The sequence below is a fragment of the Malaclemys terrapin genome, chromosome 1 (assembly GCF_027887155.1).
Source record: "Malaclemys terrapin pileata isolate rMalTer1 chromosome 1, rMalTer1.hap1, whole genome shotgun sequence".
Lineage (NCBI taxonomy): Eukaryota > Metazoa > Chordata > Testudines > Emydidae > Malaclemys > Malaclemys terrapin.
In genome coordinates, this window is record NC_071505.1 from 312844122 (window position 1) to 313056052 (window position 211931).

General features: G+C 42.7%; 2 protein-coding genes and 1 long non-coding RNA gene across 7 annotated transcripts; 2 read left to right on the plus strand and 1 right to left on the minus strand.

The window, feature by feature from the left end:
- Nucleotides 1-3522: 3522 nt before the first annotated feature.
- IFT88 (intraflagellar transport 88) lies at nucleotides 3523-102578 on the minus strand. Of its 2 annotated transcripts, XM_054015470.1 has the most exons (26): nucleotides 102478-102578; nucleotides 101531-101626; nucleotides 99930-99992; nucleotides 97936-97992; nucleotides 94910-94963; nucleotides 94132-94195; nucleotides 93975-94044; nucleotides 90828-90918; nucleotides 85729-85833; nucleotides 79214-79316; nucleotides 78198-78312; nucleotides 77844-78075; nucleotides 74884-74954; nucleotides 67964-68050; nucleotides 62980-63079; nucleotides 53642-53728; nucleotides 51962-52148; nucleotides 50531-50639; nucleotides 48374-48524; nucleotides 41838-41953; nucleotides 32256-32308; nucleotides 31016-31081; nucleotides 27409-27515; nucleotides 21920-21980; nucleotides 4674-4772; nucleotides 3523-3838 (listed from the first exon to the last, which is right to left on the minus strand). In XM_054015470.1, exons 2-26 carry the CDS (start codon nucleotides 101618-101620, stop codon nucleotides 3717-3719), a joined length of 2460 nt encoding a protein of 819 aa, XP_053871445.1. In that variant the 5' UTR covers nucleotides 101621-101626; nucleotides 102478-102578; the 3' UTR covers nucleotides 3523-3716. The 2 variants fall into 2 exon arrangements, with proteins under 2 accessions (XP_053871445.1, XP_053871446.1); XM_054015471.1 differs by lacking the exon at nucleotides 101531-101626 and having other exon boundaries at nucleotides 102478-102496.
- On the plus strand, nucleotides 98976-108866 carry LOC128829947 (uncharacterized). Of its 2 annotated transcripts, none has more exons than XR_008443511.1 (3): nucleotides 98976-99232; nucleotides 103948-104071; nucleotides 106566-108866. It is a non-coding gene; the product is annotated as an uncharacterized LOC128829947 (long non-coding RNA). The 2 variants fall into 2 exon arrangements; XR_008443510.1 differs by lacking the exon at nucleotides 98976-99232 and adding an exon at nucleotides 102165-102251.
- A 6556-nt stretch (nucleotides 108867-115422) lies between these two features.
- On the plus strand, nucleotides 115423-183362 carry CRYL1 (crystallin lambda 1). 3 transcript variants are annotated; one of them, XM_054015479.1, is made up of 8 exons: nucleotides 115423-115473; nucleotides 121460-121567; nucleotides 138431-138557; nucleotides 149751-149912; nucleotides 151534-151728; nucleotides 169476-169581; nucleotides 178463-178569; nucleotides 181445-183362. In XM_054015479.1, exons 2-8 carry the CDS (start codon nucleotides 121485-121487, stop codon nucleotides 181556-181558), a joined length of 894 nt encoding a protein of 297 aa, XP_053871454.1. In that variant the 5' UTR covers nucleotides 115423-115473; nucleotides 121460-121484; the 3' UTR covers nucleotides 181559-183362. The 3 variants fall into 3 exon arrangements, with proteins under 3 accessions (XP_053871454.1, XP_053871455.1, XP_053871453.1); XM_054015480.1 differs by lacking the exon at nucleotides 115423-115473 and adding an exon at nucleotides 118084-118105; XM_054015478.1 differs by lacking the exon at nucleotides 115423-115473 and adding an exon at nucleotides 118567-118733.
- The last annotated feature ends 28569 nt before the right edge of the window (nucleotides 183363-211931 follow it).

Below are 211931 nucleotides of genomic sequence, written 5' to 3' on the forward strand. Positions count from 1 at the left end.
ATATATACAGTATCCAAGGGGGAAGGGATAGCTCAGTGGTTTGAGCATTGGCCTGCTAAACCCAGGGTTGTGAGTTCCCTCCTTGAGGGGACCACTTAGGGATCGGGGGCAAAATCAGTACTTGGTCCTGCTAGTGAAGGCAGGGGGCTGGACTCAAAGACCTTTTGGGGTCCCTTCCAGCTCTATGAGAGAGGTATATTGTCCATGTTTTACCATTCCTGTTGGGCTGGGAGGCATCAGCATCCCGATTTTCCTAGTGAAGCCGAAGTGGCTATGTTCCCTTTCTATCTATTTTGCCTTGGGACCCAAAATTGCCCAACTGGGGTTTTGCCGTGCACATGCTCTAAATTCCAGAATATGTATGTGCACTAGGAGCAGCAAGGCTAATTCTCTATTTAGACATTTGAATTTGGGGGCTTGAGGCTGAAAATGTGGCTGGATCTAGGTTTTTGTAACCCTCCTGCACTAGCCTCCATTGAGGTCAGGATTGTTTTGGTGCAGAGCCATTTAGAATTGCTCTTTATTTGGATGGTATAATTTGGGAAGTTGGGCCAAAGAATGGCAGGATTCAGACAGATCCAGCTTTTATCTTTTCCCAAAAAGATTATCAGAAAAGCACTTTGGAATTGCTTTCAGTCTACATTCATATGGGAGAAATGAAAGGAACAGTTAGTTTATACACATGAAGCTCTACAGGTCAGAATAGAAAGATTGTGTCACTGCTGCCTTCAGAGTATGGATGGTAGAGATTCTAAGCAATGAGTACAAGCCTGATTGCAAATGGCTGAAATAATTCTTAGTGACCATAGACTAGGATCAGCACTTCAGAGCCAAACACCTTAGAACGGGATCTGAGCTTTGCTGCTTGCCCTTGCCTTTAATGATTGTAACAAACCCTGGATCTATTCTAGAGGCGTTTTATACCACACTCATGACGGTAGTCTCCTGCACAGACAAGATTTACCCTTATTGGAGGGAGTTCCCTTGTGCCAGAGGAGTGAAGTTGTTACCACAGTCTTCATCCTGCAGCTTTAGCTGATCTTTTAGATGCCATGGAGCCTCTTTTAGACAAGGACTGAGACTTTGAACTTGATTTGACATTCTGTGGGAAGCCAGTGTAGAGAGCAGAGGACAGGTTTGGCAACAGGTCATACCTCAATGTGGCTGAGAGGAAGTGCTGCCTTGTTCAATATTACTTGACATTTCCTCACTGCTGAAGGTTTCATGGCCAGGTATATTGCATTGCTGTAATCCGGCTGAGAGGTGACTAAGGCTTGAATAACTGAGGCCAGTTCATTGTCCACCAGGCTGGGACAAAGTCTCTTTGCTAACCAGAGACAATAGAAAGCATTGCTTCCAGATGCTGCTATGTGAAAGCTTAGTTTCAATGAGGCATGTAAGAGTGCTCCTAAACTACAGGCTGACTTGACCGATTGTGGAGGTGTACCTGCAACCAAAGAAGACTGCCTCATAGTTGCAAATCTTCAAAATACTTTCCTCTGACCACCAGCATCACCACTATCTTTCTCAGGTTCCACTTCAGCCAGCTGTTCTTTACTGATGAGCAGATCCCATCCAAGCACTGGGCCTTCTTGGTGGCAGTGGTTTGTCTGTATGTACTGAAGGATAGGTAGAGCTGTGGGTCATCTGCACACACTTTGGAAAATTTCAGATGTAGATCCAAATTATGTCGCTCAGGACCACAACTGTTAATTAAAGGCCCAATCTTCTGGTCTTTATTCAATCAAATTTCCCATTGAATTCTCTTGTAACTTTGCAGCTAATGAAAGTTTTGCTTGAGAGTGTGGAGATTTGTCACTGTACCTAGCTCTTTCACCTCTATTTATTAAGAGCTCATGTTTCAAGAGAGTGAACAATAAAGTGTATCAATATGTTTAATATGTACTAGTGTAGTGTAGTTTGACTTCAGTGGGCCTTGGATGAGGCCCACAATAGCAGCTGCATTGCATGCCTAGTTTTCTACATCATGAGAGGGACAGAGAAATGCAAAATTCTGACCTGACCATTGTGTAATGGCCCCATGTATGAGCAAGGTGCTAAGCTACTGGTGCAGTGCGTGCCCTAGGCAAGGCTTCCAATCCCTTCTGATGCTGCAGGTCCAGGACTGCAGGAATTGCTGATGGAGGCAGCTGAGGCCCCAGAGTTACTTCCTTTGTCATGTCCCAAACTTCAAAAATTTGAAACAGGTTTATATTTATTGAAAACTATTATGGCTGGATGGAACCCATATGGGGCAGCTAGGCTTAGCTCGTCAACAGCTAACTATCTTTGAGGATCTCTGGACCCTAATTCCTGGCCATGCAGCTGTCTTTGATGCAGGGTTCTACCCCAAAGACTTCTCCAACAGATGATCCATCAGCCAAGGGTTGATGATGTCAAGTGATTTGATTCCATCTCTTGGGTTTGGAAGTTGGTTCAAGTGCCTGGTTGATTTTGTGGTTAATATAAATCCGTCACTTGTGGTTATCAATGTCAAATAATTAAGGCAATGTTTATGTCACGGAGGTCATGGATTTTGTGACTTCCAGAGAGCTCCCTATAGTCTCTGCTTCAGCCCTAGGGGCTGCAGGACTCTGGAGCAGACAGCCAGCGGGGCCCTGGCAGGGTTCCAGCAACAGGTGACAGCAGTGACAAATGACAAGGGGCCCCCTGCAAAGTTCCAGTGATAGATGACAGACTCTTGAGGGGCCCTCCTCAGGGTTCCAGCGACGGGCAACAATCTCGTGTGGGGACAGGGGGACGCCTTGGGTGAGCGGCTGGGGTGTCCCATTTTCTCTTTGGGAAATATGGCCACCCTGTAAATATCTCCATATCAGACTTGTTCGGTTCACAAGTAAAATGATGTTTTTTCTGTCAGTTCTGCACACAACCTGGGATCTGAAAATCAAGCTCAGTTCTCAATAACTAATATTCTGCAACTGAAATCGAGTTACCAATTCTGTTGATGACGCACATGCTAGAATAAAATCCAGCGCCCTCTGACCACACACTGGGCTAACAGAAGTAAAATGACAAAAATATGATACTTTCCTTTTAAACACCCAAGGGCTGACCTCGAGTGAGGAAGTAGGTGCCAATTTTGAAGTCTGAGTGTAGCCGCATTTTGGCTCAGATTCAGCAAATCATTTAAGCCTGATCTTAAGTATGTGCTTAAATCTCATTCAATTAAGCATTTGCTTATGTGCTTTGCTGAATTGGGCCTTGAAGATGACAGTGTAATGTGTGACACCATTAAAGTAAATCAGTTCATACTGATTATGAAATAAATTCTGCTCTCTCATTAGGCCTGTGAAATTCCCATCCTTCTTGCATGACCTTTGAGGTATTTGGGGTTGAAAGATGCTATAAAAATGTAAACCACTCAAGAGACATCTATGCTTGATACTGTTAGAATGTGTAATATCTGTGCAAACAAAAGCTTTATAAATTTGCTACAATTCACAACCAGTTTGTTAGAAAAGTGCCTGAGCACTGCTTATATGCACGATCAAAACAAAAAACTCTTTTTACTGTTTTTATTGATTATAATAGAAATTCTTGACTTGATATATATATACACATACACACACACATTACCATAAATACAACATAAATTTTTCTCAAACATTTTATCAAATTCTAATACAAAATGATCATTTCTGAATATTTTTCTGCTAAAACTTTCAAAACACATAAATGTTATCCTGGACTGCACATTATTCTGGAAGCAAATCCTCTCCTAATTCTTCATCAGCAAACTCATCTTCATCCATTCTTTTTCTTGCTGCAGTTTTTGGTCTCTCTGTTTGTGGTCCAAGTGGATCTACATAGGAAGCATCTAGGATTCAAAAGAAAAGAGTTGAAACATAAACTTTATTTTAAAGCAATTTAGCTTGTATCAATCACACAAGACTAAAATCAAGAATTATGTGGAGCATGCTATAGATGTGCATGATGCTTTACAGGACACATGAATGACACTGATTTCATGCCCTGAAAAGTTTACCGCATTGGGATTTACTAGCTAAAACCATTATACCCAAGTGCAGTTTTACTGAAGTCAATGAGATTCTGCATGGGTGTAAGAGTCTATGCAGGTTTGGGTTCTACATTACCCCATTACAGAACAGGAGGAAGAGAACAACAGTGGTCATGCAAATGTTCTGGTGGCTAGAGTTTCCTTTTCAAAATTATTTCTATTGCTTTATTACAACTATATAGTTAATATGCAAGACTTAGAGAAATAGGTTTTAGGAAGGAGCTTGGCAGAGGAGGAATGGTGGATGGGTTCAGTAAGAGAATTCCAGGCATTAATGAATTTCAATGGGATTGAGGTGCCTATCTCCCTTAGGCTCTTTTGAAAAGCTCCCCTTAATAAAATAAGAATGTGTGATGGTAAAAGTACAAAAACTGGCAGAGGATTGCAGTGAGCAGATTCAGTAGTTTAAATCACTTTTTAAAATGGATACGTCCCTTTGACAACATACAAGCATAAGTTAATGATTTTATGGTAGACCTGGGAACAAAGAAGCTATAACTATTTTTCATCCATGTTTCATGATGAAAATGCTTCCACAATTTATGCAATTCAATATGATTTTCAGCAATTATTTTTCTCATTCCATTTGTCTAGGCAAGATGGAGCAACTCAGAAGGTACCACAGTCCACTTGCCTATTTCTTTATTACTGCTGCTTTCATAAGGCTCATTTGTTCCAGGCAAAGCCCTTAGCTTGGCACTTAGTCGTTCCCCCTTAGCACTACCACCACTATCTGGAAAAAAAAGAGAGAAAAACCACAATAAAACACTGTCGCATACTTCATGAAAGCAAGATAGGCAATTGAAATTGGACTAATTTGCATTAAATAATTTTTTTTATATCTTATGCCATTATTTTCCTGATGGCCATCATATTGAATTTTAATACAGATTTCTAAAAAAATATGACCTCTGTGATCTGTGTATGTGTGTCAAAATACACAGTGCCACTCATGCTAGGATAATTAAACTTTTATTTTACATCTTTTTAGCTTCAAATTCTAACATCTTAAAACCTCTATTAAAATTAAGGAAAAGTAATATTTGAGGGTTTAAATAGATTACAACATGTGGTTCCTACAAACAATGCCTGTTTTACAATGCATACAAACATTTCAGACATGTATATCTACTCATATATTGGTGTGATCCACCTGTCAGACAGTATCAGTCTTAAATCAAGAACACTTACTTTGCCTTTCATTAGAAAAGTCTGAGTGGCATGTGCTGTTGGCATGGCAGTGAGGCACAGTTCATACATACAGTACATCTTGGCTCTGCGTCTTGCTGTAAACATTCTATTCACAGCTCAGTTTGCAATGGGCCCCCTGGAATGTGACTGTTCTGATGGCTGCCTAGTATCCAGACACTGTCAGATTAACATTCTATTGCCACAGCAGTATTCCAGACCCTCTAAACGGTCCATTCACAGGGCAGCCTTGAATCTTTTTCAGTTTATAGGAAGCTTTCAATTTTGTCTGCTGGAACAATTTGTGATTTAATATTTTGCTTCCAGGGGAAAATGCCCCTTGTTTTGGATTGGTGTATTTACAGAGCATCTTATGCCATGCAGCCAAACATAAATATGCTTCTTTGCAACATGCAACAATGCTGTTATTAGAAATGTTCCCAGCTGAAAGGGAACAGGCAAAGGGTATGAAGTCAGGAGATGGCTACAAATTGTAATTCCCATATTTATTACAAATATTGTTAATACATTGTTATAATTTTTACAAAGGTATTCTTCCCCAAGGAAGACAAATATTTATTTTACTCTAATATTATTGCTGAGTGCAGCATGCTCAGTCATTCACAAGCCTTACAGGAGGACATTGCTTCTGCTCCAAGGAACATATAATCTAAGTCAGACAGAGAAAAGATAGTTTTGGGTATAGCGTGAGGAGAAGGGTTTATTATTTATCTATCTTTAGTGGATTATTATCAAAAAGCTTCATGGATGAAATGTGTTTTAAGGAGGGATTTGAATAAACAGAAATCAATTGGGAGACAAGGGGCCTGATCCAAAGCTCAGTGAAGTCTCTTATTAACTACAATGTGCTTTGGACAAGACCCAGGGGCCAGGAAGCGAGTAGCAAGCTGGAAGAAGTATGGAAGAAGGTGTGAAGATGAGAATCGGAGGAGGATTAAAAAGGGTCTGCAGGGAGAGTGAGAGAATAGGTAGGATCTGTGCACGTAGGTGTTACAATAATACAAATAATAAATAATAAAACCTTAGGACTCTGAAGACAGTAAGTTTGCACTTGATGATGAAAGTGAGAGGAAAGGAAGGGATTTGAAGGGATATGAAGAGGGGAATCACATGTCTGGGACTGCCAGACAGGAAGACTACTAATGGCAGCAATTGTATAGATTTAATAGGTTAGTTTCAGAGAGAAGGAGGTTCCTGAAACCAAGATAAAGAAAATCAAGGTAGCATGTGAAAGGGTTCTGACAGTTATAAGGAAGAGAGACGCACATAATTTAGAGATATTGCAAAGAAGCAGCAGCAGGGTTTGACATAAACAGAAAAGCAGAAGAGCTGAACATAAATAGGAAAACCAGAAATGCAGACAGACTATAAATAAACTGAAGACTTGAAGAGCTCTGTGTCACTCAAAAACTTGTCTCTTTCACCAGCAGAAGTTGTCTAATGAAAGATATTACCTCACATACCTTGTGTCTCTCATAAATAAACCATCCACTGTACTTTAGTACCCTAAATTGAGCAATTTTAACTATGAGGCCTCTTGGACTGAATCCTAAGGTCCTTATGTAGCTTTTACTTAGTCCTTACTCAGGCAAAATTCTCATGACATTAAGTTAATGGGACTTGTGACTGAATAAAAAAAATTGGGAAATCCACATCTACTCTAACACAAGAAACCACTTTTTTCTGACAAAACAAAACTAGCAGACTGAACAAAAATGAACGTTTTCTGAAGTGAAATACATGTGATTTGCTTTGTTTGCATATTTACTCCTTACACATAAAACAGCACCCATGTAAAATACAGTTCATTCTAACAACTAGTTAGACCTACCACTCTTTTGTATCTGCCTTTAAATACTGATACACTTTTACTAAGTTATTTGCTTTTTCAGCACCTAGCCCAGGGATCGGCAACCTTTGGCATGTGGCTCGCCAGGGTAAGCACCCTGGCGAGCCGGGCCGGATTGTTTACCTGCCGTGTCCACAGGTTAGGCCGATCACGGCTCCCACTGGCCGCGGTTCACCGCTCCAGGCCAATGGAGGCTGCGGGAAGCGGCGTGGGCTGAGGGATGTGCTGGCTGCTGCTAACCGCCACCCCCATTGGCCTGAAGCGGCGAACCATGGCCAGTGGGAGCAGCAATCGGCCGAACCTGCGGATGCGGCAGGTAAACAAACGGCCCGGCCTGCCAGGGTGCTTACCCTGGTGAACTGTGTGCCAAAGGTTGCCGACCCCTGACCTAGCCTATTACCAAGTTTCAACCAAACCAATCTGAATTTGCTAAAGATGTGCTCTGTTGATGCTGAGCTGGCTGGACAGAAGTGGAGGTCTGTTAATCATTGATATAATTCTGAAATCAACTGTTCTGTCTTCCATAAGTTTACTTCCATAACTAAGATGCTCACCTTCCAGACCAACAACCTCCCAATTAGCAATGACTCCACCCATTCTTTTTCCACTCTGGGCTTCTAGACCTTTTTTCCCCCCATTTGTTTCTTAATAGGCATAAAAAGACCCATTCTTTTGTTTTCATCACTTCCCTTTTAACTATTTAAAATAAAGTTTTCACTTAGAGATTGAAATTAGAGCTTGATTTAAAAACTTTCAAATGAATGCTATATTTATATAAATACTTTAGAGTGACATACAAGTTCAGAGAAAGAACACTTCCCAAAAACTCTGCTGGGTTGGGTTTTTTTCTGGAAAAAACTGAGTAAGGACCTGAGGATTTAGATCTCTATGCTAATGGGGTGCATATCCACGTTCAAAACATTAAAAAAAAATCCCACAAGATGGAATAAGCCTGGCCGTAAAACCCATAAAACAATGTAGAACACTTTTTTGTATCTTCTATATAAGTAGTACAAGACAAAATAACAGTGTTCACCTCTCATTGATTTTTTTCAGTCTTAAAAACATCATATTTAGTGAGCTACCAGAGTCAAACCAACCAACAAACTGATCCTTTTGCTTTTGCTCAAGCAAAATTCCCATATCCTTGGGGGGTTATGAATAGAGATTGAGAGCCGCTCCTACTTATCACTAAGGTAATCTTTGCTTTTGGGAGGTGTTAAACCCTAGCAAGGGATGCATGACTTGGCCGTCACTGGGTAGTAATTAATAATCTTGCTGACTGAGAGCTTTATAATACGATTGGTAAGTAGTGAAAACTTCTGTCATAAAATTTTACATTTTGCAGTTCTCTTTGCTTATAAATATTTTATATATTTTTTTTACTCTCTCTGAATGTGTAATTTGGCCAACTCCATGGAACTTAATTTTGCAACGTAGACTGTAGGATCTTGGGACCCCACACTGGACAGAAGAATTTCAAAGGAAGAGCTGGCTTTTAATGCATTTTAGCACAAATGTGCATACTTTACAGAGGTGAGATTTTTAGTCTGTAGTGAACAGAAAATCTGGTTTGCTTTAATATGCATTCCTCACTTGTGGGTTATAGAAATAACACCAAATTTCACCAAAAATGGCCACTGATTGTCTGCCTGTCTAGCCAAGGAAAAAAGGAAACAGCTGTAAAATTAAATAAAAATGTGTTATTAAAAATGCATCACCCTTGATTAAAGAATAATTTACACAGACCTTTTAACACTTCTGAGAAAGGACTGTACCTATTTTCAGGGAAAAGACAGCTGCCAAAATGGGAGGAAAGACAGAGATCATGCAGAGAAAGTCAAAAGAAACCAAAAGCAGGACAAGTTCACAAACCTATTATAACCACTGGGTTGACAGAAGGCATGTATAAAGAAAGAAAAATATAAAGATTGCAAAGGAGCAATTTATCATTCTCTATTAAAAAGCCATTACTACATCATTGCTGTAATTAGTCTAGCAGGGCCATTCACACTGTATTGATTTTTGGTCCATCCAAAATGCCAATAGACCAATACAATATTAATTGAAGGAATATTTTTCTTTGGTTTAAAGCACCAAAAAATAAAAAAACCTTTAAAAGAATTTGAGTACAAAAAGCAGGTTAAGATATTTTATAAATTTGATTTAAAAATTATATTTAATCACGAAAAGCAAGTAAACTTGGAACTATGGCTACCACTCTCATAATCTCCCTTGCTTCTCCTCTCAATCTGTGTGCATAATGGTTAATCGGATTTATACATGCATAGAGATGGATAATACACTCCGAATCCTGGCATTTATTACTCTGCACAAAATCCTGTGCCAATCCTCCTGGGGTTTCCTAGCACAAATGGTCACACACAAGAAAATAAAGAATTAACCTCTCATCTGCTAGTAGCTGCTAGGCTACTGATAGACTAGTTGTCATTTTCAAGTGTGAGGCTAACTCTAGAGGAAAGGTCAACAAAAAAATCAGAGGTTGTTATGGAAAAGTCAATGCACCAATTACATTCACAGCAAAATAGATTTGGAGACAATTTATTCAATACTCAGACAAAGTACACTCCCCTGTGAAAACACTAGCACACCTAACCAATTTTTAAAATTAACATTTGATTGACATGACTAGTCTGTTAAATATGAAATCAGAGATTTCACATGAGTTCATAAAATCCCTAGAAAAGACAAGTCATGGACGTTGTAATCATGCTCACTCAGTAAGATCGTAACACTCTGCTAAATAGAGTTGTAAGGATTATTGCTTTGTTTTTATATCTACATGGCATGCATTTGTAAACCTGTTAAAACTTCCTAAATAAAGCATTAAAATAAATAAATCATATATGCTTTTATCTGACCTTTGCACTATACAAAACAAGGTGGATTAAGGGTAGAGTAGCAGCCTGTGGATTAAGGGTAGAGTAGCAGCCTTAACTCTGATTTTCCAATATGCAGTATTGTTGTAACTGTGCTGGTCACAGGATATTAGCGAGACAAGGTGGGTGAGTTAATATCTTTTACTGAACCAACTTCTTTTGGTGAAAGAGACAAGTTTTTGAGCTAACACAGAAGAAGAGCTGAAAGCTTCTCTCTCTCTCTCTCTCTCCAACAGAAGCTGATTCAATAAAAGATATTACCTAAAACACCTTGTGTCTCTGCTTTTCCTAGCTACTTATGTCATATGCTTAATGTAAAATTTAGTGTAATTACATTATGCATAAATGTGCACATTTATTAATGTTCACTCATATACTTTCAGCTGCACTTTAAAAGCTACTGTTGATTATTGTACATACAGATGGTGCAGATTGCTAGAAGGGAAAATTAAACTAAAAAGAATGAACATATAAAACAAAATCACTGGTAATTTTTATGTGGAAGAATGATTAGTACAACAAAATCTTGTATACGTAGTTCTACTTTGGAATACTTAAAGGTTTTGGCACTGCTATATCCAACTGAAAAGGTTCTCATTTCTCTGCAAATGTTTTTGTACTTCTTAGTCGGCAGATTAGTTACATGTGTAATGCTGACAGACTCTGGTTATTGATGGGCGGGGTTACATACTTCCCCTAGCTGAGGAAGCGTGTCCCGAGCTTCAGAGACTTCCCAGTTGAAATCCCGGACGAGCCCCCACCTGTTACACCAACAGACCCTGGATGTCAGCAGGCAGGATCGAACCTGGGACCTCTGGAGCTTAGTGCATGAGCCTCTACCACAGGGGTGGGCAAACTTTTTGGCCCGAGGGCCCCATCGGGGAATAGAAATTGTATGGCGGCCCATGAATGCTCACAAAATTGGGGTTGGGGTGTGGAAGGGGGTGAGGGTTCTGGATGGGGGTGCAGGCTCTGGGGTTGGACTGGGGATGAGGAATTTGGAGTATAGGAGGGTGCTCTAGGCTGGGACCAAGGGGTTCGTAGGGTGGGAGGGGAATCAGGGCTGGGGCAGGGGTGTGGGAAGGGGAGCAGTTTCAGGCTGGGAGTGCGGGCTCTGGGGTGGGGCAGGAGATGAGAGGTTTGGGGTGCAGGAGGGTGCTTTGGGCCTGGATCGAGGGGTTTGGAGAGCAGGAAGAGGATCAGGGGTGGGGCAAAGGGTTGGGGCATGGGGAGAGGCTCAGGAGTGCAGGCTCTGAGCGGTGCCTCAAGCAGCTCCCAGAAGCAGTGGCATGTCCCTTCTCTGGCTCCTATGCGGAGGCACGGCCAGGCGGCTCTGCACGCTGCGCCATCCGCAGGTACCTCTCCTGCAGCTCCCATTGGAGCACCGGAGGGAGCCATTGGAGCACATAGGAGCCGGAGCGGGTCCATGCCACGGCTTCCGGGAGCCGTGTGGTCCAGCCCCCGACCCTGCGCTCTGGCTAGAGCATAAGAATGGCCATGCTGGGTCAGACCAAAGGTCCATCCAGCCCAGTATCCTGTCTACCGACAGTGGCCAATGCCAGGTGCCCCAGAGGGAGTGAACCTAACAGGCAATGATCAAGTGATCTCTCTCCTGCCATCCATCTCCATCCTCTGACAGACAGAGGCTAGGGACACCATTCCTTACCCGTCCTGGCTAATAGCCATTAATGGACTTAACCACCATGAATGTATCCAGTTCTCTTTTAAACGCTGTTATAGTCCTAGCCTTCACAACCTTCTCAGGTAAGGAGTTCCACAAGTTGACTGTGCGCTGCGTGAAGAAGAACTTCCTTTTATTTGTTTTAAACCTGCTGCCTATTAATTTCATTTGATGACCCCTAGTTCTTGTATTATGGGAATAAGTAAATAACTTTTCCTTATCCACTTTCTCCACATCACTCGTGATTTTATATACCTCTATCATAACCCCCCTGAGGCCAGGTCTACACTAACCCCCTAATTCGAACTAAGGTACGCAACTTCAGCTACGTGAATAACGTAGCTGAAGTTCGAAGTACCTTAGTTCGAACTTACCTCGGTCCACACGCGGCAGGCAGGCTCCCCTGTCGACTCCGCGGTACTCCTCTCGCCGAGCTGGAGTACCGCAGTCGACGGCGAGCACTTCCGGGTTCGACTTATCGCGTCCAGACAAGACGCGATAAGTCGAACCCAGAAGTTCGATCGCTCGCCGCCGAACTACCGGGTAAGTGTAGACAAAGCCTTAGTCTCCTCTTTTCCAAGCTGAAGAGTCCTAGCCTCTAATCTCTCCTCATATGGGACCCGTTCCAAACCCCTAATCATTTTAGTTGCCCTTTTCTGAACCTTTTCTAGTGCCAGTATATCTTTTTTGAGATGAGGAGACCACATCTGTACGCAGTATTCGAGATGTGGGCGTACCATCGATTTATATAAGGGCAATAATATATTCTCAGTCTTATTCTCTATCCCCTTTTAATGATTCCTAACATCCTGTTTGCTTTTTTGACCGCCTCTGCACACTGCGTGGACATTTTCAGAGAACTATCCACGATGACTCCAAGATCTTTTTCCTGACTTGTTGTAGCTAAATTAGCCCCCATCATATTGTATGTATAGTTGGGGTTATTTTTTCCAATGTGCATTACTTTACATTTATCCACATTAAATTTCATTTGCCATTTTATTGCCCAATCACTTAGCTTTGTGAGATCTTTTTGAAGTTCTTCACAGTCTGCTTTGGACTTAACTATCTTTAGCAGTTTAGTATCATCTGAAAACTTTGCCACCTCACTGTTTACCCCTTTCTCCAGATCACTTATGAATAAGTTGAATAGGATCGGTCCGAGGACTGACCCTTGGGGAACACCACTAGTTACCCCTCTCCATTCTGAGAATTTACCATTTATTCCTACCCTTTGTTCCCTCTCTTTTAACCAGTTCTCAAACCATGAAAGGACCTTCCCTTTTATCACATGGCAGCTTAATTTACATAAGAGCCTTTGGTGAGGGACCTTGTCAAAGGCTTTCTGGAAATCTAAGTACACTATGTCCACTGGATCCCCTTTGTCCACATGTTTGTTGACCCCTTCAAAGAATTCTAATAGATTAGTAAGACACGATTTCCCTTTACAGAAACCATGTTGACTATTGCTCAACAGTTTGTTTTTCTATGTGTCGGACAATTTTATTCTTAACTATTGTTTCGACTAATTTGCCCGGTACAGACGTTAGACTTACCGGTCTGTAATTGCCGGGATCACCTCTAGAGCCCTTTTTAAATATTGGCGTTACATTAGCTAACTTCCAGTCATTGGGTACAGAAGCCGATTTAAAGGACAGGTTACAAACCTTAGTTAACAGTTCCGCAACTTCACATTTGAGTTCTTTCAGAACTCTTGGGTGAATGCCATCTGGTCCCGGTGACTTGTTAATGTTAAGTTTATCAATTAATTCCAAAAACCTCCTCTCGTGACACTTCAATCTGTGACAGTTCCTCAGATTTGTCACCTACAAAAGCCAGCTCAGGTTTGGGAATCTCCCTAATATCCTCAGCCGTGAAGACTGAACCAAAGAATCCATTTACCATGAACCAGCAGAATACGGACCCTGGACTTCAGAAAAGCAGACTTTGACTCCCTCAGGGAACAGATGGGCAGGATCCCCTGGGAGAATAACATGAAGGGCAAAGGGGTCCAGGAGAGCTGGCTGTATTTTAAAGAATCCTTATTGCGGTTGCAGGAACAAACCATCCCGATGTGTAGAAAGAATAGTAAATATGGCAGGCGACCAGCTTGGCTAAACAGTGAAATCCTTGCTGATCTTAAACGCAAAAAAGAAGCTTACAAGAAGTGGAAGATTGGACAAATGACCAGGGAGGAGTATAAAAATATTGCTCAGGCATGCAGGAGTGAAATCAGGAAGGCCAAATCACACTTGGAGTTGCAGTTAGCAAGAGATGTTAAGAGTAACAAGAAGGGTTTCTTCAGGTATGTTAGCAACAAGAAGAAAATCAAGGAAAGTGTGGGCCCCTTACTGAATGAGGGAGGCAACCTAGTGACCGAGGATGTGGAAAAAGCTAATGTACTCAATGATTTTTTTGCCTCTGTCTTCACGAACAAGGTCAGCTCCCAGATTGCTGCACTGGGCCGCACAGTATGGGGAGAAGGTGACCAGCCCTCTGTGGAGAAAGAAGTAGTTCGGGGCTATTTAGAAAAACTGGACGTGCACAAGTCCATGGGGCCGGATGCGCTGCATCCGAGGGTGCTAAAGGAGTTGGGGGTGAGATTGCAGAGCCATTAGCCATTATTTTTGAAAACTCATGGCGATCGGGGGAGGTCCCAGATGACTGGAAAAAGGCTAATGTAGTGCCCATCTTTAAAAAAGGGAAGGAGGAGGATCCGGGGAACTACAAGCCAGTCAGCCTCACCTCAGTCCCTGGAAAAATCATAGAGCAGGTCCTCAAGGAATCAATTATGAAACATTTAGAGGAGAGGAAAGTGATCAGGAACAGTCAGCATGGATTCACGAAGGGGAAGTCGTGCCTGACTAACCTAATTGCCTTCTATGATGAGATAACTGGCTCTGTGGATGAGGGGAAAGCAGTGGATGTGTTATTCCTTGACTTTAGCAAAGCTTTTGATACGGTCTCCCACAGTATTCTTGCCGCCAAGTTAAAGAAGTATGGGCTGGATGAATGGACTGTAAGGTGGATAGAAAGCTGGCTAGATCGTCGGGCTCAACGGGTAGTGATCAATGGCTCCATGTCTAGTTGACAGCCGGTTTCAAGCGGAGTGCCCCAAGGGTCGGTCCTGGGGCCGGTTTTGTTTAATATCTTTATTAATGATCTGGAGGATGGTGTGGACTGCACTCTCAGCAAGTTTGCAGATGACACTAAACTAGGAGGCGTGGTAGATACACTAGAGGGTAGGGATCGGATACAGAGGGACCTAGACAAATTAGAGGATTGGGCCAAAAGAAACCTGATGAGGTTCAACAAGGACAAGTGCAGAGTCCTGCACTTAGGACGGAAGAATCCCATGCACTGCTACAGACTAGGGACCGAATGGCTAGGTAGCAGTTCTGCAGAAAAGGACCTAGGGGTCACAAAAAGAAGAACAGGAGTACTTGTGGCATCTTAGAGACTAACAAATTTATTAGAGCATAAGCTTTCGTGGACTACAGCCCACTTCTTCGGATGCATATAGAATGGAACATATATTGAGGAGATATATATACACACATACAGAGAGCATAAACAGGTGGGAGTTGTCTTACCAACTCTGAGAGGCCAATTAATTAAGAGAAAAAAAACTTTTGAAGTGATAATCAAGATAGCCCAGTACAGACAGTTTGATAAGAAGTGTGAGCATACTTACAAGGGGAGATAGATTCAATGTTTGTAATGGCTCAGCCATTCCCAGTCCTTATTAAAACCGGAGTTGATTGTGTCTAGTTTGCATATCAATTCCAGCTCAGCAGTCTCTCGTTGGAGTCTGTTTTTGAAGTTTTTCTGTTGTAATATAGCCACCCGCAGGTCTGTCACTGAATGCCAGACAGGTTAAAGTGTTCTCCCACTGGTTTTTGAGTATTTTGATTCCTGATGTCAGATTTGTGTCCATTAATTCTTTTGCGTAGAAACTGTCCGGTTTGGCCAATGTACATGGCAGAGGGGCATTGCTGGCACATGATGGCCTATATCACATTGGTAGATGTGCAGGTGAACGAGCCCCTGATGGTATGGCTGATGTGATTAGGTCCTATGATGATGTCACTTGAATAGATATGTGGACAGAGTTGGCATCGGGGTTTGTTACAAGGATAGGTTCCTGGGTTAGTGGTTTTGTTCAGTGATGTGTGGTTGCTGGTGAGTATTTGCTTTAGGTTGGGGGGTTGTCTGTAAGCGAGGACAGGTCTGTCTCCCAAGATCTGTGAGAGTAAAGGATCATCTTTCAGGATAGGTTGTAGATCTCTGATGATGCGCTGGAGAGGTTTTAGTTGGGGGCTGAAGGTGACAGCTAGTGGTGTTCTGTTATTTTCTTTGTTGGGCCTGTCTTGTAGGAGGTGACTTCTGGGTACTCGTCTGGCTCTGTCAATCTGTTTTTTCACTTCAGCAGGTGGGTATTGTAGTTTTAAGAATGCTTGATAGAGATCTTGTAGGTGCTTGTCTCTATCCGAGGGATTGGAGCAAAAGTGGTTATATCTTAGAGCTTGGCTGTAGACAATGGATCGTGTGGGCTGTAGCCCACGAAAGCTTATGCTCTAATAAATTTGTTAGTCTCTAAGGTGCCACAAGTACTCCTGTTCTTCTTTTTGCGGATACAGACTAACACGGCTGCTACTCTGAAACTAGGGGCCACAGTGTACGACAAGCTGGATATGAGTCAACAGTGTGCTCTTGTTGCCAAGAAGGCTAACGGCATTTTGGGCTGTATAAGTAGGGGCATTGCCAGCAGATCGAGGAACGTGATTGTTTCCCTTTATTCGACATTGGTGAGGCCTCATCTGGAATACTGTGTCCAGTTTTGGGCCCCACACTACAAGAAGGATGTGGAAAAATTGGAAAGAGTCCAACGGAGGGCAACAAAAATGATTAGGGGTCTGGAGCACATGACTTATGAGGAGAGGCTGAGAGAACTGGGATTGTTTAGTCTCCAGAAGAGAAGAATGAGGGGGGATTTGATAGCAGCCTTCAACTACCTGAAGGGGGGTTCCAAAGAGGATGGAGCTTGGCTGTTCTCAGTGGTGGCAGATGACAGAACAAGGAGCAATGGTCTCAAGTTGCAGTGGGGGAGGTCCAGGTTGGATATTAGGAAAAACTATTTCACTAGGAGGGTGGTGAAACACTGGAATGCGTTACCTAGAGAGGTGGTGGAATCTCCTTCCTTGGAGGTTTTTAAGGCCCGGCTTGACAAAGCCCTGGCTGGGATGATTTAGTTGGGAATTGGTCCTGCTTTGAGCAGGGGGTTGGACTAGATGACCTCTTGAGGTCCCTTCCAACCCTGATATTCTATGATTCTATGATTTAGTTTCTCCGAAATGACTTTATCGTCTTTAAGCGCTCCTTTTGTATCTCGATCATCAAGGGGCCCCACTGGTTGTTTAGCAGGCTTCCTGCTTCTGATGTACTTAAAAAACATTTTGTTATTACCTTTGGAGTTTTTGGCTAGCCGTTCTTCAAACTCCTCTTTGGCTTTTCTTAATACATTCTTGCACTTAATTTGGCAGCGTTTATGCTCCTTTCTATTTGCCTCACTAGGATTTGACTTCCACTTTTTAAAGGAAGTCTTTTTATCTCTCACTGCTTCTTTTACAGGGTTGTTAAGCCACGGTGGCTCTCTTTTAGTTCTTTTATTGTGTTGCTTAATTTGGGGTATACATTGAAGTAACTAGTACTCTTTTAAACCCTGTTATAGTCCTAGCCTTCACAACCTCCTCAGGCAAGGAGTTCCACAGGTTGACTGAGTGCCAGAGCGGGGTAATGCCACGGAAACTGCGTAGTGCAGCCCCTGACCCAGAGCCCTGGCTGGAGCGCCGGAGCAGGGCCGAGCCACGTGGTGAGGCCTGCGACCCAGCCGGAGTGCTGGAGTGGCCCCAGCTGGAGCGGGGCCAAGCCACGTGGTGCAGCCCCCAACCCGCGGGCTGTAGTTTGCCCACCCCTGCTGTACCACATGAGCTAAAAACCAACTGGCTCTTAGCTAAGGGCTGGTCACTGGGGCTGGTGCTGCCACGTATGCAGCACACAGCTGCCTAGGGCACCATGAAATTTGGGGCAATTTGGTGCCGCAAATTTCATGGTGCCCTACACAGCTGTGTATGCTGCGTATTCCTAATTTAAATTTTTTTTTAGCAATAAACATATCCAAAAATCTTGAATAAAGTAACCCATATTTATGTTATTTGTGTGCCTCAGGCAGATTGCGTACGTAGCATTTTTAAACTGTGAAACACAGATTTGCAATCCTGTTAAGCTATGCCAAGCACAGAAAAAATGAGTATTTAGGGCTTTTGGTCCCACTGGATCTTACTGCAAGTTTGTAAATGGGAGCTATACTACAATACAGCCTTATGTCTATTGCCTCTTGTGTACCAACTTCTTCACCGATAGTGTTTCCCAAGGCTAGCATACCCTGTTATCAATCTGTGGTGCCTTTGACTACTTCTGAAAAGTTTAAGTAATACATCTTGCCTCAACTTTTAATTGGGAGCCCCAGTAGAAATACCTTCAGGCTCAGTACAGAGCCTCCTTTGTAATACTGCTTATTTGTTGAGCTGTTTCAAAAACTGTTTGATTTTTTGTCAGTTTCACAAAATTTGCATAAATGAGCATCCTTAGAACCTTTTCCTACAAAAGTTTGTTCCCAAAGCCTAAATTCTTTTCAGTCTCTCAGGAGTTAAATACAATAACTGAAGAACTCTGCACAAAAATCGAAATCAATATGGAAGAGTGCACAGCTATAGCTCAACTCGGACCCATTGCTCTTATGAGATTTGATCTCCTACATTAGCGTTCCAAGTGTCCATACATTTCTCTACATGTGGTCTATGGCGGATGTATGAATCTGTGGAGTTGAAAAAACTCAGTGCCTAAGAATGACTAGAGCTTGTGGTAGAAGTTCCTAATGAGTTCAACTCTCGTTCCATTTTCCACATATATTTTTTGTCCTTAAGAGAAGTATTGACAAAATGCTAGCTCAGGATCTTTAAAGCTGTCTTAACTTCTTCTCAGCTAGGATCTTTCTTATTTCCCCTATTAGCTTTCCTCTTGCATTTACATCCTTATTTATTAAGCTACCAAACATCCCTTTCTCTCTCAGGCTACGTCTACACTACCCGTCTGAATTGGCGGGTAGAAATGGATCTCTGGGGGATCGAATTATCGCATCTCGTCGGGACACGACAATCGATCCCCAAATTGACGCTTGTACTCCACCAGCGCGTAGGAGTAAGCGCCGTCGATGGGGGAGCCGCGGAGGTCAATTTGCCACCGTCCTCACAGCGGGGTAAGTCAGCTCGGATACGTCGAATTCAGCTACGCTTTTCACGTAGCTGAATTTGCGCATCTTAAATCGACCCCCCTCCCCTGTAGTGAGGACATAGCCTCAGGTAATGTTCCACTCTTTAACTCTTAACAAGGATACATACGATGACAGAATGTAGCTGTGAAAGAGGAAAGGGCCCCTTTGCAACACTTACATGGATATCAGGGCCATTGTTTTGCACAAGTCTGAAACCTTTGGTCTGAGCCCAACGTTGCCCTCCATTTCTACCTAAACAAGCATGGGGTCCACAGGTCATCCTGCATGACTACTTTGTGACCAGACCATAGGTGCAGAGGACTTTGTTTGGGCCCAGCCCACTACAGTGAATTTCTTCCTTAGGGTTCATAAGTAGGTCCCTACCAAATTCATGGGCCATTTTGGTAAATTTCACAATCACAGGATTTTAAAAACCTGAAATTTCACGGTGTTGTAACCATGGGTGTCCTGACCCAAAAGGGGGTTGTGTGGGGTGGTTGCATGGATACTGTCGAGGGGATGTAGTATTGCCACCCTTACTTCTGTGCTGCTGCTGGCGGCAGCACTGCCTTCAGAGCTGGACCCCCAGACAGCAGCTGTGGCGCTTCCTGCAGCCAGGGGAGGTTCCTGGAGGTGGGTCTGACCTGGCTCCGGGAGTGGATCATGCAGGGAAAGAGGAAGTTCCATCTCTCCCCAGCTCAGCCATCACCCACCCGTAAGGCTGGCCCTGCCCCCCGCATACCATGCCACCCTCACTTCTGTTCTGCTGCTGGCGGTGGTGGTGCCTTCAGAACTGGGTGCCTGTTAGCAGCCACCACTCTACATTCTCCAGCCACCCAGCTCTGAAGGCAGCAAAGAAGTAAGGGTTGCAATACTGCGAGCCCCCTACAACAGCCAGATTTCACAGGGGAGAGCAGATTTTATGGTCAAGAGCAGATTTCATGATCCATGACGTGTTTTCACAACCATGAATTTGGGTAGGACCCTATTCATAAGGATCATGAATCTCCAAGATTCATATAGGTGACAAGAACCCAAAAATTAGTTATCAAAAAAAGAGGCAATCTGAAATGATGATATGGTATGTTTTCTAGGTATAACAGTTTCCTATAACTTCAGATTTAATTAATGTGAATACATGTTTAGATGACAGTACAGGTGTGTGTGATAAAGCTGACTAAAACATCCACATACATACACGTGTGGCAGTTATATCTATGCAATAAATTGCAGAACTATGTATTGTTCATCATGCACTTTTGACTGCCTGACCTGCACTTTGCTCACTAATCGATCTCTGTAGGATTTATTCTAATATTTCAAATCCCTGAGCAGATTCAAAAAACTGTCCCAGAAATCTTTTCTTCTCTCCCTCCTACCAACATGAGGAATTTCCCCTTAAAATTATCTTAGCCTGAGGCTCAAAACGACAATCCCCGACAAGTGATGGGGTTTCTCTATATAAAAATGTAATTAATTCAAAGTCTATCTCGTAGGACTGCAGAGCTAAAAATGGGGGCTTCATACCACTGCAAAATAGAAAGATAATCTCTTTGCTAAGGCACCCCAGGACTCCGTTCTAACCCCATAAGATCCTAAGATAGGAGACTTAATAGATGTAAATTATTTAAGTAATGAAAAGCTATTCTGGGTTATGTTAGTGGTTTTCATGGTTTTTTATGAGCCTTGTACAATTGGATAAGTGGTAATTAAGACATCTGGCTTTGCAGGTGAAAGGACAAGAAAAATAGTTCAATTTTTAGTAAAAAAACCAAACGTCCTGAACCATTCCACACATTGGTTTTCTGTAACAGGAAATGTAAGCAGAATGTACGATAGGTGGTATGAAGGCTTTCTAAGCATGTATTTGGTACCTGCTTAAGTCACTCATGGCTTTGCCATTCATGAGCAATGTGATGTGACCATTCACACACGCACAGTGACGTTCACTTGTGTGTGATCAGTCCAAAATGTCTTTTTTATAGCATCTATGGAAAAAACCCTGTATTTCTTATTTTATGGCACTATGCTAAATTTCTCTTGGGCCACTTACACATTATAGTGATCACCTTTGTTTATAAAATCCTCTTATCCCTGCTAGATTTTTGAAAAGCTGATTTTCTGTTGCATCTGTAAATCAAGGTGGTTATGCTGAACTGTAAATCTAAATTTGTCCCAGTATTGTTGACCAGAGAACCAATTCCGAGTTTTAGGATTGTGAGGAAGTGTCTACAAGTCATTGCAAAAATCTCCCCAATTAAAAACAATTCACAGAAGCATTTTACAAACCTGTTCTTATAGCTATTTTTTCTCTTTCTCAGGGCACTTGACAATAATAATTAATGGAGATATCCCATCTCCTAGAACTGGAAGGGACCTTGAAAGATCATCAAGTCCAGCCCCCTGCCTTCACTAGCAGGACCAAGTACTGATTTTTGCCCAAGATCCCTAAGTGGCCCCCTCAAGGATTGAACTCACAACCCTGGGTTTAGCAGGCCAATGCTTAAACCATTGAGCTATCCCTCCCCTCCTATAGACAATGACTCTTTAAAATGTGTTGTTTATCCAAAATGTAACATTCAAAGAGTGTTCAGTTAAACTATTTTATAAACAGGTCACAAATTTATTTTTAGGAAAACTGAGAGACCTGTATGTGCTATATAAACCCTAAAACAAAACAAAAAAGCTACCATATTAGTGGAGATTTTACAGAGCAAAGATTAATATTCACAATACTAAGACCAAAGGAGCTAAAAAATGTAAGTGAAGTTTGAAAAATAATATTTATGCATTACTCAATATGTACTTGTATAAATATAAAAGGGTTTACAACACTTTAAGAAAAACTCTTCTTTTAGAACGTTGACAACTCCAACACTTAAGCAAAATTGTTATTCCAAGTACTTACCCCCACTACCACTCCCTTCTCTGCGGCTACGCGCACTGCCATCTCTGCCAGATTTAACACGCTAGAACAACAGTGAAATAAATTTGAAGGAATAAACACAAAAACCCTATTTAGCATAATTAGATTAGATAGAACTGCTGAAGCTCAAAATTCAATTTACTGCTATAAACAGTAGAGAACACTAAATTGGACTTAAATTACAGTAATATTGTATTGTGCAACTAAAATCTTATTTCTTCAGTACAAAAAGTTGCATTTAAAATCAGAGTTAAATACAATGTTTACACAGAACTAATGAAGTTCAAATAAAAAAATTCAATAAAATCTGTTCTTTCAGATAACATTTATATAAGAATAAAAATACCTTACATGAAGTTTTGATTAGTACAGCTGAAAAAATTCTCAAGGTATTCCCCTCTACATGAAAGTAGTATTTGCCTACTAACATCTTGTAAATCCAAGAAGTGTTTTATTATTGTAAAGATTCAAGTGGGGAGGAAGAAAATTTAGAAAGAGAAATATTTACCCCACAGGTCTTAAATTTCTAATATTTGGCACAGCACTGTATGTCAGGAAAAAAGTTAATTTAATTTGTTGTTGAGTGCTAAATCTAACATGAAGGCAATGGTAAATATTATAAAAACTATGTTTAAAAAGTCAAGTTTCTAGGAATGAGGAAAGGACCACAAACACCTTCCAGCTGTGTTATTTTTAGGATTATTTTAAAATGTTACTGTTATTTTGTCCAAGCAATACCTCTGTATTGCACGATTGACTGGGCCTCTGATTTCGAAATCCCAATATTCAGAGGAATATATCTTGTCAATTACAGAAAATATACATCTTAATAAGGAGCCTTTTGATGGACAGTTGCAAAGATTCAATATTTAGAGCCTCCATCTGTTAATTTATTTTTAAAAAAGCTCTATCTAAATTCAGTGTATAAAATTAAGAGCCTGTTTAAAAAAGATGTGTGGACTACATAGGCCTTTGGTTGAAAATCTAGATCATGTGACATAAAATGACTTTCCTAAGCAGTTTATTTTAATAGTTGAAATCGTTTAGCTGAGTGGAGATTCAGTAATAACAAGTTAGTTGAGGTTCTTTAAAGCCTTAACATTTTAGGACCTCATCCTGGAAACATGATGTACATATTTAACTTGAAAGCATGAAGCATAATCTAGTTAAATTCCAGTGAAGGGAGTAATCCCTTTGAACTCAGTGTGACTACACACATGAAGTTAAGCATCTGCATGACTGTTTGCAGGATTGAGGCCTTTGCCATCATCTACGCTATAAATACAACAGTGTCTGGTGGATTATTTATTACCTCCATCACAACCAATCTTCTCAAAGTATCCTAAAGATGTATGTAAATTCACATGCAAAGGGTCTAGTTTTACTTTGTGCATGGTTTTTATTATTTGATTTTAATTTATCTTGACCTCCAGTTAATGGTTGCATCATGTATAACTGAAAACAAAAAGGCACTTAAAAAATTCTGGAGACCGAGCAGCTGCAAAATGATTCTAACAGTCTCTAAACGATATGTACTGTATAACATACAAAGTGCGGGCACATGCATTCCAACTTCATACCCACAGCACTGTGTAAAGCTCTTGAGTATTTCAAACATAAGGGCAAATTTAAAAGGAAAAACTGAAAATGAAGGTAGTGGGTCTAATGTGAAACAAGTAGGTTTTATGTGTTGGCGTTTCATTTATGAAAACGCAAGATCAAATTCTCTAATGGGTCACAAGTGGAAATGAGTTTGCTTTACATCCTATTCCCACGTGGATGACAGAATCATTTTTGGCACAACTGGCAGCCTCTGGTCAAGAGTGGCCCAGGACTGGAAGAGCAGAAATGTGTTGCACATTAGAACGGAGATGCACTGAGGAAAATCATATGGTGTCTGTACATATTATCCCTGGTTCACATCACAGTTTATCAGGTGCTCATTTTCAGTCATTAAATTCACGTAGAGAAATAAATATACAATACTACTACCTGTATTTGAACCAATGCCAATAAGATTTTGTAAATTTCTGTACAAGTACCAGTGTGTGTGCGCATCTCTTTTAAATGAAATACCAGGGAAATGTTAATGCACTAAGGAATATTCAGGTGAATATTCACCTACCCCCACAGATGTTTCCAGATCTCTGGCTGGACACCTTTAAGCGCTTGTCTACACTTGGAAATTTACAGAAATAGTTATTCTAGAATAGTTATTTTGATATAAGTCCCTGTGTGGACACTCTTATTACAGAATAAGAGTGGCCACATAGGAGTTTTCCAGAATAGCTATTTTGGTAAATTTCCAAATGTAGACAAGACCTTAGTAAGACTCATTGAAAAGAAGTGCATATTCCACAAATATTTAATTATCTATTTACTGCCTCACCACTTGGCACAGTAGTAAAGAGATCATGGCTTAGCCTGAAATATTGAGGAAGGGAAACTGAGTTTAAATTGCTGATGAAAACAGAGAGCAATAATTGACCTGTGCCTTTTTTTGTGGACTGAAATCAGTATTTGGCAGGGAAACATAAGGGGTGAATTTTACAATTTCTGAGCTACAGAACTCAACCTCTTAACAACTGGAGAGGCACAAAGTGAATCATAGTATGAGACCCTTATTTTGCATTGCAATGCTGGTGTTATGAAAGAACATGTAGGAATGATGCATTGTTGTGATTAACATAACATTCCAGTCATCTGCAAATTAGCCTCTCCAAATTATGGTTAATTTACCATAGCAGTAGAAAATGATTGTATTAGAGTTTGTGCTTCTATATACCTATGTCGTGGTTAAATGGAGAAGGGTAGTATTCAGCAGCTTGTCCCTGGACTTTTAATGTATCAAGTCAAAATGAAATATTACATTTTTAACATCACTGAGATATTAATATAATCTTAAACAACTAAGTTAAACAATTTAATTGTTTAAATATTTTCACTAGTAGTTTAATGCACAGAAGTAGTAAGTGTTCAAAAGTGCCCAGAAAACTCAGGTTCACATCAAATAAAGATGATAAAAACAAACAAAAACACCTAACCAAACAAAAACAGTATTTGTATAAAAAGTGTGAATATTTTTTTTAAAAAAAGGAAAAAGGTGCTTTTCTTACATTTCTTAATATTTGCAAGTCTATGCTGCATAAGAACTCAGGAAAAAGTAGTGCTAATATTGTATACAAGTGAGTAATTACCTCTCCAACCCCAGGGACCTCCGCCCTCCAATTAAAAATTAATCCAGTTTTTATACAAGTTTAGTTTCTGACCTTTCCTGAGTAGAGTTTACCAGTTATTTCATGTTGTGGCAAACTGAGTGTGTTTCTAATGTGGACCATTAGCCACTAGAGATAAAGCAGAACCCATTTAACTCATTTCAGTGAGACCCTCTTGGAGTTGTAATCTGAAAAGGTAATGTTTTATCTGCTTAGCTGTTTCGTTACTAATGTCATAGTGGGGTGGCAGCAACACCAAAGTTAAGGCTGAGCCTTGTTTACTGTTTAGCAGTCAATTTTTCTAAATGCACTAAGTCCCACATGCTTCGGGAAACTGTCTTCAAAACTGTTATGTTGCAACAGGGGTTGCGGTAGAGTTTGTGGTGCAAATATGGGGTCATTTGATTGAGGAGTTCCCAATAACTAGTGCCCTACCAAATTCACTGCCATGAAAAACGCATCACAGACCGTGAAATCTGGTCTTTTACCTTATACTATACAGATTTCATGGGGAGACCAGCGTTTCTCAAATTGGGGATCCTGACCCAAAAGGGAGTTGCAGGGGGGTCACAAGATTATTTTAGGGGGAGTTCCAGTATTGCCACCCTTACTTCTGCACTGTCTTCAGAGCTGGGTGGCTGGAGAGCGGCAGCTGTCAGCCAAGCGCTCAGCTCTGAAGGCAGCGTCGTGCCTGCAGCAGTGCAGAAGTAAGGGTGGCAATACCATACCATGCCACTCTTACTTCTGTGCTGCTGCTGGCGGTGGCTCTGCCTTCAGAGCTGGGCTTCCAGCCAGCAGCCGCAGCTCTCCACTCCAGCTGCTCACTCTGAAGGCAGCTCCTCCGCCAGCAGCAGCACAGAAGAAAGGGTCGGAGTACTGCAACACGCCCTACAATAACCTTAAATTAAATTAATGGAGATATCCCATCTCCTAGAACTGGAAGGGACCTTGAAAGGTCATCGAGTCCAGCCCCCTGCCTTCACTAGGAGGACCAAGTACTGATTTTGCCCCAGATCCCCAAGTGGCCCCCTCAAGGATTGAACTCACAACCCTGGGTTTAGCAGGCCAATGCTCAAACCACTGAGCTATCCCTCCCCCCCTTGTGACCCTCCAAAATTCCTTTTTGGGTCAGGACCTTTACAATAACAATACTTTGACATTTCATATTTAAATAGCTGTAATCATGAAATTTACGATTTTTAAAATCCTATGATCATTAAATTTACTAAAATTGACTGTGAATTTGGTAGGGCTCTACCAATAACCATTCCCCACATTATGAGCTTCTTTACATTTTCAATATGCAGTGAAATATATGTAGCTAATGAGATTATCTTGAATACTGGTATGACACGAGGGACCAGGAAATATTTCTTGGGGTAAATTTGGAGTCATTTATCAAGATGTTTCTCAGATACAGCCCTATCCCCCAATAAGGAGCTGATTTTAGTATTCAAATTGCTCTAAAGTCCATGTGCATAATAAGACTGTCTTGAAACCTGGTATTGCATGGCTGGGCTTGAGGTAGATTTTGAGGTAGAAGGGGGAGGGGAGGAGAATACATATTGAAATGAATGGGTCAGATCACACCACTTAAGAGCTGTTGTCAGGCTGTATTCATCTCCAGGAGGTGTTTGGATTCACCTGAAAACATCCCCTTGAGATGAATGAGTCACTTCACATCTTTGCAATCCTCCTATGCTGCACAGGGTTGTGCAGAACTCCTTCTCCCTATGCTAGTCCCAAAAGTGGAGTACAGACTTTGGGGCTCCCTCTCACCCTTGCTACCACCATCTGGTGGATGTGCTCTTCACAGGCTTCTGTTTATTGCCTTCCTACCTGCCCTTGATCCTACTGGGGGGGCACGATGGAGGGCAGAGCTGATAGCTGAGTGACAGTGAGGTAGTCCCAGTAACCTGTCTTGTGCCCCCCGTCACACCCCCTTCACTACTACCACTTCCTCAAAGCCAAGGGAAATTCACTGCCCAAAAACTTCATTAAGGCAGAATGTTACGTTGACTAGATGTGCCTTGTACCCTTACAGAATGCATCTATATTTAAACCTCTGAAAACCAAAGAATCCAAGAGTTATGGCAAAACCAACTTAAACGTCTGTACACCAGGAAGTGAAGGTACACTCTAGCTAGGCTAAAGTATTATAGCAAATATTATTTTACTGTTCATTTTGCTAGGCAGTGAAGCTACATAATGAAAATGAAAAAATAATCCACTTTTCATAGGAGAAAACAAACATACCTGTTCCCTTATTTCTTTTAGTTTTTCCACTCTCTTGAGCTTTGTCACATATTCTTGAACTTCTTTCAGCCCCATATCTGTGCAGAGACGAACTAAGAACCGTAGACCTAATTGTACATTAAAAATATATTTAGAAAAGGGCTTGAAAGCAGGTGAAAAAATAGCAGTGTGTTTAACCTAGTAAAACTGAATTTATAGAGTAGCAGCATGGTCTTCTGGACATAGCAAAGGACTGGGGATCAGGGGTTCCTGCTTTCTAATCCCAGCAACTCAGACTGGAATCTTATGCAAGCAATTTTAACTTTTCTGTGATTGACTGTAGAATGGTTAATAATACCCAAGGGGTGTTGTGAAATTTAGTTACTTAGTGTTTGTGAAATGCCTCGAAAATAAAAAGCATTATACATATGCTAAACTGCTATCGCAAAACCATTCCCCAATAGCATTTTATTGAAAATAAGTCATCAATGCCAAATGAGCTGAAAAGAATGGACACTAGCATAGTTACATTTTCTAATTACTCCAGTGTTGAGTCAGCACTTCTGACGCATGGTGGGTGGCCTTTTAGCTCCTGCGTTAATATCAATCTCTATAGAGTTCAAAAATTGATATGAAGGCTAAATGTGACTATGGTTGTCTATGCTATGGAGACTATGGCTGTGTCTACACCACAGACCTTACAGCAGCACACCTGTACTGCTGCAGCTGCGCTGTTGTAAGGTCTCCTGTGTAGCCACTTTATGCCGATGGAGATAACTCTCCCGTCGGCATAATTAAACCACCCCCAAAGAGCAGCAGCAGCTATGTCTGCGGGAGAGCATCTCCTGCCGACATACCGTCTCTTCTGTCGGTGAAACTCATGTCAGTCAAGGGTGTGCTTTTTCACACCCCTGACTGACAAAAGTTTTACCGACAAAAGTGCTAGTGTAGAGATAGCTATGCTGGTGTAGGAATGCCGGCATAGCCCTGTAGTGCAGACGCAGCCTACACTGACAGAAGGGGTTTTTCTGTCACTGTAGGAACATCACTTCCCTCAACAAAGCCCTCTTCTATTTTGACATAGCTGTGTCTACACTGGGGTTTTTGTCAGAATAGCTATGCCAGTCAGGGGTGTGGTTTTTTCACACCCCTGACGGATGTAACTATGTTGATATAACTTTTCAGTGTAGACCAGACTTGTATGATAAAATAGGAAGGACTTAGGGGAAGAGAGAACTCCTTTGAGCCACAGTCCCCAATTTGGAAAAGAGCTGCCACTGTCTCTGTGCACAGCAGCATGGAATGACACCTATCTAAATACGACGCTAAACTATCAATAACCAGTAAACAGAAGAAAACCTCAACAACTAGTTAAAAGGTGATTTAACAGCTGATGAAGCACAGGGAGATGAGAGAGCTTCTGACTCATTGCCTTTAGAAATTAATAGAACAGTGGAATGATGAACAGTGACAACTTTCCTAGTAGTTCTGTACTGCATCCTCAGTGTCATGGATTTGTGCCGGCAATGTTCAAAGAATGTTAGAATTACTGAAAGATTTTCAAAAACAGTCCACTCCTTTGATTCACACACTACAAATATTAACATGCCTTATATTTTTTTACCTATAGATCTTAAAGTGAGAAATCATTTTGCAAAACTTGTGTTGCCATTGTTGACTTAAACTGAGGCAAAAGTTTTGTTTTTCTACTGCAGTAGACCTCCGTAAAGCCTACTCTTCAAGAGAATTTAGGAAACCTGGTAAAATTACACATCTCTACCCCGATATAACGTGGTCCTCAGGAGCCAAAAATCCCTACCGCGTTATAGGTGAAACCCTGTTATATCGGGGTAGCGGCGGCAGGGCTCCAGCGGTGATTTAAAGGGCTCTGGGCTCCCCGCAGCAGCCAGAGCCCCAGGCCCTTTAAAGCGCCGCACAAGCCCTGCTGCCGGAGCCCCGGGGTTACCGCGCTATATGCGAACCCGTGTTATATCGGGTCACATTATATCAGGGTAGAGGTGTAGTAGCTGAAAAAAATGCTGCAAGTCTACTTTTAAAATATAGTAAATGTTCTGCCTTAAACTGTTTAAAAATGTAATTCTGGTAAGTGGCAAACTGACTGTTGTAGTACTGAGGTTTTAAACAATAAGTGAGGTAAGGAGGCTGCTACGGCAACATAGAGCAATGGTTCCCAAACCATGCTCTGTGATGCTCTTCCATTCACCCACAGAGCTGTTTCTGCCAGTGGTGAAGCATCTATCAGTCTTCACGAAGTGATGTTTCCTGCTACCATGTATCCCCAGTCTGGCACTCTCTAAGGGTTTCCAGAGACTACTTGAACAACTAAACTTTAAAAAAATGCTTCATGCCTTTTTGGGATACTTGGTTTTGGTAAAACTTTTAACCACAGTAAGATTTGTAGACTATAAAATGGAAGGATGTCAAACACAAGAAGAGAAACAGTCTGGTCTGGGGAGATGACAGTAGTAGGGTCTACAGGTAACAACGGATGTTTCTGTAAGTACACACACAGAACTTAAAGGGCTGGTCTACACTGGGAACTTACATCTCTCAGGGGTGACAAATCCACTCCCCTGAGATACACAGCTATGCTGACCTGACCCCTAGTGTAGACAGCACTAGGTCGATGGAAGAATTCTGGAGACCTAACTACTGACTCTCAGGCTAAGGGCTACACTACACACTTCCTTCAGTATAACTATGTCACTCAGGGGTATGAAAAATCCACCCCCCTGAGCAATGTAATTATACTGACCATAATCCCCATGTAGACAGCGCTATGTCAGCAGGAGAGCTTCTCCCGCTGACATAGCTATCGCCTCTCATGGAGGTGGAGTTATTAGAGCATCTTCACCAGAAGTGCTACAATGGCCATAAGGGAGGTGGATAACCTACGCTGATAGGAGAACTCCTCCCATCAGCATAGGTAGTGTCTACACTCAAGCACTACAGCAGAACAGCTGCAGCTGTGCCACTGTAGCGGTTTAAGTGTAGATGTACCTGGAAGAGTAAATAAACAGAACAGTTATAAAACTGCAGGAAGAAGATAGGAGAAAGGATGTCAGTAAGCAAGTTTATTTTCATCTTCTTTCCTCAATATTGCCCTAGTATTACTTTAGTCAAGCCCTAGTCCACAAGGAATGTTCAGAATTAGTATTGGGAAAGAAGGCAGTCTGTGAGAATATTTTCTATCTTTAAAATACTTACATAATATGGATTACTAATAGATATATTCAATATAGCGTAGAGTAGGGGTCCCCAACATGGTGCCCACGGGTGCCATGGCGCCCGCCGGGGCGTCTAAGTGCACCCGTGTACTGGCCGGCGGACGAGCATCCGCCGAAATGCCGCTGAGAAGCAGCGTCATCCAGAGGCGTCGCCGCCAAAATGCCGCCAACACCTCTGGATGACGCTGCTTGTCGGCGGCATTTCAGCAGCAACGCCTATTGACATTGCCGCTTGTTGGTGGCATTTTGGCGGATACTCGTCCGCTGCCACGATCCTCCGTGGCTCGTCGTCTGGCGCCTGCCAGACAAAAAAGGTTGGGGACCACTGGCATAGAGTTTCCTTTACCTTGAAAGCTGCACCACTCAATGAAACAACTTACATTCAACATTCTCTGGAAATTTTCTGTGTATCTCCTTATATGTATCTAGAGCTTTTTGGTAGTTACCTGCAAACAAAATAAACAACATCACACACACACGCATGTACAATGGCACAGTATCAGACCAGAAACTGATGTGACTTGGTACCTTCCAGCTTTTTTCAGCTGCTTTATTTTTAAGAGTATGTGGTTTAATAATCCTAGATCACAACTGATGCAGTTAAAGTTGGCATTCTTTAATTATTACCTGACTATAATAATTAAGGCTGGTTGTGAACAGCTGAAAAAAAATTCAAACATTTTTTTTAAATGATGGGTGGGGCTCAAACTGTCCTACCAGCACATTCCAATTCATACTGGGGATTTTCCCAGCATATCTAATGAACATAATGGTGGCCAAGCTGTCTTGCTCCTTTGCTGGGAAAGCTCTTCTGTGCTGGATTTTGGTTGGGTGCTGACTTTATCTTTCAATTCACATAGTCACCCAGCTTCTACTCCCCCATCCCATAGAATCAGGTAACTGGGCAAACAACATAAGAAAATCTGCAAATTTGTCATTCGGTTCTTCTCTGTGAGGCTCTAAAGGAGCAAGGGAAAGAGTGGGAACAATGGGACAGCATGAAAGAAAAGTATTATTTATTAAAATATCTTAAGTGTTTTGGTGCGGAACAATACAAAGAGGAAGACACGGTCTCTGTCCCAGTGTGGTTATGATCAATAGCAGATTCAGATTGTAGAATCCCAGTTATAAAATTCAGCAGGTGAGAGCTCAGTCTCAAAGCGGCAGTGTGTATTCTGTTTGTACAATTTAAATTTTCAAATTTTTTTAATATCTAGAAAGTGTACCCACTACATATATTGTAAATGTGGTCTGTTCAGCTGAGCAACTCTAGAAACTTCCTACTTGGCTATTGTGACATCATATGGTGCTCTGACATAAATCAAATACAATATGACTATTTACACTAGTTTGGCCTGTTCTTTACTTGCACAGGACTGCTCCACTCATAAGTACAAGACAGTACAAAGAGGAGTAATTAAATCCAGAACTTCAAGGAAGGTCATGCTTTGTTATACAGAAAATTCACAAAGCAGAAGCATGCTACAGGCTAAGGAGATTTTAGAACCAAGAACTCATCGAGAAGATGTACAAAAGATCAGTAGATAAAAATTCAAAATATATAAATTAAAAAAAATACCAATTATAAAAAAAAATCACAGAACAAGTAGAAACACTTACCACTTCTTCTGTAACAACTAGCAACCATCAATTGCCATTTCACTTGTGTTGGTCTATGTATAAATAAATAAAAACATTTAGTACACCGTACTAGCAAATGATGAAATAGACGAATTGTTCTGTGAAGTTCAAAATATTGGTGTACATCCACTATTAAACCAGTCTCACAAAATTCTACTTGTCGCTCACTCAGGGTGAATCCTTTCTAGGAAGGGCACATAAACTAACAGCATTTTTTCATTATTAGCAAGTTAAAAGATAATAAAGATATAGCTATGTGTGGGCTGGTAAGTTGCCATGTCAATTCTTCAAAGCTGACCGAAACCATATGTGGAAAGCTCTTTGGACTGTATAGTCCTGATTGTTAATATGTCCTAGAAGCAGGGGCAGCTCCAGGCACCAGTGCAGCAAGCACGTGCCTGGGGCGGCAAGCCGTGGGGGGTAGCCTGCCAGTCCCTGTGAGTGCGGCAGCAGTCAGGCGGCCTTCGGCGGCGTGCCTGCGGGAGGTCCGCTGGTCCTGCAGTTTCGGCGGAAGCCGCGGGACTCTCAGATCACCCACAGAAACGCCATCGAATTTGCGTGACCGCGGACTGCCTGCAGGCATGCCGCCGAAGGCCGCCTGACTGCTGTGCTTGGGGCGGCAAAAAAACATAGCGCCACCCCTGCCAAGATGATATTGCATTCTAACAATTTGTAGGGAGGCTTCTCTAGTGGAAATCTAGCATTTTTCTTTACCTTCCTGGCTGTACTGTTCGTCCATTATTTATTTATTTATTTTTATTCAACCACAGGTCAAGCCAATTTGATCTCCAAATAATTTCTCTGTTTGCAGTCTAGTGTTCTGCAAAATAAGCTTATGTAAGACAAGTCTGCTGCATATTTCTCAGTTGCAGCACATGTGTGCCTGCTGCACACAGCAATGGAATCCAAGAGAGCACCTAACACACCTCGATTGTAATAAAAATTATTAGTAGGCAACTTTAGGGTTACCGTATTTCCTCATTTAAAAAAAAAAGAGGACACTCCACAGGGCCCTGGCCCCGCCCCAACTCCACCCCTTCCCTGAGCGCCCCGCATTCCCCCTCCTCCCTCCCAGCTGCGAAACAGCTGCCCAAGCGCTACCGGCTTCACGGTTTGCTGGGCAGCCTCCAGACCCTGCGCCCCCGGCTGGGTGCTTCCCCGGTGCAGCCGGAGCCCAGGAGGGGAAGCACCCGGCCGGGGGCACAGGGTCTGGAGGTCTGAGGGCTGCCCAGCAAACCGTGAAGCCGGTAGCGCTGGGGCAGCTCCGCTCTTCAGCTGCACAGAGCTGAGGTGTCTGGGGGGAGCTGCAGGCGGATTCCTCCACAGCGGCGGCTGCTGCTGCTCCCCCCAGACACCTCAGCTCTGTGCAGCTGAAGAGCGGAGCTGCCCAAGTGCTACCGGCTTCACAGTTTGCCGGGCAGCCCCCAGACCTCCAGACCCTGCCCCCGGCCGGGCGCTTCCCCAGCACACCCGGAGCCCGGAAGGGGAAGTGCCATCCTAACTGGCCCCCTAGGACTCTATCCCCTACCTGTCCCCTGACTGCCCCAACCCTTATCCTCCCCCAACCCCCAGACAGACACCAGGGACTCCCGCGCCCCATCCAACCACTCCCCACCCCGACAGCCCTCCCCAGAACTCCCGACCCATCTAAACCCCTCTGCTCCCTGTCCCCTGACTGCCCCCTCCTGGACCCCTGCTCCTAACTGCCCTCCAGAACCCCCCCTACCTAAGCCTCCCTGTTCCTTGCCCCCTCTTGAGACCCCCCCACCCTAACTGCCCCCCAGGACCCTACCCCCTGCCTGTACCCTGACTGCCCAAAACCTTACACCCCCAGACAGCCCCCCCCGAACTCCCGACCCATCCAACCCTCCCCCTGCTCCCTGTTTCTTGACTGCCCCCTCCAGAACCTCCCTGCCCCTTCTCCGACCCCCTGGCCCCCTTACCGTGCCACTCAGAAGAGCGTGTCGGGCTCCACGCGCAGCCCGACACGCTGCCGCGCTCCCCCACAGAGCGCATAGCTTGGTTCCCGCCCTTGCAGAGTGCTGCTGGGCAGGGGGAAGAGCTCCAGACTGCCGGAGGCCGGTTGCAAACGGCCGGCCGCGAATGCAGGGAGCGGGAGGGAGGGAGAGAGAGGAGGGGAGTGATCTCAGCTGCAGGAGAGAGGAGGGGGAAGCGGAGGAGGGGCTCTCTCTGGCTGCCGGAGCTCCATGCAAGTGGCACCATCCGTCCGGCTGCACTGTCAGCCGTGCACACTCTGCATGGGGGGGAAGTCCGGACATTTACAAATTCCCCCCAGACGCTATTTTTAACTGAGAAAAGCCGGACATGTCCGGGGGAATCCGGACGAATGGTAACCCTAGGCAACTTGGTATGAAAATCCTACATTTTTAGGGCCCAGAATTAAGCTCCACAACTCCTTATACTGTTTGAATTGCATATGTTGCTAAAATTTGCCCCTGCAAGCTTCTCAAAAACACAATTCTCAATTCATTTCAAAATACATCTTAAAATGCAAGTTAAAGGGGGTGATTTAAATATAAAATATCACTGAATGATTGGAATTAATATTCCACTAAAACAGAATTGAGAACTGGGGATCAGGGTTGAGGCAAAGTTACCATTTAAATGTTATTTTATTTACAATCAGCATAATAACAGCTGTTTAATGACTGTGGCATATTTTTAGGATTAACAACTTGCAAATAGCATGTACAAGTTTTAGCGCCAAACTCCCAAATATTTATGTTCTGTTAGCTATAATTAACAATCTCCTCTCCTGGAAAATGAATTCTCACAGATACTGTAATTACACAGAAAAATCAAGAATTTCAGAGGTTAATAATTCACAGATACTTTTCAATCCATATGCAATACACGAAGTTTCATGCATTGAGTGGTTAGAGAATTAGGCCTTAAATGTTTAGGTCTGTGCCAGAAGAAGATTATGAAATCAGTATGAATTTTTTCTAGTTTCAGCTGTTTTCTTTCCAGTGTTTTAAAATGGACTAAGAGTGCCAACATACGTGACCCAAGAGCCTGACTGCATTACAAATTTTTAAGGGGTTGGCAGCTTCACTGAACAGCATGATAGCAAGTCTTTAAATCAGTGTTTCACAAATACGTTCACTGGTTTGTCTCCAGTTTTTAAAGCTATTTATTTTATAAAAGAAGCCAGTGGGGTGGGAATTTCCTGGTAGTAAATGACTAGTTGGAGAAATTGAGGCCTGAGGCAAACAACAAGACTTCAGTTACCAAGCAATGTCCAGTGCTGAAGATGCCATTTTGATTAACATTGTTTCCTTCCCCTTTCTGTGTCTGTTGTGTCTAGAGCTGCATGCTGATGCTGCATTTGTTTTTGTTTAGGGTACCAATCCTTTCCTTACAATTAATAACAACCACAGTAACCAGTGGGAAAGTAGAACTTCATTTTGAGCATTTTACTAGAATTTAATTTCAATTATTTTTAGACTTTCTATATAGTAGTATATGTTAGTAAATGGGGCTTTAAATACAAGGAACTTCCCATGTGGACCTGACTGCAAGGACAAAAGGGATAATGGAATATTTCTATAAATTACTTTAACTATTAATTTCTATATTTAATGTTTGGGATTCTTTTGTAATTGTAATTTTCTTGTTATAAAGTTTGTAGAAGAGTCATATAAATATACTGTCTCAATCTTAACTACAAGATGAAAGGTTTTTGCTGATGACTTTCATTATTATTTGTAAAGGAAAAGTTGACAGATGGTTTTTGTATGTCATCCTGGAGATGGTGAGATTTCAGGTCATTCTGGTCTCATGAGGAAGGAAGTACCCAACAGTAGTGGGCCAGCCAAGAAAGCGGTCTCCATTTCTCATGAATTGTGGAGCTATGGTGGACATCCTAGTCATGGGGATAAAGGTGGTTGTTAGGTAGCTGAGTGTATGTCTACACTATGAAATTAGGATGATTTTATAGAAGTCAATTTTTAGAAATCGATTTTATACAGTTGATTGCGTATATCCACACTAAGCGCATTAAGTCAGTGGAGTGCATCCTCACTACGGTGGGCTAGCATTGACTTACGGAGCGGTGCACTGTGGGTAGCTATCCCACAGTTCCCGCAGTCTCCGCTGCCCATTGGAATTCTGGGTTAAGCTCCCAATGCCTGGTGGGGCAAAAACATTGTCGCGGGTGGTTTTGAATACATGTCGTCAGTAGCCCTTCCCTCCATGAAAGCAACGTCAGACAATCGTTTCACCCCTTTTTTTCCTGTGCAGACACCATACCATGGCAAGCATGGAGCCCGCTCAGCTCAGCTCACCGTCACCGCTGCTGTCGTGTCCTGGGTGCTGCTGTCAGCAGACGGTGCAGTAGGACTGCTAACCGTCGTCATCCACAGCTTCTGCTGCAACTCTGCTCTCCTGCTCTTGTAAATGAGTTCAGTCTCAATAGCAAATTTCTCCAAATTGTCAGAAATCTGTGCGGTGCTAACCGTCATCATCCATTGCTTCCGCTGCAACTCTGCTCTCCTGCTTTCCTGCAGATACCATACCACGGCAAGCATGGAGCCCACTCAGCTCACCGTCACCGCTGCTGTTGTGAGCATTGTAAACACCTTGTGCATTATCCTTGAGTATATGCAGAACCGGGCTAAGAGATGCCAGCATGAGGAGGATTTTGATGAGGACATGGACACAGATGTTCCTGAAAGCATGGGCTGTGGCAATTGGGACATCATGGTGGCACTGGGGCTGGTTGATACAGTGGAACGCCGATTCTGGGCCAGGCAAACAAGCACAGACTGGTGGGACCGCATAGTGTTGCAGGTATGGGATGATTCACAGTGGCTGTGAAACTTTCACATGCATAAAGCCACTTTCCTGGAACTCTGTGAGTTGCTTTCCCCCACCCTGAAGTGCAGGAATACCAAGATGAGAGCTGCCCTGACAGTTGAGAAGCGAGTGGCGATAGCCCTGTGGAAGCTTGCAACGCCTGACTGCTACCGGTCAGTCAGGAATCAATTTGGATGGGCAAATCTACTGTGGGGGCTGCTGTGATCCAAGTAGCCAATGAAATCGTTGACATTCTGTTATCAAGGGTAGTGACTCTGGGAAATGTGCAGGTCATAGTGGATGAATCATAGAATATCAGGGTTGGAAGGGACCTCAGGAGGTCATCTAGTCCAACTCCCTTCTCAAAGCAGGACCAATCCCCAGACAGATTTTTGCCCCAGATCCCTAAATGGCCCCCTCAAGGACTGAACTCACAACCCTGGGTTAAGCAGGCCAATGCTCAAACCACTGAGCTATCCCTCCCCCCTTCTCCATTGCTGCAATGGGGTTCCCTAACTGTAGTGGGGCGATAGACGGAATGCATATCCCCATCTTGGCACCAGACCACCTTGCCAACCAGTACATAAACCGCAAGGGGTATTTCTCAATGGTGCTGCAAGCACTGGTGGATCACAAGGGACGTTTCACCGACATCAATGTGGGATGGCCGGGAAAGGTGCATGACGCTCGCATCTTTAGGAACTCTGGGCTGTTCGAGCAGCGGCAAGAAGGGACTTACTTCCCAGACCAGAAAATTAGCACTGGGGATGTTGAAATGCCAATAGTTACCCTTGGGGACCCAGCCTACCCCTTGCTCCCACGGCTCATGAAACCTTACACCGGCAGCCTGGACAATAGTAAGGAGCAGTTCAACTATAGGCTGAGCAAGTGCTGAATGGTGGTAGAATGTGCCTTTGGACATTTAAAAGCCGCTGGCGCTGTTTGCTGACTAGGTCAGACCTCAGCGCAACCAACATTCCCATTGTTATTGCTGCTTGCTGTGTGCTCCATAATATTTGTGAGAGTAAGGGGGAGACGTTTATGATGGGGTGGGAGGTTGAGACAAATTGCCTGGCGTCTGATTATGAGCAGCCAGACACCAGGGCAATTAGAAGAGCACAGCTAGGCGCGCAGCGCATCAGAGAGGCTTGAAAACCAGTTTCATGACTGGCCAGGCTTCAGTGTGACAGTTGTGTGTGTTTCTCCTTCATGCAAAACCGCTCCCTTTGTTGATTTAATTCCCTGTAAGCCAACCACCCTCCCCGCATCGAAATAAAGTAGCTATTGTTTTGAAACCATGCATTCTTTCTTTAATAATTTTTTTTTAAAAATTAGATAACGGACAAGGTGGGGTGGGAGAGGAGGGAAGGACAAGGCCACATTGTTTATTGTAGCGACACTACAAATCAATCTTCTGTTGCTTGGGCCATCCTCTGGAGTGGAGTGGCTGGGTACCTGGAGCCTCCCCTCTCCCCGTGTTCTTGGGCGTCTGGGTGAGGAGCTATGGAACATGGGGAGGAGGGTAGGCAGTTATACAGTGGATGCAGCTGGGGTCTGTGCTCTTGTTGGCTTTCCTGCAGCTCTAACACATGCTTCATCATGTCTGTTTGCTACCCCAACAGACGCTTCAGCATGTCCGTTTGCTCCCCCATTAGCCTCAGCATTGCATCCTGCCTCCGCTTTTCACGCTCACCTGGCCTCTGCCACTGAATGCCTTCATGCATTGAGCTGTGCCCTATCAGTGTGGGAGGACTGCATCAGCTCGGAAAACATGTCATGGTGAGTGCATTTTTTCACCTTCTAATCTGCGATAACCACAGAGACGGAGATGATAGGGGGAGCATAGAAACATTTGCACCCGGGGGGAGATAAAAAGGGAGAGTAAAATTGGGTTAGCTTCTTACGCCTTCATAACGTGGGAATGTTTTCAAACTGCAGCGCCCCCCTTTCCCAGAGCAAGCAATGGGTTGGGTTTCACATTTAAAAAGGAAGGGCTGCAGTATTCAGGTAGATGTGCAGCACACACCAACCCCCACCCCACGGCTATTCTCTGGGATGATCCCTACCCCCACCCCCCGCCGCGTGGCTATTCTCCGGGATGATCCCTTTTAGCCAAGCACAAACAGCCCAGCATGAACGGGGTCCTTTTACTGTTCCCTTACAAAAATTCCCCTATTTCAACCAGGTGACCATGAACACTATTGCTTTTAAACGCTGTACTGTAGTTACAAATGTGCACTCACCAGAGGTGCCTTCTCTGGCTTCTGGGTTGGGGATCCCACCTTGGGAGGGTATTGGCTCCAGGGTGATGAAAAGTTCCTGGCTGCTGGGGAGAACGGATTCACCACTTGCCTGCTGCGCATTCTCCTCCTCCTCTTCCTCATCTGCAAAATCCTCCTCTGTTGTCCGTGAGACTCCCCCCTTGCAGGTGTCCACGGACAGTGGTGGGATAGTGGTGCGTCCCCCCCTAGAATGCCATGCAGCTGTTCACAGAAGTGGCATGTGTGGGGCTGTGACCTGGAGCGACCGTTTGCCTCCTTTGTCTTTTGGTAGGCTTGCTGAGCTCCTTAACTTTCACGCAGCACTGCTGTGTGTCCCTGGTGTAGCCTCTGTCCAACATGTCCTGTGAGATTTTGGCAAATATATTTGCATTTCTTCTTCTGGATTGGAGTTCTGCCTGCACAGATTCTTCTCCCCATACAGCAATCAGATCTAGTGTCTCCCTTTCAGTCCATGCTGGAGCTCATTTGTGATTCTGGGACTGCATGGTCACCTGTGCTGCTGAGATCGCCATGCTGACCAAACAGGAAATGAAATTCAAAAGTTCCCACGGCTTTTCCTGTGTACCTGGCTAGTGCATCGGAGTTCAAAGTGCTGTCCAGAGCAGTCACAATGGAGCACTCTGGGATAGCTCCCGGAGGCCAATACTGTCAATTTGCATCCGCACTATCCCAAATTCAACCCAGCAAGGTCAATTTTAGCGCTACTCCCCTCACCGGGGAGGAGTAGAGAAGTCTATTTTAAGAGCCCTTTAGATTGACGGAACGGGGTTGGTTGTGTGGATGCGGTTATTTTTAAATCGACCTAACGTGGCTAAATTCGACTTAACCCCGTAGTGTAGACCACGCCTGAGTGTGTTGGAGATCAGGAACATGATCTTGAATTGGATCAGATAATCAATGGGGAGCCAATGTCTCAATATAAGAGTTTATATATATATATATATATATATATATAAAATCAAACTTGTGCTTTTAGTATTATTATTAATAATAATTTATTTGTTCTGTGGTTAGTGCCAGTATTTGAGGCCCCAATGTACATGTGATGTACAAACGCACAGAGAAATCTCTGCCCCAAAGAATTTACAATCTACACAGACAATGCAGACAAAAGGTGGGAGAAAGAATCCAAAAATACAGGCAATTTTGCCAGGGTGGCGATAGGCAAAAGTCCTGTTAATTCCAGTTTTATTTTCATTTTTTTGTTTGGTTATTTATGATTATCCCCTTGCCTATTTTTTTTAAATTATGTGAACTCTTGTGTTTATTCTATATATATTTTGCATTTAGCCCTAGTCTTTCTATTTTTGTTTACAATTTACTCAAACATTTGAGTTTAACTCTTGCCTTTTTTCCCTTTTTATTACATTTAACCCTAGCCTATTTGTTTTAAATTATTTTAAACCATTTTTTGTTAATAATTTTATTATATATACACACATACATACACACACACACACACATATACACACACACACCACCTTTCCCATTCAATTAAAATATTAATTTCTGCTGCATTTTTAATAACCTTTCTGCAGTATAGTCTTTTCTTGAATGGTGTCTGGATTGCCCAAACACATAAATAGTTCCTTGTACTTTCAGGGGTATTTTAACCTTAGTGCCATACATGAATCAGACAGTCGGTCAAATTTTAGATCATCATAAACAAGCCAAGTAATAACGGAGTTTGGCTCAGTCTGATTTTGGATAGGATTCCCAAAACACACAAAAAGAGAAATGCTACCTCTGGATTTCACGGGGTTATATGAATTTTAGCTTGTCTGTTGACACAAATTCCACATGGAAATATTATGAGGAAATATGTATTTTTCTATAGCTATAAATAATTTTGGTTGAACTCTGAGCTCCAGTTTCAAATTTGGCCTAATTTTTACATGTAGGTCACATGTATGTTAAACTCCCTTTGTAAGTCTAGAATAAAATATGCAGACTACCTTAAGTAGCTCATTCTGTGAAGTGCACAAACACAGTTTTACTAAGGCCAAACGTCACAAACACAGTTTTACTAAGGTCAAATATAAAATTCAGAATAAATTAGATTAGTCAACATATATCCATTGTTAGCTGTTAATATTGTACTGTTCGTGGTTTTATTTAATGTTTTCTGCAATTCTTTTTATGAGAATAGGAACAAGGAAACAAAATTAATTGCTGAAAGATGCTTTTGTTTATGAGGTTGAATCAACTGTCTTTACCAGATGAGGAAAGCATGGAAAGGAAGTCTTTTACTTTTGTTTGAATTAGAGCTGCCAATAGAAACAAAAACACCCCTCCAAACAAATACAAGGTGAAGAACCTGATGAAACAATACCTAAAGCTGTAGTTAATGCTAACATAGCTTATGGCAATTAACGTATCATGTCTCCGAGATATAATTACAAGAAGAAAAACCCTCAATACAAGATATTTGACTAAACATGCAATAACAATCATTACTTACTGAATAAGCGCTGCTCTCTCAAAGTACTGAATGGCTTTTTCACAAAACTGGGTATCAATGTAATAGGCTCCAAGCCATTCAATGACCTCAATGTTCGAAGGGAAATACCGATATGACTGACAAAATAAGGAAGGTGAAAGAAACATAATTTTAGTGATAAACAACATCTTTATTTTACTTCTGGAATATCTTACTCACTTAAGTGTTTAATTCTCCAGATGCCAAAAATATGTAATACATGAATGAAAGCACTGTACTATACCAACTAATCCCTAAAGAGAACTTGTCAGGTTTTGTAATTACAAAATACGTTTTAGAAGAGTTACCTGAGATGAGTTTCACATTTTCCATCAATCCTTACTAGAATTATTATTTTAGCATAGTTAGCAGCAGCGAAAGAGTATTTTTCCACACAAAAAAGTTTGCTTTCTTAGATTACTACTGTATGTAAATAAGTTAATTAAAAGGCTAAGCAAGTTGTTTCTATTACAAATTACACTAATCAGTTTCAGATAGCCAAGTAGTCTGCTGGAAAATTCACTGAAAAACTTTTTTTACTATAAAAGTTTTCATTTATGTTTGTACAAATAAAATTAGAGACTTTCATTAAAAATAGCCATGTCTGAGAAAAATACTGGGCCAAATTAATCCCCAAATTAACATAGTTCCACTGACTTTCAGAATTACACCAGTGACGGTTGTGGCCCACTGACTTTACAACCTGAGGACTACATGACATATGTGAGATGGGCTGATAGTCTCATTCCTATTCCTAAGGGAAAGGCATCTGCCTACATCACTCAAAATACCCTCTCAATTGGCACCTTTGTGGGCAGTCTCAGAAAAGATACCAAGGAAAAAAGTAAGCATGGTGAGTGAACTACTACTATGTCACATGTATAGCTGGCCCCTTTCAGAACAGGAGTGAGACACCCAGCCAGAAAGAAGCTAGTGCGGAGTGCCCTTGCTTTACATGTTCTGTGGATAAAGAGGCCAGTCTACAGAGCTGTCAGTCCTACACTTGGACAAGCAATAAACTAACTCTAAACATCTGAAAAAGAGAGTCAAGTGTATGCACATATCCACTTTATTTCAGTGGAATACTTCTAATCTGTTTTTAATTAATCTTGGGATCAATGCCATATAAATTAGCAAAACTTTTGTATTGACTATAGATTTTAGTTTTACTGATGGGGGAGCGGGTCTTGGGTATTATAAATAGGACTAATCTCTGGATTTACTAGAAACAAAATTTGTTACAAATGTTCTATTGACATCAAGTGGAAATTTCCTATAAACTCTGTACAAAATGTTAACAATTCCAAGGAAATTAATACTAAGGGAACAATGCTAATAAATCTGGAAGTGTACATTTTATATATATACACCTCTAACCCGATATAACGCGACCCGATATAACATGAATTCGGATATAAAGCAGTGCTCTGGGGGGGAGGGCGTGGGGCTGCGCACTCCGGCAGATCAAAGCAAGTTCGATATAATGCAGTTTCACCTATAACGTGGTAAGATTTTTTGGCTCCTGAGGACAGCGTTATATCAGGGTACAGGGGTGTGTGTGTGTGTGTTTGCTTATTTATTTATTTATTTTACCAGGTGGTCTGGGTTAAAATTGGCACCAGTAAGTAGAAAACCTGGGGTTTGGAAAAAGGCAAATTTAAACTAGACCAAAAAAAAAAAAAGTAGTGAGGCATTTAGACTTTTAAACTTCATTCCAACAAATATCAGAGGGGTAGCCGTGTTAGTCTGTATCCACAAAAACAATGAGGAGTCCGGTGGCACCTTAAAGACTAACAGATTTATTTGGGCAGAAGCTTTCGTGGGTAAAAAACCCACTACTTCAGATGCATAGAGTAGAAATTACAGATACAGGCATAAATATATATTGGCATATGAAGAGAAGGGATTTCCACCTTACAAGTGGAAAACCAATGTTGAAGGCCAATTTAGTCAGGGTCGATGTGGTCCACTCCCAATAATTGATGAGGAGGTGTCAATACCAAGAGAGGAAAAATTGCTTTTGTAGTGAGCCAGCCACTCCCAGTCCCTATTCAAGCCCATATTGATGGTGTTAAGTTTGCAAATGAATTGCAGCTCAGCAGTTTCTCTTTGAAGTCTGTTTTTGAATTTTTTGTTGTTGAAGAATGGCTACTTTAAAAACTGTTATTGAGTGTCCAGGGAGACTGAAGTGTTCTCCTACTGGTTTTTGTATGTTATCATTCCTGATGTCTGATTTGTGTCCATTTATCCTTTTATGTAGAGACTGTCCGGTCTGGCCAATGTACATGGCAGAGGGACATTGCTGGCACATGATGGCATATATCACATTAGTAGATGTGCAGATGAATGAGCCTCTGATGGTGTGGCTGGTGTGGTTGGTTCCTATAATGGTGTCACTAGAGTAGATATGGGGACAGAGTAGGCAACGGAGTTTGTTACAGGGATTAGTTCCTGCGTTAGTGTTTCTGTGGTGTGGCGTATAGTTGCTGGTGAGTATTTGCTTCAGGTTGGGGGGCTGTCTGTAAGCAAGGATTGGCTGGCCTGCCTCCCAAGGCCTGTGAGAGTGGGGGATCGTTTTCCGGATAGGTTGTAGATCGTTGATGATGCGCTGGAGAGGTTTTAGCAGGGGACTGTATGTGATGGTCAGTGGTGTTCTGTTATTTTCCTTCTTGGGCCTGTGCTGTAGTAGGTGACTTCTGGGTACCAGTCTTGCTCTGTCAATCTGTTTCCTCACTTCCCCAGGTGGGTACTGTACTTTTAAGAATGCTTGATAGCGATCTTGTAGGTGTTTGTCTCTGTCTGAGGGATTGGAGCAAATGCGGTTGTATCTTAGGGATTGGCTGTAGATAATGGATCATGTGATGTGTCCTGGATGGAAGCTGGAGGTATGTAGGTATGTATAGCTGTCAATAGATTTCCGGAATAGGGTGGTGTTTATATGACCATCACTTATTTTCACTGTAGTGTCCAGGAAATGGATCTCTTGTGTGGACTGGTCCAGGCATAGGTTGATGGTGGGGTGGAAATAGTTGAAATCCAGGTGGAATTCTTCAAGGACCTCCCTTCCCGTGGGTCCATATGATGAAGATGTCATCAATGTAGTGTAAGTAGAGGAGGGAGCGTTAGGGAACGAGAGCTGAGGAAGCATTGTTCTAAGTCAGCCATAAAAATGTTGGCATACTGTGGGGCCATGCGGGTACCCATAGCAGTGCCGCGGACTTGAAGGTATAAGTTGTCTCCAAATCTGAAATGGTTGTGGGTGAGGGCAAAGTCATAAAGCTCAACCACCAGGTGTGCCGTGGCCTCATCAGGGATACTGTTCCTGACAGCTTGCAGTCCATCCTCGTGTGGAATATTGGTGTAAAGGGCTTCTACATCCATGGTGGCCAGGATGGTGTTTTCAGGAAGATCACCAATGCATTGTAGTTTCCTCAGGGAGGCATGGTGTCTCGAAGATAGCTAGGAGTGCTGGTAGCATAGCGTCTGAGGAGACAGTCCAAATAGCCAGATAATCCTGCTGTAAGAGTGCCAGTGCCTGAGATGCTGGGGTGTCCAGGATTTCAAGGTTTATAGATCTTGGGTAGCAGATAGAATACCCCTGGGTCGGAGCTTTAAGGGTGTGTCTGTGTAGATTTGTTCCTGTGCTGTAGCAAGGAGTTTCTTGAGCAGATGGTGTACTTTCTTTTGGTACTCCTCAGTGGGATCGGAGGATAGTGGTCTGTAGAATGTGGTGTTGGAGAGTTGTCTGGCAGCCTCCTGTTCATAATATGACCTGTTCATGATAACTACAGCACCTCCTCTGTTAGTCCTTTTGATTATAATGCCAGAGTTGTTTCTGTGGCTGTGGATGGCGTTGTGTTCTGTACAGCTGAAGTTATGGGGCAAGTGATGCTGTTTGTTCACAATTTCAGCCTGTGCATGTCTGCGGAAGCACTCTATGTAGAAGTCCAGTCTGTCATTTCGACGGTCAGGAGGAGTCCAGGCAGAATTCTTCTTCTTGTAGCATTGATAGGAGGGTTCCTGTGGGTCAGTTCTCTGTTCAGTGGTGTGTGGAAAATATTCCTTGAGTCGGAGATGGCCAAAGTAGGCTTCCAAATCACTTGAGTGTTTTGCTGAATCAGGGCTTATAACAATAAGGCAAATGCTTCTTTTTAACATTGATCTGGGGGGAGTTAGAGCGGGGTGAGTGTGTATGTATAAATATAAATAATAATTTTACCTACTTCTAAAATAAAGCCAACTATGGGGAAGAATGTGGCATGTTTACCAGTGCCAGTCAAACTATAAAACAATTTAGGACAAGAAATGAAGAATAATTTATCTAATTGTCACTATGGGAGAGATTTAGGTACAGTAGGCCAGGATGTAAATACAAGAGTTGGAATTTTACCAGGGTTAACACTCCTACTCTCCTGGAGAAAATGCTATGGCATTTTTTAATGGCCACAGGTGGTCAGAACTTCAGAAATTTTATTTCTGAGTACTAAAAAAAAAAAGCTTAGATATGCTTAGGTAACAATAGAAATATTGTTGCAAATTGATTGCATAATAAAGGTAAACAGAATGCACAACCAATATAGTAGAAGAGGCTGTACTGTACAAACATTAATTAGCTTATTGAATTAGGTATTAGCACAAATAAAAAAGGTAGCCAAATAACCAGACACTGGTCACTTTAATCAAGTTTCACATTAGTAAGTTTCCATGGAAAGAATGTCATATACTTTACTTTTTCTCCTATCAGCATTGCTGAGGCTTTGGTTCACTTCTGATTTACAGAGAGGGGGGATATTTACTAATGCCCTGATCCATGTCGGGACTAAGGCCATGTCTACACTTACAAGCTAGCGCTTGTATAACCTCATTATGCTGATGTGAGAGAGCTCCCCTGTTGACATCATAAAACCAGCTCACCAAGTGGCAGCAGCTATGTTGACAGGAGAGTGTCTCCTGCTGACATAGTGCTGTGCACACGAACACTTATGCCAGCAAAACTTATGTTGCTCAAAAGTGTGTTGTTGTTGTTTTTTTACACCGCTCAGTAACAAAAATTTTGCCGACATAAGCGCTCGTGTAGACATGGCCTTAGGCGTTGTGATGCTGAGCATCCCAGCACCTAACTTTTAGCCCTGGTCTACACTACAGACTTATGTCAGTCAGTACAACTAAATCACTCAGGAATATGGAAAATCCACACCTCTGAGCGATGTAGTTATACCAACATAAAAGTCTATAGTGTAGACCAGGACTACGTCAATAGTAGGGATTCTCCTGTTGACATAGCTGCTACCTCTCGGGGAGGTGGAGTACCTACGCTGATGGGAGAAACTCTCCCATTGGTGTAGGTAGCATCTTTACTAAGTGCTACAGTGGCACAGCTGCATTGGTACAGCTGTGCCGCTGCAGCACTGTAAGTGTAGAAAAGCCCTTAGGTGCTGAAAAAAAATCTCAGGAACAGCACTATTATTCACAAAGCCCAAGTTAGGGGCATAGGCTTAGAATGAAACCCACAAAACCAGCATGCTAGACAGGGAGCCAGCTAATCTAGCCAATGGGAGATGCCAACCAGAGGGGTGCATGCACTAATGCTCCCCCGCCCCTTGGAGTCTTTGGTGCCTAAACCCAGGCTACAGGCAGGCACCTATCTTTGCTTGTGATTCACAAACCAAGGGAAGATAAGCATTCAGCCACCTAAGTCATGTGCAGGGTCTGATCTGGTAGATGTGCTCAGAGACCACCTACCATATCAGACCCAGGAGGCGGAAGGGGAGGGAGGCACTCTTTTATAGAAGCAGTTAGGGTATACTCACCTGGAATGTGGGAAATCCCCAATTCAAGTCCTCCCTTTTCCCTGATGAGAAGGGAATGAGGAGAAGTGATCTGAACAGGGATCTGCCATTTCTCAGGGCTTGACTACACTACCGCGTGGAGTCGATCTAAGATACGCAATTTCAGCTATGTGAATAGCGTAGCTGAAGTCGACGTACTTAGATCTACTCACCGCGTTGTCTTCACTGTGGTAAGTCGACAGCTGACGCTTTCCTGTCGACTCCGCTTACGCTTCTCGTTCTGGTGGAGTACCAGAGTTGACGTGAGAGTGCTCAGCAGTCGATGTATCACGTCTATGCTAGATCCGGCGGGTAGTATAGACAAGCCCTCAGATGAGTGACCTAACCATTAGGCTATTGAGCCATTCCAACTCTTTTCACTGGCCCAGTTAATATTTAATTATTAAATTATTTAATTAAAGAGGAAAAACTTCAATAGGAGAGATTGAGGGAGCCACACATCAGAATATCCCATAGCCTTTTTTGGTGTGCTCCTTATTATAAAGATCTGACAATAAAAGCTTGATTTACAAATAATTATACTTTCCTAAAGAAAGAATCTGATTCTCCTTACTTTCTGTACATACTTTTGGCAATTTAAATACTACTGTAAATAAACATTGCCTTGTCACATGTGCCTATTGCACCCTTTTATTTCTATAAATATTAGAAAATGCATAGGTCACATACCTCATAGTAATACTGAAAAGCTTGGGATTTATCGCCTTCGTTATCATACAATTCCCCTAGTTTCGACAGTGCATGTGAATCAGTTGGAACTACACTGATAAGCTGCATGAGCCACTCTATGGCTTGGTTGGGATCCTCCATTATTTCATATCTGAGGTATCTTCAGTTAAGGACAATTCAAATGGTGATCATATTTTGGTTTATCAAGAGGAATTCTTATCATGTTATATAATGTAAATATAATCCAAAAGTTGCATGTTGAAAAGATTTGCCAGACATAGCAATGTGACATATATTTTGTTTTTTTTGCAAATTTACTTAACAATTTCTTCCCACTCAGAAGTACTTTAGTTTACTATAAATAACATAATTAAGTGTTAACAGTCTAGGCTTCTCTTTCAGCCTTAAAAACACTTTCGGCCTGGTTCTTCTCTCTCTCACTAATTTTACATTGGCATAATTCATTAACTTCAATGGATTTGCTCCTGATTTATAACAGTGCAACTGAAAGGAGAATTAGGCACCCTATTTCTATGCCTCACAAACTTCCTACGTTTTCTTAGTGTGGACCTGTGCTAAACAAAATGACAAGGCAAAATTGCCACCACATTATGCAGTACATCTGTTCCTTATGTGCCACTCTGTGCTGCATCTCTAAGAAGCACAGCACAGAATTTGTGGCTCAGGAGAAGGGAGCTTTAAGCCACCTTTGCCCTCTTCCACTTCTGAGCAGCTCTGAGGGCTGGAGCAGTCCCCACTGTAATTAGACAGCTGTAAGGGGCCTCCCTGGGCTGCCCTACGGGTGCTAGCCCTGTTCATAATCCCCACAGAATGATGTACTGTAGCTCCTCCCCAACACACTCCTCCGACTCTCAACCCTGTCCCCAGAATGCCCCCTATGCCAGAGCTTGCAAGGGGGTCCTCTGAAGGCAGAGTTACCCAGTGTCAATACAAGGGAATACTCCCCCAGCCAGAACCAGAGCTTTAGAACCCCTTTATGCCACTCCAGTGCTTTAACCCATTGTAAAGAGGTGGGAGCAGGAAGAGGACCTCACCCCTTGTGTATAGTTAGATTCATATCTACTTACTTTTCTGACTATAAAAGTTTTATGACTTTCACTACTTTTAAAATTGCTGAGCCAATACTGCAATGGTATTCTATTATGCCTTGGAAGGGATTCTATTTCGGTTTGCACATCATCAACAGAATGATTAACTAAGTTCTGGCTGCAGAATCTTTACTGCTGATGAGGCATAGAGCCAAGAAAGACCCTAACTTGGCTTTCAGATCCCAGGCTGAGTTTGCAGGACTGACAGATGATTATGCTTTTACATGTAAACTGAGCACATCTGGTCTGGAAGCCACTGACACAATAAACAAGGAACCCTATGGAGCTATTTTTACAAATTCTCTTGTCAGAGTAGAACTTCACTGTAATGAACTATAATATTTTGTTTAAGGTTTTTCATCCATTATACTTATGTGTTGATGTTATTTTGAAAATAACATCACTTGTATATTTAAAGAGTTACAGGGCTCTCCTTAGCTTTAATTATCCTTATACGAATAGGCCTTCCTCGTGTGTTAGTCTACTGCAGGGGTCGGCAACGTTTGGCACGCGGCTCGCCAGGGTAAGCACCCTGGTGGGCCGGGCCAGTTTATTTACCTGCTGACGTGGCAGGTTTGGCCGATCACGGCCCCCACTGGCCGCGGTTCGCCGTCCCGGGCCAATGGGGGCGGCGGGAAGCAGCGCGGGCGAGGGATGTGCTGGCCGCAGCTTCCCGCCGCCCCCATTGGCCCAGGACGGTGAACCGCGGCCAGGGGGGGCCGCGATCGGCCGAACCTGCCACGTCAGCAGGTAAATAAACTGGCCCGGCCCACCAGGGTGCTTACCCTGGCGAGCCACGTGCCAAACGTTGCCGACCCCTGATCTACTGGCTTCAGTGACATTGTTCACCAAAATAAAGGGTTGCAGAATCAGGCCTTATTTTTACACACCACATATATTTTAACCCCACATGAATGTCTCCTGATAAAATGTAAATTTTTTTTAGCCATACAAAAACAACTTTTATGTCTTGATTAAGACTAATCTCGTCTAATCCTCCAATATAGACTAAATTCAATATTTGGCATCAGGACCCAGCAAAAGATACAAGCTTGCTATTTGGTAGAGAACTTGGGCACTGTTTCGAAGGATTGCCTGAAGTTTCAGAAAACAATCCAAAGCCTCGTCTATTCTGTTTAACTTTTTATATGTTAAACCTAAAAATAAAAATTACAAAATGAATTCAACAAGCAAAACAAAACATCTGTACAGGCACAGTAATTTAGCGGTATAGCAAAGGAGAATGAAGCAGAAATGCAATATTTAGAGGGATGCTATTAACTTAAAAATCATATTTTTGTCTGAATTTTTTATTCCTGTATTATTGTAATAGGGAACACATGAAAGAGACTGAAAAAATATTTTTCTCAGTTTTCAGTTTGTTTAATTTGTACATTTGGCAGCCCTTTTCAGATAGTCAGTTTCACTGTTTTGATAGTCGGTCAGTTTTCCTTGTTTGTATTGGGTTTTCATAAAGCAACAACAGATAGAAAAAGCTTTTTTTTTTAAAAAAAAAAATAGGAAAACATGATTGTAAAGCCACAAGGATACTCAAGGCAGATGTGGTATTTGAAACTACCTTTAACTTTTTTTTTTTTTTTTTTTTAAGTTGATGGAGTTTTTTTAAAAAGCAAGCTGCATCACTGCCTAGAGGTAAATGCAAAATAACTGCACTTTCCCCAATGATCACTCTCTCATCTCAACTGCATCTCAGTAGATTTGCTGTGCTGTTTGCTTAAGAACCATCCTGACAGTCCTTTCAGGCAGTGTGACCTGAATGAAGCAAAGCTGATTAGGGCAATGGTCATTATTCCAGTCAAGGCCCACAGCCATACATAATACCATCCCTTTAACAAGGGGCATCAGAAAGGGAAGGGGAGATAATTTGGTTGAGTAGTTCTATTCAAAACCTACATTTTGAATAGAAAATAGTGCTTTGTAATTTTCATCTTCAAAGTGATTTACCAACGTCAATTAGTCTAAGAACAGATGAGTAATATTGGTGCAGAGTTTCTGTGGAAGAGGTCTGAAGCAAAGGATATTATAGAATAGAATCACAGAATCATAGAATATCAGGGTTAGAAGGGACCTCAAGAGGTCATCTAGTCCAACCCCCTGCTCAAAGCAGGACCAATTCCCAACTAAATCATCCCAGCCAGAGCTTTGTCAAGCCAGGCCTTAAAAACCTCCAAGGAAGGAGACTCCACCACCTCCCTAGGTAACCCATTCCAGTGCTTCACCACCCTCCTAGTGAAATAGTGTTTCCTAATATCCAACCTGGACCTCCCCCACTGCAACTTGAGCTTTATCTCACTTTACATCTTAAATCATGAGCTAAAAGAATTAACAGTTTAATGGAAATGACAGAACATTTTAATTTCAATTAACATTTCTAAAAAGGACAAGTTTGAATACTAAAATCTCAAACACATTAGTAGCCTTATCTAAACTCTAAGCCATGCAAACACCTTTACATTACCTATATTGTAAAGTGCTTCAGTGCATGAGGAATCATTCCGTAGAGCTTCCTTATAAAACTCTGCTGCTTTTTCATAGTCTCCATTTGCAAACACAGTATTTCCTTTATTAGTGAGAGCGGATGGGTTGTATCTATCAGAATTCACAGCTAAATCTGCATAGTTGGCTGCTTGTGCTAATTCATTCTCCTGTGTAAACAAGATATATATAGTATATTAACAACTTGTCAATCAATAATTTTCTTTGGAGCTAACCTTAGTCTGTTTATGGTTGATATAATAGCAGTCTGAAAAACTATTTAATACTCTTCAATCCTAATACTATTCTTTATGAGCTTGTAGAAAACAGACCAATCACATATTTTTCAGGTCATAGAAACCTGAAAATTAGAGAGTGATATCTATATTATCATCTTGTCCATCTCTCTCCCAATGCTGGCTTGCTCCTTATATTGGTAGCAAAGGTGGGAGAAACACTGTAGAATCATTTAAGCCTCCGAAATGAACTTATTTTATATTCTACTTGAAAATTAATATTAATCAGAGAGGCAGAGAAGACAGCACAGAGCAGTATTCTAAATGTCGTTGTCTCCACTCCTCCCCAAGTCTAGTTATTGGAGTTAAGGGTGGGATCACAGCCCTATTACTGATGTGCAGGTGAACAGAACCCTGTTAGAGATGGAGGGAAGTAAAAGTGCAGGTGAGCCCAGCAGGAGACAAGGAATGGATGACAGGCTAGGCAGCTGAATACATACATTCAGAGAGCACAATGGCAGCAGGAAGCCAGGGAACAAATAAATAGCAAATAGATATAAGAAGAGCTTCATGAACATTAACTAATTCACCTTCACAACATCCACATGAGGGAAGAGTCTCTTATAGTCCAGTAGGGGCTCAGTCTCACTCCTCCTGGCAGCACAGCCAGAATTCTTCACAAACTTTCTAACTGCTGCTGCAGCCAGGAAAGGGGGTAATGGCATAGCAGTTGGAACACTCCTTTCTGTCTGCTCTGCTTCTTGTACCTCTAGAAAAGCAGAGCACTCCCACACTTAGGCGCTGATTCCATGCGTGCTCTGGAGCTGGAGCACCCATGGAAAAAAGTGCTCAGCACCCACCGGCAGTCCTGCCAATCAGCTCCTCCTCTTCCACCCCAGTGGCTCTCACCTGCCAGTGATCAGCTGTTCAGCAGCATGCAGGAGGCGCTGGGGGAAGAGTGGGGGCAGGAAGAGATGCGGGGAGGGGGTGTGGTATGGGCCAGGAAGAGGCGGGGTAGGGGTCGGAGAGGGGGTGGGAAGAAGCGGGGCAGAGGCTTGGGGGATGGGGTGGAGAAGGGGCAGGGCCTGGGTCAAAGCAGGGGTCGAGCACCCTCTGGGAACTCATGAAGTTGGCGCCTCTGCTCCCACAGCCCCTACTTTCAAATAGGAAGTGAAGGCAACAATTGAAATTTAAATATTTAACATTTATAATAAAAAATAATAAAGTACTTTGCTCTTGCATAGCACTTAACAATTCAAATAATTGAACAGACATTGACTAGTTAAAATGGTGTCTTTTCTTATCTCTTGTTTTCATGAGCATTGTCTCAATGCTGAGACAGAACATGTAGATAGATACAAAAATTGCTATGGAAGTGTAGGCTCTTCTGAGCTCATAGTTAACAACAACAACAAAGGCATACTTACCAAATAATAAAGAAATGAAAGGTTTGTTGCAGCTGCACTTTTTACTCTGCTATCCTTTTTTTCAAACATTTTTAAAGTCTCCACAGCCTAGAATTAATTTACAAGCAAGTTACTAAATTGTAACAAAAACTTACTCAAACTATTACTGTGCAGGTCAATCCTATGTTTTTGTGAAGGAATAAACAACTAAAATTACTACTTGACTTATATTACTAGTTAGTAATTTATTAATTACTACTTAGACAACAATTATACATAACCTTTTCTACTGCAAAATATTTGATATTTTGTACTTTTAAAATTCCCACAATACTGGCAGTTTTGTTATCCAGCATATGGATTAGATTGAGAAAATACCTGAACTTTCTGTTCATATATCCACACTTTTCCATAGAAATTCCATTAATTAATTAAAAAAAAATAATAATAATAAAAAAGAAAGCTTCATTGACATTTTCATTTTGTCAACTACCTGTATTGTGTAAATATTTTCACTTTTTCTATATCTTTACACAAGACTCACAAACAAAGATATAAATGTAACAATACGAAAAGTATGTAACAATACGTTTGGAGTACAAATATAAATACACAAAGCAAAATTTCTAACAGAAATGGCTAATCACTTTCACTTCTCATATTACACAACCTGCTCAGAGAAGTGAGGCTTGAGGACAATACATATGCAAATCTAAGGAGTTTTACATATCCCTTTGTACATCAGAAATTAACTTCATAAACTTTGGCGAGGTGATACTGATATGTGAAAAGAGTAACAAAAATGATATAATTAACTAACAAATTTAAAAATAGAGGGCAATTTTTTCAGCAATATAAGAAAGATTTATATCTATAGACCAAATATAACAAAATCTTTGGCTAGTTTCTACTAAATATTTACATTAGGTACATAAAAAAACTGTTTAATGATACTTTTGCCTCAGTTCCATTCTCCATTACATCAATGCAAATGTAATGACTTCAGGTTACCCACTATTTGCAGTTAAAACTCCTCCTTTTTCTCTACACAAGTTAAAATCTTGAATTTGCTTATCATAGTAATGTGAATGCATAATGCTCTCTGGTGGTGTGTCAAAGCAGGGGAAAAAATACAAGGTTTTTAAATGATCCACAAACATGCTATTTTTACATTACTCAAAACACATGACTAAGGCTAGGTCTACACTACCGGGGGGGAGGGGGGCCGACCTAAGATACGCAACTTCAGCTATGTGAATAGCGTAGCTGAAGTTGCGTATTTTAGATCGACTTACCTGGCTGTGAGGACGGCGGCGAGTCGACCGCTGCCGCACCGCCGTCAACTCCGCTTCCGCCTCTTGCTGCGGTGGATTTCCAGAGTCGACGGCAGAGCGATCAGGGATTGATTTTATCGCGTCTTCACTAGACGCGATAAGTCGATCCCCAATAGATCGATTGCTACCTGCCGATCTGGCAGGTAGTGAAGACGTGCCCTTAGCGTGGCGTAAGAGGACATGTGAAGTTTACACAGTCAGCTGAAGTTTATTGCTCCCTAGCAAACTACATAGGAAGTACAAACTACTACAAAGCCGAACATTTTTTAATTATATAGAGTTCTCTGAAGAAAAGCACCAATTTGAGAGTCAAGGAAATAGTTTCAAAATGCATGACTTCAGATTTTATGGGCTTTGAAACTCAAGACTTTAGCTATAAGGATTTTGGTTCTCATTATGTATTTGACTGAATCAAGAAAGAACTGGTCCCACAGATCTACAAGTACAGTACTATGTCATGTCTGAGGTATTCTGCCATCAAATTGTTTCTTCAAGTTCAGGCTGCACATCTCAGTTACAATGGAATTTTGATTTAGTGACCTTTCAGCTCTCTCTCTCTCTATATATATATATCGAGTTGCTTTCCTAAAGTCAATTTCCTATTGTTGCCGATTTGTTTGCCCTTTCCTTCTACTGATATGGTGGCACCTTTGGTTATAAAGATTAAAGCGGAAGTAAATAGACTGTGTGAGCTAGATGAAGCCATGACATGCCTTGGTATTAAAATGCCTTAGCGGTACTCATTTTATCATGGTGGAAGGTGGAAATGTTGATTCTATGTACACATCTCAATTTGGGAAGTTTACTTTTTAATGTATCATGAGGGTAATGGTCAATCGGACACAACCATCAAAACACATTGTCAAAACCAATCCTTATAACTGGATTCCGATGTACACATTATATATGTACAAGGGCCAAGTTTAAATGTAATGCACCTGGCCTAAGCTGTGTATTCCCAGTAACAGTAGTAGAACTCGCAAGGCTAAATCCCAGGGCTCTGCTTTAAAATTTTATACCAAAACCATCTTGTAAATTAAGAGAGATTCAAAACACCACTAACACACACAGATTATTTTAAAACAATATGCAAGTCTGAAAATAGCCAGGTAGATGGTCAGTAGGGATTTGATATCTATTTTACTTATGAAATTTATTTGTATCATTGACCTGAAACCATCTAATTCTGTACCTATCTAGTCCACATAACCATATGCTCATGTCACTGCTACTCTCACGTGTTAAAATCTTTTGTTAAATTACATTATAAAGTCTTCTGGGCAGATACACCCTTACTATGTGTTCGTACATAGTACAATGCCTAGAATGGTGAGGCCCCAATCCTACCCAGGGACCTCCCATTACTACCATACTAACATTAATAATGCTCCTCAGAATGTGGGTCCTTCATATTATTTCATGATTTAACTGTCCTCTGACTTCAGATTGATGCTACTGTTTCACAGTACAACATTCCAATCTCAAACTCTGTATGAGGTTTCAATTCAGCATTCCAGAAGTTCACCAATTCCTGTACTAGCCCCGCAGAACAGAAATACCATTTAAATCTCACATCTGTAATTTTATTTCTCTTATAGTTTCCAGTAGAATTTATGGAAAAACTGTTGGATACAATGAAGCATGGAATTGGGGCAAAGAAGTTGAAACTCTAATTGAGAACTACTGAATAGAGAGGATAGTTAGAATAGGTGACAGGGAGCCAGGAGTCCTGGGTTTTATGCCTGTGTCTGCCACAGATTCACTGTATAACCATGAGCAAGTCATGTAACCTCAAGATGCCTCCTTTTACCTACTCTCCTACCTTAGAGGGATGCTGTTGTGAAGTTTAATTAATGAATTTTCACAAAGATCTTCAAGACACTGTGCTAGAAGGTGTTACATATGTAATTTTAGATAAAAATATACTTGAATTAGATGCAAACAGTTCTAACACAGCATAAGATCAAGAAATTCAAAAGGGAAGTTCCCACAGCAGCTTTAGGTCATATTTTATAATTACATTTTTGCTGCTTTAAAAAGATCCAAAATATGGAACAGCAAATTTTGTGTTATTTTAAGGTGAATTCAAAACTATTATTTTTCCTCTTATTTTTAAAGTTTTAATGCTTGCATCAATGTATGCTATAGTGAGTGCTCCGTTACACCCATTATAGTTACAGTAGCAGAAGATTTTCATTGTGACCTCTTTTTACACACTTAAAAAACTTTTTGAAAAGTTTACTTTGGGGACTGAAATTTTCCATGTTTGTTCTTTAGCCAAAGGTGAATGGTGGTGTAAGGTGGTTTTGTTGTTGGTGGTGGTGTTTTTGGAAGTTTGAGCAAAAATCCCATCAATTGAGTTTGCGGTTGTTCAGATGAAGAAATTTTTTCCAATTTTATCATATTCTGTCCAAGCCTTTACCCATGGAACAGGAACTCTCTTCTATATTTTTCTTTGAATAAGATGCTAGAGTAATGCAAAGGTAAAATTGGAAATCTATGACACGTGAAAGTTAGGGAAGAGCATATTATGTGTATACTGTCTCTGTGTACATTCTCTAATTACTATACATGGTTACGGGTTGTATTTAAGTTTACAGAAATGCATTTTTCATTATATATTTGAGAAATTGTATGATCACATAAGTAAATACATGCATGCAGTGTTAAGGTAGTGCACTGTATCTTAACTTTCACATTTCCAGTCTTCTGAGTGTGGAGTGCAGCATAAAGAATCCAAAGCTACCATGTGTTTGCATTTGTAATGGGTTTCCAGTTTAAGAAAATGATTCATTTATGTATTATGTACATTACACTTATGTGAATATGGAGGAGCAAAAGGTATATTATGATCACGAATGAGGCACTCAAAAAAATGCAGCTTTCTTGTCTGAGGTTCTTACTTGCTTTGCCTAGGCTAAGCCGCAATACCAAGGCACTGAAAATAGTGACAGTGTCATGGAAGCAGCAGTCAGGTCACAGGATGCCTCCTGGTTATCTTGTTAATATAGGTGTGTCAAAAGAACAATTGAAAAAAGGGACTTCTTGGCTGAGTTTACATCATCAAGGCACCCAATCTTTTATATTCACAGATAGAATTTGTGCAGGTAATTCATTGGACTCAAAAGTATGAAAGAAGCATAGAACTTATTTAATGGAAAGAGTAAGTAGATGTTTGCATATTGCAGAACAGGTTGGAAAAGACAAGATCCTCCAACATACTATTTCCAAACTTGCTTATTTTTCATGTTGATGCCTTTCACTCATTCTTTATGCTTCCAACAATTTTAATAATTCAGTAGGAAACCAAGACAGTAGGGTTTCTGCTTTAAAACATGCTACTATTCAATTCTTGACGTTTCTTTTATCATTTTAGGCAGTGAATCTTCTACAGTTAAACAATGATAGTCAACATTCTACTTTCTCATTCTATCACTCTGATGGGGCACAATACACTAACATCTTTCATCTGTCTCAAGCATTTGCCTCAGATCTTCAATATAATTCTACACCATTTCATTTATTAGGTGAAAGTTTATTTCAGAAATTAAAAAAAAATAAAAAAAATGTTAATATTGAGTTAAGAAACACAATGGACAGCTATTCCAGTACCCCAGCCAATAGCACATGTAGATGTGGGTGGCAGAGAAGAGACTCAGATCCAAAATCTCTCTCAAGACTTGTGTATTGTGGCTCATCAGAACTGGGTAACATCACACAGGCCATGATCTATCACAGGACAGTATTGCACTGCTCTGCAAACTCTGTCACCACATCAACTGTAAGAATGCATACTAGTGAATGCAGTATGGAGGGAATGGGAATGATAGAGACTAAAAGCACCTTCTTTTAAAGAAGAATTGTTAGAGACTAGGGACTAAGATGAGCTGCACCACCATTTGGGTATTTAAGAGTAGGTAAATACATACGCCTGAGAGGCCAAGGTAGAGGAAACTACTGCTCCATAAAAATGGCTAGACCAGGTGACTCCAGAGGTTTTTTCACCCCTGTTTTCTTCTTCCAGTACCTCATTATGGCAGCTGCAGCCAGTTTGAAATGTGTCAGCTATTTGACTCCAAACACTTAACTGTGAAGGACTAGGAAAGTGGTGTTCTCAGTATAGGACACTCAATTCTGAAATTAACTTCCAACAGAAACCCAGCAGAGTTTGAGATTTGCGAGGTTTAGGGTATGATATACAGTAAAATGCAGCTCTTTCATTAAGTTTTTTTTTTCCCCTAAAAATGGGTATCATAGGAATCAGCATCTGGACATTATTATTTGAATACAAGAAAGAATATAAGAATACAAGAAAATGGTCTAGAATCTGAATGATAAAATACTGCTCTCCTGAAATAGTTCCTCTAGGGTCAATCCATTTGTGTGTCAGGAAATGGGAAGGTAAAACTGGGTTTGTAAGTGAAACACAAAACCTTCATAATATTTCCACTAGAAGTACTGTTTTACTTACTCTTTTATTATGGGTGTAGCAAGGAAACTTTGCCAAGTTACAAACTATTCTAGAAGACTAAAGCTAATTAAGGGCCATATTTTAATAATGTACCTACCTCTTCATACTTACAGTATCAAATAAAATGCGAGACACACAACGAAAGTAGCAATAGTGAAAGGAAAGCAAAAATTACATTTTTAAAAACACAGTTAAATTAATCTTACCATCAAGACACTGAATGTGTTAATGGAGACATATAAGATGAAAATATCTACTAAAGCATCAATCAACATGTGAGACTTTTGTGCTCCACTAAGAAATTGTTCAAATTCAACCAAATTTGAAATTTCAGAGTTTAGTCCTGGTCACTAATCTAAAACCCCAAATCATTGCACAGCTGCTGTCATTACACATTAGACACTGAGTCAGCTGTCAAATTCTAATGGGAGAAAAGCCAATATAAAGATAGAAACCTATCCTAACAGGCAGAAACGAAAAGAAAGGTTTGCAATGTGTCTATGAAGGAAAAAGTAGGAATACTTTTGCCTCTTTTGTCAATTCCTTGAACTTCCAAACAAAACAGAGTATATTTGTCTTTCAACATTTTAAAATGATCCTGTTCTACACTACAAAAGCATACTGTAAAATTAAATGGGATGATGAAGCATTTGAATATACCTATATTGTGAAATATTGCATATTAATATATTAATACTTTGAGTGAGTATAACTTTATCTGGCTGTATCTATATATTCAAGACAATTTGTGCACATGCCCCATTAGATGATCCTCCCTGTTGGCTCCTACACATCTATGTCAGCTCTAGTGTCAGCACTAGAACAACGGTGGCTTATCCTACACCTCCCTGGTAGTTCCACTGGAAGGACAGGCTTAGAACATAGATGCAAGGCACTGTCCACCCAAAATTAATCACTACTGTTTTTTTTATAGGAGATGGTCTGCAGAAAGGGTGGTCTTGTGATTAACACACCAGACTCAAGACAATGGGGTTCAAATCCCAGTTCTACCATCAACCTGTGTGACCTAGGACAAGTCATTTAATACCTCTATGCCTCAGTTCCCCATCTGTAAAATTGAGATAATGCTACTTCCGTACCTCACAGAGACGTTGCTATGATAAAGTCATTAATATTTGTGAGATGCTCAGACACTATGGTGATGGAGGCCATAGAAGTATCTGTGTAGGTACTAACATAGCCCCAGAATCAAAAGTACCTAAGTGCTTTGGGGAACACTTTCTGTTTAAAAAAGTAGTATGTTTTTAGAGGTTCCTATATTATTATTTAAAAGTTCTATTGTAGTAGAACCTAGAAGCCAGTCAGACCAGGGCCCCATTGTGCTAGGTGCTGTACAAACACATATTAAATGACAGCCCTTACCCTACCTTACAGTCTAAAATACAAGACATACCAGGTAGAAGAGACAAGTGGGTCTGAGTGGGGGCAGAGAAGAAAGGGTAACAAAGATAACAATTCTTAGCCAGTCAGGAGCTGTACTCTTTCTATATACTTTTCCTATAGTTTAATTAGTAGTTGTGTACATTCAAAGTTGCAAGGGTTTAACTAAAGGTGAGTTTTTAAATTGATTTAGTTAAATCAGTGCAAACTCCCTAGTGGAGACTTTTATATTACCTTATATACTCCATCATAAGCCAGTTCGTTTATAAGCCGCCCCCCGCCCCCCCCCACAAGATGGATAAGTAAAAATGGAAAATTTTTATAACCCGTTCATAAGCCGAATTATAATTCAGGGGTCAGCAAACTTTGGCTCCTGGGCCATCGGGATAAGCTGCTGGTGGGCCAAGATGGTTTGTTTACCTCGAGCGTCCGCAGGCACGGAGGTAAACCAAAGTAAACAAAGTGTCCCGGCGCACCGGCTGCTTACCCTCATGGGCCAGGACAGCAACTGGTGAGGAAATTTTTTGCGGGGGGCGGAGTATCTGGGAGTCAGGGGAGTAACCCCTGTGACCACCCCCCACGTGACCCCACCCCTAGTCCGCGACCCCCACACTCTCTCCATCCCATCCCTTCCCACCTTATCTGGGGAGGGCCAGGGGAGGATGCCTCTCGCTTGGCTGGAGCTGCTCCGGCGGGCCAGACTGGGCGGCGTGGCCGCAGCATGTTCCAGCTGGCTGGGCCGGGCGGCACGGCCACAGCGTGCTCCAGCGGGCTAGGTGGCATGGCCACAGCCTGCTCTGGGGGGCGGGGCCGAGTGGCATGGCTGCAGCCTGCCAGCCCCAGAGCTGCAGCTGCTTCGGAGGCTAGGGGGAGAGCAGCGTGGCCAGAAGTGGAGAGACTCCAGCCCCGCCTCTTCCCTTCTGGCTCTGCTGCCTCTCCTTGCTCCCTCTGTTGGCGGGAGGGGCTGTGTCCCACCTCTCCCTCTCTATACCCGTTCATAAGTCGATCTCCTTCTCTGGTGCTTCCCATTTTTACTAAAAAAATCTGGCTTATGAATGAGTATATACGGTAATTTAAAACTGGCTTCTATTTAGTTTACATTAATTCCTAACTGAATTATGCTAACAATAAGCCAGGTTTAAATCTGAGAGTCCACACAAGCATTTGCATTGGTTTAACTAAATCATTTAAAAACTGGTTTTAGTTAAACCAGAGCTACTTTGAGGATGGATAAGGCCTCAGAATACCAAACAAACAGAAATGTGACCCCTAAAGCCCTTTATTGTTAAAATATATGTATTTTTAGGTTCACTTTTTTTGTCCCAGTAGAATTAATTTAAAAATATCACAGTAAGATAGACCCCCCCCCTCTCCCTACCACAGAAAGTCTACTTTAAGTATGGAAAGACTATACTCATGCTCTTCCTTTATAAACAGGTTACAGTGTTTAATTCTTGGGGCCACTGCCTTACCTCTATTTCCTAAGTTTGTGCCTGCATGGAAGGACAAGAAGATGGACTGCAGTTCTGACACAGATTACAGTACCCTAATGGGGTGCAATAGTACATATGCAGGAATGGAGGAAAGGTATCACTGTTACAATACCACAAGCAAGAATATAACAGCAAGTGCATCTGCTCATACTCTGGTCTCCTATTAACTCCCTCCTGTGACAACAGACAAATTTAATGTAGGTAAAGCCCTCCTCAATCAATGTTTTTTGTAGAATTATTCTAATAAAGACCAATATCAACACTTTTATCAAGGTTCTGAGCGACTATTAAAGAGGAAGTTCTTGCTGGAAAAATATGGCCTTGCTGCTTTACATTACACTGGAGTTGAGAGTGCGCCTCCCAGTCCAGGTAGACAAACTCGCACTATCTTGAACAGAGCTAGTACATTAAAAATAGAAGTGTGGACATTGCAGTATAGGCGGGGTACCGGCTAGCAACTTGCATCCAAGGCTGTCAGAAACTTCTGGGCCTGAGCTTGGCTGGTTAGCTTGAGTCACTGCCGGTGTCACAACATCCACAGTACTATTTTGTGCACTAACCAGCATGAGTTTGTCTACTCCCAGCCACATTGTAGACATACCCTCAGATGCCTCTGCCAATACAATATTCATAAAAATGTTTTTTTTTAAAGTACGGTACCTGATAGAAGTCCTTTTGCCTCAAATATGTAATTGCTTTATTTATTTCCAGGTCATTGGCTAACTCTACATAGTGGGAAGCTTTTACTACTTCAACACACCTACAACAAAAAGGAATTCACAGAAATAATTACTATAAATAATAAGTATCTGCATTAACGTCACTTCAACTCATGAGTGCTGCTAATTAATTATCTAGACAAAGTTTCTCTGCTATGTTAGGTACTCCCATGTTTGCAGACACATACAGTGTTTCCATACATTAAAAGTGTTTTAAAGAACAGTTCAAATTTAATCAAATTTGGCTTTTTGGATTCTATGAAAGAATTTGTAATGGTAAAACTGTACAAAGCTCAGGCCACATCTATAGTTTGGTCCCTGGGTACTACAATGACATAATCCCTAAAAATAAATATGTATTGATTCAATACATTAATTAGAAATGGTACACATGTCCCAGAAGTTGTGTAGTAAATGTGTACTGTATGAGAAAGTGAATTACAAAAAAATCTCTAAGGATACTCTCAGACATTATAATATAGCACCAGCCAAACTACAGTAGAGCTGGAGTCTGGCAACACATGTAAAGTTCATTTTTCAAACATCTCTCAGAAGGTTCTTTTTAGTTATAAATTATTCATGCCTGACCTCAGCTCAACCCCTCTTGTGTGTGTGACACCATCATCTCTAGAACCCAACTTATTTAGCCCAAGCCTCCAGCTGCATGATGCTAAACAATCATCCCTCTTCCTGTTCATCCCCTCTAGGGCAGTCTTTCATTATGCAGTGGTACCAGGAAAAGAAAGCTGACATGGAACTAAACATTCATAGCTTCCCATCCATTGAGGCACTCTCTTCCAGTCAGCACTTCTTTGGGCTTTATTAGGGTGGTATGTTCTGGAAAGAACTGGTGATATGGACCAGGATCTTTATTATATTGACAATCTGATCTTCTAGACAGTTTGGACTTAATTTAATTAAAGAAACCCCTCTCTGGTATGTCTCTGGAATCTCTCATTTTCCTTAGGAGCTGGAAGTGAATGCTTTTTTATTACTGCAGCTTTGGCTTAGGGCCTTGTTTAATAACTTTGCACCATCAAAACCAGCAGATGCTATAATTAAGGCTGCGTATCTATCATGGAAGTCATGGATTCCGTGGCTTTCTGTGACCTCCATGACTTCTGCAGAGTCCAGTGTGGCTGGCTCCGGCTCGGCCCGCCCCAGGCCAGTAGCAGCAGCAGTTTGGGTGTGGGAGGGGGCTCAGGGCTGGGGCAGGGGTTTGGGGTGCGGGGCAGCACTTTCCTCAGGGGGGCTCCCCGGAAGCGGCTGGCATGTCCCTGCAGATCCTAGGCCAAGGGGGCTCAGTGCATTGCGCCTGCCTGCAGGCACCGCCCCCGCAGTTCCCATTGGCTGCGGTTCCTGGCTAATGGGAGCTGTTGAGCCGGCGCTCATGGCGGGGGCAGCTGTGGAGCCCCCCGGCCTTCCCTCCCCCTAGGAGCTGCAGGGACATGCTGGCCACTTCCTGGGAGCTGCGTGGAACCTGGTAGAGAGCCTTCCAGCCCTACCAACCCTCCCCCCACCCAGCACCAGCGAGAGTCTCGGGCCACACACTGCCACCTGCTTCCTCTCCAGCACCCGTGTGCCCCTGGACTACCCCCCGTCAGAGCACCTGCGGCCCAAGTTTTAGTTAGGGGTATATAGTACAAGTTATGGACAGGTCACGGGCTGTGAATTTTGTTTACTGCCCGTGACCTGTCCATGACTTTTACTAAAAATACCTGTGACTAAAACGTAGCCTTAGCTATAATCTGTTTGGCATGTGAATCACCTCTTCACTGCCAAAGTCTCTTGACACCTCTTGGCATCAGAGGAAAAGGATTGTACTGAAAACATTACAAAACAGTCTGCTATGAGAGAAGAGGCCAGAGATACTTTGATGGCCAGAGTTAAAACCTTTTTAACCAAAAGATATAGGTCAGACCTGAATACTCCATCAATCCCTCATGGGAGGAAGATCAGACAATAGTCTCATGAGTAAGTTGCTTGTACTTCTTTTTAACTGAAGTTTGAGACACCTCAGTAACATAAGAAATCTACATAATATCCATGCCTACTTCATTTCTCTAAAGAAAATTAATCTGATTAAGCACAGATACCTGTAATATGCCATGAACTCAATGGAAAATAGCTGAAAATTCAACTGTCTGGTTAAGCTAGATTTTCAACATCTTTGTGTGGCTAGAGTTGTGCAAGGCAGCTAGAACATATGAGTGAATCTGCCCCAATATACACAAACCCATCTAATGTGTCTAATCATTTAATTAACCATTAAGTGAATGTCCATAACTTTGTCGTAAGCTATTAGATATAAAGAACAACTTTTTTTCAGTATTTCATGGCAAGTATTTAGTGAATAGAGGCAGCACTAGGAAAGTTGAATGAAAACAAAAAGATAACTGTATATGTATTTATACACACCTACATGTATGCACAGACAATGCATAATGAATAAATGAATCTATTCTTTGGCTTCCTTTGAACACAACACCAGATCCACAGGAAGCAAATCTGACTTGCTAACGAGAAGCCACTCCTCACCAAACATATTTGTTTAGAATCTAAGAAGCCAGAGCAGCTATACTAGGGAAATAATATGATTCTATTATTTAATCATCAAAAACCACATTGTGGGCTTCAGTGGACTAAAAACTTAAAATAACCTCTTACAGTAAAAGAGTGATCTATAGATAGGCGTACTAACAAAATGTAATTGTAGGATCTGCAAGTCTTGAAAATGTTCCTTTGCTTGTGTATATTCATAAATCATTAAGAGTGGTAACTTATTTTCATTTTTATGGGCAGGAGAAATGAGTAGGGAAAAGCCCTTTTTCCTCAACAAGTTTCCTTCACTTTCATGTTACAACTATTTCAAATACTAAGGAAATTCAACACAAAAACTTCCTCTGGTGAAGCCGAAGCTGTAGGCACATATCAGTGGTTTGAGAGCATATTATCTTTCACGAATATTACAGTTAAAAAAACAAACAATAAGCCGTTCAAACATCAGAAACCTAGAATTCAAATTGCATTTTGAGAAGGCACCCCAATACCTTACTCTCTCCGTGTAGAGCATTTATATACTATCTTCTTGTCTTGAGTATTATGTGTACCAGAAAACTTTAGTTTAATATATTAATACATATACATCTCTGATGCTAATGAGCTGCTTTATGACCATGTTAACTTTTACACTTGTCGTGCAAATGTTCTAATAGAATGTGCTAGGCACATAAGGTTTATAAATGGAGCCAAAATAGCTCTGTCTAATGATGTAAGCAGAGTCTGAATGATCTCTCCCCTGACATCTAGTGATGAGCTTTAGAAGAGGACTTCAGGAGCTGATCTCATTTGCTTGGGCACACCCATCCTGCCTAGGTGTTCAGCATGATAGGATTGCTTGCTCAAATGATCACTTTTGGCTGGTGTTGGATCCCCAGTCTCCTTGTTATTGGGGCAGGAGTAATAAAAGGCTGTTATCCTTGTTGTGTGAATCAAGAGCAGCAGAACTGTACTAGGCATACACTCATTGAGGGACTCATCCTCAACTAAACGGCACTCGTCAGGCAGGGGACATGGGTTCCAAAGCCCAATGAGTTGGGGGGGGCGGGGGAAGAGAACAAGTAATTGTACCAGGTTGTGTGGGCCCTATGTAGACACTTACACACCATTTGACCCTTCCTCTCTCCACTGTGTAATACAAAAGCTAATTTAGACTCAAGTGAGAGTCTTGTTGCGCACACAGAGCTGAAATCACTGGTATCTAGGTCTAATACTTAGACCTGCTTTGGGATAGTGTCTCTGATGCAAGAGACTGCCCAGTATGCACCAGCAGTGAGGTTCCTGCACTAACAGCTGAATTAATTGAGAGCTGTGTGGTGGCCTGAAGACCATAGCTGGTGGAGAGGCGTGGTTGCTGGTGAAGAGGAGGGGCGAGCGAGTGCCCGGGCAACAGAGCAAGAAAGGTGCCTTCTTATTCTCCCCCTCCAACCAGGGTGAGAGGTGAATCCTGCAGATGCACCTGTGAACTCTGGGTCTGCATTGACCAAGGAAGACAACTGCACAGTGGGTTGCAGAGAAGGGACGGGTACGTTAAAGGGACTTTTGGTTGCTGGACTTAAGAACCTCAGGGAAAAGGACACTGCCCAACTTACTTGAGGGGTGGGTCTTTTGCTCATGGATAGTGTTTATGAACCCTGTTTGTGGTGTTTTCCCAAATTAACGCAGAGTTACTTTCCCCCTTTTATTAAAAGATTTTTTGCTACACTCAGACTCCGTGCTTGCAAGAGGGGAAGTACTACCTCTTAGAGGCGCCCAGAGGTGGTGTGTAATTGTTCCAGGTCGCTGGGTGGGGGCTCGAGCTGGTTTTGTGTTGTATTGTTGAAAATGAACCTCTAGATTCTGAACACACCTTTGTTGCTGCCAACTCTGACTGGCAGAACAGTTACATAACATTTAAACAATTGGTTTGCACATGGAACCAGAGGCCCTGATCTTGTGTGAAGTCATTAGCATCGGAAGAGTAAGACACTGTATATCTTTGGCATGTCACATTCAGACCTTTAGTGAAGAGTACAGAATGACTGTCTTCTGTATGTGATTTGTCTAATCAGGAATTTGTAAGATTCTTATATGAGTACTTTGTATGAATGTAAACAGTCGTAAAGCAGCTCAATAACTATATGACTGACATTTGAGTTTCTATGATCTGTGAATTAAATTGTTTTGTAGATGGATAAAGCACAATATTTCTGATTTTTTTTTTTCAGGACATTGCTATCAAAGCTGACTTAAAAGTACTTTGGGTGCTTTGTTCGAGAAGCACAACTCAAATGCTACATTTCCTAGGTTTCTACATTTGTGAACTTGTTTTTTTGATTATGGACAGAAATTGGCATGCAGTTAAACTGAAGAAAACTGTCTCCTACCAGTCATAGCCTATGGCAAAGGAGGTTTCAATAGCTGGTGCAATCAATTTTGCAGCTGTCATGATATATTTTTCTGCCATGCCTTTCCTTAGGAATTAAAATATAGATATATATCAGTGTTTAGAGAAAGGATATATGAAAACATCAAAAACTTAGTTACCTTATCCTGTGCCTTGAATCGCTATTCACTAACTAAGTCTGAGCAACATCTATACAGTAACTCCTCACTTAACGTTGTAGTTATATTCCTGAAAAATGCAACTTTAAGCGAAATGATGTTAAGCGAATCCAATTTTCCCATAAGAATTAATGTAAATGAGGGGGTTAGGTTCCAGGGACATTTTTTTCACCAGACAAAAGACTTTTTTTTTATATAAACACACACACACACACACAGTATAAGTTTTAAACAAACAATTTAATACTGGTACACAGTGATGATGATTGTGAAGCTTGGTTGAGGTGGAGGAGTCAGAGGGTGGGATATTTCCCTTACTGCTAAATAATGAACTAGCAATTGGCTGAGCCCTCAAGGGTTAACTCTCTCACTCTGCAAGGCAGCAGAAATGGAGGGAGATATGCGCATTTCCCCTTTAAGTACACTGCCTTGTTAATTAGATCAACTTGCTGAGACTGCAGCTGCTGCAAGCTCCCTCCGTCCTGAGCCCTGGTGTGTTACCCCATCTTCCATAGAGCAGAGGGAAGCGGGGAGCAGGGGGGAGGGGGACACCCTGACATTAGCCCCCCTCTTCCTTCCTCCACCCTGCACAGCAAGCAGGAGTCTTGGGGAGCAGCTCCAAGACAGAAGGCAGGAGCAGCACATGGCAATGGGGAGGGGGGGGAAGGACAGCTGCAACTGCTAGCCTGCTGGGCAGCTGCTGCACAGGGAACTTAGGAGAGTGGGGAGCTGATTAGGGGGGCTGCCAGTTCACCCTGGTTCCAAGCCCCCACCAGCTAGATGCAACGGGCTGCTCTTCCTGCAAGCAGTAGACAAAGCAGACAGCTGCCAAACGACGTTAGAAGGGAGCATTACATAACTTTAAATGAGCATGTTCCCTAATTGATCAGCAACATAACAACGAAACAACGTTAACCGGGATGACTTTAAATGAGGAGTTATTGTATTATTGTTTAATCAAGACATCAGTAAAATAATAGTATGATTTAATATTACATCTTTCAATGCGTAATATATAGATTGGGTAGCTAGTAATGCTACAGTATTTCTTAAGGCCAGAAGTTTTGTAAGACTTGCATAAATCCAAGAGAGAGGTTAGTCACTAAACTATATCATTACATCATTTGCGAACAGGGGCTGCTAACAGGGAGTTTCGCAAGGGAGTTTGGCAGGGAGCAGGAAGGGGGCGAGGGTCCCTTGCCGGTTCCATCTGTTTTCTCTTGATTCCCCTTAATACCTATAAAGCAACTACATTCTAACTGTTTGCTTAAACAACCCTTTCAGCTGACAGGGGGCTGCAGACGGGAGTTTGACAGAGGGAGGCTTACGATGGTTAGGAAGACCCGCAACACCTGTGCCAGCACTGCTACTGTCTCCTCCACCTGTGCCTGTAGCCAGACAGAGTGCCTAAGCATGGATGCCTCTACCCAGATCCTGGTGTGGTTTTGCAAAGACTGTAACTTGCAATTTCCACTTACTGATATCCAGGCTGGGGGGACCATCCAATGTGAAAGGTGCCTGCTGGTGGAATCTCTCAGGCAGCAGGTGGGAGAGCTACAGGAGGAGGTGGCTAGGTTGAGGAGCATCCGTATCCACGAGCAATTCCTCGACAGTGTCCATGTGGAGACAGCTGAGGTAGCTGTCCCAGTACACAGGACTGCTGATACACCACTGGTGGAGGAGGAGATGGCTCAGGGTGGACGCTGGCAGCTGGTTACTTCTGGCAGCAGGCAGTGCTCCACCCTTGCTCCGAACCCTCCTGCCGTGGTTATAGGTAACAGTTATGCTCTTCTTGATACAGGAAAGAAGGAATCACTCCCTACAGTAAAGGAGGAGAAGCCTCGTACCCCTAAGGCTGGGGAGTCTGCTGCCACCACTGCGAATAGGAAACGTAGGGTAGTGGTGGTCGGAGACTCTCTGCTGAGGGGGACGGAGGCGCCCATCTGTTGCCCTGACATTTCATCTCGGGAGGTATGCTGCCTGCCGGGGGCCCGTATCCGAGACGTTACGGAGGCATTGTCGAGGATTATCCGGCCCTCTGACTACTACCCCGTGCTACTCATCCATGTGGGCACAAATGATACTGCGCGGTGTGACACTGAGCGGATCAAGAGTGACTACAGGGCTCTGGGAGCACGGGTGAAGGAGTTTGGAGCGCAGGTGGTATTCTCTTCAATTCTTCCTGTCAAAGGTAGGGGCCCGGGCAGAGACAGATGCATCATGGAGGTGAATGCCTGGCTGCGAAGATGGTGTCGCCAGGAGGGCTTTGGCTTCCTAGACCACGGGATGCTATTCGAGGAAGGACTGCTAGGCAGAGATGGCGTTCACCTTTCGAGGAGAGGGAAGACCCTATTCGGACACAGACTGGCTAACCTAGTGAGGAGGGCTTTAAACTAGGTTCGACGGGGACAGGTGAGCAAAGCCCACAGGTAAGTGGGGAACATGGAGACCGGGGAGATGGGTCGGAAACGAGAGGGAGTGTGGGCTATATTGGCAGAGAGAAAGGAGAGTCAGGAAAAAACTGGGAGGAAAGATCAAACCAGTATCTTAGATGCCTATATACAAATGCGAGAAGTATGGGGAATAAGCAGGAAGAACTGGAAGTGCTAATAAATAAATACAACTATGACATTGTTGGCATCACTGAAACTTGGTGGGATAATACACATGATTGGAATGTTGGTGTGGATGGGTACAGCTTGCTCAGGAAGGATAGACAGGGGAAAAAGGGAGGAGGTGTTGCCTTATATATTAAAAATGTACACACTTGGACTGAGGTAGAGATGGACATAGGAGACGGAAGTGTTGAGAGTCTCTGGGTTAGGCTTAAAGGGGCAAAAAACAAGGGAGATGTCATGCTAGGCGTCTACTACAGGCCACCTAACCAGGTGGAAGAGGTGGATGAGGCTTTTTTCAAGCAACTAACAAAATCATCCAAAGCCCAAGATTTGGTGGTGATGGGGGACTTCAACTATCCGGATATATGTTGGGAAAATAACACAGCGGGGAACAGACTATCCAACAAATTCTTGGACTGCATTGGAGACAACTTTTTATTTCAGAAGGTTGAAAAAGCTACTAGGGGGGAAGCTGTTCTAGACTTGATTTTAACAAATAGGGAGGAACTCGTTGAGAATGTGAAAGTAGAAGGCAGCCTGGGTGAAAGTGATCATGAAATCATAGACTTTGCAATTCTAAGGAAGGGTAGAAGGGAGAACAGCAAAATAGAGACAATGGATTTCAGGAAGGCAGATTTTTGGGAAGCTCAGAGAGCTGATAGGTAAGGTCCCATGGGAATCAAGACTGAGGGGAAAAACAACTGAGGAGAGTTGGCAGTTTTTCAAAGGGACACTATTAAGTGCCCAAAAGCAAGCTATTCCGCTGGTTAGGAAAGATAGAAAATGTGGCAAAAGACCACCTTGGCTTAACCACGAGATCTTGCACGATCTAAAAAATAAAAAGGAGTCATATAAAAAATGGAAACTAGGACAGATTACAAAGGATGAATATAGGCAAACAACACAGGAATGCAGGGGCAAGATTAGAAAGGCAAAGGCACAAAATGAGCTCAAACTAGCTACGGGAATAAAAGGAAACAAGAAGACTTTTTATCAATACATTAGAAGCAAGAGGAAGACCAAAGACAGGGTAGGCCCACTGCTTAGTGAAGAGGGAGAAACAGTAACAGGAAACTTGGAAATGGCAGAGATGCTTAATGACTTCTCGGTGAAGACCGAAACAAAGAAGTCTGAAGCAATGCCTACATAGTGAATGCTAATGGGAAGGGGGTAGGTTTAGCGGATAAAATAAAAAAAGAACAAGTTAAACATCACTTAGAAAAGTTAGATGCCTGCAAGTCACCCGGGCCTGATGAAATGCATCCTAGAATACTCAAGGAGCTAATAGAGGAGGTATCTGAGCCTCTAGCTATTATCTTTGGAAAGTCATGGGAGACGGGAGAGATTCCAGAAGACTGGAAAAGGGCAAATATAGTGCCCATCTATAAAAAGGGAAATAAAAACAACCCAGGTAACTACAGACCAGTTAGTTTAACTTCTGTGCCAGGGAAGATAATGGAGCAAGTAATTAAGGAAATCATCTGCCAACACTTGGAAGGTGGTAAGGTGATAGGGAATAGCCAGCATGGATTTGTGAAGAACAAATCATGTCAAACCAATCTGATAGCTTTCTTTGATAGGATAACGAGCCTTGTGGATAAGGGTGAAGCGGTGGATGTGGTATACCTAGACTTTAGTAAGGCATTTGATACGGTCTCGCATGATATTCTTATCGATAAACTAGGCAAATACAAATTAGATGGGGCTACTATAAGGTGGGTGCATAACTGGCTGGATAATCGTACTCAGAGAGTTGTTATTAATGGTTCCCAATCCTGCTGGAAAGGCGTAACGAGTGGGGTACCGCAGGGGTCTGTTTTGGGACCGGCTCTGTTCAATATCTTCATCAACGACTTAGATATTGGCATAGAAAGTACGCTTATTAAGTTTGCGGATGATACCAAACTGGGAGGGATTGCAACTACTTTGGAGGACAGGGTCATAATTCAAAATGATCTGGACAAATTGGAGAAATGGTCTGAGTTAAACAGGATGAAGTTTAACAAAGACAAATGCAAAGTGATCCACTTAGGAAGGAAAAATCAATTTCACACATACAGAATGGGAAAAGACTGTCTAGGAAGGAGTACGGCAGAAAGGGATCTAGGGGTTATAGTGGACCACAAGCTAAATATGAGTCAACAGTGTGATGCTGTTGCAAAAAAAGCAAACATGATTCTGGGATGCATTAACAGGTGTGTTGTGAGCAAGACACGAGAAGTCATTCTTCCGCTCTACTCTGCTCTGGTTAGGCCTCAGCTGGAGTATTGTGTCCAGTTCTGGGCGCCGCATTTTAAAAAAGATGTGGAGAAACTGGAAAGGGTCCAAAGAAGAGCAACAAGAATGATTAAAGGTCTTGAGAACATGACCTATGAAGGAAGGCTGAAAGAATTGGGTTTGTTTAGTTTGGAAAAGAGAAGACTGAGAGGGGACATGATAGCAGTTTTCAGGTATCTAAAAGGGTGTCATAAGGAGGAGGGAGAGAACTTGTTCACCTTAGCCTCTAAGGATAGAACCAGAAACAATGGGTTTAAACTGCAGCAAGGGAGGTCTAGATTGGACATTAGGAAAAAGTTCCTAACTGTCAGGGTGGTTAAACACTGGAACAAATTGCCTAGGGAGGTTGTGGAATCTCCGTCTCTGGAGATATTTAAGAGTAGGTTAGATAAATGTCTATTAGGGATGGTCTAGGCAGTATTTGGTCCTGCCATGCGGGCAGGGGACTGGACTCGATGACCTCTCGAGGTCCCTTCCAGTCCTATAATCTATGAATCTATGAATCTATGAATCTACAACAATCCTATCCTAGCATATGAATAGGAGCATAATAATTTATAATACAGAAAGAAGATCTGATAATACAGTATCTCAAAATAATAAAGGCCCCTTCGGGTATGTTTATATTGCAGTTGACAGTGAGCCTTCTATGCAGGTAGACTCATGCTAGCGGGGCTTGCGGTAGCATGCTAAAAATAGCAGTGTGGACTTTGTAGTTCGGGTGACAACTTGGGCTCTCAAGCCCACCGAGCCCCCAGTTCTGAGGTCAGGTTAGTCACCTGACCTGAGAACCGCCTGAGTCTCTGCTGCAATTTTTAGCACACTAGCTTCATCCCTGCTGGTACAAGTCAGTCTTACTCGGGTTGGGAGGTTACTCCCAGCTGCACTGTACAATATCCCTACAGTCTAACATTTATATTACCTTCCAGTGCCAGCAGGCCACATATGCTGGATGCTTTGCAGTGGTCTAACATACTCATATACAATCCAGTGTGGCTTTTGCACAGGGCTCAGAAAATTAAAAAAGCCCTCTCCCCCCCCCACCCCTGAGCAGTGTATTTCACTGATGGGGAACTCGCATCAATAAGTGTTTTGTAACTTCTCCTCCTCCATTTGTTCGTCTTCCCTATCCCACTCCCTAGGGATACAGGACTGTGACCAAAGGCCAGATTTTTCTCCTTTTGCTTCTTTATTTTAGACCAAATACCTCCCCAGTTCCTAACTAACAGTTAGGAAGTAGAAGAAATGTTCAGAATAATGGAGCCCTTTGTTCTACTTGGCTGAGCTTCAAAATGGAGCTGTTAGCCAAGGACACAAGATTGGTTTCTGAAGGTCCCTTAAAATCTTATTCCCTGGCTACTTTTCAGCCAACCAGGCCAAAAATTGCCCACCTGTTTTAGCATATCTAGTATTTCTCCTGACACTTTCCACAAGCCAACAGTCATTACTAGGGAATTTATGTAGTATTTTAAAGCCATCCCATCCAGAATAAGGAATAGCTCTCAGGGTACATCTATACTTACCTCCGGGTTCGGCGGTAAGCAATTGATCTTCTGCTCACTGTCGACACCGGTACTCCGGCTCCACGAGAGGAGTACGCGGAGTCAACGGGGGAGCCTGCCTGCCGTGTGTGGACCCGCGGTAAGTACCTTGTAGTTCGAACTAAGATACTTCGACTTCAGCTACGTTATTCACATAGCTGAAGTTGCATATCTTAGTTCGAACTGGGGGGTTAGTGTGGACTAGCCCTCAGGCTTTGCAGCTTGGAAAGCTGATGTCAATTTCCATATGCTAGCAACCACGGAAGCATATGTGGAATGGATAGGGACCTATGTTTCCAGTATTACCTTTCACGTTCCATTTGCCGTAATTGATCATTTTTAATGGCTTCAATCAATAGGTTAGTATGTGGATCATCCTAAAAAATCAAAACAAAATAAGTTATGGAAATGTATATTTATATATAAGGTACAGCCATATATGTACATTAACACAGAGTATAAGAAGCAACTGACATATTATACACTATACATTTTTTAAAAGGCATATTTCAATTGAACAATTAGACTGTCATTTTTCAAAGAACTTACGTAGAAAATAATTTTTTTTTTTACCATTTTATAGGTTGACATCCTCTGACCTTAGGAATAATGAACTATTGGTTGTGGTTAACAAATTCTAATTACAAAATTAAAAATAATTACATGTGTGACTAATAGCCTTATACTGTTTGTCTGCTACTATATGTGGATCACACTTCATGTTAACCACATAGGTTACCAACTATTGTACTCTGTGTATCATATCTCTGGCCCTGATTCAGCAAGGCATATAAGCATGTGAGTCGTCTCATTGACAGCAATGGGACGACGCTCATGCTTAAAGTTAGGCACATGCTTAGTGCTGCACTGAGGCCCCAATTCAGCAAGGTAGACAGGGAGTCTGACTACATCACGTAATAGATCTTTTCTGTCTTCAGGTTCTATGATTATACATAATCATAGGTCTTTTCCATCTCTAGAGTCTATTAAATCATGAAGTCAGTCTCTTGTGTCAGTCTCACACACAGCATATCTAAAAAACAAGTGTGTGTGAGCGCGCACACGTGTACACACAGACACACACACTCCATGTATTTGTGGAGGATCTCTCATCAATACATAGATTATAAAACCAGAAGAGACCACTGCGATCATCTAGTCTGACCTCCAGTATAACACAGGCCATAGGATTTCCTAGAATTAATTCCTGTTTGAACTACAGTATATCTTTTAGAAAAACATCCAATCTTGATTTAAAAATTTCTAGAGAGGGAGAATCCACCACAACCCTGGATAAGTTCTTGCAGTGAATAATTACCCTCATTGTTAAAAATCTGCACTTATTTCTAGTCTGAACTTGTCTAGCTTCAGCTTCCAGACATGGGATCTTGCTATCCACCTTTGTCTGACAGACTGAAGAGTCTTTTATCATCAAATTTCTGCTCCTCATGTAGGTGCTTATAGACAGTGATTTGATCATCCCTTAACCTTCTCTTTGATAAGCTAAATAGATAGAGCTCCTTGAATTGTGTACGCCAGAACTGGACACACTATTCCAGGGGCAGTCACACCAGTGCCAAATGCAGAAGGAATATCATCTCTCCCCTCCTCCTCCTTGACAGTCTCCTATTTACACATCCAAATGTTGCATTAGCTCTTTTGGACATAGCATCACAATGGGAGCTCATGTTCAGCTGATTATTTACTGTGATCCTCAAGTGTTTTTCAGAGTCACTGATTCCCAGGATAGCTCCCTTCCATCCTCTTAATATGGCCTACATTCTTTATTCCTAGAAATGACTTAACGTTTTGGCCACATTAAAACACACATGGTTTGCTTATGCCCAGTTTACCAAGTAATCCACATCACTGTGTGTGATAAATGAATTTGACTTGCCTTTGAGCATTCATTTGCATTCTGCCCATTAATCCAGCTGTCTAGGATTACTTCTAAAACGTCAAACTTCTGAGTGGATTAGAAAAGATTCCCTTTTCCCCATAAATTGACCTGTCACAAACAGTTTCTTTTTTTCTACCAAATGTGGAATTTTATTCCAAATTATGCTGAGAGGCAGTGCAGGACAAACAATATTTAGCCCTACATCAACAACATCATCTTTAAGGTCCATTACATCGTCATGATGTAGGGCTAGAAATGGAGCTTTACTCCAGAAAAAGGGATTCACAGCTTTCCCACAGGATATAGAGGACTTGCTTATAGCTCTAGTAAATCATGACCTTGGATAGAAAAACTATTTTAGGCTATTTTAAGAGGTGTCTTAAGTTTATCTCACAATAGCAGATGTAAAGGTAGCCATCTTACAGCAAAAAAACTTCAGGATCAGACTCCAAAGAGAAACTGCTGAGCTTCAGTTCATCTGCAAATGTGACACCATCAGATCAGGATTAAACAAAGACTGTGAATGGCTAGCCAAGTACAGAAGCAGTTTCTCCTCCCTTGGTGTTCACACCTCAACTGCTAGCAGAGGACCTCACCCTCCCTGATTGAACTAACCTCGTTATCTCCATACTGATTCTTGCCTGCATATTTATACCTGCCTCTGGAAATTTCCATTACATGCGTCTGACGAAGTGGGCATTCACCCACGAAAGCTTATGCTCCAATACATCTGTTAGTCTTAAAGGTGCCACAGGACCCTCTGTTGATTTTTAAGTTTATTTGTTATTTTTTCTTACCTCAGAGTCATGAACAGTTGGTCTCATGGTACAAGGGAGCCTAACTTTATTGGTGGAGGAATATTAAAAAAATAGTTCCAATAAACTAAAATGAACCAAAACCAAATCCTCTGTAAAACTTTAATAAAATTGTTTTTCTGTATAATATGTGTGCTATGATATTATAGGTTTTACTGGCACTCATTTGAGATGACTTGCATAACTTACTCACTGATTTGTCATTTTTATTATTTTAAACACGAGTATTTTATGTAAATGTTTTATAAATAAAAGTGGCAAAGCAGTAAGTCATCCCAAATGAGTGCCAACTCTATACTACAACACACAAATACATATTTTATGTATGTCACATTTTCTAGAAAAACTATTTTGGAAATGTTTTCAAGAGTACTATCACTAGTGAGTAGTACTGCCATCCTCAACTCATGCTGGTAAAACATCACACCATCGTGTGTATGTGTACACAGACATGTATGTACACATTATATAGAACAGATTTTTTTTCCTCAACATTCAAAATTTTCCCTCTGCAAATAAAATTTGTAGATTTTGCTTTGGTTCATACTTACATTTGGTGAAATATATTTGTCATCATAATCAATTTCCAGTGGAACAGTGATCAGTTTTTGGAAAGCTTTTTTCATTTGTTCACGGTCTCCAATGGCAAAATAACAAAGAATCAGGTTGAAGCCTGCTTTCAGGTTTGGAGATGTGCTCATTATGTGTTCAAAGGAACTGATGCCATCAGTGTACTGGCCAGTTTTAATAAATGCAACTCCAATGTTCTGCATTATTTTAATCCTAATTAAAGAAATAATTGTTAAGTAATATTTATATTATTATTTTTTATTTTAATATTGTCAAATGTTCTACTGTATATACAAAACAAAAGGAATTTCAAAACTTTTACAGTATAAACTCACCTCATTTCTTTATGGACATTTGGAATCTGATCTAGAGCCATACGGTAGAATTTGATAGCTTTTGAATAGTTTCGTTGTTTTAAATAAATGTTTGCCATATTCACCTTCAGTCTGCCTATCACAAAAATAAAGTGAATGAACTATGTGCCAACCTTTTAAAAATATTCATATCATCCCTCCTCATGCAAACTTTGAACCAGTGAGACTGCAGAAGCACCTTTTTCATGTATCAGTACCTGTATCAGGATCTACTGGCCCTTTAAGCTAAAGCATGGTCCAAAACAGCCTGTTCCTGACTTCCACTCAGAATGGAGAGAATTCAGGGAGAGACAGCAAGGAATTCTAGGAAAGAAAGGACTATATAAAACAAGCTTCTTACTGAGTCTAGGAGATCAGGGATGAGACAGGATTTGCTGTGGTGTTCTCTGCTGAGAAAGCTTGGGGAAGCAGACCAGGAGAAGGTCTGGGAAGAGACCTGGAGACAGGCAAGATACAGAAAGAAACTGGAGAGGGTGGGAGAAGGGAATGAAGAAAGCGGCACAGAAGGTTCAAGATGGGAAGTGTTAGCTTCCTAATTTGGGGCCCATGGCTGGGGCTTCCATAGGATGAGAAGGAACCTCTCCTTCACTTCAGAATCAACAGGGGAAAACCAGGACAGACAATGATGGAAAGGACTATTGAACTGTTCAGGCTAGGAAGGGAAAACTACTGTTGGTAATGACCAACCCTGCGCATCAGCAGTGATGAAGGAGGGCAAAGAATGTATTTTTTTTAATCTGGACTTATACTTAGCCTGGAAAGAGAACACTTTTTGGATTAGCTGGAGGACTAAACCACATCAAATCATCCAAGGACATGAGGTCTGACATTACAAGGTGGTGTTTGCTGTCAACTCTCCCTGGCTTTCATGGGAGTTGAGGGCACTCAGGAGGTGCTCAGCATTTCACAAGTGAAGTCAAACAGCTGGTTAGTGAATGCGTTGCCATCAATATCAGGCATTTTGGTGTGTAACTTACCTCCATTGCTGAACATCTTATTTTTCACTATGACTTGATATGTATTTAGTGCTTCAGCATACATTTCATTAGCAGAATATTGGCTGGCCAAGTTGAAAAGAACCTGTAGAAAAAAGAAGGGAAAAAAAAGAAAAGAAAAAAAAAAAAAAAAAAAAAAAAAAGAGAATACGTAACATAACCACATCTCTCTCTCTCTCAAAAAGTAACCAATATGAATCAAAGCATCCATTAGAAAAATTTTAATATACAAAATAGATAGAAAGATGCTTTAATATATTTGTTGACTGTGTAGCTCTTTCACCAACAGAAGTTGGTCCAATAAAATATATTACCTCATCCACCTTGTCTTTCTCAGGCCTGGTCTACACTAGGCGTTTATGTCGAAGTTAGCGCCGTTACATCGAATTAACCCTGCACCCGTCCACACCGCGAAGGTATTTAGTTCGACATAGAGGTCTCTTTAATTCGACTTCTGTACTCCTCCCCGACGAGGGGAGTAGCGCTAAATTCGACATGGCCATGTCGAATTAGGCTAGGTGTGGATGGAAATCGACGCTAATAGCTCCGGGAGCTATCCCACAGTGCACCACTCTGTTGACGCTCTGGACAGCAGTACGAGCTCGGATGCTCTGAACTGCCACACAGGAAAAGCCCCGGGAAAATTTGAATTTGAATTCCTTTTCCTGTCTGGCCAGTTTGAATCTCATTTCCTGTCTGGACATCGTGGCGAGCTCAGCAGCACTGGCAACGATGCAGAGCTCTCCAGCAGTGATGGCCGTGCAATCTCAGAATAGAAAGAGGGCCCCAGCATGGACTGATCGGGAAGTCTTGGATCTCATCGCTGTGTGGGGCGATGAGTCCGTGCTTTCCGAGCTGCGATCCAAAAGACGGAATGCAAAGATCTACGAGAAGATCTCTAAAGACATGGCAGAGAGAGGATACAGCCGGGATGTAACGCAGTGCCGCGTGAAAATCAAGGAGCTGAGACAAGGCTACCAGAAGACCAAAGAGGCAAACGGACGCTCCGGATCCCATCCCCAGACATCCCGTTTCTACGAGGCACTGCATTCCATCCTCGGTGCGGCCGCCACCACTACCCCACCAGTGACCGTGGACTCTGAGGATGGGATAGTGTCCACGGCTGGATCCTCGGACATGTTAGCGGATGGGGAAGATGAGGAAGGAGATGAGGAGGACGAGGCAGTCGACAGCGCTCACAACGCTGATTTCCCCGACAGCCAGGATCTCTTCATCACCCTTACAGAGATCCCCTACCAACCCTCCCCAGCCGTTACCCCGGACACAGAATCTGGGGAAGGATCAGCCAGTAAGTGTTGTAAAAATCTAAACATTTATTTGTAACAGAACAGGAATATTAACAATTTAAAAAATGGGTTTCTCATGATTAGTTTGATTAGCTTAACGGTTCAGTCATGGGCAGTGCAACTATTGAAAAAAAATCTAGCAATGTCCGGTTTTGCATGATTGTCCTGCCCAAGCCGCTCTACTGGTTAGTCACTGCTACAGCAGCTACAGTAAAATGCGGTCTATATGTCCGGGGATGGAGCAGAAATCCTCCTGTGACATCTCGAGGAAGCTCTCCTGGAGGTAATTGGAAATCCGCTGCATTAGGTTCTTGGGGAGAGCGGCCTTATTGGGTCCTCCGTAGTAGGACACGTTGCCACGCCACGAGACTATCAAGTACTCTGGAATCATTGCTCTACACAGCATGGCGGCATACGGCCCTGGTCTTTGCAGGCTTTCCCGGAGCATTCTCTCTTTCTCGCTGTCAGAGATCCTCATGAGGGTGATGTCGCTCATGATGACCTGCTTTGAATGAGGTAGGGGAATGTTAGTGTTGGGACTGCTTTGCCGTTCCTTTACAGAACTGTAACCGCTGGTTTGCAGCCACGCGGTGGAGGCGGGAGAGGGGCAGCCGAAAGGGATCGTTCCCGGGGACAGCCGCGAGGGTGTGGGACAGGAGCAGACTTCCTGCTTGCCGAATTGCTGGCAGCAGGGACCGACATTGATTTCAATGTGAAATGAGGCCATTGCTAATATTAAAGTTTTAAGCTGCCACAAGTCTACGGCTTACCATGTCTGCCTGCAACAGAAATTCCGTTCTCCTGAGAGGCTTCTCAAATGTGCTGTAGAAGACCCCAGGCACTGAATGCGAAGGCCGAGAATTCGACCTTGTGCTGAGTGCGCATGTGATAGGTGCTGTGCATGGTCTTGTTAACAGAGAAAGACTATGTTCTTTGTTCACAACTACATTTATCTTTCTGAGGAATTCACTCCCTTTTTCCCATTCCCACAGCCCCATCTGCGACTGTCTCACAACCTAGCCTGTCATCACACTCTCAGAGGCTAGCGCGGATTAGGCATAAGAAGAAGAGGACACGGGAGGACATGTTCTCGGAGCTTATAGCCTGCTCCAGAGCCCAGGCAGCACAGCAGACCCAGTGGCGGGAGAACTTGACCCGAATGCACCAAGCCAACATGGATCGGGAGGAGAGGTGGCGTCAGGAAGACCAGCAGGCGACTCAAACCCTGCTTGGACTAATGAGGGAGCAAACGGACACGCTCCGGCGCCTTGTGGATGTTCTGCAGGAACGGAGGCAGGAGGACAGAGCCCCGCTGCAGTCCATCTCTAACCGCCCTCCCCCGCCACCAAGTCCCATACTCCCCTCACCCAAAGTGCACAGAAGGAGAGGCGGCAGAGTCCCTGCTAACTCTCACTCCACCCCTGCAGAGAGCTCGAGCAGCAGAAGGCTCTCATTCCCCAAAATTTGACAAGTTCTTTCCTTCCCGCCTGACACAAGCCCCCGTCCAAGTTTCACTTTCCCAGTTCCATGTTTGGTTGATGATAAAAAATACGTTTCTGTTAACTACTGTTTCCATCATGTTCTTTTGGAGGAGGGGGGGATAGGGGGTTGGTAATTCGACAGGACAGTCACCTTTGGCAGGGTATATAGTCGGGGGCAGGCACAGCAGCAGGGCACATACATAGTGCAGTGATGCAGTGACTAGTTACCCTGGTTAGTCTGGGAGGTTGTTTTCATGTTATGTGGTGTGGGGTGGGTTGCTCTGTGACTTTGTGGCAGGGGAGGGCAGTTACAGATCTTAAGCGGCGGTCCTTAGGCAGGATCACAGAGCCACACAGCAGGGGATCTGTAACCGTCCTCCCCCTGCCACAAAGTCACATAGACCCCCCCATACACACAGTCCCTATCAGGAGGGGTGACAGGCTCCGTTGAAACAACCATCCCACCGCAGCGGAGCCTGTCAATCCTTGAGTTTAGAAGCTGCATTCGCGCCACTACAGTACACCCGCTCCGCACCACAGTCTGCGTCCCAGTTTTAAAAAATTCCCGCGAATACAGTATTAAAGAAAACGGTGTGCTTTAACAAAGTAGAACTATTTTTATTTTGAAACGTGTGTTGGAAGTGGGGTGAAGGGGGTATGTAACTGGATAGGATAGTCAACATTAACTGGGTAAAGAAACGGGGGCAGGTTTAGCTTCTCAATACACAAACTTTAAAGTCACAGGTTACCCTGCTCACTCAGGAACTTTGCTTTCAAAGCCTTCCGGATGCACAGCGCTTCCCGCTGGTCTCTTCTAATCGCCCGGCTGTCTGGCTGTGAGTAATCAGCAGCCAGGCTATTTTCCTCAACCTCCCACCCCGCCATAAAGGTCTCCCCCTTGCTCTCACAGAGATTGTGGAGCACACAGCAAGCTGCAATAACAATGGGGATATTGGTTTCGCTGAGATCACAGCGAGTCAGTAAGCTTCTCCATCTCCCCTTGAGACGTCCAAAAGCACACTCCACCACCATTCTGCACTTGCTCAGCCGGTAGTTGAAGAGTTCTTTTTCAGTGTCCAGGGCGCCAGTATAGGGCTTCATGAGCCAGGGCATTAGCGGGTAGGCTGGGTCCCCGAGGATGACTATAGGCATCTCCACATCCCCAAGAGTTATTTTGTGGTCCGGGAAGTAAATACCTTGCTGCAGCCGTCTAAACAGACCAGAGTTCCTGAAAACACGAGCGTCATGAACCTTGCCCGGCCATCCCACGTAGATGTTGGTAAAACGTCCCCTGTGGTCCACCAGTGCTTGCAGCACCATGGAAAAGTAGCCCTTTCTGTTAATGTACTGGCTGGCCTGGTGTTCCGGTGCCAGGATAGGGATGTGAGTTCCATCTATGGCCCCACCGCAGTTTGGGAATCCCATCGCTGCGAAGCCATCTATGATCGCCTCCACGTTTCCCAGGGTCACTACCTTTGGCAGCAGTACATCAACGATTGCCTTGGCTACTTGCATCACAACAACCCCCACGGTAGATTTGCCCACCCCAAACTGGTTCGCGACTGACCGGTAGCTGTCTGGCGTTGCAAGCTTCCACAGGGCTATGGCCACTCGCTTCTGGACAGTCAGGGCTGCTCGCATCCGGGTGTCATTGCGCTTCAGGGCAGGGGACAGCAACTCACAAAGTTCCAGGAAAGTTCCCTTCCGCATGCGAAAGTTTCGCAGCCACTGGGATTCATCCCAGACCTGCAGCACTATGCGGTCCCACCACTCAGTGCTTGTTTCCCGTGCCCAGAATCTCCTTTCCACGGCATCAACATGACCCATTGCCACCGTGATGTTCTCGGCGCTGGGTCCCCTGCTTTCTGAGAGGTCTGTGCTACTCTCAGACTTGAGGCTACGTCAACGCGGTGATGGCCTGCTCGCCTGACTTTTCTGCATCTGCCTCAGGGAAAGGTGTATGATAAGTTGCGAGGCGTTGAGAGCGGCCACAACTGCAGTGATGGTTGCAGCAGGCTCCATGCTCGCAGTGCTGTGGCGTCCGCGCTGTCACTGACTAGAAAAGTGCGCGAACTGATTTCCCGCCGGCGCTTTCAGGGAGGGAGGGCGGGAGTGATGGACGGATGACGACAGTTACCCAAAAGCACCCTGGACACCTTTTTTTTACCCAGAAGGCATTTGCGGCTCCACCCAGAATTCCAATGGGCAGCGGGGACTCCGGGAACTGTGGGATAGCTGACCACAGTGCACCACTTCCAATGTCGACGCTTTCCCCGTTAGTGTGGACTCACAAAGTCGAATTACTGTCCTTAGTGTGGACACACACGTTCGACTTTGCAATATCGATTCCAAAAATTCGATTTAAGTAAAATCGAACTACTCTCGTAGTGTAGACAAGGCCTCATACTTCCCATTTTCCCAGTTATCTAAGGAAGAGGTAGCAAACATTTTGCATCCTAAATATGTCGGTACATAAGCTGTGGAGAACACACAGGACAAACATAAAATGGAATTTTTTTATCTGCAAATGTATCTTGTAGTAATGTGTTCCATGGTCTAATTGTGTGTTGGGTGAAAAAGTATTTCCTTTTATCAGCTTTGAACAATTTTGGACTTTCAATTGAACTGAATGCCCCTTGTTCTTGTATTATGAGACAGAATGAACAGAAGTTCCCTATCTACTTATTCTATACCGGGGTGCCCAAACCATGGCTCCCAAGCTGCATGTTAACTCTTTTACAGTTAAAGTGCAGCTTGCAGAAAACCATATGTCCCTCCCCCCATTCTCCGCCTACCAGACTTGCGGGGAGAACGTGGGGCTTCTTCCCTACGGCAGGCTGGTTGGGCTTCGGCCCTGCAGGAGGCACCTGCCGGGGCTCAGGACTTCAGAAGAAGCGGGGCTCAGAAGATCAGTAAGTTTGGCCATCCCTGCTTATACTGTTTGTTATTTTGTATACTTCTATCATGAGCCTCATGATATCCACCTATTCAGAGGAAGCTATCCCTTGGCAAAAGAACTCTCTTCACAGTTAATGTTACTTTTTAGGCCTAAATATGAGTAAATTATGAGGTGAGGTTGTTATTAAAATGTTTTTTTATTTGTAACTCATAGAATGTGTGTAATTTTTAGCGTAGTTCAACAAGGCGTACGCCCCTATTTGTGGTCTATCTGCTCAAGAAGGGAGACTTCTGCAAGATGCTATTAAGAAAAACAGACAATCCTTGTCTGCATCCAGATAAATTATATCCATCACTTTCTTATTTTTAATTTTTTAACTTACCTTCAAATATATTATCAGTTTAGCCTGGCTTGACATATTCTTAGTGAAATACTTCCAGTACAGTATTAACTAATGTACAACTTTAAATTCTCCTTAAATATTAGGGCATAGACCCTACATAATCTTTTCTTAAAGCCTACTACCAATTTTAAGAGTTGAAGACAAACCCTTAATTTTAAAATTATCATTAAGCTTTAGGAATATTAACAACAACAAAAGTACCCTTTAATTGCTATTTTCCAAAATTACAGTAACTATTTCCAAAAACATTTCTAAATATACAGTGTATCTGATCTGGAAATTTGTTCTGGGAACTCTCAGAAAATACGTGCATTACAGCAAACTCAATTTCATTAAAAAGGCATGTTACTGAAAAGCACACTTTACACCCAGATCTTATTCAGGCACACAGACATTTCAGCACTTACTGAGTAAGTGAGATCTAAGTTGATGTTTTCTGGAGATGCAATTTGTTCACGTTGCCTCACCAACACTCTTTCCTTTCTTCCAGCATCTTTTGCCTTTTCCAGAGCCTTAAAGCAAATATTACAGTTTAGTCTTGCCTTCTGTCTTCCCTCTCAAGACCCACTCCCATATATTTAAAATAGAAATTAATACATTATTTTCATATACATTTCCTTTATGCACACAGAGCATATGCACACACACACACCTTATAACAGCTAAGCACAGGGCCGGCTCCAGGCACCAGCACAGCAAGCAGGTGCTTGGGGCGGCCAATGGAAAGGGGCGGCATGTATGGCTCTTCGGCGGCAGGTCCCTCAGTCCGTCGGAGGGAAAGACCTGCCACCGAATTGTCGCCAAAGAATGAAGCGGCAGCGGCGGAGCTGCCGCCGAAGTGCCACTGATCGTGGCAAAAATGCTGGAGCCAGCCCTGGATAAGCAGTAATATTACACAAAAAGCATGTTTAGATTAAAACAATATTCCGAAAGAAAATTCAGCAAAGCAACCTCCATAATACACTAGTCACCCTACAGTTAATGCAGGATCTCAAAAAGAGCATGAGAAGTAATGTCATAAACAAAATATGAAAACAAAAAACAGTCACACCATTTTACTTAGGGCCAGATTTTTAAAAGTATTTAGGCCTAATAACTTAAAAAAAAAAATAAAAAAATCTAGCCTTAAAACACTATGGCCTTGTCTACACTGGCAAGTTTCTGCGCAGTAAAGCAGCTTTCTGCATTGTAACTCCTGAGGTGTACACACTGCCACGCCACTTAGTGTGCAGAAAATGTGCAGTAGCAGCGCTGTAAAAAAGCTGCCCCAATGAGAGGCGTACAGCTTTCGGCACTGTGGCTACAGTGCCACGGTTCCAGTGTAGACACCCTGGTCGATTGCAGTACTGCGATTGGCCTCTGGGAGGTGTCCCACAATGACTGTTCTCACCTCTCTGGTCATTGGTTTGAACTCTACTGCCCTGCCCTCAGGTGACCAACCATGAGCTCCGCCCCTTAAATTCCTTGAGAATTTTGAAAGTCCCCTTCTTGCTGGCTCGGTGACGTGTGCAGTGGTCTCAGCCCATCTTTCCAGGTGACTATGCCTGCTCCACGCACCAGGTGATCCCCCGCTTGGAGCAATGCCAAGCTGTTGGACCTTATCAGCATTTGGGGAGAGGAGGCTGTCCAGTCCCAGCTGCGCTCCAGACGTAAGAATTATGATACCTACGGACAGATTTCACGATGCATGACAGAAAGGAGCCTTGGGTGGGATACACTGCAGTACAGGGTCAAAGTGAAGGAACTGTGGAGCGCCTACCACAAGGTGCAGGAGGCAACCTGCCACGCCGGTGCTGCACCCATGAGCTGCTGGTTCTACAAAGTGCTGGACATGATACTCGGTGGTGACCCACCTCCACTGTGAAGGCCACTATAGATACTTCAGTGATTCATGTGCAAGTCGAGAGTGGACCGAGCCAAGAGGAGGAAATCTTGGAACGAGGATGTGTAAGTGGGAGAGGGACCCAGAGGCAGAGGAAGACTCGGAGGTCAGAGATGCATGCAGCCAGGAACTCTTCTCTACCCTGGAGGCGGCTAGCCAGTCACAGCTGTCGAATCTTGGCAAAGCACAAACAGGAGAGGAGGCACCTGGTAAGTGGCTTTGATTTTGGGAATTGCTGAAGCGAGTTGTTAGGGGCAGGAGGGTTGCAGAAAGCAGGCTTGTGTCTGTATGATGTGCGTACCACCACATGTCCAGTCTGAGCGGCGGAACAGGGTGTTGATTGACTCCCTTACTTCACAGGAATCTGCCTCATGAAGATACTGGGCAATCTGCTGCTGCAGGTTCTTTGGCAGAGCTGCTTTGTTTCTTGCCTCATTAAGGGTAATTTTCCTATGCCACTCTGCCATCATGGGGCGGGGGGAGGAAGGGGGACATTGCTGCACACAGGCGAGCTGCATAAGGGCCAGGGCGGAAGTCGCAGTCTTGGAGAAGACCCTCCCTTGATTCCCTGCTCACCCTCAGCTGTGAGATATCTTCCACAATAAACACAGCCTGTGGAAAATGTGGGGACAGGAATGATTATAAGGCCCCCCCCTACAGTGCTGGCTCTCCCCTAAAGCCACGTGCTCAGTGTACAGTACAGTCCTGGAACACTGATTTACCCAGCCCCTGCGATTACTCACCATTTTGGGGGTCTTGTGGCTCATGTGTGCTTGCCTGGGGTCAGCCAGTTAGTGACAGGTATGTGAATAGTGGCTGTGTTTTAAATCACCGAATCAGTGGTCTGTGTGTTGCAAACAATTCTGCTCCTGTAAAACGTTGCATTTTGACTTCACAGATATGACCGTGGGAGCCCAGCCTCCCTCTTTGTTATTGCTGGCTGAACGGCTGCACAGAATTAGAAAGCGGCCATGAAGAACTGAAGAGGACTTTCTGGATGATGTCATGATGCATTCCGCAGCCGAAAAACAAGAATTGAAGGAGTGGTAGGACAGCGAGAAGAGGGACCAAAAGGAGAATGCGGCACACCAAAACGAAGCCACAGAGCAGCTTTTAAACGTTATGAAGCACCAAGCAGACACGCTCTAAGCGCTACTAGCACTGCGAATCAAGCATTTCTACACCCACTCTCCCCTGCAGCTGCTGTCGCAAAACTCTTTCCCACGCGCAACCCAGACACTGCCAACACACTCTTATCAACCTCCTGGCTCCAGTCTGTACCTGCTGCATTCCACTCCTGCCTCATCACAGTCCAGCACTGCAGATTCCCAGTACCCCCTGCACTCAACACCCACCCCTTTGCAATTTAGTCTTGCTAAAGTACAGTACCTGAGGCACTATACTACAAAGGAGAAGGTTGGATATGATACCTGGACATACACAAATCTTTAACCGTCCCAGGACCCCACCTCCTCCTAGGACCCTACCTTCCCCCTCAGTGCTGATTTTTTTTTGTCTCTCTCAAGTTGTTGTTTTTTAATAAAAGAATTGTTTTGGTTTGAAAGCAATCTTTATTTTATTAATTGAAAGCAGAGCCCTGCAAATCAACAGGCAATTTTCTTAAACCTTCACAGTGCATCGTCTGCACCAATCACAATCACCTCCTAGCATTACAAGTACTGCACTCCCAAGCATTGCAACAAATATTAGTGGATTTAAGCTTCAAATTGCTGCCTCACGGCATCCCTAATCCTTATGGCCCCGCACCGCACTGCACTCCTCTAATAGCCCTGGTCTCTGGCTGTTCAAATTCAGCCTCAGCGGTCCAGCCTTGAGTGAAACTTTCACACTTCCCTTCACAAATATTATGGGGCATACAGCATATGGCTATAAGCATAGGAATATTGTCATCAGCCAGGTCCAGCCTCCCATATAGGCAGTGACATCGGGCCTTTAAACGGCCAAAAGCACACTCAATAGTCATTCTGTACTTGCTTAGCCTGTTGTAAAACTGTTCCTTGCTGCTGTCAAGGTGACCTGTGTACGGCTTCATAAGCCACGACATTAAGGAATAGGCAGGGTGTCCCAGGATCCTAATGGGCATTTCGACTTCCCCTATAGTGATCTTCTGGTCCGGGAAGGAAGTCCCTGAACAGCTTCCTGAACAGGCCAGTGTTCCAAAAGATACGTGTGTCATGCACCTGTCCAGACCAGCCTACGTTAATGTCTGTGAAACTCCCACAGTGATCCACGAGCGCCTGGAGAACCATAGAGAAATACCCCTTCCGATTAACGTACTAGGTGGCTAGGTGGTCTGGTGCCAGAATTGGAATATGCATGCCATGAGGGAGGGTCCAGAGGGGGGTCTGCAACTAGGGAAGCCCATTTGTGCAAAGCCATCCACAATGTCACGCACGTTGCCCAGAGTCACGGTCTTTCGGAGCAGGATGCGATTAATGGTCTTGCACACTTCTGTCAACAAGAGTCCAACGGTCGACTTTCCCACTCCGAACTGGTTAGCGACTGATTGGTAGCAGTCTGGAGTAGCCAGCTTCCACTGTGCAATCACCATGCGCTTTTCCAACGGCAGGGTAGCTCTCATTCTCGTGTCCTTGCACCGCAGGACTGGGGCGAGCTCATCACACAGTCCCATGAATGTGGTTTTCCTCATCCGAAAGTTCTGCAGCCACTGCTAGTCATCCCAGACATGCATGACGATGTGATCCCACCACTCAGTGCTTATTTCCTGAGCCCAAAAGTGGCGTTCCACTGTGGTCAGCACCTCCGTGAATGCCACAAGCAATCTTGTGTCATAGCTACTACGCGTGGCGAGATCAATGTCAAACTCCTCTTGCCTTTGTAGTTTAAGGAATAACTCCACTGCCACTCATGACGTGTTAGTGAGAACAAGCAGCATGTTGGTCAACAGTGCGGGATCCATTCCTGCAGACCAAAGAGGCAGAGCAGAGGGCGCAGTACACAAACTGTTGAAAGATGGCGCCAAATGCGGATGGAAGGGATTGCTGGGATGTGAAGCAATGCATCATGAGGCATTGGGACAGGACCCAGGATGCCCCGCGACCCCCTCCACCTTCCGACAACTCAGCAAAAGAGGAAGAGATGCTCTGTGGGATAGCTGCTCAGAGTGCACCACTCCAAATATCTCTGCAAGTGCCGCAAGTGTGAACATGCTATTGTGCAGGCAGCTGACACTGTGAACACACTACAGTGGTTTCCCTTCAGTGTTCTCTGAGCGGCACTGTAACTCTGCCAGTGTAGACATACCCTATGTGACAGCAGTGATCATCATTATATAATATTAGGCACATTATCTTAGCATTTCCAAGTATCACTGACTTGGGTGGAGAGGAGAGAGAGAGAGAGACACACACACACACACACACACACACACTAAGCATCAAGCTTCTGTCTCCTTTGTGGCAATGCAGACCACGACCACAAAATCAGCCATAACAATATCAAAATTAAGACAACCTAACTTTAACAACTGGAAATTTTATGACCAACCAAAAGTCAATTTAACATTTAAAAAGCATATTTGCATGTTTGAAATGTCCCTGCATATAATAATATTAAAAGACAAATGAAACCCAGATAACTTACCAATTTTAAGTCTCCACAGCTGTTGGCAATGCAGCTTTCTTCAACCAACTCATTCACTTTTTTTTCTAACTGTCTAATCTTTTCTTCTGGACTAAAATTGGGTAAATAATGGATCATTTGTCTTATGCAAATACCAGTAATAATAGAAAGATTTTTGAATACAGTATATTAAAAATAATGTATTATAGCTGTCCTGGGTCTCATTAACATGCCATAGCATCTGACATTTCTTAATGGACAATACAACTGTACAAGTGGCCCTTTGTTACTGCACTATCAAAAGTTCTATCAATAATGTGAGCCAGTGAAGAAAAAGAGAAGATCCTGCAGTTTTACCATGTTCAGCGAGCGATCCATTTAATGACAGAAAAGAGGTTTGGGTTATTGGGCTCTAATCCTCTTAATGTAACAAGCCTCAACTTGAGCTGTTTGGATAAAGATAGTATAGATGCATGCATTGGGTGAAACTTTCAAGAACCCACTGGAAATCCAATAATGCATATGTACTATTTTAAAGAGCTAGTTTAATCAAAAGTAGAAATTCAATTTGTAATGATAATTTTTTAAACAGTGTTATTACAACTTTTCATCAAAATTACAGATTTTATCAAAAGCTGTGATTGATCCACAATTATTTAATCTGTGACAAAAAATTAGCTGCGTAATAATCTGATTATTTCCCTTCTTTCTCCACTTACAGCATGTCCCACTATCCCTGGCATTCAGGAAGCCCAATGGCCCTGCATGAATCCCTCCTCCCCAATCTGCTTTGTGCCAAGTCTCTATCTAGCACCATCCAACATTTACACTAGACTAGTAACATTCACCACCTCAGTTCTGGAATATGTGAAGTCTGTTTGGGTTATGAGATCCTGGAAAGAAGGAACAGAGGGAAGAAGTGGTAACATTTCCTGTGTCTTTCCTAGTGGGAAGATACACTGAAATTCCTGCTATCAGTCTACAAGTACCACTAGCATCCCTTGCCAAGCAAGTACTCTTCCAGTCCTCTAATGGATCTGATCCTCTTCTGTACCACAGCACTCAGTGATTACAAAAGCCACACCTATATTCAGAATCCCGAGCCACGGACAGAGCACAAAATACAAGAGTGGGGTGGGAGGAAAGCTAGTTTTTTTTTTAACCACTAGAGGCTCTATTCTCTTTCTGCAGGATATGAACAACCATGACTTCAACAGGAATCACACAAACCCCAAGCCTGCAAAAACCTAAGGACACACTTAACTTTAGTACCGTAAGTAGTTTCATTGAAATCAGTGGTACTATTTATGGTGGTATCACATTGGTCCAATATTATTTAATATTTTTATCAACAATCTAGACGATTACAGAAAATCTTTTGTGGTAAAGTCTACTAGGGTGACTAGACAGCAAGTGTGAAAAATCAGGACAGGGGGTGGGGGGTAATAGGAGCCTATATAAGAAAAAGCCCCAAATATCGGGACTGTCCCTATAAAATCGGGACATCTGGTCACCCTAAAGTCTACAGATGACACAGATTGCTGGGATAGTAAATAATAAGAGGGATAGGTTACTGTTACAGAATAATCTGAATTACTTGGTTACCTTGGAATCTGTGAATTCCCCGGGTCATCCCCTTCCTACATGGCCATGGAAAGAATAGAATAGGATCCCTGCATTGCTGTGAGCGTGCTCTTAATCAGGGGTGGGCAAACTACGGCCTGAGGGCCGGATCTGGCGCATCAGGGCTTTGGATCCAGCCCACGGGATTGCCACCCCACCCCTGTGGCGCAGCAAGGCTAAGGCAGGCTCCCTGCCTGCCCTGGCCCCGCACTGCTCCCGGAAGCAGTCAGCACCACGTCCCTGCAGCCCCTAGGGGAGGTGGGGGCCGAGGGCTCCACACGCTACCCTCAACTGCAGGCACCCCCCCCCCCGCAGCTCCCATTGGCCAGGAACGGGGAACCGCGGCCAGCGGGAGCTTCGGGAGAGGTACCCATAGGTGAGGGCTGCACATGGAGCCCTCTGCCCACTCCCCAGGGGTTGCAGGGACTTGGTGCCAGCCACTTCCGGGAGCGGTGCGGGGCCAGGGCAGGCAGGGAGCCTGCCTTAGCCCCATTGCGCGCCGCTGCCACCCCGGAGCCACTCAAGGTACGACACACCGGGCTGGAGCCCGCACCCCAAACCACTCCTGCACCCCAACCTCCTGCCCTGAGCCCCCTCCCACACTCCACACCTGTCCCTGCACCCCCCTTTGTCCTGAGCCCCTTCCTGCACACCACACCCCCTCCCACACACACCGCACTCCTTCCCGCACCCCAACTGCCTGCCCCAGCCCTACATTCATGGCCCTGCATGCAATTTCCCCACCCAGATGTGGCCCTTGGGCCAAAAAGTTTGCCCACCCCTACTCTTAATACTTGCTGCTCCACATTAGGACAATGAAAATAATCAAACCCCATGTTTCAGGGTGTCAGCTGGTCACCTGCAGGGAACAGGACGGAATCTCCTGACCTGATGCACTACTGGTCAAATGTATTCTTAGGGTGGGGATGGGGTTCACTTTCTTCTGAACCATCAGCGTTTGGACCAGTGCTCTGAGATGGTACAGAGAATCGTCTTAGATGCCTGGCTGGAGTTTCTTGCTGACATACTTAGGGTCAAACTGATGGCTAGATTTTGGATTGGGATGGAATTTTTTCCCCCTAGGTAAGACTGGCAGGAAACTTAGGGGGTTTTCACCTTTCTCTGTAGCATGGAGCGTGGATCGCCTGCTACGCTTACCTGGGCGTAATCAATTCCCTGCCACTGCAGGGGCCTCAGGCATTGGCAGCACCTCGGTCTCTTTTGTTCTTTGCCTGGGGTACATAACAGTTTAGCTTCCCAAGGACCGAAATACTTTAGTCGATCTAAAATAACTAGACTGAACATAAGGATATCTGGGTGACAATTAATAGGGAAGACAGCGTAGATGATCTAATGGTCCCTTCTGGCCTTGAACTCTATGAAATCTAGTAAAGTTAAGCTTGTGCATGTTTGCAGGATCTGGGCCTCTTCCTGCAGAAAGAGAATCTGGCCCTTAGGCTTCCTGAGTACCATGTTATTGTGATTTTTCTAAGAACACAGAAAGCATTTGTGGCAAAACAGAACAACAAAAACATGGCTACATACGTATCTTCATTTTTCATTTCTAAAGGAGGAGCAGGACCTCTTGCTTGACCAAGGGGATCAAATACAGAACCTGCAAATTAACACATGGCACTGAGAACAGTAAATTCTACGACAGACAGTGAATTCCAAGACAGACAGTGAATTCTATCCATCCTACCTCTCAAAGCTGCTTTAGTGTAACCTGCTGCATGAACTGCTGTCAGAGGTCGAGCAACTCCATCCTTAAATTAAAAGAAAAAGACATTTTTATAATTGAAAATATTCTGAAAACCAAAAATGGGGGAAAAGCAGGGGGATAAATTACATATTGGAACATAAGTGGGAAGCATGCTTTATGGTTGATACAGCCTGACCTAGCATCAGTAAGCCTTGTTTACGCTGACCAGTGTCTTTCACAACCCTTAGGTATACTATAACAGACTCTACAGTAGCAAAATACATAACTGAATTATTTCTAAGTAATAAAAGTTACAAACAAACTGTTTTATTCACATATCTTATTCCAAATGCCTTTTTACACAGATAACCCTAACCCTTTTTGTTTTTGTTGCCGATAATTTTAACATATGCCATATAACTGTCTCTGATTTTTAAAATATTCTTCTTAAGGGCTGTCCTGTTAAACTAGTGGCTCTGTAATGTGCTGTCACATGCTGTCATGCTGAGTGTCAAGAGTTCTTTTTTTCCTGGGCAACAAGGATTGAGAGCCCTGAGAAATTAGGGGTCAGATTGAGTAGAATTGGACAAGACAAAGAGGCACAAGCTGTCTAGAAACCAGCTGTAATTCAGTAGCTGAGAAATCCCCAAGCTTGGGAGAGTTCACAGCTGGCAAAGAGACAGCATATCCACCTCCTGGAACATTTGCATTAAAAAGAGAACGTTCACAGTATAACTTCAGCATACTGAGCCCACACTCAAAGTAAATAAAATATTACCTGTATAGCTCCTGTCATTGGTCTTCCCATTGATGACGATAATGCGGTCTTTGACTACCAAAATAAAAAAATATTAAAATTAAGAATCATAGGCTCTTTTTCTACTTTAGAAGTTTAGAACCAAAACTATAAATACTTAAATACGTAGTCATTTCTGTCTCATGAATGTACAACTTTAGGATATGATCCTGCTCCCCTTGAAATCAATAGCAAAACTCCCATTGACTTCATTGAGTCAGGATATGCTTCTATTGTAGGGCATAAATATTATGAAGGTACATGATAACAACTCCATAGTTATGGTTGAGTTATAAAATGGATTTAAAATTTAAATAAATTCCCTGTTTTTCTCTAGAAGTAAGAGACAAGCCTTGTAAAATTTCACAGATTTACGCCCTTTGAATTTTCTGTATACTTTTTGTTTAGTCTCTGTTCACCAGTTTTTAATGGGCTCTGGTTGAAATTTGTCCATGGCAGTTGTACATTTCATTATTGACTTTTTTTAATTGTCAATCAACACAAAAATTAGTAGAGAGGTGCATCCTGATAGACCTGGTACAATAGGTAGTTTTTATTTTTTAATTAGATTTAGGACGACTTTGGCTGTTGTTCATGTTATAACTATAAGTTATATGCTTTATACCTAGAGATGTAAATATTGTTTAAAAAGTTAACCATTTAAACGATTAAAATTCTATTGGTTAAAGGGTTAATCAATTAAAGGGGGGAGGAGCTGGGGTTGTTCTGGCCGTTGAGCCAGCCATGGGGCTGGGGTCAGCTGAGGGCCAGTTAACCAGTTAACATTTTATATCCCTAACCTAAACCTGATAAAATGGGGCCAGGTGCCCATAAAAGCTTCTTCACTGTGAGCTATGCTTTTCTGCCAGATTTTAGCCTACAACAGAGAAGATATACAAGGGTTAATTTGCAACAGATAATTGATGATATGTTTTCCATCAGCAGATACACTTCTACCCCCTTCCCTGCCACTTAAGCATCTTCATGTATAAACAGTAACGGCTGCTGCATTCATAACACACGACAGCAAGTGAATGAAAAGTTAAGCCACCTAATAGTAAAGACCATCTACTTCTCCACCCACAGGCCCCCACCTTACTGTTGTGATAACTACTGTATACCGTAGATCATGCACCACAGTTTAAACTCTGTCTCACTAGAGATTCTTTCTGAATAAGATATTTAAGATACATCCTTTCCTATCTAGCCACACAGTTAAAACTTGTACTCTCACTATATTGCATCTTGATTACTGCATCATTCTTTTTCTGGTCTTAACAAATGCAATCTTGCCCCACTCATATCTATTCATAATACTGCTGCAAAGATCATTTTCCAAGCCCACTGCTTTGACCATGTCACTCATCTTGTTGATTCCCTTCACTGGCTTCCTCTTCTCAACTGTATCAAACATAAGCTGCTTGTCTTCGCTTTCAAGGCCTTTCATGACACATCTCACGTGCTACCTATCATCTCTCTTCCAGTATTGAAAGGTTGACTCCTGCCTCCAATCATCTCATTATGTCAGCCTTTATTGAACACTTGTTAAATTTTCAAGCACTTTCATGATTTTTCCCAAATTTACCCCTCATGCTTGGGACAAGCTCCCTATAAACATCTGAAAACTAACTCATTATGCCCCTTCAGAATCCTCCTTTTCAGTGAGGCCTAGAAAAACATTGACAACAGTTAGACTGTTGGAATGCTGAGACCACAGCGTACCAGTCTGACCATTTTGTCTCATTGCTTCCTTATACTTCCCCATTGGTCTGTTTATATTTATCTTTTTTCTCTTGTCTTATATTTGGACTGTAAACTCTTGGGGCAGGGAGTTTCTTTTTGTTCCATGTTTGTACAGTGCCTAGCACAATGGGGTCCTGGTTCCTGACTGGAGCCCTTACCTGCTATAATACAAATAATAATAATGCCAGCCTTCCATTACCATGGGAACTGCCCCTTGCACACAGCCCTTTACTAAACTAATTTCTCCAAACACCACTAATTCCTACACCAAATATCCACAACTATGAGTGTATGTGTGGGGGGGAAATAATCTGGTAAAGGGGTGTGTCCAGATCAAAGGGCAGGGACAAAGGAAAGCCTACAGTTCAGTGACTTTCAATGGGACTTAGGCGCTTTTGAAAATTCTAACCAGCGAGCTTGCCTAAGAGATAGCTAAAGCAATATACCTGTCTAGAGAAGCACATACTTAAAGGATCTAAACACTGAGGAGAATGAGGAATTTTAAGGTGTTCCGAGAGAGTGTAACTAGAAGTAATGACATCAAATTAGACAACAGGAAAATTATGACTATTGGGAATAATTTCCTAACTGAAGTCCAGTGCACTGTGGAATAGTTTATAAGGGTAGTTCCATTGCTTGAGTTATTTAAATAGGACTAGATAAAAAGCACTCAAGAATGTTCCTTCCAATTTAATCTTGCAATGGTAGTGGGAGCCACAAGATGACCGAAGAGAAATTAGGCATCAAATATAGATATAATTAAAGTAATTAATAATTAGTTATTCAAATGATCTTGTCTATATTTAGGGTTTAAGTACTAGAAAGAAATCTGTATAAAATTAAATGTAATTTGAAAATTCTTTAAAATTTAATATTTACCTTAGCATCATGCAATTTCTATAGCATACTCCAAAACTGTCCACCACATAAACACAAAGGGTACAGTCCAATTCCCACTGCAATCAATGGAAGCCTTCCCATCAATTTCAAAGCAAGTTCAATCAAACCTTTAATGTTGGATTCTGCCCCCAATTCAGTACCTAGGAAGCACTGTCGTGTATCTTGAAAAATCAGTAACTGTGCCTTATCCAAGTGCACAGCTGCTGATATTCAAAGTTAAGCAATGAGTGTGGCTCACTGGAGGAAAGGATTGAAACAAAAAGAGACAACACCGTACATAGGCTTTAGAGGATTGTATAGACTCAAGCAAGACTCCAGGTAGAGCCTCTCTTTGATTAAGTTTAAAACACAGAACTAAAACTTACCCCAAACCCAGTAGCTAAAGGTCGTGAAGCTGATGTGCCTGGAATTTTGGCTGTCATCTTGGTAAAAAAAAACCAAACAAACCATAATTAATCCAAATGAGATTACTCAGTCTTTTTTACATTGGTTAATAAAACAAGTTCACAGAAATGATCATACATTAAAAAAAGTACAGAAAGTTCTATAGTGATGTCTCTATGTTCAGTTTTATTCATATAAATCATAGCTCCCTCTTTAAAATACACCTCTACCCCGATATAACGTGACCCAATATAACACGAATTAGAATATAACGCGTTAAAGCAGTACTCCGGCGGGGAGGGGAGGCAGAGTTATATCGAGGTAGAGGTGTATGTACCTTTCTGGTGATTAAACTGCACATGATTCTTAACGGTTTCAGATCTTGTTTAGAAGCACACAGTCCTTACAATAGAATACAAATTTCAAAAGTAGGGTCTACATATCAATTTTCCATTTATTTTGAAAAGGGGTGTAAGAGTTTTGAAGTCATAACTAAATAAAAGTAACCAACATTATTTGAATAAAATTAAATTGCAACAACACTCCAGAGTTTGGTATATTATACTCCATTCCACCCTTGAGGTATGCCAAGGCCAACTTCCTTCTGAATGGATGCATTATGTGGGGACTCTTTAGAATCTGTCACTTCATTCTAATCAATATCTGGCTCATTTTATCCTTTTATATAGGAATAAGGTCAGGCCACTCTGCCATGTCGCTTTTAAGGATTTGAAGGATCCAACATAAAGACCTAGATGGGATATGTAGAGGAAGCGGTCCTGGGAACGAACAATGCCTGGAAGGAAATCCTGTCATTGTATCTTTAAGGGCCTGGGGCAGGATCCTTGCAGAGAGGGTGGAGCAAGGCTCCACCATTCCCCCACCAACTGGGAATGAGCTGGGAGAAGGGGACCAGCATAAATGCTGTCTCCTCTGTCATCTCAGGGAGCTGCCTGCAAACACTGAAGAGAGTAAGAAGGCTGCCTGCTGGATCCTGCTAGCATCAGGATTAACTGATGAAAAAGGGGCTAGTTGAGGCAGAAGCTGGCTAAGGCCCTACAGCTGGCTAAATTATAACCCAGCCCCAAGAAAGAGGTTTGAGGCTCTTGCTATGAGGAGACTGGCTGGCTGTTTCATTAATGTATATCCTGCTGCCCCAGGAGGGACTGTTTGAAGCATAACCTCAGCTCCAGGAGGAGGTCTCCTGAAATGGGACAAAGAACTGACGAGGAGTCTTATAAGGAGCCAGAGCAAGGTGACTTTTGTTAGTTCCGCCAGGTAAGTCACACTTTGTAGAAACTTAATAAATCAGACTCCACAGAGGGGTGCATGCTCTTGAGTCAATGTAAATCTGGTAATTGATTGAAAGAACCCAAGGGGGAAGGCACATAGGGGTGTGTTGGAGAGGCTCACCCCCTGACAGATAAACACAAGAACAGCCAAACTGGGTCAGACCAAAGCCCAGTATCCTGTCTTCCGACAGTGGCAAATGCCAGGTTCCCCAGAGGGAATGAACAGAACAGGTAATCATCAAGTGATCCATCCGCTGTCGCCCGTTCCCAGCTTCTGGCAAGCAGAGGCTAGGGATGCCATCCCTGGCTATCCTGGTTAATAGCTATTGATGGACCTATCCTCCATTAATTTATTTAATTAGTTTTTGAACCCTGTTAGTCTTGGCCTTCACAACATCCTCTGGCAAAGGTTCCACAGGCTAACTTTTCCCCATCCACATATTTAAGAAATAATCATTTATAAGAACCATACTTACTGTATGGTGGAAGTTTAAAATCTCATGCTGTAGCTCTAATAATTTTGGCCTTGTATCTCACATAAATGGCTAAACATTCTATCATCATTTTAGAAATGCACTGAGACGGAGACTTGCCCAAAGGCAGTGGGTGGCAGAGCCAAGATTAGAATCCAGATCTCCTGAGAATGTTTAGAAATATTGCAATATATTTTAAAATTTACTTACTGGGGGTCTTCTACCATGACTAGTTCTCACAGCCTGCTGAAAAGCGGTGTCATTTTCTAAATCCTGAAACAAAACAAAAATGTAAGAACTATCCAAAGACGACAAATAAAAATAAGTAATTTGCTCCTACAGTGCTTTACTATTGCCTGGGAGATGAGGAATAGGAGAGGGAGTGAGGGGAGATACCAAGACTTGCCTGGTGGGCGGGGAGGGGGGTGGGCAAGCCAGTTCCAGGCTGGAAAGGGAGCTTGGGGGTTCCTATCTGCTCCCAGGCCTGATTTTGGGCCCTGCAGCAGTCCTTTCAGCCCCTTTTGGTCTGACCCTCACCTCTGCCTCCCCTTCATCCCCACCAGGCATGCAAAAGTATATGTGAGGGTGGAGCCCCCACAATATTTCCACTGTGGGGGACTAGCTCCGGTGTTCGGATGCCCTTGGATATTGCCAAATTACAGTTTGTAGTGTCAATAAGCTATGATTATACCACTTAAAGAACTTTTAGTTTACACAGAACAATGTCAAAACAGAGTAACCACTGAAGAATAGTAAAACACTGGGAGGAAATTGAGCTTGATTTATAATAGTTAGTAGTTACCATACACAGCATTTTTATTTCTGTCTAAAGGGCTGTACAGGTACTAATTTGAATGCTTAACTGATCCTAGTGTGCATCTCATATTGCTATTCCATAAACATATATTGGGTATTCCACTATTTATATATTTAAACATGCAGGATGTAGTATAAATCTTACTAGCTTATGGAGGAGGACATAGTGTATTTTCAATATGCTATAATGATCAATGAACTAGATGACCTATTATGTCTTTTTCCGGCTCCGCTCCAGCTCCAGGCAAAAACCTGCAGCTCCACTGCTCCGGAGCTGCTCCACACTCCAGCTCCGGGCTCCGCTCCAAAGCCCTATTTTACATGACTTATGAAATCATGGAATCATAGAAATATATAGGTGCATGTGGTGAGGGACAGCTTTAGGGCAAAAGAAATGAGTTCTAGAATACTGGACCCAAGAAGTTCAAGTAGTTCAACATTGAATAGAAGCTATTAACTGAATGCTTAGTCTGCATTCTTATTTAATTGGGTTAAAATGATTTTATGCAACAGTAGTTTTCCAAATATAATTTTATTTTGATAAATTCTTGATTTTATTCAATTTAATATGTAAGTTTGACTCAAAGAAAATCACAATGTGGTCCCATTGAAGGTGATGTCAAAACTCCCATAGAATTCAATGGGGCTAGGATTTCACCCCAGATGCCAAAACACAAACCTACTAAACCTCTGCTTTTAAACTGTTACAATTTAATATTTCATAAATTCTAATCTTCACAGCAAATAGACACTGGTTGAAGGTGCATAACAAAACTATCTCAATAGAAAACCAGCAATGAAATTATAACCACTCAAAATGATCTCTGAGACTTTTGATAAATCTTGATGGATGGGTGGAAGAAAACTAACTTCAAAGCAGCGATGCTTGTTGGTTTGTTTCTGATCATATCTAAAGCACTATCAGAATGCCAACTCCAGTGAAGATTGCCTTATATCACACACATATATAACTGAGAAATGGTAAGTAGTTTTACCTCTGTGTCAAAGGTGGGGTTATAGTCATTGTAGCCAGAATAAAGATCATCTTCATCTGCTTTAGGTGCCAGGTGGACATTTTGCATCATTTTTACCTGAGAAACATTAATTATGCCAAATATTTTCTCAGCATAAGTCTGCTTACAATTGTAAAATTATGAATAGTACTAAGCTTTTTTCGTTCACAAGAACTAGAACTTCAGACCTAATCCAAACCTCACTGAAATCGAACCCTGACTTCAGCGGGTTTCAAATTAAACCCTGACAAAAACGAACAGGAGTACTTGTGGCACCTTAGAGACTAACAAATTAATAAATTTGTTAGTCTCTAAGGTGCCACAAGTACTCCTGTTCGTTTTGCGGATACAGACTAACGGGGCTCCTACTCTGAAACCTGACAAAAAGCTTCAACACAGACTTAAGGGGACACCGTCCCCTTAAAATCTAGTCTGTCTGAAAAAGTAACAAGCCCCGCTGCAGTCAAAGAGCTTCTGAGCAGATCTGAAGTACCCGGGGTTAGGAGAACGGACTAATAACTGGCCCGATGCGCTAGTCTTGCCATGCCTGTATCTGTGGCAGGGAGACAGAACTGAAGCTCGCACACGCCGGTCTCTGAACGCTCGCCCCTCGCCAGCGCTACTCAATGCCGGACAGAGGAGAGCCGGGGGCTGGTGGAGCCCCCGCCCTTACCCCAGCCGGAGGGCGAGGGGCCCCACTGCGGTACGTCGCGCTCGGGTACAGACACCGCGGGAGACATGGGCTCCTTCCCAAAGAGCCAGGGCGACTGACCACGGCACGGCGAGGGGAGGGGAAGGAAACCGTTAGACTGTAACGGCGCGATGCGCCGTTCGCCCCCGGTTCCCCAGTACGGCCCCCGCCCAAAGCCCGCTCCGCAGCTGCTCCTGCATCGACCCCAGCCCCGTTATCTTCCCGCTCCGCCCTCTACCTTGTCCGGGAGCGCGCCCTGCGGCCCCGCTAGCAGGGGAGCCGTTAACAGGCCCGCACCGCACGGGCTCCGGGCAGTGGTCGCTCACACGATCCCATCCCATAATGCACCGCGGCGAGCGGAGCGGGAGGGAGCAGTGCGTCCGGTTGCTAGGAGACGAGAGCGTCTCGTGCGGGCCCAGCTCCTTGTCGCGTCAGAAACAGCCTCCTGAGAGGCTCTGCCCTTGCTGAACGTGCGCCAGCGATTGGCGCATGCTCAGTAGCAAGTCTGGCAGCCGTGGCTCTCACTCTGCCCTGACCTTCAGTTTCTGCTCCCTGAGCGAAGGGCGGGAGAAGAGCGGGGCCAAAAAGCGGAGGCGAAAGGTCCACGGGGTTTGTGCTGCTCCGCAGCGCCCTATACAGGGCTGTGCTGTTAGAGGCCTCCTCTACCCCAGTGCCCCGGGCTCTAGCTGTGCCACGTGCGTCAGGGAAGCTGTAGATACCTGCCTGCTGGAGACTTGATTCTGAGGCAGGTCTTCCTTTTCCCTGCTAGGGTAGGCAGGTTCAGCCGTGAAACCCAGTCAGTTTCAGCAAAGCCCAACCCCCGCCCCAAAACACACCAAACAGGCAACCTTGGCCTTGCTGAATGTGGAACAGAGAAAGGCGGAGGGAGCAACGCGCACAAAAAGGAGACGCTCCTTCATAACCCACAGTTCGCAAAGAAAAAGATTTGGAGGTGGGGGGGTGGATAATCAGCTGAACATGAGCGCCCAGTGCCAGGCTGTGGCCAAGAGAGCTAATGCAATCCTGGGATGCATAAATGGGAATCTCGAGTAATAGTCAAGAGATTATGTTTACTTCTGTATTTGACACTGGTGCAATTGCTGCTGGAATACTATGGTCAGTACTGGTGCCCACAACCAAGAAGGATGTTGCTAAGTTGTAGAGGGCTCAGAGAAAAGCCACAAGAATGATTAGAGAGTTAGAAAACTTGGCTTTAAGTGATTGACTCAAGGAGCAAAATGTATTTAGTTTAACAAAGAGAAGGTTAAGGACTGACTTGATTAGTCTACAATTACCTAAATGGGGAACAAATATCTAATCTATCAGAGAAAGGTATATCACAATCCAATGACTGGAAATTGAAGCTAAACAAATTCAGACCAGAAATAAGGCATACATTTGTAATGGGGAGAGTAATTAACCACTGGAATAATTTCTCAAGGGTCATGGTGGATTCTCCATCACTGACAATTTTTAAATCAAGATTGGATGATTTGGGGGGATTTCTATGACCTGTGTTATACAGGAGGTAAGACTAGATGATCAATGGTCCCTTCCGGCCTTGGAATCTATGAATCAATGGGAAAAAAGATTAGTGAAAACTTTTAGGCCCTGATCCTTAAAGAGAACTGTGTGGACCACTGGGATAGATCAGGCACCTAAATATTTTGATTGATGTAGGTTGACTATTCCTGTTTGATCCTTCTAGAATTCTGTGTAGCATCCATCATCATACCATCTGAGACACCAATCCTTCAAACACTTATGCATGTTCCTAACATTATGCATGACCTATTGAGGTCCCTTCCAGTCCCACGATTCTATGATTCTATGTGAGTACTTTATGGGTTACGTTAAGCATGTTTACAAATTGTAGCCTATGTGCTTACCAAGGGGCAGCATAGTCTTCTGCTCATCTTTCCTCACTCTTTAGACCAGAAAATTAGAACGGATGATGGTAATCCTGTCAGAATATGCTTCCCCTCACTCACCTTTCCTCATCCCCTGGTTCAGGATAGCAAATTCTGACAGATGCTCATCTGTCAGTATTTGCTACAATTGTACCTGAGAAGAAAGATAAGCATTTTGATAGGGAGGCAAAAAATGAGATGCCCTCAATATGGGAAGTGTTTTCTGACTCCCGCTCTCAGCATCCTGCCAATCATACAGTGCAGAGGCTGGAGTCCCGGACGATCTAATCTTGATTGCCCACTGAGAAAAGTTTGTTTGCTTTATTGGGAGTGATGAGCATTGTATGCTTAGCATGTGTATTATGTTTTGGTAATTCTTAATAAATGGAGGTTAAGGATATTACTGTGTAAGGTTCTTTCACTGGTAAAAGACCCTTCAAACCTGCAGAAGATTATGCCCTGAGTCCTAGGAATTAGGTAAGGGTGGCCCTAAGTTCTAGGAACTGAGTAAGGGTAGTTTCCTTTCGCCCTGAGCCCTAGGAACTGGGTAAGGGTTGGGGTGCTTAAATTAACTGGGTTATGCCTTGAGCCCATGGAAAGGTAAAGGTGGGGTGCCCTAGAGTGTGAGGGTAACACATTCTGGAAACTGTTTTGCTATGTTTCTCTATATTGCATATAATAGAAAGTCATAACATTTATAACTTGTTTATTATTTGTATTGCCATAGAGACTAGGAGCCCTAGTCATGGACCAGAACCCCATTTTGGTAGGCATTGTACAAACACAGAGAGATGGTCCCGAGCCTACACCAAAGATTTTGCAATCTAAAGCCATGTCTAAATTAGAAAGTTTTCCTGGTAGAACATTACTGACATTTCTATGTCAGTAGAGCATGTGCACACTTAGCAGCCTTTGTTGCTATGCTTCCTCACTGTCAGAGGTTCTGTCAGCAAAAGATGTGGTGCAGTATGTTTACGTATCCTAGTGTACCCAATACCACCTGTGACGAGTTGGATCACAGAAACCCCCTTGGGAGCTGCCACCCGATGTGCCAAGACTACTTCTATCCCTGTTTTCCCTGCCAGCTCAGGACTCCAGCACCCTGTCTTGCTGAGCCAGTCACTCCCGTCTGCTCCAACAAAGACCCAGGGTCTGAATTACTTGCCCCAAAGTTGCAGGTTTACCTGAAAACAGCTCACAGAAGTGTGCTTGTCTTTAGCACTCAGATGCTCAACTCCCAATGGGGTCTAAACCCAAATAAATCCGTTTTACCCTGTATAAAGCTTATGCAGGGTAAACTCATAAATTGTTCACCCTCTATAACACTGATAGAGAGATATGCACAGCTGTTTGCTCCCTCAGGTATTAATACATACTCTGAGTTAATTAATAAGTAAAAAGTGATTTTATTAAATACATAAAGTAAGATTTAAGTGGTTCCAAGTAGTAACTGACAGAACAAAGTAAGTCACCAAGCAAAATAAAATAAAATGCGCAAATCTATGTCTAATCAAACTAAATACAGGTAATCTCACCCTTAGAGATGCTTCATTAAGATTTTTCCTCAGACTGGACACCTTCCAGGTCTGGGCACAATTCTTTCCCCTGGTACAGCTCTTGTTCCAGCTTAGGTGGTAGCTAGGGAATTCTTCATGATGGCTCTTCTCCCTCTGTTCTGTTCCACCCCTTTATATATCTTTTGCATAAGGCAGGAATCCTTTGTCAGTCTGGGTTTCCACCCCCCCCTCACTGGAAAAGCTCCAGGTTAAAGATAGATTTCAGTTCAGATGACCTGATCACATGTCACTGCAAGACTTGCCAGCACACACATATACAGGAAGACTCACAGGTAAAACACAGCCATCTGCAGACAATGGTCCTCGTTAATGGGAGTCATCAAGATTCCAAACCACCATTAATGGCCCACACTTTGCATAATTACAATAGGCCCTCAGAGTTATATTTTATATTTCTAGTTTTAGATACAAGAGTGGTACATTTATACAAATAGGATGATCACACTCAGTAGATTGTAAGTTTTGTAATGATACTTTACAAGAGACCTTTTGCATGAAGCATATCCCAGTTCCATTATATTCATTTATTATCATATTTTTATAAAACCATATAGACTGCATAACATCACACCACCATCCAGTCCACAGTTTTGTGGGAAATTTTTGCAGTTCATTGTGGAATACCAGCAATACATTCAGGAAATTATGGGAGCTCGGGGTTAAATTCCTGCAATTCCCTTTCTTCCAGCCCATAATTTTTGTGACTTTTTAAAAATTTGCACCATTCTTTGTGCTGCTCTTTCAGTGTCTGCTATCTTGCCATCCAGGATCACCTTGCACAGATTGGAGTTATTGTGTTTGTTTTAAAGACAAGTCTCATGATCCTTCTATATTTGCAGAGCTTCAATGACTGCCACTGCCACAGTAGCTGGTGATGCTGTGATGAAGATGAGACAAACAAGAAGGAAGAATTGATGATGCAGAAAGTGCATAAAAATTGCAAGGTGCTGCCGGCATTCGCTGACCAGCTCCACGTGGTCGAGTGGCATTTCTGGGCCCATGAAATGAGGATGAAGTGGTGGGGCTATATTGTGAGGCAGATCTGAGATGAGCAGTAGTTGCTGTAGAACTTTCAAATACAAAGGCCACTTTCCTGGGGTTTTTTTGTTTAGCTCGCCTTAGCCCTCCATTGCAGCGACATCCGAATGAGAGCTGCTTTGACCGTAGAAAAGAGGGTGGTGATTGTGCTCTAGAAGTTTGCAATCCCAGGCTGCTATCAGTCCATGGTGGAGGTGGTTGTCATCCAGGTGTACGTGGCTATTAAGCGTGTCCTGCTGCATAGTATTGTGATTCTGGGCAATGTGCAGGAAATAATAAAGGGACTTGAAGCAATGGACTTCCTGAACTGTGGTGGGGTGATAGGCTACATAGCCTGATTCTGCTGCCTGCTCCCCCTGACCTTAGTGCTTAGTACATAAACAGAAAGGGATACTTGTGCCTGGTTATGCAAGCACTTGTATATTACCAGAGGGTGTTTCACTGACATTAATGATGGCTGGTCAGGGAAGACTCATGACGCTCACATCTTTAGGAATACAGGACTTCTTGAAAAGATGTAAGCAGTGATACTTATTCTGTACCAGCACAATCACATTATCACCACTGGAATGCTGTGACATTCTCCAGAGTACAATCTGGACTGCTGGACAGCTGTGTTCCCTCAATTCTCCAAGCTGGGGTGCCTTTTACACTGCTTTGCTTTGAGAGAACCTCTCCTGGCCTGCTCACAGGCAGCCTCTAGTATGTAAATTACCCCCAGCTGAGTTATAGGAGTGTTCCTAGCCAGCCATTCCAGAATTATATTGCAGAACAATACCAGCAAATTCTCAGTACCAGACTTGTCCCCAGAAATGTGCATCTTGTACTGCCCCGCACCCTCTGGGATAATACAAGCTCATAGAAAATGAAATGACAGACCAACAGAAAATGATATGCACAAACCCTCTTATCTCACATGGAGATTCCAAACACACACAAACAAGATTATTAACTACAGAAAGATAAATTTTAAGTGATTACAAATAATGAGGCATAAAAGTCACAATTGGTTACAAAGAAATAAAAGGTAAAACACAAACTAATACCTAACTTAACAAGCTAAGTGAACCTGAAGCAAAAAGGTTTTTCTCACCACATGCTCACAGCAGTCTGGCTGGATTCCTTCAGCCGGGACCACTCCCCCAGTTCAATGATGCTTCATTTGTCTTTCAAATGTTGTCGATGCCATGAGTCAAAATGAGGGGTGCGGTGTGTTTTGTGTCCTCTGTTCTCCCTTCTTATAGCATTTCTCTTATTTGAGAATTATCTTCAGCTGGGGTTCAGGTGACAGCAAGTCTGTTAGCCAAGATGTAAATTTCTCACTCACACTCTTCTTTCTGCCAAAAATGGCCACTTAACCAGGTGATAGTCCATTTGATTTTGTTGACACTTGGCTGAGGCATCAGTTTGCCTTTTGTCTCTGAGGAACTGGTGTCTGTCTGCTTTTCTAAACTTGGAGCATGTCTCAACAATGTCATACAGTATAATCTTATAACTTTACATACAGTGTTGCCATACACATTTTACCATGACAACAATGATCAGCAAATTATGAGGTTTCAAATGATATGTCACAAGGCATACTTTGTACAGGATTTATCATAGTTTTGTAAAAAGGATGAACACCAGGGTACAGACTGTGACAAATGCCACTAGTGATTCTGGGGAAGCTGCCCTACGCTTTGTATCCCTGGCTCATGAAACCATATACCAGATACTGGACAGCATCAAGGAACGATTTAATTACTTTCTGAGCAGGTGCAGGATAACTGTTGAATGTGCATGTGGCAGATTGAAAAGACACTGGCAATTGTTCATGAATAGGGGGATCTTAGTGAGGCAAACATTCCTGTTTTGCTTCTATTGATTTCAATGGAAGTTAGGAGCCTAAAAACCCTTAAGTAGCTGGGCCAAAGGTGCTTCTTGATAGCAAGTTATCTTTAATGAAACAAACTAATCATCTCCAGATTGTTGACTGATAACATGTTTTTAAATAGTTATGGTACAGTTTAACTTAGTTTAGATTATAGCTGGGAACAAGTTGTACCATGTTTACTTAATAGATGAACATAGGTCAGCTGTACTTGTCTGGGTGTCTTGAGGGTTGGGAGAGGCTATACTGTGAAGGTATTGGACACTCAGGTTAATTAATGACACAAACTTATAGGAATTGTACCTTTTATTCTTTCCAGAGCAATAGTGTCTCAGGACCCCAGACAGGAATTAAGGCCTTCTTGTACTATACCTTATACAAATAAATAGCAGAAGAAAATACCTGCCCTAGAAAAGTGGTTCTCAACCTTTTTGGGCTCAGGAACAATTTGTAAACTCGATGGCCTGTCACAACCCAATAAATAGCTTTAGAGCAAAACAAATAAATTAACCTTGTTTACTTAATATTCTTACCCACAGTATATGATATACACATTAATATAATAAGTACACTATGTGTACCATAGCAGGAACTCCTGCCCCACAGGTCTGGCTGGACTTGGCTTCCTGCTCTGGGTGTTGTGACATACAGGGTCATAGCGTCACTCAGGGGGGCCAGCCACTTTGTATAAGTGGCATTGCAAACTGGCACCTGGGATCCCAATGCCAATCACTCAAATTTGGCATGGCTGGCCCTCCATCATAATGATGGAGGGCCAAACCTGAGTGGTGCTATGATCCCTGCAAGAGGTAGCAACTCCCAGAGTGGGAAGCCAAGCCCCGTCAGCCAGCCCCAGGATTGGAGCCGCAGGAGCTTCTGCTGCGACATAGGTGCAGGCTCTGAAGCCCTTCCACCGCAAGCCTCCCACACCTCCGTGGGGACAGGACCCAACTACTCTCCTCCCCTCAAGGGCCTCCATGTCCCTTTGACACATTCTGATGATTCAATTTTGGGTCACGACCCATGACCCACAAGTTGAGAAACCCTGTCCTAGAGAGTTTGCAATCTAGGATTTATACATTTAAGTTGATACAATTTTGTAAAAATATGGCCCAATTGGGAGCTGGTTTCTAGGCCCTGCAAAGCCCAAGGCAACTCTTCCCCCTCCCCCTTATCCTACTACTTCATTTTTTTAAAATGTAGTTTTCTGTCCCCTTTCCTGGCAAAGATATCCTGATATAAACTGTTTGCTATGATTGAAAGTTTGTCATCAGATTATTGTCTTTCTAAAGATCATAGTATTCATGGTCCCTCCCTGTAGCTGGCCCCTCGTGTCCATGTAAACCAGAGCCAAAGGTACTTTGATTTTTGGCAGAATGCCCATTCAGTTCATGGCTTTTTATGAGGCACTGCCTTTCAGGATTCTGTTGCTAGTAGTACAGCTGCCACAGTTCCCTTCTAAGCTGTCTGCTGGTAACTGAGCTGACTCAGCTGTTGATAGCCACTGTAGCATCAACAAGAGGAAGCCAAAAATAGCGAGAGGAAGCATGATCTAGTGGACTAAGCACTGGGCTGAGAACAAGGGACTTCTGCATTCTACAGCCCCATATATACAACAGAAATAAACATGTTTAATATGGTTATAGCTAAGCCATGTTATAACATGCTTATTCTTTCCCACGTGGAAAGAACTGCTCCCTCCACTGTTATGGCTATGTTAAGGAACCATATTTTAGCCTAGGTAGCTATCAGGGTTAAAATATAGTTTTCTTATAGATTTCTGGTATTGTTTTTATTTTTTTCTCTACAGAGGCAATTTTTTAAAAAGTTATAATGTGATTTGTCTACAACCATGTTTAAACATGGTTATCTTTGTTGTATAGACAAGGCCTAGTCCCAATGTTTATAACAACTCCTTCAAAGGGAATGAACAGAAGAGGGCAATTATCAAGTGATCCATCCCCTGTCGTCTAGGCCCAACATCTGGCAGTCCGAGGCTTAGGGTACGTCTATACCCAGCCGCTAGTTCGGCGGCTGGAAATCGAACTTCTGGGTTCGATTTATCGCGTCTTGTCTGGACGCGATAAGTCAAACCCGGAAGTGCTCGCCGTCGACTGCAGTACTCCAGCTCGGCGAGAGGAGTACCGCGGAGTCGACGGGGGAGCCTGCCTGCCGCGTGTGGACCGAGGTAAGTTCGAACTAAGGTACTTCGAACTTCAGCTACGTTATTCACGTAGCTGAAGTTGCGTACCTTAGTTCGATTTGGGGGTTTAGTGTAGACCAAGCCTTAGAGACACCTAGAGCATGGGGTTGCATGCTCTTGGCTAATTGCCATTGATAGACCTATCTTCCATGAATTTATCTAATTCTCTTTTGAACCCAGTTATACTTTTTGTCATTCACAACATCCCCTGGCAACAAGTTCCACAGATTGATTGAGTGTTGTGTGAAGAAGTACTTCCTTTTGTTTGTTTTAAACCTGCTGCCTCTTAATTTCATTTGATGACCCTAGTTCTTGTGTTATGAGGAGTAAATAACACTTCCTTATTTACTTTCTCCATACCAGTCATGATTTTATAGACCACTATCATATCCCCCCACAGTCATCTCTTTTCCAAGCTGAAAAGTCCAAATCTTATTAATCTCTCCTCATACAGAAGCTGTTCCATACCCCTAATCAGTTTGTTGTTCTTTTCTGAACCTTTTCCAATTCCAATATATTTTTTTTGAGATGGGGCGACCACACCTGCATGCAGTATTCAAGATGTGGGCATACCATGGATTTATATAGAGACAATCTGATATTTTCTGTCTTCTTATCTATCCCTTTCTTACTGATCCCCAACATTCTGTTAGCTTTTTTGACTGCCACTGCACATTGAGTGGATGTTTTCAGAGAACTATCACAATGACTCCAAGATCTCTTTCTTGAATGATAACAGCTAATTTAGACCCTCATTTTGTATGTATATTTGGGATTATGTTACTTTGCATTTATCAACAGTGAATTTCATCTGCTATTTTCTTGCCTAATCACCCAGTTTTATGAGATCCATTTGTAGCTCTTCACAGTCTGCTTTGGACTTAACTATCTTGAGTAGTTTTGTATCATCTGCAAATTTTGCCACCTCCCTGTTTACCCCTTTTTCCAGATCATTTATAAATATGTTGAATAGTACTGGTGCCAGTACAGAACCCCTGGGGGACACCACTATTTACCTCTCTCCCTTCTGAAAACTGACCATTTATTCCTACCCTTTGTTTCCTATCTTTTAACCAGTTACCAATCCGTGAGAGGACCTTCCCTCTTATCCCATGATAGTTTACTTTGCTTAAGAGCCTTTGGTGAGGGATCTTGTCAAAGGCTTCATGAAAATCTAAGTACACTATATCCACTGGATCCCCCTGGTCCACATGCTTGTTGACCCCCTCAAAGAATTCTAGTAGATTGGTGAGGCATGATTTCCCTTTACAAAAACTATGTTGACTCTTCCCCAACAAATTATCTTCATCTACGTGTCTGACAATTCTGTTCTTTACTATAGCTTCAATCAGTTTGCCTGATACTGAAGTCAGGGTTACTGACCTGTAATTGCCAGGATCACTTCTGGAGCCCTTTTTAAAAATTGGCGTCACATTAGCTATCCTCCAGTCATTTGGTGCAGAAGCTGATTTAATGATAGGTTACAGACTACAGTTAGTAGTTCTGCAATTTCACATTTGAGTTCCTTCAGAACTCTTGGGTGAATACCATCTGGACCTGGTGACTGCTTACTGTTTAATTTATCAATTTGTTCCAAAACTTCCTCTGACACCTCAATCTGGGACGGTTCCTCAGATTTGTCACCTAAAAAGAAAGGCTCAGGTTTGGGAATCTCCCTCACATCCTCAGCCATGAAGACCGATGCAAAGAATTCATTTAGTTTCTCTGCAATGGCCTTATCGTCCTTGAGTGCTCCTTTAGCATCTCAATCATCCAGTGGCCCCACTGGTTGTTTAGCAGGCTTCCTGCTTCTGATGTACTTAAAAGTTTTTTTGCTATTACCTTTTGAATCTTTGGCTAACTGTTCTTCAAATTCTTTTTTGGCCTTCCTAATTCTATTTTTATACTTCACTTGCCAGAGTTTATGCTCCTTTCTATTTTCCTCACTAGGATTTAACTTCCACTTTTTAAAGAATGCCTTTTTGACTCTCACTGCTTGTTTTACTTTGTTGTTTAGCCACAGTGGCACTTTTTTGGTTTTAATTTGGGGGTATACATTTAAGTTGAGCCTCTATTATGGTGTCTTTAAAAAGTCTCCAAGCAGCTTGTAGGGATTTCATTTTTGGTACTGTGCCTTTTAATTTCTTTTTTACTAACTTCCTCATTTTCGTGTAGTTCCCTTTTCTGAAATTAAATGCTACTGTGTTGGACTGCTGTGGTGTTTTCCCTGCCACAGGAATGTTACATTTAATTATATTATCATAGAATCATAGAATATCAGGGTTGGAAGGGACCTCAGGAGGTCATCTAGTCCAACCCCCTGCTCAAAGCAGGACCAATCCCCAACTAAATCATTCCAGCCAGGGCTTTGTCAAGCCTGACCTTAAAAACCTCTAAGGAAAGATTTCAGAGTAGCAGCCGTGTTAGTCTGTATCTGCAAAAAGAACAGGAGTACTTGTGGCACCTTAGAGACTAACAAATTTATTAGAGCATAAGCTTTCGTGGACTACAGCCCACTTTTTCGGATGCATATAGAGTGGAACATATATTGAGGAGATATATATACACACATACAGAGAGCATGAACAGGTGGGAGTTGTCTTACCAACTCTGAGAGGCCAATTAAGTAAGAGAAAAAAACTTTTGAAGTGATAATCAAGATAGCCCAGTACAGTTTGATAAGAAGTGCAAGAATACTTACAAGGGGAGATAGATTCAATGTTTGTAATGGCTCAGCCATTCCCAGTCCTTATTCAATCCTGAGTTGATTGTATCTAGTTTGCATATCAATTCCAGCTCAGCAGTCTCTCCTTGGAGTCTGTTTTTGAAGTTTTTCTGTTGTAAGATAGCCACCCGCAGGTCTGTCATTGAATGGCCAGACAGGTTAAAGTGTTCTCCCACTGGTTTTTGAGTATTATGATTCCTGATGTCAGATTTGTGACCATTAATTCTTTTGCGTAGAGACTGTCCGGTTTGGCCAATGTACATGGCAGAGGGGCATTGCTGGCACATGATGGCATATATCACATTGGTAGATGTGCAGGTGAACGAGCCCCTGATGGTATGGCTGATGTGATTAGGTCCTATGATGATGTCACTTGAATAGATATGTGGACAGAGTTGGCATCGGGCTTTGTTACAAGGATAGGTTCCTGGGTCAGTGTTTTTGTTCAGTGATGTGTGGTTGCTGGTGAGTATTTGCTTTAGGTTGGGGGGTTGTCTGTAAGTGAGGACAGGTCTGTCTCCCAAGATCTGTGAGAGTAAAGGATCATCTTTCAGGATAGGTTGTAGATCTACAGCCAAGCTCTAAGATATAACCGCATTTGCTCCAATCCCTCAGATAGAGACAAGCACCTACAAGATCTCTATCAAGCATTCTTAAAACTACAATACCCACCTGCTGAAGTGAAAAAACAGATTGACAGAGACAGACGAGTACCCAGAAGTCACCTCCTACAAGACAGGCCCAACAAAGAAAATAACAGAACACCACTAGCTGTCACCTTCAGGCCCCAACTAAAACCTCTCCAGCGCATCATCAGAGATCTACAGCAGCAGATATTTTTTAAAACTGATCTAGAAAAGTAAAATATACAGCACAAAAGCAAAATTAATCACAGTAATATAGTAATGAGCCTAGGTGATCTAGTATATATATAGTATTTTATTCCAAACAGCAATTCAGTGTAGTCTCACTTTATCTAAATATATAAACTGATCCAATATGGAATTTGAAAATAAATAAATGAGTCTAGTGACTATAGTGAAAAAAACCTTGATTATGAACAGTGCTTGCGTTGTAGTTTGTGTGTAAAGCAGATGTTATCTAACAAGGAAATCCATCTTTAAGACAATTTTCTGTTAAATCACATTTATAGCATGTCCTTTGTAACATCTACCTTCCTACTACACTTGCTCTTTTGCCTCATGTAGACAGCTTTTTACAGGATCATAGTATTTTTACGTATAATATTGGTAATAAGTTAGAATCACATAATTTGCATTGAACATTACCGGATACATTTAACTCTACAAAAGATGGATAAACGTTACTAAAACAAAAGCATTTTAACTAACATTCCATTCATCAGCATGATCAGCATGATTTGTCTGAGCTTTTAGTATTGTAACTAGCAACATACCTTAGTTTGCTTCAACTGAAACACGCTATTTCTGATTGCTTTAGTGACCAAGTAATGCATTTAATATTTAACAGATGTGAACTATGCCTCTGTTTTCATTCCACTCCAGTGGGGTTGGTAAATTTTTCCTAACTCAAGAAACACTTTGTATTTCAGAAATACATGATTCCTTGCTTTCTTGGGAGAAAACAAACATTTACTTTCCTGCATATTTCCATTTCAGCCTGTTTAAAGTAATACTTTGCTCTGTCCTGCTTTGCTTTGTCCAAGCTACTCTTATAGAGCCCTAGCTCCTCCCCCTACAGTAAGATCCTGCCTATTGTCTTCAGCCAATAGCAGGTTTTTTGCCCTTATATGGTATAGAAGTGGAGCAAAATAATGGAGCGGTCATCTTTGCTGCTGTCAATGAAACTGTGAAAGGCTGCTCCTACTGCTTCTAGAATAAGGAGAAAGAATCTCTGTATTGAGAGAAGAAAAGAATGCCCAGTTTGGTGAGTGCATGTTTGCTCCACTTGGACATCTCATATGTCAAGATAAACTTTGCTTTCTTTTTCTAATTAAGCCCAGAATCTTTCATCACATCTCTGCTAAATATGCTTACGGTTTCTGATCTTTCCACAGGGATCACAGGAAAGAGAAGAGTCACCAACCATCTACTCAAATTAACGGACCTGCAAATATTTATGCTGTGATAGGCAAGGGAACGCTTCTTTCCTTATTCCACTCTCTCTCCTGTCATTTTGACCTTGAAAATCTCACCTCCTATGTCCTCCCCTTTTCCTTTTCTAATCTTTTCATTGTTCTTCTTTTCCTGTTCTTGCCCATCTATCTATTCACTGGTGACATGGAAGCATTAGACTGTCTGATCATCAGTGACAGCAGGGAATATGCCTGTTGTCTTGTTCTTACACAGAAGAATCTATTGTCTTTTGTGGAAGTTTTGCCTGGGTAATGGCTAATGGGGTCAGGCTCCAGTATAGGGTTGCAAGGCATCTGGTTTTCGACTGGAATGCCCAGTTGAAAGGGGACCCTGGCAGCTCTGGTCAGCACTGCTGACCACGCCATTAAAAGTCCAGTTGGCTGCCTGCAACAGGGCAGGCAAGGTGCCTGACTGTCTCCGCGCGGCTCCCAGAAAGCTGCCGGCACCTCTCTCTGGTTCATAGGCTTAGGGGTGGCCACGAGGGTCCTGTGCGCTGCTCCCCACACCTAGCACTATCTCCGCAGCTCCTATTGGCTGGGAACCGTGGCCAATGGGAGCTGCAGGGGTGGCGCCTGCAGGCAGGGGCAGCATGCAGAGCTGCCTGGCCACGCCTCTGCCTAGGAGACAGAGGGAAATGCCGACCGCTTCCTGGGAGTGCCTGAGGTAAACGCTGCCCGGAACCTGCACCCCAAACCTCCTCCCACACCCCAACCCCCAGCCCCAGCCCTGAGCCCCCTCCTGCACTCTGAACCCCTCGGCCCCAGCCCAGAGCCTCCACCTGCACCCCAAACCCCTCATCACCAGCCCCACCCCAGGGCCCGCACCTCAAGATGGAGCATTTAGAACATTTAGAAAATGACATTTTAAATTAATTTATTGGAGAATTAAAAAGTATATGTGAAAAATACTTTAAAAATGCTAGGCCATTTGTGAATTATCCCAACAGAGGTTCACAAGACTCTACCAAGAAAACAACAAACTTTCACATTTGGTCTGAGTATAATAATTTTTAACCCAAATTTTTCTGAAATTTATAAGTTCCTGAAAATAGGTGCTTAGAATGTAAGTGTCTTTTCAACCACTACTGTAATGCTAATACCACAATGCTATAGCTTTTAAGAGCAGGTGTGGCAAAAGAAGGTTAAGGGTGATGTGATCCCAGTCTATAAGTACATACATAGGGAACAAATACTTGATAATAGGCTCTTCAATTTAGCAGGCAAAGGAATATCATGATCCAATGGCAAGAAGTTGAAGCTAGACAAATTCAGACTAGAAATGATGTGCAAATTGTTAATTGTGGTGGATTCTCCATCATCGTCACTGTTAAAATCAAGATTGGATTTTTTTTCTAAAAAAGAGGCTCCAGTTCAAACAAAAATGAATTGAGGTAAGTCCTAAGGTCTGTGTTATTCAGAAGACCATGGTCTGTGATCACAGTGGTCCCTCCTGTCCTTATAACCTATGAATTTAAAATATTATCCTTTTAATGGTTCATTTTCAGGGAAATCCAGCGTAAGATTACAAGAGTGAATGCTTAGACAAGTAGCAAATCCATAGGATTAGTGCACAGTAATAGGAGATGCAGCACTACAGTAGGAACAGAGGATATTGTAAACCAACTGAAGGCATTAAATGAATATTATCAAGTCAAATGTGGCACAACATTTTGTTTTTTAAAGAAATAAGTTTTTACAAAATCAGATCAACAGAAATATTTCCACTATTTTTTCTTAGTTCTAATGGAAACTTACTATTTCAAAACAATAAACCTCTCCTGCCATATAAATGCACAGAATGGATTTTGAAGGTCTCAACTTCAGTATGGAACTGCTATCAAGGCATATCACTGATTAGGCTTAAGACAAATAGTTCATATAGAAATGAGGACAACCGTAGTCTGACAAACTACAGTATTTCTTTCTGTCCAGACACTGTGTTCAGAAAAGACCTGCCAATCTCATTATTGGGAGCTTTTAATTTAAACAAAGAGGATCAGCTCAGCATTTCCTCTTTCTGAGATAAATACACTGAGTACCCTGCAGTTTAATGTGTGTAGCTCTTTCAAAGGACCTTAAACACTCGAGTTCTGTCTGTATTGCATGGACATTATAGATGGCATGGCAAAAGGGTAGGAGTTTGTCATTTTTGTAGGTAAAACAGTGGTGGGGTAGAGAGGGAAGAGAGATGTTAGATCGCCTGAAGGACAGGCACATCAATCATGGCAGAACAACTGGGGAAGCATGTGCTCCTTTGTTCTTGATTATGGGCAATAGCTGGAATTCCATGTCCACCCTCAGCAGCGGCCTCAGCAGTGACTGCACTGCCTGGTGGGGAGGGAAAAGGGACGTTTCCAGCGCATCCTCCTGCTGCCCACGGAAAGGTAGAGAGAAGAGACACCACCAGGGGGAGCTGATGTGAAGGTCAGGGCAAGCAAGAAAGAGGGGACATTCCTGTGGGGGGAGCTTTGAGGAGGAGTTTGGGGCAAGGGAGGAGAGATGGGAGTGAGCTGTATTGGGGGGAGGGTTGCAAGGGGGAAGAAGTTGAGACTAGAGGACGTTGTATGGGGGTGTTTGGGGACTTGTGGTGGGGGCTGGGAGATGGGGCTCCCCAAAGATAACCTTGCTGGAGACTCTTTGCCTCCAAATTCCACCCTCCCCAGTCGTTCTCACAATGAACCAAGAAGAAAATCACTCTCCTAACGCCGGGTAATTACGGGTTGACGGGTGAGCTTGGTTGTCGTGCCCGCCCGCCCCTTTTTTTTCAACCCGTCGGGTAAGCGAAACATCTCGGCACAGGGACTCTATAGGAGCAGCTGCTTAGGGGCCCTTCGGGGAGCCAATCGGAACGCTTGTACAGGGAGCCAATCAGAGAGGCTGTGACATCCTGTGAGGGATGGGGAGAGAGCGTCCCTAAGCAGGAGGTGCCCCAGGAGGTTACTGCTCTGGTGGTGCGACCCGCTCCTGCAGCTCTAGCGCCTCTCCTGCAGCGGCAGGGGTCCCTGCAGGACATGGAGCCTACCCAGGCGGGACAGGTTGTGGTGATTGGCAGGTAAGCTCCAGCGGTCTCTCTTGTTTGGAGGCAGGGTCTAGAGGCTAGATGCAGTGGCCAGAGGGAGCAGCAGATACCAGGGGCTCTGGTGACAAATGCCACAGGGAAGTGCGAAGGGTTTGGGCATTTCACCTCAACCCTGCCAGTGAAGCCACAGCCCTGGACTTTGGGCTGTTGGTATTGATTCCTGATGATGACTATATGCTGCCAAGAGGTGCAGGCACAAAATGTTGCCTTAGTTTTTGCTGCTGTAACAGCAGCCAGATACCACAGCAAGGTGTTAACTGAGAATAATGTATCTAAATTGTGCAACAGTGGAAAATTACTCAGAATTAGTACAAAAGGCATCAACTGTGAAAACTTTTGCTCTAGTGCGATTGGTTTACTATACGTTCATGGGTCATTCTGTTTCTGATAAATTTGGATCCTTCTGAAAACTTTGTGCTGCAGTCCGGTGTAGAGTCTCTTTTGTTACCCCTTTTTATAGCTCTGTGAGCATGTGGTCATTTTCTCCATATTCACTTATTGTGCAGCACAACCCTGCATATATTTGTCTGTGTTATGTGTGGGTGAATAAAGTTGTATTCAGGTTTATGTAAAGGTCATAAAGCATGTAGAGAAACTTAGAGATAAGATACAGTATCACAATGGTACTTATTTGAAGCAAGATATGAAGAAGTAGCATTTTGGGACTGAGGTATTAATACAAGTCTCATTTCAATTTGTTTTTGAGTTAAAACTGATTAGCTTTTTTATTTAAAAAATAGCTTTTTCCAGTTACTTCAGACTTATCAATGGCTCTGAGTAACCACTGTAAATGCACACCTGCTACTGACTGGCTAAAGTACTCTGCCACCTGCCTTGAAAGACCATTTGAGGTGTGAGTTATATTTTCAGGCACGTGTCTTTATGCTGTCACATGACAGTGACCAGACTAATAGCTAGTGGTCATACTTAGTTACCCGTCATTTGCCATTGGTATGCTGAGGGTCAGAAGGCTTGTCCTGTCTGTACATAATGTGTAACGCCACCATACGACATAGCCTAACCAAGACAAAGTGTGGGAATGTTGTGAGAGGTGGGCAGCTATAACTACCTGAAACTAAGGCCTGGGTCCTTCTTGCACCAGTGTTGTGTTAACATCTTACAAGTGCTGTGCTCTCTGAGTGTGTTAGTCAAAGTATGGAATGGAGATTTAAAAAAGTATGCCAAAACTTGACTCCTTTCTTGGGATCAAGACACCACAATATATGGATTTCTCCTTAATATTGAAGGTGAAAAATAATAAGCTTATAATAGTTTAAGAAGCACTTGACAAATACTTTAGTGATAACCACGATATAAGGATGCCACAGTGGCTAACAAGTTTTAATCCTAGATGGACCTTTGGTCTGACCCAGTACGGTCATTCTTATGTTCTTATGTTCCATATCTGCATGGGTTCACTAAACAGCTTAGAAATTGATGAGAACTGGGTTTATTTTATTTATTTTTTTTTTATGGAATCCTGTTTCTTTTTTCAGAGAAAGAGGAGAGAACAGATTTGTGCCAGCTCAGCAACATTTAACATGAAGTTAAATTCTGTTTTTGTTCCAATTATTTCCATTGTTTCCTTGTCTCCTTGAAAAGCTTCCTGTTCTGTTTTTAACTGAAGACTTTTCCAGTGTTCTTTTCTCTTCTGCCTTTCCTTTGCCTCCTGGCCTATTGCTGATTGTTTCTTTCATTACCAATGTTCTTCTTCACTGTTGATCACATGGCCTTGTAGAATGAAACTTTCCAAGTTTGTAGCATCCATGCAGTTCAAAGGAAAATACAAGAGCAGTTCCTCTCTTACACCATGCTTCCTCTTGTTGCTAATAGTTAAAAAACACGTAAATGGAAGTAAGGAGATCTGGTTTCTATTCTTGACTAATGTCACACAGCAAATTTGTAACAAAGCCAAGTCATTTAACCACTCTGTACATTAGTGTCCCTATTTGTTAAAGGAGGATAATGGGTCTTGTGAAGCTTAATTTATTAATGTTTGTGAATTGCTTTGAGATCCTGGGAGAGTAGTGCTATAGAAATATGAACTATGATTGTGCTCTTCTCCACTCGTTTGTACCACGCATGTTGCAAGCTGTGACATGACCTCTCTAAAGGCTGTTGACTGAGCTCTCCTGCACAGGCTACTGCTTGGTGGCACACCTCAGCGTGGGAGTTCTTAGGCTGCTCTAACTCAAGCTTAGGGGTGTGTCCAGAATTAAAGGACACAAAGATGCCTTAAAGCCATGTTTGCCCTTCTACTTATCCCCTGCTGTACCTCCTGACCTGCACTGTCCAGGAGGTATAGCTCAGAACAGAGTACTATGTTTTCAGTGACTTGTCACATCACTGAGAGCTTATTTTAACAGTTTAAATAAAAAACAAAACCAGAAATTATTTGTGCCCCCCTCTTTTGTCCTTCCCTCTTCCAACCTTTCACTATTCCTTCCTCTTCTCTAGTTTCCCTCCTACCTGCCCCCGCAAAATCCTTTGGTGGCTGTGCAGCAGCAGTTGATTACGCATATAAATTATTATACTGGTGTTCAAACAAATAGAGGCCATATTGTAGTGTACTGCATTCAATGCACGTTTTTCCCGGGTAGGAAAAGTCAATACTCATTTAAATCAACAATCCTTTTGATGGTGCAGAAGTGAACTATGTAGTTACACACATAAACATTTTCTATTTATTTCCTCTTTAGCGGACTGATTGGTCGCAGCTGGGCTATGGTGTTTGCTGGTGGAGGCTTCAGAGTGAAACTTTACGATATTGTGCAACAACAGATAACAAGCGCTCTGGAATACATTAGGTAGGTCACCTGATTTATTCGACTGAGATAAACTGGCACTACAACATAAATCTCTATTCAGGTCTAGCATTTACAATTATAAAAATATTCTGACCGCAATCCCCTTTCTTAAAAAAGGAGCCTAAAGTTCTCCATATCCATCTTTAGGCTCCTACGGGTTTTAATTTTCAAAAGTGCCTAATGACTTAGGAACACAAGTACCATTGAATTCAGTGGGATTGTGCTCTTAAGTCATTTAGGGGCTTTAAAAATTACTACCCGTAGGTGCCTAAAGATGGATATGAAGCTTAACCTCCTATTTTTGAAAACTTCAGCCTACTGGATCTTAGGGTTTAGTCACCCACAAATTCTAAACTTGGTGACTTCATAATTCAGGAATGGAGTACAAGAGAGAATTTGGTACCACTCTACAATTGTAAGCTGAAAATATATGCACGTAGAGGCTTTTGAATGAAAAGGAAGCAGAGTCTAAATCGTTTCCAAGATATCAATGGTTGTGTACCTCAATGATCACTGCTGGGTTCAGTGTTCTGTATCTATTAACAACCTGGCAGAAAGGTTTCAGAGTAGCAGCCAAGTTAGTCTGTATCCGCAAAAAGAACAGGAGTACTTGTGGCACGTTAGACTAACAAATTTATTTGAGCATAAGCTTTTGTGGGCTACGAAAGCTTACGCTCAAATAAATTTGTTAGTCTCTAAGGTGCCACAAGTACTCCTGTTCTTTCTTCTGGCAGAAAGGGTGATTAGTGAGGTAGCAAGTTTTACTGATGGATCAGTTATTGTTAATTAAAATGGGGAAGTGTTATAAAGAACTCAAGTATCAGGGGGTAGCCGTGTTAGTCTTAAAGGTGCCACAGGACACTCTGTTGCTTTTTACAGATTCAGACTAACAGAAGTATTGGGAGCATAAGCTTTCGTGGGTAAGAACCTCACTTCTTCAGATGCAAGCTTATGCTCCCAATACTTCTGTTAGTCTTAAAGGTGCCACAGGACACTCTGTTGCTTTATAAAGAACTGTAAGCCATCTTACGGCTAGTGACAATCTAGCCTTTATGTGATCGTGCGGAGTTGGGGGGGGTTAGCTTTTCTCCCTCCTTCTTCTCCAATTTGTCTGCCAAGTTAGAGCTATGTGGATCTTTCCTCCAAGTGCTGGGGGGAAGCACAGAGGCTGAGAGGCAGGTACTACATCCCAAGGAACCAAGTTGGAGAGGTGACATGTAGCTAAGCTGGTTCTGGTGGGTGGAATGTGGGGAGGCAGAGCCAGCTGACTCTGTGGGGAGAGGAATATGAACCAAAAAGAGTTGTCACAGATTACACACCAGTGAACTAGGGTGGGCAGAAAGGCACAATGTCTTCTGTGGTTCTTTGTGGTGCAGTCCAGCTACCCACTGTTTTACTAAACTAGGAAATTGGTCAAAATGATGGGAGATGAGTCCTCCACTTACTGTAGGCATGACTTTTGTTGTTGCTTTGTGATGTTTGTTGTGACATCAAATAACTTCATATGTTCTGGTGACACCACAACCCAATATAAATACCTTTATACCACAATATCACAGGTCGTGCCATTCTGACTTAGAGAAATCTGTGGTGGCTGTGAGGGAGTTAAATAAAATAAAGGCTGGACTACACTGAAAACTCCCATCAGTATAGCTACATCTCTCAGGGTGTGAAAAATTCACACCCTGAGAGATGTAGCTGTAGACAGTGCTAGATCGACAGAAGAATTCTTGTCAACTTAGCTACTGCGTCTTGGGGAGGTGGATTAACTGCAGTGATGGGAGAACCCCTTCCGTCGCTGTAGTGTGTGTCTACACTGAAGTGTTACAGTGGCGTAGCTGCAGTGTTTTGAGTGTAGACATATTTTAAGAAAAGGTTATGCGTGAAATGCTGGCAAAACTCCCATGGACTTTAATGGGGTCAGGATTTCACCCAAGCACTTTCAGCACAGGGAAAAAAAAAAAGCATAAAAGGAAATAGATTAGTTGGATGTTTCCACATAGTCTCTTCCTTCATGCATAACTCTCAAGGCACTCTGTAGTAAAAAGCAATACATGTCAAGAGACTTAATTCTTCTTTAACACAATATAATTAATTGGTGAAACTCAGTGACACAGCATATTTTAATAGAAGTAGATTGCTGAATGATTTTCTGAAACTCATTCAATATTTATACGAGTCAGAACAGATTGTGCAGTTACATTAGCTGATGTTTTGATGATAAAAATTATATTGGTAGTTCAAATTCACATTAGCATGAAAACTCTTAACACAGTGACTTTACAGCAGGCTGCTGTAATTCACTCTGAACTACTGCCATGATGCTGGTTTCTGCTACAGAAGCTGAAATATTTAATTGCAGTGAATGCTGAGTAAAATGATGATTTTACATGGTGTTTTTGAACGCATGTACTGTGTCTCCTACAAAACAAGTTGACAGGTACTCCTTTGTGAATTTGGTGTTATTGGTTTTCCTTATTTTTAACTCCTCTAAAAGAAGATTGGGGAAGACATCAGCATATCTATCATGTTACACACCTTTAGAACTGAAAAAAGGGAATTTTGTTCCACTTTTGTATCAAATATCTACTGTTTTATGGTTCACATACCCTGAATTTATTGTATACAACTGTTTGAAACCATAAGACATTTGAGTATACCAAAAAAAAAAAAAGTGAAGATCACCCTTTTTACCAAGAGAGAATGTGTTTAAAAATAATAAATGACTGCAGATGCCAAATGACTTGTGCAAAGAAACAGAATAAAACTTGGGTATTCATCACTTTTTAGGATGTAAACCTGGTTTATAAAAGGAAAACGCAGAGTAATGGTTTGCAAACCATATCTGAAGCAAGTGTTTCAGGTTTTATGCAAGTCTTACACAATGGATATTAATTACCATGTATACAGCTGCAAAACAGACTAAATTATTTCCATCATACATAGCCCTGTGACTGGAGAGGAGAACCAGGTGGAACAAGAATATCAATACAGCTGTCTCCATAATAATGTCAGTATTGAAAATTTAAAGCATGCCCTGTGGCAGGTGTGTTGACTAATAGAGTAGTTATATGCTAGGAAATAACAAATGACATAATGAAATTTGGGCCCACTGTGGCAAGATTGAAAATATGGAGGTGTATCAGCCAGGAGCACACATCCAGCACATCAGCATAAGGTAAGGAAACAGGAATGTATAAGGTATAACTAAGTGAGACAGATTTCCTGCCTAGCTAATCATTATCAGGCACACAGCAGTTAGAGCTCTGACACAGAGGAAATGGGAGGAAAAGGGGAAGGTCATGCTGTAAAAGTGACACATCCAGCTAGAACTAACACTAGAAGCATTCTTAACAAGAATTCACTGTATTGGAACAGACTAGAGGTGCTCATTTGAATGGACAAGTTAATGAAGAATTCTGCACCACACGAATTGCTAAATTCTCATGGTCTCTGTTCAGTAATGGTGCAACCTGCTGTGTAAAGTGTATACTGTAACATTTTTGCCATTCATTAAACTCCTTTCCTGCAAGTAACAGTCCCTTTGGTTTATGAGTACAATATTCTTTGAGGACAGCGTGTTAAAGTTGAAAGTTAGTGGGTTAGAAGACCAAGTAGTATCCTATTTCTGAGACTAAACACAGAACTCATGTATATTGCATTTGCTTATGAAAAGGCAAGAAGGAAGCTATATACCGTAATGGGAAGTCAGATTCCAAAAAGACTTTGCATGAATATGGCTTCATATTCTGTTCTATAAAATGTTTACACATTAGAAGTGTTTCATCCCACTGTGGACTGCTTAACTATGCAACTGAGATAAGAAATGTCTGAAAAGGATGACAAGTATTTTCCCTTAGGTCACTGATTCATGTTTTATGGAGCAATTTTTGTTCCACATCAACATTTAACTTATAAGGGAAAATAATGTAAAGGAAAACGTGAATTACCGGGCAAAAGAGGGGAAAAAAGGAACTTGTGTTAGTTTTGTGGTCAGTTTTTCTTCTTGCAGAAACTAATGTATTGTATTCTGATTGTAGCTGTGTGTGGCCGGCTTTTACCCATATATTATTGTATGTATTTTTAAGCATGCCACTTACAAAATTGCACCTCAGCTAACACTTAGAGATACAGAGGCAATACTGGGTAACATTATTCTATATAAATAAAACACTATTCTCTCTATATCCAATTAATTAACTTTTTAAAAAGAATTCCAAAGCCTAAATTCAATAGAACAGACTCTTATGGAATCCTGAGTGGTAAAACATTGGACAGTAATCTTTCATCTCCTAATTATATCAATGGAAGTTATTGGCAAAATAAGTGGCAACAAATAGCATATATATCTTATAAAAGTTCTTTTTTGTCCCCCCATTTCTCCCTCATATTCACCAAATAAATAGAGATATTTCTGAGATACCCTGAGAAGTTTGTCACTTTTTGAAGGGGTCCTGAGTAAGCTTATCTGAAAGTTGTTTCTTTGCTCATGCATTTAGTGAACTCGCCAAAAGAAAAACCAAGTGTTTGAGTTAAGAATTTAGAACAATGCAGTAAAAAATGACCTAAGTATTAGAATCTGGAAATACCTAGCCATAGCACCAGCAACGTGTTTAATTTTGGCCCTTCCTGGGGCTTGTGGTGGCTGCCCAGTCAGTAAGGGAGAGCTCCACTAGTCACTGTATGAAAGAAATGAAAACCAGAAGCTTTAAACCTAAAGTTAGGTTCCTGAAGCAATATTTATGTACCTAAATAAATAGCCTGATTTTCAGTAGTGCTGAGCACCCATAAATCTTACTGAAGTTAGTGGGTGATGCAGGAGCTCAACAGCTTTGAAAATTAATCTGCTTTTAACCAGGAGCCTAGCTTTAGGCACCTACCTTCAAAAATGCAGGCCTTAGTTTCTTTTGTTACATATATGAATTCATAAGTATTTTTCTATGTATTTTCTTTTTTTTAATATAATCTGCACCTACCTTTTTGGTTTACCAGCTATAGAGAAATCTTGTGGTATCGGCGTGTGTGTAGCCTTGCTTAAACCAACAGACTCCCTAACCACCCGCTACCCTCAGATACACGGGCAGGATGCCCTCTATCACTAGGCCATGGACTTCTACTTTCTGTAGGGCCTGAATCTATAGGACAAGTTAGGATAGTTCCTCCATCTCCCTTCCTCCCCACAGCTACAGGATATTCTATCACATAGGATCCCGCAATATGCTATTCCAGAACAAGACTTCGTGAGTTCTACCTATCCCAGCCTCACAGCTTGAATTCAGTGCCTTATTGCCACTGCTGTTCAAGCCAACCATCCATCTGCACATCTCTCCAATCTGAGTCACAGCAGGAAGGAATAGACAGAGGAAAGACCAGCTTCTGGGTTGTGATCTTGTCATGTCTCAGTGCCACATTGTCTATACTTGAATTTTATTTTTAACAAAAGAATCATGTAAAGAAATTCTTCCCAGAACAAGCGAATTTTCAGAAGTTTTTTGAAGGAAGTATCCTGGTTGCAAATAACACACCCTACTCATAGGCCTGCATTGTTTTGTACTGTCTTGTACACTTTAAAATGTGATCTCCGGGCAGGGTTCATGGTCTCCCTGTATATATGTATATTTTTCCCACTCCAATTGCCGCTCATCTTAGCATTATTTGTTGCTCTTTCTTTTAAAAACAGCTATCTACACAACTCCTTTGAGCAATGGGCCCTCTTCCTTTACATAACATCTTCACTCCTCTCTCCCGGTCTCAGGAATCTCCTGCTCTCTTTTGCAGTCCGGGAGTCTAGGGTGGGTCCTTACAGCCACTGGACAGAAGAGGGCAGAAAGTTCATAGGTCAGTTTTGGAATGTAAGCTCATATGTCACTACTGTCTGGAGCTGTGAAGTTGCCACTGGGGCTTGTCCTTATCTACCCCTCTTCCCAGTTATCTCCACTTGCCCCTTCAACCCCACACAACTGTCTCGCACCTCTCACCCAAGCCATCAGTCTCCCAAAACAGCTCACAGAATCCGGAATTGCTGACTGAAATGGCTCGTCTGTGTAAATGTGCTGCCCCCTGGCTCTGCTGGAAGGAGGAAGGGAGACTGCTGTAGCTACTGACTCCTTGTTTGGGCTTGTCTAGTCCTTGCCCCTAACGCTGCTGAACATTGCTTCTGTTGCTCTTTTCTTCATGCAGGATGCTGGCGGCTCACCCTGGTAAATTTTTTGGATGGTTCCATCCACAGAGTACTCTGATGAGGGGTATGGTGGTAGCTTTAGCGTCATGTTGGGGCTCCTGTGACAGAAACTTTTGTCAGAGTAGCTTTCCCTTTTAACATAAGATAACCCCTTCACTGCCCTTCCCCAAAACCGGCAATATTTTGTTTCATCTCTTGCTCATTTGATCAGAAGCAATAGCTAACTAATAAATCTCAAAAAGTATGCAGTACAACTGTAATAATTTCAAGCGCTTTCAGAGGGACTAAATGGGAAGGGACAGCATTGCTAGAATAGTATTTTTCAAGCTTCTAGAAATCAGGAAAGGTGCAAAATGAATAATCAGTAAAGCCAGTATCTTGACAGTGTATCTTCTTATAATTTTGTTTATTATGATACTGCCTAAGGACCAACCAAGAATGTGGCCCCGTTGCGCTAGGCACTATACAAATACAGGGTAGTAGATGGTCCCTGCCCTGAAGAGCTTACAATCTAAATAGACAAGATGGACGCAGGGTCGAGGGAGGGAGTGTAACACACAAGCAGAGTGTACAATGTGATGGCTGCAAAGTTGTTAGTTCCACAGTTTTTTGGGGTGTGGGTCTATTTAGGAGGGGATAAGCTAAATGGAAAGAGAAGCAAAGAGAGAGGGCACGTTGAAGGGAAGGGACATATGTGGGACAGGGTAGGGGAGAAGAGTGTAAGAGGGGCAGGTGTGGACCGACCTGTAGTGACAAAAGACTACGGGGAGGGGGAGAGGGTTGGCACAAACAGCCAATCAAGGCAGAGAAAGTACAGTCAAAGCAGTTTTATTAATTAATAGGATATGCTGTTACATACCTCAAAACAGACTCCATCTGACATAGATTGGTAATATGAATATTAATAATCAGCAACAGAATTCCAGATGTGATAATACAGTGCACTTTGCAATGCCAAAATATTCTTGTCTCTCTGAGAGTAGTTGAAAATACTAAATGCTTGTGGAAAAGTACAGAAAACTATATCACATTTCTTAATCCTTTGTAACACATTTTGTTTTAACAAGAGGTATTTTGTTCCTTACCTTCACGTTCAGGGTACTTCAGGAATCTCTTTTTGCTTAGGCTAGTTGAAGCATGGGGCAAATGTGTAATTATGGGATTAATATATCACTCCTAATACCTTTGGCAAGTTACTAACCTCTCTGTCTTAGTTTGCACACCTGTAAAATGGAGAAAATAATATCTAATTACCTGGGTTGTTGTGAGGATTAAATAGTTAATCTTTCTATGGAACTTTGAAGATGTAAAGAGCTAATTATTAATAATTAGTGGTGATGGTCGTATTGAGTGGAGGCAATATTGTGTAGTAAATATGGCATGAGACGGGGGCCCAAGAGACTGAGGGTCTGTTCCCAGCTCTGCCACTGACCTGCTGTGGGACCTTAGGCAAGTTACTTCACCTCTTTGTGCCTCTGTTACTCTCTAACTGTTTGTCTCTCTTGTCTGTTTAGATTGAAATCTCTTTAGGTCTGCAATTGTCTCCTGCTCAGTATATATACATTGTTTAGCAAAATGGGGGCCTTGATCCTGGTAGAGGCCTCTTGGTGCTACTGTAATAGAAATAGGAAAAACTATATTGCTCCAACACAAAATTGATTCAGGAATCACAGTGGTGACCCCTCCTTTTCTGTATTTAAAAAATGATTGGTAGCAAAATTTTGGCTGTAAAGACTTTTCCTTTGGATGTAGTACATATCAGTGCTGGGAGTTCTCTGCTTCTAAAAGGCAGGATTCACTCAGCTTAGTACAGGGATTTCCTAAACACTTAAGACTGGTCTAAATCCAGAGGATGCAAACAAAAGGTTTAACTAAAGGTATTGCTTTTTTTTTTTTTTTTTTTTAAATTAATTTAGTTAAACTGGTCCAGTTTTGTGAGTGGTGAAGCTTACATTGGTTTAAACCTGGCGTACAGCAGTTTAACAAAGTAAGTTTACAAATAAATGACACCAACTTAACTAAAGGTAACGCGCGTGTGTGTGTGTGTATACAAGACAAAAAAAAAAGGCAAATACAGTACAGCACTGTGTTAAACATAAACTGCTAAACAAATAAAGCAGCATTTTTCTTCTGCATAGTAACATTTCAAAGTTGTATTAAGTCAATGTTCAGCTGTCAACTTTTGAAAGAACAACCATAATGTTTGTTTAGAGTAACGAGCATTTCAGAGTTATGAACAACCTCCATTCCTGAGTTGTGAGTAACTCGGAGATTGTACTGTACCATTTTTCAAATAGGATGTGGAAAAAACGGAAATTCAGAAAAAAACTACAGAATGATTGGAGATCTGGAAAACCTGTCTTACAGTGAGAGACTAAAAAGCTCAGTTGATTTAGTTTATCCAAGAAAAGGGTTAAGAGGTGACTTCATTACTACCTGTAAGTACCTACATGGAGAGAAGATTTCTGATGATAGAGAGCTCTTTAATCTAGCAGACAAAGGCATAACAAGAAGCAATTGCTGGAAGCCGAAACTAGACAAATTCAAACTAGACATGAGATGTATTTTTAACAGTGAGGGTAATTAACCATTGGAATCATTTACCTAAGGGTGTAATGGATTTTTGATCTCTTGAAATCTTTAAATCAAGGTTGAATGTCTTTCTAAAAGGTATACGCAATAGCTAAAGTTATGGACTTGATGCAGACATTACTGGGCATAATTCTGTGACTTGTATTATTCAGAAAGTCAGACTAGATAATCATTATGGTTCCTTCTGGCTTTTAAAAGCAATGAATCTAGATGAGTTTGTAAGTAGAATTAACACTCTGTCCAGCAGAGGTCATTGGTGCAAAATACTATACATAAGCAAGCCAGTGCATTACAAACTACTTAAAACTAATGTAAGGAATAAGAAAGGCCATGGGAAATCTCTTCCTTGCCCACCACCAAGAGATTCCAGTCTAGGAAGACACTGCCCATGATCCAAAGAACTAACAGTTTAAGACAAGATACAAGTAAGTATTATAAACCATACAAGAGAAGGGGGGAAAAAGGAGACAAAAATGATAGTAATAACTTTTCATCATTATGTGTGCACCTTTGGATATATTTGAATAATAACTGGTATTTATTAAAAGCACTCTTAACGCTGACCTCTAGTTAGCCATTGTTAATTGGCTGGTTTTTTTTTGTAGAAATGGGTCTTGAGGCTGGACTGTAAGGATAAGAGGGCTGTGGCCTTATGGGTTCGTTCAGGGATGGTGTTTCATGTGCACAGAGCAGTGTCTAAGAAAGAACCTGGACGGCTAAAGGGGAGATGAGAGCCTGGAAGCTCAGTCTATATGAAACGTTTCGATTTCAATAAATCTGTATTCTCCCACAGAAAAATAGTCTATCAGTGAATTTCGAATCAGCTCTAAGTTTCAGGCAGAAAAGGTCTGATTCTTCTTCGAGTGCTGGTTCCTGTATGTATGGGCACACGTGCTCATGTGCATGAGACTGGAGATTTATAGCAAGAAGTGTCCGTTGGTCCATATGTGTGCAGTTTTTCTCTTTGTGTTCCAAACTGAGGGCATAAAGGGTGGTGTGGACCGATGTCTCTCCAGTTCCTTCTTACCTCTGTTTGTCCTGAGTCAGAATAGTATGTCCACTATGATCTTCCTCTACAGTGAATACATATTGTAAAAAGTTTTTGGTAAGTTTAGACTTAGTGTTTTTATCGTTCGTTTAGTCTCCCATCTGTGGGAGCTTCTCCCCAAGGAGGACTATGCCAAGAGCCCTGTGTCTCCTGCCTCTGTTCCTTATCCATCAGTGACAAGCTCCAGCACTGCCTTTACTGCTATGGGGGGCTCACATTGCCACCAAGTGCAGCACCTGCGGCTCCCTACCCTCTTCAGTCTTGTGAGGGACAGTAGCACCTCGTGGATCAGGCCATGAGGCCCCAGTTGGGTCAAGGCCGAGAAGATCCCACCCCCTGTATAGATTGTGAGCAGTGCTCCTCTGAGCACAAGGTCCAGAGTAGAGGCAAAACACTTAAGCCTAAGAAACCCTCTCATGAGAATCGGGGACATGACCATAGCATAAGGACAGATCCTCATTCAGATCTGCCTCTAAGAAAAAAGGGTTCCCTTCCCATCTTAGTCCAAATCAGGTGAGTCCTTGAGCACAGGTCCTAAGGAATTAGGCCTGCACATACATCTTCTTCCTTTGAGTCTTACCTTCCATAGAAGAAGATGTATCAGTGCTGATTCTAGCGCTGTCCATAGACAAAAAGATCAGCACCCACCAGTCCAGTCTGGAAGCTCTATGCTGGACCCCCATTTGACAGTTCCAGAACATTCCCTGTGGGATCCTCTGAGTACCAGACCTTTGGACACCCCTGATTCATTGGTTCCCATCTCAGGGACTCCTCAGACTGGACTGAAACCTTTACCTCACCAGAGGATATTTTCACTCTGCCCTATCCACAGTCTCCTCTTCTATTGGCCTGAGTCCTTAGAAACATTTCTACACCCAAAGAGACCATCTTTACCTGTCCTCCTTCCCCTCTGCTTGGTATCCCATCTGATTCGCGTAAGAGAAGGAACTGGAAAGGTGTCAGTCTCCGCTGCCCTTTGTGCCCTCAGTTTGGAGCACGAGAAGAACAACTGCACATGCACAGACCAACAGACATTACTTTCACAAATCTCAGCCGCATGGAGCACATGCGTACCCACTTGTGGAATATAGATAGGAACAACACATATTGAAAAATCTCCAATTACAGGTCAGTCATTTCCATTTTCTGTCATAGTTATGGTGAAATCTCAATATTGTAGATGCATTTGCAATCAAAACAGGCAAGAATTTATGAATAGAATAAAAGTCTCAGCAGAAGGTTAAAAATGTGCATATACTAAAATGTAACTTCTAATGCCGATTATGGATTTAAGCAACTGCAGGGAGTTGCAAGCCAAACTGACCCCAGAAATTTTGTTCTCATTTCAGACTTCTGGTTTCATTCCCCTAACAAAGAATTAATTACTGGATTTTTTTTTTTTCAGTACAGATGCTCAAGAGAGAATAGGAATGCAGTATCTCTGGCTGTTCACCCAGGCTTGCACTTCTTAGATTGGAAGTTAAAGATCTTTGTGTCATTGATCCATTTTCTTTTTGTTTTTGTTGGCATTGTCGACTCTACAGCACAGTAAAACTTATCCAAAGTTACTTACAAAAAAAAAAAATGTGAACTCTATTTAAAGAAAAAGCCAAAGTCAATAGGAAAAAGTTATTTTAAAAATCATGAGCCAGAGTACATGCTGACATCTTGCATGTTCCAAACAATGACTAGCCTCACTTGTTCTTTCTAGTATAATAGCAATTCCACCTTCTTTATAATCCATCGAGCACATTTGGAGTTAAAGGCCATAACTAGGGCTTCTTTAGGGTTTATTTAACTTTATTTTTCAAGGTTTGTTTTTAGCAGTTTATGTTCTATGTAGATGTACAAAAATCAGGCGTTTTGAGGGGTTTCTCTTTGATACTGTATTGGGAAGACTTTCTCTTGGTAGCTTGTTCTGATGGTTAATCAACCTCACTGTTAAAAATGTCAGAAAATAAATGACTGTTTGGTTATTTCATTTACCAAAGGTAATTGAAGCAAATATTTATGAAGTCATTGGGAGGTGAACTATCTCCAGTTCAACAGGTTAATCATTAATATTTGGAGGATTTTCTTGCCATGCTGTATTAGGAGGAGAACATCACCAGACAGACATTTAATTTGTTTTATTTAACTAAAACAACAACATTATGTATTCTGGATTTTTGTCTTCAACAGCAAACATACTATTTTAACAAAACAAGCATATGAATTTTTGAATTTAGTTAAACATTCAAGTTTATTAAAATCAGGTTTGTTTTTGTTAAAATTGTTTAACTAAAATAGTTAAATGAAATATTAAAAAAACCCCAAAATTAAATTGACTATATTAGCCAGGTCAACATGAGAAACTTAAAATATTGGCTTCTGCAGCTAACTCAGTCGTTTTCACCTTCATTTTCCTGTTTGTTCATAATCTGGAAAAGAAAAACAAGCTTTCTTTCCTGCTTTTTCAGGTCCCAAACGATTTCTCAGTTTTGAATTAATTAGTCCAAAGGAAGAAAATATTTTTTCTACACCAGCAGAAGAAGCTACTGCTGTTAAGTGAGATTATAATTTCAACAGTCTCTGAATCCAAGTGCTTAAGTGACTTCCACCAGTTCACTGGTGTGACTTTCTTTAAAACATCATCAGCAAATATATATTTCTTGAATGGTTCACCCTTAGCGCTGAAGTTTATTATAGTTTGCATTATGGAGGGATGATTTCTGGATGTCCATGTCCATGTCCATGTCCATGTCATAGCCAACTCCTCTTCTTCAGCAGTTAAGGTTTGACCCTGGTACCGAGTATTGAGAATATTTGCAAAAAATGAGCTGGAGATAGTGCTTGTCCCATTCGTTTTTTTTAATGCTTGTAATTTAACTCCGTCATTGCATATTTCTCTTTTTAAGATCTCACTCAGTTCCTTCCAAATTTCAACAGCATCAGCAATAAAACTGCTATTTCTCTGCAGGGTACTCAGCATGTGTTCAACATTTCTCTTAAGCCCAATGTTGAGAACTTTGGCTGGGACAGTGCCATCTATTTTTTCACGATTTTGTTCACAAACTGTCATCAGACTAGCCCAGTTCTTGATATAGTGCTTAAAACAGTCCACTACTGAGTTCCATCACATGTCTTGTGGGAAAGTTAGCTTGGTTCCTCCCACTTTTTTCAGCGCAGCTGCTGCAAAGTGGTTGTTATGGAAGTATTTTGCAATTTCAACAATATTAGTCTTTATTTCTGGAACACTGAAGTCTTTGGCTAGGAGGTGCATCAAATGAGCACTGCAACCGTATGTTATTAGCTTGGGACTCTCTTCTAAATAATTCTTCTCATCTTGGATACATTTGCAGCATTTTCTGTGACCAAGCTGCGTACTAGACATTTGAACTTCTTTTTTTTCCACAGTTTGTTATAGCTTTTACTGCTACTTTTTATAAGTATTCTGCTCTGGGTGCATTTCCTGATGTATCAATTGTTTCTGTAAGGAAGACATTCCCTTCTTCTGTTGTCACACAAGCACATACAATAGGATCATTGTGGACATTGCTCCACCCATCAAGACTCAGGTTAACAATTTTACCCTCTAGACCTTTTGCACACTGCTCAATTTCTCTTTCATACATTTTATCCCGCAATTTGCCTGCGACATCTGCTCTGTTGGGTGGACGGTATCCTGGTCTTAATGACTGAACCATGTTAATGAAGTGTGGGTTCTCAATCATTTGGAAAGGAGAGTTTGTTGCATAAGCAAACTGGGCAATTTTTTTTATCAGTTACCTCTTTTTTTAATCTGCTGGTACTTATCACAAACTTATCTATGGATAAGAGATTCTGGATGATGGAAATTTTTTTTTTCTTTTTGCTACAGGTGATATACTGTGGCTATGTGACATACATGATGTGACTGAAACACTATCATTGGCAGATAACTCTGAAACTATAGAAAATGATTGTGACCTTGAAGGTGGATAGTCTTCGGAATCCTGTATGTTAAGGATGGATTCATTTAAAAAAAAAAAAAAAGTCAATGCAGTTAATTAATTATTATTACCATACTGCTCTTTTAGTATTACTCATTGCATTCACTGACACTCAGTACTACTTTAAAGGTGAAATTGCGAAAGGAAGATCTGCCTATTTCAGCTATTTATTTTTTATCACAACTGCATCTAAAATGAGAGTACCATAGAGTAACAACTATATTTTTTTGCTCAAACATGAGAATTCAAGAATAGTCCAGAAGGAGGACAGGCAGTCCTTAAGAAAGAAGTATGAAATAAAAAAGTTTACGAACCTGAAGATCCTGCATGTTCAGACATGTTCCTTTCGTCATCTTCAACGCAGCTTCCTCCTGAGAAGGTACACTTCTCTTGATGTTGTTTCATGTGGGCACCCAGGCCTTTCATTTCTTTGTTGCACTGTTTGCATTTTGCACGCATGCCTTTCTTACCCACATTAAAATATTCCCAAACTGGGTCTCTTTTACAGCCTGCTGCCATTATAGGTTTTCCCTTCTAGTGAGAGAATGGTATGGTAGAGTTCAAATCAATGAAGGCTACACTCAGAAAGACTTCAAGACTTCTGGAATATGCTGTTCAAACAGTTTCATTTTTGTTTCTACTGCCCGTCCCACTGTTCTCACATTTATCTCCAGACTTCTTCTCCTTGTCTAGATCTATTCCGCCCGCAACAATCTTATATTCATTGAACTTTTTGAAACTTTGCACTTTTAGAGAGAGATAAGGGATTGAGTCTGCGTACACAAATTTGCAGAGGGACAGTAGGGTTGAGGTCTGGTATTTCTCACCTCTATATTTTATTTATTTATTTTAAACATTTTTGTGGTTAACAAGCATGTTATCTCTGGAGACACAAATCCACAGTTTGAGAACTGCAAAACTAAGCATCTCTGATGGTATCTTCTAGACCAGGGGTCAGCAACCTTTCAGAAGTGGTGTGCTGAGTCTTCATTTATTCACTCTAATTTAAGGTTTCGCGTGCCAGTAATACATTTTAACGTTTTTAGAAGGTCTCTTTCTATAAGTCTATAACATATAACGAAAGTATTGTTGTATGTAAAGTAAATAAGGTTTTTAAAATTATTAAGAAGTTTCATTTAAAATTAAATTAAAATGCAGAGCCCCCCCGGACCAGTGGCCAGGACCCGGGCAGTCTGAGTGCCACTGAAAATCAGCTTGCGTGTCGCCTTTGGCATGCATGCCATAGGTTGCCTACCCCCGTTCTAGACTGAGCACTGAGTTCCATTGGGTAGATAGAAAGATTAATTTAAATAATCTATACAGAAGCTCCTGGAACCACATAAGATTGGGTCCCTAATCCATGAACTATTGGAACTCATTTACAAAACTTTTCTTAAATATTACATGAACATATAGTCTCATACTATAGAATTAGAATTTATAATTCCTATTCCATGATGAGATACATTATAGCTCAAGGATATCTTAATTAAAACTATCTTTAGATTGCTTTTTTCCTCAAAAAGCATTTATCCAAAAAATCCGATTTAAATAAAAAAAATCAGATTTTTTTTTAAATCATTGATTTTTATCCACCCTGGCTTCCAGTCATTGGTTCCTTTTATGTCTTTCTTCACTAGAATAGAGAAGCTTATAGTACCCAGTATTTTCTCCCTGTGGAAGGTACTTACACCTTGAAATCAAGTCACCTCTCAATCTGCTTTTCGATAAGCTAAACAGATTGACCACTTTAAGCCTCTCGCTATAAGGCATTTTCTCCAGCCCTCAAATCACTTGTGTGGCTTTTCCAATTTTTCAATATTCTTTTAAAAATATGGGCACCATAACTCTACACAGACTTATCAATACTGTACAAAGATTAAAGATACTGTACACCTCCCTGTTCTTGCTCCCCTGTTTATATATCCAAGGATCGCATTAACCCTACTTCCAACATCATCACACTGACATTTCATGTTGAGTTGTTTGTCCACTATGACCCTTTAAAACCTTTTCAGGACAGAGCCCCCAAATGCAGTAGGTATGGCCTCCGTTCCTTGTTCCTAGATGTGTTAATTTGCAGTGTATCACAATTAAACAATAGAGATTAATCTTAAAAAAGGGATTTGAAGGAAGACAGAGTAGTGGCTCAGATAATTGATTTGGAGAAGGTACATCATAGGGACAAGCCCCACAAAATTGCATTTAAAACATAAAACATATTTCTAAATTATATGAGAGTAGGAGATTCCTCTGACAGTGGCTTTTTTCCCCTAAGAAAGCAAAGGTTAAATAGAAAACGCATTCTTTCCAGGCTATGACCATGTACTAAATTCTAAAACACGGAGCGGCAACCTTTGGCATGTGACCCACCAGGGGGCTTACCCTGGCAGGCTGCGGGCCAAAGGTTGCCTATCCCTGTTTTAAAACAAACCATAGTTAACTTCATGTTATAAACACATGAAATAGTAGGTTTACAATAGAACAGACCTCTACTTTCATAAAATAGTGCTTGATACTCTACAGTCCATTAATGCAGAGTATGTTCCCTCTTTCTGTAGAAATTGATCTGTCCTAAAATACAGACACTTTATGTGTAGTCGGCTTGGTGATACAGTCCCATTTCAGGTGGACCATTTATTGCCCCTACCACCAGCACAACCACAGTAAGGCCTGATCCTCTTTACATTGAAGGGAATAGCAAAACTCTCATTATTTTCAATGGTGCAGGATCACACAGTTTGATTATTTAAAAAGTTGATGGAACCAAGAATGATCCTAGAGCCACATTGAGGAGGACATAAGAGGGTAATAAAAAGCTGTGTATAGGGGTCATGTACCTTTCACCCCTCCCTCCCCAGTGATTTCACCTGTGCTTTCCTTATCTCTTTTCTCTCCTCCAACTGGGAAGCATTAACTGTTAACCATGCACTTAAACTTATCAAACTCATAAAGTGACATTGCAAAATAACAAAAATACAGTTTTCAAAGAATGGCTAGACGTGGTTGCCAACTGGTAAAAAGAGCATGTGATGTAACAAATTTATATGCGTATTCTGTGTTTTCACTAGCAAAGAAATGAAGGATCTGGAAAAGTCAGGAATGCTGAAAGGAACTCTGAATGCAGAGAAGCAATTCTCTCTCATTAGTGGCTGTACGGATTTAAAGACAGCAGTAGATGGTGCTATGTTCATTCAGGTGAGCTGAGGACTTTTCCATTTCTAGCAAACAAAGGTTTTTGCAATATTTTGTGGTGTTCGGTTGGGGGCAAACTGTTGAATACACACGTAAGCAGTAAACATTAAACCTATATATATATATAGTCATTTATATGCTTAACTCATTTTTATTTGAAGAAAAAATTGTCATGCAACTGATATGAGACTTAAAATCCTGATGCCTTATCAGGGTTCATAATAATATTTACTAGCTAAGCTCTGTCATAACCCATTAGCAAAGTCTGATCATTTAGAACCTTATAGCAGTTGGCTAAAAGTGAAAAATTATTTGAATTCGTCTTACTCACTTTCTGCCAGAACTTAAGAATCTTTGCACTAGACCATTTTATTCCTTTTGTCTTGGTTGTCAGTCTGCACCCTTCACTGTACACAAATTTGTAAAAAGTGGCCACACTAAGTTATTTGTGTCTCATGCAACAAAAATGATTAAAGGTCTAGATAACATGACGTATGAGGAAAGATTGAAAAAATTGGGTTTGTTTAGTCTGGAAAAGAGAAGACTCAGAGGGGACAACAGTTTTCAAGTACATAAAAGATTGTTACAAGGAGGAGGAAGAAAAATTGTTCTTCTTAACCTCTGAGGATAGGATAAGAAGCAGTGGGCTTAAAATGCAGCAAGGGAGGTTTAGGTTGGACATTAGGGAAAAATTCCTGTCAGGGTGGTTAGCACTGGAATAAATTGCCTAGGGATGTCGTGGAGGTTTGTAAGAGCAGGTTAGACAAACACTTGTCAGGGATGGTCTAGATCAGGGGTGGGCAAACTTTTTGGCCTGAGGGCCACATCGGGTTTTGTAAATTGTATGGAGGGCTGGTTAGGGGAGAGGGTTGTGGCCCGGCCCCCACATCCTATCTGCCCTCCCCCCAGGACTCCTGCCCCATCCAACCCCCCCCCCCCGTTTCCTGACAGCCCCTCTGGGACCCCTGTCCCATCCACACTCCCCCACTCCTTGTCCCCTGACCACCCCCGGACCTCTGCTGCCCCATCCAACCCCTCCTCTCATTCCTGACGGCCCCCCTGGGGCTGCCCAGAGCATTGCTCCGGGGGTGGAGCGAGTGAGCTGAGGCTGCGGGAGGAGGGATAGCAGGGAAGGGGTCGGAGGCTAGAGTTGGGAGACTTCTGTTCCCCTCAGGTCCTGCTGAGAGGGCCTAAAGCTTAGCAAAGATTGTAAATAGGCAGGAGCACGGGACTGTGGTGATATTAGTGAAGAGAAATAGAAATAACGTGTCATTAAGAACACCCCTGGTGGAGTCTGTGAAGTTTCTGCAGCAAACTGGATGGGGGAGGAGCCAGGGCCCTGTTACAGTTAGTTTCTCATGAATCCATACTTTATTGTTAATATGAGTCAGCCACTCCAAGATGGAATCCCTGTCGTGCTTGATCAGCTTAGCAGCTATAAGACAAATACTAGCAGCATGGCCATTCTTGAGCTTACAGGCTGCCCTTTGAACATCCTTGACAGGGACATCCTCTGTGTTACATGGAAAGGCAGTCACTGGACTCTTGGTTGCTCCTGCAGCTAGAGATCTGCAGCTCTGATGTGGTTAAGACGCCTGTCATAGGTTTCACCTCCACTCTAGACTTTAGAGTACAGATGTGGGGACCTGCATGTGAACCGCTAAACTGAATTACCAGCTTAGATCTGGTCTGGCTGCCACCACCCAAATAGTTTGAGTCATTTGGGAAACTGTCTTTCCCCCACAAAAACCTTTCCCTCCCTGGGTAGTCTTGAGAGACTCCTCCACCAATTCCCTGGTGAACACTGATCTAAACCCCTTGAATCTTAAAACAAGGAAGAATTACTCATCTCCCCCCCCCCCCCCAATCCCTGGTGAGTCCAGATCCAATCCCCTTGAATCTTAAAACAAGGAAGAATTACTCATCTCCCTCCCCCCCCCCCCCCCCCCCAAATCCCTGGTGAGTCCAGATCCAATCCCCTTGGATCTAAAAACAAGGAAAAAATCAATCCGGTTCTTTAAAAAGGCTTTTAATTAAAGAAAAGAAAGGTAAAAGAAAACCCTCTGGGAGATTAGCTTACAAGCTGATCTCACAGACAACAGATGCAAAACTAGGGTGACCAGATGTCCCGATTTTATAGGGACAGTCCCAATTTTGGGGTCTTTTTCTTATATAGGATCCTATTACCCCCCCACCCCCTGTCCCGATTTTTCACACTTGCTGTCTGGTCACCCTATGCAAAACACAGAGGATGTTCCCCTGGGCAAAAACTTAGTTACACAAAAAATAACCAATTTGATTATTCCCTAATGCTCAAGACAAGTTATAAAAAGAAAATAAACAAACCTATTTATTTCTTTTCTAATACTCACTTCTCTGATAACAGGCTGATTCCTTGATCTTTTCCACTCCGGCCAAAACTGAAACTGACTCTAAACAAAGGAAACTTCCCTCCTTCCTTTTGAAACATCTTATCCCCCCATTGGTTCCTCTGGTCAGGTATAAGCTAGGCTAGGTGAATTTCTTAACCCTTTACAGGTAAAAGAGGCATTAACCCTTAACTATCTGTTTGACAAAGCTCATGAAAGTTTTCTCTCTGTCTAGTCAGACATTCTGCCCTGGGGTTCAGTATGTTACCATGTCCATCTTTGACAAGCAAAGGTTTGTTTCATGGACTGGCTTTTAAGTTGTGCAGTTCTTTATAGACAGTGCTGTAGTAGTTTCTGGCAGATGCAGCTTTCATCAATTGAGCCTTCTTTGCCCAAAACGTCTTACTGTCCTGTTCTAAAGCTGTGTTATGCAAGATATTGAGGAGTTGGTATTCTTGGTTGGTCCTGTTTAAGCAAGTCATACATCATTTTTCTATGCTATCCAGGGTCTGTTGGCCGATCCATTGATGTTTGGGTCTCCGATGCCTTTTCTCCAGCACTTTGTTGGTGACAGCCATAACAGAAGACTGGAAACAGTCCTATAAATTGTTTATTTGCTTGTGTTCAAGGCTTTAATCTGCAAGAGCAGGAGTGGGCAAACTTGTTGGCCTGAGGGCCACATCTGGGTGGGGAAATTGCATGTAGGGCTGGGGCAGGGGGTTGGGATGTGGGAGGGAGTGCAGGGCATGGGAGGGAGTGGGGTGTGCAGGAAGGGGCTCAGGGCAAGGGGTTGGGGCAGAGGAGGGGTGTGGGGTATACAAGGGGGCTCAGGGCAGGGAGTTAAGGTGCAGGAGGGGTGTGGGAGGAGGCTCAGGGCAGGGGATACGGGTGCAGAAGGGGGCTCAGGACAGGGGTGCAGGGAGGGGGCTCAGGGCAGGGGGTTGGGGTGCAGGAGTGGTTTGGACTCTGGCCCAACACTGCTTACCTTGAGCAGCTCCAAGGTGGCAGCAACGCGCAGCGGGACTAAAGCAGGCTCCCTGCCTGCCCTGGCCCCACGCCACTCCTGGAAGTGGCTGGGACCACGTCCCTGCGGCCCCTGGGGGAGGACGGGGGACAGAGGGCTCTCCTGCGGGTACCTCCCCTGAAGCTCCCATTGGCAGCAGTTCCCTGTTCCTGGCCAATGAGAGCTGCAGGGGGAGGTACCCGCAGGTGAGAACAGCACCCGGAGCCCTCTGTTCCCCCTCCCCCAGGGACGTGGTGCTGGCCACTTCTGGGAGTGGTGCGAGACCCATGGCACCACAGGGGTGGCAATCCCGTGGGCCGTATCCAAAGTCCTGATGGGCCAGATCCGAGCTGCGGGCTGTAGTTTGCTCACACCTGGGCTAGAGCATCAAATCGTTTGCAGATTTCAGCCTGGTATACCATTTTGACAGTAGCCTTAGCATTTTAGGGGCTTTGGAATTGCATCATCTCCTCTCTTCCAAGATTCCCCCACCCAAAATAAATAAATACAACCTAAAATCCTCTACAGGATTTCCCTGCATAAGATCATGCTGGATCTCTCTCTCTCGGGGTTGGGGCAGTGTTTTGCAATGTTGTTGTAACCGTGTTGGTCTCAGGATATTAGAGGCTCGAAAGCCTGTCTCTTTCACTGTAGAGGAGCGGACTCACCCAGCAGCGCCTCCTGCTGTTGACTTCCAGGAATTAGCTCGTTCCAGCTCCAGAGCTCCCTCTGCAGGCTGGTGATCCGCCTGTTCTCTGGCCCCCGTGTCCCTCCCTGGAGGGGGGTGCTGCCCCCTGGCAGTAACCCCACAATCTTAGGGTCTCCCCTCCCCGGGGACCCACCCACCCACTATTCCCACCTCACCTCAGTATAAGGCTACTGCCAGTCAGAGTCTAGCCCCACGCGCTGGGGCAGACTACAGTATCAGCCACTCATCACTGGCAAGGTTGGGTTTGGACCTGCTGCCTTTGCTTACCACTGGGCTGCCCTCTTCCACCAGTACCTGTTGGCCCACTGCTAGGCCACAGCCTGGGGCTTTCCAGGCTGGAGCTCCCCAGCTCCTCTGCCTTTCCCCAGCCCTGCTCCACTCAGGTACCCTGTCTCAAGCTCCCTGCAGCCAGGCCCTTCTCTCTCTCTGAACACAGAAAGAGACTGAGCTCCTGGCTCCCAGCCTTTATAGGGCCAGCTGGGCCTGATTGGGGCGTGGCCCAGCTGCAGCTACTTCCCCAATCAGCCCAGTAGCTTTTCCCTTTTCCTCAGCCCTCTGCCAGGGCTGTTTTAAGTCCTTCCGGGCAGGAGCAGGTGACCACCCTGCTATATTTACCAACAGAATAAAAGGTCCAATAAAAGATATTACCTAACCCACCTTGTCTCTGTTATACATGTGTAAAGTACTTCAGCTATCTAGTTAATAGGCTATATTAAAGGATACAACATCGAAGCAGAAGATGGGGGAGGTTAATTAAGTAACGTAGTTCTGAAAATTAGTGTCCATGTACCCTGTCTTGTATTTTATATTAAGTAAAGTTGAACAGACACTTGTAAGGCAGTTACTTGTTCTGAACAGCATGCAATAGATTTCAAGTACAGTAATCTGAAATTGAAGGAACTAGAACACGGATAGCCTATTTGTTTTCTGAACTGTAGAAAAGTACAAAATGTTTCTTTCAAGATTCTGGATTTCACCTTACTGAGTTAGTGGTTATCGGTACAGTATCGTATGGGTAGAGATTTTTCTGTCATTTTAAGAGCCAGTGTATTTAGCAAGTATCAAATTTCATATTAGTATCAGCTAAAGCATATTGGATATCTGAGTAGTTTTTGTTTCTTTAGCCTTGAGAAGACTTGCAGCAACTGAGTTAGGAGTTAGTCATTCTATAAAAAACAGCTAGGTTGGTGATCATACCACCATCAAAATGAATATGCAGGTTTACCACAGTTTACCTTTATTCGTTTACCCAGTATGCATGCCCACTATGTGTTGCTTTGGGACTCATTGAAACCCCATTGAAGTCAATGAGGAGCCTCTTCATTAGTTTCAGGGGGCACTGAATCACACCCTTTGTTAGTCCTATTGTACCTTGCACAGTTTCACTGGTTTGCTGTTGTGTGGTTCACCTATTATGACTGATCATGCAGGTCATCGGTGCCATACAGACACAAATCTCTGTTGTGCTTGTGGCTTTGATCATAGACTACACCTCTTCAGCATTCTGGTGGACTTGTGCTGAGCTTAACCTGCACACTGCTCAGCAGCCGTAGAATTATGGTTTCTGTTTCAGTGAACATCCTGTTTTCTGATTTGCAGCCTAACCACATTTTTGCTTGTTCTCCCCTTTTCTAGTAAGCACATTGACTAATCGGGACTCCATAGCTTGGTTGCATGGATCTTGTTTTCCTCACTGGAATGTATGACACTGTGTGTGCAAAGAGGGGATTCTACATATGTACTACCATCTCTTTGTTGTACTGTTGAATCCGCTTTTGTCAGTACCTTTCTGACCCACTTGATAATGAATGCACGGATTCTGCAGTTTATCTCATCATGTATCTCAGCTCTTACACATGCATCCTTCCTACTGGAGGGGCTAGTCAAAATATGGATATACTCCTGTACTGCCACTGCCACTTAGGCTAGGTCTATACTACCCGCCTGAATCGGCGGGTAGAAATCGACCTCTCGGGACGCGACAATCGATCCCCGAATCGGCGCTCTTACTCCACCAGCGGAGGTGGTAGTAAGCGCCGCCGACAGAAAGCCGCAAAAGTCGATTTTGCCGCCGTCCTCACAACGGGGTAAGTCGGCTGCGATACGTCGAATTCAGCTACGCTATTCACGTAGCTCAATTTGCGTATCTTAAATCGACTCCCCCCTGTAGTGTAGATGTACCCTTAGAGATATACTTCTCTCCCTCCTCTTCCCCCCCCAAAAAATCTTAAATGCAAATTTTGGAAGAAAACCATAATTTGGTCATAAGTTATAATGTTCAATTTACATAGAGCTAAGCTTGGACTGTTTCTTGGCAGTAACTTTGGAGTGTGAACATTATTTCTTTCCCAAGTGGCTGGCTTTCTACAGGAGTCACTTTTCTAGTAAAGATATGCTGCAGTTTTACAAAATTATCTTTAACTAACTATGGCCACCAGCTTTATAGCTAAGTGACACAATGAGAGAATTTCAAGGGATTCTTGACTAAATTTACAAATATCTTTTCCAAATATTTGGTAGTGCCTATCGATATACTGATAAGCTGCCTCCACATTCTTTATGTAGGCTGACACTTATCAGGCCTTTTGTTTTTAAATCCAGGTGGCTTTTTTAACTATTTCAGTAGTTGGATGATAAAGCAATAACTATGCTTGAATTCTCTGTTTATCTTTTCAAACTGTTTTTATGAGTGAATTTTATCTATGCAAGAAGATGAAAGTATTTGGAAAAAGTGATGTCACTTTATTTCCCTGATGGGGTTTATTGAGTCTGTCTCGGAACCATAAGGTTTCTTCTTGTGTTTTAATCCTTCCATTCACTGCTGCATCTCAACAACTGTCCCACTAGCTGAGGGATAGACTGGAGATGGCTCCTGTCACAATAGTGCTGCAGTAGACCGAGAGATTAATGATCTGCTGTAAAGTGTATATGTATGAGAAATCATCCTGCCGGGGTCTGTAGTGTAGGAAAACCTCGATCTAAGTTCACATAACCAGAGTACACTTTGTAATCGTCAGAAAGTGATCAGGATTTCTTTGTTACAGCTTCCTTGGTTCAGCAGTTACTCCCATAACCACAGGAAAGACATTATGGGCTTGATTTTTAGAAGTGCTGAGCACCCACCACTCCAGTGAGAGTCAATGTGAGCATCTCTGAGTGCTCAGCATTTCTTGAAATCAGGCTTTATATGCTGAAAAGCAGAAGAGTGAGGTAGTGGTTAAGGGAAGACCTCAGGTGCCATTATGCCCCTGGCAATGTTGATTTGTGCTTTTCCTTTCAGAGGTCCCCCCCCCTTTTTTTTTTCATTAAGAAAAGACAAACCGCTCTTTGAGGCTAGAAGCTGAGACTCTCCATTACATAAGAGTTGCTCAACCCCATCCAAGAGAAAAATAGGGCAGCAATGTGCATTGTGAGATGTGATTTCTAAAGCACACTAATGTATTGCACATTAATTGGTCAGTGCAGACGCAGTGGGTGCACACTGAAGGATCCCTAACGTGCTTCTGAAAGCAGGTGGGGGAACCTTTAATGCACACTGGCAGAGTCCTCACAGACCAATTAGTGTGCAACTCATTAGTGTGCTTTAGAAATCACACCCCCACAGGGCGCATTACCCAACTGTACAGGCAAGCCAATAGTGAAAATTGTGTTTAGGATTACTGTAGCCACAATCCTGCAATGAGATCTGTGGGGTCAGACCCCTTTGCCAATGCAAAGCACCACTGCAGGATCAAGGCCAAGATTGCAAGCCCTTTGGGGGCAGAGACTTCTTGTTATTGTATATGTGTTCAGTGTCACTCTATAAGAATAGAGCCCTGGTCCCTGACTGGGGCCATGAGATGATACTGCAATACAAATACTAAATAATAATTACTTGCATACACATGGTGGAAACAGTAACTTTGGAATAGGCATGCACATTTAAACATGAAAATCTTTAATAAAAGTGGCCCATAAATATTGTAACAGCCATGAAACATTTATTTTAGCAGATGGTCATGTATTACTGTATATTAACGTTAGGACTTAACCACAAAATAAACACTGACTGAGTTTTTGAAACAATTATGTTTATTAGTTTTGAATAAAAACGAGATTCTGGGAGAATGTCCTAATTGCTCTCTTACAAAGAATTGATCTAGTATCAGAAGACTGAATCAATAATAATAATAATAATAATAAACACCTCTGGCTGTTATAGCAGAGGTTCTCAAACTGGGGGTCAGGACCCTTCAGGGGGTCGCGAGGTTATTTCATGGGGAGTCGTGAGCTGTCAGTCCCCACTCCAGACCCTGCTTTACATCCAGTATTTATAATGGTGTTAAATATATTTAAAAGTGTTTTTAATTTATAAGGGGGGGGTTCACACTCAGAGGCTTGCTATGTGAAGGGGTCACCAGTACAAAAGTTTGAGAATCACTGTATTATAGAGTACCAGACATTGACATAGTACCTATGAATTTGCTTTTGGCAGGTACAGTATGTTAAGGTTATGAAGGCTGGAGCAGGCTTTTAAAAGGTTCGTTGAATGCACAATATAGCAAAATTGTGCAAGATAATTCAGACTACATTGAAGTCTTTGGGTTTGTCTCCACTAGACTTTTTGATTGCCAATTAACTGGAGGTAGCTAGGTTTTTAGAGCCCTTTTGTTCTGGGTTACAAACATTTGTACTTTACCCAAGGCTGAGGCATAGCAATAAATTAACTTGAGGTAAAAAATTCTAGTGTACAGCTACCCTTTTAGAGTTGCCAGATCTCTCAGGATCAGGATCTTAATTGACAGGTGGAGTCAATGTTTCCAGCTTGGACGTGTATTTACTCTGAATTGTTTGAATTTACATTTTAGATTCACAGAGAGGTTTTAGATTAACTGGAAAGGTTGCACTGTTTGGAAATTGGTTAAACTCTAAAAGGTATTAAACAAACTTCTGTACAGTGCAGCCTCTCCAGGGCATTGTTGTTGAAAGCCATCAAATTGGCATGTTCTCATCAGGCTGTTACAAACTATGTTTATTGTAAGGTTTAATTAAGTTGAAAGTTGGGTTATAGTAACCTTATTCAGGCATTAGAGACTTGGAATAAGGGTGTACTGTTTGCAGCAAAAGAGAAGTGTGATAGTCTCAAAAAAATGCATGTGGGGGGAGGCATAGTATATACAGTGTCACTTAAAATGCATTCAGATGGACTCTAACCTTATTGCACTGACTATTCCAGAGAGCATATGAGAGAGGCTTAGTACTGTATTTTAACTACCTATAATTTGATCTCCTTTTTCTCAGGGTAAACAGAATAGCTACAGACTTCTCCAAGTTTTCTAATTGACAGCAAGTGAAGTTCCAGATTAATAGGTTTTTTAGGGCTTAATTTTCTCTCTGTTCTTCAAGGAGTCAGTATCCCTGATTGAGAAAATAATTCCAAGCTTCACAAGGACAGAAACTTTATTCCACTGGTCCAACAACTTGAATACAATTGTGTCACTATACAAGAAACTTCAAGCAAATGTTCCATTCAGAAACCTTACATAATCCTAGCTGGTTTGGGTTTCCTACAGTTCTGAGCTTTCCCTTTTTGATTATCATATGATCTGAAAGAAGGCATAGTATTTCAGGTAGAGAGTCTCACAATAACTTCTCACAATAAAGCAATTCAGTGCAACTCTTTTATTAGTTTGAACAGTATCTGCAGAGTTCTCTTCATCTGTGGCTTTGATAAAAGAAGCTATTTAAATTTAACCAACTTGCTAGCTTAACTGATCCAGGAATTACAAGCAGAGTATCATTTTGTTTTGATAATGGAATTTATTACAATGGACTCTATCTACTGTTCTTAAATGACCTCACTTATCCTTTCTGAGTCATGGACATTTTATGACTTAAAGCTGAGTAAAATCCCACACAAACTGATATTTTTTAAAAAGGTTTTTACCTATTTGTATTCAGTCTGATGGAATTCCTTACCCCCAAAACATCCACAGAGAGTCCGTCTGAAGTTATATAAACCAAATGTAAGCCTCCTCCCCCATCTCTTCCCATAATGTAACACAGGGGAGTAATGCTGATGGGTGGAGGATGGCAATGTTATCTGCCCTTTTATTGAGGGGATAGACCTGCCTTTTCTTACAGAAATTCACATATGAATTTGGATCCTAGTTGAACCTTGCCTACTATTGGGTGTCCAGAGAGCAACCATAGCCTGTAGAAAAGAGTTGTGTGTGGTTTTTGTTTTGTTTTGTTTTTCATTTTTGCCATCTTCACTTGACAAAGAGGTTGCAACTTTTGCTCTTGGTTATGGACTCCACTGTAGTAATCCTCTGTGCCTTTGTTACTTTGACTGGCTTATTGCAGCATGCTCTGCATGGGGTTGCACTGGGAGACCATTTAAAAACTTCAGGGAGTGAAGAACGTGGCTGTCCACCCACGTAGTAAAATTTCATACATATGCTCCACTGACTGCATTGACTTCCAGCTGGTTATTTTGAATATTTTGACCTACAGTGCCCATTAAGGTTTGGAGACCTCTTCTCTCCTTCACAGATGAAGTCATCTGGGGCACTTCAGATGTCAATCCCATAGCTTTGCATGTCTCAGGGCCACTGTCAGACATTTCCAGTGCAGGGTCCTGATCTCTGAAACTTGCTTCGTCCCTCTTGGTCCTACAGATCCTGAGTTTGTCTACCTTTTAAGGCACACTGCAATGCATATCTGTTCACTTACGGTTTGCCTACATAGGGAGATTGACTGGCATTGCTATAGCAGAATTATGCTGAAGAATAGTAATTGTTCTGAAATAAAGTCCCTTTTATTCCAGAATAGCGCATCGACATGAGGAAGTTATATTGGCCTATCCATAGCAAAAGAATTATTTCATTATAGCTATGCTTGTCAATTTCCTCATGTAGACCTGTCCTAAGTGGATGAGTTGACCTGAGAAGAGTATTATGGCTGGCAGGTACAACTAAATCTGTTTGCATACATATTTTAGATTGTTTGTTCGCCTGGGTGCCCAGATCTCTTTGGAAGCTTCAGTATATGTGTCGGAAAAATAAATAAATGTACTGATAACTAGTATTAACTGGAGGATTTCTAATGATATTTATTACTACTTTTTATTCCAGGAATGCACGCCAGAGAAACTAGAATTAAAAAAGAAGATTTTTGGTCAGTTAGATCTTATTGTCAGTAATGATGTTATCCTAAGCAGCTCAACTTCCACGCTTTTGCCTACTAAGTTGTTCACTGGCCTTAAACATGTGAAGCAGTGTATTGTGGCACATCCTGTAAGTACTCCAACAGACTCTGTTAATTGCTTTATGTTTAATCCTACATGTTTAATCTGAGTTTTAATACCAGGGTGGTATCCTGCAGGCTGCTGAGTGCTCCTGAAAGAAGCCTAGAGTGCCCAAGGGCTAATGCCGAGTGCTCAGAATCTGACTTTCCGAAGTGTAGAGGGTTCACAACTCCAGCTGAAGTCAGCAGGAGATTCAGGTACCTGAAAATAAAGCCCCCTGTTAGCTCAGGATCTGTGTAGAAAGGCTTCTGCATAACAAGAAGGATGGTCCAGTGGTCTGAGCACTAGTCTAGAATATGAGAGACCTGAGTTCAAGTCCATGCTTGGTCACAATCTTTCTGTGTGACCTTGGGCAAAACACTTAGTCTCTCTGTGCCTCAGTTTCCCCATCTGTAAAATAACTGTATTTTCCTAATGTTGGACTGTGAGGTGTTCAGGTGCTGTGGTAATGAGGGCTTTAGAAGTACCATAGATGGATAATTTGGCAAAAGGTGCACATTGCTCACTAAAGTCTGCACTTAGATGAGCACAGTTGAGGAAAAGTGAATGGGATTACAATTGCAGTAGGGGTTGGGGACAGCATTGATGCTTTGTTACAATCCAGTGTATGCAAATACTATGTGTAGTGGCCATTTATAGCATTTCGGGTGCTCTTGCCGGACAATACTATTGTTCATGAGAGCTGCCCATATAAGAACTTGAGAGCAGGGCACGAGGATCAGCCACTGACAGAAATGTGTCCATGCCCATGCAGTCCTTGAACTTTCTGCTGAAACTCACATGGGTGCCAGTTGTCCTGTGGCTCCATGGAGTGCTGGAAAGGAATGTGGGTACAATTTCCAGCTGTTTATAGGACTTTCTTTCAGAATTCCAGAACTTTAATGAACTGTTTATTTAATTATTCCTTAATGTTTACATAATAAAGTTCTTGATTGTGGTGAGAAATGCTGCTTGGGATTGGGATATGGCTGGGAGAGGTTTCTCTTTTGTTAAATGAACAGGTGTAGTTTTTGGAGGCGCTCTATCTTGTAGCTTTCTTGGAATCGTGTTTTATGTGACATTCACTAATGCACCCAGAGTATGTTAGAGGGACAGGTCAATATAAATTAGTAAGTAAAATAAATTAATCTTGAAAGAAGTTGTGTAGACTGCTTGGAAGTGTAGTTCACTTATGACAACAGCAAAATTATTGCAGAAAATCTTTCCTTTGAGATGCTGTCTTGAAAAGAAGTATGTTATTTATAATCAGCATCTGAATAACAAACAGTTTTGAAAATTAGAAATGAATGAATTTAATTGAATTGGCATAAAGTAAACTGATAATATTGGAGTGAACTCATGCTTGGTGTAACTCCATTGACTTCTATGGAGTTAAAGCCGTGGTGGATTTGGCCCCCTTGGTCTGATTTTTGATATGTTGAGTGCATGCCATTCTTGTTGTGATCTGGCTTTGTGACTGCCCTGTACTTCTGAAAATCAGGCCCATCCTGTTTATTGGAAAAGGCCCATTCTGTTATAAAATTGTACGAGCAGAAATAGGCTTTAAATTTAATTGGTTCAATGTAACAATGTTAATTAATACAATATTTTTTTTGTTGGTCCTTGTCAAGGTAAATCCGCCCTATTACGTGCCACTGGTTGAACTGGTTCCCCATCCAGAAACAGAGCCTTCTACAGTGGATAAAACCCATGCCCTGATGAAGAAGATTGGACAGTCACCCGTCAAATTAACCAAAGAGATAGATGGGTTTGTTCTGAACCGTCTTCAGTATGCAGTTATTAGTGAGGCATGGAGACTCGTGGGGGTACGTGTAACTTCGTTTTCTTAGGTTACTAGTTTTATAGACACAACAAACAAAGAATATTGTAGTATTTAAATTTCCTTTAGCTTTCTGTCTTCATCATTGTTAAACATTCAGCCCCTTAGATTACATAAAAATAAAGACAGGTATGTAAATTTTACAAAAATTAGAAGTTTTGATGCTATTAAATACTGAAGACCGAGGAAGAAAAGCTAAATGATAGCAAAACGAGAAACACTAGAACTGTTCAAAAATATGGTCATTTTCAGCATAGCCAGAAGAGCAAGGTTAAAGGGTCAGAAACCACAATACTGATTTTCAGGTTGTCTCTTCATTTCCTGCTGCTTTGAGAATGTTGTTGGCATACTTTCTGCGCTCAGTGAAAGGGTAATGAAAATAATATTTTAAATAGAAATCCATTTACCTTTCAGGAATTCCTCTCTCGGGTAGCTATTTGATACTGGTATTTAAAGACAGATTTCTCCACCTCCTTCCCATTCAGACTTTTAGCTCATAATCATCTGTTTGTGACACTGCAGCTTTTCCCAAAGCTACATGTTCTGTGCCACAAAGTACAACCTTTCAGCAGGAGGAGATGAGTAGTGCACCCACTGTTACCGTGGGAGATTAAATTGTGTTTTGAACAGGGCCAGTTTTTTTTCTTGAAGAACGTTCTGATTTCTCAAGCTGTTTAAAAATAAAAAAGCACAGGAATCTCAAGTTGGTATGTAATCATAATTAGAGTAATAATAACTCGATGTTTATCTACTACACATCTTGAAGGATCCCGAAGCACTTTACACATTTTATATTTATATTTCAGTTCACCCATGACTGATGCACAGCCTCTGTTCATGGTCCCACAGGAAGACTGTTTAACAGTTTAGATCAGGAAGTGAATAAGAAGGCTGCGTCCAGTTTATACTGTACTATGTTGTGGGGTATTGACTGACCTTGAATGTATAATGGGAATTGCTTTTTATAAACAAATAATTCTGACAAATAAGTTCAAATAGTGAACAAAATGGTGCTTAAAGTTCTGAAGTATAGGATATTTCAATATTTTCGTTGAAGAAAGTGTAACAATGCTGTGATTCTAATTGCCATGTATTATGATATAGGTTCCCCTCAGATATGTTAGTTTTAAGTTGGCCTCCATTTGTGTTAAGTGGGATAATAAGACAATTACTCTGTCTCAAATCAAAAGAGAGTGAAATGTAGTGAAGTGTTTAAATCATTGATAGTTTAACCCCCAGGAACAGAACACTCATCCACAAACGTCAGGCTGCACTCAAGTTTCTAAGGACAAACGTTCATGGGGCCATTTTTAGAGTCTTTGGTTCATGCGTTCCCTATGTGCTGGAAGAGTTTGGAGTATATTTTTGGTTATTTTTTCCTGAATTTCATTATCAAAGCCCTCAGGGAGACTATCAGCCTTCACTTTTTCCAGCAGCCTCATAAGTGAGTGTATAATGCCTGCAGCTTTGCAGTCTCCCCAATGGATAATTGTCTCAAGTGAGGCTGAGATTTGGAAAGTTAAGGACCTTACTATGGCATATGTTAATCATGCTTGTCGTCTTCTACTCTCAGCACCTAGTCTCACTTTTGTCTGCCATTATACTTGTCATAATTTCAGCACTTCGATCAGACCCCACTGACTTTGTTGTATAATTGTATAGTTCTTCTCTATATAGAGATGCTTGTATTACTGGTATCCACACAGTTAATGAACAATGTAGATTAATAAGTGCTTGGGTACCTTGGTGATATGTACCTTTCCTTTACATACCTAAGACACAGACAAATCCCCTCCCACCAAAAACCTATATACCTGCAAATGCCTTGCCCTGGCGTGATTCTCCAGCATTTTTACGTGCAGGGCAGGTGCACTGTGGACCTTTAAATAGATATTGAAGAGTCCTTTGTCTGTCATCTCATCCTCTGTGGTTAGTGGATGGATCTATTTTATTTATACTTTGTCAGTTCCGATCCATCAGTCCATTAAGAGGTGAGCTTTGAGGAGGAATTTGGAGGAAGGAGATGGAGGCTGCATGGAAAATGAGATTGAGGATATTATTGCAAGGGGAGAGGAGACATTAGGGAAATCACAGAGGTGCTAGAGGATGCAAAGTGGACATGAAGGGAAGCAAAATTAGAACAACATAAATCCTGAGTGGCAGAGTGGTGCAAGAGGAAAATGTAGGAAAAGCGGTGGTATGTAGAGCCTTGAAGGTGAGCAATTGGAATTTGCAAAATTAATGTGGAAGGAGATGCAGAGCCTTTGAAGAGACTCAGGAGGAAGAGGATGTGCTCAGAGGGGCAGGAGAGCATCTGGCTCCCTCAGGGACTATGCTTTAATGGACTTTCCTCCGTATTTTGAACTTTTGATCAAAAATATAGAGTCCACAGTTCTGAGCTATTTTTATTCCAGATGCTTCCAACAGCTCTCGGAAAGCTAATGAATTCCTCTCCCCCTCCCTCACCCCCCCCCCCCCAGTGTCTCCAGTAACATAAGTATCACATCAAAACCCTGGAGTCGGGTAGTACTGAATGCTCCCTATTTAAAATTACCTTTAATGATGCACAATTTTAAAGTTTTTTGAAAGATCATTTTTTAAGAACTGCATCCTCCTCCCAGAGCTTGATTACTTTATGCTGGAAGTTCTTTGCTGCAGTCAGGACAAAACCGAACTGAGAGTTGGGGTATGTTAAATGAGCTTTTCCTTAAGCATGTGTGAACCTTTTTTGAAAGATTCCTTTAGGATGGCCAATTTTTTAGTTGTTGGTGCACCCAGAAAAGTACACATTACCTATTTCTCCCACAAAATCTGTAATTGTGAGTGCAAATACTCTTTTGTGGTTCCAAAGTGAATTACTGCACATGCAAATCAGTAGTAAAGCACGTTGGGCTGTGCATGCAAATATAGGGTATTGTAGGCATGTGTGCACTTTTTATGCACATGTTGCTCCCACAGCTGCAAACTTTTGCTCGCTACACTCAATATCCAAAATTCTGGTTTCTGTGAAATAATGATACTAGGACTTTAATTGTTCGTGGCATTGTTATATATGGCCAAAATGTTCAAATTTAAGTGTGTAAAGTTGGGCATTTACAATAAGTATATTTAACCACCAAAATAAGTGGCCTGATTACCAAAGATGGTAAGAACGCCAATCCCCTTTGAATTCACTGTAAATTATGGTTGTCCAGAATTTCGGAAAACCAGGCCTCCAGCTTTGTGCCTAAAGATGGATTTAGGTGCCTAACTCTGAAAGTTTTGGCCGTATTTGACAAAATACTGACTGTAAAGTGTTAAGAACTTGAAAGATCCTAGTTAATTGTTAAAATGTTGACTTACAGTTTTGCATTCTCTAGGTTGCTTTTAATTAGAGTTGAACTTTGACCACTAAGGAGATAGTGCTGACAAAAAGGCATGCAACTTGCTTGCTTAGGTTTTACCCAAACCTCCAAGTTTCACATCCCTGCCACCTGCCATTCTGTTCTCTTATAACATAACTATATTTCAGATAATTGTGGTTGTAATCTTTAACCACTTGATGACTAAATTTACATTCTGTGAGATTATACAAATAGAATAACTCAAGTATTATTGGGACATTGTGATTCCTAACATTGCCCACTACTTTCTTGCCAACTTTTGCAATTTTATTGCAAGTTCTGCAGTTCTTGGTGTTTTTCTAAATTCCCCATGTTGCTATGTGAGAATCTCAGCTTTCATTTAAAAAAAAAAAAGTCACTTTCTGGCCCTCAAGGATGAGGAGAAAATCTTGAAAATGTGAACTCTAAAGGTTCAAAAACAAGTTAAAAGAACCCCCAAATATATATACGTATATTGTGCCAATGGCTTGATTTTGGGAGAGGGGAGTCTTGATTCCCACGGGTGTGCAAGCAAGGTAAGGCAGTGGTCACGCCTGCTTGGGGGCAAAGGGCATCACTGGGCATGCTGGCTGGTCAAACAGGCTAGTGCTTAAGGGCATGTTGTGTTTAGAATATGGGTGCCTCCTGTGATTTCTCCTCATCCACTACACCCTGGCAGGGGTATCCATAATTTAGCCTATAAAGTATTGTTGATGGAAATGGGCTAGTAGAGATACAACGCATCCTTGAAGGTGAAATCTGATTTAAGAGCTGTCATTAAAAACTATACGGTTATTTAACTTGTTTAAATTTGGTGCAGTTTCTCTCACTTTATGCTATTTTTCAGTGGTGATCATTACTTAGCATGAACTTATTCATGGCACTTTTATGTTACACAGCCAAATTCTGTTCAGTTATATAGGAGCAATCCCACTGTTGTCAGTAAAAGGACTCCAGTGTAACCTTGGTTCTGTTCCTGCAAACTCTTACACAGCTGCAGAAAATACACGGTCACAGGCATAAGTCTTTCCAGGACCGAGGTGTATGTGCAGAATTCAGCTCAGAAGTATCAGAAAATTTTAGAGGAGAAATGAACATACAGTAGAACCTCAGAGTTACGAACACCAGAGTTACGAACTGTCTGGTTAACCACATACCTCATTTGGAACTGGAAGCATGCAATCAGGCAGCAGCAGAGACAAAAAAGCTCCAAACTAAATACAGTACAGTACTGTGTTAAACATAAACTACTACAAAATAAGGAGAGATTTTAAAAAAAAGATTTGACAAGGTAAGGAAACTATTTCTGTGCTTGTTTCATTTAAATTAAGAAGGTGAAAAGCAGCATTTTTTCTTTTTGAAAGAACAACCATAATGTTTTGTTCAGAATTACAAACATTTCAGAGATACGAACAACCTCCATTCCTGAGGTGTTCGGAACACTGAGGTTCTACTGTATGTATCATATACATCAAATATGTTAAGTTTAATGCCCTGTTCTGATCTTCAGCACTTGGCTTTCATTTGGTGATGTATCTTGCATGTGATTTGAAGGATGTTAATTCCCACTATTTTGCTCTCTACAGTATTGCAAAATGGCAGGTAGGAGAAGATTTAGTTCAGGACACATTTTACTGTTCATTTTATATTGTGCTATGGTTAAAGCAAACTTAAGGAAACAATGCAAATACATCTGCATAATTAAACAAGTAATCGTATTCCTCTATAAATATGCACTGCATGCAAGGAGGAAACAGGAATTTTTTAATCGTACTGTCCTAAAAAGAATTCCTATGGAGCTGAGGATGTTGTCAGTGGTCCATCCCCTGTGCTTTCCAGAGCCTGGTTCATCCCCACAATAGATCATGCTCTAGGAGATGTTACACTAAAGCAAATGGTATCTCTTATCAAGTGCTACAATGTACAATCAATGTCAGGGGTTAAAGAGAAATTTAGAATATTTAAAAGTAAGTAAAAGAAGTGAGTTTTAATGCAAAAAAAATCATTTTGTCCAGTGAGTCCAAGGTTACGATTAAGAGAAGATTATGGTATGAATAAATTACTGACAACACAGTTTGCTAAACCTGTTAGCATTTTCTTTGTTTCTTTGCTTTAAAGGGATGAGAAGCTAAGGAAAACTGCTTACTTTGTGCATTTCCTAATACCTTTTAAAGGTGAACTGCAAAGCAAAAGTAGAGTTCATGTAGAGTTTTCTCCCCTCATTTATGATGTAGAAGATAGCCTTTAAAAATATTCTGCTTGTTTTTCCACATTAGGAATATCAAGCCTCTTCTCTTCTGGAATCCTTAATTAGGGCTAGGTTGAGATAGAGCTCAGGTTTCATCCTCTTATGATATCACCATGCAGGTCTTTGAATGATCTTGCTGAGGTCCTCCAACAAAGAGAGGGAAGTCTAAACATGATGGGGTAGATCCTTAGTTGAATCCAATAGAGCTATATCAGAGTTTAGATCAGCTGAGAATCTGCTATGGTATTTTTAGAATAAACAAGCACGTGATTTTTGTGGGCAAAACTCTGAAGACTTTATATATTTCAGTTAGTTGAGTTGTGAATTCTTAAACCTCTCAAAATTCTAGATATCTTGTTAAAATTGAATATTTTAAACACATGCATATTACACAGAAAAGAGGTGATACCTTCATTGCTTTTGAGCAGGTGCATTGTTGAGCCAATTTTAATGCTAGCCTTCCATCACTTTAACCTCTCAATAATATGTATGAGTTTTATGTACACACAGATAAGACAAAATTCTCTTCTCCAAATCTAAGATGTTTCAGTTTACATTTGATTTTTCTTATACCCATTGTCTGGGTCAATATTTACATATTTCTGTTGCCTCAGCACATTACAGTGTGGCATCCACCATGAACTTAGAAAACATAGAAAGTAGAAAGTTCTACAGCTTCAGCACTTGTAGTTGCACATAGTGATTATGACTATAAAATGTTAGGTGGGTGTCTTCTAGTTAATAGAGAACTTGCTTGGAGAATTCAGAAATAAATATAAAATGATGCATGTTTTTAAGATGATCATCACCTCAGAAATAGTGGGCTATGCCCTTATTCCAGAAGAGGTCAGTTCTATTTGATTTAGCTTCTTATTCCCTGATGATCAAAAAAGTACCTTGAATGCTTAGTTAACAGGTTCCTAACCTCATGGTGGTAAGAGTCCCATGTGTTTTCTCCTTTCTTGGCATGGCAAATAGGCTATTCCTTTCTCTTCTCAGTAAACCCAGAAGAACAGTATGGATTAGATTTCCACAGGCATAGCCACACCTGAAGGTAGGTAGGGTGTGTGTGTGTGTACAGATACTTGTGCACAAATCAGGGTTTGCATATATACATCAGAGTTTGTATCAAATCAGGTACAAGCACTTCTGAAAATCTGACTCTATTTTTCCCTGCTACAGAGGAAAAATTTAAAGACGTGGGTTCCTTTCTCAGCAGGATCAGATAAACACTGTGGGCCAAATCCACAGATGGTGTAAATGAGTAGCACTCTATTAACATCAATGCAGCTATGCTGATTTACATTAGTTGAGCATCTGACCCTGTGGGTATGTCTTCATTGCACAATTAATTTGGCTTCTCACCTGGGTTTTAGCCCACCCCCTCCACCATACGCACAGAGAAATTTCTGACCTGAGTTTGGTGGTGCTTTAAGCCTGGACTTGCTTACCCAGTTTGGGCAGTGGGTTAGAGCCAGAGCTTCACTTTAACTTGAGCTACAACATTTCTTCCCCCCCCCCCCACCACCACCACCACCACACACACATACTTTAGAGTGAACACACAGGCAAAAATCACTCAAGTGCTGATAGTACTCCAGTGCCCTTCCCACAGTTCCCCCTGAAGGAGAGACAGGTTCTCCTGCAATTGACTGGGAAAGAATCCTGGAGTATCTCAGCAAAAAGATTCCTGGGATGTGCCCCCAGACACACATGTGAGAGTGCAGAAACAGGGAGGACACAGTTGTGCCGATAGAGCTTTGCGATGGGAATGCTCATACTTGGGCTACTTTAACTCAGGTGCTGAGACCCAGATGCCAGACTAACCGTACAGTGAAGACATACCCTGTAAGTCTTCCTTTTGCACCCAGAAAAGTAGCCACCCAGCTTCATCCCTTGCTTTTTTTTTTTTTTTTTTTAAAGAACATTCCATCGTAGGCTTTCTACTTAATGTGAGAGACAGTTCAGATCTTTGCTGCCAAAAAACACTCTCCTCCTCCCCGCACCCGCTTTATTGTTGTCTCTTAATGAGCCACACCTGAAGGTTCATTAAGAGATCTAGCTCCTTTCCTGTTCATATGGTTCTGAAGTGTATACACTCCATCACAGTATTCCATTAAAAAATCCAGACAATTTGAAACTGTTTGACTTAAGTTTTAGTGGAATATTTCACATGAAACTATCCCAGCAATAAAATGTGTGTCTGAAATGGGGTTTTACAGCTATGATGCAACAGTTAAAAGTAACGCACCATCATTATTAGTCAGCAACATGCTCATGTGCAACTGAGCAAGAATGTTTGTGTTTTGCATCCAAGGATAGTGTACAAGCAATTTACATAGTTAACCACAAAGGCATGAGTAACATGGCAACTTTGAACAGGCATGTTTTATTATATTTTGCTTTTAATAATCTCTTATCGGCTCCCACTCAGCATGCTTCTCAGCATGAAGGATGACTTTATCACAGTCTTCTAAATACTGCTCTGCTTTGGGGCAATGGAAGGGAAATATGCTTAGATTAGTATTGTTAGGTAAGATTTGCTTTTAAGGAGCGTGCTGCAAAACATCCACAAAGGGAATTATGTTCCAGGGGAAAAAATGGGTATTCTTGTTCTTTTTGGTACTTAGATCCTGAAAATACGTCGCCCCATTCCCACCCACTGTCAACCACAGCCCACCATCCAAAATCCCCAGTTCCAAAGATCTCAAAGATTTCAGCAGAGTTTTTAATGGTTAGTGACGGGGCGGCTCCAGCACCAGCGCAGCAAGCGTGTGCCTGGTGTGGCAAGTCGGGGGAGGGGTGGCGTGCCAGTTGCCGTGAGGGCAGTAGTCAGGCAGCCTTCACCAGCACGCCTGCGAGAGGTCTGCTGGTCCCGTGGCTTCGGCAGCATTTCGGCGCGACCGGCAGATCACCCGCAGAAATGCCACTGAAGCCGCATGACCAGCGGACCGCCCGCAGATGTGCCACCGAAGGCTGCCTGACTGCCGTGGTTGGCGCGGCAAAAAACATAGAGCAGTCCCTGGTTAGTGACTAGTCTGGAAACATTTGTTGAGGGACCAAATGGGCACAGTTTTTGTCACTCTCAGTTTCTAGGTAGTACCTTAGCTGGGGTACAGTTAATTGGGTTACAGTTACAGTGTTCTGTTTTTTCCATGCAAGTTTCTCTATTGCTCAGAGATTGATTCTGCCAAAATAGTACTCCAAAAGCAACAGCACATAATCTACAAAAATGATTATCACTGAATAAATCCTATTTCCAATTATATTGTGAAGCGCCAAAGGAGCTATACGTTTAACATTTTCCAGAAAGCCTGTTGGCACCCTGCAGAGCACTTGCCTGTTTAAAGCAGTCAATGAACTAACAATCAGCATGTTAGGTTAAGGATACTTTTTATGGTGGCTGGGGACAATAATTTTACTTAGCCACCTGTCAAAATGAGTCTTTTTTTTTTTTTTTTAACTGACTTGCTTTTGGTTGTGAGCGCTGAAGAAATACATAAATAAAATATACATTGTTGATGAAGTACTACGTATCCATGTACTGTAACAGTTCCTTGGCGGTATTATCAGGTGCTCAGATGCTGTGATGATGAAGGCCATACTTGTACCTAGACAGACCGGCAGTCTTTATGAAAGTGTCTTGAGTCGACTTGAATAATTCATTAGTGGTCCATATAACAATATTAAACCTATCCCTTTTAAACAAACAGCTGTCTCCTCAGTCTGCTGAGGACTGTCTCTGCGGGGCACTGAGCTAGGGAGCCTTGGGCCAGGTCTAAACTTAAAACTTTTTCCAGTACAATAATGTTGGTTAAGGGTGTGAGATAGATATATTAAACTACAGCTTATTTCATTTGGGGAGCTGATACAAAGTTTTACTGGCAAAAGCAAGCGTTTGCTGGTATAAGCTGCATCTAGACTAGGAGAGTTTATCCCTATAGGTTTAACAGCAAACCTTTTCTACTGTAGACTAGGCCTTAGATTCAAAATTAGTAGCTTTACCAATTGATCTAAAGGGAGTATCCAATAACTGCCATCAGCCACTGTGAGACAAGACCACCGGAATGAGATGTTTAGTAATATGCTGTCTGACGGAAGAGAGGCAGACCATTCAAAGTCTGTCAGAAATCCCTTTCTAACACTATTTTGATTTATGTGTCATAGCAGCACTCAGACTGCACAAGCATTTGTAGTCATAGCACTTCAGTATCACTTGCCTCCCCCTACTCCAGATTCACAGTGGTCCTACTTTTGCCATACTTGGTCAGTATGTTTCATGCTCCAGGTCCCTGCCTGTGTCTGTGTTTTAAGGTCACCCATCACCAGGGGTGCCTTCCATGAGAAGTTAACACAGAAGCATCCCTCTCTTCCAGGCTTGCTCATAGGAACAAGCTTCATGTTATTGTTGGGATTTTCATATAGATCAGCTATATTATACGTTTTTGTTTTTAATGGGAGGAACAATTAGCATATCTCAAAGACTTTTTGCTGTTGTAATCCTCATCCTTCCACTTTATTTCCATTATCATCCTCGCTGTGTTATATCTTAGATTGTAAGATCCTTGTTGCAGGGACCTATAAATTTATTTGGTAAGCACTGTACACACCCGCAGCATTGTATAAATAACAGTGGAATCTGTTTGCAGTTCCTTATCATTACTCCATCTTTGTACAGTAGCATGGGACTATATTGCAAAATCAGACAGCTGGGCTCTATCTTATTCAAAAGATAGCCATAAAGCTGTAGGGAACTCTTCCTGCCACCCAAGATCATTTATTACAATAGTCGCTTTGAGATAGTTTGGTCTTGTTTCAAAAATTGAGGACTTTTGTTGATTGATGATCAAGACCTTATTATAAATGTCAAGCTGGTGTTTGGAGTGGTTCATATGACATGGCCACAGAAATTGTGAGGAGTAACAAGGCAGTTTTTCAGGAGGTAATGATCCGCTCACACTTTGGCCTGGGCTACGCTAGCGGGGGTCCGGGGGGGGGGGGGGGGCAGTTCAAACTAAGATACTTTGACTTCAGCTACGCTATTCGCATAGCTGAAGTCGAAGTATCTTAGTTCGACTTACCTGGCCATCCTCATGGCGGCGAGTCGACTGTCGTGGCTCCTCCGTCGACTCCGCTTATTCCTCCTGCCGAGCTGGAGTACAGGCGTCGATTTGTGGATTGATTTATCGCATCCAGATGACACACAATAAATCGATCCCCAATACATCAAACACTACCCGCCAATCTGGTGAGTAGTATAGATGTACTCTAAGGTTCTTGAAAGCAGCATCAAACTTGAGCTCCCTGTTAGAACTTTTTCCCCACCATGGAACTTGAGTGTACATCTTAGGATTCTGTAATTTTCCTCTATATGAAACCCAGTGACAGTTTCAATTTATTTTCTGTTTAAAAGTGGGTTACTCGTGGCTCGTCTAGTCTAAAGAAGGAGAAGGGAAGAACTGGAAGCCCTGTCATTTGGGCCTTTGTTACCAGCCTCTTGCAAAGACAGTCATTTTTCTGTCCATTCAGATTGCTTTCATAGCAATGAGGTGCACTGGCTTCACTCCCTAGCCTCTGTACCTCTCCATTCTCAGTTGAATAGCTTTGACATTCCCTGAATATTGACAGGGATCTTTATTTCTCTAATCATTATTATCTGTTGTTTTATTTGTATTACAGTGTTACTCGGAGGACCTTTGAGACAGAATAAGGAGAACAAGGTAGTGGCTTCACTGGCTAGTTTGGGAAGGGTGTTCCATACATGAAGGGTGGCATGAAAGAAGGTTTAAAGATGCCAGTGGGAAAAATTGAACAAATGGATGACTGAGGCTAATGTTGGGAAGTGGGGTGGATGAAGGGGCAATGAAGTGAGGTACATGAGCAGAGAAGGAAGGAGGAGCGGAGCTGTGCAGGGCCTTAAAGATAAAGACAAGAAGTTTGAATGTGATTAAATGGAAAACAGGGGAGATGGTGGAGGGATCGAGGAGATGTGTGACATAGAATGACAGGACAGGAAGGTGATCTCAGCAGCTGTGTTTTGAATGGACTTGTTGAAGACAACATAGGTGTCTGCGAGGCCAGAGGAGGAGGTGGCAGTAGTCAGTCTGGGAGATGAGGGCTTGAATGAAAGTCTTAGTGATGTTCGGAGAAAAACGGCTGGATCTTGAACATGTTGTGGGGGAAGAAGCAGTGGATTTGGGAAGGGGGCAAGAGAGAGAGGACTGAGTCAAAGATAAATATCAGGTATGGGCCTGAGTGATGGTGATGCTGTCAACAAAGAAAGAGGCTGGCATGCAGGGTTTGAAAGGAAAGGTAAGACTCAGTTTTGGCCATGTAAAAGGTATGTTGCTGGTACGCCATTGTCAGATGGGCCAAGATGTGGGATTGGGTGAAGAGATGGGGTAAAGGTAGACTTGTGAGTCACAGGCATATGGATGGTGGTTAAAGCGATGCAGTGAATAAGCTCACTAGAGAAGTGGTGCAGAGAGAGAAGTTGGGGACTAGAGGTGGAGCCCTGTGATACCCCTCCCCTCAGACAGTGAGAGAGGGAAGAAGACCTCTTCAATAGTCAGAGACCCTGAAGGAACAACAAGACAGATCAGAGAAGAACTGGGAAGAGACAGAATTGCCGCAGCATAGGGAGAATAAAATTTCAAAGAGGATGTGATTAGTGGCGTCACAAGCAGCTTAAAGGACAAGGATGGAGCAAAGGCCCTGCACATAACCCGGAAGAGGTCATTAACAACTGTGGTGAAAGCAGGATCTAACTAAGGCGCCGATCCTATTGCCAGTAAAGTCAATGACACTGCATGGTGCAGCATTACCACCACCTCCTGATGAACACGCATTTCACTATAGTTCAGCTTCCTCTTGCCATTTGCATAAGTGCTCAGCTGAGAGCCTTATCACTGATTGCTTGGGAGGCAGAGGGGGACAATGCCTTCAGGAAGGTTGGGTTCCACACCCAAGCACAGTGGGTTGGGAGTCTTTCTTTCTTTACTTTCTTCCCATAAGCACCAACCCTTGAGGAAAACACCTTGCTGACTACAGCTTTATTTCTTTTCCCCTTTGCTGAATCATTCCACCAGCTAACACTCTCCTTCACTTTAAATGGGAGCTGGAACATTCCCTAAGGGAATTAGTTTAGTGAGTTCCTTATTTGATTGTCTTTAATCTCTGAAGAAGTCATAAAGCTAAGAAAACAAAAGCTTTTGTTTTTCTGGAGCTCTGCCTGGCAGCAGAGAAGCAAACATTTTTCTTTGAATAGCTGAGCCCACTTCACTAGGGTAATGTGAAACCTCAGTTGAAGGAATCTGTCATGCATCTAGCTGGAAGGCCATCTACTTCTGTTATTCACATTTTGACTGGATGAGACAGTGTCTTCAGGTTCAGTGAGCCATAAAGTTTGTGGAAGATACTGACTGAGAGCAGAATCATAGTTGAATGGTTTTGAGTGTATTGCTCTTCATATCTCAGCATTGTGAAACTGGTGTGTCTACAGTAGTAGAGAGACTAATTTATTTCTTATTTGAAAATGATCTTACAGTGATTCTGAGCTATTGTGAGAATCCTGCCAGATGCTAGAGTGAAATATTATACCATTATGTTTACAGTTTTTAATTTAAATGAAACATTAATCAAAGCTCCATGTTTTGTTAGAACATTGCCATTTGTTATGTTTACATCCAAAGTTTACTTCCATTTGCAAACCGTTTTGGGTGGTTAACATGGCTTCACTGATCTGCCCAGATTGCAAATGCAAAAATTCCATAAACAGTTGGGAGTGCTTAAAAATTTTCAGTTTAAAGTGTGATTCTAAGCTTCTCTAGAGATGAAGGATGATCCTGTGGATGAAGCACTAGGCTGGGACTCTGGAGACCTGTGGTCAGTTCGCAGGTTTGCCACAGACTTGCTCTGTGATCTTGGGCAAGTCACTTCATTGTGCCTCAGTTCCCTGTCTATAAAATGGAGATCACACTTCTTCCACCATTGTCTGTCTTGTCTAATTAGACTGCAAGCTTTTCAGGGCCTAGCAGAGAAGGGGCCTGTTCTTAGCTGGGGCTTTTAGGCATTACTGTAAAACAAATAATTGTATGACCTTTTCCACAGCAGGGGTGGCCAACCTGAGCCTGAGAAGAAGCCAGAATTTACCAATGTACATTGCCAAAGAGCCACAGTAATATGTCAGCAGCCCCCCCATCAGCTTCCCACCCTGCTCTCAGCACCTCCCCCTCCCTCCCCACACCTCCCAATCAGCTGTTTCGTGGCATGCAGGAAGTTGGGGGAGGGAGGGGAAGGAGCAAGGGCACAGCAGGCTCAGGGGAGGGGGCAGGAAGGGGTGAAGTGGGGGCAGGGCTTGTGGCAGAGCCAGGAGTTGAACAGGGAGCACCCCCTGGCCCACTGGAAAGTTGGCGCCTGTAGCTCCAGCCCCGGTGTTGGTGCCTATACAAGGAGCCGCATATTAACTTCTGAAGAGCCACAGGTTGGCCACCTCTGATATACAGGGTGGTGTTAACCATAACAAGCCACCTGCAACAATGAATCAACTGAGTGCTACATCCTCTAACAGGATCACATCTGCTAACCGATTGAGATTTGACATTAAGACCTTTAAAGGGCACCTTTTAAGGCTGTGGTGATGAAATCTCCATTTCTTTGTACTCGGTGAGGATGTGCTCATCAAGTACACAGGCAACTGTAAGGCTTATGGTGTCATTAGCTTGTCAATTCTTTGTTTTTCAGTGGGTGTGTACTTACCCAGTCTTGTAGATGATGTGAGAGTAAAGCTTGCTGTTGTTAAACCTTTATGGGGTTTGCAACTAAGTTCTTGTTTCTGGACCTCAGTTAGCGATTGAATCCTAGCATTCAGCAAAAGGACAGGTGGGACCCTCATGTTGGGCCTAATCCTAATAGGTACTGGGTGCCCTTAACTCCCACTGAAAGCAGTTGGATTTGAGGGCGGTCACTGGCTCAGGTTTTATAGGAGGGAGTAGCAAAAAGGAATTCCTTCCATCAACCAAACCTTATCAGCCACGGAAAAGAGGTAGGGCGATAGAGAGCCACCAGAAGGGGAGGAGAATAGCCTCCCTTTCCCTTCAAACCTCACGAGGGGAGAGAAAAAGGTAGAAGAAGCCTGACAACTCTTCTACCTTCCCAGCAGCCAAGAGAATAATTTGTTAGGTGTCCATTGGGGTGAAGCGGGTTGGCTTGATGGAATAGGATAGAACATGGTCTTAGTTCAGTCTCCGCTTTCTAATCTGAGCGAGGGCAAGAAACATCCTTATAAAGGAAACATTCTTCTCAGAAAAAGCTTTGAGGCAATACGCTGTAACCTGTAAAAAAGAAATTATGATTTGCCTGTCCCAACTGGTTATGAGGGTGTGATGGCGTCTTTGTAAGTGTACCCCATGGGTGTGACTGCTGTGCTGAGCTTTCAATAAGAAGGTTCTCCATTTCACAGACTTAGTGTCCTGCCAGATCTGAGACTTGAGGTTGGCAGTGAACTCGAGAACCCCAGGCAGGTTGAGGCCAAGCAAAGTTCCATACATGATGCAACCAGTTTCCAGTTAAATGGGTGACAGCTGCATTGTCTCTCTTTAATCATCGTTTTTCCAGCTAATTCCTTGGGATGGCTTCAGGGACAATGAGAAACCTGCCCCCTCTGTCAAAATGATTATTTTGCGTAAGAGCCAGCAACCAGGGGGATAAATGCTAGAGAATAAAAGGGGGGCATGAACACTAGCTGAAATTCCTATATTCAAAAGTTCTGCTGCAGTCTATGGATTTTGATAAAATAATATCTTGTCCCGGTTCTGTCAATGATGATATGCTTAGCAATACTATCTCCTTTGCTCCCTACCTCATGAGAAAAGCACATAATGACTAAAATGAATTAAAATTGGTAATATGCAGATGTAGTAACTAAATAATAGAATGTGGTCTGACAAGTTAGTGAATGTGCTTCCCCAAATACTGTATGTCCTGAGACTCATAGACTCTAAGGTCAGAAGGGACCATTATGATCATCTAGTCTGATCTCCCGCATGATGCAGGCCACAAAAGCTGACCCACCCACTCCTGGAATAATTCTCTCCCTTGACTCAGCTGTTGAAGTCCCCAAATCATGATTTAAAGACTTCAAATCACTGAGAATCCTCCAGCAAGCGACCCCCGCCCCATGCTGCGGAGAAAGGTGAAAAACCTTCAGGGCCTCTGCCAATCTACCCTGGAGGAAAATTCCTTCCCGACCCCAAATATGGTGATCAGCTGAACCCCGAGCATGCGGGCAAGATTCTGTAGCCAGACCCTCCGGAAAAAGTTCTCTGTAGTAACTTTTAATATCCCATCATTGACCATTGTTACTAATTACCAGCGATGGCACGTTATTGACCTATTGACTAAAATCACTTTATCTCATCAAACCATCCCCTCCATAAACTTATCAAGCTTAATCTTAAAGCCAGAGAGGTCTTTCGCCCCCACTGTTTCCCTCGGAAGGCTATTCCAAAACTTCACCCCTCTGATGGTTAGAAACCTTCATCTAATTTCAAGCCTAAACTTCCCGACGGCCAGTTTATATCCATTTGTTCTCGTGTCCACATTAGTACTGAGTTGAAATAATTCCTCTCCCTCCCCGGTATTTATCCCTCTGATATATTTAAAGAGAGCAATCATATCCCCCCTCAGCCTTCTTTTGGTTAAGATAAACAAACCGAGCTCCTTGAGTCTCCTTTCATACGACAGATTTTCCATTCCTCGGATCATCCTAGTGGCCCTTCTTTGTACCCGTTCCAGTTTGATTTCATCCTTTTTAAACATGGGAGACCAGAGCTGCTGTATAGCATTGCCTGCATCTTAAGCATCTCTTGAAGGACATATTTGGTCCTGATGCGCTGGGAGCACCAGAGACTCCAGAATTGTATTGATGTGGAGAGAGCTCCATAGGGTCAGCCAACCAGCTATAGCCTATTACAACTTCCTGGTCCAAAAGAACCTCCCTAATTTAAATTCTGTTCCAGACCTGTAACTAAGATTTGTATATATCTTGAACCCTAGCCAATGGGGAGCTGCCTTGCAATATATTAATAACTCTGCTATTGCTCTGCAATGAAGGTTGATCCATCAGAAGATTATATTTTGTTCACATTGGTCCTTGGATAGGTTACAGAGCCTGGGCCTTGTCAGAACAAACTGCTGCTGGAGATGTGGGTCTCTCAGAGCCACACTGGCTCACGTGTTTTGGGACTGTCCCTGGATACAATCCTTTTGGCTAGAAGTAGGCAGGAGGATTAAGAGATAATGGATAGCCCCTTAAAAATTACTTCCCAGAATTGTGTTCGGGGATATAGCCCATCATCTTGGAAACTCTCCAACTCATGGAAAGCTTGGTTCTCTGGAGTACTGCTTGTAACCAAATAACTCATGTTGCTTAGGTGGAAGAGCAGACTGCCTCCCGCGATAGAAGCATGGCTCAGCGACTTGGCTGCCCTGACAGCTAAAGAGCGGGTAACATTTTGGAGAAGAGGAACTTTAGACAAATTTGAAAAGATTTGGTTTGACTTCTTAGAAATTTTTGATTCATCCTTAGTGGATGGAAACTGAGGTGTCACTCCCTTTTCCCATTCCTGCCTCCTTCCCTTCCTTCCTTTCCTTTTCTTTTCCATTCCTTTACTACTTGTGTTTTTTGGGTCTTCCCCTATTTTGGGAGTTTTTTTGGTGGGGTGGAATAAGTAAAATATTAATACACTTAAACAGAACTTCTAAGCAATTTCATCTCTCTTTCTGGTTCTTTCCCCCTTAAAAATAAATACTGTCCTAAGCAGCCCCTGGGATCACAGAAGAAACTCATTTGTTCAGATTTACAAAGAATATAATTTGATGCTAAAACATGATAATCATATGCAAAAAATCCACCTCTTAAATTAGCTAATACATATAAATGCTAAACAATAATAAGAGAGATGTGTCTGGGGATCTGTTTTTCTATTTGCATATTAATCGCTATCTCTAGTGGTAGTATTTTGTAATTTTGCTATAACAAATTATATTCTAAATAAAGAAACTAAGCGAAATTCTATAAAATTATTTGCACTGAGATTTTTCTGTCCCCCTTTTGCCACTTAGGAAGGAGTAATATCTCCTGCTGATCTAGACCTTGTGATGTCTGATGGATTGGGAATGCGGTATGCATTTATAGGGCCGCTTGAAACGATGCATCTCAATGCAGAAGGTATGCAGTTTTTTCCCTTAAGACTTAAATATAATACTTTTCAAGGCAAAGATTTCTTGCGTAAAGCTTTGCTAATATTGTCTTAACAGTTCAGACCAGGGTAAAATTGACTGTAAATGTCTTTTCTCTTTTCATAATAAGGTAGGTCTCAAGTACTGAAATCATATGAAAGCTTTCACAGTTTCAGGGTAACTGCACCTGTATTCCCCTTTCATGTCCCTAAAGGGTACTCACTTGAAGATTTCTGGCTCCCAGTCATCACCTCTCTGGCAGAGACCTGCGTCTCTCTCCCTCCTGACTGGGGTTTTTAGGCTGCATAGCTCCCTGGATTTATACTGTGATCCTCAACAAGCCAGGCTACCTAAACAGGCCAGTGCCTGCATTTTGCTTTCTTTAAGAAGGCTATAGCCAGTGTATTTTCTGCAGTTATAAATTATCACAGTTTCTAAGCAAGCACATTTATTCTTGAGGTAATAGCATTATAGAGAAAATATATAAACCCCAATAATAAAAACTGACAAAAGTTCCAGTACATATGTTAACAGGTTACCAGAGGTCACCTATCAATCTTATGCAAGTCAATTCCTTCCAATCCTTCCACAAGGATTACCCCCACCCCAATCCTGCTTGCCCATTTGCTGAATCAGAAAGAAGGCCTTGAGTCAATTTAAACTCAGGCTATTTATCCAAAAGTCCTTTTTATGTCTGCTGCTCTCTGGAGAATGTGGTTTGAACTGGTGTATGCCTTTTCTCCCCAGGAGGTGATACCTCTCTGGGAGGCTACACCTAGCTGATTTGCCTTAATTGCTACCTACTGTTTAGTTCCTGGATGAGCTGTGGTAGCCCTGTCCCCTGGAGCAGAACACAATTATACATAAATCATCCATTTAAAACAATGAACCCCAGTGATCTGTCTCATCTTCCCCCAGGGAGGTTACATTCAATCCCAACCGATATAATACATAAACGTAACACAATATGGGCTTTCAGGGATATTGCAGGAGATTGCCATATCTATCACAGAAGGGGGTGGATGTTGAGCAACTCTTTGTCTGAGGCCAGATTAAGTTTCTGTTTTTTAAATCAGTTAATTTAGGCTGAGTTACTAATTTTTGTCCCAATCCCTTGGAAACATTCACGTACGTGTAATTCAGCCCGGTTTTAGGGCCATCAGCAGAAGGACAAGTCAGAAAAGTTCACCAGAGGCTGAGGTGCGAATACAAGATCACTCTCTTCGAGTGGGTGCAGGGGTTCTAGGTTCATTCACATTGATACCAATTTGATAAATGTGTCTAGGTGCTGTGAGTACAATAAGTGGTATATGCAATGCCCTAAGTCACTGCAGTTGATCAATTAACAATACCACTTGACATTTCTCACATGGTTTTTAAGATATTGTGTTAGTCATAGTGATAGATACTAAGTCTGGAAGGGACCACCAGATCATCTAGTCTGACCGCCTGTATGTCACAGGCCACCAACACTACCCATCACTTGCACACTAAACCCAACAACTGAAATGAGACCAAAGTATTACAGCCCCCAGGAGACTAGACTAATACATGCCACAGGCAGAGAATAGGGGGGACTGAGGTGCACCAATGCCCGAAGCCCCTGCAATGGAAGGGAAATGGTTAAGTGAGATATACCCAGATAATCCTGTCAAATGATCCGCACTCACACGCTTCATAAGAAGGCGAAAACCGCCGAGGTCACTGCCAATCTGACCTGAGGGGAAAGTCCTTCCTGACCCCACATGTGGTTATCAGTTAGACCCTGAACATGTGAACAAGAACCAGCCAGCCACGTATCTGAGAAAGAGAGAATGCCCTGGCCCACCCCAGTGTCCAGTTTGCAGCCAGGACTATCCTCGATGCTTTAGAAGATTTTAAAAAATAAACCTCTCAGAATACTCTGCGGGAATCCCTTCCTGGCCCCTGCAAATGGAGGCTGAAGCCCTGAAGGATGAGCTTGCTTAGCCAAAATACAGATTTAAGATATCTTTAGAATTTTGTTAATTTTATTAACCACAATAAAATGAACAAAAAATGGTAAATTACAGAAAATAAAGGTGGTGTTACAAAATTTAAAAAATCTGTTAACACAAAATGTGAAAATATCAAGAAATAAAAATGAAATCATTGCAAACCAAGAATATATATATATGAAATATAATCACACAGTAGTGAAATAATCACAGAATGTAATGGCACAGTTATAAATTTTATCCTAAGTCTATATCTTCAATTAGTCAAAGGATGGAAACTTGCCTTACATCTCTACTCTCTGAATAGGCAATTTTGGTACCAATATGGAATTATGGATCCTCAATATAGATCCTTCAAAAAAGAACAGGAGTACTTGTGGCACCTTAGAGACTAACAAATTTATTAGAGCATAAGCTTTCGTGGACTACAGCCCACTTCTTCGGATGCATATAGAGTGAAACAAATAGATCCTTCAGTTTGCCAATCCAGTTGCATACCAGTCAACTTAAACACCACTTAAATTGTCTGCTGTTGCGTACTCTTGCGAAGCTCCACTCCGGAGAGCAAGGTCCATTCTAGATATTTTCATTTTTGATCTGCTGATTTCTTGCAGTTTTTCCATCCTCTTCCAGGTTTATAACTCAACATATAAATCACATAGATATTTTCTCTTAGCTTGGTACAGCAGACAGGTAATAAAATGGCAAGGCACAGAAGCCGTGTGCATCTTTATCTGTTACATCTTTGTTAACTTTTCCATTCAATCATACAATTAAGATCACTTGTGCCTGTTTTTCTCAACTGGGTTTGTGTTGCCAGTTGACAAGTGTCTGTGAGTATTCATTTGGCTAGTAACCTGGTGATTGGGCACGCTGTCCCTAAGAAACTGTTTAGATGAGTATAGTCTTTTCTGTGGAGCTGTTTAAGCAAGTTAAGAAAGAGAAGGATCCCCTTTGCCATCATCATCTGTACTGTGAGGAGCTGGCTTTTCCTGTTCTCACTTAACTCACATTGTTACACTCAACAGCTGATGGTCATAAGAATCCTTGTTAGCTCTAGAAGATTTTAGGCTAGTCTCAGAAGCCAAACTATACCTGGGCATCCATAACATTTTATTCTTGGTATTAAAAAAATGTAATTAATCTTTTTAGACTATCATTCTCACACTGCACATTCCTTCAGTGCAGTTTTAACTCTCAGTAAACATTAAAAAAAAGGAAAAAGTATATAACACACAGGGTGGCGTCTACATTTCCCTGGAGTGTCCAGCCTTGGCATCTGTTCATCATAACCCATGTTTGTCTCGTCTTTTCTGCAAGAAACAACAGTTGTCATGAAAAGTGTTGTGAACTTTTCCTTTTTTAAACCAGCTCTAGTTAATACCTTGCACAGTGAAGTGACTGGGTTTTTTTTTTATCTGAAGAAGCTGACTATGTAAAAGCAGAGTATATCCCACTAGTAGATTAATACTAAGGTTATGTCTATACTACCCGCTGGATCGGCGGGCAGCGATTGACCCCTGAGCGCTCTCCCGTCGACTCCTGTACTCCACCGCTGTGAGAGCCGCAGGCAGAGTCAACGGGGGAGCGGTAGTGAAGATACTGCGGTGAGTAGGTCTAAGTACATCGACTTCAGCTACGTTATTCACGTAGCTGAAGTTGCATAACTTAGGTCGATTTCCTCCTCCCTCCCCAATGTAGATCAGGTCTTAGATTGCTTTGTGACTGCTAGTGATATATAGATTGGGTGAGGCAAAGGTTTTGTAACAGAACAGGATGACCCTGCAGACTGGTAGCCCATGTACAAAAGAAGATGCTGCAACAGGTTTGCAGTAGCATTTGGCAAAAACAATATTTTAACATTAATGAACAAGATAAAAGAGAGGGAGTGCATTGTAGGTGGTTAATCTATTGTTTAAAGTTCTTCCATTAAAAAAAAAATACAATCACATACTCAGTACAGCCCTGGACTGGGCCACCAGACAACAGGGCGTTTGCCTGGTTGCTCATTGTCTTTCATCATCTGGAATGTCGATCTGCTCCCAGTTCTGCTGATGCAGGCTGGGAGTGCGAAGCAACTGCTTATATAGGATCCAGCTGACACACTCAGGGTACGTCTATACTTACCCGCTGGTTCGGCAGCCAGCAATCGACCTTCTGGGATCAATTTATCGCGTCTTGTCTAGACGCGATAAATCGATCCCGGAGGTGCTTGCCGTCGACGCCGGTAATCCTGCTCTGCGAGAGGAGTAGGCGGAGTCGACGGGAGAGCCTGCCTGCCACGTGTGGACCCGCGGTAAGTACTTTTAAGTTCGAACTAAGATACTTCGACTTCAGCTACGTTATTCACGTAGCTGAAGTTGCGTATCTTAGTTCGAACTGGGGGCTTAGTGTGGACCAGGCCTCAGACTGCCACTGACTGCTCTCATCAGAGAGAATTTAACAGCATCGTTTGCTGGATGCCATGCCTCATTGCAACCAATGGACATCAGCTGCAATTCTGTGCCAGCTTTCTCCTTGCTCTTCCAACGCTGCTTTAGATAGTGTGAGAACTAGCAGTGTTAGGTCCCTCTTCCTTCCTCAGGATAGCTCTTCTGGACCTACAGCACTGGCTTTTCCTTCCAGTTTGCAACAAATGGGGAGAGGGTGAGGTGTAGGTGAACTCTCCCTTCCTCTTTCCAGTCTGCTTAGCCCAGCAGATCCTACCAACCCAACAACAGCTACCTGGAGCCAGCCAGCATCTCTCTTTAGCCAGAAATCCACCCTAGCAGCTCCTCTAACACCTAACCACGCTTCAGGTCAGTAAGCAAAGAGGGAGTCAACATAGGATTTGGGAGGTGAGAAGCTGAGGTGAGATACAGGAGGAATTAGTGGGGATAAAAATGGAATTACTTGGGCGGGGGGTGAAGGATGAAATTTTGGGTTTGGGTAGAGATGGGTTTATTTTGGAAGTGGAGGGAGTGATATCCTTCTCATTTGGGAGAGGAGAACTTGACTCATAAGGATACTCCTGGAGGACAGTGTTGGTTTCTTTGGTTGTTTGGTTTTTGGGAAGGATACCCCAAGATCTTCCTATAAACCACCCACCTGCAAATGCCCCAACCTCCCTTGCTCTGCCTCTTATTTTCTTTTCCTCCATTTTTTCAAATTGACTGACCAAAGGGTATTGCTTAGGTTACTTTGCCCTATTATTTAAGCAAGAGATTTGAACATACGGTACTGTGCCAATAGTCATGAATACAGAACAAAATGCCAATTTCAAGTCACTAATGGCATTGAGACAGAAACTTGAGAACTGAATGGGAACAGACAGAAAGGAAGCCCATAAAAACAAGGGAAGTACTATAAGGACATCCAACTTAACGTGATGATGGTGAATGTTGATTTCAGATCCAATAAGTTCCTTACCACTGACTTGGTTATTTTAAGATTTGGCATGGTACCACCACACAGAAATGCCATCAGCCCTTTACCTGGCAGTAAACATCAATATAGTACTTTAGAGTCTTTTCTCATTTATCTATCACAGTATTATTTTTAATACACACAGTACCTCCTTGTATGTGTAATGAACTATCTGTTAATCTGTTGAAGTTTGTCCAGACTCTGTAAGATTATATGTTTGTTTTTAAGCTTTCAGAGTTACTTCAATCTCTGTGAAAAATAAGCTGTCAAACGAGAATAAGCGATCATAAATATAATTTTTTAAATGCTTAAATCTGTAAAAGGGGTTTGAGGGGATATGGGCTCTTTTGATCTCAGTTGCTTCAGTGTAGTTACTCCAAATTTATACTAGTGAAATGTGAAACCAAAATCAGAATCTGGCCCTAAAATTGCTAACTCTCGCATAGTGGTTTCCAAACTTTTTACGAAGGTGACACACCAACTGCATTTTCTCTCTTTTTGGGTGATCAGCCATTACCCCTGCCAACCCCCGCCACTCCCTATCTTCCTCTAGCTGCTGCCTGGATCCTGCTCCCCACACTGCTGCCTGCTGCATGAGAGCATGTGGGAGTTCTTCTGGGGCGAGAACAGGTTGGTGACAAATCTGCTTGCTGGCCCAGCTGCTTCCGCCCACGCTGCTGCTACCCTTGCCTGGCTCCAATTCTCTGCACTGCTGCCCATTGCCCAGGGAAGGTCAGAGCAGGATCCAGACAGCAGCGAGCAGACAGTCAGCATTCTCTCCTGGTCCCACCTATGTCCCAAAGGCACTTCCTCCATGTTGCTGGTGCTGCCACCCAGATCCTGCTCCCCATAGTGCTATCTGCTGCTCAGGGGATGTAAGAGTAGTGGGAAAGGGGGCTGTAGAGAGCAGTTCCAGGGCATGTGTGACCCACCTAGACCCTTCCCACAACCTACTGGTGGGTCGGGACCTATCATTTGGGAAGCAGTGCTCTAGCACACGTGCTGGATATTGAGACTATGAAGGACTTCTAAATACGCCTCTACCCCGATATAACGCTGTCCTCGGGAGCCAAAAAATCTTACTGCGTTATAGGTGAAACCACGTTATATCGAACTTGCTTTGATCCGCCGGAGCGCACAGCCCTCCCCCTTCCCCGGAGCACTCCTTTACCGCGTTATATCCAAATTCATGTTATATCGGGTCACATTATATCGGGGTAGAGGTGTAGTGTGAGAGTAAAAATAATAATATGCAGTTTTAGGGTTACGTGCTGTCCACCATCCACTGTGGGGATTTCCACTGGTATCAGCAGGAGTTGGATGGAGATTAAGAGCAGCACATGGCCCTCAATTTATGATTTTTTCTACCACTAGTGGGCATTCTTGCTCATGTTAGAAATCTCTCCAAGATGGGCAGGGTTGTGGTGAACAGGGTGTGAAATGTAAAAAGCACTAAATATCAAAATGAAAAAGAAACACCAACCACAAACAATAATTCAGAGTCACTTTCTTTGCTGGGCTTCATAAAATATAGCTGGGTGTGGCTTTTATACACTCAACAAGCATACGTTTCAACTATAGTTATTAATACATTTCACTCAACAGTATAGATGATTTGTATTGTCATGCCCACTGGTTCAATGGTGAAGTGTTTTGTGCTACCATGTAGGGAACTAGTTTTCATCAAGATCTAGATGTTTGCTCCATACGCAAGCAAGCAAAAGGTGAGAGCTTCCCAAACTTAATATGGTCTACTCTAGGGTGAGGAAGAACTTTGTGCCTCTGTTATGGCAGTACCTAATGAATGATTTGAGTACTAATGTTATCTGATCCTGCCATGAAATATCCTCTCGTTGGCCAATCATTTATTTCTCACTTTAGTAGGATCAGTAAAGCTGAAAAATTCTGTTTAGGCTCTCCTGAAATGGAATTTTTGTTAAAATCCCTTTCTGCAAAAAGTTTCATGTTTTTAATATTTCTTCTCTTTTTGGGATTTAACCTTTTCTTTAAAAAAATGAAAAGTGTTGTGGAAAGGTGTTCCTCCTTTTCGGCCAGCTCTATGTGTGACCCTTACTCGTGGTGCTGTGTTGATTGTAGATACCGTGCTTCTTGGGGCAGGAACCAGGTTTATACATACTTTTGTGAAACATCTCACTTTGGGGTGACTGAAGAAAAAAGTACAAGTCCTTTTAATTGTTTTAAAGATCTGTGTCAGACATTCCTTTCCCAGACACCCCTGCCTCAATCCTGCATCAATTCCACCTTCACCATAGATATCCAGGTTTACACCACACAGCTCCCTGGGTTTTCATAAACAGAGTACAGGAGGACACATGAATCTCTCCACTGTGAGTCAAACGCTCTCCTGTTTGTGTCTGGGAAAAGGGAGAACATAAGAACATAAGAAAGGCCGTACCGGGTCAGACCAAAGGTACATCTAGCCCAGTATCCTGTCTACCGACAGTGGCCAATGCCAGGTGCCCCAGAGGGAGTGAACCTAACAGGCAATGATCAAGTGATCTCTCTCCTGCCATCCATCTCCATCCTCTGACAGACAGAGGCTAGGGACACCATTCCTTACCCGTCCTGGCTAATAGCCATTAATGGACTTAACCACCATGAATTTATCCAGTTCTCTTTTAAACTCTGTTATAGTCCTAGCCTTCTCAACCTTCTCAGGTAAGGAGTTCCACAAGTTGACTGTGCACTGCGTGAAGAAGAACTTCCTTTTATTTGTTTTAAACCTGCTGCCCATTAATTTCATTTGAGCAAACTGATCTGCCAGTAGTGGACACCCTTTGGTAAAGTGCCTTCATGAGGCAGGCGGTATAGGGTTGACCTTAACTAACTACCTCGAGGTAGAAATTTACAGTGCCTTAGCTCTCTCGATGTGCAGTCCTAGTGGAGACATCTCAAGTTAGCTATCTCAATATAAAAATAGTCCTTTTTTTGCAGTGAAAACTGAAAACATAGCCTAAGTGACTTGCCCAGCATTATATAGGAATTTAGTGAGAGGGGCTGGGATAGAATCCAGTTCTCCTGGGTGGCTTTCAAAAGACCGTCCTTTCCGTCTTTGTCCAGTGTCACTGTTTCCCAACCCCTCTCCCCAGTGGCAGTGTCTCTCTGTCTCATGGCTCCTTGCCATGCGTTGCCCCAATCTGCCGAACCTCCCCCCACCAACTTACTCCTGAAACTCCAGCTTTGCAAATCACATTGTAGAAATCCACAAGCTACTGGTAACCAATTCAACTGCAACAGCAAAGAGTGTACAGCAGTTCTGTCCTGTTTCCTTCAATACATATGTACCTGTCAACTTCTGTAGCAAATGACACCGGGGTCCTACAGGCAATAGCCTCATAAACTACTAGTGCTGAAAGTACTTTATATCTATTCAGGACAGCCCTTAAGCACAAGGTTATATTATTGAAATAAACTGTGGGAATTTCTATTTTGGAACAAACCAAATACATTTTTTCACTCCTGTTTTAGGAATGACAAATTATTGTGAGAGATACCGTGAAGGAATGATACATGTTCTGAAAACCTTTGGGCCAGTACCAGATTTTTCAGGTGAAATTGAGCAGCAAATCAGCCAGGTGAGTGTACAAGACTGGATTGATGTGATTTCATAAGGACCATCAAAATAACAAATGTTGGCTTTAATTTCTTTGCAGTGATCACTTGTTTGAGTGACTCTTGGAAGTACCTCTGATCTGTATTTCTCAGTGAGGGTATGCACTTAGACTGATTGAAAATGCCAAAATAGAATTGACATAACATAAATCCCTTTGTAAAGCACTTTGAGATCTATGGATGAAAAATCATAGAAATTTAGGACTAGAAGGGACCTAGATAGGTCATCTGGTCTAGCCCCCTGCACTGAAGTAGGCCTAAGTATTATCTCTGGACCATCCCTCACAGGTGTTTGTCTAATATGTTCTTAAAAACCTCCAATAATGGAGATTCCACAACCTCTCTAGGTAATTTGTTCCAGTGCTTAACTACCCTGACATGCTTACCCTTAAATGCTATCTAAGAGCTATGAAGCATTATTATAAGCTTTTCACTATGCCTTGGTAGAACTCTGAGAGCTAGTGTAGATGTATCTCACAGTGTTCATAGACAATTAGTGGTTGTACACAACAGTAAGAGATATGCTTTCGTATGTTTTGTTCCTGTCTATCTGTTCTGATGAGCTGAACTTGGAGGTCTGGTTGTTGGCATACCTATGTGACAAGTTATGAATAATATTTGATAACAGTTTCTTCTTTTTACTCCTGTATTTATATATTCTACAAACTAAAACTCTAATCTGCAAAGCATTTAGACATATGGCTAACTTGATTACTCACATGCTTAAAGTAAAGCACCTCCTTATGTGCATTGCTGGATTGGGGCCCAGGTTGTTTATCTTGCATCTGAGTTCTACACCAGTGTGAGTTCAAATATAAAATCACCACATGGGTTTATTGCTGAATCAATATAAATCAGGAAACAACAATAGATAGCAAACTATGCCTTTCCATCTATCATCCTTCTTAATGCCTCTATAAATGGAAGCATAGCAACTGAGTTTTGTGATCTTTTCGGAGTACGATATTCCCTTTTGGCCTCATGCTGATTCTGTCTCCTTTTTCCTTGGGCTCCATCAGAGCCATTGACAAAACTAGACTTACAAGGAACCTTCCCCAAAGGCAAAACTTTAAACACTTTTTATGCTGCTTTCTGCCCCCTGTGTTGCTCTAGAATAACTGCAACTTGTGAATTATTATTATTGGCAACAACAGTGCTGCAAATGACGTGGGCCCAAGTTTTATCCAGCTTTTGTTATATTGCTCATTGTTTATCTTCTAAAGTTCTGAACTATAGGCTGCACCTTTTGGCAAATATGGCCTTGGGTCTATCTCTGCACTTTGAGAAATACTTCCCTCTCTAAGGGCTTGTCTATACTTACCGTGCTGGTTCGGCGGCAGGCAATCGAACTTCTGGGTTCGATTTATCGCGTCTAGTCTGGACGCGATAAATCAAACTCAGAAGTGCTCCCCGTCGACTCCGGTAATCCTGCTCGCCGCGAGGAGTACGCGGAGTCGACGGGGGAGCCTGCCTGCCGGGTCTGGACGGCGGTAAGTTCGAACTAAGGTATGTCGACTTCAGCTACGTTATTCACGTAGCTGAAGTTGCGTACCTTAGTTCGATTTGGGGGTTTAGTGTAGACCAAGCCTAAGAGCACATCAGTCAGTAACATGCAACTGGCATGAGCATGTTACCTACTGTTGCTCTTCTTGCAGTGATCCATTTAACATATAGATCTTCAGGTCCTTAATCCTTGCACTCAAACACTAGGGTCCACTTTCCGGCACGTTGTTTTTGGTGTTGTTTTTTGCCTCTAGATGCAGCCTGCCACCTTGTCACGGTTTCTAGCACTGGAAGCCCATTTAATAACTTCAGCCTGCTCCTGACTCCACCTTTGCAAAAAGTGATAGCTTCATTTCTTGGATGTGCCTCACGTTATAATTTTATCTCTCTAAGGCTGCACTCCTAAAAAATGACACCTTCATAAACATGGTTTATGAGGAGTAAAAAAAAAAAAAAAAGCAAGTCTTCAAACTCCTACATGTGTACTTGGATTAGAGCTAAGAGTTAGTATCTAGCTGCCTAAAAGGCCAAGGCTGGGTCTCCTCCTTCATAATTAATAATAAGAGTTTTGTCAGAAGGACTTGACAGCTGCCTCATGGGCAAACCAAGCAGACAGGTTAATGCTGAGTTGCTGCTGATAGACTTACATGGCCCTGTGTGAGAGCTGGTGTACAGTAGAACGTTAGGTTGACCTAGCTGTGTTGCTCAGGGGTGTGAGAAGGTCAAATCCCTGAGAGATGGAGTTAAGATAACCTAAGCCCCAGATGTAGACAGTGCTAGGTTACCAGACAAATTCCTCCATCAACCTCGCTGCCGCCTCTCCATGAGATGGATTTACTAGAGTAACGGAAGAACCTCTTCCATCGCCATAAGAAGTGTTCACATTACAGCACTATGGTGGTGCAGCTGCTGTGCCACTCTAGCGTTTCTAGTGTAGACATACCACTACCAATGTTAGGCCAGAATGTTCTCCAAACTACAGTGAAAGGTGAGAGCTCCTACCTCCAAGTACAGATCCTCACTGTCCACCGTAGAGATTAACTAACTTCTAACTAGTGGCTCAGACAGCCTGCAAAAAGAACAAAAGGTATGAATCAATGGTATCCTCCTTTCCATGGAAAAGAAGCATGTTGGCCTTAAACAGGCAAGGGATTTAAACAGGCAACTAGTGGTCCTTGTGACCCTACTGTCTGTTGTCAACAGAATCAGAACCCATATGACAATTACCAGCATGAATGTTAACCAGAAGAGGGGAGAAAACCGTCAAAAACAATCTTTGGTAAGAAATTTCCAACATTCAACATGAGGTTTAATCTTCTATTTTCTTTATTTCAGGCCATGAGTGAAAAAACTCCAGCTGATCCAGAACATCTAAATGCCAGGAGAGCATGGAGAGATGAATGTCTTACGGGTCTTGCCAAGTTGAAAAAACAAATGAAATCCAACTGAGTTGCATCCTCTGTAATACACAAGGGCAAATTATCGGCATATCTCCACAAAAGTGGGTGCTTCCATTTCCACAGGCAAAAATCTGTATTTGCAGAACAGGTGACTCAATATGCAAGCAATGATTTTTGCCCATGTGCGAATGCAGAGGGTGATTCAAAATGTAATTCAATTGTCATTACATTATTAATTAGTGACAGGAACTGCGTAAGAAACTAATGCATGAAAAACTTTTTATATGATTATTCTAAGTGCTTTAATACTAGCTTATGCAGATTTATTGTAGCCCTGTCAGTCCCAGGATATTAGCGAGACAAGGTGAGTGAGTGATATAATATCTTTTATTGGACCAACTTCTGTTGGTGAGAGAGACCTGAAGAAGAGCTCTGTGTAAGCGCAAAAAACTTCTCTCTCACCAACAGAAGTTAGTCCCAATAAAAGATATTACCTCATATAGCTTGTCTCTTTAATACTAGCTAGCATCAGTAGTATTAATACTGTATAATAGACAGGCACACAATAGTTTTTAAAATTATACATTTTATAATCTTGCTTGGAGATATGTAGCCTCAGCAGCGCTTGCATTTGCTGGGGTCCAGGAACAGGCAAACATCAGCTATTTGTCATTATGGGACAAATTCTGCTCTCCAGAACCTTCTGTGGGCATGGTGAGCTCTGACTAATTCGACTGCATTGGGGTGAGAGGAGAATTTGTGGAATGCACTCCTCCTAGGGAGACTAGGGGAGGGGTCCACTGGCCATTCTCCCCACAGAGTAGGAGCACAATAGCTTCAGGGTTGCTGCAACCCAGCTCTGTAGCTGTCCCACAATTTTGGTGAGAGAATTACTTTTTCCTTCCCTCCCCCCCACCCTTAGGCACTTAGATACCATGGTGATAGACAAGGCATAAGTATAAGTACCTGAATAGAATAGAGCAGAATCCCTCCTTGCCCCCCAGCCCCTATAGAATTCATCAGAGCCTCACCCAGTTTTTCAGGCTATGCACTTGACAGCCCATGACTTTGTCCTGACCAAAGTGAGCAGTTTGATGTCACTGGTGGTTTATTGCTACTCAAAATAAGTGTGTCCGATTTAGGCCTTCTCTAAAAGAGCTAAAAAGGTGGTTAGTTATTTTTAAATTGAGTTAGCTAACTTAAGAGGCAGTAGGGTATAGTGGACAGGGCCTTGATCTGAGACCTGGGTTCTCTTCCCAACTGTGCCACTGACATGCTGTGTGACCTTGGGCAAGTCACATCTCCTCTCTGTGCCTCTGTGTCTTCTCTCACCCATTGTCTGTTTAGATGGTTCATTCTTTGGGGCAGGGACTGTCTCTTGTTATGGGTCTATATAGTGCCTGGCATGGTAGGGCCCTGATCTTGATTTGAACCTTTGGGCACCAGTGTAATATAAATAATAGAAAAGAATGATTTGAACTTAATGTAGCCACTGCTTAACATCTTTCAGATTCCAATAGCTGGTCATATTGTAACCTAGGTTACCACATAATGTATAAGGTGTGAAGCAGTGGCTATGCTACGTGGTGCTTCAAATCCTGTTAGCGAATATAATTTTAAAAACACCTTTCTCTCTATTCTAGACAAGGTCATAGAAGGTTTTAATAATTCTTTTTAAACATAAGATTAGTTCCTTTTTGCTATGTGCATGTCCACAGTAACAGTCTCATTATGACTTAGCTGGTTAGTTGCTCTGCGTTAACTTGTTTGATATCTTTGAAAATATATCAAAAATATCTGCCTCCATTTCTGTTCTTTGCTCATGAATAAAAGGTTGTAATGAAATATACTGACTTCCACAAAGGTCCTGTGTGATATTTTACTGGTTACACTCAGAGCTGTAACCACGGCGGGGCAAGTGGGGCAGCCACCTAAAGCGCAAAGCCAGGGGGTGACTCGGGCCGTCGATACCAGCCACAACAGGGCTCGGTGGGGCTAGCCCTGCATGGTGAGGCTCGGGGTGGGAATGCCACCTTCACCTCCTGACTCACCTCAACGGGCCACCCATCCTGTCTGGGTTGGGTGGGGGCACAACCAAAAAATCAGTGGGGCACGTGACCCTGCGTGTCCCCTGATGTGTCGCCTAGGGGGTACAAATATGGTTACACTACAAATGTCTAGTTACAGGTTCTTCCCCCCTCCCAGGCTTGCCACGCGAATCAGCTGTTTTGCGGCAAGCCTGGGAGGGAGGGGGGAGAAGCGGAGCGGCAGCGGCGCACTCAGGGGAGCAGGCGGAGCGGAGGGGAGCTGCGGCAGTAGGGAGCGGTTCCTCTGGCCCCCCCCCCAGGTTATAAGCCTGGGAGGGAGGGGTAGGAGGGGAAATGCGGCGCGCCCAGGGGAGGAGGCGGGGAAGGGGTTGGAATGGGGCGGGGAAGGGGCGGAGTTGGGCGGGGGGGGGGGAGCGCAAGAAAATTTTTTTGCTTGGGGCTGCAAAAAACTTGGAGCTGGCCCTGTCCTGGCCCCCTCTGTTCTGGTGCCCCTGGGCATAGCTACACTGACATAACTATGCAGGTATAGTCCCAGGCCTGATCTACGCTTAAAAATTTGAATAACCTAGCCACATCACCCAGGGCTGTTTAAAAAAAAAAAAAGTTCACACGCTGTGCAACATAGTTAGGTTGACCTAACCACTGGTGTAGATGTGGCTAGGTCGATGGAAGAACTCCTCCATCGACCTAGCTATTGCCTCTGGGAGAGGTGGATTATCTACATCAATGGAAAAGCCCCTTCTGTCACTGTACGAAGCATTTACATTACAGTGGCACAGCTGCAGCACTGTAGCTGTGCCTCTCTAGTGGGTGTAGTGTAGACATGGCCTCAGTAGTGGTGACGTACCCTTACACTACCAATCAATGGTCCCAATGCTAGTAAAACTCCTAGGATGGTGTTAGGTAAAAAAGCAAGTCCTCACTCACCTCTCCAGCACCCGAGTTTGTGCGGAGTTGGTATGGGGCTCACAATCTGTCAGAGACCAGACACCAATTCATTGATCAACGGGCTCACACTATCCTTAGCTTGAAAGGCTTCAGAGTAAGTGTGGCAAGTTTATTAGGGGTGAGCATCAATATTTATACACAGAAGTAAACAAAGTGATTAACAGATCATAATGGTCATGCATAATCAATCAAGATTCTACAGGATAAAACAGGTTAAAATGTAAATTCAAAAAGAGAAAAGGGGAGATGGCTACTTAAGGGGAGGGGGGTGTCATGAGTAGTTCGCAGGTCAGAGCTTTGATTAAAAGTTCAGACAGAGATATCAAGTCTGGGTTAAGTTTAAGCTCATCAAAAGTTCAGACTCAACATTCCTCCATTTGTAGCTTTGGGATAACTATTTACCAAAAGCTACACCCCATTTTAAGGAGCCAAGGGCCGCTTGGCAATTTCAGCCTGGGCCAACTCGAAGAGAGTAAGGCCCTTGGCTGAAGTAGGAAAAGAATAAACTGACCCACATGAGTCTATGAGGGAGGGGACACACTGAATACAGCAACACAGTATTATAAGGATTACTATGGCCCCAACAATACCCACCAAGAGTTTTTTAACCCACCCAAATCCAGGCAGCCAATTCCATAAGGCTCCCCACCAATCATAAGGTGGCTGGCCAGAGGAGTAGTTCTTAGCCATTTCCCTTAGATGTTTGGTACGTTGAAAAGTGTCAGAGTAGGTGTCATTTACAAAAACACAGCATTCTTCATTTATGAGGGCGCAAGTTCCTCTCTGGGCTGCTAACATTATGTCTAAAGCCATTCGGTTTTGCAAAGCTAACTGGCGCAGCTGGGACATTTCCCCGGCCTGATTCTCAAATAGGGTCGCAGTTCATTGGTTAAAGATTCTAATATTCCCTGTAGACGGATGACACCACCCCTCAAGCTAATGAGACCAGCCCACCGCTGCCACGACAAACCATCACGGATATTAATATCTCTGAAGGTTTCACGGATGTTACGAACGTGGGGAAAATGAGGGGGAGTGAGGGAGATGCGAGAAGGCGGTGTTAGCCACGCTAAATAACATGACCCTGCCCAATCAGGGGAGAGAAAGTAATAAGCTTTGGGCCCGCACACCCAGTATGTTCCATACAATGCGTTTCGGGTATTCCATTTCTCAAAGTAGGAGGTAACCCACCACCCGTTGGACCACTGTTCCCCTGGTAACGCAGAGGGGTCATTGTGCGAACTGCAGAGGCACAATTTGGTAGTGGTGTTTTCAAAGGGCAGTGTAGTACTGCTTGAGCAGTTGTAGAAGGCAATCGTATGTCCCTTAGCAATTAGTTGGACACCCTCGTGATCTGAGCAGGGCTTCTTAAAAGCTGACTCTGAAGGCTTGCCCACCCATGAAAAAGTTGGATCGGGGTGAGGATCCACATATGGGATAAGTGGGATGCGCAAGGCTTGAAGCCAAGATTTTTACTAAAGGCGGTGCCATTAAAATACATGTTGCATTTACTTGTTCCCACAAAAGTTGACCCCTTTTCTTTAACAAAACACAGTGATCCTGTCTGATTGGTTACCCTGAGATATCTGTTAATTGGCACTCCTGTTTTGTTCCATGTAAGATTGTGTTGGACTGGATCTTTTACTCTAGCCGGTGGCATCCAAGTCATATTAGCAGTGGTCAGGGGAATGGGTGTGAAGGGGAGTCCCTGTTCTGCATTTACTGGAAATTGAGTACATACCCAGCAATTACTTCTATTTCCTAAAATACGAGTTTTAACCTCGTGGGAATATCTAATAAAAGCATTATCTTCATAGGCAGAAAATAAACTAAAAAGGCATAATAAAAAACATACAGTTGTCAGAATAAAAGGTCCTCTCATTTTTGCCGAGTCAATTTAAGTCTGATGTCTGAAAGAGGTAAGCTGGTCCACTGGTCGGAGGCAGTGTCCTCAGTGGTGGCAAGAGCTGCTGGTCCGTTACTGTGGTCCACTACAGCTGGCTTGACGTGGGAGTGGTGGATCCAGGATTTGCGTCCTTCCAGGAACAGTGCAGTCTGGGTTGTTAAAAGAACCTGGTGGGGTCCAGTAAACCTCGGCTGGAGGGTGTCGCCACGAACGAACTTTTTGGCCCAGACGAAGTCCCCTGGTTGGAACGGGTGGATCTGTTCTTCCAGCGGCACGGTCTGGGAAAACTGCGAGGCTTTCCAAAGGGTACGGAGGCGAGCCTGTAGGGAGAGAAACTGGCACGCGGTCATATGATCCCCTCCCAATAGTGAAACATCAGCACGTGGTAGCGCCCCGCCTTTGAAAGGGGGGTGTCCATAGAGCAGTTTAAAGGGGGATAATCCAAATACACAGGTTGGGCGAGTACGAAGGTGAAACAGGACCAAGGGAAGTACCTGAGGCCACTTTAACCCTGTTTCCTGACAGTATTTAGCCAATGTAAACTTAAGCTCCCTATTCATACGCTCAACTTTCCCGCTAGACTCGGGGTGGTAGGGTGTATGAAAGGAGTGTGAAATGCCCAGTTCTTGTTCTAAACGGCCAAGGACATGACCAGTAAAGTGAGGTCCGCGATCTGAGTCAAGCACGAGAGGGATGCCAAAACGGGGTACAATGTCTCTAAGGAGAATCTTCGCCACTGTGGCAGCAGTACAATTAGCAGTAGGAAAAGCTTCGACCCAGGAAGTTAGAGGGCAAACGAAAACAAGGAGGTGCTTTTTCCCAAAAGCCTTTGGCATATCTGCAAAGTCAATTTGAAGATGTTGAAATGGAGCAGCAGGCAGAGGTCTTCCACCCTTAATTTTGTTAAGAGGCGGAGCAGGTCCATTACGCTGACATGTGCTGCATGCTTTCACTATTGACAGACAGTAGGGTTGAATGCCTGGAGCATACCAAAAGCGAGCGATGGTGTCCACAAGGGCGTGCGTGCCGTAGTGACCCCCCTTATCATGGTGCCAGCGAATTACCATGGGGTATGTGGAGCGAGGGAGGCAGGCTCGGCCATCCGGCATAAGCCAGGTCCCTTTGACCAGAGTGGCTCCGAGGCTCTCCCACAACTGTAGTTCAGCAGCGGGTACTGGTACGGGGTGCGGTGGAGTAAAGGAGGAGGCTGCAATAGCCAACGTGGGCATGGCTAAGGGTAAGACGGCAGCCGTCTTGGCGGAGGCGTCAGCCAGGGCATTCCCACGGGTGACGGGGCTATCATCTTTAGTATGGGCCCGGCAGTGAACTACAGCCAGGACCGAGGGTTCTTGGAGGGCGTCCAAAAGCTTGTGGATGAGGGGGAGGTGCTGAATGGGTTTACCGGCAGCTGTCTGGAAACCTCGAAACTTCCAGAGGTGGATGTGACAGTGCACAACTCCAAAAGCATACTTGCTATCAGTAAAAATGGTAACGGTCTTACCAGCGGCCAACTGGCAAGCTCGGGCCAGGGCATAGAGTTTGGCGGCTTGGGCTCCCCAGTTGCCTGGTAGTGAGGCGGCCTCTTGAATGTCCCATTCAGAGGTGACTGCATAACCGGTGAAACGCTTGCCATCAACATAGAAGGAGCTTCCGTCCGAGAAGAGGATGCAATCAGGGTTGTCCAGTGGCACGTCAAACAGGTTGTCCCTTATCTGTAAGATGCTATAAACTACTTCCACACAGTTGTGCTGATCCTGGAGGACTGGCAGGTCAGGAAGCAAGGTAGCTGGATTAAGGGGCCCACACCTTTCAAAAATTAGGTTAGTGTCTTCTAAGAGTTCGGCCTCTAGCTGTTGCTGACGATGGGCCGAAAAGACTTGGGTTGTGCCCCTACGCAGAAGGGCTGACAAGGCATGAGAGGTCCAAACCATGGTAAAATGACCCAGGGTCAGGCTCTTTGCCTTTGTGATCAGCAGGGCAGCTGCTGCCAGAGTCCGGGTGCAGGATGGGGTTCCCTGAGCGACAGGGTCGATCTGCTGAGAGTAAAAAGCAAGCGGGAAATGGTGGGGCCCGCTCAGCTGGGTAAGGACGCCACTAGCAATTCCGCCCCTCTCGTGGACAAAAAGGTGAAAGGGTTTGCTGTAATTGGGGGGGCAGAGAGACATGGAGGAGGCCACACTGTCCTTGAGTAACTGAAAGGCTTGGATTGTGTCCGGGGACCACTGCAAAGGGTCAGGAGCAAGGTTAGCAGTGAGTCGGTGGAGCGGTTTGCTTAACTCCCCGCAGGACCACAACCAGGGGCGACAGAAGCCAATTAATCCTAAGAAACCTCGAAGTTGTTTCTTGGTGTTTGGCAGAGGGCAGTTTTGGATAGTCTTTATGCGGACTGGGTCCATTTGTCTCCCCTCTGGGGTTAACAGGAAGCCCAGATATCGGACCTTCTGTGAGACCCACTGAATCTTGTTAGGGTCTACCTTGTGGCCTCTGGTGTGTAGGTATAATAAAAGTGCCTTACCATCGATGCGGAGGGCAGCTTCTTCGCGGTTACCTAATAGGATGTCATCTACGTATAGGACTAACGTGGATCCCTGCGGACTGGTGAAGCCTTCCAAGTCGTGGCGGAGGCATTGGCTGAAAATCGTGGGGCTGTCTCTGTAGCCTTGAGGAAGTCGTTGCCAGACATAACTTTGTCCCTCCCAGGTGAAGCCAAAGAGATACTGAGAGTCTGGGTGCACAGGAATGCTGAAAAAGGCTGATTTTAAGTCAATAACAGTGAACCACTCAGCATCTCAGGGGATTTGGCTGATGATAGTAGCTGGATCAGGAACTACTGCATGAAGAGGGACCACATACTGATTAACAACCCGTAGATCCTGTACAAAGCGCCAACGAATAGGGTCTCCGTCCTTTTTAGGAGGCTTTTTGACAGGCAGTATAGGGGTGTTACAGGGAGTGCGCTGAGGGCGGACTAGCTTTTGTGCAATGAATCCCTCGATAATGGGGCGGATGCCCTCCCGGGCTTCCAGCGACAGAGGGTATTGAGAGACTGACGGGGGGGTTAAGGAGGGCTTCACTTGAATCCTTACTGGCTCTGCCGAAAGGAGCAGGCCAACATCAGTGTCAGAAATTCCCCAGAGGGTTAAAGGCAAGTCAGTGAGGTCAGGGGAGAGAGATGGGGGGGTTTCCCAATTACCCTGAGTTGGGGCCGAATCTCCTAACACTGTCATCAATAATCCTACCCCTTCAGGAGTGCAGGTTAAAGTAGCCTCAAGCTTACAGAAAGAAGAACAGGAGTACTTGTGGCACCTTAGAGACTAACAAATTTATTAGAGCATAAGCTTTCGTGGACTACAGCCCACTTCTTCGGATGCAAGCTTACAGAGTAAATCCCGGCCCATCAAAGGGATCGGACAAGCTGGGGAAAAAAGAAAACGGTGAGAAAAACATTTATCAGCATAAATAACATTTAGAGGCAAAGGGAGTCCCAGAGACTGTGGGTTGCCCTCCACCCCAGTTGCAGTTTTAACCTCAGAGGATAGCCAGGGAGAGGGGGCATGATTTAAAAGAGAGAAAGTAGCTCCAGTATCATTGAGGAAGGAGACAGGCAGTCCTTGGACTGAAAGGGTTAGACGAGGCTCTTTGCTGGGAGGGGAGAAAGTGAGGAAGGAGCCGGCTAAAGACATTAAGGAAATAAGACCATCACATTGTTTGTCTTCGCCCCCGGGGTACCGTCATTGAGGAGGCTGAGTTTGCTGCAGCTGCTGCTGTTGCCCGTAGTTGATCCAGGCCTGGGGAACGGGCTGAGCTGGTGGTGCAGGGGTGTATTCGTCCCTGCTGTAAGTATCTGCGGATGCGACCGGACCCTCTGGGCGTCCCCAGGGGAGGGGTATGCAACCTGCTGCATCTGTTTGATTTTTTTTGCCTAGTAATTACTTCTCCCAAGGTGTGCCCTTCCATTTCCCCCTTATCCCTCTGCAGAGATTCCGATCTGGAGTCCTGCAGATTCCCCTCTGCGCCCTGGAGAGAGTCCCCCTGCGGAGGAATAGGGGCAGGTGCAGTGGGGACCAACTGACGAGTCAAAACGAGTAGTTCGCAGGTCAGAGCTTTGATTAAAAGTTCAGACAGAGATATCAAGTCTGGGTTAAGTTTAAGCTCATCAAAAGTTCAGACTCAACATTGGATGGCATTGGGGTGTGGACACAGTTTTATACATTTATGCAAATGCTCAATGCTACAGCCAACCATTGCTTGACCTCCATTTTGCCTGTCTTTTCTGTTTTCATGTGCAGACAGGATATTTAAGTACACAAGAATCCTCCTTGGAGTGTTTCAGGGAGGATGGAGCTGTGTCCAAGGACATGCCTGCAAAACAAAGCTGGTACATCTCATTTAGGGTCTTTATTTTCTTCCAGCCCCTTATAGAAGCCTGGATTTAATGAAACTCGCTTTAGAGGGGAATGAAATGAATTTTGAGAATTGTTCTATTCCCATTCCTTGGGATTTTCACTCCACTCATAGCAAAGCTTCACCTGATTTAGGCCTGGTTTATATTAGAAAAGTGTCACTGGTTTAACTAAATCAACTGAGATGCATTCCTGTAGATGCACTTACACTATTTTAACCCTCGCTTTTACTAGTTTTACTTAAGTTGATCAATTATCAATGCAAGACAAACTGATTTTGGGAAAGGATAAACTAGGTTAAGAGCATTTACTGGATAGATTTTGAATTGAGTTAGTTAAACTCTTGCAACTTTTCTCAAAAGGAAAGCCCTTGTAGTAAGTGCCCCTCCACCATGCTGTGGTAATCCCCTGAGGGTGCAACTGGCTGCTAAGTGATAAATGCTGTATTCACATTGGGATTAGCATCTCCCCTTTCTCCTCCCTTCCCCTATCAGCCAGAGCACTGGGAGAAAGTCAGGACGGAGAAGAGATATCATATTGTCACTACCCCATTGGAAGACGCATCTTTCCAGAGACACCCGAAGACTGCTGTGGAGAAGAGAGGATCTTCTATGAGGTAGGACTTCTCTGCTTCTAGGGAAACTTTGTTTAAAGGTGGGTTTTTGAGTGGAAATAACCAAACTAACTTCCATCGTAGAACAGGGTTACTTTCCTTTCAGACATTTGTCAGCATGGGGCTATATCACATAAGTGGCTAAAGGTAGGGAACAAATTCTAAAAGTAACATTCAGGCTCCATTTATTTTCTTACCTTGAATCGAATCGCCTGTCACCCCTGCCGATTCCCAGTGTCTGAAGTGGCTTTTCAGGGCTCAAGCTGATGAGCTCCTTCCTCTGCCAGGAAACAGTCTCTTCTGATTTTTCTCTTGACCCTGTTTTCTCTTCCTTTTTCCCATTCCTTTCCCTCTTTCCCGTTCTCGCCCCCACCAAGTGCTTCCAAAACTAAATGTTGATAGAACTGCTAGTATCTAATGTTAATAGTACTAGCAATTCCCTGCTAGGACAGCACACCAGGGTGCCCCAGTTGGAGGAAAAGCAAGTGGTGAGGCCTGGATTGTGTGTCTGGGGTAAAAACAACAAGGAGTCTACCCCCTGATGTCTGGGGTAAGAATCCTGGTTCTGAAATTAACTCTGGTGGAGGGAATCAATTTCATTAAAATCACTCTAATCTAATTACTGCCCTTCCTTTCATCCCATCAGGGAGTTTTCTTAAGGTAATATACAAATGTGTTTATAAATTGTACCTGATCTGTGTATTGAGTGTAATCCATATGCCTACATAACAATTCATGTTTAACGAACCTAATATGGCTGTGTAATATTAGTGGGTATTATGTAAATAGATAACAATTGTCTCAATCACTTACAATCTACTACCACTAAAACAAAATGATACTCCCAGTTTTTTTTCTAAACAATCACAACAAATAAACAGACACACCCCCCCCAACTATTATAAATGTCCCAATTGCCACCATACATCTTTTTTTTGTAAATGCAAGACACTAAGTGAGTGAGTCTTATCCATCTTGGGGTAGTATTATTTAAAAAAACAAGCACACAAACGTAAATTTGTGTAATTAGTGTTGCATCATAGTTGTAATTTGACAGTTATGTTATGAGCACATGGCGATGGTGATGAATTTGGCTGTCCTAATGTTAATAAATTAATGGAGATATCCTATCTCCTTGAACTGGAAGGGACCTTGAAAGGTCATTGAGTCCAGCCCCCTGCCTTCACTAGCAGCACCTAGTACTGATTTTGCCCCAGCTCCCAAAGTTGCCCCCCTCAAGGATTGAACTCACAACCCTGGGTTCAGCAGGCCAATGCTCAAACCACTGAGCTATCCCTCCCCCCAAGCACTTGATGTGTTACCTCATGTACCTCTTCTTGTAGGCCAGGGGATGGTGTACCTGATATCCTGTATACATTAGAAACCAGAACAATAGTTATGGTTTATAAAACTTTTAAAAAATAATTTGAGTCAAAACAAGGTAAGCTTAAGGTTCAGATTTTCAGCGGGTAGAAGCCCCGGTCAACCCCAGTTGTGTGTGCAAGGACATGTCATGCTTACATTTCATGGTGGCATGTAATCGTGTAACTTTCCCTAGTGCATGTAATTGCAGTAACCTAACATAAATGGAGATACACCTTTACCCCGATATAACGTGACCCAATATAACACAAATTCGGATATAATGCGGTAAAGCAGTGCTCCGGGGGTGGCAGGGTTGCGCACGCTGGTGGATCAAAGCAAGTTCGATATAACTCAGTTTCACCTATAACGCGGTAAGCTTTTTTGGCTCCCGAGGACAGCATTATATCGGGGTAGAGGTGTATAATGTTGTATGCACTAGTTTCCATAGGGACAAAGATCTGGAAATTTAAGCATGAATAATTTGTCTTTGCTAATGTCATGTAAGCTTTATGATATGTTGTTATGAACCAGTGCCAGGACTACAGAGCCCTTACAGAAGTCCCGTTAACTAAACTAAATAAATATGCAGTGGAATTTGGTTTGACTGCCTACCACTTGAAGTGATCATTTGGCTGTGTGGGTTAACTCTTGCTTTACAAGATCCAGTTCACATTTGGTACTAACATATTTGCCCCTCACTTATACAGCTCAGTGGGTTTTTCCATTGTAGAGATGTGGGTCCTAATCCAAAGTCCATTGAAGACCATGGAAAGACATACACTGGAATCAATGGGAAGGCTCCCATTGACTTCAGTGAGTTTTGGATCAAGTAATTTGATTTGGATTTCTTTCAGGTTTCTTCAGTAATTTCAAAGGTAGGAAAAAAATCCTCCCAGCTTTGAGTGGCCATTAATAAGACTCAGACGATGGTACAGCTTGATAGGCTACCAATTAAAGCTAGTTTTAGCTTGATCAGTGTTTCTTTTTTCCTGAAAATTATTGATACAATTTTGCTCCACCCTTCCAAGAGGGAGGTTTTCGTTTGTCTCTCTGATTTGGAAAACTGACACTTTAGTAAGTCTCACAGACAGCTCATTTTAGATGTGAGGATCAAATAGGAAGATGCACCTTATAATTGATTGTCTATGTATAGGAGAGAGAGGAACAATCTGAACTCAAGTATGTGCACTTAAACGTAGATAACCCACCTGCACAAGAGCAAAACTCCAGAGACAAGACTTAGCTGGATATCCTGATATTAGTAAGGAATGAAATGTTACCTACAGAATTCCACTGGGGAAGGTGTTACGAAGGCCTGAGTCTCCACTGCCTTGTCCTTTGTATTGTACAATGCTATCAAAGCCGAAAAGTAGATACACACACTTTCCACGGGTACATATAGTGAAGAGTAGGTACATACACTATGCACAAGGTACAGCACAATGGAGAATGAGACTCCAGATTTCTTGTATAAACTGGAGATCAGAAAATAATCTGCATATTAAGTGTAAAACTGGTAGTTTGACAAAAAATTGGAGAAAAATATGTCAGTGTCCTGCATCAGGGCACATTAGAGGCAAAACAAGATGACCTTGAATGAGCTGAAACCAAGAATTTGTTTTTGCATTCATGATTTACATACTCTGATATGTTATCTTGAGCCACTCTTAAAACAGTTTCTGGCTCTGATCTGATTGTGGGTGACTGGAGGGCAGCTGCAGGTGAAGCCTTGACCAATGCAGGTGGGTTGACAGCCCAGTGTATACAGCACACCAAAAATTGGCTGGTTACACTTTTTATAGTGTGGGAAAGGCATGTCTCATTCTGCCTCTTGTACTGTGGGTAAAGGTGCATCTCTGTATGATTCAATGGGTTGTTCTGCAAATGCATCAAACAGTTTAGTTTTTTGGGGTTTTTGCACATGGGGCTGTTCATCTGTATGAAGCATTTTCTTAATATCCCTTTAAATTCAGAAAATTGCTCTGCAACGTTGCCTCCTTCTCAGTCCTCCTCCTTTCATATTGCTGTGGTATCACAGAAGAGCACATTCTGGTAGTATCGGTCCCAGAAAGCCCTCTCCTCTGCAGTGATGGTGACAGACTGTGCTTCAGAAGAGGTGTAACGTTGGGCTTATACAATATAGTTCAAAAGAGCAAGAAAGGTTGTGTTAGTTACGTGCCTCATTGGTAAGACTGCATTGCAAGCCGTGGCAATCACCGAGGCCAGGTGTGCAGTACAAGTTTTGTTGGCATCGCTGTGTCCGTCAGGGGGTGAGGAAAAAGCCACACCCCTAGCTGACACAGCTGTGGTAGTAAAACCCCCAGTGTAGACCCAGCTATGCCAGTACAACAGGGCTTCTACCAGCATAGCTTATGTCATTCAGGGAGGAGGTGGCATTACTTTACTGGCAGCATTCCTTCTCCTGTTGACATGCACTGGGTCTACATTAAAGGGCTCTGCCAGGAGCGCTATACCAATATAGTTGTATCAGCAGAGCCTGTGTAGTGTAAGCAAGGCCTCAGTATTGCTCCTGCACTCAGTGTTGCTCTGGTTAGTGGGGATACCAGGATTCTATTCCCATCTCTTCAACTAGCTTATTGGTGACCGGGGCAAGTGACTGGGGACCAAATTTTCAAAAGTGGCCTCTGATTTTGGACGCCTCGGGTCTTGAGTGGCCATCTGTAGCTACCTAGGTTATGATTTTACAGAGGTCTTGTGTATCCACAGCACCTTCACTTACCGCTGCTCGTTGGGGGTGGTTTAATTATGATGATGGGAGAGCTCTCTCCCGTCAGCTCAGATGGCTACACCAGCGATCTTACAGCAGCGCAGCTGTTGTCAGGGCCGGCTCCAGGGTTTTGGCAGCCCCAAGCAGCCAAACAAAAAACAAAACAAAAAGCCGCGATCGTGATCGCGATCTGCGGCGGCAATTCGGCGGGAGGTCCTTCGCTCCAAGCAGGAGTGAGGGACCGTCTGCCGAATTGCCGCCGAACAGCTGGACGTGCTGCCCCTCTCCAAAGTGGCCGCCCCAAGCACCTGCTTGGTAAGCTGGTGCCTGGAGCCGGCCCTGACAGTTGTGCTGCTGTAAGCTCTCTAGTGTAGACATAGCTTTAGTAAATCCCCTGGTGATAATCCTATTTTTATCATGGGAGCTGTTAAAACTTTAACATCAGATTTTGTTTGCCTTCTGGCAAAGTTATAACCGTAAATGTTTGCCATGTGAGACCATGCTATCTTGTCTGTCTGGAAAGTACCAGCACATTGTGAGTGCTGCCATAAAGAGTAAATAAAAATAGTGTGGGTCACACTTCTCGCAGCCCAGTGATATGATGAGTCACGCACTCTGGGACTGACCCACCTCCAAGTGAAAGCTTTGTCATGTGTCCTGCATTACTCATAAGGTTTTGTTTCTTAAGAAATGGGACTGGCCTTTGGTGAGGTGTTCCAGGGAGCTGGGTAAAGATTAAGAGTTATTATAAAGAAGGAACAAATCCATTTTTTCTTTCCCAAGAACTGTTTGCTAATACTTGAATTTGAATTGTTAGCATTAATGAAAATGTGTGTTACAGTTTCCCTGTGCTGCAGTGGAAACCTTGGGCATTTTCATATGGGGCATGTTGGCTTGTGAAAGCACAGGTTGTACGTTGCATATGGATACAAAATGGGGAGAAACTGCATAGTAAAGCTACAACTCAACTTTCATTATAACCTCCTCTTGTCACTTTTTCTTAAATGTCTCTTTTTGTACTGAAACTTTATATACCTGGTCCCCACTAAAAAGTTATTTGTGTGGGGGAAGTTGGGTCCATTCAGCTGTTTTTGAATTAGGCAAGCAGCAGGAACCATACATACTTTCCCCATATTTCACATATTTTTAAGACTTTTTTTTGCACACACAGATAGCTCAAATGGCTGAGTTTTTAAAACATCACATGTGGATAATCCTCCTTGAGGTATAGGTAGCTGTTGGTTAAGTTGGAAATAAAATATTCTAAAGTGATAATTAAAAAATCTTCATGTGCTGTTAAAAACAAATTCTCTTTCGGCTTCCATTACAGTATAGTCTGAGGTTCTCTGGAGCGGCACAGCTCTGTATCTGCCACGTTATCATATCAGAACTAGGTTTTTCCTATATCTACAGTGCAATGTCATTTGAAACCCACAATACTGTGGAAAAATACACTGCATGGGTTAGTGGGAAGGGTTTGTGTGTAACGCCGAGTTCTGCAGTTAATGGCGTTATGTAAAACAGAATTGCATAATTCTGTAAATCAGAACTATGTCTTCATTTTTTTTCATTAGGAAAAAGGAATTAAAAGCAACAGCTCCACCCCCCCCAATATGTATCAGTGGTTAAGGATGACTTTATATATATGTATATTAAAACCTAAAACATTAATTTTGAAAAAGTTAAGGTTGCTAAATGACAACAATGTAGTTACCCGTTACTTCTTTTGCAAAATATAGCTATTAAAGGCAAGGAAATTAATAGTTAAGGACATCATAAATGGTACAGTCCCCACATCAATACATTATTCTTATCCACTGCAAAGATAAACATATTTCATCACAACAGCACAACCTTACCTTTGACCCCTGGATTATTCTTATATATTATTTTTATTAGTTTATGTTAAAGGGAAATAATCCATTAATATATTTATCAACTGATAATAAAAATTTTGGTTCTTTTATTATTATTATTGATTATGATTGCAGTTATTTATGTTGAAGTAGTACACAAGTCCTCTCTCAGGATTGGGGTCCCATTGTGCTAGGCATTGTACTAATACCCATATAAAAACTCTGCCTTGAAGAGTTCCCAGGATGCAACAGAGGAATGTGATTAAAAAATCAAAAGGGACTAGGGAATGGAGGAGTGACATCACGCAATTAGACTTTGATCTGGTAAAGAATGTTAGTATGTACTTAACTTTAAGCTCATGAGCAATTTTTTTGATGTGAATGGGATTGCTCAGATGGGCTATGAATGAGATAACTCAAGTTCCGCATGTGCTTTGCTGCACTGGGGCCTTACATGGATTTACATAGACTTATTACACAACTTGATGGTTTTAAATCTGACATGTTTTTTAACAATGAATAAATAAAATTACCTATCCCTAATAGCCATACAAGCTAGTTGTAATTGTGGTTTTCTGAGAATACTGTTGATATATATATATGTGTGTGATATAATGATATAAAGCTGTCTGTTACCAGGTTTGAGGTGTGCAGTCCAGACCAGTGAGTGGTTGTGTCGCTACTTGCCCTGCAACCCGGCGGGCCTCACAGTGCTTTGCTGCTGCAATTCTCAACCTGGGTTGCTCACAACCAGCCTACATGCATGCAAGTCACAGCCTCAGTGTCTGTGTGCTAGCCGGCCCTGGTTCAGCAGCTCTGACCCAGCAATCTGTGTACAGCTCCACAGCCCCACTCTGGCTTGTACCAGACTCGATTACTACTTGCCGGGTGACCCCAGCATACTCCTGGTCCTGAATTTCCCAAAACTGTGTGCTCTTCAGTGTCCAGCCCAGTTCAGAGGAATAATAAGGTTCGTTTGTTCCCCTAAAGCAGTGATACTCAACCTATTTACCATTGTGGGCTGCATATGCAGCTCTCTGTGTTATGTGGGCTGCATCCACACAATATATATATACTACCTGTATGGCCCTGAGAATGTCACATGGGCCGCAGCCATGTGCTGATTGGGCCGCAAGCAGCCAGGAGCTGTGGGTTGAGAACCACTGCCCTAAAGACACAAAAACACATCACAGCTTATTAACTTAACTGGGTACATGTAACTTTCCATTTAAACACAGCACTGAGTTGGTTTATAGTAAAAATAAAACAAATGTATTAATACAGGACATAGGTTAAGTGATGCCAAGTAAAACGAGTAAAGTTAGAAAGGGTTACAAGCAAATAAAAGTGAAAACACGTATCTGAAAGTATAAAACTTAATCTAGCAAGTTACAGGGTTTGCTCAAGATGTTTTCTCACCTATATTTGCTTTCCAGAGACTTCTGGAAGGACCTATTTTTCTCAGCTTGCAAGAGCTCTGTTCCCTTGTGTCTGTCTATTGATGGATGCCAAAGATGGCTTCTGTCTTTGCTTATATCTTCAAATGTTCAGTGACTTTTGTTTCAAGAGGCAGGATGACTTCATGCTGCTTTTTCCCTTCCTGTGGGCTTCCCATCATGTAAATGGAGCTTCTGTTGTTTTGATTCCATTATGCTTAATTTACGTAGGAGACAGGTAAATAACTGCCTTCTTTCCTGTCTGAGAGGGAACCTGTTTCTCCCTGTGTGGCCACATACTTTAAAGCATGATATCATTAAGTATCCATATTTCCTCATAAAGTGTTAGTACATACATTACACAGCGATATTAATCACCAGTGTGGTGTTAGCTTCCAGAAAAGACCTCACTCTCTACACTTTTATGATGCAGTAATATTGTGTACAATCAGCTGATTCAATTGCGTTTCACTTGAGGTTCAGTCCCCCTGTCTTTATAGACCAATACATCTTTGAAATGAATTCTTATGAGGGTTACCCCTTCAAGTAAAGCTTATTCAAACTCTGAGGAAGGCAACATGGAGTTTGGTGGTGAAGAAAGTTCCATGCTCTTTCTTCTCCCACTTGTTTGCTTAATAGCTTTGATAACCTAATATGTAAAAATGGACCTTAATTGTTTTTGCCTGAAGACTGGGCTGGTCAGAGAACCAAGTACACATTACTTTGTCTAAGACAGACCTGTTTACCAACTCTCCCTGACATACCTCATTTAAACACACTTTAGTCATAATTCCAGCATATGTTCATAATTAATGATCAGTGAATTATTAGTTTTCCAATGATCTCTTACATGACACCTTTTAAACACAGATTATGACCATAGTGAGTTGGGGCACACTGAATTGGTCAGGCCAGCTGGAACTCTCTACCTGATACCAGTGAGCCCCTTCCCTTCTGGAATTGGGATGCTCTTAGGGTAACAGCCCCCTCCCCTCACAAAGGTGCAGGAGGGTTACCCCCTGGCTGACCTGGAGGCAGCTGGTCAGAGCCCTCTTTCTTAGACGGCATCTGCCACCGTATTTTCTTTCCCCTTCATATAGAAGAAATCCATTTTGTCACTTTTGTCTGTTTACAGTCTTCAGGACATAATATCAGAGCGTATTCATAATTTCACCTACCTAGTTGTTACAAACATTGCACAGTGACATTAATGACCAATGTGTTATTAGATTTCAAATGATCTATTACATGTCACCGTTTAAATAAATGTCATGACACCCGTGCAGGAGGTGTAGTGAGTATGTCCGACCTGACGAGTTGCTGACACAGAATAGTGAGCCACAAATGGGCCTCTGTATCACACTGTTTTAACAGGAAAAGTGAATAGCATTGTCAATATATGGTAAAATTACGGCATGTATATATGTGGACTTCTGCTTGAGACTGATCAATGTGTGTGTCCATATACAATTGTTATGTTCCTTTTACGGAAATGGTTCATATGGTATATTTTGTCAACGGAAAGGATATGTGTGATGAAACATGCATTTTGTTGTACTTGATAATAATAGTGTGCATGAATGTTACGTTGGCAATGTAAGATTTATGATGTCCTTAACCAATCAATTCCTTTCTTTTAAGTTTGTGGGTTGTGTGAATGTTTGTTATCACTTAACAACACTAGCTGGTTTTTGAAACAAACATTTCATAAGAAAGACAGATAAAAGATATCAAAATATTGTTATATTTGATACTCCGTCCAAGGTTGTTGCAATAGCTTGATCCAGATACATTATAAATTAAATTTACAGTAATTACATTTATTCATGTAGTTTAGAAAATTAGAAAAGTTGTATTTACTTAATGTTCCGTGTTTTCTGACTGTGCAATAATCCTTGCTTGATTTTCTTTTCATATCTTACCAAATGTTTGTACAAGCAAAATTGTGATTTCCTGCTCCCCCACTGTGTAGTGTCTCATGAATCACAGTGTGCGTTAGTGGATTCTTGCTAAACAACATTTCACTGCTCTACCTACCCTATAATTCACACACAAAACATGGGATTCTCTTCACTCACATAAGAGTCTTCTACTGTGGTCTCAAAAGACCAAGTGCTGCTTCTAGCATTCTATGAAGTAATATCCTAGACAATCAAATGAAACTAAATTTGTCTAAATAAACAAGGTGTATTATGTGATAGACTCATAGTGTTTAAGGACTTTCATGATCATCTAATCTGTGCTCCTGCACACTGCAGGCCACAGAACCTCACCCACCCATTCCTGTAGTCAAGGCCGGCTCCAGGTTTTTTGCCGCCCCAAGCGGCGAAGAAAAAAACATAAAAAGATAAAGCCGCAATCGGCGGCACTTCGGTGGCAGCTCTACCACACGACTTCATTCTTTGGCAGCAATTTGGCGGCCGGTCCTTCCCTCCGAGAGGGACTGAGGGACCCGCCACCAAAGACCCGGACGTGCCGCCCCTTTCCATTGGCTGCCCCAAGCACCTGCTTCCTGTGCTGGTGCCTGGATCCGGCCCTGCCTGTAGTAGGTCCATAAGCTCTGGCTGAGTTATTGAAGTCCTCAAATCTTAATTTAAAGACTTCAAGTTACAGAGAATCTGCCATTTATTCTAGTTCAAACCAGCAAGTGACCTGTGCCCCATGCTGCAGAAGAAGACCAAAAAAAAAAAAAAAATCCACCAGGGTCTCTTCCAATCTGACCTGGTGGAAAATTATTTCCTGACCCCAAAAATGGTTAGACATGATGTGAGCAAAACCTGCCAGCCAGACACCTGGGAAAGAATTCTCTTTAGTAACTCACAGCCCTCCCCCCTAATATTCCATCTCTGGCTGGTAGAGATATTTGCTAATAGCGGTTGTAGATGGGCCATATCCCATTGTAGGCAACCTCATCCTGCCATCCCCGCCATAAACTTATCAAGCTCCATCTTAAAACAAGTCAGGTTTGTCTAATTTCAAGCCTAAACTTGTTGATGGCCGTTTATATCCATTTGTTCTTGTCATCACTGGCCCTTAACTTAAATAAACACTAGGGAGAGGAATGAGTTATTCGTCTGATGTATTTATAGAGAGCAATCATATCTCCCCTCAGCCTTGGTCTTATCAGGCTAAATAAGCCAAGCTCCTTAAGTCTTCTCTTGTTAGAAAGGTTCTTCAGTCTTCTGATCATGTTAGTACTCCTTCTCTGCATCTGTTCCAGATTGAATTCATCTTTCTTAAACATGGGAGACCAGAATTGCACACAGTATTCCAGATGAGGTCTCATCGGTGTCTTTGTATAATGATAACGCTTCCCTATTTCTACTGGAAATACCTCGCCTGATGCATCCTAGGATTGCATTAGCCTTTTTCATGTCAGCATCACATTGGCACCTCATAGTTATCATGTGATTGACCTCTTAACTTTGTGTCGTTCGCAAATTTTATTAGCATGCCTTGTTCATTAATAAAAATGTTAAATAAGATTCGTCCCAAGACCAATCCTTGAGGAACTTCACTAGTAACCTCCTTTCAGCCTGACCCATTGTAGTTTCCCCTTTAACCAGTTCCTTGCCCACCTTTTGATTCTCTCATTAATCCCCATATTTTTCAATGTAATTAATAATTTCCCATGTGGAACTGTATCAAATGCGCTTCTGAAATCCAAGTAGATTAGATCTACAGCATTTCCTTTGTCTAGAAAATCAGGTAGCTTCTCAAAGAAAGAGATCAGGTAGGTCTGGCCTGATCTACCTTTTGTAAAACCATGTTGTATCTTATCCCAATTACCATTTACCTCTATATCCTTAACTACTTATTTGTTCCAAGACCTTGCATACAATTGAGGTCCAACAGATAGGTCTGTATTTTCCAAGATTCCTTTTTTCCCCTTTCTTAAATATAGGAACTATATTTGTAATTCTCCAGTCATAGGGTATGATCCCCAAAAGTATGGATTCCTTTAAAATTCCTGCTAGTGGACTTGCAATTTCATTGCCAGTTCCTTTAATATTCTTGGATGGAGATTATCCGGATCCCCTGATTTGGTCCCATTAAGCTGTTTGAGTTTGGCTTCCACCTCGGATGTGGTCATTTCTGCTTCCATGTCCTTGTTCCCATTAGCCACTGCTCCCCAGCTCCTTGGTACCCTTATTAAAAACTGAGGCAAAGTATTCATTTTGATGTTGGGCCATACTTAGGTTATATTTAATCTCCACCCCATCCTCAGAGTTTGGCAGTCCCACTTCTTCTTTCCTTGTTTTCTTTTTATTTATATGGCTAAAGAACCTTTTACTATTGGTTTTAATTTCCTTTGCAAAGTCCAACACTGCTTGGCTTTTGGCAGCTCTCACTCTCCCTGCACTTTCTGACCTCCAAGAGGTAGCTTTCCTTGCTGATCCCTCCCACCTTCCATTCCTTGCAGGTTTTCTGCTTTCTCTGAATCACCTACTTGAGATGCTTGTTCATCCAGCTTGGTCTGCAACCCTTCCCTACAATTTTTCCCCCTTGCTTGGGATGCAGGCTTCAGATCGTTTTTGCAACTTTGACTTAAAATAGTTCCAAGCCTCCTCAGATCCTTGAGTTCTTCAGGCCAGTCCACTTCGCTATCTAATTTCCTTAATTTTTTAAAGTTTGCCTTTTTGAAATCAAGGACCCCACTTTCAGATCTATTTTTTTTATCCTTCCATTTAGTTTAAACTGAATTAGCTCATGATCACTCAAACCAAGGTTGTCCCCAGTTAATCTATGAGTACTTACCAATGCTAAATCTAAAATGGCATCACTTCTTGCTGATTCAGTGACTAGGGAAGAAATTTGTCAGCCATCACATACATGAATATCTGGGCCCTACCATTATTAGTAGCAGTTGTTCTCCAGTCCATATCTGGGAAATTAGTCTCCCGTAATTACACAATTCATTATAATTACTTTTTTTATTGTGTTACTTCCTTCAGGCCAGATTCAGCTCTCACCAGTGTGAGTGTCTTTCCATTGACCTCAATGGATGTTGGATTAGGCCTTTACTCATCTATTTAAAAGTCTGTGACCTGCAGTGGGTCTTCCAGTCAAAAGTGTGATGCCACTTTGATACAATAAAGTTAGAAACCATTTGTGAGAGTTCTTTCCTAGGCACAATTTCCATCTCATGTATGGCAAAGACCGTAATTCATATTAGACTGTAACCAAGCAGTGCCATCCCACTTTGAGGTAGAAGAACACTAGTCTTCATCTAGTTTGTTTCTTACTGATTTTTAGTTAACTTACAAAATTACTCACATTAGGCTCAATCATGTTCCACTGAGCACCTGTGCAGGGGATTAAAGGAACATAAGAAGCCCCTTATTCCCCTGCACAGGCCTTCTGAATTGCCAGACCCTGCACTCGTAGGCACCGAGTTTCTAATCAGACGGGGGGTGCTTCCCCTGGCTCTGCCCAGGCCCTACTCCCACTCCACCCCTTCCCCCAATGCCCCACCCCTGCCCTGCTTCCTCCCGCCCCCCCTCCTCTTCCCTACCTCTTCCCACCCCTGCCCTGCCTCTTCCTGCCCTGTTCCGCCCCTCCCCTGAGCGCTCTGCACCCTCACTCCTCCCCACCCCCAGCACCTCCTGATGCCGTGAAGCAGCTGATCTGCGGCAGTCAGTAAGTGCTTGGAGGGAGCGGGAGGAGCTGATTGGCAGAGCCCAATGGCTAAACCCCCAACATTTTTTTTCCTGTGGATGCTCCAGTCTCAGAGCACCCACAGAGTCAGCGCCTGTGCCTGCACTAGCAAGCTACTGTTTCTAGTCCAGCCATGGGCGGTGCATGAACCGCCAGCTGAGGGAGGCTAGCCCCCAGCTCCCTGCCCCCCCGGCCCAGAGCTCCCTCCCCACCAGCACACAGCCCAAGCCGGAGCACTGGGGGGCTGGAGCAGGATTGGACTGGAGCTGCTGCATGCAGGGAGCAGGGGGGCGGGGCCACACCTGGCTGGGGAGGCACAGCCTCTCTCAGCTTATGCGATGCGATGCCCATGAGTGCAGCATTTCTCAAATGCGGCCACTGTGGCTGCATGCGGCCACCAGCGACTTTTCTTGTGGTCACCAGGGGCTTTTCTTGCGGCCACAGGTTCGGGGGAAGCAGTGGCCTCTCTCCCAGGACTGCCAGCAGAAGTTGGTCCCTACCCCCTTCTGGAGCCCCAAACACTGTAGCAGCAGGCAACCAGTGTGAGTTCTCCACCTTCCCATGGGCGATGGGGCTCGGGCTTCAGCGCTGGGGTGGTGGGCGGCAGGCTCTAGACGTGCAGCAGTGGGCTCTGGCCCTGACCCCCACCCCCTTCACGTTGCCCCGACTGCACTGCCTCCTCCAGGCCCTAGCTATGCAGCAAGATCCCAGGCTCCAGCCCCCAGGCTGAGCCCCCCGCCTTCCATTTCGCTCCTGACCCCACTGCCTCTTCCAGTCCCCTGCTGTGCAGCAGGACACCAGGTTCTGACCCCATGCTCACCCCACCCCCACGCCCATGCCGCCTCTGACCCCACTGCCTCTTCCAGAGTTCCGCCCATCCCCCCCATCCTCCCTACCGCCCCCCCCCACCTCCCCATCTACCTCCCCATCTGGGGCTTAATTTGTCCCCCAGCTTGTCGGGGCTGAGTAAGTCTGCTATGAAAAGTGATATTAACAAACATACAACCATCAGTTTTCACAGTAGCAGACTTACTAGCTAGCAAGTCTGGGGGAAAAATCAACCAAAAAAGCAAAACATGCAAAGGACCTTATTTGTGTTTCTGTTCTGTTTAGGTTCAGTAAAGAATAGAGACAACTATACATTGTTTTTATTATTGAGTCTGCAAAAAAAAAAACTCTACATAAATAAATTACAATGATTTGGACATGTATATGTGCATATTTCTTTGTTTTTCTTCATGTTAATAAAGTATTTTAGGAAAAATTCAGATTCATCACCAGCAAGAGTTGGTGGCTGTGTTGTGAGAACCCCTGTTCTAGTCCCTGTCCAGTGCAGGTGATCAGGGAATGAGTGGGCAGGGGTGAGGATGGGTGGAGCCTCGGCTGGCATTCAGAAGGTGCTGGCCAGCATAGCAGGGGAAGCAGGAACCCTCGTTCCTGCCTTGCTCTTGGGGCAGTGCCGCTGCATCAGACTCCGGAAAAGATGTGACCAAATTAGAGAGTCCAGAGGAGAGCAACAAAAATGCTCAAAGGTTTGGAAAACCTGACCTCTGAGAAAAGATTAAAAAAACTGGGCATCTTTAGTCTTGAGGAAAAAAAAGACTGATGGGGGACCTGATAACTTTCTTCAAATATGTTAAAGCCTGTTATAAAGAGGACTGTGGTCAATTGTTCTCATGTTAACTGGAGGTAGGACAAGAAGTAATGGAATTAATCTGCAGAAAGGGTTCGATATGAGGAAAAACTTTCTTTAAACTCTGGAACAGGCTTCCAAGGGAGTTTTGGAATCCCCATCCTTGGAGATGGAACTGGTTAGACAAACACCTGTCAGCGATGGTCTAGGTTTACTTGGTCCTGTCTCAGCACAGGGGGCTGGACTTAGTGATATCTTGGAGTCCCTTCCAGCCCTACATTGCTATGATTCTATTATTGTGCTAGGCAGAAGAGAGAGAGAGTGTCCCTGCCCTGATGAGCCTAAATGGCACTGAATAAGCAATAGGCTTCACTGCGTAGATTTTGCCGATGTGTTGCAACATTAAGAATGAACGAAGTAGTCTGAAGAGAAATAATCATTAGTTGTATTGCCCCAAGAGCCTAGTTGGGATTGGGTTGTAATGACCATTGTCTAAGCACTGTACAAACATGGAGTAGGAGAGTCCCTGCCTCAGAGAGCTTATAGTCTAATACTAATAAGCAGTCTAATCAATAATGGATGGATTTTTTGTGTGAGGATAATTGGCATTAATGCTAGCAGGACAGAGAATGAGGACGGGCATGTGAATGGATTTAAGGAGGAATTAAACCATAAACTTTATTAAATGTATTAATAGTACTAAAAATATAAGTATGAATATACCAGTCTATCTGAGGTCCCTCTTCAGGACTCTTACTCCAGGCCCCCATAGGTCATCTATTGAATCCCAAGCTCCAGCTGTCTCCTTATAATCCCTTTGTGTGATAGGAATGGGCTCCTCCTATTAAGAGCTGTATAATCAGGAAGCCATCTGCAGTGCACCACGATAACTTCAGTAATGCCAACCGCAAGCATTGAAAAATCATGTGATTGGCTTAGATTAAAAATAAAGACCTGGTCAGGTTCTTTATATTTGCTTTCTAGTTTTGAGTCTTTGTGGTATATTCAGGTCACAGTTTCCAGCTTCTATCTCAGCTGTGAGGGCCATAAATTTACTTTTCTTTTTTATTTTAATTAAAGCTGAGATTCTCACCTACTCACATAACCCCAGAGACTGTGGCTTTAAGAAAATCACCAAGTATGACAAGACTCCTGATAAAATGTGAAAGTTGGCAACACTGTAAACTTTGTCGGTCCTACAAATTTCTGAACAAAGTTCCATAATAGTGTTGTGTGATTTACTTGCTGTTTGTAAATCGGTTTGAGATCATTTGAGAGAAAGTGCTATGCAAATACAAAGACAGTATTTGCATAGCCTAGATGCTCTCAGTACCTGAGATCCGAATGAGGTGGACATGAAATGTTTGGCTATGATTAGGACTAGAGTAAATGTAACACTTGCCTCCATTCTTCATGCCCTATCTGTGGTTGTTGCAACTGCAAATTATATCTAGACTGCAGTGATGTACTTGGCCGTGTATATGTATTGCAGCATTTTGCTGTTAGAGTGATGCTATTTTGCAGCATGTTACATGTCCCTCCGTTAAATTAAAGGCATGAGTTGAACTGGCTCTGCTTCTATGTCATGCCACTGATCCTGTTCCATGACTCTGTAAAAAATTAACAAGTCACATGTTACTTCTGAATGGCCGAGCCTACCCCACCTTGTCAGGAGGGTGGGCGGGAACCATCTTTACTCAGTGTCTTGGAAGGAGTGACAGTATTTATTGTGCTCTCTCTGAGCTTGGTAAACAAAATCTGAACAACCTCCCTCCCTGCTATTCTCTGGATCAATTTGACTTTGCCAGTAAGTGTCCCCGGGCCTTTTGCATGCTCAGAATCCCCTGCTTTCTGATTATTGTTCATTTTACTTGTATTCCTTCCTCACAATTTGATCCTCGGCAGTGATGGTAGGAGCTATAAGAGGTCCCATATCTCTGTGTATTCCTGTCAGAGACTCACACTCCTCTTGGCTGCTCCTCCCACCCTGCAGAATTCCCTCCCTTCCTACTGCCTGGGCCCTGCTGCTTTGTTGTGCCTCATTTTATGGCATCTGAGTTTCGTCATCAGCTGATACTCTAAAAATACAGAGGGTCGGGGCAGCAGCAGCAGTCAAGGAGATTCCCCCATTCCCCAAAGAGCCAAGGGTGGTCCATGAAGCAATGTAGGTGCCTGAATTCCACAGTTAGGTGCCTAGGTCCCTATGCACAGCACCACTGTGATCCACAAAACTCCCTCTTGGCTGACGCCTAAATTCACCTGGCTTTCTGCAGTAAAAGTTCCCTATCTGCCTAAGTTTAGCCCGTGAGGCATGCACACTGCTGCCCCACTGTAGGCGTCTGGATATTTATCTCCTGCCTACACCACAAAGCAACTCTCAAACTGTGGGGAGATAGGCATTCAGCCATTTAGCTCGCATGTGGGCCCCGAGCTGGTAGGCGCTTCTGAGCACACCTGCCGGATTGGGTCCCCTTCAAAACTGAGGCAGAGGAGGTAGTGGTGCCACCCCCATTATAAATTTTAGCCCAGTGGTTAGAAGCCTCACCTGGGTGTGGGAGACCCAAGTTCAATTCCCCCTTCTCTGCAAAATGGGGAGAAAGGATTAGAATGGGGCTAAATAATGAAAGAGTCATTGGAGCAGGGGGATTGGCCCGACGGTTTCCCACCTCCCAGGTAGATGTCCTAACACTTGAGCTACAGAGGCATTTCTAGCCCAGTGACTATGTAAATATCCTCAACAGAGCTGTTGTTGGGCCAGAGAAGTAGAGAGTGAGGGAATGACGCTAGCTCTATTGTTAGGACAGCCACGTGGGAGGGGGGAGACCATGGGGCCAGTCCCCCTGCTCCAGTGACACTTTCATTATTTCGCCACAGTGGAACAGCTTCAAGAGCAGAGACTGAGGAAACCCCACCTCAGAATAGCCCATAGCTCAGCGGTCCCAGAACTTTCCTGAAAGGTGGGAGACGGCAATTGAAAAGCTTTCTCCTCCTTTGCCAGAGAGGAGGGGAATTGGTCTCCCACATCCTAGGTGGGTGCTCTAACCGCTGGGCTACAAGTTACGAAGTAGATGACACCACCCCCATACCCGAGTTCTGAATGGAGTATTGCAGGCACCTACCTCATTCCCATAGGGAAGTGGCTTACGTGTCTCAGCCACCTGACTCCAGGCAGCAGGTTCATGGTCATAGATCTCAAGCAAAGATAGGTGCCTCCCTGCAGCCTGGAATTAGGCACCTATCTATGCCTCATGCAGGGGCAGGGCCTAGCACACACCGTTCTCATCAGCATATCCCATTACGTAGTGTCGGCCACTCCTCACCTAGCGTGCTGGCTTTTGTGGATCGCAGTCTACCAGCTATTGAGTTAACACCAGCTACGGAGTTAGCTCAAGTAGTAGAGGCAGATACTTTCAATGCTAAAGGTCCCATTTTGAGGGAGGAATAGCTCAGTGGTTTGTGCATCGGCCTGCTAAACCTAGGGTTGTGAGTTCAATCCTTGAGGGGGCCATTTAGGGATCTGGGGCAAAAATCTGTCTGGAGATTGGTTCTGCTTTGAGCAGGTGGTTGGACTAGATGACCTCCTGAGGTCCCTTCCAACCCTGATATTCTATGATCTCAGGTGTCTTTCTTCCCCCATCCATTGTATAGGGTGCCTAGGCACCTAACTCAGCGTTGTGACTGTTTTTCTAGATGGCTAAAAGTTAAGCATTGTGACAGTCAGCATTGCAACACCTAAGTCCCTTTGTGGATGCCACTCCAGGTGCTTATCTTGAAGCATTATCAGAGGACCGTGGCTGGACACAGGATAAAACACAATGGTAGGACCTCATGGATTCCTCAGCATTAGCTATTTCCTAAACTATCAAACCTTAAAGAACTGCTGCCTCAAAGCATACTTGTAATTTACTAAACCTAATCAGGGTGAAGCAGCAGTCACGGCCTGAATTATGGCAAATAATGCTCCCCAAGTACAGAGTTCCCTTTTCTCTGGTGCTGTGTTGTCTTCCCTCTACCTAAGGCCCTGCATTAATAATAACCAGACAAAAACCATCAGGCACCAGAGAAAGGGGGCTGCCAGGAGGAGCATGCCACCAGCCCCACCCTTGCTGCAGATGGCTGTGGACTAGCCACGCCCACCTGACTGTCCTCTTTCTCCACTGCAGCTCATACAAAATACTCATGTTTTATGCCAATGGGGGGTGATGAGGATATTGAGGCTGGTATCCTAGAAACCACAGGAGCTCCAAGCGGGGAGGGGGCCATTCCAACCAGCTCTAATGGAGCCTCTGCATACACTGTGGCTGCAGGTGTTGCATAGACTTGCAGGCATTTCATCATTATTACTGCCTGAATGGAAGCACATATGAAAAAAAAAAAGTAAAGTTAATTAGGTCTGTCTGAAGCCATTACTCATCAGCGGTTTCCTTGTTTTGTAACTACGCTCTGAAGACATGTTTGACTCACCTTATTTAAAACTTCTCTGAAGGGGCGGCTGGTGCCAGCATGCAGCGACCACACCCTTTTCTTGCCCATGATCTTATGCCCTGTCAATGTCATTTAGAAGAGAGGAAGCCTTAGATGACTTTAAAGACTGACTTCAGTGTAGAACAGTATTTTAACGTGTCCTTTCAGGTGTGACAAAAGCCAACTAAAGGAAGATAACAATTACTTTAAACTTTAATCTATCTTAAAATGTATTCCTTTCAGTATAGCAATCCTGTGTCACAATATTTCTGTTTTTAAGTTGGTTCGTGCTCAATAATGAGATTGCCACATGACATTTCAATTTCACTCCTCATTTCAATTCAATTTTTACCAAAATGCCGTCTTACGAGTAGTTTTTTTTTTTTAAAGTGCAGGATTGTAGTTTGCTCATATTCACCAACTGACTAACTCACCGTAGAGCAAAAAAGCAAGTTCCTATCCTGACCCTACAGGTCGGACTACTCAGTCCATAGAGCTGGCATACTTCAGGGATTTAAGCCCACACCCACATGGCATGTGCATTTCAATATCACTCAGATAATCTTTCATCATAAATTAGGCTAAGCCTGCATGATCAGATACGGTTAGCTGAGCAACAGAAGAGAGAAATGTGAGTCCCTATTTAAAAAAAAAGAATAGAAACCTACTTACTTGAAATATCCTGCCTTGTAAATAAAGGTTCATTCTAACAATGCACTGATGTTCATTAAAACAGAAATTGTATTTCTTTAAATACATTGGCTGGTTTATATAGAATAAGATCACTACTGCAATGTATTCTGGGACATTGCATGTAAGAATCAGACTTTATTGAGCTATTTGTTTTGAGGGATGTTGCCTATTTGCTGTTCCCTTCTTTTTGTGCATGTGCAGCTGCCCTGCATGTTAAGGGAAGTGGCTTATGCACACTCTGAGAGGACAGTTGAGAATTTTATATGCAGGAGGTGCTGGTCATGAAGGGTTGAGTTTAGGCTGTTAGGTATCCTTTTCATTGTGGTGTGTTAACTGGCGCTACACATTTCATAGGGTTATCTCTTACAGGACATTGTTTTAGTTACAGATCCATAATAGGGAATGACTGAAAATTGGATTTGAGTTGCTATATTCAGATGATACAGCATATTTGGATGCCCCTGTATGTAGGCCCTCAAGTGCTATTCACAGCCAAGTATTGGCCTATTGGACCACAAAATACCCCTCTCTAGAATGTGGTCACAGGTAATGACTAACAATTAGGTGTCTATTGGAGGGAACAAGTGAGAGCATTGTCAGGCTCGGTGTGTGCATGTGGGTTAACCTACCTCAGCCCTGTGAGGCCGGTGGGGTTCTTTTCCTTCTTGTTT

What these genes read in the sequence shown, in the direction of transcription:
- IFT88 (XM_054015470.1), bottom strand. Translation starts at nt 101,620, where the DNA reads ATGATGCAAAATGTCCACCTGGCACCTAAAGCAGATGAAGATGATCTT. An exon ending in ACTTAGATCTCACTTACTCA is followed by an intron (nt 79,317 to 85,728) that starts GTAAGTGCTGAA and finishes TTTTTTCTACAG; the next exon opens with GTTCTTTTCAACTTGGCCAG. An exon ending in GAGAGAGCAGCGCTTATTCA is followed by an intron (nt 32,309 to 41,837) that starts GTAAGTAATGAT and finishes ATTTATACATAG; the next exon opens with ACCAACACAAGTGAAATGGC.
- CRYL1 (XM_054015478.1), top strand. Translation starts at nt 118,693, where the DNA reads ATGGAGCCTACCCAGGCGGGACAGGTTGTGGTGATTGGCAG. An exon ending in AGTGTATTGTGGCACATCCT is followed by an intron (nt 149,913 to 151,533) that starts GTAAGTACTCCA and finishes GTCCTTGTCAAG; the next exon opens with GTAAATCCGCCCTATTACGT. An exon ending in AGGCATGGAGACTCGTGGGG is followed by an intron (nt 151,729 to 169,475) that starts GTACGTGTAACT and finishes TTTGCCACTTAG; the next exon opens with GAAGGAGTAATATCTCCTGC.